Genomic DNA, 288358 nt, shown 5'->3' with positions numbered 1-288358 from the left:
AGCACTTTTTAAAAAATTATTTATTATACTGAAAACACCACAGGGCTCATACCAAGGATAGTCCCAATATCAGACACTATGCAAATGAAAACTCTAACCTTCACAAACAATATGTACATTTCAGAATTTCTATCTGGGCCGACACTTTTAATGCCGACGGACAGCAACAAGTTCGCGCGCCCTGTTTTCCTTTCATGCTATAGCTTCTCCCGCCGATTGCAGGCTTGCCAACAAAAATTTTTTTATGACATTCTATATTTATATTTTGAAGAAAAAACTGGAGAATATTAAAGAGGAAGGCAAATTTTTCATGAAATATATGTGTTTCCTTTCTTTCGTTTTGTACTTTTTAATTGCACGCCCATTGAATAAAGCACTTTTTAAAAAATTATTTATTATACTGAAACCACTACAGAGCTCATACCAAGATTTGTCCCAATATCAGACACTATGCAAATGAAAGCTCTAACCTTCACAAACAATATGTACATTTCAGAATTTCTATCTGGGCCGACACTTTTAATGCCGACGGACAGCAACAAGTTCGCGCGCCCTGTTTTCCTTTCATGCTATAGCTTCTCCCGCCGATTGCAGGCTTCCAAACAAAAATTTATTTATGACATTCTATATTTATATTTTGAGGAAAAAACTTGAGAATATTAAAGAGGAAGGCAAATTCTTCATGAAATATATGTAATTACTTTTTTTGCATTTTGTAATTTTTAATTGCACGCCCATTGAATAAAGCACCTTTTCAAATATTATTTATTATACTGAAACCACCACAGGGCTCATACCAAGGATAGTCCCAATATCAGACACTATGCAAATGAAAACTCTAACCTTCACAAACAATATGTTTATTTCAGAATTTCTATCTGGGCTGACACTTTTAATGCCGACGGACAGCAACAAGTTCGCGCGCCCTGTTTTCCTTTCATGCTATAGCTTCTCCCGCCGATTGCAGGCTTGCAAACAAAAATTTATTTATGACATTCTATATTTATATTTTGAAGAAAAAACTGGAGAATATTAAAGAGGAAGGCAAAAATCTTCATGAAATATATGTGTTTCCTTTCTTTCGTTTTGTACTTTTTAATTGCACGCCCATTGAATAAAGCACTTTTTCAAAAATTATTTATTATACTGAAACCACCACAGGCCTCATACCAAGGATAGTCCCAATATCAGACACTATGCAAATGAAAGCTCTTACCTTCACAAACAATATGTACATTTCAGAATTTCTATCTGGGCTCACACTTTTAATGCCGACGGACAGCAACAAGTTCGCGCGCCCTGTTTTCCTTTCATGCTATAGCTTCTCCCGCCGATTGCAGGCTTCCAAACAAAAATTTATTTATGACATTCTATATTTATATTTTGAAGAAAAAACTTGAGACTGTTAAAGAGGAAGGCAAATTCTTCATGAAATATTTGTGTTTTCTTTTTTTTATTTTGTACTTTTTAATTGCACGCCCTTTGAATAAAGCACTTTTTAAAAAATTATTTATTATACTGAAAACACCACAGGGCTCATACCAAGGATAGTCCCAATATCAGACACTATGCAAATGAAAACTCTAACCTTCACAAACAATATGTACATTTCAGAATTTCTATCTGGGCCGACACTTTTAATGCCGACGGACAGCAACAAGTTTGCGCGCCCTGTTTTCCTTTCATGCTATAGCTTCTCCCGCCGATATCAGGCTTGCAAACAAAAATTTTTTTATGACATTCTATATTTATATTTTGAAGAAAAAACTGGAGAATATTAAAGAGGAAGGCAAATTCTTCATGAAATATATGTGTTTCCCTTCTTTCGTTTTGTACTTTTTAATTGCACGCCCATTGAATAAAGCACTTTTTAAAAAATTATTTATTATACTGAAACCACTACAGAGCTCATACCAAGGATAGTCCCAATATCAGACACTATGCAAATGAAAGCTCTAACCTTCACAAACAATATGTACATTTCAGAATTTCTATCTGGGCCGACACTTTTAATGCCAACGGACAGCAACAAGTTCGCGCGCCCTGTTTTCCTTTCATGCTATAGCTTCTCCCGCCGATTGCAGGCTTCCAAACAAAAATTTATTTATGACATTCTATATTTATATTTTGAAGAAAAAACTTGAGAATATTAAAGAGGAAGGCAACTTCTTCATGAAATATATGTGTTTCCTTTCTTTCTTTCTGTACTTTTTAATTGCACGCCCATTGAATAAAGCACTTTTTAAAAAATTATTTATTATACTGAAACCCCCACAGGGCTCATACCAAGGATAGTCCCAATATCAGACACTATGCAAATGAAATCTCCAACCTTCCTTAACAATATGTACATTTCAGAATTTCTATCTGGGCCGACACTTTTAATGCCGACGGACAGCAACAAGTTCGCGCGCCCTGTTTTCCTTTCATGCTATAGCTTCTCCCGCCGATTGCAGGCTTCCAAACAAAAATTTATTTATGACATTTAATATTTATATTTTGAAGAAAAAACTTGAGACTGTTAAAGAGGAAGGCAAATTCTTCATGAAATATTTGTGTTTTCTTTTTTTCATTTTGTACTTTTTAATTGCACGCCCATTGAATAAAGAACTTTTTAAAAAATTATTTATTATACTGAAAACACCACAGGGCTCATACCAAGGATAGTCCCAATATCAGACACTATGCAAATGAAAACTCTAACCTTCACAAACAATATGTACATTTCAGAATTTCTATCTGGGCCGACACTTTTAATGCCGACGGACAGCAACAAGTTCGCGCGCCCTGTTTTCCTTTCATGCTATAGCTTCTCCCGCCGATTGCAGGCTTGCCAACAAAAATTTTTTTATGACATTCTATATTTATATTTTGAAGAAAAAACTGGAGAATATTAAAGAGGAAGGCAAATTTTTCATGAAATATATGTGTTTCCTTTCTTTCGTTTTGTACTTTTTAATTGCACGCCCATTGAATAAAGCACTTTTTAAAAAATTATTTATTATACTGAAACCACTACAGAGCTCATACCAAGGATAGTCCCAATATCAGACACTATGCAAATGAAAGCTCTAACCTTCACAAACAATATGTACATTTCAGAATTTCTATCTGGGCCGACACTTTTAATGCCGACGGACAGCAACAAGTTCGCGCGCCCTGTTTTCCTTTCATGCTATAGCTTCTCCCGCCGATTGCAGGCTTCCAAACAAAAATTTATTTATGACATTCTATATTTATATTTTGAGGAAAAAACTTGAGAATATTAAAGAGGAAGGCAAATTCTTCATGAAATATATGTAATTACTTTTTTTGCATTTTGTAATTTTTAATTGCACGCCCATTGAATAAAGCACCTTTTCAAATATTATTTATTATACTGAAACCACCACAGGGCTCATACCAAGGATAGTCCCAATATCAGACACTATGCAAATGAAAACTCTAACCTTCACAAACAATATGTTCATTTCAGAATTTCTATCTGGGCTGACACTTTTAATGCCGACGGACAGCAACAAGTTCGCGCGCCCTGTTTTCCTTTCATGCTATAGCTTCTCCCGCCGATTGCAGGCTTGCAAACAAAAATTTATTTATGACATTTTATATTTATATTTTGAAGAAAAAACTGGAGAATATTAAAGAGGAAGGCAAAAATCTTCATGAAATATATGTGTTTCCTTTCTTTCGTTTTGTAATTTTTAATTGCACGCCCATTGAATAAAGCACTTTTTCAAAAATTATTTATTTTACTGAAACCACTACAGAGCTCATACCAAGGATAGTCCCAATATCAGACACTATGCAAATGAAAGCTCTAGCCTTCACAAACAATATGTACATTTTAGAATTTCTATCTGGGCCGACACTTTTAATGCCGACGGACAGCAACAAGTTCGCGCGCCCTGCTTTCCTTTAATGCTATAGCTTCTCCCGCCGATTGCAGGCTTCCAAACAAAAATTTTTTTATGACATTCTATATTTATATTTTGAAGAAAAAACTGGAGAATATTAAAGAGGAAGGCAAATTCTTCATGAAATATATGTGTTTCCTTTCTTTCGTTTTGTACTTTTTAATTGCACGCCCATTGAATAAAGCACTTTTTAAAAAATTATTTATTATACTGAAACCACTACAGAGCTCATACCAAGGATAGTCCCAATATCAGACACTATGCAAATGAAAGCTCTAACCTTCACAAACAATATGTACATTTCAGAATTTCTATCTGGGCCGACACTTTTAATGCCGACGGACAACAACAAATTCGCGCGCCCTGTTTTCCTTTCATGCTATAGCTTCTCCCGCCGATTGCAGGCTTCCAAACAAAAATTTATTTATGACATTCTATATTTATATTTTGAAGAAAAAACTTGAGAATATTAAAGAGGAAGGCAAATTCTTCATGAAATATATGTAATTACTTTTTTTCCTTTTTGTACTTTTTAATTGCACGCCCATTGAATAAAGCACTTTTTCAAATATTATTTATTATATTGAAACCACCACAGGGCTCATACCAAGGATAGTCCCAATATCAGACACTATGCAAATGAAAACTCTAACCTTCACAAACAACATGTACATTTCAGAATTTCTATCTGGGCCGACACTTTTTATGCCGACGGACAGCAACAAGTTCGCGCACCCTGTTTTCCTTTCATGCTATAGCTTCTCCCGCCGATTGCAGGCTTGCAAACAAAATTTTTTTTATGACATTCTATATTTATATTTTGAAGAAAAAACTGGAGAATATTAAAGAGGAAGGCAAATTCTTCATGAAATATATGTAATTACTTTTTTTGCATTTTGAACTTTTTAATTGCACGCCCATTGAATAAAGCACTTTTTCAAATATTATTTATTATACTGAAACCACCACAGGGCTCATACCAAGTATAGTCCCAATATCAGACACTATGCAAATGAAAACTCTAACCTTCACAAACAATATGTACATTTCAGAATTTCTATCTGGGCCGACACTTTTAATGCCGACGGACAGCAACAAGTTCGCGCGCCCTGTTTTCCTTTCATGCTATAGCTTCTCCCGCCGATTGCAGGCTTGCAAACAAAATTTTTTTTATGACATTCTATATTTATATTTTGAAGAAAAAACTGGAGAATATTAAAGAGGAAGGCAAATTCTTCATGAAATATATGTGTTTCCTTTCTTTCGTTTTGTACTTTTTAATTGCACGCCCATTGAATAAAGCACTTTTTAAAAAATTATTTATTATACTGAAACCACCACAGGGCTCATACCAAGGATAGTCCCAATATCAGACACTATGCAAATGAAAGCTCTAACCTTCACAAACAATATGTACATTTCAGAATTTCTATCTGGGCTGACACTTTTAATGCCGATGGACAGCAACAAGTTCGCGCGCCCTGTTTTCCTTTCATGCTATAGCTTCTCCCGCCGATTGCAGGCTTCCAAACAAAAATTTATTTATGACATTCTATATTTATATTTTGAAGAAAAAACTTGAGAATATTAAAGAGGAAGGCAAATTCTTCATGAAAGATATGTAATTACTTTTTTTGCATTTTGTACTTTTTAATTGCACGCCCATTTAATAAAGCACTTTTTCAAATATTATTTATTATACTGAAACCACCACAGGGCTCATACCAAGGATAGTCCCAATATCAGACACTATGCAAATGAAAACTCTAATCTTCACAAACAATATGTACATTTCAGAATTTCTATCTGGGCCGACACTTTTAATGCCGACGGACAGCAACAAGTTCGCGCGCCCTGTTTTCCTTTCATGCTATAGCTTCTCCCGCCGATTGCAGGCTTGCAAACAAAATTTTTTTTATGACATTCTATATTTATATTTTGAAGAAAAAACTGGAGAATATTAAAGAGGAAGGCAAATTCTTCATGAAATATATGTGTTTCCTTTCTTTCATTTTGTACTTTTTAATTGCACGCCCATTGAATAAAGCACTTTTTCAAAAATTATTTATTATACTGAAACCACCACAGGGCTCATACCAAGGATAGTCCCAATATCAGACACTATGCAAATGAAAGCTCTTACCTTCACAAACAATATGTACATTTCAGAATTTCTATCTGGGCCGACACTTTTAATGCCGACGGACAGCAACAAGTTCGCGCGCCCTGTTTTCCTTTCATGCTATAGCTTCTCCCGCCGATTGCAGGCTTCCAAACAAAAATTTATTTATGACATTCTATATTTATATTTTGAAGAAAAAACTTGAGACTGTTAAAGAGGAAGGCAAATTCTTCATGAAATATTTGTGTTTTCTTTTTTTTTATTTTGTACTTTTTAATTGCACGCCCATTGAATAAAGCACTTTTTAAAAAATTATTTATTATACTGAAAACACCACAGGGCTCATACCAAGGATAGTCCCATTATCAGACACTATGCAAATGAAAACTCTAACCTTCACAAACAATATGTACATTTCAGAATTTCTATCTGGGCCGACACTTTTAATGCCGACGGACAGCAACAAGTTCGCACGCCCTGTTTTCCTTTCATGCTATAGCTTCTCCCGCCGATATCAGGCTTGCAAACAAAAATTTTTTTATGACATTCTATATTTATATTTTGAAGAAAAAACTGGAGAATATTAAAGAGGAAGGCAAATTCTTCATGAAATATATGTGTTTCCTTTCTTTCGTTTTGTACTTTTTAATTGCACGCCCATTGAATAAAGCACTTTTTAAAAAATTATTTATTATACTGAAACCACTACAGAGCTCATACCAAGGATAGTCCCAATATCAGACACTATGCAAATGAAAGCTCTAACCTTCACAAACAATATGTACATTTCAGAATTTCTATCTGGGCCGACACTTTTAATGCCAACGGACAGCAACAAGTTCGCGCGCCCTGTTTTCCTTTCATGCTATAGCTTCTCCCGCCGATTGCAGGCTTCCAAACAAAAATTTATTTATGACATTCTATATTTATATTTTGAAGAAAAAACTTGAGAATATTTAAGAGGAAGGCAAATTCTTCATGAAATATATGTGTTTCCTTTCTTTCTTTCTGTACTTTTTAATTGCACGCCCATTGAATAAAGCACTTTTTAAAAAATTATTTATTATACTGAAACCACCACAGGGCTCATACCAAGGATAGTCCCAATATCAGACACTATGCAAATGAAAGCTCTTACCTTCACAAACAATATGTACATTTCAGAATTTCTATCTGGGCCGACACTTTTAATGCCGACGGACAGCAACAAGTTCGCGCGCCCTGTTTTCCTTTCATGCTATAGCTTCTCCCGCCGATTGCAGGCTTCCAAACAAAAATTTATTTATGACATTTAATATTTATATTTTGAAGAAAAAACTTGAGACTGTTAAAGAGGAAGGCAAATTCTTCATGAAATATTTGTGTTTTCTTTTTTTCATTTTGTACTTTTTAATTGCACGCCCATTGAATAAAGCACTTTTTAAAAAATTATTTATTATACTGAAAACACCACAGGGCTCATACCAAGGATAGTCCCAATATCAGACACTATGCAAATGAAAACTCTAACCTTCACAAACAATATGTACATTTCAGAATTTCTATCTGGGCCGACACTTTTAATGCCGACGGACAGCAACAAGTTCGCGCGCCCTGTTTTCCTTTCATGCTATAGCTTCTCCCGCCGATTGCAGGCTTGCCAACAAAAATTTTTTTATGACATTCTATATTTATATTTTGAAGAAAAAACTGGAGAATATTAAAGAGGAAGGCAAATTTTTCATGAAATATATGTGTTTCCTTTCTTTCGTTTTGTACTTTTTAATTGCACGCCCATTGAATAAAGCACTTTTTAAAAAATTATTTATTATACTGAAACCACTACAGAGCTCATACCAAGATTTGTCCCAATATCAGACACTATGCAAATGAAAGCTCTAACCTTCACAAACAATATGTACATTTCAGAATTTCTATCTGGGCCGACACTTTTAATGCCGACGGACAGCAACAAGTTCGCGCGCCCTGTTTTCCTTTCATGCTATAGCTTCTCCCGCCGATTGCAGGCTTCCAAACAAAAATTTATTTATGACATTCTATATTTATATTTTGAGGAAAAAACTTGAGAATATTAAAGAGGAAGGCAAATTCTTCATGAAATATATGTAATTACTTTTTTTGCATTTTGTAATTTTTAATTGCACGCCCATTGAATAAAGCACCTTTTCAAATATTATTTATTATACTGAAACCACCACAGGGCTCATACCAAGGATAGTCCCAATATCAGACACTATGCAAATGAAAACTCTAACCTTCACAAACAATATGTTTATTTCAGAATTTCTATCTGGGCTGACACTTTTAATGCCGACGGACAGCAACAAGTTCGCGCGCCCTGTTTTCCTTTCATGCTATAGCTTCTCCCGCCGATTGCAGGCTTGCAAACAAAAATTTATTTATGACATTCTATATTTATATTTTGAAGAAAAAACTGGAGAATATTAAAGAGGAAGGCAAAAATCTTCATGAAATATATGTGTTTCCTTTCTTTCGTTTTGTACTTTTTAATTGCACGCCCATTGAATAAAGCACTTTTTCAAAAATTATTTATTTTACTGAAACCACTACAGAGCTCATACCAAGGATAGTCCCAATATCAGACACTATGCAAATGAAAGCTCTAGCCTTCACAAACAATATGTACATTTTAGAATTTCTATCTGGGCCGACACTTTTAATGCCGACGGACAGCAACAAGTTCGCGCGCCCTGCTTTCCTTTAATGCTATAGCTTCTCCCGCCGATTGCAGGCTTCCAAACAAAAATTTTTTTATGACATTCTATATTTATATTTTGAAGAAAAAACTGGAGAATATTAAAGAGGAAGGCAAATTCTTCATGAAATATATGTGTTTCCTTTCTTTCGTTTTGTACTTTTTAATTGCACGCCCATTGAATAAAGCACTTTTTAAAAAATTATTTATTATACTGAAACCACTACAGAGCTCATACCAAGGATAGTCCCAATATCAGACACTATGCAAATGAAAGCTCTAACCTTCACAAACAATATGTACATTTCAGAATTTCTATCTGGGCCGACACTTTTAATGCCGACGGACAACAACAAGTTCGCGCGCCCTGTTTTCCTTTCATGCTATAGCTTCTCCCGCCGATTGCAGGCTTCCAAACAAAAATTTATTTATGACATTCTATATTTATATTTTGAAGAAAAAACTTGAGAATATTAAAGAGGAAGGCAAATTCTTCATGAAATATATGTAATTACTTTTTTTCCTTTTTGTACTTTTTAATTGCACGCCCATTGAATAAAGCACTTTTTCAAATATTATTTATTATATTGAAACCACCACAGGGCTCATACCAAGGATAGTCCCAATATCAGACACTATGCAAATGAAAACTCTAACCTTCACAAACAACATGTACATTTCAGAATTTCTATCTGGGCCGACACTTTTTATGCCGACGGACAGCAACAAGTTCGCGCACCCTGTTTTCCTTTCATGCTATAGCTTCTCCCGCCGATTGCAGGCTTGCAAACAAAATTTTTTTTTATGACATTCTATATTTATATTTTGAAGAAAAAACTGGAGAATATTAAAGAGGAAGGCAAATTCTTCATGAAATATATGTAATTACTTTTTTTGCATTTTGAACTTTTTAATTGCACGCCCATTGAATAAAGCACTTTTTCAAATATTATTTATTATACTGAAACCACCACAGGGCTCATACCAAGGATAGTCCCAATATCAGACACTATGCAAATGAAAACTCTAACCTTCACAAACAATATGTACATTTCAGAATTTCTATCTGGGCCGACACTTTTAATGCCGACGGACAGCAACAAGTTCGCGCGCCCTGTTTTCCTTTCATGCTATAGCTTCTCCCGCCGATTGCAGGCTTGCAAACAAAATTTTTTTTATGACATTCTATATTTATATTTTGAAGAAAAAACTGGAGAATATTAAAGAGGAAGGCAAATTCTTCATGAAATATATGTTTCCTTTCTTTCGTTTTGTACTTTTTAATTGCACGTCCATTGAATAAAGCACTTTTTAAAAAATTATTTATTATACTGAAACCACCACAGGGCTCATACCAAGGATAGTCCCAATATCAGACACTATGCAAACTAAAGCTCTAACCTTCACAAACAATATGTAAATTTCAGAATTTCTATCTGGGCTGACACTTTTAATGCCGATGGACAGCAACAAGTTCGCGCGCCCTGTTTTCCTTTCATGCTATAGCTTCTCCCGCCGATTGCAGGCTTCCAAACAAAAATTTATTTATGACATTCTATATTTATATTTTGAAGAAAAAACTTGAGAATATTAAAGAGGAAGGCAAATTCTTCATGAAAGATATGTAATTACTTTTTTTGCATTTTGTACTTTTTAATTGCACGCCCATTTAATAAAGCACTTTTTCAAATATTATTTATTATACTGAAACCACCACAGGGCTCATACCAAGGATAGTCCCAATATCAGACACTATGCAAATGAAAACTCTAATCTTCACAAACAATATGTACATTTCAGAATTTCTATCTGGGCCGACACTTTTAATGCCGACGGACAGCAACAAGTTCGCGCGCCCTGTTTTCCTTTCATGCTATAGCTTCTCCCGCCGATTGCAGGCTTGCAAACAAAATTTTTTTTATGACATTCTATATTTATATTTTGAAGAAAAAACTGGAGAATATTAAAGAGGAAGGCAAATTCTTCATGAAATATATGTGTTTCCTTTCTTTCATTTTGTACTTTTTAATTGCACGCCCATTGAATAAAGCACTTTTTCAAAAATTATTTATTATACTGAAACCACCACAGGGCTCATACCAAGGATAGTCTTAAAATCAGACACTATGCAAATGAAAGCTCTTACCTTCACAAACAATATGTACATTTCAGAATTTCTATCTGGGCCGACACTTTTAATGCCGACGGACAGCAACAAGTTCGCGCGCCCTGTTTTCCTTTCATGCTATAGCTTCTCCCGCCGATTGCAGGCTTCCAAACAAAAATTTATTTATGACATTCTATATTTATATTTTGAAGAAAAAACTTGAGACTGTTAAAGAGGAAGGCAAATTCTTCATGAAATATTTGTGTTTTCTTTTTTTTATTTTGTACTTTTTAATTGCACGCCCATTGAATAAAGCACTTTTTAAAAAATTATTTATTATACTGAAAACACCACAGGGCTCATACCAAGGATAGTCCCAATATCAGACACTATGCAAATGAAAACTCTAACCTTCACAAACAATATGTACATTTCAGAATTTCTATCTGGGCCGACACTTTTAATGCCGACGGACAGCAACAAGTTCGCGCGCCCTGTTTTCCTTTCATGCTATAGCTTCTCCCGCCGATATCAGGCTTGCAAACAAAAATTTTTTTATGACATTCTATATTTATATTTTGAAGAAAAAACTGGAGAATATTAAAGAGGAAGGCAAATTCTTCATGAAATATATGTGTTTCCTTTCTTTCTTTCTGTACTTTTTAATTGCACGCCCATTGAATAAAGCACTTTTTAAAAAATTATTTATTATACTGAAACCACCACAGGGCTCATACCAAGGATAGTCCCAATATCAGACACTATGCAAATGAAAGCTCTTACCTTCACAAACAATATGTACATTTCAGAATTTCTATCTGGGCCGACACTTTTAATGCCGACGGACAGCAACAAGTTCGCGCGCCCTGTTTTCCTTTCATGCTATAGCTTCTCCCGCCGATTGCAGGCTTCCAAACAAAAATTTATTTATGACATTTAATATTTATATTTTGAAGAAAAAACTTGAGACTGTTAAAGAGGAAGGCAAATTCTTCATGAAATATTTGTGTTTTCTTTTTTTCATTTTGTACTTTTTAATTGCACGCCCATTGAATAAAGCACTTTTTAAAAAATTATTTATTATACTGAAAACACCACAGGGCTCATACCAAGGATAGTCCCAATATCAGACACTATGCAAATGAAAACTCTAACCTTCACAAACAATATGTACATTTCAGAATTTCTATCTGGGCCGACACTTTTAATGCCGACGGACAGCAACAAGTTCGCGCGCCCTGTTTTCCTTTCATGCTATAGCTTCTCCCGCCGATTGCAGGCTTGCAAACAAAAATTTTTTTATGACATTCTATATTTATATTTTGAAGAAAAAACTGGAGAATATTAAAGAGGAAGGCAAATGTTTCATGAAATATATGTGTTTCCTTTCTTTCGTTTTGTACTTTTTAATTGCACGCCCATTGAATAAAGCACTTTTTAAAAAATTATTTATTATACTGAAACCACAACAGAGCTCATACCAAGGATATTCCCAATATCAGACACTATGCAAATGAAAGCTCTAACCTTCACAAACAATATGTACATTTCAGAATTTCTATCTGGGCCGACACTTTTAATGCCGACGGACAGCAACAAGTTCGCGCGCCCTGTTTTCCTTTCATGCTATAGCTTCTCCCGCCGATTGCAGGCTTCCAAACAAAAATTTATTTATGACATTCTATATTTATATTTTGAGGAAAAAACTTGAGAATATTAAAGAGGAAGGCAAATTCTTCATGAAATATATGTAATTACTTTTTTTGCATTTTGTACTTTTTAATTGCACGCCCATTGAATAAAGCACCTTTTCAAATATTATTTATTATACTGAAACCACCACAGGGCTCATACCAAGGATAGTCCCAATATCAGACACTATGCAAATGAAAACTCTAACCTTCACAAACAATATGTTCATTTCAGAATTTCTATCTGGGCTGACACTTTTAATGCCGACGGACAGCAACAAGTTCGCGCGCCCTGTTTTCCTTTCATGCTATAGCTTCTCCCGCCGATTGCAGGCTTGCAAACAAAAATTTATTTATGACATTTTATATTTATATTTTGAAGAAAAAACTGGAGAATATTAAAGAGGAAGGCAAAAATCTTCATGAAATATATGTGTTTCCTTTCTTTCGTTTTGTACTTTTTAATTGCACGCCCATTGAATAAAGCACTTTTTCAAAAATTATTTATTTTACTGAAACCACTACAGAGCTCATACCAAGGATAGTCCCAATATCAGACACTATGCAAATGAAAGCTCTAGCCTTCACAAACAATATGTACATTTTAGAATTTCTATCTGGGCCGACACTTTTAATGCCGACGGACAGCAACAAGTTCGCGCGCCCTGCTTTCCTTTAATGCTATAGCTTCTCCCGCCGATTGCAGGCTTCCAAACAAAAATTTTTTTATGACATTCTATATTTATATTTTGAAGAAAAAACTTGAGAATATTAAAGAGGAAGGCAAATTCTTCATGAAATATATGTAATTACTTTTTTTCCTTTTTGTACTTTTTAATTGCACGCCCATTGAATAAAGCACTTTTTCAAATATTATTTATTATATTGAAACCACCACAGGGCTCATACCAAGGATAGTCCCAATATCAGACACTATGCAAATGAAAACTCTAACCTTCACAAACAATATGTACATTTCAGAATTTCTATCTGGGCCGACACTTTTTATGCCGACGGACAGCAACAAGTTCGCGCACCCTGTTTTCCTTTCATGCTATAGCTTCTCCCGCCGATTGCAGGCTTGCAAACAAAATTTTTTTTATGACATTCTATATTTATATTTTGAAGAAAAAACTGGAGAATATTAAAGAGGAAGGCAAATTCTTCATGAAATATATGTAATTACTTTTTTTGCATTTTGAACTTTTTAATTGCACGCCCATTGAATAAAGCACTTTTTCAAATATTATTTATTATACTGAAACCACCACAGGGCTCATACCAAGGATAGTCCCAATATCAGACACTATGCAAATGAAAACTCTAACCTTCACAAACAATATGTACATTTCAGAATTTCTATCTGGGCCGACACTTTTAATGCCGACGGACAGCAACAAGTTCGCGCGCCCTGTTTTCCTTTCATGCTATAGCTTCTCCCGCCGATTGCAGGCTTGCAAACAAAATTTTTTTTATGACATTCTATATTTATATTTTGAAGAAAAAACTGGAGAATATTAAAGAGGAAGGCAAATTCTTCATGAAATATATGTGTTTCCTTTCTTTCGTTTTGTACTTTTTAATTGCACGCCCATTGAATAAAGCACTTTTTAAAAAATTATTTATTATACTGAAACCACCACAGGGCTCATACCAAGGATAGTCCCAATATCAGACACTATGCAAATGAAAGCTCCAACCTTCCTTAACAATATGTACATTTCAGAATTTCTATCTGGGCCGACACTTTTAATGCCGACGGACAGCAACAAGTTCGCGCGCCCTGTTTTCCTTTCATGCTATAGCTTCTCCCGCCGATTGCAGGCTTCCAAACAAAAATTTATTTATGACATTCTATATTTATATTTTGAAGAAAAAACTTGAGACTGTTAAAGAGGAAGGCAAATTCTTCATGAAATATATTTTTTTCCTTTTTTTCATTTTGTACTTTTTAATTGCACGCCCATTGAATAAAGCACTTTTTAAAAAATTATTTATTATACTGAAAACACCACAGGGCTCATACCAAGTATAGTCCCAATATCAGACACTATGCAAATGAAAACTCTAACCTTCGCAAACAATATGTACATTTCAGAATTTCTATCTGGGCCGACACTTTTAATGCCGACGGACAGCAACAAGTTCGCGCGCCCTGTTTTCCTTTCATGCTATAGCTTCTCCCACAGATTGCAGGCTTGCAAACAAAAATTTTTTTATGATATTCTTTATTTATATTTTGAAGAAAAAACTGGAGAATATTAAAGAAGAAGGCAAATTCTTCATGAAATATATGTGTTTCCTTTCTTTCGTTTTGTACTTTTTAATTGCACGCCCATTGAATAAAGCACTTTTTAAAAAATTATTTATTATACTGAAACCACTACAGAGCTCATACCAAGGATAGTCCCAATATCAGACACTATGCAAATGAAAGCTCTAACCTTCACAAACAATATGTACATTTCAGAATTTCTATCTGGGCTGACACTTTTAATGCCGATGGACAGCAACAAGTTCGCGCGCCCTGTTTTCCTTTCATGCTATAGCTTCTCCCGCCGATTGCAGGCTTCCAAACAAAAATTTATTTATGACATTCTATATTTATATTTTGAAGAAAAAACTTGAGAATATTAAAGAGGAAGGCAAATTCTTCATGAAATATATGTAATTACTTTTTTTGCATTTTGTACTTTTTAATTGCACGCCCATTTAATAAAGCACTTTTTCAAATATTATTTATTATACTGAAACCACCACAGGGCTCATACCAAGGATAGTCCCAATATCAGACACTATGCAAATGAAAACTCTAATCTTCACAAACAATATGTACATTTCAGAATTTCTATCTGGGCCGACACTTTTAATGCCGACGGACAGCAACAAGTTCGCGCGCCCTGTTTTCCTTTCATGCTATAGCTTCTCCCGCCGATTGCAGGCTTGCAAACAAAATTTTTTTTATGACATTCTATATTTATATTTTGAAGAAAAAACTGGAGAATATTAAAGAGGAAGGCAAATTCTTCATGAAATATATGTGTTTCCTTTCTTTCATTTTGTACTTTTTAATTGCACGCCCATTGAATAAAGCACTTTTTCAAAAATTATTTATTATACTGAAACCACCACAGGGCTCATACCAAGGATAGTCCCAATATCAGACACTATGCAAATGAAAGCTCTTACCTTCACAAACAATATGTACATTTCAGAATTTCTATCTGGGCCGACACTTTTAATGCCGACGGACAGCAACAAGTTCGCGCGCCCTGTTTTCCTTTCATGCTATAGCTTCTCCCGCCGATTGCAGGCTTCCAAACAAAAATTTATTTATGACATTCTATATTTATATTTTTAAGAAAAAACTTGAGACTGTTAAAGAGGAAGGCAAATTCTTCATGAAATATTTGTGTTTTCTTTTTTTTATTTTGTACTTTTTAATTGCACGCCCATTGAATAAAGCACTTTTTAAAAAATTATTTATTATACTGAAAACACCACAGGGCTCATACCAAGGATAGTCCCAATATCAGACACTATGCAAATGAAAACTCTAACCTTCACAAACAATATGTACATTTCAGAATTTCTATCTGGGCCGACACTTTTAATGCCGACGGACAGCAACAAGTTCGCGCGCCCTGTTTTCCTTTCATGCTATAGCTTCTCCCGCCGATATCAGGCTTGCAAACAAAAATTTTTTTATGACATTCTATATTTATATTTTGAAGAAAAAACTGGAGAATATTAAAGAGGAAGGCAAATTCTTCATGAAATATATGTGTTTCCTTTCTTTCGTTTTGTACTTTTTAATTGCACGCCCATTGAATGAAGCACTTTTTAAAAAATTATTTATTATACTGAAACCACTACAGAGCTCATACCAAGGATAGTCCCAATATCAGACACTATGCAAATGAAAGCTCTAACCTTCACAAACAATATGTACATTTCAGAATTTCTATCTGGGCCGACACTTTTAATGCCAACGGACAGCAACAAGTTCGCGCGCCCTGTTTTCCTTTCATGCTATAGCTTCTCCCGCCGATTGCAGGCTTCCAAACAAAAATTTATTTATGACATTCTATATTTATATTTTGAAGAAAAAACTTGAGAATATTAAAGAGGAAGGCAAATTCTTCATGAAATATATGTAATTACTTTTTTTGCATTTTGAACTTTTTAATTGCACGCCCATTGAATAAAGCACTTTTTCAAATATTATTTATTATACTGAAACCACCACAGGGCTCATACCAAGTATAGTCCCAATATCAGACACTATGCAAATGAAAACTCTAACCTTCACAAACAATATGTACATTTCAGAATTTCTATCTGGGCCGACACTTTTAATGCCGACGGACAGCAACAAGTTCGCGCGCCCTGTTTTCCTTTCATGCTATAGCTTCTCCCGCCGATTGCAGGCTTGCAAACAAAATTTTTTTTATTACATTCTATATTTATATTTTGAAGAAAAAACTGGAGAATATTAAAGAGGAAGGCAAATTCTTCATGAAATATATGTGTTTCCTTTCTTTCGTTTTGTACTTTTTAATTGCACGCCCATTGAATAAAGCACTTTTTAAAAAATTATTTATTATACTGAAACCACCACAGGGCTCATACCAAGGATAGTCCCAATATCAGACACTATGCAAATGAAAGCTCTAACCTTCACAAACAATATGTACATTTCAGAATTTCTATCTGGGCTGACACTTTTAATGCCGATGGACAGCAACAAGTTCGCGCGCCCTGTTTTCCTTTCATGCTATAGCTTCTCCCGCCGATTGCAGGCTTCCAAACAAAAATTTATTTATGACATTCTATATTTATATTTTGAAGAAAAAACTTGAGAATATTAAAGAGGAAGGCAAATTCTTCATGAAAGATATGTAATTACTTTTTTTGCATTTTGTACTTTTTAATTGCACGCCCATTTAATAAAGCACTTTTTCAAATATTATTTATTATACTGAAACCACCACAGGGCTCATACCAAGGATAGTCCCAATATCAGACACTATGCAAATGAAAACTCTAATCTTCACAAACAATATGTACATTTCAGAATTTCTATCTGGGCCGACACTTTTAATGCCGACGGACAGCAACAAGTTCGCGCGCCCTGTTTTCCTTTCATGCTATAGCTTCTCCCGCCGATTGCAGGCTTGCAAACAAAATTTTTTTTATGACATTCTATATTTATATTTTGAAGAAAAAACTGGAGAATATTAAAGAGGAAGGCAAATTCTTCATGAAATATATGTGTTTCCTTTCTTTCATTTTGTACTTTTTAATTGCACGCCCATTGAATAAAGCACTTTTTCAAAAATTATTTATTATACTGAAACCACCACAGGGCTCATACCAAGGATAGTCCCAATATCAGACACTATGCAAATGAAAGCTCTTACCTTCACAAACAATATGTACATTTCAGAATTTCTATCTGGGCCGACACTTTTAATGCCGACGGACAGCAACAAGTTCGCGCGCCCTGTTTTCCTTTCATGCTATAGCTTCTCCCGCCGATTGCAGGCTTCCAAACAAAAATTTATTTATGACATTCTATATTTATATTTTGAAGAAAAAACTTGAGACTGTTAAAGAGGAAGGCAAATTCTTCATGAAATATTTGTGTTTTCTTTTTTTTTATTTTGTACTTTTTAATTGCACGCCCATTGAATAAAGCACTTTTTAAAAAATTATTTATTATACTGAAAACACCACAGGGCTCATACCAAGGATAGTCCCATTATCAGACACTATGCAAATGAAAACTCTAACCTTCACAAACAATATGTACATTTCAGAATTTCTATCTGGGCCGACACTTTTAATGCCGACGGACAGCAACAAGTTCGCACGCCCTGTTTTCCTTTCATGCTATAGCTTCTCCCGCCGATATCAGGCTTGCAAACAAAAATTTTTTTATGACATTCTATATTTATATTTTGAAGAAAAAACTGGAGAATATTAAAGAGGAAGGCAAATTCTTCATGAAATATATGTGTTTCCTTTCTTTCGTTTTGTACTTTTTAATTGCACGCCCATTGAATAAAGCACTTTTTAAAAAATTATTTATTATACTGAAACCACTACAGAGCTCATACCAAGGATAGTCCCAATATCAGACACTATGCAAATGAAAGCTCTAACCTTCACAAACAATATGTACATTTCAGAATTTCTATCTGGGCCGACACTTTTAATGCCAACGGACAGCAACAAGTTCGCGCGCCCTGTTTTCCTTTCATGCTATAGCTTCTCCCGCCGATTGCAGGCTTCCAAACAAAAATTTATTTATGACATTCTATATTTATATTTTGAAGAAAAAACTTGAGAATATTAAAGAGGAAGGCAAATTCTTCATGAAATATATGTAATTACTTTTTTTCCTTTTTGTACTTTTTAATTGCACGCCCATTGAATAAAGCACTTTTTCAAATATTATTTATTATATTGAAACCACCACAGGGCTCATACCAAGGATAGTCCCAATATCAGACACTATGCAAATGAAAACTCTAACCTTCACAAACAATATGTACATTTCAGAATTTCTATCTGGGCCGACACTTTTTATGCCGACGGACAGCAACAAGTTCGCGCACCCTGTTTTCCTTTCATGCTATAGCTTCTCCCGCCGATTGCAGGCTTGCAAACAAAATTTTTTTTATGACATTCTATATTTATATTTTGAAGAAAAAACTGGAGAATATTAAAGAGGAAGGCAAATTCTTCATGAAATATATGTAATTACTTTTTTTGCATTTTGAACTTTTTAATTGCACGCCCATTGAATAAAGCACTTTTTCAAATATTATTTATTATACTGAAACCACCACAGGGCTCATACCAAGGATAGTCCCAATATCAGACACTATGCAAATGAAAACTCTAACCTTCACAAACAATATGTACATTTCAGAATTTCTATCTGGGCCGACACTTTTAATGCCGACGGACAGCAACAAGTTCGCGCGCCCTGTTTTCCTTTCATGCTATAGCTTCTCCCGCCGATTGCAGGCTTGCAAACAAAATTTTTTTTATGACATTCTATATTTATATTTTGAAGAAAAAACTGGAGAATATTAAAGAGGAAGGCAAATTCTTCATGAAATATATGTGTTTCCTTTCTTTCGTTTTGTACTTTTTAATTGCACGCCCATTGAATAAAGCACTTTTTAAAAAATTATTTATTATACTGAAACCACCACAGGGCTCATACCAAGGATAGTCCCAATATCAGACACTATGCAAATGAAAGCTCCAACCTTCCTTAACAATATGTACATTTCAGAATTTCTATCTGGGCCGACACTTTTAATGCCGACGGACAGCAACAAGTTCGCGCGCCCTGTTTTCCTTTCATGCTATAGCTTCTCCCGCCGATTGCAGGCTTCCAAACAAAAATTTATTTATGACATTCTATATTTATATTTTGAAGAAAAAACTTGAGACTGTTAAAGAGGAAGGCAAATTCTTCATGAAATATATTTTTTTCCTTTTTTTCATTTTGTACTTTTTAATTGCACGCCCATTGAATAAAGCACTTTTTAAAAAATTATTTATTATACTGAAAACACCACAGGGCTCATACCAAGTATAGTCCCAATATCAGACACTATGCAAATGAAAACTCTAACCTTCGCAAACAATATGTACATTTCAGAATTTCTATCTGGGCCGACACTTTTAATGCCGACGGACAGCAACAAGTTCGCGCGCCCTGTTTTCCTTTCATGCTATAGCTTCTCCCACAGATTGCAGGCTTGCAAACAAAAATTTTTTTATGATATTCTTTATTTATATTTTGAAGAAAAAACTGGAGAATATTAAAGAAGAAGGCAAATTCTTCATGAAATATATGTGTTTCCTTTCTTTCGTTTTGTACTTTTTAATTGCACGCCCATTGAATAAAGCACTTTTTAAAAAATTATTTATTATACTGAAACCACTACAGAGCTCATACCAAGGATAGTCCCAATATCAGACACTATGCAAATGAAAGCTCTAACCTTCACAAACAATATGTACATTTCAGAATTTCTATCTGGGCTGACACTTTTAATGCCGATGGACAGCAACAAGTTCGCGCGCCCTGTTTTCCTTTCATGCTATAGCTTCTCCCGCCGATTGCAGGCTTCCAAACAAAAATTTATTTATGACATTCTATATTTATATTTTGAAGAAAAAACTTGAGAATATTAAAGAGGAAGGCAAATTCTTCATGAAATATATGTAATTACTTTTTTTGCATTTTGTACTTTTTAATTGCACGCCCATTTAATAAAGCACTTTTTCAAATATTATTTATTATACTGAAACCACCACAGGGCTCATACCAAGGATAGTCCCAATATCAGACACTATGCAAATGAAAACTCTAATCTTCACAAACAATATGTACATTTCAGAATTTCTATCTGGGCCGACACTTTTAATGCCGACGGACAGCAACAAGTTCGCGCGCCCTGTTTTCCTTTCATGCTATAGCTTCTCCCGCCGATTGCAGGCTTGCAAACAAAATTTTTTTTATGACATTCTATATTTATATTTTGAAGAAAAAACTGGAGAATATTAAAGAGGAAGGCAAATTCTTCATGAAATATATGTGTTTCCTTTCTTTCATTTTGTACTTTTTAATTGCACGCCCATTGAATAAAGCACTTTTTCAAAAATTATTTATTATACTGAAACCACCACAGGGCTCATACCAAGGATAGTCCCAATATCAGACACTATGCAAATGAAAGCTCTTACCTTCACAAACAATATGTACATTTCAGAATTTCTATCTGGGCCGACACTTTTAATGCCGACGGACAGCAACAAGTTCGCGCGCCCTGTTTTCCTTTCATGCTATAGCTTCTCCCGCCGATTGCAGGCTTCCAAACAAAAATTTATTTATGACATTCTATATTTATATTTTTAAGAAAAAACTTGAGACTGTTAAAGAGGAAGGCAAATTCTTCATGAAATATTTGTGTTTTCTTTTTTTTATTTTGTACTTTTTAATTGCACGCCCATTGAATAAAGCACTTTTTAAAAAATTATTTATTATACTGAAAACACCACAGGGCTCATACCAAGGATAGTCCCAATATCAGACACTATGCAAATGAAAACTCTAACCTTCACAAACAATATGTACATTTCAGAATTTCTATCTGGGCCGACACTTTTAATGCCGACGGACAGCAACAAGTTCGCGCGCCCTGTTTTCCTTTCATGCTATAGCTTCTCCCGCCGATATCAGGCTTGCAAACAAAAATTTTTTTATGACATTCTATATTTATATTTTGAAGAAAAAACTGGAGAATATTAAAGAGGAAGGCAAATTCTTCATGAAATATATGTGTTTCCTTTCTTTCGTTTTGTACTTTTTAATTGCACGCCCATTGAATGAAGCACTTTTTAAAAAATTATTTATTATACTGAAACCACTACAGAGCTCATACCAAGGATAGTCCCAATATCAGACACTATGCAAATGAAAGCTCTAACCTTCACAAACAATATGTACATTTCAGAATTTCTATCTGGGCCGACACTTTTAATGCCAACGGACAGCAACAAGTTCGCGCGCCCTGTTTTCCTTTCATGCTATAGCTTCTCCCGCCGATTGCAGGCTTCCAAACAAAAATTTATTTATGACATTCTATATTTATATTTTGAAGAAAAAACTTGAGAATATTAAAGAGGAAGGCAAATTCTTCATGAAATATATGTAATTACTTTTTTTGCATTTTGAACTTTTTAATTGCACGCCCATTGAATAAAGCACTTTTTCAAATATTATTTATTATACTGAAACCACCACAGGGCTCATACCAAGTATAGTCCCAATATCAGACACTATGCAAATGAAAACTCTAACCTTCACAAACAATATGTACATTTCAGAATTTCTATCTGGGCCGACACTTTTAATGCCGACGGACAGCAACAAGTTCGCGCGCCCTGTTTTCCTTTCATGCTATAGCTTCTCCCGCCGATTGCAGGCTTGCAAACAAAATTTTTTTTATTACATTCTATATTTATATTTTGAAGAAAAAACTGGAGAATATTAAAGAGGAAGGCAAATTCTTCATGAAATATATGTGTTTCCTTTCTTTCGTTTTGTACTTTTTAATTGCACGCCCATTGAATAAAGCACTTTTTAAAAAATTATTTATTATACTGAAACCACCACAGGGCTCATACCAAGGATAGTCCCAATATCAGACACTATGCAAATGAAAGCTCTAACCTTCACAAACAATATGTACATTTCAGAATTTCTATCTGGGCTGACACTTTTAATGCCGATGGACAGCAACAAGTTCGCGCGCCCTGTTTTCCTTTCATGCTATAGCTTCTCCCGCCGATTGCAGGCTTCCAAACAAAAATTTATTTATGACATTCTATATTTATATTTTGAAGAAAAAACTTGAGAATATTAAAGAGGAAGGCAAATTCTTCATGAAAGATATGTAATTACTTTTTTTGCATTTTGTACTTTTTAATTGCACGCCCATTTAATAAAGCACTTTTTCAAATATTATTTATTATACTGAAACCACCACAGGGCTCATACCAAGGATAGTCCCAATATCAGACACTATGCAAATGAAAACTCTAATCTTCACAAACAATATGTACATTTCAGAATTTCTATCTGGGCCGACACTTTTAATGCCGACGGACAGCAACAAGTTCGCGCGCCCTGTTTTCCTTTCATGCTATAGCTTCTCCCGCCGATTGCAGGCTTGCAAACAAAATTTTTTTTATGACATTCTATATTTATATTTTGAAGAAAAAACTGGAGAATATTAAAGAGGAAGGCAAATTCTTCATGAAATATATGTGTTTCCTTTCTTTCATTTTGTACTTTTTAATTGCACGCCCATTGAATAAAGCACTTTTTCAAAAATTATTTATTATACTGAAACCACCACAGGGCTCATACCAAGGATAGTCCCAATATCAGACACTATGCAAATGAAAGCTCTTACCTTCACAAACAATATGTACATTTCAGAATTTCTATCTGGGCCGACACTTTTAATGCCGACGGACAGCAACAAGTTCGCGCGCCCTGTTTTCCTTTCATGCTATAGCTTCTCCCGCCGATTGCAGGCTTCCAAACAAAAATTTATTTATGACATTCTATATTTATATTTTGAAGAAAAAACTTGAGACTGTTAAAGAGGAAGGCAAATTCTTCATGAAATATTTGTGTTTTCTTTTTTTTTATTTTGTACTTTTTAATTGCACGCCCATTGAATAAAGCACTTTTTAAAAAATTATTTATTATACTGAAAACACCACAGGGCTCATACCAAGGATAGTCCCATTATCAGACACTATGCAAATGAAAACTCTAACCTTCACAAACAATATGTACATTTCAGAATTTCTATCTGGGCCGACACTTTTAATGCCGACGGACAGCAACAAGTTCGCACGCCCTGTTTTCCTTTCATGCTATAGCTTCTCCCGCCGATATCAGGCTTGCAAACAAAAATTTTTTTATGACATTCTATATTTATATTTTGAAGAAAAAACTGGAGAATATTAAAGAGGAAGGCAAATTCTTCATGAAATATATGTGTTTCCTTTCTTTCGTTTTGTACTTTTTAATTGCACGCCCATTGAATAAAGCACTTTTTAAAAAATTATTTATTATACTGAAACCACTACAGAGCTCATACCAAGGATAGTCCCAATATCAGACACTATGCAAATGAAAGCTCTAACCTTCACAAACAATATGTACATTTCAGAATTTCTATCTGGGCCGACACTTTTAATGCCAACGGACAGCAACAAGTTCGCGCGCCCTGTTTTCCTTTCATGCTATAGCTTCTCCCGCCGATTGCAGGCTTCCAAACAAAAATTTATTTATGACATTCTATATTTATATTTTGAAGAAAAAACTTGAGAATATTTAAGAGGAAGGCAAATTCTTCATGAAATATATGTGTTTCCTTTCTTTCTTTCTGTACTTTTTAATTGCACGCCCATTGAATAAAGCACTTTTTAAAAAATTATTTATTATACTGAAACCACCACAGGGCTCATACCAAGGATAGTCCCAATATCAGACACTATGCAAATGAAAGCTCTTACCTTCACAAACAATATGTACATTTCAGAATTTCTATCTGGGCCGACACTTTTAATGCCGACGGACAGCAACAAGTTCGCGCGCCCTGTTTTCCTTTCATGCTATAGCTTCTCCCGCCGATTGCAGGCTTCCAAACAAAAATTTATTTATGACATTTAATATTTATATTTTGAAGAAAAAACTTGAGACTGTTAAAGAGGAAGGCAAATTCTTCATGAAATATTTGTGTTTTCTTTTTTTCATTTTGTACTTTTTAATTGCACGCCCATTGAATAAAGCACTTTTTAAAAAATTATTTATTATACTGAAAACACCACAGGGCTCATACCAAGGATAGTCCCAATATCAGACACTATGCAAATGAAAACTCTAACCTTCACAAACAATATGTACATTTCAGAATTTCTATCTGGGCCGACACTTTTAATGCCGACGGACAGCAACAAGTTCGCGCGCCCTGTTTTCCTTTCATGCTATAGCTTCTCCCGCCGATTGCAGGCTTGCCAACAAAAATTTTTTTATGACATTCTATATTTATATTTTGAAGAAAAAACTGGAGAATATTAAAGAGGAAGGCAAATTTTTCATGAAATATATGTGTTTCCTTTCTTTCGTTTTGTACTTTTTAATTGCACGCCCATTGAATAAAGCACTTTTTAAAAAATTATTTATTATACTGAAACCACTACAGAGCTCATACCAAGATTTGTCCCAATATCAGACACTATGCAAATGAAAGCTCTAACCTTCACAAACAATATGTACATTTCAGAATTTCTATCTGGGCCGACACTTTTAATGCCGACGGACAGCAACAAGTTCGCGCGCCCTGTTTTCCTTTCATGCTATAGCTTCTCCCGCCGATTGCAGGCTTCCAAACAAAAATTTATTTATGACATTCTATATTTATATTTTGAGGAAAAAACTTGAGAATATTAAAGAGGAAGGCAAATTCTTCATGAAATATATGTAATTACTTTTTTTGCATTTTGTAATTTTTAATTGCACGCCCATTGAATAAAGCACCTTTTCAAATATTATTTATTATACTGAAACCACCACAGGGCTCATACCAAGGATAGTCCCAATATCAGACACTATGCAAATGAAAACTCTAACCTTCACAAACAATATGTTTATTTCAGAATTTCTATCTGGGCTGACACTTTTAATGCCGACGGACAGCAACAAGTTCGCGCGCCCTGTTTTCCTTTCATGCTATAGCTTCTCCCGCCGATTGCAGGCTTGCAAACAAAAATTTATTTATGACATTCTATATTTATATTTTGAAGAAAAAACTGGAGAATATTAAAGAGGAAGGCAAAAATCTTCATGAAATATATGTGTTTCCTTTCTTTCGTTTTGTACTTTTTAATTGCACGCCCATTGAATAAAGCACTTTTTCAAAAATTATTTATTTTACTGAAACCACTACAGAGCTCATACCAAGGATAGTCCCAATATCAGACACTATGCAAATGAAAGCTCTAGCCTTCACAAACAATATGTACATTTTAGAATTTCTATCTGGGCCGACACTTTTAATGCCGACGGACAGCAACAAGTTCGCGCGCCCTGCTTTCCTTTAATGCTATAGCTTCTCCCGCCGATTGCAGGCTTCCAAACAAAAATTTTTTTATGACATTCTATATTTATATTTTGAAGAAAAAACTGGAGAATATTAAAGAGGAAGGCAAATTCTTCATGAAATATATGTAATTACTTTTTTTGCATTTTGAACTTTTTAATTGCACGCCCATTGAATAAAGCACTTTTTCAAATATTATTTATTATACTGAAACCACCACAGGGCTCATACCAAGGATAGTCCCAATATCAGACACTATGCAAATGAAAACTCTAACCTTCACAAACAATATGTACATTTCAGAATTTCTATCTGGGCCGACACTTTTAATGCCGACGGACAGCAACAAGTTCGCGCGCCCTGTTTTCCTTTCATGCTATAGCTTCTCCCGCCGATTGCAGGCTTGCAAACAAAATTTTTTTTATGACATTCTATATTTATATTTTGAAGAAAAAACTGGAGAATATTAAAGAGGAAGGCAAATTCTTCATGAAATATATGTTTCCTTTCTTTCGTTTTGTACTTTTTAATTGCACGTCCATTGAATAAAGCACTTTTTAAAAAATTATTTATTATACTGAAACCACCACAGGGCTCATACCAAGGATAGTCCCAATATCAGACACTATGCAAATGAAAGCTCTAACCTTCACAAACAATATGTAAATTTCAGAATTTCTATCTGGGCTGACACTTTTAATGCCGATGGACAGCAACAAGTTCGCGCGCCCTGTTTTCCTTTCATGCTATAGCTTCTCCCGCCGATTGCAGGCTTCCAAACAAAAATTTATTTATGACATTCTATATTTATATTTTGAAGAAAAAACTTGAGAATATTAAAGAGGAAGGCAAATTCTTCATGAAAGATATGTAATTACTTTTTTTGCATTTTGTACTTTTTAATTGCACGCCCATTTAATAAAGCACTTTTTCAAATATTATTTATTATACTGAAACCACCACAGGGCTCATACCAAGGATAGTCCCAATATCAGACACTATGCAAATGAAAACTCTAATCTTCACAAACAATATGTACATTTCAGAATTTCTATCTGGGCCGACACTTTTAATGCCGACGGACAGCAACAAGTTCGCGCGCCCTGTTTTCCTTTCATGCTATAGCTTCTCCCGCCGATTGCAGGCTTGCAAACAAAATTTTTTTTATGACATTCTATATTTATATTTTGAAGAAAAAACTGGAGAATATTAAAGAGGAAGGCAAATTCTTCATGAAATATATGTGTTTCCTTTCTTTCATTTTGTACTTTTTAATTGCACGCCCATTGAATAAAGCACTTTTTCAAAAATTATTTATTATACTGAAACCACCACAGGGCTCATACCAAGGATAGTCCCAAAATCAGACACTATGCAAATGAAAGCTCTTACCTTCACAAACAATATGTACATTTCAGAATTTCTATCTGGGCCGACACTTTTAATGCCGACGGACAGCAACAAGTTCGCGCGCCCTGTTTTCCTTTCATGCTATAGCTTCTCCCGCCGATTGCAGGCTTCCAAACAAAAATTTATTTATGACATTCTATATTTATATTTTGAAGAAAAAACTTGAGACTGTTAAAGAGGAAGGCAAATTCTTCATGAAATATTTGTGTTTTCTTTTTTTTATTTTGTACTTTTTAATTGCACGCCCATTGAATAAAGCACTTTTTAAAAAATTATTTATTATACTGAAAACACCACAGGGCTCATACCAAGGATAGTCCCAATATCAGACACTATGCAAATGAAAACTCTAACCTTCACAAACAATATGTACATTTCAGAATTTCTATCTGGGCCGACACTTTTAATGCCGACTGACAGCAACAAGTTCGCGCGCCCTGTTTTCCTTTCATGCTATAGCTTCTCCCGCCGATATCAGGCTTGCAAACAAAAATTTTTTTATGACATTCTATATTTATATTTTGAAGAAAAAACTGGAGAATATTAAAGAGGAAGGCAAATTCTTCATGAAATATATGTGTTTCCTTTCTTTCTTTCTGTACTTTTTAATTGCACGCCCATTGAATAAAGCACTTTTTAAAAAATTATTTATTATACTGAAACCACCACAGGGCTCATACCAAGGATAGTCCCAATATCAGACACTATGCAAATGAAAGCTCTTACCTTCACAAACAATATGTACATTTCAGAATTTCTATCTGGGCCGACACTTTTAATGCCGACGGACAGCAACAAGTTCGCGCGCCCTGTTTTCCTTTCATGCTATAGCTTCTCCCGCCGATTGCAGGCTTCCAAACAAAAATTTATTTATGACATTTAATATTTATATTTTGAAGAAAAAACTTGAGACTGTTAAAGAGGAAGGCAAATTCTTCATGAAATATTTGTGTTTTCTTTTTTTCATTTTGTACTTTTTAATTGCACGCCCATTGAATAAAGCACTTTTTAAAAAATTATTTATTATACTGAAAACACCACAGGGCTCATACCAAGGATAGTCCCAATATCAGACACTATGCAAATGAAAACTCTAACCTTCACAAACAATATGTACATTTCAGAATTTCTATCTGGGCCGACACTTTTAATGCCGACGGACAGCAACAAGTTCGCGCGCCCTGTTTTCCTTTCATGCTATAGCTTCTCCCGCCGATTGCAGGCTTGCAAACAAAAATTTTTTTATGACATTCTATATTTATATTTTGAAGAAAAAACTGGAGAATATTAAAGAGGAAGGCAAATTTTTCATGAAATATATGTGTTTCCTTTCTTTCGTTTTGTACTTTTTAATTGCACGCCCATTGAATAAAGCACCTTTTGAAAAATTATTTATTATACTGAAACCACAACAGAGCTCATACCAAGGATATTCCCAATATCAGACACTATGCAAATGAAAGCTCTAACCTTCACAAACAATATGTACATTTCAGAATTTCTATCTGGGCCGACACTTTTAATGCCGACGGACAGCAACAAGTTCGCGCGCCCTGTTTTCCTTTCATGCTATAGCTTCTCCCGCCGATTGCAGGCTTCCAAACAAAAATTTATTTATGACATTCTATATTTATATTTTGAGGAAAAAACTTGAGAATATTAAAGAGGAAGGCAAATTCTTCATGAAATATATGTAATTACTTTTTTTGCATTTTGTACTTTTTAATTGCACGCCCATTGAATAAAGCACCTTTTCAAATATTATTTATTATACTGAAACCACCACAGGGCTCAAACCAAGGATAGTCCCAATATCAGACACTATGCAAATGAAAACTCTAACCTTCACAAACAATATGTTCATTTCAGAATTTCTATCTGGGCTGACACTTTTAATGCCGACGGACAGCAACAAGTTCGCGCGCCCTGTTTTCCTTTCATGCTATAGCTTCTCCCGCCGATTGCAGGCTTGCAAACAAAAATTTATTTATGACATTTTATATTTATATTTTGAAGAAAAAACTGGAGAATATTAAAGAGGAAGGCAAAAATCTTCATGAAATATATGTGTTTCCTTTCTTTCGTTTTGTACTTTTTAATTGCACGCCCATTGAATAAAGCACTTTTTCAAAAATTATTTATTTTACTGAAACCACTACAGAGCTCATACCAAGGATAGTCCCAATATCAGACACTATGCAAATGAAAGCTCTAGCCTTCACAAACAATATGTACATTTTAGAATTTCTATCTGGGCCGACACTTTTAATGCCGACGGACAGCAACAAGTTCGCGCGCCCTGCTTTCCTTTAATGCTATAGCTTCTCCCGCCGATTGCAGGCTTCCAAACAAAAATTTTTTTATGACATTCTATATTTATATTTTGAAGAAAAAACTTGAGAATATTAAAGAGGAAGGCAAATTCTTCATGAAATATATGTAATTACTTTTTTTCCTTTTTGTACTTTTTAATTGCACGCCCATTGAATAAAGCACTTTTTCAAATATTATTTATTATATTGAAACCACCACAGGGCTCATACCAAGGATAGTCCCAATATCAGACACTATGCAAATGAAAACTCTAACCTTCACAAACAATATGTACATTTCAGAATTTCTATCTGGGCCGACACTTTTTATGCCGACGGACAGCAACAAGTTCGCGCACCCTGTTTTCCTTTCATGCTATAGCTTCTCCCGCCGATTGCAGGCTTGCAAACAAAATTTTTTTTATGACATTCTATATTTATATTTTGAAGAAAAAACTGGAGAATATTAAAGAGGAAGGCAAATTCTTCATGAAATATATGTAATTACTTTTTTTGCATTTTGAACTTTTTAATTGCACGCCCATTGAATAAAGCACTTTTTCAAATATTATTTATTATACTGAAACCACCACAGGGCTCATACCAAGGATAGTCCCAATATCAGACACTATGCAAATGAAAACTCTAACCTTCACAAACAATATGTACATTTCAGAATTTCTATCTGGGCCGACACTTTTAATGCCGACGGACAGCAACAAGTTCGCGCGCCCTGTTTTCCTTTCATGCTATAGCTTCTCCCGCCGATTGCAGGCTTGCAAACAAAATTTTTTTTATGACATTCTATATTTATATTTTGAAGAAAAAACTGGAGAATATTAAAGAGGAAGGCAAATTCTTCATGAAATATATGTGTTTCCTTTCTTTCGTTTTGTACTTTTTAATTGCACGCCCATTGAATAAAGCACTTTTTAAAAAATTATTTATTATACTGAAACCACCACAGGGCTCATACCAAGGATAGTCCCAATATCAGACACTATGCAAATGAAAGCTCCAACCTTCCTTAACAATATGTACATTTCAGAATTTCTATCTGGGCCGACACTTTTAATGCCGACGGACAGCAACAAGTTCGCGCGCCCTGTTTTCCTTTCATGCTATAGCTTCTCCCGCCGATTGCAGGCTTCCAAACAAAAATTTATTTATGACATTCTATATTTATATTTTGAAGAAAAAACTTGAGACTGTTAAAGAGGAAGGCAAATTCTTCATGAAATATATTTTTTTCCTTTTTTTCATTTTGTTCTTTTTAATTGCACGCCCATTGAATAAAGCACTTTTTAAAAAATTATTTATTATACTGAAAACACCACAGGGCTCATACCAAGTATAGTCCCAATATCAGACACTATGCAAATGAAAACTCTAACCTTCGCAAACAATATGTACATTTCAGAATTTCTATCTGGGCCGACACTTTTAATGCCGACGGACAGCAACAAGTTCGCGCGCCCTGTTTTCCTTTCATGCTATAGCTTCTCCCACAGATTGCAGGCTTGCAAACAAAAATTTTTTTATGATATTCTTTATTTATATTTTGAAGAAAAAACTGGAGAATATTAAAGAAGAAGGCAAATTCTTCATGAAATATATGTGTTTCCTTTCTTTCGTTTTGTACTTTTTAATTGCACGCCCATTGAATAAAGCACTTTTTAAAAAATTATTTATTATACTGAAACCACTACAGAGCTCATACCAAGGATAGTCCCAATATCAGACACTATGCAAATGAAAGCTCTAACCTTCACAAACAATATGTACATTTCAGAATTTCTATCTGGGCTGACACTTTTAATGCCGATGGACAGCAACAAGTTCGCGCGCCCTGTTTTCCTTTCATGCTATAGCTTCTCCCGCCGATTGCAGGCTTCCAAACAAAAATTTATTTATGACATTCTATATTTATATTTTGAAGAAAAAACTTGAGAATATTAAAGAGGAAGGCAAATTCTTCATGAAATATATGTAATTACTTTTTTTGCATTTTGTACTTTTTAATTGCACGCCCATTTAATAAAGCACTTTTTCAAATATTATTTATTATACTGAAACCACCACAGGGCTCATACCAAGGATAGTCCCAATATCAGACACTATGCAAATGAAAACTCTAATCTTCACAAACAATATGTACATTTCAGAATTTCTATCTGGGCCGACACTTTTAATGCCGACGGACAGCAACAAGTTCGCGCGCCCTGTTTTCCTTTCATGCTATAGCTTCTCCCGCCGATTGCAGGCTTGCAAACAAAATTTTTTTTATGACATTCTATATTTATATTTTGAAGAAAAAACTGGAGAATATTAAAGAGGAAGGCAAATTCTTCATGAAATATATGTGTTTCCTTTCTTTCATTTTGTACTTTTTAATTGCACGCCCATTGAATAAAGCACTTTTTCAAAAATTATTTATTATACTGAAACCACCACAGGGCTCATACCAAGGATAGTCCCAATATCAGACACTATGCAAATGAAAGCTCTTACCTTCACAAACAATATGTACATTTCAGAATTTCTATCTGGGCCGACACTTTTAATGCCGACGGACAGCAACAAGTTCGCGCGCCCTGTTTTCCTTTCATGCTATAGCTTCTCCCGCCGATTGCAGGCTTCCAAACAAAAATTTATTTATGACATTCTATATTTATATTTTTAAGAAAAAACTTGAGACTGTTAAAGAGGAAGGCAAATTCTTCATGAAATATTTGTGTTTTCTTTTTTTTATTTTGTACTTTTTAATTGCACGCCCATTGAATAAAGCACTTTTTAAAAAATTATTTATTATACTGAAAACACCACAGGGCTCATACCAAGGATAGTCCCAATATCAGACACTATGCAAATGAAAACTCTAACCTTCACAAACAATATGTACATTTCAGAATTTCTATCTGGGCCGACACTTTTAATGCCGACGGACAGCAACAAGTTCGCGCGCCCTGTTTTCCTTTCATGCTATAGCTTCTCCCGCCGATATCAGGCTTGCAAACAAAAATTTTTTTATGACATTCTATATTTATATTTTGACGAAAAAACTGGAGAATATTAAAGAGGAAGGCAAATTCTTCATGAAATATATGTGTTTCCTTTCTTTCGTTTTGTACTTTTTAATTGCACGCCCATTGAATGAAGCACTTTTTAAAAAATTATTTATTATACTGAAACCACTACAGAGCTCATACCAAGGATAGTCCCAATATCAGACACTATGCAAATGAAAGCTCTAACCTTCACAAACAATATGTACATTTCAGAATTTCTATCTGGGCCGACACTTTTAATGCCAACGGACAGCAACAAGTTCGCGCGCCCTGTTTTCCTTTCATGCTATAGCTTCTCCCGCCGATTGCAGGCTTCCAAACAAAAATTTATTTATGACATTCTATATTTATATTTTGAAGAAAAAACTTGAGAATATTAAAGAGGAAGGCAAATTCTTCATGAAATATATGTGTTTCCTTTCTTTCTTTCTGTACTTTTTAATTGCACGCCCATTGAATAAAGCACTTTTTAAAAAATTATTTATTATACTGAAACCACCACAGGGCTCATACCAAGGATAGTCCCAATATCAGACACTATGCAAATGAAAGCTCTTACCTTCACAAACAATATGTACATTTCAGAATTTCTATCTGGGCCGACACTTTTAATGCCGACGGACAGCAACAAGTTCGCGCGCCCTGTTTTCCTTTCATGCTATAGCTTCTCCCGCCGATTGCAGGCTTCCAAACAAAAATTTATTTATGACATTTAATATTTATATTTTGAAGAAAAAACTTGAGACTGTTAAAGAGGAAGGCAAATTCTTCATGAAATATTTGTGTTTTCTTTTTTTCATTTTGTACTTTTTAATTGCACGCCCATTGAATAAAGCACTTTTTAAAAAATTATTTATTATACTGAAAACACCACAGGGCTCATACCAAGGATAGTCCCAATATCAGACACTATGCAAATGAAAACTCTAACCTTCACAAACAATATGTACATTTCAGAATTTCTATCTGGGCCGACACTTTTAATGCCGACGGACAGCAACAAGTTCGCGCGCCCTGTTTTCCTTTCATGCTATAGCTTCTCCCGCCGATTGCAGGCTTGCAAACAAAAATTTTTTTATGACATTCTATATTTATATTTTGAAGAAAAAACTGGAGAATATTAAAGAGGAAGGCAAATTTTTCATGAAATATATGTGTTTCCTTTCTTTCGTTTTGTACTTTTTAATTGCACGCCCATTGAATAAAGCACTTTTTAAAAAATTATTTATTATACTGAAACCACTACAGAGCTCATACCAAGGATAGTCCCAATATCAGACACTATGCAAATGAAAGCTCTAACCTTCACAAACAATATGTACATTTCAGAATTTCTATCTGGGCCGACACTTTTAATGCCGACGGACAGCAACAAGTTCGCGCGCCCTGTTTTCCTTTCATGCTATAGCTTCTCCCGCCGATTGCAGGCTTCCAAACAAAAATTTATTTATGACATTCTATATTTATATTTTGAGGAAAAAACTTGAGAATATTAAAGAGGAAGGCAAATTCTTCATGAAATATATGTAATTACTTTTTTTGCATTTTGTACTTTTTAATTGCACGCCCATTGAATAAAGCACCTTTTCAAATATTATTTATTATACTGAAACCACCACAGGGCTCATACCAAGGATAGTCCCAATATCAGACACTATGCAAATGAAAACTCTAACCTTCACAAACAATATGTTCATTTCAGAATTTCTATCTGGGCTGACACTTTTAATGCCGACGGACAGCAACAAGTTCGCGCGCCCTGTTTTCCTTTCATGCTATAGCTTCTCCCGCCGATTGCAGGCTTGCAAACAAAAATTTATTTATGACATTTTATATTTATATTTTGAAGATTAAACTTGAGAATATTAAAGAGGAAGGCAAATTCTTCATGAAATATATGTGTTTCCTTTCTTTCATTTTGTACTTTTTAATTGCACGCCCATTGAATAAAGCACTTTTTAAAAAAATATTTATTATACTGAAACCACTACAGAGCTCATACCAAGGATAGTTTCAATATCAGACACTATGCAAATGAAAGCTCTAACCTTCCTTAACAATATGTACATTTTAGAATTTCTATCTGGGCCGACACTTTTAATGCCGACGGACAGCAACAAGTTCGCACGCCCTGTTTTCCTTTCATGCTATAGCTTCTCCCGCCGATTGCAGGCTACCAAACAAAAATTTATTTAAAGCATTCAGGTTTTTAAAGTACAAAATTTTACTGCTATTTACTTAAGGTTATCGTCAAAACTGTATAATTTTTTAAATATATATGTATATATTTTCCTTTTTAGTGTGTTATTTACGAAAATTTTTTGTTCAACGAAATTTTTAACTTTTCGGGAATGTAGCTTTATTTTGAATCCACCAAACGGCTAATACATGTCGAATGAAAGCTCAAACTTCCTTAACAACATGTACTCTCCTGAATTTGTCTGCCTCGTCACTTTTAATGCCGCATGCCATACTTATTTAAAGTTTTAGCCTTATTAGTATTCATCACAGCTGCTGAAACTGTGTGTGGCAATATCTCCGTATTCTCTTAGAGTCTGTCCAGAGACGGATGGTGGTAGGAGTTGATGAGCCACGAAGGCCACAGCATAGCCTCGCAAAACGTTCAAGCATATCATCATAGAGCGCACTGTCGTAGCTGGGACAATCAACCAGGAATAGCTGCCGCCACTGTGTCTGTCTATAGCGGTTGGGTCCGAGCCTGGAGCTGGTAGCTAGGCTTTTACCTTGCCGTGGTGGTTGATGTTTATTAGATGGGGGGGGGGGGGAAGGGGTTTTGGCATGCGCGTGACTACACCTCTTATTCTTCCCACCACTGTTGGGCCGATATGCTGTTAAAAAAGGGGAAGGGGGAGCGACATCATCCTGTGACGTAGCTGGGAAGTGTAATGCAGAAGGAGTGGGTATGCGCATCCGTTATTTTTGATCGTCACCTGCGCTCCAAAAAAGTTGTCAAACTCAACTCGCCATAACTCAAAAACCATTCAGTCAAACTACGATCAAATTTGTCAGTATAATTGTAAACCGTTCTGCCAACAATACTATCCATTAATATTCTTAATGTAAGTAATTTAATGGGGACAAAAAAATGTTTGGACCTAGGAGGCCTTAAAAAACCTAACTGTGACTTGATGTATCTGATTTTTCATACCGAGGAATTTTAAAGATAGAACCGAGAATATTTTCTGCATGCATATTGATGCTACATTTATAGCAAGAAAAATTGTAGAGGTTTCAGTGTCTTTTCCAGAATGATGTAATTTAAAACGAAATATTGTAAACACCATTTTACAATTAGGTCTTTTGCTGTAGCCTATTTCGATAGAATTTCTTAGAAAATGTGCATGTTATATGGCACGCTATCTGCGAAATGAATAAAAATGCAAATTTCATAGCTGGTTTCAATTTGTATAAGCTTGATACTACATGTCTTCCAGGCAATGTGAAAACACGTAAAAAAATTTAATCTTTACCTGCTGAATGTAAGTAAGCCACTTTATGCATTAACGTTTTCAAAGTGAATTTCACGCATTTCCAAGTTAAAAGTATTTTTAGTGTGCTTATCATTACACATTATATTTCGAAGATAATACATCTAATAAAAGTTTGTATTGTTATTATTTTTTGAAACATATTTATTAACAATTGTTAAATTGTTGACACTGGGCAATTCAATTATGTAATTAGCTCGTGTGCATATGTGAATAGATATAAATAACAATCAGTGTAAATTGTGTCAGTAGTAATTAATATGCTGTGAAATAAATTTCCTGAAACGTTGCCTGTAGAATATAAATACTCATTCTAAAGGTAAAATTGTCTTTTCGTCTATATCTGTACATTATGTGTAAAACGTTTTGGGGAGCATTGTTTACGTCCTAATTTAAATGGTAATATTGCTCAAAAGTAAATTATTAAAATTTTACACTTGTTCAGATGTCCATGAAATCTTGAAACATCGACAAATGTGCATTTGGAAGAAGAAAGGGTGGCCACAACATTTCATAAACCGTATTTCAATTTCGATGTTACAACTAAGCACATGGTAAAGAAAAATAAAAAAAAACCGAAGGTCTCGTGGCATCCTCAGGCTATCATCCTTAATTTCAAATAGTAAAGTAATGTTTCGCCCGCGCGATACACTTGGCTCGTGGCAGAGCACGCCGGCCAGGCCGAGCGCGTACGAGACATCCGTTGACGTCACGCATACCACAGGCGCCAGGCGGTATTAGTGGGCCCGCTTGTTCCACTCCCCCTCCCCCTCTGCTACCCGCGCACTGTCTACTTCTGGCCATTGTTATCCGTCCCCGAGCTGCCTTGGATTATGCCGCCGAGGTGTTGGGTTATGCAGCCAGCCGCAACCTCCAACAACTCCAGGTCGCACAAAACCACAAAAGCAAGCCCTACGTCTCATCACTGGCATGGATCGTTTCACACGCATTCGCATTCTTCACAGACTCACAAACATGCATCTCATCTCACAGTTGATCCTCACCAGGAATATCAAATTCTACAATACTGCCAGAGCGCACAGAACTGGGGAGCTACGACCCGGAGGAGGCCCGCGTCTCGCAGCACCCTGAGTGCTCCACGGGGGCTGGCAGGACTATAGCACTGTCTGCGCGAGGCTGCCGGCCGCGGGGACCTCGCGCGGGAGTCGAGCCACGCACCACAGACTCCGGGACCGATCCCGCACTCACGCCTGGAAGAGAGGGAACACCACCGACCCACAGCTCGCTCCACAGCCACTGCCACTCCACTCCGGGGTTCTCCGCGCTGCGGGTCAACAGTGTGCGGCCACAGGAGGTCGTTACCACAACGCCGAAATACCACAACGCCGAACGTGCAATAACGCCGAATACCATAACGCCGAATGCCAAATTGACCGCAACGCCGACAGCTAGAAAACTGCTGTGTACAACGCCGAAATACAGTAACGCCGAAAAGTGTTGATGTGGGGGGGGGGGGGGGGGGGCACAGGAGCAAAATGAAAAACAACTGAATGCATTTGTGTGCTAACCTTACCTAACCTAACCTTTGTGGCAGTCCTGCAATGACATTTTTCGGCGTTAATATATTTCGGCGTTGTGGTATACACAAAATTTAAGTTGTTTCCTCTTGTGGGTGTAACATTATCAAATTCTTAGAGTCAATTAATATTGTCAAATCATCATCCAAAAGTTCAAGTGTTCGTTGGCTTCAATGCTACTAGGGAGCAAGGGCGGACCCAGAATGATGTTAAGGGAGATCCCAATTAAAGTTTCCAGTATATAATTTCAGTATATTCAGTTTTGAATTATTCAGTACATTTCCTTTTGTGGTTTTTTAACGTCCCATTATCTATAGCACTGCAGTAAAATAATATTTCAGTAATATTAAAAAGCTATGAGTGTCTATGAGAAAGTACGAAAATCATTCAGGGGGGAAGGGATGCCAACATGGTAAACTGAATTTGCACATACGCTGTATATGCTATCATTTGGAAATTCCACATCTACGATGGTAACGAACGTGTCAGTTCTGCTGAAGCCACGGAGTTACGTGTTGTTTACTCCTAAATCCAGCTTGTGCTCGTTGTCAATTGAAGATATTGAGTTTCCATATTATTACACGCTGAAGAAGCATAACTTTTACATTCATATATTTACTATAGTGACTAAAAACAATGCAGGTACTAAAATTCTTCATTTGTCCCACGTAACGTTAGTGGCACGCTAAGGTTAGGTTTATTTCAGAGTAGTAGATAACCGGATGGTTTCATGTGGTCTGAATAAACTGAATGTTAAGTGGAGAAGCAGAAATTATATATATATATATATATATATATATATATATATATATATATATCACAGGTCATTTTAACGCATTCTTAACGTCTAGAAAAGTTATTAAACAAACATTACCGTACAGACATTCGTTCTTCGTGATTTACTTAATTTTTTTGTTGTAAGGTTTTTTTGGTGGGTGGGGGGTTGGGATGGGGTTGTTCTCCTAATCGCCTGTCCTAAATGACCTGAACAGCGTATACTTAGCTGAAATAAGTTAATAATATCACCAATATTGTGCACAACTGTAAAAGTTTCAATTACCGGTATCTTCATAGGGATATAATATTTCTAAAACGTAAATTTCTTGCACCTATGGTATGTTGTTGCTTCTTTACTTTCGAAACCTATTCCGATAAATTTTGGGAGGAAGTATCCCTAATATTAGCTTAAGACATACACGCAGTTATTTATGGACTAGCAAGTAAATTACATTTACAGAAAGCATTCATGAAGTCACAGACCACAATGGTAATGCAAATAGGCATGAACTGACTTTCGACATATTTTTATTTATTTAATCACGATTGTGAGTATTTTACGGTGTGTACGATTTATGATCATCGTAGGCATCAGAACTCCTTGCAACACATCGGAAATCGAACTTGTCGACAGCATCTAACATAGGTAAATTTAGCACGAGTTTTTCGTTTTTCCTTCTGGAGAAAACGCCCCCCCCCCCCTCCTTTCCAAATTATTTTCCCCTCCGCCTCTCCTCTATATCCTCCCATCCTGCTACGTCCTGCCAATCAGCTGCCTACTTTCACGCTAGCCTATCGCTAGCTTCTGGCACAAGCACTAAATTGAACCTGCTGAAGGACGGACTTTTCATTCAGTACCCTTCTGAAGTAGCAGCAACGAAGCACTGACAAATGGTGAGTTTAATTATTATATTATAGTTATGTAATATGTTGAAATGATTTCTTTAATGTCTGGTGTAGTACTGAAATGATTTAAAGGTAAATATAATTCACATAGCAAAATTTGTGCAAACGTTTTTCTGTAAAATTATATTCAGAAAATATCTTTAAGTATTTTTTCCTTCCCACAAATACAAAAGATTATGATTTTAGGCATTGATGGATGAAGCAATTCATAACCATTGGAAGGGATGACAATTAAAATTTCACTTAGGCCCATCCTACAATGGCACGGAAACGGAGACGGATCTCGTGGAACAGAGCTTCTACAACAGCACGCAGACGGAGACGTACCCGCACGGATTAGCTCGGCTGTGCTGAGGGTCTTGCGTTTACGTTGCTCCGCGTGCCCCATCGTGCTGCGGTGGTAGCCATGTTTCTTTATGTTCAAAAAAAGGTTAACAATTGTTTCAATCAGAAGAATATTTAGTTTTATAATTATATTATGTCTTTTAATTGTTATTATATTCGTTCTGGCTGTGATGGAGTTTCGGAGTATAATAATTTCAAAAATTAAATTAAAGTTTCGTAGCCTTACGATGCAATCCCATTCGTTGCCATTCCTAGCGTATCCATACATTGTGGAAGCAGCAGACGCGACAGCGAAATGTTCCGGGACGCCCCCGTCTTCGTTTATGTCATTCGTCTCCGTTTCCGTGACATTGTATAACGGGCCTGTATGAATATTGTGGGTTCATTTATTTTATAGATATGATCATCATTAACAAAATATTTATTGACAAAAGGCCCCGGTGAGTGACACGTCATGGCAAGTGTACGAACTTACAGGTAATTCGTAAAGGCCTTTTTTCTTCTTCTTTTGCTTAACCAAGTTTAAAAATTAGGACGTGATTACACGGGACCTTAAACTAATTAACGTAAATATGTTCAACTATTGCGTGTGGTTACTCTTCTACATGAGCCTCTGATTGGCCGTTGAGTTTTGAGTGTAGAGTCTGTAAACAGTCCTTTGCGAAAAACGCAACAAGGAGAACGTTTCTGACTCAAGTTCGGGTACTACTTGAACGAATCAAAAAAAAAAAAAGTATTGCTTTTAAATTGATGCTGATGGTAGTTATTTGACGGAAGTGCATAGGTAGCTTAAAAGTAAATAGGATCCCGAACACATTCATTCGATGACAGTGGACATCCGGTTTTGGAGTTTAACACACTTTGCACCAACTGCCGTGTAACCCTACTTTTCGCATTTGTAAACATGTTCATCTGAAGTAGTTGTGGGTCCCGTGTCACGCCTTAATGTGTTTGTGAGTGTTCTGTGTAGGTAGAGATAAAAGATATGGTTAAGTGTGGGAAAGGCCAGGACTATAGGTGGTGGAGATAGCTGTTCGTAAAACTGATAGAGAGCAGGAGGGGGAAAGGGTGAAGGTGGGTAAACAGTTCTTAGAAACCGACCAAACATACAGTGGCCAGTATTATGACCTGTTCCGAAGTCAGCAATATCCTGGTTCCTTTTTTACATAAGGATACCAATATTTATTGCGTGGCCAATTGAATGAATACATTTTTAATGCATGAGGATGTATAAACAGCGAATAAAGGCGTTAGCACATAGAACCACAGCAAGCAGCCAAGTCGAGTGTCCGGAAAACATCCATTTCTTAAAAAAATGTCATTACTGCAATGAAGTCACACATTACAAAAACACAAATGCGTACCAGTCAAGAGCAGGTGATAAAACGGTAGTGGAACTAGTTCAGGCGGCTTCTTCTTGTCTCCTCTAATGGAGGAAAACTGTGCACAATGTTATCACAGGATATTATACCGCAATGTTTGTACTGAACCACTCACCTGTAACATTCATATAAAACTCTCTATCAGTGTGTGTATGTGTTTGTGTGTGTGTCTATATGTAAGTATATCAATTAGCTTAAATACACACGCAAAAATTAATTTTATAAGTGTCTTATTTTTATATGTAACTACCACGGACATTTACAATAACGAAAAAAAAAAACAACTAATAATTTGTAAACGAAATGTCCACATAAATCATGGTTTATTGACAAGAATATTGCATCTGTAAGGCCAACACGGCTAAACTCGAGGCGTCCATGTAATTGTATTAATTACTTGTAATTAATATTAAGTGGTAATATATTTTTATGTGTAATAAAATTATTGGTATGCATTATGCTACGGTGTTCTTACGAACTACACGAGAGGATATATGGCGGAGTAGTTATACCACTTGCATCCCACCCGATGTGATATTGGTTCGATACACGGGTTTTCACACGTGGGAAACGTGCATTTAAATTTATTCCGGGTAGTATCTTTTACACCACTCATTTATTACGTCGCTGTAGTAAGATCCTTCTTTTGAGGTCACATTCTTGCAACTAATGGTTATGGAAAAAATAGCTTATTTAAAAATAAATCAAGGATCATATTTATTTTACAATATTTATAAAAGTAACGCACACATCGCACATATACGGCGATGACTTGTGTCAGTTAAAGGTACTCGAGCCATTTCACTGTTGGAGAATTCCGCATGTCTGCGATAGTGGTATTGTTCAGGTAGGAAGGATTCGTATTTATCTTCGTCTCTGTACTGCGTGGGAACTCTCTTTCTATTAGACTTGGGCATTCCTGTGTAAAATAATCTCCGTGTCCCGTATACGAAGGGGGGGGGGGGGGGGATGTCATGTTGCCAAAAGTAAACCTAGCAGGAAGGGACATTCTTGGAAGCGCCTGCCTTTCTGTTTGAAGATTTTTGCTTGGTTCACAATTTAAAAAATAAGCGAGTGCATAGAAACCTATGCGCACGACTCATGCACACGACCTGTGCGAAATCGGTTCACAAATGAAATCTTACTGTTATTTTCAGCCAATGAAATTACGCGATGTAGCCGACATCTGTTAACAGTGTTAGTAAGTAACTATATCAACTACCAAAAAATTATTATCTCGTTACATCTGACTGACGTAATGTGATCACTATTCTTTAAAAAATATATAAATAGGGTTTACATAAAAACTTTAGTTTACTATTTTAACCACGACACATTTTTAATTTTTAATTTTCGATAGTGACTTATATGAAATAGCATTATTAATTATTTTAAACCAGAAATTACACCTGAGAATTGTAATATTTCGATAATTACTTGCCACAGTACGATTGATAAATATAAATACTGTAGTTCTTTATAGAATGGAATCCTTCTCCACTCACATTGGCTGTTGCACCATGCGTCCGCGTCGGAAATAAAATATATTCATGTCTCTCCTATGCACACGACCTCGCTCCCATGCACGCGACCTTGATATGTGCTGTTGTGATTCAGTAGGTAAGAAAACATGGCAGCCAAGGCTTATGCGCACGACGTACTGTTGCTGTTACTGTTATTTTTTCAATGGTGAATACATCCTTCAACTGCCTGCTTGTCCTCTTCTACTGCTAGACATGCCAGACAGTGGCTTTCGGTGTGAAGCGCAAAAGCTCGTGGAAGAGTGATAAACATGTAGATACTTAAGCAATAAGAAAATGGTTTTACTATTTGGTATAATTAAATGTAATCATTTACGAAAAGCGCGACATTTAAAGCATGCAAATCATGAGGAAATCGCCAAGATTCGTTAATTTAATAAATGGCCTTCGGTTACACATATATTTAGGTAAATATTGAAATGGAATTTTTAAAGATAATTAATAATGTTATATCACAAAATACTTTACCGACACAATTAGTGTTTCAATCAAACAAGCTGTTTAAATGTTTCATCGGTGACATGGTTCTTGAAAAGGGTTTTTAATTATAATAAAGACATTACTGTCTTTTTAAAATGATATATGTTTTAGAGGTTTCTGTACATAATTCTACAGATTAAAGTTGTTGTATGCTAAAATTATTGGTTTGAAATAACTTCAAAAATTAGTTATCGACAAGTTATGTTTTTTGTAATTGCAGACCATTTATATTAACTTTTAAATACCTATAAATACCTTCAAATACCTTTAAAACACGCTGCCCATAAATGCATATAATTTAAAGTTAGTAAACATCCGGTCGAGTTGGCAATAAGAGCGGAAAAGCACAAATATAATGTATTAATGTCTTATAAAAATTATAAAATTTGAATGGCTTGCTTCAGTGATTGGTTTATATTTGCTCTATGTGAACAAGAGTAATAATAAAGCATTTTGAAGTTTGTAATATTTTCACATTTCTCCGTGATAGTGCATGGACACGAGTGAGTACAAGTGCGTAAGTTTCGCCTTGAGAAGAATGATACGAAACAAGAAAAAGAAGATAGTAAGTAGGGGTTTCAAATATGTTCAGCTAAACCTTAACACACAATTTTAAATTTATTTCTTATTAACCACCACAAAATACACAGAATGTGACACTTCACCAATATTTAGATGTCAAAAAATAACTACCGAAATCAATCCGTCCCGTCGTTGCTAGCCCACTGTGTTTGCCTGTGTTGTTGCATTATTTTTCCTGACCAAGTTCTTTCCGTGGAATTCTTGTGCTGTCTCGTTTTTTAAATCTTAAATATTTTTGTCTGTGCTGTCATCGTTGTGTTGTCCATAATGCATGTTAATTGTCCTCGCTGGTTTCTTTTGTTCGGCTAAAACTGATTCAGTCTTGTTTTCTGTGGAAATAAAATTCTGCCTTCATATTTTTAGATTTATTTTTATTTAGTTTCGTAATTATTTCCATGACAGCAGTGCAAACTGCAATGGCGTACGTCCAAACGACTTCACTAAATCAAAAAAGTTCAAGATTAAAATTATAAGATTCGTACAACATTCGTACGTATTCGATGTTGTTGGTACAATGTGAGGTATGAGATTTTTCATCCTCAAACTATCGTTTTTCCAACCACTTCTAATATAAGCTCATCTCATAAAATGCTGATTTAGAAAAAAGTTTCGAAAAAAAATTAAAAAGGTTCACAAAAAATTTTTAACGGTTTTGAAAGGGAGTTGGGAATTTTTTTATATCATTCACCTATATATATATATATATATATATATATATATATATATATATATATATATAATGGTATATTTTCTAAGCTTTCAGATACAATTCGTCTAAACAAAATAAGTGGTTCTCCTGATAAGACTCCTTTCAGATAAACATTTTAGATAAAAATTGTAATTAAATAAAATTGAACATATTAAATAGTGCTCGTACTGAGGGAGTTATGATTACTTTATATAAATTACCCCTAACTTTATTTTTATCTCTTTCAGAAACAGTATAATAAAGAATGTTTTAAACAAAAGTTTTGGATAAAAGTTATAAGATTAATGCGAAATTCTCACGGATCCAAAGTTGTGCCTACAATGGGAGCTTTGATTTTTTTTACTCAAACCCTTGTTTTTTTAACCTCCTGCAGTTATGGTTGGTCTTATAAAAATAGCTAAGCCAATTATTAATTTTATTACTTCTCCAAATATTAATACGTTCAAACGGGTGTGATATTTCGCGTACTGTGTAACAGCAATTGTTCTGTGTTTTTGACAAATCTTTCCCATTTCTACCCCTTTGGTCAGATATTGCCCATTAATGAACTCGACCGGATATTCTCCACTTTTAGAACATATATATATATATATATATATATATATATATATATATATATATATATATATATATATATATATATATACACACACACACACACACACACGTTTAGAAATGATTGGTGAAAAATTGTGGCAGTTACTGTGTCCACAAAAGAATATAAATATATATATGTTTATATCTATAACCTTTTCAATTGACGATGGATTTTAGGTTTATGCCTATGGGCCATGAAACTAAAATGATAAACTATAGGAAAATTTCCCGGAAAATTTCCCGCAATGCTACAATGGTAGTATTTATTTGAAATCTACATAAAAATTATAGCCTGCTTGTATAACAGTGAACAATACTGTATTGTTGTAATAAAATGTTGCGTAAATACGATTGAACGATGGACTGTAAGATTTTTAATTTATTTATTATTTCTTATAAAATACAAACTATTATCTCAATTGGTGACGCATTTACAGTGAGTGTAATTTCATTGCGTCCTATTTTACATATCCTTGATAAACGGATGAACAAAGCAACACTATCAGATTTCCGTGAAAATAACTTACGTCAAAAATGTTCTTGTTCGATTGTGATTCAGATGAACGTCACGCTTTTAAAACTATACGAGAGGCCAAGTTTTATTGCACTTCTGTGTTGCATGTTTACTTATCAAATGCACCTTAGTTTATAATCTGGCATTGTGAAAGCAGTGTTGATGATTATAATCACGAAATTTTGGTATAGCCCCAGTTTTGTGCAATGATACTGTGGTCTGGGACGCGGCAATTTCCCCACACCTGACAAATCGTTTAAACTTCCGTAGGGCAAAGAAGAAAGCCCTCGGACGTAGAAGCAGGTAGAGAGGATTATCACAGACGGGAAAGGTACTTGACAACGCCGAGCAAAGTCCGCCTGCTCTTTCCGAGAAGAGGGGAAGACGAGCCGGACAGTGCGGCACCACTAGAGTGGCTGGTCGCATTCAATATATTTTGCAATTCCAGGGGATACATTTCTTCCCTAGAAGCTCACAACGATGATGTAGTGAAAAGCACATTTTTATTATTTTAGATGAAAGTATATTCAGATAGGTATTTCGTAATGGTATAGTTATATTTTTTAACAACACATTTTTAGTTTTACGAAAAAACTTAATTTTTTACATCTTCTGGCTCAAGCAAACGAATAACATATTATTTTTAGGAATGTTAAGATACATCACTCAATAGTATGCATATCTACCAGTAAATTACCAAAAAATTAAAAAACAAATCACTTCTATCGGCTACAAGAAATGCCATATATTATAACTTCGAGTGCCAGCTGAAACTGTTAGTTACAAGGGCGCCCACATGGCAGTTTGTTGTAGGGGGGGGGGGGGGCAGACGAAATGATAGTTCGTAGGGAGGGGGGGGTGCGGGGGCAAGACATTCCAAAAATTGACAGAAAGTGCCAACAATTGCTCAAAATTTGTCGAGAACCCATACATTTTTTCCTCTTGCCTAAACGCAATTGGGGGAGGGGGGGGGACACGGCCCCACCCTGCCCATGAGTATGGGCGCCGTTGGTTAGCTATAGCAAAAATCGGTGTTACAAAGAAATTCGTATGTATGAGGCCAACATAAGGACAAAATAATATGCTTCAAATAATTTGGGGCCTAACACCCTTACAACTCACATCGTAAAACCTATCGGGACGCGGCCTCCTCCGCCTTCCCCCTGGGAATTTCCATGGGCCCCCTTGAAAATCCTACATATTTGCACCCCTGAATGTAATGATTAGTGTGTAATAATTTCAACCACAAATAAAGAAATATACCTACACTCATTACATATTTACGAAAGCATTGCAATTGTACTTTCACATGTTTGATAAAATTGTCATTTGTGCATAGTAGAAAAAGACATCAACAATGTAGGTGTACACCGACATAGCTGTAAACTCAGCTGCCACATACATTTTGGGTAAAATATTTAATTTTCATTTGCAGTCGTAGGCGAGTTGGTATTACAGCTTAGTTTCTGCTACTCAGTAAATACCATGACTTCCTGCTTTGTATCGATTCTTTGCCGTTGTTAAGGATGCTTAAGTGACAACCATTTCACGAATTTTATCAAGGATGTTTTGTGTGATTTGCGAGATACCTGCTCACACCTCACCAAACAATATAAATATCACATATTACGGAAAAATATATATTGGCAAGTAAACGTTACAATTTTCTTGAGTAATTGTATTATGTTATACAGATCTTACATTAGTGTATAATACAAAGTATGAAATAGCTTGTAAATACTTACCTAATATCGTCAAGTGTGCACGTTGAATTAATTTTTTGTGTTATCATTGTAAAATTATCTCTGTGTAATAAATGAAATAAATGCTTTCGAAACAGTGTTTGATATGTTATGTGCCGCATTATTTATTTGCTGTATTACATTCAGCTGTCACCATAGATAGTGCAAACCATCGTAATAAAGTGTATATACAAGCAGCATACAATTACGTCTTATGGACTCAAGTATCATACCTTAAAGAAATACCAAAACTATTTTTAACAAATTATTTTATTATTAAGAATGGAAATCCCCGCAATAATTCTCGGAGTTGTCGTTTTGGGTAATGTGGTTATAACATTAAAATTAACTTCACAAAACTACTTTTAGTACTCAGTCACTCTTCACATAATGTGGGTACTGGGAATTGACTTTGATACACAAGCTATAAGCATATTCCAGCACACGCGTAAACTCATAAGTTAAAACAGTACTTTGTCGGATTCTGAAGTCCACAGCCACAGCAATCAAGTAATTGCGTATTGTGTCAATGACATGTATATCTTCTTACAATCGGTATCTTATTAAATGTAACTGCTAGTAGAAGTATCTTATATGTTTTTAGGAAACGAGGACTTTCATGGGCTACCACTTTTTGGGGTCTTCAATGTTGGTGAGGCTGGGGAGGTACATCGAGACCAGCAAAGGCTTTCCCGTCTGGAGGGACGTAAACAGTAAGTATGCCTACTCGAATGTGTGCCATTTTTTTCAGGGTTCCTTCATTTAGAACATTCACCTCCCATCAAAGCAACCGAGGTTCGAATCCTGGTTGAAACCTAGATTTTCGCAAATGGGAAACGTGGTGAACTTTACTGTGGTCTATGGGCTTTTCAGGGTGCTTCCGTTTCCCCACTTATTCATTCCGTCGCTGCTCCCTATCCTATATCATCCTACCTCGTGCATTTCCCATGCTTGCCGGAACGACAGGTCTATCCCTTGGTTAGGGCAGCCGGCTCCAGTGAGTGTCAACTCCATTCCACCCATGTAGACCCTGCCCCAGGCGTAAAACTACATGTACAATTTTTTGCCCATTATTTACCAGCAAACACCAAGGAGGTGTCAGAATCTGAGTAACGTTTGCAATCAATATATTGCAACTGACATCAAAATTTACATATTCAAACATACCTCAGTCAATCAGAGCCGGTTCCAGGAATGATTTTCAGGAGGTGATATTGCACAGAGAGAGATACGTTTTCATAACTGGTCAGTCTATTCGAACTCATCCTTTTCATGATATACTCCTGTACTAGCAGGACATTTTCATGACATATTACTACATCGTTTTGGTTTAATCCATACCTGAGTGAAGATGAAACATTAATATTCCCCCATTTAAATTCATAATAACAACGTTGGAGAAGGCCTCCCGTACCTAGCGCTATCTCACATCCAGCCGCTCTTGAAGTTCTGGTTATTTAATGTAGACCATTCAGTGGTGTATATGCAAAGACGTAACAGATGTAATGATAGAGTTTGTATAATAATGAACAATGACATTTCATATAGTGAAATTAATTCATTTAATAATGTATTTTTTACACATTGGAAGGGGCTCATAATAATTTTATACAAGCAGTTCGAAGTCACTGAAACGTCTACTTGTAATATGTATTATTTAGCGCAAGCTCTACCTCATTTGGCTGTAAGTACATATCTTTTTTATGTCTGTTTCTTTTCTCACGAAATTTTAACGAGATTAAAAAATGTATACTACTTAAATTCCTTATTAGTCTTACATACCCAAAAATCAGGCATAGTTTAAAACAATAAATTGCTACGAAACGTTTGCGAATAATGTGGGATTCCATTATTTGATTCGAATGAATACTTTTTTCCGAATTTAAAAATCTACGCCCACAATTTCAAACTAAATTATATGTATCTTTTGTAACAGTTTAACTAACTTCTTTATTTACATTACTTTTAGTTGGATGAATGTGCAGTGACTATAATTACTTTGTATCTAACGTAATTCATACTTTCTAGGTAAAGGAAAACAGAAGTATCACCACTGCACGGGTGGTGCAACCATTAAATCGTGTATTAAAACAATACTAATCAACAGAACCTTCTTCATTAATCGAAGAGTACTCCTGATGGTGGGGCTGAACGATGTGCTCGTAAGTATATCTCTTGGAAATTTGATAGCATTTAACTCCTCCGGAATTAGGCCATGGCAAGATAAAATACTTACGTCGAGTGTGTACTTTGCACAAATATTGGAGTTAAAAATATGCATACAAAAAGGAACTAACAAAACAAAAATTATTATGAGGTATAACTTTGTTCCAATAAAACAAAACAAATCAATGAATGTGTGTGTTACGTTTCGTATACTATACGCCTAATACTTAGAATGTATCCTGAAATAAACTGCGATTATTAATAATGCTTTTTTTCTTTTCTTTTCTTCTCCATTTAAAGGTAACTTCTGTTATTCAGTATTTAATCGTTGCCAGGAGGTTTGCAACATTTCAATGTAAGTAAATACTTTTTTAGTTGGGTATAGGAACAGTATTGTCAAGTTACTATAGAGAAAAGCTTAGTTAAATACTGTGCCTGATAGTAAATTAATCAGCACTCGCATGAATACGACTCTCTGCTAATTAATTTGGGTAGCAGTCACTTGGCCAAAAATCATTTCACAGAAATTTTGTTCTACTGCAATTAGGCTTAGTGCCTTTAGCCTAGTGCCTTTCGGCCGAATGACTTTCAGCCTAGTAATGTTCGGCCTAGTTCCGCGTCCCCTTTTATTTTAGTCATGTTATGACCAGACCACAGCCACGCTCACACGAACGTGACATGCTGGTAGCATAAAGTTTTGAGTATTTTAATGTTTTTGTTTAGTAAATTCATACACATCCCATGTTTAACTTAGCATGTTCATACCTGTAGCGCATTTGATTGTGTTTCATACTTCGCAATGGTCGACAGCATTGCGATAGGTCGATAACTCAATGCTAATCGGCATGCGTCCTGCAAGCCAACAAAAATGAAAATAACCTATTACACAGGTGCAGTACCATTACACCAGTGTGACACTGAATTAGGGGAAAGTATTGCAGCACCGACCACGTTAAGTTTTTTACCAGTAATTTAGGTTATGTATTTAAATATCGCATTTTAAGACAGTATGTTACTTTCACCTGTACTTTAAAAATAAATGTACATATGATGTTTCTGGAATTATATTATAAATCTTTGTTATTTCCAAAAATAAAAAATAAAATCTTTATTTAGTAAATAGTGAAATATTGTCGTCCAGCCATTAATTTAGAACTATTAAGGTCATAACTAGTAATATTTGAATTATAACATCAATTTAGTCAAAATAATAACATAACTATTATATGACTTTAATAATAACATCCAGATCCTTACAGCTGCTGTGCTCATCAAGAAGGACTGGTTCTTTCTTAGTGGGATGTGTCCTCTCAACAAACAGTTACAACCATTTCAACAAAGCTTTAGCAGTGATCAAATCACTTAAATCAGCTGCAAAAAAAAAATTCCTGAAGGACATGTTATCAGAACGAAAATGTCCCCGCCATCAATTATGCACAATAAAATAGTAAAAGTTTTCTATTTTTCTATTTTGCTTACTTGCCTGTTCCCCTTCTATCAGAGCACCTTGGCATCATTATCATGAACAATAATTCTGATCCCTCTCTTATCACACTTGTATATTCTATTGACTGTAAAATTGTATTTAAAAAGTAGCTCGAATTATCCATTAAAGAAGCGATCTATTTGATGTTTGGTAAATCATAAAGCTCTCTGAAGACTTGTGGGCTCTGGAATTCTGATGATGAGTCGAAAAGTCATATTAAAAATGCTTTCCAGTAATTTGGTGTTTTTTATTGAAGTGCTAAGGCAACTTTAGATGCTCAGCCAAACCGAATGCTAATTTCATAAATGATCTCCTGATGGGCACGAATCTGTACATAAAAACAAGTTTTTTTTTTTTTTCATTTCACTATCAAAAGTCATTTGGAATATGCCCATCTGAGTGGTCAGATTCACAGTTGCACCAGATTTAATGGCTTTCTCAGTCTATCTTCTGATAACATCTCGGCTGCTTAACGTTGTGTCATTTTGTGCGCAACATCTTATATTTACATTATCATATTGTCTTCTTTGCATGTTTTTTTTTTTTTTTTTTTTTTTGCGATTGGTCTCTAGAGAAAATTACAAGTTTTATGTATCAATTTAGTTGATATATTCATTTTTCGGTACAGGACAAAATTTGTGAGGTCGGTACTTTACGTCAGCAACGTGGTAACATCAATGCGAGCTGCACATGTATTTCAAGTAATATCTTGAATGTAATACAATGTAATTTTATTGTATACTCAACAGATCAAGAGGATGCTAAATAATACAGGACATATTAACCCAGATAAGAGATACGCCTTCGTCAAAATAACTTTTCGCACACCAAATGTAATCGAACACCTTCATCAGCTCACGGTTCTTACATCTCTGAACAAATAACACAGTCGCCAAAGAATATGAACTCTGAAGGTAAAAGTTATTCACGAACAGCTCCAAAATGCTGCTATCTAACGTCATAAGTGAGAACTAGGAATTGTGGGTACTGTAAGGCAGTCGGTACTGTACGACTATATGACGGTCGGTATAGAACGATACATTTCTTTGGTAACCACACTTTCTCACCGTCTCCAAATGCTTTCCAAAATTTGTTACATGAGTATGTCCACGACAGATATATATAATACACTACAGTTAAACTAAATATACGGTAGATTATTTTAATTCTTATGCAATCTTCCATAATTCGCACAGTCATTAGTACGTACTTACAATTTTTTCTTCAGGCCTTTAAAATCATAATAGAAAGAATGAAACACTAATACACATAGTAAATGTGACTCCATGACTACGCATAAGTTGTGTGAGTAATTTTTTTTGCAATACCTGTGGGCCCTGGGAACGATGCAAGTAAAATAATGTGGTGTTACAGAAGGGCACGCGATCAGATTATGCCGCGAGGGACTTTAAGATCCTGCTCCGGACACTGAAGGAGAGTCAGTGCCTTGTGGTCGTCATTCTGCTACCCCCTGTGCCCCGCTTCCCCCCGGGCAGCAGGCAGGAGCTGTACCGAATGTGGCTCAACTGCCACATGCAGAGAACAGCAGGTAAATTTCCGCCATGTTAGCATGTTCTTCAGTTGGTAGAAAAGAATTTTAATTTGATTGTTAATTCAGTGCGCCTTTTGAATATCAACGTTGGGGTCATTAAGAACCTATTGGAACAATGAACTGAGAATTTATCTTTTCAGCACGCCAAACCTTGGGAAACATGATTTTTAAATAATAATCATTAATGTAAACAGTTTATTAACCTATAAATGTGAAATTAAATTATTTAGAATTACAAGGTTAGGGAATATTCGGCAGCAAAATCCTTTAAGCCATTCGTTATAGGTAAACGAGTTGAAGTTTGTAGGAAAAAAACCAATAAAAGAAAATATCTAATTTTTATAAGCACAGTATGTCCGTAAAGTCCCAGGACAATTTCAGGCGGTCTCAGGAAAGTAATGGAACAATATATAAATATGAATAAAAGGAAAACTCTACAAGATTTGATAACTGTTCAATGCAGTTCGATGTGACCTCCATTTGTTGCTTAACAAATACTGAAATATAATCTAGTTCTTCCCACACATGATTAAGTGTGATGTTGCTAGGTCTGGAGATCGAACTGGCCGTACCTCGACAGCGCCCATGCCTTTCCACCCCTGAGAGAATGATCTACCATGAAACCCACGCAGAGGTTTCTTCTTCTTTGTCGAAGTTTTCACACTTATATCTCGTTTCATTGCTTCCCTGTTTAGGATCAAGCGTGCACCATGATTTTACGGACACACTGTACTTTACTGATCAGCCTTTGTGTTAATGGTTACGCTGCAAAGGGGAGCGTATGGTCTTTTGTAAAGGAGGAGGGGGGGTGTGTGGTAAGGACCTAACGTGTGCCCCCGGTCAAGCATGTAAGGTACATTATCTAAATGAACTCTTGCAAGTTATTTCGATAACACAAAGTGAACTGGACAGTATGTTTGGTATGTTCGGCACACATTATACGAATATGAAAATATACTTCGACTTAGAACTTAGTCTCAATAATTACAATTTGAATGCCTACAATGACCAATTTTATCAGTATTTCGAATGTACAGTTAGGACAAGATGTAAAGCACCTGGAAAACATTAATCATGCTTGACAGTTCGTGGTGCTGATCACACAGATTCACACTTCAAGAACTAATTGCCTTACATTATTAAGTATTGGAAATGGGATAATGAAATTACGAAAGAGATGTCAGTGCAGGTATTTTCACGTGTGATTAAGTTAGATAGGCTCCTTCCTTCTGAACTTTTTGTTGTTTGATTTTAAGAGGATGTTTGTCGAAGTAAGTAGCTCTTCCATACAGAGCGGGAGGAACACATCATATATTTCAACTGTAATGCCTGAAAACCGTACAACATTATATATATTTGCTGTTTGTTGAAAAGTTAGGATTTATTGATTTTGCTATCGGGTGTTGCTGTATTGTAAACTAGGAAAATAATTAGGTTAGACGCAGTTCCCAAAATACAGTTATTTATTAATGTAATATTTTCTTTTCAGAAAGCATGAACTTCCGCTCTCTTTCCATAGATGGAATATTTCGCAGTTCGGATGGGTCTGTGAGGTCGGAGTTTTTCGAGAGGTAAGTTGCCTACAGAACACTTTATAATGTAATACACTTGTTTGACTTATATGTTCAAGGAATAATACAAGGCGTTTCATAACACCATTTTCAATCTTGACATAACGTTTCTATCTCCCCTCACTGGCTTTTAAAATTGATTAGCGAATCAGTTGTAAGATACTTGTTTATGTGTTTCTGAGAAAGCAGGGAATCAAATAAAATAGCAAACATTTTTTACATAACTTTAGATAAGCATATATTTATGTCAATGTGTCAACTTAATGTGTTATGTATATCGTATATATTTATATCATCTTCCCCCATTGTTCATTGTAACAACAACAATAACTGTCATTCGGAAAGTAATTTGTCTATTCCGGAAATATTGCCTCGTATTTGTCAAGTTATTTTAACATTTAACTCATCTCTGAGTATGGGTTGAATGTAATAAATTAAGGCCTGTACAGAATTTTTCATTTTGAATGTTCATAATGCAAATAAGTTACGGAACCATGGTCGCCTGCAGGAGTGGACGGTCCCTAACGACTGGGATGATAATGGATGAACTTTAGTTGGGTGTGGGTGCCGGGGGTATAGGCTACCGAAGGAGAGAGGGACTTGCGCCAAACACAGTTTTAAACTTAGGTTAGGAAAAGGAATGTAACTCTGGCTCTACGACTATGTCGACGATCTTAAAGGGTTTTGCCAGAGAACTGCAGAAAATAAATTTTTAAAACATTAAACGAGAATGTACATTACACCTTTGCTGAAGTTCATTCTTGCAGAAACATTCCCCTTCAACTTAGCTATCATCAATTACTACGTTTGGCACTAATACGCAGCGGCCGATTGCAAGGAAGGTTGGATATCATGGTAGCCGAACACAACACTTCCACTATTCCTGGGATTACTCACGAGATTTTCCTTGTTTTGAATTTGAATAGTTACATATTCAATAACTGATTTCTGAACGAATGTACGTATTTTTTCACTCAAGAAACTGTTATGAAGTTATTATCCAGTGAGAGTGTTAATGACCTTTTTTGTTTGAAATGAAACGACTCTAAGCATACTTTTAATTACTAAATTTATTGGGTGTTTTATTGATAGTTTTTATGGAAATAAGATATATAATGAAATTAATTTATATTTACAATTTTTTGTCATGTTTCATAATTGACAAATGGGATAACTTCTTGGCGTTCATTCACGAACATACCCAATAATCAGAAATATAACTCCCACGAAACTAACCAAATACCGCGATAAACTGCAGACCTAACGTCTTGCAGCTGTTTTAACTCGGTTGATGAGTGGCGTGAGAAACGGGTTGTGTAGTTCCTTTCCTGGTAACACGTTGGTGTATCTAACCTGGAAGCCCAACTCACAAGATGTTTGACCAACAAATCAAGCCTGCAGATTCGAAATGTTTTATTCTATATAGTAATAACTTTATAATGAACATAACACTATAATTTTGTCACGATGTCAATTGCAACAAAATTAATAGTCATTTCTCAGAAGAAATTTGTCTGCGACTACGACAGCTATTTCTAAGGATATGCGAACGTTTTCTTGCACAATGTTGTTTTTATATGTATATATACACGCACACATATATACATATATATATGTACACACACATACACACACACACACATATATATATATAAATATATATATATATATAAATATATATATATAAATATATATATATAAATATATATAGACATATATGTGTGTGTGTGTACATATATAATATAATATTGTTGAATAGTTTAATACCTTTTTAAAATAAAATTTTATGCTATTTGAATCCAAAGTGAGTAGTAGTCCACTGAATATTAATTACTTGGTCTTTCTAAATCCACCATTCAACAGCTATTCCTACTATGTATTCGTCTTTGTAGTGATTGCTATTTGCATGATTGTGGTAATATTTATCTGACAAGAACAAAGAATATCATGTTTAATGAATTATTGTATAATTTTTATTGCTAAGTTATATATTTTTACTTCAGTACTATTATGTGTTCATTTACAGGTACATGGGAGCCAAAAGAAAACCAGACAACCTGCACTGGAACCAAGAAGGCATGGGAGCAGTAGTGAGATTTTTGAAACAAATTTTATGAAATATATATACATATGGACACACATTAAATAAAATAATTTCCTACTTTATTATTGTTAACAATAATTGGAATTGAAACATTTTAGCATTGAAAAAATATATATTTTGTTAATTTTGCATTGTGTTTCTTTACAAGTGTTGGCTTGAAATTCCTAACACCATTAAACCTAAAACTCTATGATGCAAGTGAAATGTTATCTAAAAGATGCCCTATACATGGCTTTGTCCTTCTTACCTTTTATCACACAAGAAATGAAAAATTTAAAATTTCAATTTTTTTCTTATTTCAAAGTCTTATTTTAACGATATGCAGTTCCATGTTTTTAGAATTACACAAATGTTTCTGAAATAGTTTGGTGAACATTGCAAATCTATAACGAAGTTTTAAATTTTGTTATTAGCACGGCCTTGCCGCACCGTTGGAATTGTTCCGTTCCATCACAGGCTGTTGGAGAGAATCCATTTTGCAATGGATTTGGTGTCCTCCCGACCCAAAGTGTTGCAAACTGCGAAGACCAAAATATAATTTCCTTTTGCAATGTCTAGCAAATACTCATATTCTTCAAATTTTCTGTTGTTGAAAACATTGGATATGAAATTGGTAAAACAGAGAGATTAAACAAATATTTTCCCATGTGGCAAATACGAGGAAAGCGTTGACCCCTACACGAATTTTTACAGACAGATATCATTTAAGTGCACAATGGTACTGTGACCAAGTATTGACTTAGGTGGAAACCTGCTGGTCCAGTAAACGGTAATCTCGTGTGTCCATCTATCTAGCCCAAGTGTTGACAGCCATTGGAGATTTATTAATTTAAGTGTGGAGCGTTACAAATTTAATATTTGTACATTATTTATAAGGCTTAATGTTGGGGGATGGTGATTAAAAGTTGAACAACTTATTATTATTTGTATGATTATTGTCAGTCTGCGATGTTACATATTACATTTACATATAGTTGAAGTGCGAGGGGAGCATCAAAGACATAAAGACATACATTATCTGCATCCTATCTGAACCACGCTTTACGCTATGAGCACTGAAAGTCTACATCCCGCGATAGCTGAGGTAGTGATGTCGACCGACGGTCGCACGTCTGGCTCGTGGTTTCGATCCTCGGCTGTGGCATTTTGTTGGACGGCTCCTGGCTGCCGTCCTGGTGCTGGCCTCGCCGACGGCCGCTCGCCGCCGTCCTCCGACTTCCCCAGCAGCCTCCTTCTGGGAGTCCTGACTGCCGTGTTTATCGTCGAGTCCGCGGCGTTTTGACAATCATTGTTCCCACTGCTCGTTCGCTACAACGGCCGCTCTCGTCCTTCGTCGCCGAGGCCGTGTCCCACTATCATTTCTGACAGTGGTGTAACTGCTGAAGCCTCGTGTTTGTGTTGACTAGCGGCACTTCCTTGAGGCAGCGCGCCAATGCGCTCCGAGCGAGTCATAACACGATGCACATTTAAACTTACATGAGTATATGAAGTGAAATGAAATCATTACATGGCTCATTTATTGTACTTTCATTTCATTCATATATTTCAGGGTAGCAGTGACGTATTCGTTTACATTTTCTGAGATTCCTAAGTTATGTCTACGAAGCTTTTTTCAATGCATTATAAATATGTGTATTTAAGACTAACGTGATTTTTAAGTGAAATTCAGTATTCGCATTACAAGAAAGATGAAAACGAACAAAACAACTATTTTTAAGAGACTATAATTTTTGTTATGTGTTTTTAGATATCACTGCAGCTATAATCTGAGTGTTAAAATGTTAAGCACGGCAGGAATGGAAGGCGCTTGAACAGTCTGCTTGAGAAACCATTATGGACCGATTAACGTATTTCCTCCCCCCCCCCCCCCTTCCGAACGGCTTTTCCCGTGTTGCAAAATCCCGGCTGCGGTTTCGGGAATTACACATTACTTGTGGCGACGTGTGAGGTCATATTGGCGACGGTTCAGTTTAAAATCGATTAGGAAGGAAATTACGTTGGCACAACAAAAGTGGTAATATATCAGTAAATGTCCCCTGGCATCAGTGACAGGTTAGGAGTCTGGAAAAACACATTAGCTGTAATATGTGTATTTTCATGGCACATGAAACTCTTAATGCGAGCAGACAGGCCACATCACTTACGGCCCAGGAAAGGGGGGTGGGGATGACAAACATTGTGAAACCGCATGCAAGGAAGAGCATTCAGGTGGGCAAAATATTGTATCGTCCAAAAGGTAGCGTGGTAGAGCGGTACATGTTGGTGATTAACCGAATGCTACGCACCGTGTGGTTCCTAAACACACTTATGAAATTTCACGTAGGCAACACCACAGAGAACGTCGGTACAATCGTGGAAATTGCTGCATCAGGGCCTCGAAAAGTAGATGATAACATAGTATTAATATGTATTACATTTCCTGGGAGCTCGGGCGTACTGTCATAGCGAGGGGGGGGGGGGGGTTCCACAAGCAAATAGGTTTGACGTTGGACACCGGGGAACTGGTCCTAGCAAGGAAGGTTAACATACTCTCAAAGATGATGTATTTCTCTTAAGCAGGGGGAGGGGAAAAAGACCCCCGACTCCCCCATCAAGTACACTGTACTTATATCAGTAAGTTAAGTAGTAAAATGTGCGAAGTGTGTAAAATTAGAGACGATACATGTTAGAATGCCAAGTGTTTTCATCTACTCGCATCGTCGCCGCCGAGCTTGAGGCAGTCGCACAGCACTGAAAGCTACTCCTGTTAGATGATGCGTGATAACTCCCCATCCACAATGGCTAAAACCCTGCATGTGTATGGAGCGAATATATTTAAGCTTTGGCGTAAGATGAACTTACGAGTCTTCCCTTCCTGGACCCATTACAAACACACTTAGCTTGAACATGGATTTAAAAAAAGCAACTGAAATGTGTACCTGTCAAGCTATGATGTCACACAGCTACGCACATGAAGAATATACATGGCTTCAGAGGGTTGCGCTCTTATACCTCGGTGGTCTTCAGTTAAGCCAAGCCAAGCAGGGGTTTACAACTTCCTATCCCCTTCACATAAGCAAAGTCTTAGCAATAATGAAAGCAAGGATCAGTTGCGTTCTTACCCTGATCGAGATTGGTGTGGGCATAGTGCTGATATATCTATTGAATGCTTCATTCCATCACAGAATGTCGTTGCAGAATATTGGCTATAATGAGCAGGAGATTTGGTAAGCTTTCATACCTATGTACAATGATTGCATTGAAGTATGAAACACGAAAATTAATACAGTAGTTCATAATTCTGTTGTTGATAATTATTGAAAGTAATTAAAAATTTAGACATGAGAAGACTAAAACGCACGAAGAGTAATTATACAGCTTATAATTAGGGTAATATAGCTATTTATAATGTTAACATCTCAAAAAAGTTAATTCCTGTATTTTTACGAAAAATATCTCTTGAAATCAGTTGCCAATAACTTGACTGTAATTTTTCAAGATGGATGATGTAAATTTGTATACATCATGTGATTCTTGCCCACATGAAAATAGTATTTTTTGAGATACTGTTATCAAATATTTTTTCAAACAGGAAAACAGTATTCGAAAAGTAAGCAAATAGACTGTTATGTTGTATAATGCCTATGTGCGCCTTGTTTTCTAGAAAGCTTTTCAGAGAACGGTTTACACTTCGGAGGTACAGGGACCACACCGAAGCATACATACCCGGGTAAGAATTAAAGCGCTGGATTACTGCGGACACTGTTTTTTTAGTTAAACGGTAGTTTTATTGTAGTGTGAAACTGAAAAAATATCTGTCATTTTGCTTGAAAAATTCTATCCCACTCACAAAACGAAATAAGCAATGTAAAGTTGTGTGTGACCCATGGTGACGTGTAAAAAAAGATACAAATATGCGGTATTTATTGATAATAAATGTATTGTGGTATATCACACAATACCTGAAAAAATTCATATTGAGAAATAAGTATTCATACACACAAACATGTACGTGTCTGAGTTGAGGATTCATGTAAAGTTGCATTCAAATTATGTTATTCCACATGCTTTTTTTTTTTTTTTCCATTTTGAAGTATATACGAAGGTCGATCCATGAAGTTCCCATCAATTTTACAAATAGACAATATTGTATATTCTCACAAAAATTTACATAGTTGGAAAGAAGTAACTTTGCTTTAATTTTCTTCATTATTTTCATCTTTTTCAATGCATTTTTTGTAGACGGTGCTCCAATTTCCGTATCCTAATGTAGAACTCCGCCGCCAACCCGTTGAGGAAGACTTTCACCTCTTCTTTGACTTCTTCGCCGCCCCAGAAGCATTGGCCACTCAAGTTTTCCTTTAACTTGGGGAACAAGTGATAATCACTAGACGCGAGGTTCGTACTGTAAAGTGGGTGGGCCATTACAGTCCACACAAAGTGTGCCAAAAGTTCCTGGGTTTGACGGGAGACGAGAAGTCGGGCGTTGCCGTGAAGCAGTCTTACACCGGCTGTCAGTCGTCCTCGCCGGCGGTTCTCGATAGCTCGCCGGAGTTCTCTTAGTGTCTGAGTTGGTTGTTGTCCCAGGTTCCATGAAATCGATTAGCGTATCCCCTTACGATCCCGAAAAACAGTATCCATGACTTTGCCGGCAGAAATTTGTTCGAACTTCTTTGCGACTGATGACCCTGAGTGATGCCACTGTTTGGATTTTTGTTTTGTTTCGGGAGTGAAATACGAACATTAGTTTCTTTCTTATAATAGATTACAGTAGGACCTTATATTTAATATATAGGACAGCAAGACCATTACTTAGTACTCAGTTTTTAGCTGAGGTACGGATTAACGAACGTGTGCTGGGAAACAATATTAAAACAGCATGCATTTATGAAGATGATGCTCCGGGTCAATATATATATATTTTTTTTGCAAATTAGATAGTATTACGGTTACTTATAAAATGGTATAATTACACTACAAAACATTCATTGGTTACGGATCACTTAACCTTTTCAGTTCATTTGTTCAGTGAAATAGACATTTTATATATCCATCCTACATGTACTTTCTAAAACTTTGGGTTCATGTGTATCTACATACAGTGGACATTATACTTCATGCCTATTTTAATTGTACTTCAGATTCATTTCAAAATCTATATACTTTTCGATTATTCCTACACAGCAAGAAAATCTAATATTTAGTTTAATAATTATTACAATCAAACGGTTGAAATTAGTGGCATGCTAGGAAGTATGATGGAAAGGGTTTAGTCAACTTGTATTTCTTTTATATAATTAATGAAATGATCGTACACAAATTAAATTTTTTAATGTTCAACTAGATATTTAATATGACAATAAAAGTACACAATAAAATAAAGTAAAAAAACTGTCAACAAATAATAACGTAATACTTTGTAGCTTTATAATCACTTCGCGCCTTACCAATGCTGTATGTATTTTACCCTGCATTGTAGAAGTTGTAGGCCTGTGTTTAGTTCGGAGTAATATGTCGATTAAATCCTTGTTTGTGATATTAATGACGTTTTTAAAATTTCTGTTTTTTCTTTTGCTTGTTGCAGGATAAATCGAAAATCATTGATTTTTCTGTATTAGACAGTTATATGGCTAAATTGTAAACTATTCTATTTGTAATTAGAGATCTCCATCTCTGAAGGAGGTAATAAAAATTGTCAATATTCTTTTAAAATAATTCACTTCAAAAATACAAATTAATCAAGCATAAGAAAATATATTGTGTACCTGGATTCATCCCTTGAGAGGCAAAAATAGGTAAGTTTTGTTTTTCAGTTTAATAGGTGCATGTCTTCAAGTAATTAAGCATGATACATAACATTGTTTGAAATACAAAAACACAAAAGTATTTTATTTATGTATTTATTTATTAATATCCTGTTGAGACTTGTTTTTCCTCGAAACCATAAGGTGAACATGTCACTGACATATTTACAGTCTTAAATACACATACTGTTTTACATACACATACAGTTTTACATACAGACACATAGCTTTCAAGATAACTACGTAGTAATGAAATTATTCATATTAAATGAATTACTAGTATAAAATTTCTTTTATATAAACCACTTTTACAGGCTTGACATGAAATAATTTCTACATTTCATAATTAAGTATATACTGAAATATAAACTTTATATTTGTGTACTTATATAACTTGAAAATATTAAGAAATTAAAAAAAAAAAGCAGATTACGGGATATTGTTGTTAGGCAGTGTAACTGCACAGATTAGTCTTATCCGCCCCACAATTATTACCTTCTTTCGGCAATAAACGCCATAAATTCTTCTCAATTGTAAAATGTATGAAATGAAATTGTATTTTAACAGTATCTTTATATTTGTCTATATTTATTATTTCCATTATTTTGTAAGGCAAAGTGTTAAAAAGTACTCTGCCAATGCGCTGTATTTCTGTTGCTTGGGTATAAGTTTATTGCATCCTCGAGTGTTATGATAATGGGCACCTTAGTTTCTTTCAAATTTTTTTTTGTATCTGTTAGCAAATAAATAAACTTTTGTACATGCATTATTAATCCTAATGTTTTAAATTATTTTCTGGAACTGAATTTTTTGGTTTTCTGCTGTATTGATTTTGTAGTTTCCCCAGTGATTATACCTTGATACTAACCACGATCTTTACGTTTTGCGAATTGCAAACCCTAAGGTGTGAATAGGGATAATTTTGGTTTCAGGATTAATCATTTCCACATTATAATTGATTTAGGAATTGTAAGTAATTAAGTGAAACAATAATAAATGTACGAAAACTAACAAACAATTTTATCATTACTCGGAATCTAACCCAAAGTTTCATTAAAGGGGGAGGTGTCTTTTTAGAACAAATAACCCACAACTGCAATTCTATTGAAACTGGAAGATACTAAAAAAAACTTCGGGAGTTGCACACTCCTTATTTTTGCGTGTATTGAAAGTGAGTTTCAATGAGGTGGTACCGCGACAGCGACTATCCAAGTAAGACGTAAATGTAATAGTGGAAAAGATAAAAATGATATGTTACTTATTAGCAAGATCCCGCCCGTAACGGGTGCAATAGGATAAAGTTTGGTTTAAAGAAAGAAATAATGTTTCTAACGTTATATTACAAAAAAAATATGTCCTTATTAAATAAAGTTAACTGAAGGAAAAAACAAGAACAACGTAAATAATATACAATGTATAGCAGTACTTTTTATCATTGCAATGTTTAACTCCTACAGCAGGAAAACGGGGGCGCGTTCCTTTTTTCAGTGATAAATAATACATGCAAGGAAATAAGGATGAAGGCGAGAAATATACCAAGAAACACGTTGGCCAATTTAAGATTACATAAGTTTTAACCTTAATCGCTATTCTATATTCAACCGCAGAAGGGACGAAAATATGGTAAATTGTTTCATTCAAGAAGTCGTATTTCTGAAGGTAATTGAACGCAGTATAAGAAGTACGACTTATAACCATGCAAAATCTGCAGGAATTGTTTTTCACTATTTGTTTCAGTTCTTTTTGAAATATGAAATATTATAAGCGTGGTTTTAACATAATAAGGTAACATATTGAACCAAATCAAAAAGTTTAAATACCGGAAGTGATATGTGAATAAACCTTAATCTACCTAATCTTATAAAACATTTACTGAAATATCACTTCTGCAATTGTAACACTGGTTTCTATTACTGAAAAATTTAAAGAAATTAATCCATTATATTTATCATGAGTTCAAATCGTGTCTTACCAATATTCGCATAAATTTATTATAATTATTAAGGATTTCACATTTCCCGGGAAAAGAAAAGGGTTAAGTGGGATCAGTTTGGTTTATGTTCTGGTAACGGATGTTTCAATGTTTCATAGTTGCGAATTTTTACATTGGAATCTGTTTGGTGGAAAAAAGGAGACGGATATGAATGTTCGAGAATTTGTTGAAGTGAAATATAATAATTATTCTAAGAATTAAATACGATAATACGTAGGAAAAGAAAGTTAATGTATGTACTCTATATTTAAAATCAATAAACTATTGTAAAAAATATACTTAGATAAAGGGAAGAATATATTAAGTAAGATTATTTCGTTATTACAAGGTATGACCTGTTGCATTAAATTAGTTAAAATGAAATAGGAGGGTGTTTGAAAGGTTTTTATGCATGCATACGTCATTAAATTAAAAAGAAGTGAAGTGTGATTTCAAGGTAAGCTATATCGTACACACCAAATGGAAGTCTTAATATCAGGTACTTGCTCCACACTGAAAATTAAGAAAAAAGCCAGTGGATGATCTCAAAAAGTACCATTCGTAAACAGTTTTGCTATGAAATAAAACTTTTATGCACCTGACAATTAATTGGGTCCATTTTTCAGTAAAAAAGTTAGTCACCAAACAAATTCTTCTCTTTCAATGGTGATGCCAGTAATACCCTGAAATTAAGCGAGCAAGGCCGCTAGTTATTATCTAGTTAATCCATGTTATCATAAGCCCAAGTTTTGTTATGTGGAAGTGTTAATCTTTATTTGCTAATGTAATGTTACTTAATATGTAAATATGTCCGTGTAAGCGACCAACAGAGGCCTTACACAAAGCAAACAACAAATGGTGGTTTGCCAAAAAGTAAACACGATACGAATTTCCAGACAGTATTGCAGCTGTCAGACAGGATTATTTGCCGCAGCGGTGTCTTGCAAGTAGTTGAGCCGGTATCAGAATCCAGCAGGTGGAGGTGCATCTCCAACCCATAGTCACTAAAGGCCGTCTACAATTGTCTGAACCTGTGCGTGGTCCGTGCCTTCGCCCACATGACGCATGACGTCAGAGGGTCACGTGGACCATCAGCGAAGTGTCTTTCGGACCAATGTTAGGACATTTCAATTGCAGACGGGACTTAGAGACGTCCAGTTTCTGCTTTAACTACTGTTATACCCAAGGGTATAACGGGCATACAAATTTATTTGGCAGAAGACGAGAAAGAATTCATTACTCCATTCACACGATACCCAGGATGCTAACAGAAAACAAGCTTAGGCATATGCCGACCATGAGCAAGGATTTGTTGGGATGAACATTTAACCCAATACATTTTAAAAATTGTGTAACCTTGTAAACGATTATTGAGATTTTCTCTCCCGAACTTCAATTGCAAAAAAAAAAAAAAAAAAAAGATTACTTATGTATTTGAAATCAAGTTCTAAGCCATATTGAAATAAACAAAATTGATTTTACATTTGTAGGCTAGTTTAGAAAACAATAACAATATTATAAAATTCAGAGGACAAGGGAATTTGGATTTGGTTCAACGTATTTTATTTGTGATAAATATTTTATTTTACATTATCGGAAAATTTATCCAGTGTTAATTTGCTGCTATGAAAGTAATAATAAAAAAAGACTACCATTAATATACTTTATATGTTACATGATTACTAACTTAATAAACTACCTTGAATAATAGCAACTAAAAATAATTTGTTTCCAAGTTAAACCAATGGATACACGATTCTCATTGTAAGCAACTTGGTTTTTGGGTTGTAGCCGCGTCCTTGTCGAATTAATTAACTGCTCCGTAATGATGGCGACTGCAATGCCGACAGCAACGTCGGTAAATAATTCAAGGACGCTGCTACAACCCATATTAACTTGTACCATAATTAAAGAAAAATTATTTAAGATTTCCATTTGGGCTAGCATGTGTAGGATTACTGTAAAGTATTACCCTATTCATTAACAATATGGATATAGACGTAGGTTTTTAAATTATAAATTATTTATGTATTAATTACTAGTGAACAGTAATTATTATTTCAATTGAAAATATATTCCTAACTAGTATCAATTAATAAAACCAAAAGTATTGATACATATTTGCTTAAAGCCGAATGCAAATAATTAGTAAACTTATATATGAAATTGATTATGATACGCCAAGGACGGGGTTTAATTCACCTGACTTGTATTCCTAACATACTTCGTGTTGAAAATGGACCCCAAGCACATAAAAGTAAAACAATATAGTGAATGGTCTGGCGGTTGGCGTTTGTTTAAAGCTCCGTCACTAACGACAAAGTCCCAACCGATGACGGAGGCCTCTTTTCAAGTAAAAAAAAAAAGTTGGTGTGGAAAAGAGGAGCATATTAGAATAGCCAGACACATCGTCTAACATGCTGGAGAAACCTCACCAAACGGTTAAGAAAAAAAGAAGCCATATCAATTTAATTTAGAGTTAACAGTTTCATTTAGAATGGAAAAAATTAAGAAAAAGCAGTAAGAATTAAAAACAATGTATCTATTTGCCAAAAAAAAAATCCTGGCTAAAAGATTAGGTAAAATTTTAAAAATGGCTTAAAAAAAAAATTGTTTCTGCATACACCAACATCCGTGCATTTACCTTGTCCTCATAGGTACACTAGGTAACACCGTTAATGGTTATTTTATTCAGAGCCACGATGGACCAATATTTATTGAAGTATATTTCTTACACGCTTTATTATGTCGTAAGAGCCTCGCTGCACCAAACAGATATGCCACCAATTACATTATGTGTTTTTCTTATTAGGGCCCCGATGAGCCAGTAAGTATCACAGTATAATTCTTACACGCTTTACTATGTCGTAAAAGCCTCGCTGCACCAAACAGATATGCCACCATTTACATTATGTGTTTTTCTTATTAGGGCACCGATGAGCCTGTAAGTATCATGGAATAATTCTTACACGCATTACTATGTCGCAATAGCCTAGCTGCACCAAACAGATATGCCATCATTCACATTAAGTTTTCTATGATTTGATTAGGGCCCCGATGAGCCAGTAAGTATCATAGTATAATTCTTACACGCTTTACTATGTCGTAAGAGCCTCGCTGCACCAAACAGAAATGCCATCATTTACATTATGTGTTTTTTTATTTGATTAGGGCCCCGATGAGCCAATAAGTATCATAGTATAATTCTTACACGCTTTACTATGTCGCAAGAGCCTAGCTGCTCCAAACAGATATGCCACCATTTACATTATGTGTTTTTCTTATTAGGGCCCCGATGAGCCAGTAAGTATCATGGAATAATTCTTACACGCATTACTATGTCGCAAGAGCCTAGCTGCACCAAACAGATATGCCATCATTCACATTAAGTTTTCTATGATATGATTAGGGCCCCGATGAGCCAGTAAGTATCATAGTATAATTCTTACACGCTTTACTATGTCGCAAGAGCCTAGCTGCACCAAACAGATATGCCACCATTTACATTATGTGTTTTTCTTATTAGGGCCCCGATGAGCCAGTAAGTATCATGGAATAATTCTTACACGCATTACTATGTCGCAAGAGCCTAGCTGCACCAAACAGATATGCCATCATTCACATTAAGTTTTCTATGGTTTGATTAGGGCCCCGATGAGCCAATAAGTATCATAGTATAATTCTTACACGCTTTACTATGTCGTAAGAGCCTCGCTGCACCAAACAGATATGCCACCATTTACATTATGTGTTTTTCTTATTAGGGCCCCGATGAGCCAGTAAGTATCATGGAATAATTCTTACACGCATTACTATGTCGCAAGAGCCTAGCTGCACCAAACAGATATGCCATCATTCACATTAAGTTTTCTATGATTTGATTAGGGCCCCGATGAGCCAATATATATCATAGTATAATTCTTACACGCATTACTATGTCGCAAGAGCCTAGCTGCTCCAAACAGATATGCCACCATTTACATTATGTGTTTTTCTTATTAGGGCCCCGATGAGCCAGTAAGTATCATAGTATAATTCTTACACGCATTACTATGTCGCAAGAGCCTAGCTGCACCAAACAGATATGCCATCATTCACATTAAGTTTTCTATGATTTGATTAGGGCCCCGATGAGCCAATATATATCATAGTATAATTCTTACACGCATTACTATGTCGCAAGAGCCTAGCTGCTCCAAACAGATATGCCACCATTTACATTATGTGTTTTTCTTATTAGGGCCCCGATGAGCCAGTAAGTATCATAGTATAATTCTTACACGCTTTACTATGTCGTAAGAGCCTCGCTGCACCAAACAGAAATGCCATCATTTACATTATGTGTTTTTTTATTTGATTAGGGCCCCAATGAGCCAATAAGTATCATAGTATAATTCTTACATGCATTACTATGTAGTAAGAGCCTCACTGCACCAAACAGATATGCCATTATTAACATTATGTTCTTATATTTGATTAGGGCCCCGAAGGACCAAAAATATCCTTGTACGCATTGTAGTATCTTTAGGGGGTTGTATTCAAAATTGTTTTGTTTTCAGTGTTTCGTTTTGTTCAATATTATTGAAAATAAATTTATAAAATATTTATAATATAATGTTTATTGTAACCATTATTTATTTATTTATTTATTTCGTTAATATGCTACTTTAGTAAAGTAATATTCTCAAACACAGTTATTTAACCTGTAGAAATTTTAATCGATGAAAGGTAAGCATTTTTCTTTCAGTACGGGAAGATCAGTTTTACTGAACAAATATTTAATGCACAGTTCACACATGTACTGTGAGTTTGTGTCTCCGGCATTAATACTAACTCCAATGCATGTTTCAATATGGACCCAACGTTCACACACGTCACACTGGATCCAACTAGAGCCAGTCTCACCTTCTCCACAAAATAAACATATGTTAACAACTTTTTGTGATTGCTGAAGAATTAAAACCTGTAAATATTTCCTATAACTTGGGATATTAAGTGATTTACTGAATGCATTTCCGGTAATAATTTTTTCGGCGTAATAAATAACGAACACTCCACAGCTACTACTGTCTTCCTGAATTGGGTGCTCCACTTCTTCCCCTATACGCCACTTGGTTGTGTCAAACAAGCCGTTGCTATTATTTGCCCTAATATATGATAGAAATGAACTAAGGACTTTCCTACGGTCTATTTCTCCATGCAACGAATCGTAGACCTGCAATGATTTTGTTTTCGCATGGGCAGCTATTAAAATCCAATGATTTCCATTAACGTTGTATGGCATTAAGATAACATTAATTGAATTGAAATCAGTTTTCTGAAAGATTTTACTTTTTCGGCAGTTTGAGACATTTCCGAACATAATCCTTGTAATATCACAATCTAAAATGAGAACATCTGTACGACCTGAAAGTTTCAAAAATGCAAGAATTGATATTTCTATAACGCTGTTTGTTAACCATTTATTGTCAATGAGTGTTCTGTACGAACTGCTCCACAGTTTGTGAGCAATGGGTTTGCCGACAGTGTCGTTTGTCAAGTATGCCACTAAATAATCCCTTCCAATTTCTGCTTCGTAATATTCTGGCATTTCTATCAGACCGTTGTCTTGAATATGCGAAGCAACACGATATATATAAGATGACAATGGCCGCGTGTCACATGGGGAAGTTCTTGAATTGCCGGAAAAATGAACTGTTTCGTTCTGAAAACTTACTCTCTCTTTGTTAGATTGCACGGTTGTTATCCCAGTTTGAGCAAGTGGCGAAATCGTTTTAGGCTCATCTAATTTCGAGGCACCTTTTATATCTGAAACTATTTCGTAGTGACTGTTTCTAACTGTATTTTCATATACCTTACTTGTTAAGGAAGGAAGTACCACTTCTATGTTTGGTTCTGAAGTAGATTCCTGAACTGGTACTGTTACACATTTGAAACCGGATATGGTAGAAAACTTTGTAGTAGTAGATGGGAGGTTTGCGTGGTCTTCAAAATCATCTGTAAGTTTCGGGGTTATTTCTGATATATGTGTTTCAGAAACAGGTGTTTGTAAAATTATATTTTGTTGATTTGAAGTTATATTCTGAGTATCACTTACGGATATATTTGTGAATGCTCTTTCAAAATATGTAGTGGGATACTTACAACGCTTTGACCAATGTTCCTTGACATCGGGATCGTCGGCATCATCTAGCATTTCCGAAACATTGTTAATGGCGCATTTACGTTTTAATGACACTTTGGGTATGCTGTATTGGTGAGATTTACATTTCGTCATTATACGCTCTCGGACTTTAGTTATGAAACGCCCAGCTTTATTCCGCAACTTATGTTCAAGCACATCTGATTTAAGTTCTCCCATCCAGTTTTCAACCACCGCATTACTGAACCGTAATGTGTTTATGTTTTGTGATTTGGGTATCAAAGCAGACCATAAAGGAACGAACGGCATGTAACGTTTTGTTATATATTCAGCAAATTCAGGGCAGTAAAATTCGTTACTTATGTACTCACAGCCGTTACATTCTGATTCAAGAGATTTATCTATCTTGTGACATTCGTTACTAAACACTTTGTAATATGGACTATCAAAGTAAACCGTTCCTGTAAGTGTCTCAGAATCCACATCGTTTATATCACTCATCTGCTCATCTGTCTTGACATCTACTGAGTATGAGGGCAGAGAAAATATATTCTGAATAGCCGAAAGTACATGAGCGGTTACATACTGGGATTTAAGTACGATAATAAACAGACGGAATATCCGCAACATGTTATTAATATCAGACACCATGATAAGGGTAGCCATGGCTTTCATTACGAAATGCTTCAGCTTCTTTTTTTCCGACGTTCTGTGAAAAGCTCGAGAGACCATTTTCATGAAGTGACTGCAGCAGGAATAAATAAATGTGACCGATTTAACTTCAGCTTTATCTACTTCTCCCAGTAAATATTTATACGTGAAAGTAAGGTAACTAACTAGATCCATTTTGTTCCAAGCTGAAATAAACCCTTTAATCAAGGCCCAACTCCAGTCTACTACAACCCACCCCACAATAGGCCACCTACGTAGGTACTTCTTTACTTCAATTTTTACATACACTAGAAACGCTTCAATGTTGTTGAAATCATGTTGGCAAGTCAACATTTCAAAAATAGGAAGTATACTAGAGTTTATGTTTATTACACCGGCGTAGTAAAATATAGTTTCTCCGGACGGAGTACTTCGCACAACAGCCCCTGTTGAATCGAAATGTAACACTACCAGATTATTTTCGGAAATATGTTGCTTTAAAACATCTAACTGTGCGGTACTCATTAGGTAAACTGTAAACGGAACACGATACAACTGAATGTATCGTCCCCCCTCTGTTGACTGTGAACGATAAAGTAACAGAACGTCCAATTCGTCATCGTGGTGCAAATCATTCTCCGTTAACATTTCGTACCTAGCTTGTTTCAGAACACCCAGAGTTCTAATATCCTGCATATTCCGGCCTGCAAGTCCAGCGCTAGATGCGGAACGTATCTGCTCCATCATTACTTGTTTAGGGGTTGCATGCCGTAAAGTTTCTTTCACTTTTTTCCTCTTTATTCCACGGAGCTGTGTAAACGCAACATAATCTCCGCTGTGGTTTTCTGAAACACAGCCCATGCTATGTATATCTATATCTATATCCCCCTCACGTATGCTGACATCTAACCTGAAAGTTTTGCATGCGCGCTGCTCAGTGGAATACATGCACACTGCATATCCTAACCAGCTGGAGTTCCCATTTTTTTTAAAACTTTTGAAACGAAGAACGCAGTTTTTTTTTTAACTTATTTAACATTCCCATCCTAATCTCGTCCCTAAGGATTTCCTTATTTAGCACCCCTTTCTTTCCCTCGTCAATGATATTGTCACCTGACAATAACAACTTTCCTTCGTGTGTACTGTAATGTTTACTAATGGGGTTAGTAGTCTCTACGGCATCACACTGGCAACACCCCTCAATGGCAGTTTTAAAGATGATATTCCTGTCAATGATATTTACTTGAACTTTAAATGATTTTCGTAAAGCAGAGTGCTGTGAACGAGCGCAGTATCCGTACACATGAAAACAAGATGTTCCAAATGGTCGAATTACTGGCAAAACAACAACGCACGACAACTGTAAATTGACCTTCAACAATTTCCGTATTTTTCCTCGCAGTACCTTTTGTGACAAGGTTGTGGAATCCGATTCCAGAGGAAATGAATGAACTTGCGGTGAATTGAAAGTACTTTCTTTGTGGTGGCTGTTCTGTTGGCCTGACAGAGTATCAAAGTTAGTTGCAAAACGTTTTACACACACGTCCGAATTCTTTGGGTACGCAAGATCTGCTTGTTTTTCTTTCAATGAAACAAAATGAGGCGGCGTCGAAGTTGCATCATCTGACGGTGGGAAATCAGATCCCGTTTGTTTGAGAAGGAAATTCGCAGAATTCTGAGTCTCTTTACGCGCAAGAAGTTTGTTACATAAAAGGGATATATATCTGATGTTGTTACGAGTACATTTAAAACGCAAATCTGCTATAATAGGTCGCGTGAAATCGCGTACATTTGAAGAAATTACTCCATACTTTTCCATCAAGTGCAAAATTTCACTGTCTCGTATTACTAATCTACTTGTTTTTCCCGGCTTCTTAAGGTTCTGAGTTGAACTTTCATTAACAAGTTCCATGTCATTTGTAGTAACACCACTTGCATCAAGAGTTTCTGTGCATGCCAGGGGAGAGAAAGAATTTTGCAGTTTTAATTTGAATTCTCTATTTTCAGTGGACACAGACTTATTAACGCGACGCTTCTCTCGTCTTTGCAACACTCGAAAGTGATTTCTGGAAGAGCTGGCTGACGCATCCTCGCAAGACCGGCTTCTTTTGTGATACGAATGGTCAGACAGACTACGAACGGGTATCACATGGCGACGGTAATGCTGGGTAACTGCAGACTTTTTACTTTCGTTTGTAGTACTTTTGAGAATACTTGGCGGCATTTGTGTTACTTCAGCAAATGTTTTTGCAGCAAAAGGCTGAAACCGCGGCGTAGTAGGAAAGGGAGACAACTGTTGTGTGTTGAGAATTTTCGCAAGGTGTTGCCTCATTACATTACTTTTATGAATGTAAGTCACTGTTTCGGGTTGGACACCATACGCCAAAGACGTAGCAAATGCAACAGCATACACCCCACAGTCTATCGTATTATGTTGCCCCTGAACTTTATGAAAAACAATTGGTGCATTAGCAGGATACAAACGGTTCAAGCAGGAAGTCGCTGAATTCGTTAAATAGTTTTCATTTAAGCTGTCGAATACGTGAATTTGTTTCCCATCAAAATGTACTGCAATATAATGACCCGAATTTATACTCTCAGAATAAAATAAAATCTGAATATGGCCATCACGTGACGGCAGCACTGCTGCGGGCTCCAATGCAAAGATGCTGTCGACAGGAAACATCGGAAGCTTTACCGTTTTGTTAAAAACCGCCGCAAAATCATTGATATGGTCGGACAGTAATCTATCGCCCAATAAGATACCGTTGTATTTTTCAGCTGACAGGTCAAGTAGAGGCAAATCTACATAATTCTTTTTATTCCCGTTCATCCTTAATGCGCTCAACAGAAGATAATGTTAGATGATCGCAAACAAAAAAATTCCGTAATAATAACTTTGGTGTTATGTATTTAAAATGTGGCTTTTTAACGAAACGAAAAACTGCTCCCGAAAATGTACATAAGGAAACAAACCTATGTTGAAAAAAAAATATCGTTAGTAACTAATATAACATACATAAATCCAATACCTGCAAATCAGAAGCCAGCACGATATGCGCACGACGCACCGCCCTTACCACAATCGGCAGTCAAGCGGTAACTGAAACGGGAGGCCAGTGTCCAGCCTCCAGCCAACTGGCATGCAGAGCCGAGCCTTCACGAAGTTAGCCGAAGCTTGAACAACGGCTAACGAAGCGAGCCACAAAAATTTGAAATTGCGCGCCAAAGCACAACACCATTTCACCTTCAGCAATTTGCGATAAGTACTAAACTAAACAATGTTTCATGAAGACGCGACGCACAAATCATCTTTAAAAAAAATTGGGTTATATTTGCGATTAGAAACTTAGTAATAGGATACGCGAATCTGAATACGTTTTCCGATTGAAATAATTACCACAGGTCTTCGCATTGTCATAACATTTACTAAATCAACCTCAAATTATGCTACTCATAATAAAAGAAATTATTTTCCCCCCTGCTAATTAAGACGGAATGATCTGTATCTTATTAAATAAACGTTACCAAATTAACAACTTTGCAGTATTTACTTACATTTATATCGGAAATATAAGTACCTATCAATCACAAGACACAGAGCTACAATAAATAATTTTATAACTGGCTCGGAATAGATCTCTAATTAAGGTAAGGTTTGGAAAACAGATTTAAATTCCACACATTGAAAGTTATAAAAAGAGTCGAAACAAAAATTTATCACCACAAATATAGCAACGAACTTAAGAAGATGAACTGTAATGAAAATAGCATGAACAGTAGCACATTTCGCATACTAGCATTGAAAGTAAATAACATTGAAGATTAGTTGTACATGTGTATACGTATCATTTAATGTTATCCACAAGTACTCGTTACACATAGGATATTTGCCGTTCCTGCATTTAAACTTATACTCAATAAATACAAATAAATTAATACAAATTAATTAATACATATAAAAAATCCATCATGACTTTGTTTTAAAAATTTATCATTATAATTAATAATTGTTAGGCAACTCAACATATACTAAAGTTATTGTTTTGAGGACCGCAATCGGTGGGTGGATAAAGCATTTGCCTTCACATAAATATGGCGCGCGGCCTTGCTGCTGTTCATCGACATTTAAAGTGACGGGGCAAAATTATTTTCAAAATATTACATCATTCTAAGGAAGGTTACAGTTTTCATGTGGTAAGTATCTAAAATTCAGACGATCATTGGAATGATACCTGTAGTATTTTAAATGTGCAAATTATGTCAATAATAGTGGTTATTGATGACGCTGTATTTTAAATACTCGAAATAAAAAAAAAGCATGTAGAGAAAATTTATTGTATACTTAACCCTTATTTTTTAAAAACCGCAGATGTTTTCAATAATTTGAAATGCTGACGACATTTATCAAATCTTTGTAAGCGTTATAAGCTGTCAAGGATGAAAAGCGCGAGAACTTGTTGCTGTACGTCGGCATTAAAAGTGTCGGCCCAGATAGAAATTTTGAAATGTATATATTGTTAGGGAAGGTTAGAGCTTTCATTTGCATAGTGTCTGATATTGGGACTATCCTTGGTATGAGCCCTGTGGTGGTTTCAGTATAATAAATAATATTTGAAAAAGTGCTTTATTCAATGGGCGTGCAATTAAAAAGTACAAAATGAAAGAAAGGAAACACATATATTTCATGAAGAATTTGCCTTCCTCTTTAATATTCTCAAGTTTTTTCTTCAAAATATAAATAAAGAACATCATAAATAAATTTTTGTTTGGAAGCCTGCAATCGGCGGGAGAAGCTATAGCATGAAAGGAAAACAGGGCGCGCGAACTTGTTGCTGTCCGTCGGCATTAAAAGTGTCGGCCCAGATAGAAATTCTGAAATGTACATATTGTTTGTGAAGGTTAGAGCTTTCATTTGCATAGTATCTGATATCGGGACTATCCTTGGTATGAGCCCTGTGGTGGTTTCAGTATAACAAATAATTTTTAAAAAAGTGCTTTATTTAATGGGCGTGCAATTAAAAAGTACAAAATGAAAGAAAGGAAACACATATATTTCATGAAGAATTTGCCTTCCTCTTTAATATTCTCAAGTTTTTTCTTCAAAATATAAATAAAGAACATCATAAATAAATTTTTGTTTGGAAGCCTGCAATCGGCGGGAGAAGCTATAGCATGAAAGGAAAACAGGGCGCGCGAACTTGTTGCTGTCCGTCGGCATTAAAAGTGTCGGCCCAGATAGAAATTCTGAAATGTACATATTGTTTGTGAAGGTTAGAGCTTTCATTTGCATAGTATCTGATATTGGGACTATCCTTGGTATGAGCCCTGTGGTGGTTTCAGTATAACAAATAATTTTTAAAAAAGTGCTTTATTCAATGGGCGTGCAATTAAAAAGTACAAAATGAAAGAAAAGAAACACATATATTTCATGAAGAATTTGCCTTCCTCTTTAATATTCCCAAGTTTTTCCTTAAAAATATAAATATAGAATGTCATAAATAAATTTTTGTTTGCAAGCCTGCAATCGGCGGGAGACGCTATAGCATGAAAGGAAAACAGGGCGCGCGAACTTGTTGCTGTCCGTCGGCATTAAAAGTGTCGGCCCAGATAGAAATTCTGAAATGTACATATTGTTTGTGAAGGTTAGAGCTTTCATTTGCATAGTGTCTGATATTGGGACTATCCTTGGTATGAGCCGTGTGGTGTTTTCAGTATAATAAATAATTTTTTAAAAAGTGCTTTATTCAATGGGCGTGCAATTAAAAAGTACAATATGAAAAAAAGAAAACACATATATTTCATGAAGAATTTGCCTTCCTCTATAAGAGTCTCAAGTTTTTTCTTCAAAATATAAATATAGAATGTCATAAATAAATTAAAGTTTGGAAGCCTGCAATCGGCGGGAGAAGCTATAGCATGAAAGGAAAACAGGGCGCGCGAACTTGTAGCTGTACGTCGGCATTAAAAGTGTCGGCCCAGATAGAAATTCTGAAATGTACATATTGTTTGTGAAGGTTAGAGCTTTCATTTGCATAGTATCTGATATTGGGACTATCCTTGGTATGAGCCCTGTGGTGGTTTCAGTATAACAAATAATTTTTAAAAAAGTGCTTTATTTAATGGGCGTGCAATTAAAAAGTACAAAATGAAAGAAAGGAAACACAAATATTTCATGAAATATTTGCTTCCTCTTCAATATTCTCAAGTTTTTTCTTCAAAATATAAATATAGAATGTCATAAAAAAAATTTTGTTTGCAAGCCTGCAATCGGCGAGAGAAGCTATAGCATGAAAGGAAAACAGGGCGCGCGAACTTGTTGCTGTACGTCGGCATTAAAAGTGTCGGCCCAGATAGAAATTCTGAAATGTACATATTGTTTGTGAAGGTTAGAGCTTTCATTTGCATAGTGTCTGATATTGGGACTATCCTTGGTATGAGCCCTGTAGTGGTTTCAGTATAATAAATAATTTTTTAAAAAGTGCTTTATTCAATGGGCGTGCAATTAAAAAGTACAAAATGAAAGAAAGGGAACACATATATTTCATGAAGAATTTGCCTTCCTATTTAATATTCTCAAGTTTTTTCTTCAATATATAAATATAGAATGTCATAAAAAAAATTTTGTTTGCAAGCCTGCAATCGGCGGGAGAGACTATAGCATGAAAGGAAAACAGGGCGCGCGAACTTGTTGCTGTCCGTCGGCATTAAAAGTGTCGGCCCAGATAGAAATTCTGAAATGTACATATTGTTTGTGAAGGTTAGAGCTTTCATTTGCATTGTGTCTGATATTGGGACTATCCTTGGTATGAGCCCTGTGGTGTTTTCAGTATAATAAATAATTTTTTAATAAGTGCTTTATTCAATGGGCGTGCAATTAAAAAGTACAATATGAAAAAAAGAAAACACATATATTTCATGAAGAATTTGCCTTCCTCTATAAGAGTCTCAAGTTTTTTCTTCAAAATATAAATATAGAATGTCATAAATAAATTAAAGTTTGGAAGCCTGCAATCGGCGGGAGAAGCTATAGCATGAAAGGAAAACAGGGCGCGCGAACTTGTTGCTGTCCGTCGGCATTAAAAGTGTCGGCCCAGATAGAAATTCTGAAATGTACATATTGTTTGTGAAGGTTAGAGCTTTCATTTGCATAGTGTATGATATTGGGACTATCCTTGGTATGAGCCCTGTAGTGGTTTCAGTATAATAAATAATTTTTAAAAAGTGCTTTATTCAATGGGCGTGCAATTAAAAAGTACAAAATGAAAAAAAGTAATTACATATATTTCATGAAGAATTTGCCTTCCTCTTTAATATTCTCAAGTTTTTTTTTCAAAATATAAATAAAGAACATCATAAATAAATTTTTGTTTGGAAGCCTGCAATCGGCGGGAGAAGCTATAGCATGAAAAGAAAACAGGGCGCGCGAACTTGTTGCTGTCCGTCGGCATTAAAAGTGTCGGCCCAGATAGAAATTCTGAAATGGTCATATTGTTTGTGAAGGTTAGAGCTTTCATTTGCATAGTGTCTGATATTGGGACTATCCTTGGTATGAGCCCTGTAGTGGTTTCAGTATAATAAATATTTTTTGAAAAAGTGCTTTATTCAATGGGCGTGCAATTAAAAAGTACAAAATGAAAGAAAGGAAACACATATATTTCATGAAGAATTTGCCTTCCTCTTTAATATTCCCAAGTTTTTCCTTAAAAATATAAATATAGAATGTCATAAATAAATTTTTGTTTGCAAGCCTGCAATCGGCGGGAGAAGCTATAGCATGAAAGGAAAACAGGGCGCGCGAACTTGTTGCTGTCCGTCGGCATTAAAAGTGTCGGCCCAGATAGAAATTCTGAAATGTACATATTGTTCGTGAAGGTTAGAGCTTTCATTTGCATAGTGTCTGATATTGGGACTATCCTTGGTATGAGCCGTGTGGTGTTTTCAGTATAATAAATAATTTTTTAAAAAGTGCTTTATTCAATGGGCGTGCAATTAAAAAGTACAATATGAAAAAAAGAAAACACATATATTTCATGAAGAATTTGCCTTCCTCTATAAGAGTCTCAAGTTTTTTCTTCAAAATATAAATATAGAATGTCATAAATAAATTAAAGTTTGGAAGCCTGCAATCGGCGGGAGAAGCTATAGCATGAAAGGAAAACAGGGCGCGCGAACTTGTTGCTGTCCGTCGGCATTAAAAGTGTCGGCCCAGATAGAAATTCTGAAATGTACATATTGTTTGTGAAGGTTAGAGCTTTCATTTTCATAGTGTATGATATTGGGACTATCCTTGGTATGAGCCCTGTAGTGGATTCAGTATAATAAATAATTTTTAAAAAGTGCTTTATTCAATGGGCGTGCAATTAAAAAGTACAAAATGAAAAAAAGTAATTACATATATTTCATGAAGAATTTGCCTTCCTCTTTAATATTCTCAAGTTTTTTTTTCAAAATATAAATAAAGAACATCATAAATAAATTTTTGTTTGGAAGCCTGCAATCGGCGGGAGAAGCTATAGCATGAAAGGAAAACAGGGCGCGCGAACTTGTTGCTGTCCGTCGGCATTAAAAGTGTCGGCCCAGATAGAAATTATGAAATGGTCATATTGTTTGTGAAGGTTAGAGCTTTCATTTGCATAGTGTCTGATATTGGGACTATCCTTGGTATGAGCCCTGTAGTGGTTTCAGTATAATAAATATTTTTTGAAAAAGTGCTTTATTCAATGGGCGTGCAATTAAAAAGTACAAAATGAAAGAAAGGAAACACATATATTTCATGAAGAATTTGCCTTCCTCTTTAATATTCCCAAGTTTTCCTTAAAAATATAAATATAGAATGTCATAAATAAATTTTTGTTTGCAAGCCTGCAATCGGCGGGAGAAGCTATAGCATGAAAGGAAAACAGGGCGCGCGAACTTGTTGCTGTCCGTCGTCATTAAAAGTGTCGGCCCAGATAGAAATTCTGAAATGTACATATTGTTTGTGAAGGTTAGAGCTTTCATTTGCATAGTGTCTGATATTGGGACTATCCTTGGTATGAGCCCTGTGGTGGTTTCAGTATAACAAATAATTTTTAAAAAAGTGCTTTATTTAATGGGCGTGCAATTAAAAAGTACAAAATGAAAGAAAGGAAACACAAATATTTCATGAAATATTTGCCTTCTTCTTCAATATTCTCAAGTTTTTTCTTCAAAATATAAATATAGAATGTCATAAAAAAAATTTTGTTTGCAAGCCTGCAATCGGCGGGAGAAGCTATAGCATGAAAGGAAAACAGGGCGCGCGAACTTGTTGCTGTCCGTCGGCATTAAAAGTGTCGGCCCAGATAGAAATTCTGAAATGTACATATTGTTTGTGAAGGTTAGAGCTTTCATTTGCATAGTGTCTGATATTGGGACTATCCTTGGTATGAGCCCTGTAGTGGTTTCAGTATAATAAATAATTTTTTAAAAAGTGCTTTATTCAATGGGCGTGCAATTAAAAAGTACAAAATGAAAAAAAGAAAACACATATATTTCATGAAGAATTTGCCTTCCTCTTTAATAGTCTCAAGTTTTTTCTTCAAAATATAAATATAGAATGTCATAAATAAATTTTTGTTTGGAAGCCTGCAATCGGTGGGAGAAGCTATAGCATGAAAGGAAAACAGGGCGCGCGAACTTGTTGCTGTCCGTCGGCATTAAAAGTGTCGGCCCAGATAGAAATTCTGAAATGTACATATTGTTTGTGAAGGTTAGAGCTTTCATTTGCATAGTGTCTGATATTGGGACTATCCTTGGTATGAGCCCTGTGGTGTTTTCAGTATAATAAATAATTTTTTAAAAAGTGCTTTATTCAATGGGCGTGCAATTAAAAAGTACAAAATGAAAAAAAGCAATTACATATATTTCATGAAGAATTTGCCTTCCTCTTTAATATTCTCAAGTTTTTTTTTTCAAAATATAAATAAAGAACATCATAAATAAATTTTTGTTTGGAAGCCTGCAATCGGCGGGAGAAGCTATAGCATGAAAGGAAAACAGGGCGCGCGAACTTGTTGCTGTCCGTCGGCATTAAAAGTGTCGGCCCAGATAGAAATTCTGAAATGTGCATATTGTTAGGGAAGGTTAGAGCTTTCATTTGCATAGTGTCTGATATTGGGACTATCCTTGGTGGTTTCAGTATAATAAATATTTTTTGAAAAAGTGCTTTATTCAATGGGCGTGCAATTAAAAAGTACAAAATGAAAGAAAGGAAACACATATATTTCATGAAGAATTTGCCTTCCTCTTTAATATTCCCAAGTTTTTCCTTAAAAATATAAATATAGAATGTCATAAATAAATTTTTGTTTGTAAGCCTGCAATCGGCGGGAGAAGCTATAGCGTGTAAGGAAAACAGGGCGCGCGAACTTGTGTCTGTCCGTCAGCATTAAAAATTTCGGTCCAATCAGTAATTCTAAAATATACATGTTGTTAAAGATGATTATAACTTTTATTTGCCATGTAGCTTAGGTATGTCTAGGCGTATCCTAGCTCTATCGTTAGTAAGTGTGATATAATGCTTATAAATTAGTAATTTTAATATAGTTATAATTATTTATAATGGTTTATTTATTTTGTGTTACATATATGTTTACTTTATTTCCTCTGCTTCTTTTTATAATATTATTTTATTTTGTGTTATTTGGGGATAATGTTTTTGAAATAGTGAAATTGTAGCGAAAGTGTCATGGCAACCATGTGTCTGTGTAACTGTTGCTAACAAACATTGCATTATTGATCAAAAAATTGTTGACCAATGTTATTTTATATTTTTTTAAGAGTAAAACAAATGTACACAAATATTTCCTTGTTACTAATTATGAGATTTTCAGGTAGGTTATTGAGCTATTTCTGTTTGATTTGTTAGGAAATTAGTTTTGTCCGTTTACAAGTTAACATTGCTTGTGTTATTCTTGGCAAGTAATCATTTCTTATATAAATTTTTGTACACTATAGGCTTATCTTTTTAAATTTTAGGTAGCGTGTGGAGATTTCATCTTATGTTCATGAGCGCACAACGTATAAAATCATAAATGTTTTCTGTTGGTGTGTAGCAGTTAACCGCATTTAAGTAAAAATATTTTAAAATAATTTTTACCAGAGCTGAATTACATTCAGGTGAGTGCACTTAATATAATTTGGGGTATTGCAGGAAAAATTATAAATTCCTAAAGTGTTTTTTCCTGACATGTTTAAAATTATTATTCTCTATGAGGGTTGTTTGATACTGCAAGTAGTTTATCATGTTTAACATGTGGATAGGTTAGGATTATTTATTACAAATCTGTAATATTGAGATACTGCCCTTGGGTTAGCTGGATTAAAAATACAGTGAAATTTGTTAGGTTAGTAACATTATACGTACAGTGATTCTAAGTACAGTGGAATTTATATTTGGTTAGCTTCGGATAGCGCCAATTAAAAATTCTGTAAAATCAATTGAACGGTTGGATGTTACTAACTTAATCTAACCAACCAATATACATTTTACAGTGATTTTTTAATTTATCATCTCACGTTGCTGCTTTTTGTATGCAAAATAAACTTTGGACACTTTTTTTTAAACTTTAAATATGTACCTGTATTTACTCTGAAAAAAGTTTTTCTAAATTCAGACTGGGTTTTGAGAAATCACTGTTTATAGGTTACATTACATTACCTGTGCAGTAAAGGGCCTGTCACCATGTTGTTCTTTAATTGAGTTGCTGATCCTGTTTTTTTTTATACACAAATTGTATATTTTTTATTTGGATATTGCAATGCATAAACGTAAATTAACACATTAAAAAAGTTATGTGACTCCTTATTGTGCATTCCAAACCCAAAGCATCAGTCCTTGAGAGCAATATTTTTTAATAACCTGACATATAAAATAAATTTTCATTTTGTAACAAATGATTCCTTTTATATGTCAGGTTACGTGCTATTGCAGGTAACTAATCTGCGCTTTGCGCCTCCATACTGCTATAAAAAATCCCTGTCAAGGGTTGGCGTTTTGGTTTGGATACACATTAGAGACTCGTAACTTTTTTTAAACTATTATTTATGTTTCATTAGGTTATAATATTCAAATAAAAAATATATACATTCTTATATATATGGAAAACCACAGGATCTGCAATGCAATTAGAGGGAAAAATGGCGACAGCTACTTCACTGCATAAGCTATCTAGTGTGACCTGCAAAATGTGATTTCTTGAAAACCAGTAGGAATTAAGAAAAACTGTTTACAGTTTTAATAGAGGAAGGTTTTTAGCGTCTGAAAAGGTATTTTCAAAATTTTATAATTTAATTTATGGATAAGCAGCAACAAAAGAAAATTACCTTTTTTTAAATTTAGCTAACCAACCATTCACATGATTTTACAAATTTTGTATTGTTTATACTTACCTGCTTTAACATTAAACTACTGTTAAACAATTTATTTCAATTTTTTAAAAATATCTTTGGGAATTAGCGCAGTATAATTGAAGACGTTTACTGTATAATACAGTAATTGATGATTGATTTACTTTATTGATGCACAACGAAGTTGTATAATTGTTGGATTGGTTAAGCAAATTCAAGCATCAAGGGTACTGATCAATGGTTTTTAACATTATGTTTTCTTAATGAGTCCATTGGTAAAACGTTAAAACACTGGAATGGCTAAATTTCCATTGACTGCTTATGTTTTTTTCCGCATGCTCACTTGAAAACAATTACAGGGTTATACTGTAGTTCACAGTTGCAATACTTGGTTAGGTTAGTTACATAAGTGCTGTTAAATCATGAAAATGGTTAGGGAAAGGTAACTTCTTCATAACTACTGTAAAATGGTGTAAGCAATTATTCTTTAGGTAAGTTTTACCTAGACTTTAAAAAATAATTTATTTGGCGAAGTACATAGTACTAAGAATTACTATTTATCAAATTTGGTTTGTGTGGAAAAGTTGTTACTCTAGGAAATTTCTGAATCCATCTTTGTGGGAATATAAACTAATATTATTAGAAACAAAAAAAAAAAACAATGTGTGGTATATTTTAATTTTCTAACACCCTCTGAACTCTGCAGTTATGCGATTACCGATAATAATTGTAAATCATTGCAATATACATCCGACACATCTTGTAGTGATTTCACAACTGTACTATGAAGTAATGCCATCGACTGCTGCAAAATAACATGCTGACATCTATTCTCGTGTAGGCATTTTGTTGATACGACTAAAATATGACCATATAGGATATATATATAGAATCTTACAAATTTTGATAACCTACCTACTAATACTCTCCCCGAAGACTTTGGTTATGCATTACGTGAAATTAATTCAACTTGTAAACATTTTGCTTGAGTCAAAGCCTAGATTTGCTTAAGCTAATAACAAGCAATTACATCACTTGAGGCCCTGAGAAACATACTTCTGAAATTGTGTAGTTACTTGGATTGTTAAATACCTAGTTTTTCTGCAATAATGGGCACAAGAGCAATAGAATTATGTTTTTCATATAATTTTTTTCACATAAATGAGTTTTTGTCAAAAAGTATTTGGAAAAAAATATCTGTTAGTGTTTGAAAGGACAAAGAAAAATGTTAATTGTAGTACATAAATGAGAATTTACCAAAATATTGAAAGTGTCAAATTTCTAACTAAAATGGTTTTGAAATTAATTTATCATTCTCGTATGCATAACTTTTTTCTTTGATACATTTATTTATCAGTTTCATTTCTCTTTAGTACAATATCTATCATTTAACTTTGATTTATTTTTTGTTTCAGGCTTGTGGAGAACAGCTTTTTTTTATCTACTGTTTGGCTGGCCAATGTAAATAAACAATGATTTCATGAATGCAGCGAGAGAGTTTATTTGATGTATTTTAAAATCACTGATATTTATTGATGTATTTTAAAATCACTGATAATATTTATTGATGTATTTTAAAATTACTGATAATATTTGTTTTGTGGCTGGAAGATGGTAACCATGGTGACTTGTGAATTTTTATGAAGATTAATAAAAAGCAGTAAAAATTATTAATGGTTGTCAGAAGGAATTTTTTTTTTCAATAATCAATCAATCATCTGCACTCTACAGTAACAATTTTCCTTAACTCAAATAATATTTCAATACATATCTTATAAAGTATTCATATATGTACAATATAGACCAATTTTGAGCTAGTCTGATATCAGTATATTAGTTATTATGAACATATACTATCAGAACTACCATTTGCATATAGTGCACATACATACATAACACTAGCCAACAACCATTAAAAAAAACAAATCATAGACAAGTACAGATTATTCACTATTATATTCTAGAGCCAATTCCAATAAGTGTATTATCAATAAAAGAAAATATTTTTTTTTAAATAACAATATTTCGATATGAAGGAAAATCTGTATTCTGAAGTTCTTGTATATGTTTGGTATCAATCAATGTAAATTAATCAATCTTTGATAAAAAAAAAAATCCCGAAAATGATTAGTAAATTAAAAAAATTATTGCCTACCAGCTCTGGGTTTTGCATGAAGGTTCAACTTCTCTGACTTCTGAGATTACAGACAAGATTTTAATTAATAATACTATTGGCTTCATTACTAGATTATCTTTCAACCTATAATTTATTATTTAAATCAGTTCATTGAACTGAAATATTTGCAGCAATTTCTTTAAATGTTTATGAACTTGGATTATTTAAAATACAAATGTAGGTAGGCTTACTAGACCTTTAATGCCATAAGATTGTAATCACATAGGCCTAATTTTACATTTACAACTTAAGTCTTGGAGCTGATTTACATTAATATTTGTGCTAGACTTTGTAATTCTTAAAATTTTATTTTCTGCAATGTTCCAAAGAGCATTGCTCTATTTTGGAACAAAACAATTTAATCTGACAGTTTGTTACAACACTATTATTCATAAAACAATGCACATTAGCCTGTATAATATGAATTAGATCTAACATAAGAACTACAAACTGCACATTTGCACTTAAAATATTTATCAAACCGTTAGGGAAAGAGATTAAACATAACATTTAACTCTTAAATTGCCATACTTCATTTTAGTTATCACACTTATGCTTGTATGTGAACGGGATCAGAAATGAGCACTGCAAATGCACTTTTAACACTAATAATTAATTAAATCAAACACAAATGATATCAGTAACATCATACTTCATTTTTGGTGTTACAGTAAGCTTCCATAAATGTTTCTTTTTCTCAGAACATACATCAGAAAACTTTTCTTGAATTTAAACATTACAATAAATTTTTAAATACCTAATGATTTGTTACATAGCAAACCTTCAAAATATGATATACTTCCAATTTTTGGATAAACTGCATTGAAGTTTTGCATTGTTTGCCATGTAAAACTATGGTAATAAATAAACAAATAAATAATTAAACATATAAAGACACAACTGAATCAGCTGTAGTTGAACATACAGAACCAGCGAGGAGAATCTTATATATAAAATTCTCGTGTCACAGTTTTCGTTGCCATACTCCTCCGAAACGGCTTGACCGATTTTGATGAAATTTTTTGTGCTTATCCGGTATCTATGAGAATCGGCCAACATCTATTTTTCATCCCCCTAAATGTTAGGGGTAATCCACCCCTAACATTTTTTTTTAAATTTTTGGACAAAAGTTTTTATTTTATTTTTTTTATAATGTGGCATTAGAAAATACATACAACCCTAAATTTTCACCCTTCTATCATCAACCCTTAATTTTTAATATATTTTTATATTTTTCAACCCCGGTCGATAGCTGATCAATTAACACTTGATCAACCTTCCCCGCCTACAGCGAGCTCATTACCTGGATTAACTCATAGACCACATATTAATATGAAATGCCATCCCTAAGGGAGTGAAAAAGTGATAATTTCATTTTATAACAAAAAAAATCATAGGTCATAGACATACAAATAGTGAGTGAGTGTCATTTCTTTATGTCTGCCACACGATCATACACATAGTAAGGTCTGGCAAATTCACATTTTTCTCCTTGGTGAGACCAGCCCGCTTAGTGGAGCTCGCAGCAGCTAGCAAAATAAAGGAGCTGATAACAGTTTTGTTCTTAACTTCGTCAATAGATAGCGTTAATTGCCTTGAATTTTAAACGCACCATCGTTTGATGCGTTTGTCATGTCTTTAATTTTCGTTTGTTTGTGCCGTATATGTTCCTATACCATTCATCCAATTGCGATGCAATTTTGGTGAGTTGTTATGCGCATGCCCGTGAAGGTTTCTCAGACGGTATAACTATTTTGCAATAGTTGGAGCACAAATCGTTTCAAAAAAATGTGTTTATTTCATATTATATAACGGCACTTCGTCTGTTTTTGTTGTATAAGTGCACATGCATGACACAATTTATTTAAATATAAAAGAGAGTCAGAGATAGAGTGATATATATACAGAGTGAGAATGAGAGAGACAGAGAGATAAGTTGAGATAGAGCGAGGTATAGAGAATGAAATGGGTTAGATAAATAGATATATAGATGCATAGCGCTATATAGAGATTTATATTTAGAAGAGATAGAGATAGTGGGAGGTAATTATATATGTACATATGTAGATATAAAGAGATAAATAGAGATAGAGAGATACATATATAGATGTAAATAGAGATAAATATATATTTAGAGATATGAATGGATGATTTGTTTATGTGTAACTACTTTAAACATATTACAAAAAAAAACTAAATGAGGCATTGTAATGCATGCTGAGCATTAGCTTGATAATGGAATCATTTCAATATTAGTAATCTCTTATTTTTCAGCTTTTTTCTATAGTGCTTTATAAAGTCTAGATTGCATACAGACCACCAATTTTTCGATATATACAGGTAAATAACTATACACTGGCAGAACGTCTGTCGGGATCTGAAAGTGATATAAATTATTTTGCACAATTGACATTCAAATTAAGAAGACAATAAAAGTTACTAACTACATCTGATTTCTAAAAAGGTCCCCTTCACCCTGTGTTCAGCCCGGGCAGCGCTGGGTACTGCAGCTAGGAATTCCCTAGAAATAATTTATATGGCAAAACAATGTTTGCCGGGTCAGCTAGTAAAAATATAATATGTTAATATGTTCACTAAAGGTATGCAATGGATGGAGGATGCCCTACATTAATAATAATTAGTAACAGAGAACAAAGCAAATTTGTAGAGAAGAGACTTTTAACAGTAGTAGAATAATAAAATTCCGAAAAGGGCTGTTTCAAAAATTGCAAACATTCCTACTCATAAGAAGCCCTTAATCTCAAAGACTTCATTCAGCATACTGGTCATTACCTGCTGCTTAAGATCTGTAAAGGTAAGGTAATTAAATTAATGGTGGAAAAGGTAATAAGCATTAGGTTTGTGGTCTTATAAATGTGGTCATTAGAGGCAAACATTAGGTCTCTGTGTTTAAGTGCTCACTTTTCTGTCACCAAAGTGATCTGGGTTTGATTCTCAGCAGGGTCATTAATGGATCTTTTGATAGTGGGGAACATAGCAAACATTGCAGTTGTTAGTTGGTTTTCTCAGAGTTCTTACGTTACTTCACCCATCCATTCTGTCACATCATTAGCATTTTATAGCCATTCATTTTTTTGTAATGATCTAGAGGTCACCAAGCTGAAAGCTCAATTAATTTCCTTCATTGACAGATATAAGGGTTGAGGATTTGAAGCAAGCAAGATAAACATTTTAATGTTGCTTGCTTCGTCTTCTATAGAAAATTTAAATCTAATATTTTGAATTGCTCCTGTGCTGCACTACTTCTAACAGAACGAGTAACCTGCACTTTTTAAGGCATCAAAGAAATTGTTATAACCGATTTCACTGTCTACATATCCCGGAATAGTGTTATCTTTATCACTTTTGGTACAATTTTGCAATTTATCTCTTGCTAGATCAAAAAACGATATCATTGTTCACGTTCAAAAGCTGTAGCTATAGCCCGCGCTTTTCTACTACCGAAGTTACCCGATCGAGCGACGTACTTCGGAACTGTTCGTTAATGTCGATCTATGGGGGTGAAACTTAGGCTGTCCGCTACGAACATACCCGCGCATGCAGAGTAGAGTAGGGAGGGCAGTGCATCGAACGGCATGACGTAAGTCATGGCCGGCTATGTTGTACGAAGCGCCCGGCCGGGTGTGGCAATGCGCAGCTGAGACATAGGGCACATGCATTTCTAATTAAAATAATGAACTAAAACTTTTGATGTATCAAATTTTCCTAAACAATTAATTAATGTTAATGTAAATGTTTTGATATCACAAAACTGGCCATCAACATCTTCACATGCTCCGTAGCTTTCTGTGGGAAATCGCCCCCTCCCTGGCCGGGTTGCCAGGGAGATTCGTCAGTCGCCTTCCAGCACTCATCAGGGCCGGCAGCTCTGCGCGCGTGGAGCCTTCATCTCTCGCGCCAAAATCAGCATGTAGCTTCAATAAGTAATATTTTAAAATTCGTTTTCATCCGCTCCACGACCGGTCCTAAATCAACCATACGACGTGTCATACGTTTTTTTTTATTAAATATGTGTAATTCGTCCACGCGTCGTTTAGTGTAATATGTATTTCTATTGTTTGGGCAGCTCGCCGAGGTGCCAGTGCTTCACGCCTTAACCACTCCGACAGGAGAATTGAACTTTGCCCACGCGGGGCGGCATTGCACCTAAAGCGAACATTGACTCTCTAACACATCAGGTACTGGGACATGCCGCGGTCGCGAGAGAGTTTTCCATGTCAGGTACCACTGTGCTCGCACCCAGCTAACGTGGCCCCACGCCACATCGAGAACGAACTCTCGATATTATATTAATTTTCCCTGGGCGGTATAGCCGTCTCAGTATCATCCCGATCTCCAGGACATTTCAATGGTAAGCTCTATTTCCGGGTTTAACCGTTAGTATTAGTTTCCGCCATCAGCCATGTGTAGTGTATAATTTCAGTGTTTTGTCTAAGCCATTTAATAAGTAACTAGTAAGCTATCCTTGTATCTCACTGTCCGGAATACCACTCTCCTTAACAGCTAGATTCGCCACGTGTCTTCATCGTCGTCACTATCAATCTCAGGGTAGCCTGCGACCCTCGGTGGGGTAGTCCTCAGGAATTCCGCTAGACGTGAATCAGTAGGACTGCCAATCGAGGGCCGTGTGTGCGGAGATGAAAAGGTAGATGATGATACGGCCAGTTACGTGAAGATGTACTTTACCAGGTGAAGTACTGTATCTTGTGACGTGTCAATAAAACCAGTTACGTTTAAGTGTACTTTTAATGGTTACGGCGTCCTGGGGCCTATTCCACCAATAAACTTTGCAACTTTTCAATTCGCACTTTGCATATAACTGAAAAGTGCAAAGTAAATGTGTTCCACCAAAATTTTTAATCTCTTTGCATTCCTACAGCCGGTCTGCAAAGTCTTTGCTTTATTTTATTGATTGTTTACATTACTGTTGCCTAGTTTGTAGGTTATAGAGTGCATGATGAGTAAGAAAATAGAAGTTGTGCATAAAAAATTAGCAGTATTAGAATATATTATTTGCAAGTTTCTCGAGTACAGTGACCCTTCCCTAAAGTGTCCCTGCCCGGAGAGCCAGAAGATCCACACGATGAAGAAAGTTCATGACGTTGAAATCGGAGACTGGAGAGAGCATCAAACAGCAAGCTTCAGGATCGCAGCGGCGATCAACGAGATGGTTTCGAACTTATTCACATGCTACACAGGTCTTCGGAACAGCATTAGACGACAGCCAGCGGCTGATACGGAGTACGGAGTAAAAAGTCCAGATATGAAGTTGGTGTTCAGCCCAGATCAAGGGCTCGGAGCAGGGCGGTCCCGCGAGTCGCAACCACCCAGGCATGGAAGGGGACTCCAGCAGGGGCACCAAGTCGTAGTGCCTTAGCAGGCTGACGAAGGGGTCAGCTACGATGTCCAAGACCCGTCAAGCAAGGGCTAGGGGCAGCCATGGACTCACGGCGGTGCGGGAAGCACTCAGCCGGAATCAACACGGTCGCTCTCCAAGACCCAGAAGCGGCGAGACAGCATCGAGCCTCCACACGACGAGGAAGCCGCCAGGCAAGCTCATGGTAGCACGATGGGCAGTAGCACGATGGGCTCTCATAGGCAGGTACCACCAGTAGGGAGGAGGTGACGAACGGAAGATCCCACGGAGATGTCTCTCGGTGAGGTGAAGCTGAAGATCGCTGGCGGAAGTCGGGCACAGCAAGCACGGGTAACATGGAAAAAGGATGACGCGCACAACTAATAAAAAAGAAAGGGAGCCGCAACACCACGCACAAATCCAACAAATACAAACTGCAAATACAAATTTCAAACACAAGTTCCTAGGAACATAAACACTTGACGCCGTCCCCGTTGCCTAATCTGAATTTACGTAAATTTAAGCTGGTAGGTTAATTTTTAATCTCAAGGGGGGGGGGGTTCCTGGCCTCGTGGCGGTAGGCAGGGATGCGGCGACAAAGGACTCCCCGGGCTGTTATGGCCTCCCAGGACGCCTTATTAATGAAACACACGAGTTCTTTTGGTTATTTATTACGTCGCACACTCTACAGGTCACACCTTCACGTGACTGGCCGCTTCATCGTCGACCTAAGCTCCGCGCACCTGAACCTGCTAGGGTCTCTGCGAGAGTATACGGACGTGGCGTGAAGCGTGCGGACGATCGGTCCCGCAGATTAATTAAGAAAACATATGACACTGAGTGATTGCGATTAGTCCCGCACAGGAGAATGATTACTTATTAAAACACGTTACACTGAATTACTGCGATTAGTCCCGCACAGGAGAATATGCATGAGCGGATAGTCCGCGGGGTGGCGAAGGCCACGTTAAGCTGGGTACGGACACGTGAGAATCTGGAACGATATCGTACACGTGGCCGCGGCAAGTCCCAGTTGATGACTCGTCCGAATGTTTGTGGTCGCGTTTGGCGCGGTGCCGCCCTGCGTGGGCCAAGACCTATGTCCCGAGGTGGGACGTAATAGCGTGAGGCGCAGGTGCCACGACGGGTAACCTAATTGCTTACGTAAAATATAAAAACCCCTGATGGGATACACATGTTATTAAAAGACCGCGCGAGGTTGCTAACGGCCGATTTGGGCCGACCGGGGAGCTGATATAAAACGTTTGGACTATATTTACCTATTGCAGTTACATGGTGTTGGCGCGAAAATTGAAGGCTCCCCGTGCGTGGGCTGCCGGCCCGGGCGAGTGCTAGGTGGCGACTGACTAACCTCCCTGGCCGCCGGGGCCAGGGAGGGGGGAAATTCCGCGGGAAAACTGCGGAGCGCTGGAAGATGACTTCGGCCAGTTTTGTGAATTATACCCTTGTAACATATGATCATTTAATTAACATTAATTATTGAATGGTTTAGATTTCTTAGTTTTTGTTTATATTATAAAATGCCTGAGAAACAATACCCTTGCGCAGTGCCACACCCGGCCGGGCGCTTTGCACACGTAGGAGGCCGTGACTGACGTCACACCGTTCGGGGCACTGCACTACGTTGCGCGCGCGGGCGCGTTCGGGGCGCGGCACTTATCAGGTGTTGAGGACACATAACGGCCTGTGCTCTCAGAGGGAGCACTGACGGCGGCGTCACACTTAACAACAGGCCAAATCGCTAAGCTCATAAAAGGCACAACAACAAAGATATAATACTGCAACTGGATATAATACTGCAAACAACTTACAACAAACCCATAAAAAATTATTTAACAAAAGGTTTCACCAGGGTTGCGTGAGCCTTTCGAAATTTAAATTTGCACCTACAGCACCTTAAGAAAAGGGTATTGACACCCAAAAACTTGTCGATACAATAAGGTCCCTCATAAGGAGGAAGTAACTTCACATTCAAATGATCAGCCAACTTGGGCAATTTAAATGCTCTGCAAAGGACTAAATCCCCAATCTTATAACCATGAGGTGCTCTAGCCTTGTTATAATTGTCAGAAACGGCCTTACGGGCCTTATGAATGTTACAGGAAACAGTGTCGAGTACACGTTCCAATGCCTGGGCATCCAGGCTGGTGTCGAGGGACGGCAAGCCCCACTGGTTCAGTAAGGGAATGGTAAGCTCACAGCCTAGGAACGGGATTGAGGGTGGAAAACCAGTAGCTGAATGAAGAGCCGAATTAAGTCCGACATTAATATACTCCAGATCTGAATTCCAAAGAGTCTGATCAGACCGGTAGAAGGAAATCAGGATGCCTTTGAGAACCTTATTTTGCCGCTCTACCATGTTGCCCTGCGGAAAATAAGCTGAACTATAAATAAGTTTAACAGCCCATTATTCACAAAGAAAATTCTTATAGATAGTAGACTGAAAATACAGTGCATTGTCAGAAACAATCATACATGGAGGACCAAACAACTTGAAAACCTGTTCCTTAAGCGCCTTAATGTTTCTAAGAGGTAATAAAATAACAAATTTTGTGAAAATATCCAAAACAATAAGCAAACATTCATTACCCTTCTTAGAACGTGTCAGAGGACCAAAAATATATATATGTAAGACATGCCAGGGTGCTACAGGAGGATCAGCAGCATACAAACCCACCTTAGAATTATGCGGCGGCTTAGAAATCTGGCAGTCGAAACAAGATCGAACAAAGCTCCGAACATCAGCATGAAGCTCGGGCCAAAACAGGTGCGCTGAAATTCTGCGAAAAGTTTTATCTATTCCTAGATGACCACCTAGGAGAGATGCATGAAAATAGGTTAACACCATAGGCCTCAAGACAGCTGGAACAACAGCCTTTCGGGCTCTGCCAGAAGTTCCTGTAAAATACAACATACCACTCTCCTCAACATAGGGAACAGCCTTCTTATCATAAAGATCTCTCAGCACCTGCTGGCAGAGGGGGTCCTGATTCTGACATTCCTTGATATTAAAATAGGATTCAGGAAAAAAGTGAAAAGCAGTGATAAATTTAGTAGCAGCAGCGAGTGGGGTTCCAAGGGCTCGAATTCATCGGTGCAAAACATGCGAGAGAGAGAGAGAGAGAGTCAGCTATAACATTATCTTTACCTGGAATGTGATGGATGTTAAACTGAAATCGTGATAACCTCAAAATCCAGCGACCCAGCTTACCCAGTTGATGAGGATGATTAAACAGCCAACTAAGGGCTCAGTTGTAGGTAAATAAATCAAACTTAGAGCATCAAGATAACTTTCGAATTTTTCTAGGCCGAACAGGCAAGCCAAGGCCTCCTTCTCATAAACACCTAATCGCTGCTCAGACTCTGATAGCGAGCGACTAGCATAGGCAATGGGCCTAATCTGCCCTAATCTGTTGGAGATGAAGGGGAAAGGGGGTGAGGGAGGGGAAAGGAGGGGAAGGAATGCTAAGCAGTGTCCGCACTGCTTCAATTAAATTGGCTTTAATCCACGGACTTCTCCGGTGGTACGCATGGGTACGCTGTACTCCCTACACATACACTACACGGTGGCAGAACTGCTAGAAAAGCTATGATAATGTGCTATGCGGCGTCTGAGCCGTTGTACAATTACACTAACATTTGCTGATTACAAATAAACAAAACACGACACTAACATAATACTGTGAATTTGTCGTCGCAGTCTCGCGGGGACGTGATTACTAGTTCGCCGGAGACGGCCAGCGCCGAAAGTTAACTGTCTTAGGAGGGCTCAATGAGCGTGATCCTAAATTCTATTCTACACTTACGTGAGGTTGTAGCTGGCAGGCATATGCGCGGCGATCTTAACGAAAACAAGTTGGCTGGAGTCGGCCAGTGCCGTAAATTGCGTGGTCCGCGACGCGGTGCGGAATCACCAAGGAAACTGTCGAGATAAGCCCGGGTCTACGAAATACACGCCGAGTCTATGTGAGCAGCAATGAATTAAAAAGGTTTGGTTATTAAATCAAGTGCAGAGTGAACTATCGGTGAAACAAAATTGAAGGCTGCTCACGGACACATGTCTTGACCCGGCGCGGAGTGGTTGGAGACTGCCGAACATGGCCGCTTCGCAAAGGAGGGAAACTTTCACCTCCTTTGTGAGTCGGCGCCAAAAACTTATATCATATTAATTTGCTCTATTATAAGCTAAAAACACGTTCCAGGTGCTCAATTAAAGGGTAGCACCTGGTAATTGGATGCTTAAGGCTTAACAACTGTTTTATAGTATTTAATTATTTGAATTGTGGCATCAAGTTGGCGACTGTAAATTTATTAACATATTGTCTCACTGTGAACTGTTTTAGCTGGATTTCTCCTAATCTGACTCGATAATTTTCACGGGCACTTTAATTAAGGCCAGTGGCTGCGGTGACTGGTAATGAGGTTCGTTGTCTACTCCGTGCGTGCGGTGCTCGCATGGAGTAGCTACGACGCACTTGTTTAATGCCTGTGAATTAATAATTGTGTCTTAATGTCTTGTTCCTTAATTGTTTTATGGGGTCTAGCCCCCGCGGTTTCGTGCCCTGAAGTTTATTTGAGTCTTGTGGGGTCACGCCCGAGGCGCTCGCCTGACTATTCCCGCTGGGCTATGGGTGCGCTCCGAAAACGGGATCTGGTACTAGCGGTGTGGAGCACGGGCTTAGAGGCCATGGTCGGGATGATGTCATAATAATTAATGTCTTCTATGTACGAGGAGGACGAGAAGAAAATAAACATAAGAAGTAATTGAATAATATCTAATGTAGTGTATATTGTGTTGATTTGTTCCAAATCTAGAAATAACAGTTGTTACTCTGGGGTATCAAGTTAAACTGTTTGACAGGCCTGAAATAAAGAAACAACTAATTTGCATATAATTTATTCGTTACATTAATTGTTAAGGACTTAAAATTACAGGCGCAATATTTCCTATAATTACTTATATTAGGCACACTAACTGGTGAATCTTTATTGTATTTTTACTATAATATTAGTACATCAGATATAGAATTTGATTATAGCAACACAGGATTAAATGTGTACGGTCATGTGTTGGATAATACAGCAAACTATAATAATGTGATATCAACCTGATGATTCAGTACACTAGGTTAGAATTGTAGACTCTCTGGTAATCGGCGAGGTGGGAACTCAGTGGCTCAGAACCTCCAGGCCATAAGCACAGTCTGGCACTAGCTGAACAGGCATTTCTGATGCTACAACTGGAGCTATCGTAGGCATTGATTCCTCAGATTGTTTTGTCCCCGGGAGCTGTAAAATGTCAAGACCTAGAAAACTCTCACCAAAGTTGACCAAATCGGCTTCAGCAACTGAAGAATATTAGCACAATGGCCAATTCTGCAGGCGGATGGAATGAATCTCGCGCGATGCGGAAGCTTAGTCACTGCATAGCATTCTGCCGTATGTCTAGCAAGAAGAATATTGCTGACATCCCGAAAAAAACTTTCAGATGACAAACTACCACTCGCGGTCTTTTTGAAAGTCTTCCTGACATCCACGTTGGTTTCTAGGGAGCCAGAATCGTCCCACATGTGGATGACACATTCAATTATGTGTATTCGCTGCTGGCCAATATGCTTCACTTTCAATTTCGTTCTAACACAAAAGAGCAAGCATTGTCACCTGCCACCTTCTGCCGAGGAGATATTCGAGGTGGAATTGGTTGCCATAGGTACCAACTAGCAATTATGCCTGTGTGCTAGTGCACAAATGTTTAGACTCTTTAGTCAGGGAATGACATCGCCACATGACCAGCAGGCAGCAGGTGTTGGCTCAACAGAAATATCCCCGGCTGTTGTAGCCACCAGGGACACTGTGCTAAATGATGATCGGTTGTGTTACAAATCAGGCACTTGGCATTCTGGTAAGAATGTTTTTATTGAGCAGATGCACTCTTACATGAACTACTCAGTGCATGGCCTAGTCACTTCGGAGCTGGAGCTCGACGCAGCACTCTTTACTGGTCACACTGACATAATGTCGTGGAGTCACATATGATACTATGGCTACTGACTTTATGAGCTCTCTAGCCCTCATGCACAAACAGGTGTGCTAGGCACCTTATGTTAAATAGAAATGTAAGTGAATGTTCACACACACAATATGCATCAACCCTAATCCTAACCGACGAAACAATTACGAAGCTCATTACAAGTTACATGTAGCAGCCACCCCCAATGGTCATGCTAACAACAAATACAAAAGCCCTAATACACACACTATGAAAGCACTTACAAGCAATCTGGCACAGAGGAAAAGATAACATATTAAAATTAACTTGTCGACGTTAGTAACGTTCCATGGTTCTGAGTCGCTGTCCAGCTGCTCCGGCAGAGAGGGTACGAGCCACGTGGCAAGGGAACTACCCTAACTCGGGTGAAATAAAAGAGTTTATGACATTAAGTTGTGTTTACTGCACATGTAACACACTGCACATGGGCTGTCACGGCCCCCATCTGTGACAGTCCATCAGGGCTAGGCCCGGCTCCATGCACGTTGAGTGCAACACGACACTAGCAGTGACCTGGCTGGTGTTGACACGACAGTGACGTGACTGTCAGTGGTGTGAATGACGGTGATGTGACTGGCAGTGACGTGAATGATGATGACACGAAAGACTGTGACGTGACTGCCGACACGAACGACAGTGATGTGACCAATGAAGATGCGAATGACGGTGACATGACAATGGTGACGCAACTGACAGTGTCCGTTCTGCTTGCACTCACAACTCCGCGACCGCACTCTCTCATCTCACTCAGGCGACTAACTCGACCCACGCTCCGCGACGTCTCAGCGGCCTCCCCCCTTGCCGCACACACATGAATCCCCCCCTTCCCTTCGGGTGCGAGTGTGTGGAGCCCCCATGGTCACAGGCGGGGAGACGCGACTCAGTCGCCCGGGAAACACATCTACAGGTACACAACAAAACAAATAGATATTTACACACTCACATAATTACATAAACAAAACCCTTACGAAAAGACACATCACTGTTATGGTGGTGCCTCGCAGGGCGTTCCCCTCTCGGCCAAGGCCGTTTGTTACACTTTCGCGCATGGGCGACGGCGCACACGCAAGCCTGAAGCAGCAATGGGCAATAATGGCCTCAGCGAGCCGGAGGAGCAATTGGGACGACGTCAAACTACTTGGCATACGGAATAAAATTAACACCACGTGGGTGGAACTAATTGCGGAATCCGAAAGTCCTCGGGTTGTTTTAACTGACAAGAGTTCTTTGTTGCGTTTCCCCTAACTGACGTCCCTGCGCGGGCGAAGCTGTGAATGCCTCGGCCACGGAATACTAATCATTGGAGACTGAGTCGCAAGACACGCCCAAAGAAAATACAAAATTACAAATATTAAAAAACTTCCCTTACAATGGCACTCATGTGGGCAGTGAATTCGAGCCGGCTGTACAGACAATCTGCGGGGCTAGATGCAGAAGGATTTAGAACTTATGATATTGCTGTAATTAATTCAGTGAAACAAAGTTTGATGGACCCCACAGGGCGATACACGACTGCTCTGTTTCAAGGGTGATGAACTGCCAAGGCTGTGGACTGGGCACTCTTTCACAGCTTGGTTTCTGCGGAAATGTGGCATGTGCAAAAGAGTAATGCAGGCCATGCTCTTAGCCTAGTCATGCTAAGACAGATAGTGGTAATTATTTATTGCATGATTACTAGACTATTAATATTGTCTACTTGTCACTTAGTTTAATTACAAACAGTATTAATGGTGACAACATAATGGTAACTGCACTGGTCGACTGTCGCACAGGCGGCAATCGATATTTTGGGGTTTTTGGTGTCCACAGCGCTGCACCTACCTACCCTTCACTGCGCTGGGGTGCATTCGGGCTGCACACACTCTGGCGAGGCGACGATGTGCCATGGCAGCCTGTGCAGACCAGAGGAGCACCGACGGTTGGCGTTAGTGTGCTAGACAAACCTGAATGACTTTGTCGTGTCCTGCGTTTGCCCTCGGCCTCCTCTCTCTGCAACCAACATGGCCGCCTCGCAAAGAAAGCCGTATCCCAACAGGCTTCTCTACACCAGCCGTGGGATATAGGCTACGAGTGGTGCCGCCAACATACCATAGATGGCAGCAAGCATTTTTAGACGTTTATAACAGTGCATATGGATTTATTAATGACTGTATAATATAAAATGTGTGTCAGTGCTATGTATGTTATAAGTAAATAGTATCCTGGTGTGTGAATTACTGGGGAGGGCACAGGATGACCTGTATTCTGTATTGGGGGAAAATATGTCACTCGTATCAGTGACCAATGTCTGAAGGAGCTGTATTTAAGCTAGGTCAAAATGTGCCTAGCCAGAAGCGAGTTATGGGAACGTAATAGTTCCCGGTATCGCTGTCACACGCTCCCGGCCGAGCATATGAGGAAATGGCGGCCTAGCCAGAGATCCCTACCCGCAGAGAAATCTGGGAAAATAAAGCAGATATTTGGAAATTGGTTTATTGCTTTCTGCTCACCTTTCTCCTCCTCCTTCCTCTGGAGCGGCCCTTGGGTGCACGCTCTAGAACCCCCTCCTCCCACTGGAGCGGCCCTTGGGTGCTCGCTCTAGATCTCTTCCCCTGGAGCGGCCCTCGGGTGCTCGCTCTAGGAGCTCCTACTTCCCCTCACCTTGGAGCGGCCCTAGGGTGCTCGCTCTAAGGCTTCACCTAACACCCCTTCCTCGCACTGTACCTGATTCCACCCCTCCTCTACCCCTGGCCCAGCAAAAGGGCAGGTTAGGCCAATATCTGTGAGTCAAGGAGCAGCTGCCAGCCTACCAGTGGGCCTGTCGCCCCACCTCATGCCACTCCATCACCCGACGTTGTTGCCGGGACACGTCAACTTACAAATCTACTAGTTGATATATTCCTATATGTACCAAAGAAAAATATATTATGTGTTTTAAGTTAGGTTAACAGAAAAATCCAACATAAAAATAAATATATGAAATAACTGATACATAAGGAATTAAATAGAAGATCTAAATTAAATGAACTAACTGTGGTGTAGTGTTGCTTCTTATAAGACTGCCCCAATATATCTTTTTTACATAATTTTCTCAATAAAACAATCAGTACATACTTAACTTAAACAAGTATAAATAATAACAACACTGTAAGAATTTCTAATTATTACAATCAAGGCTTTGGCAACACTGGCCCACTCGCTGTTAAGCACGAAAAAATGAGCTCTGCCCCACACAGAATAGCAATACTCTCGTTCGCAAAGAGATACAAAGAAGTATATCTAAAGTTAAAATCAGTAACGAAACACTTTATAAAATTACAATAAACTTACTATAAAAAATTAGTCGAGACTAATCCTACCTACTGTTGAGCCACTGTAATTTAATATTATTTTTAACCTGCTCCAAAATATAGTGACCATCATATGACATAAAATGCATCAGTTAAACACATAAAAATGTAAACAAGCTTAATAACATTTTTTTTTTAGCAATATCATGGCCATATAATAACTGTAAATAAGCATATAATAACACTTGACAGTACTCTGTACTTGTGTACTCTGGCCCCTCGAACATTAATTTTTTCTTTGTTCCAGGACTTACTTTTAAAACTCCAGCTAAATGGGTCTTAATGCTCGTTGGTCTTAGCCAAGAAAAGTAGGTAGTTCAAGCATTCTGTATATTTACATTTCTTCTTATTATTTAATATTTGGTCGGTGGCCTGGCAGGTTCTAGACCACAAAGAAAGCTAGTATCTTGTTCCATAGTTAAGATGCCCTGTGTAAGGCATGACTTAAGACATGGGAAAACTGTAATTATTTTTCGCTTACTATCATACAGTGTCATAGTTATGCCGCCTTAGGATAAAAAATCTATTATTGACCTGCTGCATAATGCTTTAAGCCTAATTTTTGAAACTAAACATTGAAAATTTTTAAATTTTAATATGTTCAAATCAAGGTGGCATAATTAATTTTGTTCCTTCCCCTTTTTGATGTAGGCAATATTAAACCTGTTACATGTTTCGAATATTTTAAAGTACGATATTGTGGGTATTATATTGCGAGTGTAACAAATCAGAATATTATCTAACTACGTTGTTTAATGAATAGATTTAACACTTTAAAATTCGATTTTCAAATGTGAAAAAATACTCTATTTATAACCTTACAGTTGTCTTATTTTATACATTGCTTACCTCCAGCCATTTTGCATGTTTGTTTTCATGTCCTCTATTTTTCTCGTATAGCTTTCATGGCTTTCTATTAATACTACCTGGCCATGTACTGATGTCAAGAAAACCAATATAAACATAACCAACACGTTGTTCTGTTGAGCTGCGGGTTTGAATTCGTGACGTCTAGTGCAAAGTGTCCGTAGTATTGTGTTTTTTTTTTAATGAATTAAGTATTTTCCAAACCAAGAATCAAGCTTAGCTACTAAAATGGCGTCCAAACAAGGTATATGATAAAATAAATTTTTTACTCTTATAAGTTTGGTTTTTTTTTTGTACGGAAATTAAAATTTAGCATATTTATTTATTTATTTATTTATTTATTTATTTATTTTTACCTGTACAAGCGGGAAAAAAGGTTGAAAATTTGTTAAGAACAAGTGAGAAAACTAGGATCTTCTGTTAATATTTTTATTTCTCCGTATGGAACAAAATGTATTGACAATTGACCCTGACATAACAATACGCTACACTATTCGTGGGCGTCGACGACTTTCTAGCGTGATCCAATTACAACAAGGCAAGAATGTGAGCCGGAAAGCAGGTCGAGAGCGCTAATATAATCGCAGATTCGTGATGTCTAGTGTGGTGGGGAACTTATCAGTAATCAAGTGTAAATGCTGTCGCTGTTACATATGTTATGTTTTGGGAAAGGGGAGTTGTTCAAATAAAGATTATTATTTTTTTAGATAAATTATATATGGTCTGTTCAATTCAGAGGAAAATTTTAAATGATTTGTTTGTGAGGGATTGTGTTTAATTGTATTATATACTTTTATTTAAGTATTAATTTCACATTTAATAGGTTATACTATTTGTAACAAACCATGATTTAGATATCATTCCAAGAATTTCAGAGAAATTGCAATATGAAATAAATAAAAGGAATTCAATGTATGAATGAACATCATCATTATATAATTTTACTTTGACAATGTTCCTGCAGACAGGGAAACCTCAGAGTATTGAAAAGGTGTCTTGAAAACCTGTAAAATGGAAAGGAAACTGTCAATAGAAAATAAAATCACGAGGTTTTAAAACTGATGCATCGTAATAATATATTTATGTGCCGCTAATAATCCATAATCAATTTTGCTAACATTAAACATATAAAAGGTAGGTACACAAACAAATGTGTATTAATAGCTGCAGTACCCGGCGTTGCCCGGGCTGAACACTGGGTGAAGGGGACCTTTTTCGAATCAGATGTAGTCAGTAATTGCCTTCTTAATTTGAATGTCAAGTGTGCAAAATAATTTGTGTAACTTGCAGATCCCTGCAGATGTTGTTCTGCCAGTATATAGTTATTTACCTCTATATATCTTAAAATTGGTAATCTAGACTCTATAAAGCACTATAGAAAAAAGCTGAAAAATAAAAGATTAGGTACCTACTGATATTGAAAAGATTCCACTATCTAGCTAATGCTCGGCATGCGTTGCAATGCCACATTCAGTTTTGTTTTGTAATATGTTTGAAGTAATTACACATATTACATATACTTACAAGCATCTATCCATCTCTCTCTATATACATCTATGTATATATACATCTATGTATCTCTCTATCTCTATTTATCTCTCTATATCTCTCTATATCTACATATACCCATACATCTGTACCTCAGACTATCTCTTCTCTATACCAATATCTATAACTCTATACATCTATATATCTCTTTATCTAACTCCATTTCATTCTCTATACCTAGCTCTATCTCAACCTATCTCTCTGTCTCTATCTCACTCTATATCTATCACTCTATCTCTGTCTCTCTTTTTTTATATTTAAATAAATTATGTCATGAGTGCGCACGTATACAACGAAAACAGACGAAGTGCCGCTATATATTGAAATTAACACATTTGTTGAAACAACTCTCGGGCTACCTACCTATTGTTTATATCACACACGAACTGAAATGTCTCTGTTTGTATTTTATTAAGTTCAATTATGTGAATTATCGCTGTTTCTATTTAATTTATTCAATTCTGTAATGCGTGTGTTCTCATACGCTGTAAACACACGGACGTTATTTTTCCTAACCTAACTTAAGGGCGCCGTCTGGACGATGGAAGGAAGCCACTGTAGACATTTACCTCTATATCTCTCCTTTAGAAAGAACTTGAGATTTTCAATTTTTGTTTGGGCAGGAAAGGAGTAAAAAGAACATTCAACGTCGGTCTGGTGGATTTAAGTTGTCACATACCCACCTTAACACTTTTGCGACCCCGCCAATATCACGAAAATGGCTCTTTTCAACCTATTTTTTTGTGCAGTAAAAACCGTCAGAATTTAAGGAACTCACCAGTCAGACGCGCCCTGTACCTTCTTGCATTGATTCCTGCATTTAAACAGGCATGTCACCGCGGAAAATCTTCTGAGGCACTAATAAAGGTAAACGTATGCACGGGCGAAACTGCTAGCCACCTCGTGGCGCCCTCTGTAGCTGTACCGGCAGCCGGCTGCTATAACTCCCGCCGCGTTGGCGGGCCGCGAAGGGTGGGGAGGGGGGCGAGGACTTGCCTGCTCAGGGCGATAGTGGCCCTTCTCCTCCTCTTTCCCCTGTCGGAGGAATAACTGAACAAGAACGTGTAAAGGAATTACGGAGTGATATTCACAATGGACCATTTCATGTATTCGGGGACCATTCAAAGTGCAGTGAACGAGAATACTATTGTGATGGTTCTAGAAGCACAGCAGAGAATATAGTTCCAAGTATGAAAAGTATGGGCATGTGGGATGAAATAATGTCAGAAAATAATGTGGTAGTTCATCATGCAGAAAGTTTCTTGAAAAACATGACAACAAATAGAGCTGAGTCTTTTAATAATATAGTTGCAAAGTTTGTTAGTGGTAAAAGAGTCAACTTTTCTCTCCGTGGTGGATACCTTACCAGAAGTGAACTTTCCGTTATTTCGTGCAATGCAGATGGTAACGAACAAGCCGAAATTCACAAAAAATTCACAAATCACAGTCCTGGTGAATATTGAAAAAAAAAAAAAATTTAAAAGCAAAAAAAAAAAAATTCTACTGAAAAAAGAAGAAAAGAGGCGCTTGGAAAACCCCACAAAGAATACTAACAAGAAAATTAACTTTTCATAAGACTCACATTATGGCAATGTTTCTCAGATACCAGACATGAATCCTGAAGAATACGAAAAGAAAAAAGAAGAATTTTTGAGAGGACTGCAGTGTGACAGCAAAAAAATTCAGGATATCCAGTCATCAACCACTGGACAAAGGCACTGTATCTTGTGGAAATGTGAAAGAGCAAAGCGTCTGACGGCTTCAAATTTCGGAAAAATATGTCAAATGAGAGAAACAACACCGCGCTCTAAAACAGTTCAATCTATTTTAGGGCGCGGTTACACGGGACCCTGAACTACTTCAGGTGAACATGTTTAAGTAAACACGTTTACAAACGCGAATGTGTACGGTTACACTGTAGTTGCTGAAAAGTGTGTTTAGCTCTAATACCGATTGTCTACTGTCAACGAATGACTGTGTTGTTGATCTCTATTTTGTAATTGTATCCAGAAAACGCGTGATATTCTCACTTGTTTATACAGCATTATCAGCACAAATGGAATGTGTTTTATATTGCTCAATATTTGTTTTTACAAATCGGGAATTCAAACAACATGCACAGTAAAATTTTTAAACTTATTTATTATTATTTTTTGAGCGAGAGTACCTATCTCAGTTTTAAGAAAATTAGGATCAATTAATATATATATATACACACATATATATATATAATTATCTGTTGATTTTTTTTGTTGCATTCGGTAAAATATTACTCGAACTTGTGCCAGAAACACTTTCCAGCTTGAATTTCTGCAAAAGACTGTTTATATTCTAAACAGCCAATCAGAGGCTAATGTAGAAGATATGTCGATCTGAACTACTTTGCCAACCTGTTTAAGTTAAATGGGAAATGGCCTCGAACGAAACATGTTCAGACTGTGTGTAACCGCACTCAACAGCTGAACATGTTCACCTGAAGTAGTTCAGGGTCCCGTGTAACCGCGCCCTTATATTCAACCTTCTCTGGAAACAAAGCAACTAAATATGGAATTGAGAACGAACCTCATGCAGTCACTCAGCTGGAACAGGAGGTGGGCTTAGTCATAATTCCTTCAGGACTTTTCATTGACGAAAATATAAAATTTCTAGCAGCATCGCCTGATGGGCTCATTGGTAGTGATGGCATCATTGAAATAAAATGCAACTGCCAAGACTATGCTTCCTGAAACGGTATTTCTGGAGAAAAAAAAATTATTTTTTGTGAATTGAAGGATGGAAAAATGCATCTCAAGATCGGTCATATGTACATGTACCAAATTCAGGGACAACTCCATGTTACAGGTCGCTAATTATGCCTTTTTGTCGTTTGGACTCCAAAATTAATGCTTTTTCAGAAAATCACAAAAGATGACCATTTCTGTAAAAGTTTAATGGAAGAAAAACTTATACAGTTCTACATGAATTCATTACTGCCAGTAACACTAACGTGTCATGATGTAGTCCTTCAATGAAGATATTTAGAAAACACGGCGGTTTTATTTCAACTTAAATATTGGGTTTTACAATGTACTTTTTATAGGACTAGTATTTATACAGGTAATATGCCAAGTGTCATTCTGATTGGGAAATTATGTTTAACAAGAAAACCAGTTTAAATATGCTCGTGCATATGTGTGTGGTGAGTTTGAGAAAACTGAATGCAGAAGGTGATTTCAAACAGAACATGTAAAATTGGTATCTGCATAAATAAGAAAGTACTTAAAGGTGTGAACATTGTTGGAACAAATGTTTATTTTGGGATTGTATGTAAATACATTCAAAAATTTAATTAATCGTTACAGTTCTATATTTAAAAACAATTTTATTTTGTGGGTTATCTCTATGCATTATTTTCTTCTTTTATTTTGTTTGGTTTGTGGATTATTAGGTATATTTCGAAGAAAGACTACCTATTGTTATTGAAGCCGTTTCCAAAGTGCGACTGCAGAAAAATTTTAAGATAATTTTTTGTTTAATGTTCTATAGATACCGAAGCCATCGTGAAATCAAACGTTTGTGTGTATATACATATACAATTTATGGACACGATACTGCCTTAATTGTGCACAAATCATTTCCAAACTGGCAAATAAAATATAGTAATAAAATTTTGGTCGAATTCTTTAATGGGAATAATCCCACCAAAGTGGTAAAATGGGGAAGGTTTTGATTAACGTAACAATCGCTTTAAATCCCATAGTATGACAAATACTGCATCGTTTGAACGTATTATAACTCGTAGGAGTAATACCAAAAACCCTTGAATACATTTTTTTGATACGACCAACCATAAATGCAAGGGTCGGAAAAAACATGAGTTTGAGGACAGAAAAGTTCGTAACTTCCTTAGTAGACACATCATCAAATCTGTTAGTATTGTTTGTAAATGTTATAATTTTTAACACAATTTTTTGTCTGAAACAATTTTTGATAAGCCAAACGATTGCTCAAGGGGTTGTAAATAGCAAGGGTAGAAATATAAAAAAACTCAATTCCCATACTATGTAAAATATTAAATACGTTATTATTTATGGTAAAACCCTTAAAAATTAATTATATAACAATTAATGTTAAATGTATATTTTTATTTTTTATCTAAAACTTTGGTCCAAAACAATTATTGATTAGACCGCAAGAAGTTGAAAAAAAACTCATGTGGAGATAAAAATAACTAAACAAAACTTCCGTACCATGTACCTACACTATCAAAGTCATTCATATTTTTATTTTACTTTCTATATATTGCCAAGAACGTTTATATGAAGTAAAATATTATGTAACCAGCCATTACTCCAAGCCGTGGGAATAAAAACGGTTAAAAGACAAAAAAAAAATCATTAATTTTTTTAGTTGATATACTATCAAAAATGAAATAATTTATGCAAAACATTATCCAAAACCTTTGGCTGTAACAATTGTTGCTACGACGAACTATTTACAGTTATAATAGAGGTTGAAAAAAGTTTTATAGTTCCTATCAAATATGTTTAAATTTATTTTTTACTATCTTCATATTATCATAAACAATGATCCAGAGCAATTTTTTTGTGACCACTTTACGTTCTATGTTATTCAGTCCTGGATTAATTGAACTAAATCTTTTAAAATAGTTTTGGGCCATGGAATAAGACAATGTTCGTTCGATCAATTTTGAATATTGTAGAACGTACAGGATGGTTAAAAAGTTTCAGAAGTTTATATAAGTTTTTTGAACACTTCATGAAGTGATAGGTACTTCGAAATCTACCTAAACCTGTAGTCTGTGCCGAGAGGGATGGATTTCGTTTACTCAATTTGTCATACTGGAAAAACTGTGTAGTGCAGTGCTTATGAAGAAAGTTGAATGACAAAAATTTATTTTGCAGCCGCCTTGAAGAAAATGTTTTTTGCTGTAAGGTATATTTTTATTTTGTTACTTGAAGATTTAATATTATTGAATAAATATTTTTCTTTGATGATTTAGATTCGTTTCATTTGTTATCAAACTTTTTTAAAACTTATCTACTTTTTATTTCATACCAAACATTCTAAAACTTAAAAAAAAAATCCATTATTAAAACTCAAAATGTAACAGCCGTTAGTAAAAATGTGTGCCTTTTAAATTATTTGTATTTAAAATATCGCTACTACTGATTTTAGTCTGGAAATTTGCCTGTTTGCCTACGTATTTATGACACCCTTGAGACTGAATAAAACTGCCCGCGCCCTTGGTGTAGAAATGCTGTTAATTTAGTAACCGATCAAAATTTTAAAAAAATATATAGATAAAAATTAAGAAAAAAATTCAAAAGTTAAACATTTTTGGTATTAAATATATGTAAATTAAAATGGTTATTCACAGCGTGACTGTACTGCTGGCACCATAGAGGTTTTCAAGTAGTTTTGCGAATAACCGGGAAAACATCACATTGTAATCAACCATCAATGTAAAGTAGTGTCCAGACATGTATTTCTAAGTTATTCAGACAGAATTATTTTTTTACGTATGCAGTCACATTTGTCTGTATGACATATACACAATAACTTATTGTTAACACGTTAATATCAACCACTAAAATAAGTATTTTGCTATATCGCTACACTCTAAACATATATGCAATTGGCACGCCGGCTACGGTAAACTAAAGGACGCAGAAAGATTCAGACACATAGTCCAGGCATTTTATGAGAAAAAGGGGTCGATTTATGGACAAATTGTAAGAAAAGATTTTATTTTATCAAAATTTGCAGAAAAATTCGTAGAATATCATGTCCAAAATCAACCGAAATCCACTTTATTTTGGTAACGTTTTTTCCGGGATTTGTCCCGGAAAAATGGGGAATAAATTAATAACTGGAAAACGGTGCGTTCTACGAAGAAAAGTATAGACACTAAAATTAAAGAGAGCTAAATTTACCATATCAAAAATGTACAAAAATCCACTAATAAATACTATTTTGTTTTCTGGAATTCGTCCCGGAAAAACCTAAAATATTGAAATAAATTGAAAATGGCGCATTTTATAGCAAAATGTTTCATGACAAAGTTAAAGTACACAACGATTTTCATAATATATTACAAATACACAAAAATCAACACAAAATATGTTTTTGGTTTTCCAGAAAATTTCCTGGAAAAAAAAAAAAAAAACGAAAACGTTGTACCGTACGTCAAAGAAAGTCGTGACTAAAATTAAAGACTTTTTTTTGTATTAAATATAATTTCAATTCACCAAAATCTGCTCATATATATATATATACATATGTATATAGTTTTTTTTGTGACTTGTCCTGGAAAATCTTTAAAAATTCAATAAAACGAAAACGGAACATCGTATTGAAAAAGTTTCAGTGGGACAAACAGAAGCACACAAGATTTCCTATACTAAATCCTAAATTCACTGAAATCTGGAAATAGAATTTATTTTGTGATCGGCCACGGAAAAAGTATTGAATATTTAGGCTAAATAACAGAAAGAATTGTATCCCATGTCAAATTATGTCAGATCCGAACTATATTCATTTTCCATAATATATTTAAGTCACTTAAATTATATTCCTTTTTCAGTTAGTGATGTGTTAAAACGTTTTTGAAATCTACTTTAATTATTTTCCAGAAAAAAAAATCAGACTCATTTCAACTGCTTATTGTATGAAAGATAAATTAGACACGTCCATTCTCACAAAACATACCATACAATTAAATTTACACAAGATTTCCAGTGACCTGTTTCGAGAAGAAATAGAAAAATATACACACATTGGGATGCACTCTGCAACACACAATACTGAATATACATGCATGGATATGTAGGAACACCCTACCTTAAAAACCGTCACAGTAACTGCATTCCTCGGGAGGTAATTCACGCCAGTTTTTACAGGTTTATCCATGACAGTTTACACAAGCAGAAGAACATGAGATGCCGTGTTTCCTACAACTGCAGTTGGATGCACCGCAACCATCTTCCTTGCAAGTGCACCTGATTACCTTCAAAAGGCATTCCGGAGCTGTTGACTTGTCTGTCGAAATTGGCAAGAGAAGGTGGCCACATTTTCTCCATCCCCATTCTTCTGGATTCATCTTAATTCCCTTCCATTCTTGTATCTGATAGAAAACCCTTAAGAAATGGAAACGAGCTGAAGCACTAGTTGGAGGTAACTGTTCTGGTTGTACACATTTGGAACTAGTAGCTGCTTTCTCACTTAACACTTTAAAACGCAAAGTGTCAAGTGTGTCACTTCTCGACCCATTGTACAGGCGTACTAGCAGCTGTTCTCCCGATTTTACAATGTCTTCTTTTGATACACTGGGAATACTATCTGAAAATACTTTCGCAAGTTGCCTGAAGGCACTGTCATTCTGGATCAGATCCAATATTTTCCCCTTTCCTATACCATAGATGTGTGATGATGTGTCACATCCCATGAACGCATGGCAGAAAAGAATATTACTACAAATTTCATCACCGAGCTTCAGCTTTAGCTCCTTAATGTGATATGTTTTCTTCTGCCTTTGTTCACTTTTTAAACACAAACAGTTATGTGATTGTGGATCAAAGTAGTAGAGTAAAAGGACAAGTAAATCTGTGTCTGTTCCTATAACTGTTGTCAACTGTTCTTTTGCACATTTTAGAGCTTCTTGGACAATGTAAATATCTGCATCACCTGGTGCTTCGACAACAGGACATTCTGCTTCGCGTAAATGTATTGCTAATAACCTTAAAAATTGTCCTTTTTTCTCTCGTTCAAAAGAAACATATCTTTACGGAGTGATAGTTGCATTTCTCCTGTGAATTCAACTACGGGTGATGCATTACCTCTTGTTCTTCTCATATGTGCTGTGTCTTTAGTACTGTGAGTTTTCCCATATCCATCAAATACAGTAGTTGCTAATCCATAATTTTTCAAGATGAAACGTACAGCTGAGCGATCTCGTTGTAAATTGCAGTATGGGGCCAAGGTAACTGATAAAGTAAATATCCTCCGTCAATGACATATTTAATCGCAGTTGCGTTTTCATTCACTCAGTACAAGGGAATGGGAATTCAATCGTATAAATAGTAACTATACTAGGACAATAGTACATAAATTTTAAGCAAATTTTGATAAAGTTCAATTATATAATGCAACTTTTTTGCCCTTAATTTAATTCACGATTTATTTTGAAGTACGGTGCACGGTTTCCGGTTTTTTCTTTTTATAACTTTTTTCCGGGACATTTCCTGGAAAACAAAAAAAAAAACCAATGAAATGTTGATCTGTGTGAAATTCTAATATATTATGAAAAACATTGTTTACTTTATCTTTTTCCTAAACCATTATGCTGTAAAGTGCACAATTTTCGATTTATTTCATTTTTAATATTTTTTTCGGGACTAATCCCGGAAACGAAGCAGAAGTTATAAGCGGATTTTCTTGAACTTTGGATATGTTATGGAAAAGTTAATTTCCTTTAATTTTTGTCTCTACAGATTTTGTCGTCAGATGCACCGGTTTTGAGTTATTATTTTATTCCCCGCGTTTTTCCGGGACAAAACCCGGAAAAAAAGTTACCAAAAGAAAGTGGATTTCGGTGGATTTTGGATATGTTATTCTACGAATTTTTCTGCGAATTTTGATGTAAAAAAAACCTTTTCTTCCAATTTGTCCACGTTTTTTTCATATACATATTTCCTGGACTAACATGGCGAGGCGGCAGGGCGGCTCTTATCTGGCCAGCAGTGTCGGCGTGAGGAGGAGGGTGGGTACTAGTGGGGTGGGGCAGTGAGGAGGAGATAAGAGTAGTTTTGAATGTCGCCACTCAGCTCCGAGCAAGAACGACATGCTATGTACGCGATCACGCGTTTACTCTCTAGCCAGACGGCGCCAGGCTGTTCAAGAGGTTAAAAACGTTTCGTAAATACTGCAGTTGTAACATTATGTCTATGTTATAAGTTGTTAACACTTACCAAAGAACTTTTTAATTCCAATTACAATAAAATAAAATATTATTTTTTATTGATTAATTTATATTTTGATACTGTAACTAAATTCTAACAATTAAGAGAAACTACTTAACTATGAGTAGTGAAAAAATTAATATCATTGCCAAATATATTTGTGAATGTTATGAGAAAGTTTTATAATTTTATGCAATACCAGTTAAAAGAAATGAAATATTTAGTTTTACACTATTTTTAATCGGTAAAAACATCGTAGACAACATTTTATATCATGAATAAATTACATATTTCTATACTTATATTTTTACATAATGACATAGCCACAACTATTGACTTTGCAATGATGCATCAGCCGTATCTGTGTGGTCAACAGTATAATAATAATGTTTACATAACGTACGCCGTGTGTAACCGCAGCGCGAGGTTTGTGCCGTGTCGCCATTCCCTGCCCGTCGTCTTCTCCCGAGCGGCCGTACGCAGGCGCTCCCCGCGTGGCCCGCGGCAACTACTTGCAGCCGGCCTGCAGCGGACAGCTGGCTCCCTCCGTGAAACACGAAGCAAAGTTTCGCGCGCTTTGAGCCTGTTCAATGCAGTTATTTTGTAAGCGTTTGTGAGTTGTGAGAGAAGCGTGTTTTCTGGCAGAGCAGAGATTGTTTGTCTGTAAAGCATGCCGAAGAGCCGAATACCACCGAGCCGGAGATACAAAAGAAGTATTAAATCTAAGATCAAGCGAAGGTTTTGGAGGGAAAAAAAAGCACAACTTTACGAAACGGAGAAATATTCGACACAGGCAAGGTAAGTAAGCTGTGGATTTAAGTGTACATTTCAGCTACAATATTCCTCGCAATAATTTTGGTAGTGGCATTAAATAGAAACTTAGGTATACTTATGTACGCGCGTTAGAAGTTGTACATTCTTGGCATAGTAAAAACTTTAATTACGCATGAAAATGATTAATAGAAATAAAATAATACATACGATTGGTGAAGTGTAAAGCCGGAGTTACAATAGCCCGTCGCCTCCATCCGTCATCCGTCCGTCAGTCACGTGATCTTCGGCCAATCAGAGAGTCCGAAAAATTTCATCCGTCCGTCCGTCCGTCGAAAGTTTATCAAACTCATACTTTCGACGGACGGACGGATAGATTATGTCTGTGGTTTCAACTGTAATAGTCAATTGTCACTAGATTAAAGGCCTATGGTATTTGTATTGTCTCTTTCGGATGTTTTTATTATGAAATTTGCGTTTCTTAAAACTCATTTCCAATCAATTTAATTATGACTCTAAAGTTTTCCAGGGATATACTAATACAACATGTGCAAAAACACAATGTAAATATTAAATAACATCGATATAATATTCTGAGAGATATACACTGATGGTAGTACTTACTTGGGAAAATACTTTGACGGACGGATTAAATCGCGTTGTAAATCGTTTGCGAGCTGCGTGGTTTTGACGGATTTAAAAGTGACGGACGGATGGCGGACGGAGGCGACGGACTATTGTAACTCCGGCTTAAGTTCAATCAAATAAATATGTATTCAATATTAAGTATTTAGCAAGGCCGTCTTAAACTATGCTGGGGCCCTTGGGCACACCAGAATTTGAGGCCCTTTTGGAAAGTAAAGATAGCGAATTATACCAACTTTTTTTTTATTATGATCTTATATTTATTACGGGCAATCAAATTAACAATATAACATCTATTTTAGGCCTCGTTTAGACTGTGTAGCTTGACTTTGGAATTGGAGTGGTTTACATTTTTGATCGCAAGATGGCATTTTTAGTAAATTAGGATCCGTTCTGAAATATTATTAATTAGTGCAACCCGCAAACAAGCATTTTTACGGCGGCGCTGTTAGGTACTGTGCTCTACAAAAATGTTTTGAGAATAAATGTGAGAGCAATTGTTGGTCCTTCGGGGCCCCATAAGGATGGGTGGCCCTGGGCACGGGCCCCGTGTGCCCTTATGGTAAAGTCGGTATTGGTATTTAGTATTTATAATTCAGAAATCAATATTGATATAAACTCGTGTATAAATTAAATATTTTAATTTAGTAAAATAATCGAGATTAATTGTAATTAATAATGAAAAGATATAACTTATACAAATAAATCGGTAATACAGAATCACCACCTCACCTTTTATAAAAACAGTTGAAAAAGTTTATAAATACAATTTCTAACACTAATATTCACAATAAATAAATAGTTTTAATAACATGAACCAGTATTTGTATGTAGCCTTTTTTCATCCCATCAATATTTGTTGCTGGTGCGCACATATTGTAAAAATTCATTCCTACATTTTTCCGTAACGCGGCTAAAGAAGTATAACTCCAAAAAAAATGTTTTTTGTACATAGCTGCTACTTGTGTCCGGTTGAAACATTGAAAAACAACGACATTTATATCACGAAAGCTGGTTAATTGGGAATTACATTAAATTTCAAGCACATTACTTTCTCCCAACCATCAGTACTACAGTAGGTAGGTATATTGTAGCGACCCGAGAGGCGAAATTCTGCATTGGTAAATAAAAATAAATTAAATAAATAGTACTCATTATTTAACATTTAATTCCATAAGATAATCTAGATAAATTTTATTTATAAAAAAAATTAATACGCATAATATTTGTAATAATAATCTAATGTTTAAAGGGTGTGAATGGTTTTCGCTACCAGTACCTACTAAATTAAAATACTTAACCGAGTTGCTAGAAAGTTTAGACGAAATCTGGATTTAACTTACACGTGTAGGTATTTACAAACGATACAAAATATTTATACTGGTAAATGTTAAGAATTATAAATTGAGATAAAAGTTTACAAAAGTTATCACTGAAGCGAAATTTAAAAAAAATATGCTACAGTTAACCACTACTTAGAAAAATATAATCAGGAAATATGCTGAACTGTCACTTCTACGACTTTAGATTACAAATTCATAACTTTTAAATTAAAGTATTTTTATATTAATTGTAATTTTAATACAGAAGTGATGTTTTGGTAACAATGTCAGGTTACAACACAGACGTCTGAAAGTATTATTAAAACGTTAAATTTATATCTATTATTTGCAGAACAAATTCAAGTTTATAAGTGATTATCAGGTTATATCTCTTGCATGGACTTTGAAATTGCCATAGTAACCAATTTAAAAAGAGTAATGGATGTGTAAATTCTGCATACATAAAAAATTCATAGCACGACACGTGGTTGTTTACCTGCGAAAATATATTTTTTGCGCGTGCCAAGAGCTGTGTGATGGTTGGTTTCCTGTCGTTAGACCGAATGATATGTCCACCAGGTTCAAACAATGTTGCAGCGGAGGACATAGTTGCCAGCTGCTCCAGACTAACCGACCACACCACTACGTTCTTACTCATATACATAGTTCAGGGGAATGCAAACGCAAACGACCGATCAATTTTGTCGGCTATAGTTTCGGTGCGGTGAATTCAAAAGTAGAAAACATCACCTTATTAATATTTACATTTACTTATGATTACGTATTTTCAAAATAAAATTTTCAGTTTAAAATTCACAATATTCTTTTAACTGCGATAATCCTTTTTTTCGAGTTTTCAATTGGTATTTATTACTAAAATTATTGATATATTAATTGATAGCATGCCAAGAAAAAAGGATACAGAAAGAAACTCGTGAAAACTAGGCTGGACAAATAATGTGAATAATCATAAGAAACGTTTACGGTGAATGTGTATAAATTTGTGACCAGCCGCGATGTCTTAGGTTCAGGAGTACTTAGTATTACTTAGCTCCTGATTGTGGTCTAAATATGAATTCGAACAAGGATGTGTTTTCACAAAAACCTTTCATTCGGAGAATTTATTATCATTGTAGGACTTAGATCTCAATGAACCTAAATTTCCTGCAATGTAATTACTACACCTCGACAGAAACGGTGGTTATAAAAAGTAAAATATTTATATTACATTTACCTTTTGATGAGTGCTTAGTTATTATGTTTACAAAATTTTCAGATCAGGTGAAGAAATATCCAGCTCAGAAAAAAGATCACTTTCAATAGCTGATCACGAGAAACCCAAGGATTCCTGTGATGACTTCAATTATTTGGACAATAATTACGAGGAAAGTGAAAGTGACTTCCCCGAAATTGTGGTCGAACATGACAATAATCACATGCCTCTAGAAGAAAGACTGCTGGGAAATAGATGTGTATATATTTGCCACTTGATGAAAGAAATGGCAGTAATAGAGGAGCATAAAAAAACCTGTACTTTGGGAAAATTCATTTTGAAGTCTGAAATTCGCTGTGGACTCTTTTCTACATGGAAATTCCAATGCGAAACTTGTAATGAAATAAAAAAGATTACCTCACATGAACCAAAATATTTTGATGACATCAACGATAGTGTAGTATGGGGTGCTCTGTCAATAGGAATCGGACACAGCCAAGTAGAAGAATTGCTCTCTATAATGGATATTCCTTCACTTTCAGGAGAAAAATTTAGAAAACACGAATCTTCAATTGAACAGGTAAAACCAAAATCTTCGTACATTTTATAATATATTATTCTACTAGATAGTAAAGTTATAGTTATTAGCCGAGTTTCTTATTTACATCACTATATACGATTATTCAAAATACGTGTTACAATGCAAGAAGTTTGGTATGATACGGCCAATCTAATAACAGTTACTAGTAAACATGGAATCAGAAACGAGTAGTTACTTTTATACAGGACGTCAAAGTATGTTGGTTGGGCAATAAAAGTGATAAGTGATATGCGCTGACCTTGCAATCAATGTCATCTAATAGTTGGTCATAAAGTTAAAGGTTAAAGAAACTGTTAGAAATGGTATCCAGCTATACGGATGCACGGTCGATAACGACGGAGCATGTTGTTTTCAGCCGTCGTTAGACGGGGCGGGATATCACCATGGCGCCACATTCCCCTGACCTCATCAAGATAGACTTTTCTCTGGGGCTACATGAACTCACTAGTGTACGAGACTCCCGTGGATTCTGTGATGAACCTCATCACTCGCATTGATTCTGCAGATGCTGACGTTTAGGCTGCCCAAGACGTCATAACAATGGCTGAAGACAGCATGCTCTGTCTTTGTTAATCGTGCATCCGTGAAGGTGGCTGCTATTTTATACATTTATTTTTAATTTAGTGAGTAACTTCTGGATGGCATAAATTGCAAGGTCAACGCATATCACGTTGATTGTTGGTAGTATTCCAACATACCAACAAACTTTGACATCATGTAGCAAAGTAACGACTCGTTTACAAACCCATGTTTTCTAACAACTGTTGTTCCACTGCCTGTGTACTACCAGCTCTACTGCATTGTAACACAAATTTTTAAGCAGCTTACATACTTTACATTGGTTTATAAACACTGAACTAAATAACTGAAGGCTATGTAAGTCGTACAGTGAAAACTTATGTCATAACAGTTAAGTTAAAAGACTCCAAAAATTATACAAATCGTTATTTTCAGGCCTGGGAAACATATTTGACAGAAAAGATTCAAAAATCTGGCGAAGAAGAGAAGAAAATAGCAGAAGGCAATGAACATTTTTGTAATGGAATTCCATACATAACAGTTGTAGGTGATGGTGGTTGGGGAAAACGCACTTACGGACATGGATATAATTCATCTACAGGAGTAGTGAGTATGCAGTGACTACTGAAAGTAATATACATACAGTAATTCACATACTGTGAATATTTTTTTCTTTAGGATTGTTTATTACTTTTCATAATAGTGAATACCTATACTAATAATCAACTGGAGAAAAACCTGCGTCCAATGACATAATGCTAGAAAACTTCACAATATCATCTACTGTCTCCTTTTAATTTTTTTCTTTGGCTGCTGATTTTGTGAAAAGCTGTTAATTTTGTTTATCTCATATGACAGATAAATCATAAATCAACTCTGTTATTTTAAAATATCCGATGCTGGTTGAATTTCTTCAATGGTCACTTATACCTATATTGTAGAAAAAAATCACTCTTTACAGTCTAGCCTATCGCTAAGAAAATATCTCATCTTGCCTGCATGTGTAGATAGTTAATGCAGCAAACTAAACATTAAGCTCTGTTAATATTTTATACATAATTTTAAAGCTACATATACTTGCATATTTGTAATTCATGTTAATTGGTTGTGTACATGTATTCACTCAATCGCCTATAAGTTGTTACAAGTTACTTTTCTGATTTACAGGCTGTTATAATTGGACAAGAAACCCAAAAAATTATTTTTCTTGGAGTCAAAAACAAATACTGTAGCATTTGTTCCTTGGCAAAATCAAAACACAAAGATGTATCAAAACACGTGTGCTACAAAAACCATACAGGTTCTTCAACTAAAATGGAGAGAGATATTATCTGCGAAGGATTCAATCGCAGCATTGAAATGCATGGACTCATGTATAAGCATTATACTGGAGATGGGGATTCTGCAGTTATTGCAGCAATTCAACAAACATGTAGCTACGGACGACTAGTTACAAAAGTAGAGTGTGCTAACCATGCTACTAGGGCATTTTGTGAGAAAATGCATAAGTTAGCAACAAACACATCATACCCATTAGAAGGTAGAAAACTTCTTTTGGAGACTACTGTTGATAGTAAAATATCAAGACTAGAACGACTAGTCAAAGGAGTTAGAACGGCAATAAAAGAATCTGCTAAACTTGATGGCATTTGTGCAGTTGAAACACTTAGAGCAGATTTGCGAAATGCTCCAGAACACGTGTTTGGGTGCCATGAAAATTGTAGGTCAACATTCTGCAAAAGAAAATCAACTGGAGAAACAAATCTTCTTCCTGACCTGGAAAAAGCTGGACTCCTCCAACCTCTCCGAATTTTAATAGCTAATTTGGAAAAGAAAGCTGACAAACTCGTTAGTAACAGCACCACGAACTCCGCAGAACGGTGAGTACCATTTAATATTTTCATAGCTTATGTATGTTAAATAGTTTATAAGCTTATATTTACAATGTTAAATATTATCCTATATGTGGGCAATGTTTGTTACAGGTATATGTCTCTAAATGCTAAGTTTACTGGAGGTAAACGCATTGATTTTGGTAAACGAGGAAGCTACTACAGACGTTGTTATGGAGCAGCTATCGCACACACAAATGGCCCGGGCTGGCATTCTAGTCCCTGGAAGAAAATGCACGGCCGCAGTCCCGGTTCAGTGTGTAAACAACTATGCCACAAACGTGAAGAGAAGTCTTCGAAACGAAAACTTTACTATCAGGAGAAAGGTGCGCCCAAAAAAAAAAGGAAACGAGGAGGAGGCCCCGATGAACACTATGGAGATGAAGATTTAATACCAGAACCTGACATTCCAGAACAAGATTTGGCATACCGCTGCGACCAAGTTTTACGTAAGCTTAAAGAAGAAGCTGACACCAAAGAAAAAATAGATTCCATAGAGATCGCAACACGTGGTCAGCATGATAGTGAAAAATGGCACGAGTATCGCCTCAATCGTCTTACTGCATCAAATTTTGGAACAGTTATCAACAGACGCGATAACACATCCTGTCACAATTTCGTCCGAAATTTGTTATTTCCTAGGGAATTTAATTCTTTATCAGTAATGTATGGGAGGGTACACGAACCCGAAGCATTGTTAAAATACAGTGTTGCAAAAGGAGTGACTGTAAACCCATGTGGTCTCTTTATTTGTGGTGATCAACCTTTCCTCGCTGCAACTCCTGATGGTCTGGTGGATGAAGATGTGATAGTAGAAGTTAAGTGTCTACCCTCTGTAAAAGACAGAAAGTTAGTGGATGCAGTACAAGACAAAAAATCGTCAGTTTGTTTGGAATTAAAAAATCATCAGCTACGATTAAAAAGAAATCACAAATACTACTATCAAGTTCAAGGGCAGCTGAACATTTCAGGGAGAAGATATTGTGACTTCGTAGTATTAACCGAAAACGATTTCTTCGTTGAAAGAATAGAAAAAGATGAGAACCTATGGATGAATGTGATGATGCCAAAACTCCAGAAATTTTATATTAACTGTGTATTGCCAGAAATTGTAGATAGCAGAATCAAGAGAAAAATGAGTATTCGAGACCCACTCTATATTATTCAAGCACAGGAAGAAATGAAAAAGAAAGCGAAATCTAAGAAATAAGGCGCCAAAGTGTTTTCACATCAAATTTGTGCATATGTATAATATAATATTAAGTAAATGGCGTATTGTTTGAGTAAATTTTCCAATAACTTATTTCCTAAATCTTAACAACTGACAAAAATTGGCACCGCAAGACTTCGTTATTTTAAATCTTCATAACGGTGCAGTGTTAATTATTTTGTGTTCATATTTGTAAATACTCTTCACAAAAAGAGTTATGTTATGTTAGTTTTTGAGCTGCACTACTCTTAAAAATATTATTGTTACATTTTTTACAACACATCTTGAAATAATATGCAATAACATTATTTGGATTCGTTATAGTAGGCCTACAGCATTACGAACTCAGGAGAATATTTAAGAATGTGTTTGGTAACGAAAGTGTTGAACTATTTAAGCTTAAAACAATTTAAATATCGCAATGTTCTAGACATAGTTCGACGTCCAGTGACTTGCAAGTTAAAAAAAAAATAAATACCCAATTCTGTGATAGATTAAATAAACTTATTTAAGATGCTACCAACTATGTAAGAGAACTAAAGCGACTCGAAGCAGAGACCATTCCGGCGTCGATTATGAGAAGACGGATGGGTTTCTGCACTCGACGTAGTGTACTTGAATTGCTGCAGTTCTCATTGTCCTCGTCCTGCTACCGACTACACCGACGGAACACCATCAGCCACGACGCATACTATATACGCCTCTCTGTCTCAGCAAGCGTAAGTCATTCCAAATCAAAGTACCATTTGTGTGTGTGTGTGTGTGTGTGTGTGTGTGTGTGTGGGCTCTAGTGCTTTAAAATAATATTTTATAAATATAACGTTTATTCCGGTTTGGCCTAGGCGCATGGCGGAAGTATTGAAATACTTCCAGGGTATTTAAGTGTTGTAATTTATTGTGTGTAGCTACTATATATTTATACTTTGGTATATGTTTTCTAATTTAATCTTCACGATCAAAACTATTTTAGTATTTACTATATTTGTTTGAAATTGTATCAGATATCATAATTTTAATTTATATTGTGTAATATTTAATTAATTTGGTCATTTGGTATATATCAAAAACAGTTTTACAGTCCTTAATGCAATTTTATCTGTTCTCTGAGCATTCCTCGTTCTGTAAAGAACTTATGTCACAACTTAGGCACAGAGAGTACACGAGCTGCAGCCATCGGCAAGTGTTTGTTTGATATTTGCAGTCTGTTAGGATACCGAGTCCTAGGAGCTGCAACACATAAATCTTTAATATATATATATATATATATATAGCCTATATATATATATTCATACTCAAACGGTATTTTTTAAACAAACCTTGATATTCTAAGTAGGTATATAATCTTCACATTTTACACATTGTAACCTTTGTACACCTACTGTATAGCAAACGCCACTTTATTCAGTGAGCTCTCTGTTGAATCAGTTAGCTACATAGAAGGTTACAGATAAAGATTAACATAAAAAGTGACCACAAACCCTAGTATGCAAAAAAAATAACAACAATTTAACATTAGGGGCAACCAATAAAACATTTAATTGTAATTATCGAAAAAAAATGTATTCTGTTTAAACAAAATTTCATTTGAAGCAGTAAAATAACAATTATTAAAATTGGACAAATACTTTAGTTATAGAAATTAATGTCAATAAAATAAAATTTAGTTTGATGCAGTAAAATAACAATCATTAAAATTGGACAAATACTTTAGTTATAGAAATAAATTTCAATAAAATAGATTGTTCAATTAATTTTACACAGTTAATAGAAATTATGACCAAAGTGATAATGATATATATATATATATATATATATATATATATATATATATATATATATATTTATATATATATTTATATATCGGGTCAAACCAATCCAGTCCAAACTAGACTAAAATTGTAAAATTGCATTTAGGACGGCACACTAGAACAAAAGTTTTAGTTTTCTCAGGGATAATTGCACTCGGTCTAGCTCAACGGTGGAATCAAGTTCTCTTGGTTACAGACCTCTGAGTGTGCCGTCGACAGTTTAAACTCATTTAATAATTTAAATTTCAGGCCACAATGTTCAAAACAGTTAATGGAATAAAGGGAAAACAGTTTGTAGAAGCTTATAGGGCTTTAGGGGGCTCATGTAAGTCGCAGGAGGTACGGCGTCAGTATCCCCGAGCCACGCACAGGAACGATAATGGCCTACCTCTAGGCTGATGCTGTCTCTGGTGGTATGCCGCAGATATCTCGTCCCAGAAGCGTGCACTCGGAAGTCCTGTTGTACAACCACACTACGGCTATAATGGGTAGATTTTATAACCACTCAAACGTTCTATATTAAAACTTTTACATCGCCTGGAGCAGCAGTGGCCTGCTCCAAGCCTACACCCTTATCAGCAAGATGGCGAACTTTTTTAAAAACTTGTTCCTTCGGCCCTAAAACCCACGCTAACTTCGTTTGAAAGCCCGGGCAACAAAGCATTGTTTCCCGGAGCCAATCAACGTCCGCATAGCATGATTAGATCACGGAAAAGCAGTTCAAAACGAAACTTATCAAAGTCACAAAAACGGTTCAGAAATAAAATATAATGGTCCGAAAATTCATTAAAATCCACCAAAATAATAATTTAGTTAAGTTCATAGCCGAAAATGTCACTTTTAAATACCGTCAGAAAAATGTAAACAAACAGACTGGTTGCTATGGCAACGACGGCATCGTGGATAGCGGCGCGCGCATAGAGAAAATAACTCTATAATCACGTGTGATTATAACATACACAAGGAAAAATAATAATTTTATATTTATTTATGTTTAAAAAAGACAAAAACAATTCCAATAATTCTTAGGAAGCCTTGCAGTAACCTTCAACTCATATTTTTTTTCAACCTGTAAAGCTAAAATTGTGGGTTTTAGCAAACGAAAGTGCTACTCTTATGAAGTGCAATACATTATAGGAATCTTTTTTTTTTTCATATTAAGATAGTAATGAGGATTTTCTGTATTAAACTAAACTAACCTATTTATTATCCTTTGGACGGATGTTTTCCTACAAACGATTTTGTCGAGAATCTTCATCACTAGTCGGGAAGTAATTAGAACAAAATACGACAGTTATGTGATCCGATATCGACACGCTTTTTTTCGTGGACGACTATTTTATAATCTCTGTGTCATAAAACGAAAAACTACATAATATATTCCCGGCAGTCGCAACATGGTAACGACTACAATAACGGTAAACATTTCTAGCAACCCCAACAAATATGTTAACATTTTCTTACTGTTTATAAGAAATCTGATTTGTGCCAGGCTTTATTTATAGTATTTCAATAACAGACAAAACATGGCTACGTTTTTATAATTAAAAAGAATATAATAGGAAGAGATCAATTAGTCAATGTGAGTGGCACAGTTGTTCTTTTGGGTTCGGGCCCACCCATAATTTTGTAATAAAAAAAGTTTATACTATTTAAGTGCAAGTTTTTATACAATTGTGTTAAGTAAAAATTTACTATTATAGGTGAGCTGAGCAATTATTATTCAACTTGTTACATATGCATATAATAATATAATAAGACGCAAAAGAAATGTTATACATACATAAGTATAGATACATGAGTATTTTTGTTTGAAGGCCTGTATACAGTAAAGAGGCAAGCCTACTAGCTCCCCTACTAAATGGCCAATAAACGAAATAATCTTGCAAAAGAAAATAAAAAAATTACCCTGGAAAACGAAATGTTTTTATTGCAAATTATATGTAAAATGTCTAAGAAATATAATAATGTAAAAAACCTAGTACACAACTTTTCTTTAAAAATGGCCGAATTATAGGTGGAAATACTCAAGTCTGAAAAATTTGACAAATGTTTCTGTATTTAAAAAACCTATTTGTTATTATTCATTGAGATTTGATTATTATTATTATTTTTACTTTCGGTGAAAGCGTGTCTCTTATTTTTGCAGTGTTGAGTTTCTTAAAATTATAAGCAATTAATTCGCTTACCAGTTAGTTTCCATGTATTTCAAACTAGGAAATATGCAGCGCATGATACGTTGATAAATTTCAACGTATTTATTAACATCAATAATAATAATTAATCGACTTATCTTAGATACGAAAGCTAAACGTTATATATATATATATATTTATTTATTTATATATATATAATTGTATAGCACACAGTGCGCAGGAAGTATATGTGTGGATGAAGCATCAGAGAATTGAGGAAGAAAATTAAACACAGTCGAATAACTATCTGTGAAAATACGGTATTATAGGCGTGCCATGGAACACATGTAAACGCAAAATTTTGTTCCTTGCTGACGTCAAGCTTCGGAACGGGCAGCAAGTACCAGGCGACCGACTACGAGTGGGTTCTGCAACTCTCAGCTGCCTCTCTGTGTCACCGTTTCCCCCTCCCCCTGAGCAAACACCAAGCCATCGCGACCAGGGGGTGGCAACTCTAATAGGCCATTATGTACCCAGATACTATTTTTAATCTGCACAACAGATAGCGCTAGTAGATTGACCTAGTTCTTTTGTAAATTCATAGGTAGCGTTAGTGTTCATAATCAAATGTCAATTGAATGTTTATAAGAAACTAAATTTATGCAATAAATACTAATAATGCAATAAATATAGTGTAATATTAATTTATTTTGATTTCAAAAACAGTTGATTTGTAAAAATTGTTTTTTTTTGCAGTAATATTCGTTTACAGATTGATTTGAGCATTATAGTCGCTCTTTTTTTTTTCGGTTTGTAGTAGATTTTGGTCGAGTGAAAGATGGATTTTACAATGGAGTTTGATTTATCATTTTGAATTATTTTCCTATATGATTGTGAATTAAGAAGCCGATGAAGATGCCTGTGAATACACATCAATGTTTTGTGTCTTCGTGCAGGAACAGTATTACTGTTAATCCTGATGTGACAACATTCAGATTTCCATGAAGCCGAAGCAAGTGAGTACTGATGTTTATATTAAAAAAATTACAATAAGTGGTTTAACATGTTAAGGGTTAGGCATTTATGTTAAGGCTTATTATACAGGATTTATAGAGCGATATTATCGAGACCTGAATTTGCGCACATAATAATTTTGTAATTACGTAGTATAATCATTTATTTATTTTTAATAACCCACACACACACATATATATACACATACATATATATATATACATACACACACATATGTATACACATATATATACATATACCCATTTGGGGATAGTATGGGCTTAGTAAAATTACCATAAATCAGTAATTTAAATGTAATGATTTGTGATATGAACCCTAAAAATCGTTTTGTGTTACTGAATTTATATTATTTATACAATATGTGATTCAATGAAAATTAATATATCGTAATTAAGAGAAACCCACCAAATTTATTACACTCTACAGCACTTTAATAATAAAACATTACCTCTGAAATATATACGTTCATTGAGTGGTAATGCTAAACTAAATACACATAATTAAATACATGTATGTTTATACCTTATATTTATAGTATGCTACATGCTAGCTAATAATCTGGAAATACTGATTTAAGTATGTACTAGCTCACACTATAAAATTTTTTTGTTTTGTTTCCAGGTTATTGAAGTGGATTGCTGCAATTGGCTATGACCTTGATGCCAGTAATGCTGAAACATTTAAAACTAAATATGTATGTTCCGAACATTTTGATATTGGAGCTTTCACTACATGTGACTGCATCAAATTGAATCGTGGTGCTGCTACAACATATTTTAATTCTGTGGACAGTGAAGTATGGATCTATTGTTATAATTTATTATGTCTAGAATGCTGCCAAATATAGGTGAAATGTTTATGTTACATAACATAACTTGTAAGATCTACTTGTGCAGATATATATTTTCACCTGCCTCTAAGGTCCTTTGTTATTCACAGGTAGCATTTACATGTGATGAAGCAGTATTTAACATTATTGGTCAACATGCAGTCCATCATTACAACCTTTGTACAGGCGCATACAAACATATATGTGTGGGGTATTTCACACTTTTTATTTGATGTTAAAGATTGGTATGGTGACCGGGATACTTTTTTTTATTAAACCTCCTACACAGTTCTCTACTGTTTCCCTTATCTGTTGCCTTAACATTTTTTTCCGATCAGTCCAATTCCTTGAATCACATTGCAAAAAAAGTCACAATACATGGGATTGGGCCACTCTCTTCAAAGAATTGTAATTCGAGTTTAAACATAGCAAGGCTGACCATAAATTGTAGAGGAAAATTTAAAATGTTGATCTTCAACATATTTATAACCTATGATCATGTGATGTATATACAGCTAGTTAGAAAGTAAGTTGTAGTATAGTATGCAATTGAACCTTCAATAAGTTCTACATCCACACTTAAAAACTTATTTTACTTGATGTTTTATGTTCAATAACTATTCAGTATAAAGGTTTTTTTTTACATTATAAACTACAAAAGTATTCCGATTTGTAAATGTAATGAAATTCCACTGAGCCCTCTACCTTTTTTTTAACTACCATTTCTGCCGTGTGGCCTTTTTTTTCTTACTTTTGTGTTCATTATAAGTTACAACCACTCATTTGATTTATTGTGTTAAATTAAATGATATTTAAAATTGGATGTCACTTCATAAGAACATTCAGGATTACCTGTATTCACAGCGCACAATTATACAAAAGTTTTTTATGTATGTAAAAGTGTTTTACGTAAGCCAGTGGACACATACATGTATTGAGTAACATGAGAAAATTGAAATATCTAAAATAAAATTAAAAGGTTACAAGCTTTTATATACATGCAGCTCCCAAAAAAGTCTGCATACTAAAAAATAACACATGCTTTTAAATGAATTCTTACCATCTTATAAACTAGTAGTATTTTGTTATTTGATTTCAAATGAATTGTTTTTGGTTAATTTATTTGACTGTAGGGATTAAATATCATTTGTAGAATAAAGTGTGAAAAGTAGTATTGATCAATTTAACTGTAAGTACTAAATATGTGTTACATTTCTTGTAAGTTAAAATTGTTCAGGTATTATAAATTAGCTGAAAAAAGCAAACTCATGACTAGAATAAATTGTACTGTTAGGTATGTTTCGAAGAAAGACTACCTGTTGCAGTCGTTACCATGTGTATGTACCACATTTTTATTGTCATTATAACTGCCATAATTTTGTACAAATAAATCACTTAATACATAAAATATGGTTATGGAAATTCTCAGTTGAGTTTGTTAATGGATATAGGCCAACAAAAGGGGTATAAATGGGGAAGATTTTTTGAAAAACATTTAAATCACTTCAACTCCCATAACATGAAACATATCACATCTGTTTGAACATATTATAACTTAAAGGAGTATTACCAAAAATTTTGTCTACATACTTGAATATGACCAGCCATAACTGTTAAGGGGTGGGAAAAAACAAGGGTTTGAGGACAAAAAACTCCTAACTATCTTAGTAGGCACACCATAGAATCTGTTCAAATTTGTTGTCAATTTTAAAAAATTTTATAACCACCTGATAACCACCAAGGGTGCTGTGGGTAAAATAATGAGGGGTTAATGGACAAACAAATATTCTTAATTACTCTATTAAGTTAACTATAAAATCTATAACAATTATTGCAATTCTTCTAAAACTTGTATAAAACTTTGATCTGAAACAATTTTTTTAGGATTAACCAGTGCTGCAAGAAGTTGAAAATACCAGTGGGTGGAAATTTAAAAAAGTAATAATAAAACTTCTGTACAGTGTACACTATCGCATCCATTCTTATTTATTTAAAACTTTCTAAATATCTTTTGAAACTTTAATGTAACCAAACATTACTGCAATGAGTGAAAATAATATATTCAGAGACAAAAAATGATAACTTTAATTATTGCACTTGCTCTCTGTATGCTGACTGCATTGCTAAAATGCACATAGACCTCCAATTAAATTAATAAAATAAAGTATTCTGCAAAATGTTGATAGCGAAACAATTAAAATTGTGCCAATCTCACCTGTGTACATGAAAATCTATATTATGCTTCAAATAGGCTATTTTATAAACCAGAAAATGAAATTACCTATTTAGGACTTTCCATTACCCTTAGCATTCCTTTACTGCATCTTATTTTTTTGTTCAGTTATAATTAAATTTTGGTATCTTCTTGTTATACGTGGGTAATTGTTCCTTATCACGTACTCAAGTTTAAGCCTTGATCCTGTATGATTGATCCTGTGGTACATGATGCTTGCTGTCTTAATTTAGTACATCAAAGATCCTGGACATAACAAAAATATTACAATAAAAATAATTTTAGGAAGTAAAAAAAAAATTACTTTCAGATTTTTATTTGATGTGATAATACCATCAGAATTCATTGTTACATCACCCCATTATTGTATCCAGGATCTTTCTATGTACTAAATTAAAACAGCAAGCATCATGTACCACAGGATCAATATATTCAGGATCATGCCATTAGGATCAAGGGATAGGCTTGGATACGCTGTGCGGAACATTTACCCACATTGTGTTTAAATATAAATTGTTTCATCTTGTGGGTGAAGAGAAAGAAGGTATCCTCAGTCCAATTCTTTCATCTACTCCATAGTACATATGTTTCTAAGAGCTATACAGTTGGTTTTAGATTTATTTAGCAGTAGTTAGCTTCAAACCAGAAATTATATTAGGTCTTTACAGCATTATTTATACTATTTTCCTTCACAAAAATTTATGAACCATCAGAAAAGTGTGGTGTGCTACCTTGTGTAATGTGAGAAAGCTGGTATACTTGAAACACGAGTGGGCCAAGGAAACTCATTCTGAGAACTATATATGATTTTATTTGTACACTTTAAAGTTGTGTAAGTGAGATACAATTACTAGGTCTTTTACTTTACTTTTGATCTTGAAATAACAACTTTTGAAGAAAATATTTATGATTTATGAGGTCTAAAGGTTTAGACTTAACACAAAAATAATTCATGCTGAATTTTAACTCAAAATTTCAAGGCTTGACTAGTAAACTTTAATATTGTATTTACTGTTGACTTTTTGTAAGTCACAATGTCATTTTTTTAATGTAAATTTTGAATGCAACAATATACAATATTATTCTTAAAAGTGAATTAGATAATAGGGTCATTCAAATATAAACCGGAATATTTTTATACAGATTTATTGGTGATATACGAAAACTACAAGTGGAATGCCTTTTTTTTCTACATAGTTTCCTTAAGCATATATACTTCCTCCCCCCTCCCATTTTTGATCCCTTCATGAAAAGAAGACTGGTGCTCCAGCAGCCAACTGCACATGTACTGTTTGACTGCAGCATTGTCTTCAAATCATTACCCTCCTAATGCCTCTTTCAGTGGACCAAACATACAGCCTGAATATTGCCTTCATTGATGCTGGTTGCCGGATGCAATATGTGGCATCGATTTCCCACTTTCAAAACTTATGGCCCAATGGAACACTTGTGCATGCCTAGGTATCTCCTCCCCATTCTCCCGCCACCGATTCCCCAGCGTACTGCACCACTCAAGTCGCTACTTGAGTCGAAAGAACAAAATTCTGTGGACAGTGAAGGATGGATGTATTGAACTTTAAAAATAGCCCTTTTAGTGTTGTTTCAACCTTGACATATTATGGTTTACATAGTTGTGTGAGATGCACTATGTACACAAAACTTAGTTTTTTAGTTTATTTAAATTGTGAAATCATCAAATGTTATATTCATGTTCCTTTTTTTTTTCTTGGGTTATGTTTGTAACTTTGACTCTTTTTGTTTATTCATCCCGCTAGGTTAAATGGGTTTTTAATGATTTTCCATTTGAAAAAGAAAAATGTAGTGCCCAAACGTGACTTGAAAGAATTGAGTTACCACCTGATCGTGTCTGTGATAACTAAGGAGAATTTTAATTAGCAGATCTCATTTAGTCCAAAGTTTAAATTTAAAAAAAAAAATGAACAGTTTTTTTAACACAGGATCACTTTCAGCACATTGAAATTGTATCGAGCATCCTGCAAATAAGATTATGAAACAAATTCAAAAGGCTATTATTATTATTAATATTATTATTATACGACGGAAAATAGCCAGTTCGATAGCTCGAAACACGTTGCTAATCGATTTGTATTATACATATCGATTTATATCGTTAACGCACTTTCGATCACGGTATTTCATTTGTAGATTCATAGATGGCAGCGTAATCGGCGATTGTTTGTAGGTACAGAAAAACAGCGTTGAGTTTCCGGTCTTTATGATATATGGTCGTTGATCGCGACTACCTGCTGCCAGCCTGCAGGCAGTTAGCCAGCCCTCCGCTAGGAGAAGCACGGTCGATTTTCTTCCGCGCGTCCCCCTGTCATTGTTCGGGAGCCCAGCGACATGACCTTCCCCCTCGAACACTATCTCGCAACTGAGCGCGCAGCGGCGCGACCCTGAGTCTTATACAGTGCTCTTGGGGCGTTCAGTGGTCAGTTTTTATGCTATTGTGAGTGATGTATCAGTCTGAAGTCATTCGGAAGTAGGGACGTTTTTTGGACCTCTTGAACAGCCTTAAGAGGCCATGTCAGTAAATGTTTATTTCCAATATTCTGCTCTAGAAGTTCTCTCTTTTAACAGTGAGATTTAGTGGCTTATTCAACCGAAGTAACTGTAGCCGCAGCGCCTGATAAAGCTACGAAAAATGTATCTGGTTCCTCGACAATCTGAGAGGATGACAATCTGACCGGCGGCTCACTAGTAAATTGCGGATGCAGGGATTCAGAATCAAGAAACCTCACATTTACAACTGTAGTATGAGTCGTATCTAAAAATTTTAATACTTTAAACGTATCGGAATACAATTAATTTTCAAACATGTGGTAATTATTCTTTATCTGGATGTAATAATCCGTGAAAAATAATGTTAATTGACATTAAAAAGTATACGAAATTCATCATGTAACGTTTTAAAAGAATAATAACATAAATTTATATGCTTAGACATTGCATATGCATTACACACAATCTAAATACAATCTCACTTAAGTCAGACTACCTAGTTTTTTACAATGCGCCATTATACAGTTTAACATAGGTAGGAGAACCTCTTATCGACGTTGTTTCAAAGAATTTAAATTTACAAATATTGCTATTTATCATATTACGATATGTATCTTTATGAATACGAATTTACAAAAAAAAAAAAATATTGAATTGATTACATTACACTTTAACATTACACAAGACTAAAAACACTAACAAAACATAATTTTATATATTGCTGTAGCATATTAGAAGACGAAATAACTCACAAGACTATCATTAAGAGGGCTGCATTACAAATTTACTTTACAGAGGAGAAAATATCCTTTAAAGATAATTCATTACCTCATTGATTACATAATATTGCCGTTGATGTGATCGTAGATATAAAGTATTGAAAAAATATATTCCATTATGTTTATGTAAATATTTAGAAAACATTATTGCTTATAGATGCTCATTATTTAAATAATAAAGAATCTTTTACTTTTATCTACTGAACAAACAAAATACTTATAAGTTAATAAGAATAAGCTTAGTTGAGTAACATCTTCAATTTGTATTGAATTCAATGTACATATCGAAAATTATGTACAATGAATGCAACTGATTGAATTCAATAAATATTTGATCTTGTGAAACGGCCATAATGGTGATGTCGATAATTATAGATGCTCACATGCATTTTGAGAGTCCGTATAAAGCCTATTACAATTCTTTAAGTATACATTAAAATGCTTTTAAAATAGACATGTGTAATATAATTAAAACTTTTAAAGATCATCACAAAACAAATGAAAATCCTTCAACAGTAAGTTATGTTTTATAAGATTTTAACAAAACACACATACCATAAGAGAATATTAATCATGCCACATAATTCAACACAAAATACTTATTCCAATAGGCGCTACGTAAAAATAACTTCTATTTTAATGCTGATAACTTTGCATTGTTTTATATATATCATTATTTCTAACTTTTAATATTCCCTACACATTAACTGCAATTAATTATCTACAGAGTCTTAGCAAATGTTGGTCTGTTCCACATACAGTTCGTACGATATCTACGTGAAACACACACAGTTCATTATTAGTAATTTCAATTATATTTCCATGAACATAATGAAACTAGTATAGGGCCTAGGTTATTCTCTGTTAATTGAGTAATTCTGAAGTATTTTAACTGTGATTTAACATAAATACAAAATGCCATTCTTCCAGTAAATTTACAACGAAGAAAACATGATAATATAAGTAAGTATGTAGTACCATATTTTAAACCCCTATTAAATGAATAATAACTCAATCTCTTTTCTGGACTATTAAGTAATATTTTTTATTATTGTTATTTGTAACTAAAATGACAACTAATAAATTAGTAAAATATATTATTACGTGCGATATAGTGTGACATTTTTACTTGGACGGCAAACGAATATAATAAAATGTCTATGACAATGTTAACTTTACTTATTATTATGGAAAGAAACAAAATGGGCAGATAAGCATATTCTACGCTGACATTTAAAAATGCTCAATTCAAAATGAACATTTCTTCCTGATGACAAACAAAAAAGTTGTATGGTCGCGAATAATACATTCGTATGGCGTCACATCAGCGGAATATTCCCTTGGCATAAATGTGTGAAGTCTGTGGCACTTGTGGAGAAGTAAACCTTCGCTCGAACACAAAAACAAATGAACGAACAGCTTTTTTTTTTTTATGGGATGTGCAATTGGAGACCCCTGGGGTGGTTGAAGAGTGTCAGGTCGGTCGCCAGACCAGATAGTAAAAGCTCAGGGGCTGAGGATAGAAAAGGCCTATCTCCAAATTATTAAGTATAAATGTTGTCATGTGATAGTTAAAGACTTGATTACACCCAGGTTTTTAAACCCATCATGATCATGAAGACACTGATCGGAAGGTAATGTGCAATACATTTCAATGGCCTTTTCAGTTTTTGCTAAATAATTATAAATATAAGCAAAATTTCACTGTATCTAGACAAATCAAAATATTGATAATATTATTTTCATCACAGAAATAATATATGATATGATAACTAAATTTGAAAAAAGCGGTTATGTTTAATGTACTGTATACTTTCAGTAGACAAAATTTCCGGCCCCTACCTCTTATAGACTTTGAGAAAAACTGTCTTTTAAAATAACATTGATATAGATAGGAGCGCAAATTTGTGACACGGCCTCTTAAAGCTGAGTGTGCGGGAGAGGTCTGGGTAGGGAGGATACCAAGTGCGTCTCAGGCCGAAGCCTATACGCTCTAATAATGCAGGTTATGAACCATGCAGGAGAGGTAGCATGCATTATGTGCTAGGAGGGGATTGGCCAGTCATGGCAACATTTTAGCCATGACTAACTCCCCTCACTGACTATTCTTGACTAAAAACTAGATAAGTTGGGCCCAGGTAAAACATGCATAGACACAGGGAAAGCCCTGCGCACTGACATGCGGGATGCAAAATTTCATGCATTAATATCAAGCAGGATGGTTCCGGAAGAAGAGCTGGACAGAGTGGGACTACTAAGCAAAGGGCGGGAGCTTGGACATTGTTGTCATCCGCACGAACTGACGCTAAACTATATGAAATAGACAGATTTGTTGAGACGATTCGTGCTCCAACTATTGTTGTACCCTCTCAGAAACCTTCGCGGGCATGCGAATAACACCAAAATTTCATCGCAATCGGATGAATGGTATAGGAACGCATACGGCACAAACAAATGAAAATTCGAGACATGACAAACGCATCAAACGATGGCGTGTTTAAAATTCAAGGCAACTCTATATATTGACGAAGTTCAAAACTAAACTGTTATTAGCGCCTTAATTTTGCTAGCCGCTGCGAGCTCCACTAAGCGGACGGGTCTCACCAAGGAGAAGAATATGAATTTGCCAGACCTTACTATGTGTATGATCGTGTGTCAGACATAGAGAAATGACACTCACTCACTATTTGTATGTCTATGACCTATGATTTTTTCTGTTATAAAATGAAATTATCACTTTTTTCACTTCCTTAGGGATGGAATTTCATATTAATATGTGGTCTATGTGTTAATCCAGGTTATGAGCTAGCTTTAGGTCAAATTTCATTCAAATCCGTTTAGCTTTTTGCGTGATTGAGTAAAAAACATCCAAACATACAAACAAACTCACATTCGCATTTATAATATTAGTAAGAATTTTGAAGCACCTAAAAATATCAGTAAGCTTTTCGCATGATCACAATACTGTATGATTCAATGTTATATCTAAATTTCATCGGCAGTATTGTAGTTACGTAGTGCTGATGGAAATGCGCAGGAAAACCTTTTCTACTCAGATTGGTATTTTAGGCATGTTATTTGAAATGTATTTTGTTAACAGTATGTAGACTAGTGTACCTGTGTGTGTTTTCTAGATAGACTGATGAGACAGAGAGAAAAAAAAAGGGAACTTACGATCCCAATTCTATAACAATACTGATGATATCACCATGGTGGTGTCGGGAAAAGCGCTGAATTTGATTGGATTTGGGCACTGAACTGAAGTTAGCTCTACCCGCCGGCTCTATCCGGACGCCCGAGACAAGAGAGCTTGGGACAACACCAGTCTACACATGTATGAAGGTCGCTATGTAACTGCTCTATCGTTATCTTAGCTCATTTTGTTGTAAAAATTTTAAAACTCGGTTGGAAATTGCCGTATTTTCATGGAATGACTTAGGTGGCTGTTGTCCCAAGCTGTGTGTCCCGGACAGAGCTAACTTAAGCTCAGTAAGTAGACTATAAATTTCTTCCCCCCACCCCCGGCCTAAGTTTTGTTTTGCGATACCGATATTTCATTATCAAATAATATTTTGTCTGCAGATGCTACAACTTATGGCGGTATCGTGAAATAATATAACAGTGTGCCCTATTTATTACAAAACTTCATAATGCTGAAAAAGTGGTAAATAATGAGGAATAAAACATCGGTATCGCAAAATAGACTAGACCGGGTTGGACTGTATTCTACTTCACGATACTGAGAAAATATTATCTCGAAAAGTCTCACCTTCAAAATATTAAATTCAGGTATCGCAAAATAAACTAGGACTGTACCGTCAGTTGGGGTAACATTGGCCCTTTGAGGGTAACTTTGGCCCAAGACAAAAAAAATATTAAATTATGTTACAACTCTTCCAAATATTTATTAGATGTGATGATACATATGTAACATATGTATTCCATTTTAGCGTTAACAAGAAAATATCTCAATTGAAAAAAAATTAATTACTGGTATCACAAAATAGACTAGTCCGGGTGGAAATTGTAGTCTACTGCACGATACCGTGAACAATTGATTGTGAAAAGTCTCATTTTTGAAAAATAAAATCCTTATATCGAAAACCAAACTAGACCGGGTAGAATTATAGCCTTCTTTATGATACCCAAAAGTATTTTATACCAAAATAAAATACGCGAAAAATACTGCGTCTATAGTACTCTGGCCAAAAACCACATTTCCCCCCGCTTATATCATAAGAACTGTAACTTAACTCTATTGCACATTACTGTTCCGTCCAGAATGTATTAACGTATTTATAATGTAGCTGACCTAACCTAATCAACATTGCACTTAGTTTTTATTACCTGAACAAGTGTTAACCTAATGTATTAAATTTCACATTTTACCTAACCCTTAGATCAACATCTTAATTCTTCCATACACACCTTTGTACAGAGGTACCCAAATTAGCCTCTTATTGGAAGTAATTTTGCCTCTACTTTCTTCTCTTAAACCCATTCCAACATAGTCCATTAACACTTTACGCTATTCGTTGCCGACTTTTCCTATGTTTTCCGTAACCTTACACATTACACGTAGTGTGTAACTTCCATTACTGCCACTAACTCGCAAAGAAAGGAACAGGTATAATTTCCCCAGACGATTGGGGAACATGCAAAAATAAAGACAAGAAAAAAATGGTGAGTGAGTCTTTCAGTACTTGCTAGAAATGTGTAACATCTAACCTCGGTAATGAGGAAATTAATGTGTTCTCATGTTGCAAATACACTTATAACTAGAGGTGGGTCGAAAAGTATTAACCTGATATTTTGTAATTGATACACGCCTGTATCAGGTACTGCAAACGAGTACACTAAAAAATATCAAGTACTTTAGTATCAGTTTTTGAATTCGCCTGGAACAACACCAAGGCCAATGTGCGCGTGCGCAGAACCCGATCGCAGATGACGGTCACTTGGGCGGAGCTTGTGAAAGGGGAGGGAGGGGCACGACGAATAAGGGATAAAGGGAAAGAATGTAGGGGAGGAAGTGCAGGGGAAGGCGTTGAAGGAGAGGCGCAGAGCGAAATTGTTACGAGTCGTTTTGTTTATTGTCCCACGTCAAAGTATGCTCAGTTCGCAGTGCGTGCACCGTCTCGTTCAATAATAAAACTAATGAAATTTTAATATTAAAAAGTACATTGATACAAGATATAATATTTATATTTGTGCACCTAACAGCTATGAAAATACAAATAAATTCTCAGTTGACACTAATAACATATGTAATCAACATATGGACTTTCTTTTTTCGAAAACAATTAGTAACTAGTGTTTACATACATTAAATATTTACGATTTTATCAAAAATAAAAAATAAAAAAAACAGATACGTACATTAGTGAGCATACTATATCAATAGACATTTGAGTTAGGTACATCAGGCAGATAGCAGTGCCAATATCGATAAAAAAACAAACACTTTGCAAGTTCAGTCACTATTTAACAAATAGTATTGCATTATAACTCAGTTTTTGTTTACACAAATTACACTTAGCAAACTCATTATTTTCCGTGAAAAAATTCCACACAAATGAAGTCTTTTTCTTGCACTTATCCATTCCTTATTTCACTATAAAGATACTAAATACAAAGCATGACAGCCCGCAACAATGTACATGGTAATACACGGCCAGGACGAACTGCAGTGAATGTTGAACTTAGAGGTGGGTCGAAAAGTATCATCCTGATACTTTGTTACTGATATGTGCCTGTATCAGGAACGGCAAACGAGTACACTTGAAAAGTATCAAGTACTTTAGTATCAGTTCAGAATTCGCATGGAACAACACCACGGCCAATGTGCGCAGAACCCGATCGCAGATGACGGTCACTTGGGCGGAGCTTGTGAAAGGGGAGGGAGCAGGAACGACGAATAAGGGATAAAGAAGAGAAATAATGTAGGGGAGAAAGCGCAGGGGAAGGCGTTGAAGGAGAGGCGCAAAGCGAAATTGTTACGAGTCGTTTGGTTATTGTCCCACATCAAAGTACGCCCAGTGCGCAGTGCGTGCACAGTCTCGTTCAATAATAAAACTAATGAAATTTTAATATTAAAAAGTACATTAATACAAGATATAATATTTATATTTGTGCACCTAACAGCTATGAAAATGCAAATAAATTCTCAGTTGACACTAATAACAGATGTAATCAACATATGGACTTTTTTTTTCGAAAACAATTAGTAACTAGTGTTTTCATACATTAAAAGATTACGATTTTATAAAAAATAAAAAATAAAAAAAACAGATACGTACATTAGTGAGCATACTATATCAATGTTTACGTTTCAAATGTTTCTTCAGATTAGTCGATGATGATTTATAACTCAGTTTTTGTTTACACAAATTACAATTAGCAAACTCATTATTTTCCGTAAAAAAATTCCACACAAATGAAGTCTTTTTCTTGCACTTACAGTAGAACCTGTCATATCCGACCATGACGGCACCGGGCCAAGGACGGACCGGCCAAAAGGTCGGATATCCGTAGGAGCAAAAAAAAAAACGCCTTTCCCAACTATACAGTATGTACAGTAATACAGCTTTATTTGTAAAAAGGTTGCTGTATACATTTCAAACATTTACTTGTGTTAAATTATAAATGAGAAGATGAATAAAATGTAAGCATACCTTATTTAAAGAATTCAGTAATGTATTTTTGTTTTAGTCTTGCTAAATCTTGATTTTGCGGAAGTGTCCCTCCACTTTTTTTTGCCCACAATACATTACGTTACGTTAAAAAACATGGAACAGTACAGGATTATAGTAGAAGCACATTCTACACCAACAATCACGACTGAACTGACAGTTGGCGACACGAAGACGTAGATAAGTCACTTTTTCAAGTGTTAACAGGCTCGCCAACCATAGAGACCAGGTCGGATATCCGGAGGAGTCGGTTTTGGGAAGGTCGGATATGAGGGGTTCTACTGTATCCATTCCTTATTTCACTATAAAGATACTAACTACAAAGCATGACAGCCCGCAACAATGTACATGGTGGTAATTAATACACCGCCAGGACGAACTGCAGTGAATGTTGAACTGTTTGATACTGGCTGTATCAGGCGGGCATGAGAGTAACAGAGGTAGAGAATTACCGGGCGTCGCGTGATAAATAATGTATCAGAGACACCGATACCTTTTTACGCTGGTGATGACGGCACGGAGGATGTGTACCCTGTAACGAAATTCTGATACCTTGTCGCTTCCTGGGACCGCTACTGCTCTGATACAAAAGTATCAGAGACTTGTAACTAGGTACATTACTGTATCAGTATCAGGTTGGTACTGATACCGAAAATTGCTGTAACAACCCACCTCTACTTATAACTACTATGAAGCTAACTTCTTCCCAAACAAAGAAACAACCACACATCAACATTTGTCAACTCCATTGCTACCAAAACATGAAATTCTACTTGATTCCAACTTCATTGCCCTACTACTATGGCATCATTAATTTGCCTACTTTTTTTTATACATGTAAATAGCTTCCGCTCTTACTGGAATTGAGATCTAGAACTGACCCAAAAAATGTTTAGTGAGAAAAGTGAAATTTGCTGATTTAAGAGTGTGGGAACCCTGTGATTTAGGCCTAAAAGTATACAGAGAGGGAAACACTAGAGCGAGGATATTTTTCTTTAGTATAAGAGGTTATCCATGCAAGGGCTTGCAGGCAGCCAACGTTCACAAGCTGAAACCATGATAGATACTAGAGGTGTAAAAGTAACGAAAAAAAGTGTACCCGTATGTATTCGTTACTATAACAATTAGTACTCGTTACTTTCGTATCGTTACTCGTTACTTCTGATACCGCATAACATGCTATGTTATGTAACAGAAACGAATCGAGTCGTATTTCGTTCGCGTACAGTATGACGTCGCGTAAATAATAATAAATCGAATATAAACAATTAAAAATATTTGATAATTAACAGCTTTTGTTAACCAAGAAACAATTAAATCTCATTAGAGCGGCTTTATTATAATATCTCTTTTAAGATAAGAACAAAAAACGTGAAAATACGCGATAATAAAAACAAAAACATACATATTTATAATTTGTAAAAAATACTTTCTTACGTTGTTTCTGTTCCAATCCCAAACTTTGTCTACACACACAATACCTTTAATAAACAGTAAAAAACTTGGACGACGAATTTCCAAATTATACTTTTCTTAATAAACAAACATCGTTTTTTGTAACGAATAAGCGCGCGCATGCGTAAAACATACGAAAAATGCGAGTTACGAAATGCATTCGTGTGTAACGTTTCGTTACTCGTTACTAGATGCCGCACCTGTTACTCAGTAACGAATACATACGGTTTGCTACAGCTCTAATAGATACGATACTGGTAGCCTACCGTTCACAGCGTGATGGATGCAGCCTACAGAAGTCGAGCAATGATACATGGTGAAGTGCTCTGCTGGACTTTCTCGTGACTGTATTCCCTTGCAGCATGCACAGGGAAACAGTTGCCAGAGCAGTGTTTGGAAGCGGAACGTATTATGACCAATCATGAACATGCTTTGACGCAACAGTTTCACACGTGGCATGTATTCAAATAAATAACTATGTTCCTGGGGCTGTTAAAACGCCATTAAACGACACAATACTGCAATTACTGAAAATAGGTTTGCATCCGAAAAAGAAAAAAAAATAGTTCCTTGCGTTTTTTCTAATGATATTATATAAAAAAAAGCATAAGCATATTTCAAGGTACCTTACCATTTTAACATGCTTAGCTACGTTTTAAATTATTTTAAAGATATTCATGGACATACACCATTGCTGGTTTTAACTGTATGTTACAAAGAAACCACAAGAATGAACAAAGATGGATGCACAGCATTGGCATATGTTCATGAAAACATTTTAAATCAAATATCCCCGTTGCAAGAATCGTTCAAAGAACGTACATTTAAAATAGGTACTGTAAAATAATGTGATTCGTTTATTAGGTTAGGTTAGCTACATATAAAACACTGTAAAGCCATGTATATGGTTGGTAATGTTAGGGGTAGCTGTATTTAAAACACTGTAAAATAATTTAAACCTTTGGTTACGAATTACATACCTATATTGTATTTGTAGCAAAACTAACGTCACAACTCTTTAGCATGATTTTACAGTAAATATTATGAATTTGCTAATCTTACGTAAGGAACCATTAAAATTGTAGATTTCCAGAATAGTATTTGATATATTACATGCATTTTTAAAATTTGATTTCAGTTTTTATCATAAAAAATACCCCCAATACAGTTCTGAGTAAGTACCAGCATGCTTTGATGTCTTCAGGGTTGCTTCGAACTAAATGTAGGTTCGTGATGTAGGCCTATCGTACAGTAAAACACCAAATACAATCATGCTTTTAGACATGCTTAGGAACCTCCTACACCGAAGATGGCTAGTATTTCAACCAATTGCACCTCGGTGTTTGGTTGTGTAAAGTCTACACGTTCATACTTAGCTTTTAGAAGTGAAACTCATGAAGGGTTTAGACTTATGAAATTTAACCTGCTGGCTCTAAAATTCCAAATAAAACGGTAGCATAAAATAAGAATAAATCAAAGTACATTGAACTTATTGGATTACCTATACATTATTGGTATTAATGGAGCCATGATAGAAGTGTTTTGAAATTTAATTAGTTTTTTTCACTAAATAAAGGCAAAATAAAAGCATTAACGTACACTTGATGGTGTATGCGTTCAAACAATTAGGTAGTAAGTTGTGCATTTTTGTAACAAATTGTGTTGCAAATTTGTTTCATTTTAAGTTGGTATTTATGGGAGCTCCATATTAATTGTACTGTCAACTATTGTATACCTCAATTTTAAGTGAAAATAATATTGGCCTGGCCTAGTGACTGGTTTACATGCCAGTCATGTGAAATTGTAACTGTAAAAAAAGTAAAGACATATTGCATGGTTGGCCAGTTACCATTAGTAATGTCTAAAATATTGTTGTGTTATTAAGTAAACTTTTAATGGCTCGTCAATACCAAGAACATTATATTTTTGACTTACGCCTAAACTTACTGGGTGTACCAGATATTGAACATGTTTAGTCATTCAGAATTTGCAGCAATTTTTCAAAGTTGATTTCATAAATTTTTAGATTATTTACAAACCTTAGCCTGATTCACTCCCCTTTCACTTTGAAAGCATTTGAAGAAATACAGATTTTGAAGTCCATCCATCTTTGCTTAGTGTTCAACCTAGTTAAATATACTCGAGTCATAAGGGTGCTAGTCAAAGTGACCAATCACACCAACAAAACACCTAGGTATGAAACTTGTATCACTCATTAGCAATGGTAGACCCTGAAAGTGGTATGGAATATGTAGTCTGTGTGTGTTTGATGTCTGATTCAGCAAATCTGCATACAATTAGTAATTTTGGGAAAAGGTGGTGATGGTGGGGGGGAAGGGGGGGGGGGGGTCAATCAGCTTAGTGTTATGGTTTGTGAAAGGCTGCTCTAAGTGCATCCATGGAATCAGACCAGGAACTGTTTTACCGGAATCATCTGGTGAGGAATGTCAGCCTCACATGCATCTAAGTGCACTCAGTCAAGGGCCAGACCACATGCAGGAGCAGTTCCGTGGTGATCCAACACACTGCTTCACATTACTCTCTCGTCCGCCGCGCACGCAACACCGTCCCAGATGCCCTGAACCCCGAATGCTCCCATGCACACGAAGCCCGTCGCTGGTCGCCCACTTTCGCTTTCCAATCAAATACGCACTTACAAAATTGAACTTGGAGCCCTCGGTTCGATTCCCACAAGGCCATTCAATAAGTAATGGCGACAGGTCCTTCCCCTATGGTGGCTACTGGCAGACTACCCCCCCCCCCCCCCCTTCCTCAATCACTAATGCCGAGGAATATGTTTTACCTAAACAAATATAGCGTTAGGGTGGCCACCTTTAATCAGTCACATTGGATTATATTTCCGTCCGCTAGAAATCACTGCCGCTATCTTGGTTTAGTAATTACTTGCTAGAGTGCAGTACTGTCAAATACCAGATCATAGCGTGAGCCATCTTGGCCGCCATATTGTATACCCGCTTGCCCACTCCGGACCAAGACGATACAATTTGGACACCTGCTGGAGCGCAAAATAAAAAAAGGAAAAAATTCAAAAATATTTTTTTTCTATAAAGGCAAATTAGTGTTCCCTCAAATAAATGCCTCAACGTCATCAGCAGAGAATTAACTTTTTTTTTTTTACGAGAGAACCATGTTGCAGACAAATTAAAAAATAACCACAATAAGCTTAAAAATGGCATATTTTAAATACTGATCCTATTTTCGATTTTTAGACAGGCTCGTACAATTTCGGATGTCGCACACCCGCCAATACATTGCACAAATTATGCCTATACTTTAATTAGTGCTAACATAATTTTTACTGGGGTCATTCATCACAAACATTTTTTAAAGGGGAATAAAGATTGAAAATATAACCTCAACAGTGTTTCATAGATCCACTTAAGAGTACACCAAGATTAGTGCAATGACAGCAGCATCATCACCGAATGGACGCCCTTGCAATTGCTGTAATATGTCGTCCGCATTTGTCCATGGTGCACGAAGACACGAGAGGGGCACATGTGTAGAGAATACCTTCTCGTATAGGAGGTTCCACTGTTATTAAATGCCACTAGGTGGTCTAGACCTATGCACATGCATTGAAAAAGTTTTCATCGAAACATTGTTATGGCTAGAGACCTGCGAAATTCGCGGATTCATTCGGTGATAGGCTAGAATTCAAACACATATACCTCTTAGATAATTTTGCTATTGGCTTACTGTTCATCTGGACGAATCTCAACCAGTTATAAACCCTCAACCCTCAATCGAATCACAGACAAACCAGCTGAGACGACTTACAAGTCGGCAGCCAATGAACATGCGTTATTTGCCCGAGTGTACAGTGGTATGTGCAGTCTATCCTGAAGGCCATCGAAACCGCGTATTTTGCAGGTCTCTAGGTATGGCATTATTGTTACATTTACTATTTCCGTTTCACAGTTACGATTGCTTCCACAGCGAGGGGCTTTTAAGTTGCAGGGGGATCTGGCCTCCCTTTGTCATCTGGGATCTACGACCATGCAAGGAAACGTTTTATCCATCATCCGTCTACAGTGACATCAGCATGCGGATGAGTCGTTAAGCCTAAGTTCATTCACAATCGTCAGACAGTCGCACACATCCTTCTCACCTCTTCGTGGACGCTGGTCGGCTGTACCGGTGACATCTCCGGCGCAGTTCGGCCCCGCGCGGTGTTCCAGGAGCTCTTCATGCGTCCACGGGCACTCCCCTCAGGACTTGGCTGGTGGCACGCTGGCCTGGTTCAACCTTTCAGAGTGAATGGCACTGTCGGACTTTCATGTTCTTTAAGGAGAATTACGATTTTTAACACATTTGTTGTTTCTTATTTATAATGCCTTTGTATCAATACACCCCATGACTCGAAATTTACGTTGATCTAGTGACTGGTTGAGTGGTTGATATACATACCTTCGGTCCAGCGCAGCCGTCACGTCCATGAACAAGGTCACTACGGCGCGGGTGTTGGTACTTTTAAGTAGACTCGGAGCTTTTACTGGGAAAATTCGTCACTGGCCGTCAGCCGCTTGGATGTAGCTGACCAACCTCGTACCTTCCAGAACTTCTTTTGCTTTTCTTCAGTGGAAGCAGTGCGCTGTTATAAATCGTTCGTAAATGATCATTACGATAAATATTACTATGAATTCTTTGGCATTTATAAAAGATTAATTTATGTCGTATGTACAGTTTGTTTTCTTTATCATCTGTTCCTGTGGTCAGCAATGGCTACGTCCAACAATGACTTAAATCTTAAGTTTTCGTAGTTTTGGAAAAAAAAATACTGCTTAAAGAGATTTTTTGGTTTAGAGTTTCTAAAACAATAAAATAAATACTTTTTTGAAGTGTAGTTACAATATGGATTTTATTCAAATCATCTACGCAACCCAGAATTATTAGTAAACTAATTTTAATAACGACCTTCATTATTCTTCGCGAAGTTCAGCTGGAATAGAAGGCGTTGAGTTATGTTACCTGCAGTTTATGGGACCTTTTTTTCTGCTAGTTTTATCGTAGCTACGCTGTCATTTCCCGATTTGACGTTGGTGTAAATGAAATAATTTTAATCTGTGCAAAGGAATGTAGCTGACATAACATAATATATGGCCATGCAAGAAATTACAGTTATTTATTATCAGACATGTAATACTGGCATTCTTTTTTCGTTTCAAGATACAGTTTGTTACTTTATCCTTAATTTAAGCTACTTTTCACGCGAAATCTTACTCATGGCTTAGGAAGTTCACACAGAGATGTTGCATTATTTTTGCACAAAATAATTTCGGAATAAAGTTTACAAGGTTAATGGATAATAGAGGTCCGCAATATATAGGCCTACACAATACTTTGAAAATATTAATGATGATGTTGGAACTACTTTGAAAATGCAGTTTGTTACGATTTAGGCATTTTGTTTTCTTTTTAAGACATAATATTAATGGTTAATAAGTAATAACCTTGATATTTTGTCAGTGTGTTTCTAGTTATCGCAAATAAAAAGAACAGAAATTTCTGCTCAACTAAACTTTACCTAACGACTGAAATAAACTGCTTTATAAATTTTAATATACCACTGTCTATCCTGAGAATTAGTATAGGTACTAAACTTAAATTTTGATATTGCTAACATTTTCAGCAAGTACAGGTTGGGGCAGAAAGGACAGAATTAAAAGAAAAGTTTGTAAATCGTAAATTTTGCTACATAAATAATTTATTTACAGAATAAGTTTCACATAAGTTTGCTATTTTATGAAATTAGTGGTTGTGAACAATATCTCCCAGGTGACGGCCGTTTTTAGCGATACACCTCACAAGCCGCTCTTGGAAGGTGGTTTCCACTCTTTCCAAGTAGCTCTGTCAATTTGAGCGACTTGCACAAGAATTGCTTCCCTCAGTTTCAGTTTACGTGGTTTATGTTTGTATTCACGTGTCTTGAGGTGACCCCACAAGAAACAGTCGCACATGAACAGGTCAGGGGATCGAGGAGGTCAATGTCATCACACCAGGAAATGACGCGACTAGGGTAAAGAGGACGAATAATTGCCATTGACATTCTTGCTGTGTGGGCTGTCGTCCCATCCTGCTGAGACCACCCAAGTAGGATAGGATTCGTAGTTTTGGTAAGAAGAAGTCTGTAATTATCGAGGTCACAGTTATAGTGTTCTCGTTATCATCTTGGAAAAAGTATGGACCGATAACACCTGTACGGACAACAGCCCACAAACTGTAACTTAGGTATGTGCAGTGGTCTCTCATACATTTGTCTTGGATTTTCACTGACCCAATAACGAAAGTTTTGCTGATTCACCATGCCGTTAAGATGAAAATGAGCCTCATCGCTTATAAATAAAATAAGGTTGTCATTTGGCTCAATAATGGTTTCTATTTATCGTGCGGAATTCAGCCGCTGTGCATACATAGTCTCCTGTGGGTCGAGCATGGTTCTTTTCCTCGCCACCGTCATAGCGACGACGCACAGTGGGAGATTTGCCCGAAAACGTGGTCAAAAATACAAAAACCAATGTTATGTCATACAAACTTCATTATAGGGGTTTTAGAAGTCGCTGATTACGAATTTAATGTTAAAATCAATTAGTTCATGGCCGTTCATCTTATAGAGGCTAAAATATCAATATATATATATATATAATTTGTAGTCTATAATATGCATATTAAATGTTTGTAATTGTATTGAAAATTGCTCATTTGGAAGTTACTTAATAAAAGATAACAGCAAAAATTACTTTTACTTGCATATTTATATTTTCAATACTGTACACATTGCATTATTTGAGTATATTTGACATAATCACGGGAGAATCTATTTACAGTATTTAAATAGTTAAGAAGCAAGAAACGATAGGCCTAAGAAATACAGAACCTAGTAGGTGAATAGAAAAAGAAATATACAAAATTGAAAAATACACAAATACACATTAAAAAGCTACCACAAACTTAAAAACAAAGTTTGTAGGAAGTCCACACTTGTCAAATTATTTTGTTGTTAATGCAAAATTTTGTGCACACAAATAAGCACTTAAGCATCCCCTCAATAAATATTTTGCCCAGTGAATAACAACAACATTGTGGCAACATTTCGGTGTAAACAATATTTTCAATCAGAATCTGTACTGTCAGAATCATCGTGCGTTCCTGATGCTTCAAGGGAGTGGGGGCAGTCCAGTAGTTGTATGGCATCTGGCGAGAATTGCTACATTTATTTTCTGAGGGAGCTTTCGTACACTAGAAATCATCGGATCTGAAGATAAGAGTAACCAACTGAAATTATCTTCCATTGTATTTATTATGGAACATTTCCTATAAAATCCTTCACGATATCTCTTCATATCCTTATGCCTAGCCTCTTGAGCATCTTCCGATAATTGTCCGATTGGCAACAAAGCGGACAATATTATTTTGGTTCCGTGAATTAGTAGTTTATGTACAGCTGTCAGCATGGGATACCATGAATATTTTTATACGTATGTTGTTGCAGTTTTTAGACAATAATTCTCAAAACTATTAACATTAATGTCGTGACCACTTGAAATTGCTTGCAAGATTACGTAAAATATTTTTTATTAAAGTTACGTCTGCACCCGTAACTGATGCACTCACATCCGAGTTTCCAAAAAAAAAAAAAAAACGCTGAGCAGTATTTCCATCATTTGTGATTCCGTAGCCAGGTTTCGGACAATTAACAACAAGAACTAACTCCGACTTCAAATTAACTCTAATAAATTTTTTTCGGTCATTGAAATTATTTTTTCTGCTTCAGAACGTGCTTGCCACTTTCCAATAGTTAGTTTGTATGACATGTGCAATATACATTCAAATAAACGAATCCACATATGCAATGTTGAAATACCAAATGAAAGGTGCATTTCGTTTATCTCCCTCTTAACGACCTGTTCAATGTCATTAAAATTCTTGGACGTTGCTCCACATAAATAGCAACGCAACGGAGATGTCGTTGATGACACTGCGTTACACACTTTACCATCTATCATGGTAAATAACATTTTGTATGTAACCGATATCTCATTCCCATTTATTGTTACAGTCAGTGGAACAAGTGATTCAATTTGCTGCTCGATATAGTTTTTTTCTCTTACAATGCATTCAGTGTTATCTTTAAAAGATTTGTGCAATGGGAGTGCATGACTTAATGTAAGTTTTTGGACATACGCCATTGCTATGGCGTATGTCCAAAAACTTACATCAAGTAATGCATTCAGTGTTTTCATGGAGAAACTGCAGTCTGATTGGCCTACAAAACCTGGGAGATGTAGGCCTCGGATTCTTCCATATAACAATTTCGTCCCGAGATTTCGGTTCAGAAGAAACAAGTTGCAGTGTTACAAAAGACGTCAAGAACACATTTGCATCCAAATCAGAATCGTTGTTGAATCTTTGCTTGTACTCACTGTGTCCCGAGCTCCCATCACATCCCCATTTACAAATTAAACTTAATGCACGCACATCTTCGGGATGTAAACTTTGTATCACTTCTCCTTGGACTAGTAAAATACGTTAACTGGTGTGGTCTAACAGACTTTGTAATTTCACTTCTGCACTTTTCTCAGTAACTGTGATACTCGTACGCGGTGGAAAACACTTCGATTTCGCTTCCCTTACTGCTTCATAACTGGGATACAATTTGCAGTTGTGTTTTTGCGCTGTTGATCTAATTACACTGTAGTGATGCCTACTCAATTTAGCTTCAACCATTGTAGACAAAGCCTCATCTGCAGATATTGTCTTCTCGACTTGCATACTATAACGCTTCCGATATTTCGAAGCTCTTGTTGGGGTAGTTGTGGTTATGTATTTTAGTATGTTGGCAGCATCTAAATTACTAGACGAACGAAGGCTCATCTGAGTGGCATAAGACGGCATCGACATGTCTACATTTGTACGTAGTTGCTCTGTTCTCCTTCGTTTCGTTCGTTCACTACTTAAACAAAATTCCACGGAAGGGCGTCCACGTTTCTTTGCCGACTCTCCAGAACTGGGATTACTTACCGGAATACAAATGTTCTTGCTGAGCCATGCTTGATTTTTATTCAGAAAATAGTCAATGTTCCTTGAAGATTCTTTCCATTTAGTGTTTAGCTTAGAAAAAACGTGGACAAAGCAGGCCTTGCACTCGCAGGTATTGATATACTTTTAATGGTTATTTTACAGTTGGAAAATCTAAAACAATTGTCCTTAGTGAACAACTTTGAAGGACTTTATATTTGTTTCTTACCAGTAGTAAAAAATTCCGTATCAATAAAAAATCTCACTATACCAACACTACATATGGTTTTCATCAAAGATTTCTGAAAGGCTAGACCACCACTAATAAACTTCTCCAGACTTTAACAGACATCGATGACGATGTCGAGAATGAACTGACAATTAGTGAAGCTTATGAAGGAATAAGAAAAAAGGTATCTGGTATTGGACAGGCTATGCACATTGTCGACAATGATGGGTCGGCTTAGGCCCGCCATAGCCTCAGGGAGTCGCCACCAGTGCAGCAATTAAGGAAATAATATCGTACACAAAGGGTAGCACATATTAACAGCTAGTTATTGTAAATTCGTATTACTAAAACAATAAAATAAACGCCCTATTTCGAAAGAAAGGTGCATAATGTGGCATACCCAACTAAAAGCCTCGATGTAATATGATAAAACTAAATTTTCATTATGTTCACAAAGTCGCATTAGAAAATAAAACAAAAAACATTGCAGCTTTATATATAACAAAATAAGGCAGTGATATAGACGCCATACCTATAGGAATTGCATCCATTTTTCAGAACTAAAAAATATCAGTTTTTACGGCCGCGACATTCACTTTAGTACAGCACGGAATTATCTTCAAGATAATTAGGTCCGCCCAACGCACTCGACCCTCACTTGTCAACTGCCGTGAAACCTTAGGATGTGGGAATTTCTCATTGCCATATCCGGTTTCCCATACAGGGATGATCTAACATTACTACCACATCGCCAGTTTGGTTGGGATTTTAAGTTCGTGATTTGCATTTTGACCACGTTTTCGGGCAAATCTCCCACTGTGCGACGCGTCGCTGGTATGACGGCGGAGTTATGACGGCCGCGTGAAAATGCGAGCACGGATCCCATCGTCATATATCTCCCGTCATCGCTAAGGCGCCTTACCACGACGGCTTGGCAATCGATAATATGCAGAGGTTGGCAGTGAATTTACAGAAAGGATGTGTTTTATTTGGCAGTTGGTGTATCTGCTAGCAATTTACAGCCAATAGAAAACTACCTACACGAAAACAAGATTGTGGACATTCGTAAAACTTAGGCATGATGTGACTATCGAATTATATATTTTCCATAACTATATTCAATATTTATATCATTTTTCATTGTACGCCTGTTGGCGTTCCGTAAATATAAGTTTTACAGACTGTTTTGCTCAGTAAAACACCCGTCACGTCTCAGTCTCAAAATATACTAAAATCATTTTACATAGCAAAGTCGGTTATAATTATTAAATAGTATATAAGAATGTTATGGAGTGCATTAGAAAATGTGAAAGTTTGTAGTTTTTAATATGAAAATATTATTTAGCGATCTTGTGGAATGTGTTGCTCGTTATTATTAATTTTGTTTTCAATGGTCAGTTATTATTACTTAAAATCATATGATGAAAAAAGAATTTTCAAACACTTTTGTGATTCGACGTGAAACATTACAATACTAGACCTGATTTCATTATTATTTTGTAATTTTCGTCACCGTTAAAGTTAATTTGCCGATTTGAAGGTACCAAAACAACTCGGTGTGCTATACGTCCCACTGTTCAAAAAATACTACTGTTATATTTAATTACATTATCCTTAGACTTGTTCATAGCATATTTTCTAGTGCACTACAAGTTTTATTCACACTATTTTGTACCGTAGCATATGTATTGGGTGAATACGCTGATAATATTTATTTAGCATCTTGCAAGCTTGAAACAATATAACAGGAAGTCGGTGTTGTTAATTAAATGCCTGAATATAATTTATTACGTAAACTGTATTTGACAATATTGTGTCTGCATTTTATAACTACCAGAAGAGTATAGGAACTAAAAATACCCTTTAACGGAATTAATTACTTTCTTTTCACATAAGCCGCTCCTCTCACAAATTACAATTTTCGTATGAACTATAAACACGAAACCTCTCAACTCTACGTGAAACACTATTATTCCTACATTGTTACCATTTTATCATACTGAAAGTATTTGAGCGAATCTTAGGTGAATAAATTACGTTTCAATATGCGATACAGCAGGAGCAAACCTAGCCACCAACGAGGGTGGGGAGTAGGCCTAACCTAAAAGTCACTAAATGTTTGGAGGAAATGCTTTGTGTTTAAAATGCGATAAAACGAAGGTTTAAAATAACCATCAGACTACTATGTATTTATCAGCGGCATTCTTGTGTATTTTCAACCTTATCAATGCATGTATTTTATTTTTAAAAGTGATTTTTTTTATTACACGCATATTGAAGGCTTCCATGAGCTTCATGGGACAGTGTAAACAGGTGAAGTACATTCACGTGAACCTTCAACTGCGTGTAACACTATCCTAAAAATACTGAATAAATTATGCTGAATAAAAGGTTTTCAAAGAGGTAATCTAACAATTATAGCCAAGGATGGATGCAAAGGTTGAAGTAGCAAATAGTTACATTAACTTAGTTCGTTTAATCATGGGCAAAGGCCTCACGTGGTTATCATACAAATACATCATTCTTTCACATATAATTAATACTTGCTTAATACTGATAGTGCTAGTACACATGCCACGGCAAAATACGTGAACGCATATCTATATTTTCTTTAGGATTAAATGCTTGATTGAATACATAATATTAACTTGATAAATACTTGAAAGAAATTTTACAATTACGTATTAACGCTTACACACAAGGATAATGAACACTAACATGCCTCATTAGAGAATACAAAAACGTCAAATGAACATGCAGGCGACCGCGGCCTAACCTACACTAGGCGGTATAAGCTTACTGTAAAGCATGATAAGGCATGATATAAAAGGAAAATTCACAAATTAATACATTAAATACATTACGTAAAAAACAAGTCCTAACGAAGACTGTAGACCAGACGGGGAGAAACGTCAAACAAACTATGCATGGTATTAATACAAAAACGATCAAGGAAAACAATAAGTGCCAAATAGAATTTAGACGGAGACGGCCGAAATGGAATTTATAGTACGGCTATTACCAAGTACCGTTTACATTACTGTAAGGGTCACCACCTTACAACACTTACGTGGATTCTCCCCGCTGTCACACACTCTCTCTCTAAAGCAAGTATCTGACTACATGCTTAATTCACGACCAGCACCGACTGACTGCTGACGAACAAGAAGAGCCATCAAGGCATTACACCTAGTTTTAATTAAGCAAGAGGGCGCCACGCGCATGCGCGGACACCTCACGAGGGGAAGACAAACACAGCACTGGACGCAGAGAGGAGGGGGAAAGTAGGAAGGGAAGGAGCGCCGAAGTCCGCCGCGCGGTGCGAAATTCAAGTGACGCGCACCGACCACTTCAACTCCCCCACCCTTGACGAACGCAACCGCGAGCCTCGCCAACCAAGTCACAAGGACACGAGGAACTGCAGGTCCGGTCACAACTCTTGAAGTAACTCAAATGTCAAGTCAACACAATTCTATGTGTGTACAAATACAAACAAATGTTTCTAAATAACAATTTCTTGATATCTAACTGACGAATTCTTGAAGTGAGTTCAACACATTTCTCTGTGTATACGAATACAAACAATGTTTCTAAATAACAATGTCTTGAAGTGAGTTCAACACATGTCTATGTGTATACAAATACAACCAATGTTTCTAAATAACAATTTCTTGAAGTGAGTTCATGACTGGCATAATTTTTCGTGTAAGACACCTAGTAAGGATTCTCAGTGTATCCACAGAAATAAAGAGTCTTCAGCGTTTCCACTGCCACTGAAATAAAAACTCTTCAGCGCTGAAGAGAAAGTTTAGAGTACGGGACGTCCCTAATAATTTCAAATTCGGACAGCATCTTCTTCATCCCAGAGTAGCAGGAACAGCATGCCTTCCCCCAGCGCGACACCAGGGCGAGAACGGCGGGCGTCCCCACCGCCTGCCCACGCTCGGCGCCTGGCAGGCAGGGCCATCCGAAGCGGCCGCTGCAGGAGAGTCAGTCTCCGCACGCGTCACGGCCCCTCACGGGCAGGAGACGGCGGCGACTCCATGCCACCGCTCCTCATCGGTGACGTGACGGCGACCAACGTCCCAGCAAGCAAGTGACCTTGCAGACACGACGAACCCGGCGGGTGGCTGCGGTCACGCTATCTCGGGCAGGGCGAGGAGCGTCGGGTGCGCTGCGGCGCGAAGTCCTCTTCTGGGCGTGGCGGGAGCATCGGTGGGAGGAAAGAAAAAAAAAGAAAGAGAAGGAAACACGAACACCCAAACAACAACAAAAAAAACTAAGTCCAAATAAAAGAAAAAAAAAGGTTATTGATGAAATTTCTTTAATTGACCCACATGGGCCTTTTTATATTTTCTAGAACCAGAAGGGTTACGCAATAGGACCGTGTTGTCTCCCAAAAATCTATCAATCACAAATGGCCCAACAAAAGCAGAAATCAATTTTGAATTAACATTATCAGCCAATTTTGGCAATTTAAAATTCTTTAAGAGAACCAAGTCATTAACAGCAAAACCATGAGGTCTCCGCGTAGCGTTATAAGAGGCGGCTACAGCCTCGCGGGCCTTCTTAAGATTACAACTCACATCGTCAAGCATGGCCTCCAGGGAATCACTGTCAGAGGCGAGTTCCAGAGGCGGCAGTCCCCAGGAGTTAAGCAAAGGATGGGTCAACTCACGGCCCATGAAGGGGATGGAAGGGGGAAACCCTGTCGCCATATGGACAGCAGAATTAAACGCCACGTTGATGAATTCAAGGTCACTGTCCCACAACGACTGATCGTCCCTGTAATAAGCAGTTAGAGTGGCTTTAAGCACCTTGTTTACACGTTCAGACTGATTACCCTGGGGGCAATAGGGACTACTGTAAATGGGTTTAATAGCCCATTCAAAACACATATCCTTAAATAATGCAGACCGGAAGTAACGGGCATTATCACAGGTTATCATAGCAGGAGCACCAAAAAATTTCCACACTTGCTCTCTTAAGGCTTTAACAATACTAGTCGCCTTCATATTTTTTAAGGGGAGTAGTAACACAAATTTGGAAAAGATGTCCAGAACCACTAGAATGCAAATATTTCCCTTTTTGGAGCGTGTAAGGGGGCCAAAAATATCCATATGCAGAACGTGCCATGGAGCAACCGGGGGATCCGCACAATACAGGCCAACCTTGGCACATTGCGGGGGTTTAGAAACCTGGCAGTCAACACAGGACCTCACGTGATGACGCACGTCTGCACGTAGTTCGGGCCATGCCAGATGCGCGCTGATGCGGCGGAATGTTTTTTCGATACCCAAGTGAGCACCCAACAATGAGTCATGAAAGTACTTAAGAACCATCGGACGAAGGGAGGCAGGAACCACTGCCTTCCTCTGCTTGTCAGACTTCCCTGTGTAATAAATTACACCTTGTTCCTCTACGTAGGGCGTAACAGTGCCATGATGCAAATCCCTGCGTATGCGAACGCACAGCGGGTCATCCTTCTGACAATCACGGATACTAAGAAAAGACTCTGGGAAGACCTTGCACACCGCGGCACTAATCGGCTCAGAACAAGATACTGGCAAGGCACTGGTGTCAAACTCCTCAGGGGTAAACATCCGTGACAACGTGTCAGCGACCACATTGTCACTACCCTTAAGATGGTGTAGCTTAAAGTTAAAGCGGGACAGCCGTAACACCCAGCGCCCTAATTTCCCTAGCTGGTTAGGGTGGTTAAATAACCAGCTAAGTGCCTGATTGTCAGTGTACAGGTCAAATTCCTGACAGTCCAGGTACGAGGCGAACTTCTCAACGCCGAACAAGCATGCAAGCGACTCCTTCTCATACACGCCGAGACGCCTTTCTCCGTCTGTCAACGATCGGCTAGCATAAGCTATGGGGCGTAATCTATCATTTTCGAGGTGACCTAAGACGGCTCCTAGAGCAATACTAGACGCATCGACCTGAAGTGCGAACCTACGCTGAAAATCCGGAAGGATCAAAACGGGAGGAGAAGACACAAGGGCCTTAAGATTATCAAAGGCTTTCTGTTGCGCGTCACCCCATTCAAAGGCTGTGTTTTTCTTGCGCAGCTTATTCAACGGACCACAGACCGCAGCATAGTCCGATATAAAGCGTGCATAGTAACCTGTCATGCCTAGGAATCTCTAAATTCCCTTGACGTTTTTAGGGGGCGGAAAATTAACTATGGGTAAAACCTTGTCAGGGTCCATAATGAGCTTACCCTTAGAAATAATGTAACCAAGGAACTTAACATGGTCCTGTGCCAAACGAAGTTTGTCAGGATTAACAGTTAACCCAGCCGCTCGAAGACGGTCAAACACCTGAGTTAGATGTTGTTTGTGCTCTTCTAAGCTAGCGCTATAAACAATAATATCATCAATATAGTTAAAGACAAATTTATACTTCAAATCAGAAAGAATATGGTCCAGCACGCGACTCATGGCCTGACTACCAAATGAAACTCCCATGGGCACCCTATTGAACTGAAATTGTCCCCAAGGGGTAGAAAATGCGGTGTATTTACGGCAATCAGGATGCAAGAGGATTTGATGGAAACTGGCGTTCAAATCGATGACGGAAAAAATGGCTGCCTCTCCTAGGTGTTGTAGAGCGCTCTCTACCGTCGGTAATTCGTAAGAGTCCTGAATGACCTTATCATTTAAAGATTTGAAGTTGTGAACCAAGCGAAATTCTCCAGCCTCCTTTTTAGGAACTAGAAAAGTAGGCGAGCTAAAATCAGAAATAGATGGGGCAATGACCCCAGCTTCCATGAGGCGATCAACAATAATCTTCATTTTTTGTAGTTTAGGGGGTGATACTCTGTGGCCTTTGGCCTTAACAGGCGTGCGATCCTTTAAATAAAACTTGTAGGGCAATACATCACACCTACCTATACGACTGTTTATTACGTCAGGATAACTACTGAAAACGTCCGAAATCAGAGAGTCTCTGAAGGTCACGTCACTCATGTCAGGACAAGACATGACTTCAGGGGCGTAATTCTGCGGAATTAATTTAATTTTTAATGAAGGGTGAAAGCCAAAAACAAGATGCTGATTAGCCACGTCAATCAAACAACGAGTTTTCCCCAGAAAATCCAGACCAAGGATAAGTGAATGACACAAACCAGGAATAATGTAAAAATGCCAGTTCCAGGAAAATCCGGCAATTTTAATGTGAAGCTCAACTGTCCTGTTAGCGCGTACTACTTCTCCGTTAGCTACACAAATAATGACGTCAGGGCACGTAGTCACACGGCTCTGCAATGCAGGTAATTTATTACATAAGGAATCAAAAAAATCAGCACTCAACAAAGAACGAGTGGCTCCGGAATCCACTAATGCCGGAACAATATCACTAAACAAATTAACATGAACAAAATTGTAAAATTTATGAAAGGCGGCTTTTCTCTGACAACGATCGCGGCGACCGCTCATACGCCCTGATCGGGGCCCGTTTCCCGGACACTGATCCCTATAGTGCCCTGCGCGGTTGCACCTAAAGCATTTGCGTAAATCACGGCTCACAGCGGGCTGCGTGCACTCAGACACCGCGTGACCGAACTTTCCGCAGTTGGCACACCTAGACCGGCTGGCCTTAAGGCCGGGCGCATAGGTGGGAGGGGGGCGCCTGTCGGTAGCGCGGCCGGAGCCGACAAGGGCCTCGGTTACACTAGCCGCACAATCAACGAGCTGCGGCGCGCGCGTAGCACGAGCGGACTGAGAATAAACTTTCACAGCAGGCTGAAATTCTAAGTTTTTGGGCTTATAAAACCGCGATGTAGATGCAATGGGGAATTCCTCCTTATATTTTCTAACTGCCAGCAAGCGATTCTCCACTTCAGAGCTCCACTTGCGTAAAGCATTCAAAGTCGTGGGAGGACTAAGCATGGCGCTATGTTGAAGCATAAGCGGAGAGACATTCCCTAATATAGTTTGTACTAACTCCGTTTCTGTGAGGTTTAAATTAAGAACGGCCGCATAATTGGCCACGGAATTAATGAACTGAAGAGTGGGCTCGTTAGGCAATTGAAACCTAAATACTAAGTCTCGTTTACAGCTCTCAAGCACACGTGGAGGACAGGCAAATTGCAAAACTGAGATTTTGAACTGAGAAAAAGAAAGATTCTGAGTAATTGCATCAGTAAGTAATTGCAAAAATGCGGCTCCACAGAGACTCAGCAGGGCCTTTAACAATTCTGCCTCACTAACTAATTTCAGCCCTTCAAGACGTGATGCCGCACTTAAAAAATCCAAAACAGCTCGTGGCTCGCAGCTATCAAGCCGAGGAAGAAGCTTAAGGTTAGAAAAAAATATTTTTGTATTAAATTTTGAGTTCAAGGCGGGGCCAGAAGGGGGTGGGAACTGCCGAGACGGTACCTCATCAGCTGATTCCCTGGAGTTACGAACATGCTGGACGAGTAGGCTCCTCAAAACAGCAACAGTAGCGCCCTCCTCGAAGGAAACGCCCTCCTCGGAGAGGATTTGAACCAGCTCGTCACGGCGTAGACGATACACCCATCCCGTGACCGGTGACCCCATGGTGCATGCAAGACAAAAGAGAAAAACAAAAACGTTAATAGTCAGCATAACAGAGCAGAGTTGCGCAGTTGAAGGCTTCCATGAGCTTCATGGGACAGTGTAAACAGGTGAAGTACATTCACGTGAACCTTCAACTGCGTGTAACACTATCCTAAAAATACTGAATAAATTATGCTGAATAAAAGGTTTTCAAAGAGGTAATCTAACAATTATAGCCAAGGATGGATGCAAAGGTTGAAGTAGCAAATAGTTACATTAACTTAGTTCGTTTAATCATGGGCAAAGGCCTCACGTGGTTATCATACAAATACATCATTCTTTCACATATAATTAATACTTGCTTAATACTGATAGTGCTAGTACACATGCCACGGCAAAATACGTGAACGCATATCTATATTTTCTTTAGGATTAAATGCTTGATTGAATACATAATATTAACTTGATAAATACTTGAAAGAAATTTTACAATTACGTATTAACGCTTACACACAAGGATAATGAACACTAACATGCCTCATTAGAGAATACAAAAACGTCAAATGAACATGCAGGCGACCGCGGCCTAACCTACACTAGGCGGTATAAGCTTACTGTAAAGCATGATAAGGCATGATATAAAAGGAAAATTCACAAATTAATACATTAAATACATTACGTAAAAAACAAGTCCTAACGAAGACTGTAGACCAGACGGGGAGAAACGTCAAACAAACTATGCATGGTATTAATACAAAAACGATCAAGGAAAACAATAAGTGCCAAATAGAATTTAGACGGAGACGGCCGAAATGGAATTTATAGTACGGCTATTACCAAGTACCGTTTACATTACTGTAAGGGTCACCACCTTACAACACTTACGTGGATTCTCCCCGCTGTCACACACTCTCTCTCTAAAGCAAGTATCTGACTACATGCTTAATTCACGACCAGCACCGACTGACTGCTGACGAACAAGAAGAGCCATCAAGGCATTACACCTAGTTTTAATTAAGCAAGAGGGCGCCACGCGCATGCGCGGACACCTCACGAGGGGAAGACAAACACAGCACTGGACGCAGAGAGGAGGGGGAAAGTAGGAAGGGAAGGAGCGCCGAAGTCCGCCGCGCGGTGCGAAATTCAAGTGACGCGCACCGACCACTTCAACACGTATGGAAGCTGAAGGAGAAATGAGTTGTTTTTAGAAGTTTAATAAGCCACACGCGTATAGGTGTTTTACACTTAACTTTTATACAGAATAATTAACTAATGTGATGTTATCTTCTATCTAGTTGAAATATTACGTTATTTTGTCCTGACCTTTATTTTTTTATTAAGTGATATGGCAAAAGTAGGCAGATTGGCAGTTTTCTTAGTATATTTTGGTTAACTGAGTATTGTGCAGTTAAAAATAACGAGAAAAAAGAATCAATGTGTCTTATTCACACGAAACATAGAAACTAAGTATTTATTTATGCGGCGTGATTATTATCGGAAACAAGTTGTTTCGAAGTTTGTTCAGACAGAGAAAAACAACCCTTTTTTAGATAGGTACATCGTATAACTCACATACGTAATTTCTGAGTAAATATAATTAAGGCAAAACCTTAAATTTCACGAAAACATATTATTTAACTCATTGGAAAGAATTATTTCCCAGTATTAAATGAAAGTTACACACGTAGTCGGCTGTATGACTGACAAGCCATTGCGCCTTACGTATGACGGGCATGTCGTAGCTAAGGCGTCTTCCAGAAGGCGAAAAAAGATCCATGCTCGCTTTTAGTAGCGAAGCGTCATACCGATGACGCGTCATCCCTATGACGGGCGAAAAAGAGAACCATGCTCGCCTGGCTGGGTTCAATTGTTCCAAAGTGGTAATTTTGTATGGATGGAAAGTAGTATATAATAGTTCGTTTTGGGACAGGGTTCAGGGTGCGGTACTGGTGCCGACCGCCATCTTGGATGATGTCACCATTGCACTTTTCGTTTATGTCCACCATATTGAATTATGAAATCATAGTGGCCATCTTGGATGGCCCTAACCCCGGCCGCCATTTTTTCCCACCATCTTGGTTTCTAGAATATTCTGCCATTTTGAAGTCTAGAACTTTCCACCATCTTGGATTCTATAAGGTTGCTTTTTTGTTATGGCCACCATCCTAGATCCTAATGCCACATCCAACATCTTGAATCTGACATCACATCCATTTTTTTCGATTCTGATGTCATGTGCGACCTTTTGTTTTCGTCGGCTAGAGGTCGCAATTTTTTATGATTTCACAGCCACCATGTTGTTTTTTTAATGTTCTGTAGGAGGCCGCCATTTTGGGTAGGAAAACACTCCTTTAACTGTAAGGCCATCGAGACAGTTATCAGGCTGAGAATTAAATAAGGTATATAAAAAGGTAACACACATATTTGGACTTGTATTTTTTTTTTAATTTGAAGGAATAATAAATATCACCTTCTATAGAATGTTGTCGCCAACTTTTATTTTTCAATACTTGCTACCAGGTGTGGGTGCTAGTTAACACAGATCGCCTGCTCTAGAGGGCACTACCTCCATCTTATTTTCGGTAATCGATACAAGGAGCACTAGTGTTACGTAATACGCATGCTATCTGTTAGAGTGATGTCACCATATTAGTTTAATTTTAACTTGCTAGATGGCAGCAATTATTTATTGCCAGGACACCATCATCTTTTTGACCGTCTTGGTCGCCATCTTGAAAATCCATAGTTATTCAGCTAGAAATTATGGGAAAATTCCAAAATTCATCAAAAAAATCTCTTGTTAAAATAATGACTGATTGAATAATCTCGGTTCAATCCTTGACTGATGCAAACAATTAATTTTAGCTAAAAAAATATTATTTAATTTGAATTACCTACCAAAAAAGTGACAGATTCGATAAACTTAAAACACCAAACAATTACAAATAAAAAATTATGTGATTTCTACCCTACTGCAAGTACAAAAAAAACAGACAAATCACTAGCATTTATCGATTTCTATAGTCTTCTTAGAGTACAAAGCAAGTCCTATCGATGTCTTGTAATATATTTTTAGAGCATGACAGTAGATTACCACATTTTACACACAGCACAGCGTTCACAATTTCATCATGATGCCTTGCATGTTTTATGCATACAAATGTCTTGCCGCTGTTTGTTTCGAATGAATGTGCAACCAGTCTGTCACAATTCCTGATGTGTCTTTTTAATCTTCCATAATGTATAAACTGACTACAACTCCTGTTTCAATGATTTTTAATGCGTTCAGAGTTATTATAAAATCGTGTATTACATAATCAATTTTTTTTGAGTTTTTTGATGTCACAGTATGTACAGTCAGGTGATAGAACACTGTTAGCTACAGCATCCTTTATCGATGTCACTGATTCTGTTGACATCCATTGTTCTGCAGCTGAAGACACTGCAGGCATTAACATTTCCTGCTCTAATGGTAAAGTAGGCGCAAATGTTGACGTCGTTGCCAACAGGATCTGCCTCGTTGTCGATGCCAGACTAATATGTGAGGATAATCAAACAAGACGGTCCTCACTGCACCACAGCCAGAGGTGGACTGAGTCTTTTATCGCCTTGACCTCGCCTATATACTCGCAGCAGTGTGAGACGCGAGTCAAAACAACAGCCAGTTTAATTTTTATTAACAGGTTCTTTCTTGCACTTAATTGATCTAGTGCATATTTCATAATGTAGATTTAGACTATCTAGCCACGTAATTAGTTTACCACATTTGATACACTGAAACAGTATTCTTTGTGAATTATTCCGACATCCACCTCTTTCATGCCTGCGAGCATTTGAAGTCGTGGTGAATAACGTACCATAGTATTTGGACTGGCGCGATGAAAGTCCATCATCCATTGTAGTCTCCAAGGTTGCTGGTGAAACTTCAGCCGATGGAATAGCACCTGGTGATTTCTCCTCTGCAGATGTTATCACTGATGCCATCAGGATCTGCGCTGCCGCAAGCGTCGCTGTCATCGAGGTCTCCGATACATCGAACTATCCGCTGTCGTTGACGATGCCACCAGGTTCTGCACTGCTGATGGTACACAGGTCATCAAGACTGACATTCAAATACCAACTAAATCTCACGAAACATCCTGAAGAGAGTCGATCCTTACTGCATCATAATCAGAGGAGGACTGAGGACTCCATCATCTCTACATCACATAAATACTCGCAGCGACTGGTATAAGACGCGAGTCAAAACAACAACCATTTTATATTAATACACGAGTCAAAACAACAATCAGTTTAGTTTATTTTTTAAATGTAATAATTTATTGTCTATAATTCAAGATCAACAAATCACATTTTAACTTGACAAAATGTTTAGGTACGAAGTTACAAAACTGATCCAATTCTCCAACAGCTCAAAAGGCTCCAAGTGCTCCAAATGTCTTTGGCTCCAAAAGGCTTTGGCTCCAATAGTCTTTGGCTCCAAAAGTTTTTTTCTCCAACAGTCTTTGGCTCCAATGCTCCAACAGCCCCAACAGTTCCAAGTCCTGCAAAGCTCCAAATGCTTAAATTGCTGCAACAGCTCCAAGTGCTCCAACAGCTCCAACTACATTTGGCTCCAACTGAATTCAATTTCATTTTTATCGAACTTGCCCCGATTGCTGGAATGACTTTATTATAACTCTCCATTTTGCTAGTCATTGGTGTTGATATTTACTTCTTTAAATTAGAACTTTTATTTTGAGAACTCAGTCTTAGTTAGAAATCAGATTTCGTAAAATAAAACAATCACTTTTAAAATTCAAAATGTATTTTTTTTTTCAATTTTACTTACATGCAAATAAATTAAGTCATAATTGTATGTAGTCAGATTCCCTCAGTTCTTTGAATGTGGTGGCTACATCGTTGAGTTGCGAATAGCTTCCTGCCCTAAGCGAACCCATAACTACTTCATTATGAAAACATTTGCATCCGATTAAAATCCCCACCTCCCCCGCAACCAAGCCGAAGTAATTCCGTCCATTGTAAGCTGTGGTCAGGAGGAGGGTCGGGGGTTCGCTGGCAACACGCCTCCGTGATTGGCATTCACAGCACCGAATAGTTAAATTATCGGAGTTCCCGTCGCCTTAAGCCTTGGTGCATAACCGTGCGACGTGACGCCATATCGAATCCAAAATAAAACTTTCGCGCAATTATAAGTTTGTTTCAAAACCAATCCAAGACGCACTCTCTAACCTCGACGGAGTGTTGATCACTTTTCTCCGCCAGTACCGTCGGGAGGACTGGTCCACGGGGGTTCAGGTTGAATTTTGAAATTTTTTAATGAGTATGTTTACCCGGAAATTATGACAAAAATACGTCTTTTACTAATAGAATCCAAAGTTATGCAATAAGCGCAGATCACGTTTTCAATTACAACCACGAAAAAGTTCTGTTTTTTTACAATTGTGGGGTTTGGAAAATTGTACATAAAGTAATGGGTGTCGACAAAATTTACATGGCCCGGGCCCTGCTTTCTCTCGACGCGAGTCGTGTGAGAGACACGGACACTGGTTGCGCTGATGCGGGGGACGGGATAAGGGCGGGGGGAGAGAGGCGGTCCGTCTCCTGTTAGTGACGTGGCGGCGGCCTTGGGAGTCCTCGCTCACTGCGCCTTGGTTTGCGCGCGCCCGGCCCTCTCCCCCTCCTGCCCTACTCGGCACGGCTCGTGGGGTTATCTTCGCGATTGGCGGCCGGCAGGTGTCGCGACTGCGGCGGGCCGAGCAGGTAGTTCCTCGCTAGCTCCTCGTGTGCGCGCCGTGGGGGGACGCTGCTAGTGCGTGGGGCAGGCCTTGGCACTGTGTCGCGGCTCGCTTCCACGTCTGTAGTCATCGGGAGCTATTAACACGGCTGTGGTGAGTTCTGTGTGTTTCACTTGTTTCAAGTTTGATCTTTTTGTAGTAAGATTTATAATTAACGCGTCCTCGGTGAAGCTATCTACGTTAGTTACCTCTTTTGGGTAAACAGTTTTGTTGTATTTAACCTTTAAAATTTAAACATTTTTATGTATAAAATTTGTTTTTTTCCAACCTAAATCCAGCCACGTTTCTCAAAATTGTAATTTTTAAGGTAGGTACTTTGGTTTATGTGCAGTTGTATCGCCCACGATTTTTTTTTTTTTTGCCTTTTGAACACAATTTTTTTTTATAATCAGTTTCATATTCCCCTAACTTTGAAATTACTAGCGACTGTTGAATAATTTTGGAAGGTCTTAACATACTGTATATGTGTTCTAACAAACTTTCTATGTTATCGCGTTACAGTGATGCACGCGATTTTCTTCTAGGATGGACTGTGGGTTGACATTGAAAAATTTATTAATTTTTTTTGTTGATTCGGGGGTCACTAGAAAAGTGACCACTACACGATAAATAAATTAGGAACGTTGCCAACCTAAGAGTTAAAAAGTAAACAATCCATGGAGAAAAAAAAGGGGTGGTTTGTTATTTGGATTTAGGAACCAGAATCCAGAATGCTTGTTGTTGGGCACTGTCCATTAACAATGCTTTGCCAACTGCGCGATTACACATTACTTAGTACCGCCGTTATTTTTTATATGACCCACGAGCTAGGGCTATACAGCCACAACAATTCATTGGGCGTTCTATTTTTTGAATTTTTGAAGTGAAAACTTCTATATGAAGGATTTGATAGGGAGTAAATTCATTTAAGTCGTCATCGACATGGTCACGTGACGTGTTAACGATAGCATCAGTGCTGTGCATATGTGAATCGAATGTGTGTATACAGTGTTCAAATTGTGTTTTTGTTCAATTTTTATTTTAAATCTTAAGTATACGATTACTCTGCACTAAAAAGTGAGTATAAGATATATTAATATTCTCATATAGATATATAGTTTGAATAACGAAGAAAACGGAGTCTTTGTAGCAATATAACCGAACAATTAAGAACATTATTTTTTTAAATACCTACAATTACTATGCAATGCGTATTTTATAGTAATTTAGGAGTTATTTTACTAACGTGATAAAACAACTTTGTTGTGTGATAATATTTTTTCGTAAAAATTGCAAAAACGTTTCTGATTTTTATCAAAAAATATTTTCTTATGTTACACAATTATGTATATTTTACAAAGTTAGTATTTATTGTTTAAAATTATGTTTGTATTTTCATAATTCTACTATTAATATTAATAAAAGTTACTTCTATTATTATTATTACTTCTATTATTTGAAGTTTAGGAAAAAATGCTTGTTAATAGTTTCAAGTTTTCACTTCTGTCGGCAGTCCTCATGACGGCTTTAAATTTTTTTTTGCATTTCAAAAGACAACTTTCTATAGGTACTTGTAAAGTGGCAGCATATTCTAAGTTAATGGCTTGGAAATTAAATTTCTGAGATGTAAGCCCCTACACTGTTTTACAGATTATATTATACACAGACTGATGTTTTTAAAATTTAATTTTTAACATTGCGATATCCACAAGGCCAGTGCACGAGCATTGAATGTAATTTGTATGAGTGTTTTATGCTTGGCAGCATTGTTACCTTGCAGGAAATATTGCCACTGGCTGGCTGTTGTTGCGAATTGGATTACCAGGCGGAACACGAACACAATGACGGAACAACGTGCAAACTCAGCTGGAATCACAATAACGCAACTGCTCGGACCAAGGAGTATAGAAGTAGAGAGAGATTTCACTCCCAGGTTGAACCTCTTTCCTTATTTTTTTCTCGGATAACCGCCACTATGTAATGTAATAATACCAACAACCAGCGTGAAATAAACCATGCAGAAATGTATTTTAAATACGTATTTTATTAATGCATAATGTTAAATTATGGTGTTAAAATAGTTTTTGAACGGTTTTTTTATTTATTAAATGTATGTACAAAAATTGAATTCAATGTTATTGTTTAAGAAGGTAATTTTGTTTGTCCCAATACCGCAGGATCTAGGGCTCCATATTGTATAGAATCTAGGGTGCTATTTTTATTCCAGATTAATGGAAATATTATTAATTCCGCCCCCCCCCCCCACATTTTTTTAAAATTAGAATCGTTCGGAGAATAACTTAGGTTATCATCTATCCATCAAATTAATAACTTAATAACTTATTCTGAAGTCCAACAAATACACATAACCTAACAACCCCATGTTTACTTGTAGATTGTCAAATATTTATTTTCAACTAAAATTTTTCACATCGTTTCTAGGCTTAATATTTTCACAGTGTGGCACCCAAAATCTTCTTCCAAAAGTTTTATTCTTAACCTTTTCGATCTCAAATTGTTAAATAACTCAAAGTAATACCAAATTGCATTCGTTTTAAATTCGAACTATAACAGTTTTAAATTTTTAAACGAACAGTGACACCAACACCTACATTCAAAATATCAAAGAAATAATGTATTTAGCATGAATGATTTTAAACAAGTAAACTAAAGTAAATTTCGAAAATAAAATCAGATTCCTTCACCAAAGTCATATTATTCAACATAAAATCATAAAATTATTTAGTTTAAAATAGCTTTCTCACGTTGGCACAAGTTTTTTCCACAGTCTTCAATAAGCCATCGTAGGCCCTATCTGGCTCGGACCAGGTGCTTGCTCACGCAGTCCGGCGACAGGGTGTGATCACACTCGTGGTCCGAGTGCCAGAGCCGAGCATGGAACCACGGAACCGGAGACAGTCTCGGGCGACGGATTGCATTCATTATGGACACAATTTGTTTCCAGTAAAGGTAACGAGACAAGGGAGTTTATGAGATGTTGACATTAAGTTCAGCTAAGCGAGGTAGCATTGTGAGCTGGTACACGTGCTGTGTGTTTGAAAAGTCAGGGAATTTACTTCAAGTCTTATTAAAGTCACGGAAATAGCCCAGTGATAGTAAGGGAGAAATTTTAATGCTCCAGTTTGCATCATCCAGACTGTAAAGGCGTTTTTTAATGGCGTTTTAGTGCGTAGCCATAGTTGCTATAAAGGCTTATGCAATGTTCTGTTCGAACCGGGCCTGTCACGGGAATGGTGGAAGCTGTATTGCCTTTATTTATTTCATAAAATTGCAAAATAGGTAATTTATTTAAAAAAAAATTGGTCACGTAAAAGTCAACCTGATTACTGTAAATTGTCGAACGCAGTGTAAATTAATATGGATGAGATTTTGAGTGTGGGTTCGAATCCCTTTGGAAACAGTTTCAGCTGTGCTGTTTGTTTGCCCAGTGTTTGGCCACTCGGTGGGGTTGTAGTCTAGGCTTATGGCACGTCTGAAGTGCGAGTGAATGGTAGTCTGAGATGTCCGCAAGATATTATCTTTGAAAGATTTGTGCAATGGGAGTGCATGACTTTATGTAATCTTTTGGATATTCGCCATTGATAAGCACTTTTTCTGTAGTAATGGGAGTGCATGACTTGATGTAAGCTTTTGGACATACGCCATTGCTAAGCACTTTTTCTGTAGTAATGGCAGTGCATGACTTGGTATAAGCTTTTGGACATGCGGCATTGCTAAGCACTTTTCTGTAGTTTTTTTTGGGTTCAATATTTTTGTACTGTCATCATTTGTGGGGTTTTTTCGTTCTATTAGTCATTTTTCTTTGTTTTTCTTTGTTTGTTGACCATATTCCTGGTATGGAATGTTATGTGGTGTTTATATCCTGTTGAAAACAACAATTTTTTCTTAATTTGTGTTTTTGTCTTTTGGGTATATTTTTAGTTTTCTTCTACAGAAAAAGTGCTTACCAATGGCGTATGTCCAAAAGCTTACATCAAGTCATGTCCGCAAGAGCAGACACGCACGAACGTCTCCCCCAGAGGTCGCCACTGACTTGTCGCGTCGCTCCCCGAGAGCTGTTAGTTTCTAACAACAGCGCGCCTGACGCGCCTGACGCGCCTGACGCGCCTGACGCGCCTCTGTGACGTCGGCGCGACAAACTTTACAATTAGGAAGATTTCCTTTTTCCATCGAGTCGTGGGCGCGACGTTTCTGAAATGAGTTTCAGAATTTTGTTTTAGAATGGTGTTAAAACCGTCGATTGGTAACCTTTTATTACTGTATTCGTGTTTTTTTTTCAAAGGGTTTGTTTACTAAATTTTTAAACAAAATATTTTAAACGTTTTCACGACCAGTGATTTTACAGTATTGAATGTTAAATTTGAATTCATCATATTTCTATCGAACATGTCGATTAAAAAAAACTTGTAAAAATATATGGCCGTTGTATGTTTGGTGCGCTTGTTTGTATGTGTATTATTTTTGTTCCGCAGGGGTAAGAACTCTATGTTCACAATAATGCAATATTTTCTGTTGTGTCGTGCCATTGTACTCGGCATTAGGTACTCATGGCTTGGTTATTTTAATATGCTTTATCGCAGAAAGTTTTACAATTCCTTCGCCTGCTCGTAAGTTTATTTTAAATACATGAGTTATAATTTTTTTTTAAATCTCCCGAAAAAATTTTTGTGTATCCGCCACTGGCTTGTATTATCTTCAAATTAATCTACCATTACAGGAGATACTTTTCTCCTAAATGTAAGCCTTCTCGTGAGTTGCCAGTATTGAAATAAAAAAAAAAGTGTTCAGTGACTTAAGAAAGTCTGTGGTTTGAGTTCTGTGCAGCCGTTGGCTGGAATGTTCTAGAAGCTCAGATTAGATTGAGCAATTGTAAGTGGGATTGGGGGAGGGGGAGGGTGGATATCGGAAGGTATTCGACTTCTCCCTCCGTCATGAAATTCTGCACTAAAAACATTTCCCGGTAACTCATGTTTATAAATATATCTGCTTAGTACATCTATACAGGGACGGATCCGGGCTTTCCTTCGCCCGGGGCAGAAACTGTGATTAGCACCCCCCCCCCCCCCCCACCCCCCACCCCCCTTCACTTCTCGATCTAGTAGCAGAAGTACCAGGCACACGGTTGTATGGGCGTTTGATGTCCGAACTCGCAGTAACCTGTCACTCCGCTGTCCGGCATGAGTCTACGTCTACCCATCTCTCCCCCCTGCTCAATCCCTCACACACATTCCTGTATCATCTACGCAAGCAGTGAAGACATTAGTAAAACCAAAAATCTACTATATAAAAATAAGTCGGGTTTTCCTTCCTGACGCTATAACTCCAGAACGCACGAACCGATTTCCACGGTTTTGCAGTCGTTGGAAAGCTCTCGGGCTCCGTGAGGTTTATAGCAAAGACAGACCTGCCAACTTGTACGATTCTGCCGTAATTTGTACGGGTAATTGCAATTCTTACGTTTTTACGGGGAGCGGCATTAATTTTACGCATTACGTTTCCGCTGGTCTGAAATTCTACATTGACTCACGGGCTAGCGTTTTCAATCTCGTGCCATAAAATAGTGTACTTGCATCGGTAAATACCATATGTACAGTTTTTGTACCGTATTTTTGTTAGAACAGTGCCGTAAATGTCACGTACAATACCACAGTTTTGTAACGGTTTTTATGGCAAGAAGAAAGGAAGTACAGATTTTAACGTGCTGCAAGATTGTTTTAACCGCATTTTGTGGTACATGTACTGTAGTTTACAGTACAGAATACCATATATTGGCACTGACCCGGCGATATTTTTTGCCGCGCTTCCACAGTACTGCGCTGTGGTGAATACTTAAGAAATCGTTAGATTCAGACATCAGACGTCGTAATTGTATACTGGACAGTTGTATATGCGAAAATGTGACGTCATTTATTCACTTTAAGATAGTAACCTTTATCTATGGAATAAGGACACGGACCGCCCAGAGGCCACAGGTTCGGACTGGTGTAGAGGTGGGCCCGTCGTGTACGAGATTGCAGGTTATGTCCACGCGTGTAGTGTTGTGTGTGATAACAAATAGTGGATTGGTTTACATTAATTAAAAACTATAGTGGTTCAGTTAAAGCAAAATATTTACGATACAGTTATGTTTGGGAGTGTATTTTGAGTTTCACATACATTTCGTTGTGTAGTGAAGCAAGAAAGAAATAAAGTTGTTTGAGTCAAGGCGTCGATTATTTTTCTTTTTTGTTGCATAAATATAGTACTTATGTGCCAACAAAAGGTATAAAATGTGTGATAAAAAGAAACAATACGATCAAATGTTTAGATCGGCATACTATACACAGTTTTCATGTATCCTGAAGTCGGAGAAAGGTGAGAAGCATGCGTTTTGTTCCGTCTGTCGCTGTGATATTAATATTTCTCATAGGGGCAAAAATGATATCACTAACCATATCAAGTGTGCGAAACATGTAAGTAATTTTATATACCAACAGGAAAATAAAAAGATATAACCCTGACATACTCTTGAAAATGAGGTTATTCAGGCTGAGTGTTTGTTCACTGGTTTTTTAGTGGAACAAAACATACCCTTAAGTGTTGCAGATCATGTTGGCCCACTGCTTAGAAAAATGTTTCCTAAGTGTGATGTGGCTAAACAATATAGCTGTGGTAGAACTAAGACAACTGCCATTGTTAATGAAATGGCTTTAGATGCAGTTTATAATATTGTCGACTGTTTGCAAACTGGGCCATTTTGCCTTTCACAGATTCTTGTTCCAAACTTTATCCCCTCGTGGTGACATATTTTGTTAAGGTTTTACAAGTGTTTGCAGTGGCATAATTTTAACTTGAGTGTGGCAAAATTCAGGGGGGAAAAATAACACACATCATCCAAAAGATTGGTAGGTAAATTGGTTTTCAAGAATTTTTAAAAGAAAAAGTGAATTTTATGTTCAGCATAAGAAAATTAAGTTTTGAAAATTATTCTTCATCTTGTTTGTTTAAATTACGGAGAATAGCATTCATTTGCATGATATGTGATGTTTGTGTGTAATTATGTGTATAACACATGTTTCCCACTTATTTATGGTGAACAACTGGTGTGTATAACTGACATGAAATGCCGCGACCTATTTACGCACTTTTCGGAAAATTTTAAAATTTTACTGATAAGCAACTTTACAAGTTGGCAGGTCTGCAAAGAAAATTCAGGAAAAATTCAGGACAAACCAACATTTTAAGTAGATGGCGCCGGTGCGTGATACATTGTTTGACAGCTACTCATTGTTCTCTGCTCAGTTAATTTCATGTGACAAACCGGTATTGTGTTCACTGTGAAATTGTGAAAAAAAAAGAAAAAAAAAAGTTATTCGTTTCCTAACATTTCAATTGGAAACCATCAAATCAACTACTCATTGTTCTCTGCTCAGTTAATTTCATGTGACAAACCGGTATTGTGTTTACTGTGAAATTGTGAAAAAAAAGAAAAAAAAAAGTTATTCGTTTCCTAACATTTCAATTGGAAACCATCAAATCAACTACTCATTGTTCTCTGCTCAGTTAATTTCATGTGACAAACCGGTATTGTGTTTACTGTGAAATTGTGAAAAAAAAAGTAAAAAAAACATATAACGTATATTGTGCAAATTTTTATTCAATTTCAACAGCAGGCATTTGTCTTTAAGGTCGTAAGTTGAACTGTGTAAATTATGTGGATCGTGCATTTGAGGTTAAATTCACCACTCTGTCCATAGCCCAAAATGCCTAGAGGACGACGTGCCAACATCGGCCGCCGCACAAGACATGCAAGCCAGCAACAAGTGTATTCACAGAACTTAAGCGAAGAAAGACAAAATATAATAAGAGAAAATGCCCGATTGAGACAACGCGTGAGCACACGAAGATCATTGGCATCATACAATCGCTTGGCATTCCAATATGATCCCACTGCGAACTACAGTGATGATGAAAATTTAGATATTGGACCAATGACGACTATATGCCGATATTGCAATGCGTTAAAGTTCAAAAGAGAAACGGCTGGATTGTGCTGCGCAAGTGTAAAAGTCAAACTGGATCCATTACTTACACCACCACAGCCACTGAAACCATTGTTCGATGGAAGTGATCCCGATTCCAGCCATTTTCTTCAACACATCCTTGAATACAATAACTGCTTTCGATGCATTCAACCAAGAATTAAATCGAGAGCTGCAATACAATGTTGATACATTGCAGGAATTCGTTCGAAATAATGTGCCGTTGCTGAATGAACAGCAAAAACAAGTATACGAAACATTAATGCAAGCGGTGGACAATAATACTGGTGGTCTATTCTTCCTGGACGCGCCTGGAGGAACAGGGAAAACATTTGTCATTTCATTGATTTTGGCCACTATTCGATCAAGATGTGACATAGCTTTGGCGTTAGCATCATCTGGAATTGCGGCGACTCTTCTAGATGGCGGTCGTACTGCACATTCTGCGCTTAAGTTGCCACTCAATTTAAACACAATTGATACTCCAACATGCAATATTTCCCGATCCAGTGCAATGGGAAAATTGTTGATGCAATGCATGCTCATTGTTTGGGATGAGTGCACAATGGCACATAAGAAATCACTTGAAGCACTTAACTTCACACTGAAGGATCTTCGGCGAAATAACAACATCTTTGGCGGCTTGATGATATTGTTGGCAGGCGATTTCAGACAGACGTTGCCAGTAATTCCCCGTGGAACGCCTGCAGATGAATTGAATGCTTGCCTGAAGGCATCACCTTTATGGAATAAAGTAAAAACATTATCGCTAACCACTAATATGAGAGTTCAACTTCAAAATGATCAAAGTGCTGCACAATTTTCCAAACAATTGTTAGATGTTGGAAATGGAAAAGTCCCAGTTGATGCGACATCTGGATTAATTACTCTTACCAACGACTTTTGCCGATTTGTAGACTCTCAATTAGCTCTTATTGAAAATGTTTTCCCAAACATTAGTGAGAATTATCAGAATTATGCTTGGTTAAGTCAACGAGCAATTCTTGCCGCAAAGAATAATGATGTACACGCACTGAATTTCACCATTCAATCAAAAATTTCTGGCGATTTGGTGACATACAAATCCGTTGATTCCATAACAAATCCCGATTATGTAGTAAATTATCCAACGGAGTTTTTGAACTCTCTGGAGTTACCAGGATTTCCACCACATAACTTGCTACTCAAAGTTGGTACAGTTATTATGATATTGCGTAATTTGAATCCACCGCGACTTTGCAACGGTACTCGACTTTCGGTAAAAAGACATGCCGAATTTGATTGAGGCAACCATTATTAACGGAAAGTACGCAGGTGAAAATGTATGTATTCCTCGAATACCAATGATTCCGACTGATCTTCCGTTTGACTTCAAACGATTGCAATTTCCAGTTCGCCTTGCGTTCGCAATGACAATTAACAAGTCGCAAGGCCAATCGCATAGTGTTTGCGGAATAAATTTAGAAAATCATTGTTTTTCACATGGGCAGTTATACGTTGCGTGTTCACGAGTTGGGAAACCATCCGCTTTGTTTGTGTTAACGTCAGACCAAAAAACAAAAAATGTGGTTTACCAAAGAGCACTTCAATGAAACGGATAATTTGCGGACACTTATAACGCTTCGATTCAGTATTTACTTTGGATTCACTTTCATTTACTTAGAGAAGTTCAACTAAATAACACTTCATTTTTGTAATCGAAATGAATTCATTACTGTTGTGAAATGAAATAAAAATTTTCCTTTTCAAATATAAAACAACAAAAAAAATTTCTTCATCTTTTAATCACCAAACGAAATGGTACATAAAACGAAGCCATCTGGTGGCGAAACGGAGTTCGCCGGGTTTGCTAGTATTAATATATATTGTACGATTACTTTTTAAGACTAGTCTCTTATTTCAGACATTTTGCAGTCTACAAAAATTGTCGGTCCATCCTGCACCCCCTCAACCAACCCCTCCTTCCCCTACATGCGTCCCTGGATCTACTTACACCTGTATGGCAACGAAAATAACCTTTGTATATTCTAGACATATATATTTTAGACATATGGTTATACTGGTCAGAAATTTCTCTGATACCATTTTATGTCCATGAATCTAATCTCTCTTCTTTTAATAGATTGTGGAAATGCAGCACGAACGCTCTTTCAGTGCCAGAGCACAGAATGTGCTGATCTGAATGTAGCCGGATGAAAGAATGCAGGCTCTATGAAAGAATTTCTTGAAATTGAATATTGTTTCAGCTTATATGCTTGTTTCAGCTTTATGCTTATATATTTTTAGACATTTATACATTCACTGCTTCAAATTTCGTAAAAAAAAAAATTGGTTGTCCGTAAAGTCGGTTTACGGACGATAGTTTAACGTGACGTCATAACAAAACATTGATGAAATGATTGCATACTTTTATGAATAAAATTGAATCATTTTTATTGAATTATCACTATTTTGTATGGATAAAAAGAAGGAGTAAAATGAAATCTACAATTTAATTGATAAATTTACTTTTATTGCACTCATTAATTCAAATATGTTTATTACTTTAACGAAGAGATTATTTTAACTATAACTTTTATACATGTTTGCTATTTAACTTCTTCCAATCTGTGTTATTCTGTTAAGGATAGGACAATGATAGGAAAAGTAGGAAATGAATGGGAGTGTTTCAAGTTTAATGTGTCTCGAAAAAGTCAAATCGATGGTTCTAATCGAGTGGAAGAGAGATAGATGCGGCGCAAGCGTACAATGAGCGTAACGGGACAAATTGCGTAACGGGACAATGTGCGTAACGGGACACTATTTCGTGCGTGCAGCCGGCGTCCATCGATTTATTAGACGCCACGTCAAAAAGAGAAGTTAATTATGTTAGACATCAAGTAATATTTTTAATCAAACTAATTTATGTATAAATGTTATTTATTTATAATTTTTTTTAGGCACACTTCTTGCTGCTAGGTTATTCTCATGACACTCCAGAGCTGTACGGTGTTACGTGGTCTGCAGTGTATTCGCGGTGCTTGTCGTCCTGGCGGTGGAAGGGAGGGAGGGAGGGGCATGACTAGCGATTAGCGGCTGTTCTTTACTGCAGCGTCACGTTGCTCGAGGCGTCACGGTAGCGTCATGGCCGAGGACATCTTGGCGGTGAGATGGTGCTGTGGGTGGGATATCGTCACCAGATATCGAGTATACCTCTTGTGTTAAGTTTTTGACGTGACAACGTCTAATAAATCGATGAACGCCGGCTGCACGCACAAAAAAGTGTCCCGTTACGCTCATTGTACGCTTGCACCGCATCTATCTCTCTTCCACTCTTTACGGACAACCAATTTTTTTAAAGGTTCTTTACATGTATTGTTTCGAGTGGGGAAAACAGGCCCGGAAAGGTTAGCCCAAACAATTAACAAGAGTTTTATTTTTTAACTATTATTACTCTATTTCTCAATTTATAACTATCTAAATGTCCGTGCACACCCTCCCCTCTAGAGCTCGGCTCGACAGTAGATCTCTCACCTCGCACCTCGGTATCTACTCGCTGCCTCGCTCTACTCGTCCGCCGCGCGCGCAACACCGCGCCCCGATGAACCAGTCTCCGATGATCCGATGTTTGCACACGAAGACCGCCGTTTGTCGCCGGCTGTCACCCGCCTTGCTCTCGCCAGCGCGCAGCGGGGCACTGGCTGCGGTGTCGCCACCACTGCCTCTCAGACCCGCGCCATCAGCATGCCGAAGCTCCCAGAACAATGGCGTCCTAGATGCGCCACGTCACGTGCCGAACCCTCGAGGCCCGCGCTACTCGGACCCGCTCATTCCGTCCATGCCGTCCATGCTCCACTAGCGTCGTGCCGCATTCCACTGTCTTCACAATGACCAATCTCGTTAGACACGGCAGTGACGTCAGCGTGACAAAATTCTCGATAAGGGTGTTGTTTTTTTTTATCTCGTATCGTGACGCGGTGCAATGTTACTGAAACGAGCTCCCAAATATGTTTTTAGAATGTTTGGTAAACTGGTGCATTTGTAATAAAATTATTATCCATTGAAGTATTGAGATTTTGTTTACTTAATGGATTTGTAAAATCGTTATAATGTGTTCGCATACAATGATTTTTTTTCCGCAGCTAAATTTTGACTAAATATATTTATCTCTAAAACTGATGCTTACTATATATGTAGTGTATGTATGAGTCGACCAGTTGCAAACACCACTCTTTACACAAATATAAAAATAAGTTTTAATGTCACAATATTATTGTTTTAGTTCTACAACATTTCACACCCGAACTGCACTAAAGGTAATTTAGTCCCTTAATAAATTGATGTCAAACTCTTCAGTACAATTCCACAAACCACGTTGTCTTTAAGGGTTTAATTTCCATAACGAACTTTGTTTTCTGTGTTCAAGAAATCACGTATTCCCACTGTCGCGTAGTACTGTTACAAATTTCACTCTATCTATAAGATATTTCCTAAACCCACTTTGTTCAATATTGAAATTACACGTGCACAAAAAAAAACCTAACTTGTTAATTTTTATTTCATTTGTTAGGTTTAAATACTCATCTAAACCGAATGGTTCGGAAAAGTGCCCATTCTGCGGAAGTTATTAAGAGGAAAGATACGTGTTTTTTCCCCCTTCTTTTGTGAAAATTCACTTATGGAGGACGAAGTGGTGTTTGTAATTGATCGACTCATATAGACACCGCGTGTTCACAGTAGCGTCTGTCGTGCTGTTGGCTCCCAGCGTCGGGCCTGCGGGGTCGACCTCGCTGGTCAGGCACAGCGCGGATGGGTGGTTGCTCCTAGCCGCAGTACTGAGTCGTCAGCTCGTCTGACACGACAGTGACACCCCACCAGAGCTCAGCTCTCGCGGGAAGCTGACACGTGCCGAGCAAGCACATCCTCGTCCTCTGTGCAGTCCGTGTCGCTGGCCACAATAGCGGCAGCCAGTACCGTGCGACCTGGGCCATCGGGAAACCCAAATTGTGGACATGGTTCGATATGAAGAGACTACGTGGTTTCTGGAATTGTGACATCCATTTATTAAGGAACAAATTTAACTTTAGTGCAGTTCAACTATTTTGACATAAACACTACACACACACACACACATGGATAGAGTGGTGGTTGCAATTGGTCTAAAAAAATAGCTTTCATTCGAGAAAAAAAAAACACTACGTGAAACAATTTTAACGATTTCACATATTCATTAAGTAAAACCAGTTTACTCCCTATTATTTAACGTATAATTGTTCCAATCCCACAGTAAAAATAAAATCTAAAGAGTGTAAACTTTACGGTGGCCATAAGACAAACGTGATCTGTGCGTATCGCATTACTTGTAAGGTTCCCCGTGTTGTAATTTTCGTCCTATCAAGGTGAACCCAAGCATTAAAAGTATCTTTAAAGTCACCCCCTCCCCCATTTTTGCCTCCTCTGCCTCCCCTTTTCCCTGGACGGTCCTGTACGCGTCAGATATAAGTAGTCTACTAGATTTAACATGTTTCTTGGCATTATTTTCACAAACATTTATACGGCAGCCGCCCGTGTTTACAAATGTGTTCAAACTGACCGGTTTTAGAAAACTTTGTTTAATCCTAATGTAATATCTACTCCAAATTAATCATTGCGTGTGAACGTATTTAATGGTTTTATCGAAACTAATTAAGTAAATAAAACCTCAAAACTACACGGCCAGTATGTTTGCTACCAATCAACCATTTTAACCAATATTCCGAAACCAGATTCTCACGCACATTTCAGTAACGTATAGCAAGACTTCCCGGTCGGGAAGTCTGTTCTGCAGCTTGCCCCACGTGTGTTGAACGCAACTGGTTAGACACAACGCTGGCGTCCATCGCAAGGCGCCTGTCGTAGCATCAGTGATGCATCGCACTAGCATCGCTCATGTCAGGGGACGCACCACAACGCCGAAATACCACAAAGCCGAACGTACAATAACGCCGAAAACCATAACGCCGAATGCCAAATTGACTACAACGCCGACAGCTAGAAAACTGCTGTGTACCACAACGCCGAATTACCACAACGCCGAAATACATTAACGCCGAAAAATTTCATTGCAGGACTGCCACAAAGGTTAGGTTAGGTAAGGTTAGCACACAAATTCATTCAGTTGTTTTTCATTTTGCTCCTGTGCCGCCCCCCCCCCCCCCTTCCCATAGTAACATTTTTCGGCGTTACTGTAGTTCGTCGTTGTGGTACACTTTAGTTTTCTAGCTGTCGGCGTTGCGGTCAATTTGGCATTCGGCGTTATGGTATTCGGCGTTATTGTACGTTCGGCGTTGTGGTAACGACCCCTCATGTCATATATGTACGCACTTCTCGGCACACTCTCTGGATTCAGGGGTCACTTTGCTCTCCTCCCAGCACGGCTGCATCTCTGTCTGTTCAAAATATTCACCTTATAATCCGTGACTCACTGTTTACAAATTATCCAAAGATGTTATGACTTAAGCAAATGCACCAGTAAGCAAGCATCTGCACGTTTAACCGCTGTTTAACAGAACTAAGGGCTCGATATCTTGAACCACGGAGAATCTACCGTTTATTTGAGGTGCAATGTTCGTTGAGAATTCTATAAATTTGCTGTAATCTCTATTAAGAGAGCTGTACTCGATCTTCAATACTTCCATACCTAAGTACGCATTTTCAACAACGTTACTACAACAGGTAAGGCTACCTTATATTAACTCAAGATAACAGCTGACTAACGGTTTGAAAGCTACGACTAGTCGATAAGATAAGATCGCTTGTCGGCAGTCACGTGGCGATTGTTGATGACGTCATTCTGCCCACATAGCCACTGTCCACCTGGCAATGACAGTGCGGGTGTTTCACACGACTGTCGAGATTCAGCTGATTCCACTTGTTTCTGTGCTGATGTTAACTCACTTCAAATTTGTATGTGGGCAGTTTCTTGATCTTCTGTGTTAACTGGCGTAGTTTAAGTTTCGGTTTCCGACTGGTGAAATTTTTTCCCCTTATGAGAGATAATGAGCGAGAGAATGAGAACGATGGAAATAATAGAGAGAAAGAATTGAGAGAGATTGAGAGACTGATATAATGAAAGAGATAGAGAATGAAAGATAGAAAAGAAAGGGAAACAGTTTCACTTGACACAGTTACACACAGTAAGGCACGACTGGACACGCCTTCTTGCTGGGGAGTCCGGTTGGAAGCAGAGATCAGGGAGACATACAGATGGAGCATAAGGTCCAATTCTATCCGAGAGGGGGGTTAAGCCAAAAGGGGGGGGGGATTTAAGTGTACTACACGTACCAATTTGGCGACCGTATCTTCTTCCGCTAAAAATATAGCATTTACAAGACGTTTCTAAATGATCTATTTATAAAATTAAACGTATTTTACTTTGACTGTCGACCTCGATGGTCGCGCTGGCTACGGCGCGACGCTCCCGTGGCGATACAAGAGCCCTTGCTTCAAAGGTCTTTAGTTATTCTATCGCGTGACGCTAAGGCGCTATAAGACTGGGCATGAGCGCCCGCCATCTTTGATCTCGCGCGAGAAGCAGCGCCGACTCCTGGCCAGCGCAGGAATACCTAGCGACAAAAATAAACTTGTCATTGCGAAGAAACTAACAACCAAACACAATTTTCGCTATCTAATGATATTTCTTTCCTAATAAAACTAGGTAGGTAATGTAAGCGTATGAAATGTGCATTAAGGATCATATTTCCAATTGAAATTTACCTACTATACGTTGGTGGATGTGGCTGTTTCCTCATGAGTTTGCAAGGACGTACGCGGGGTTGAGGGGGGGGGGGCTTTATATCCCCCCTTAGAAACTAACATTCTCGCCAACAAATGGACAGAATTTGAAAGCTAACAGCGGTCACGAAATGAAATTCTGCGTAAATTCTTGCGCGTGTGTTTCAAAATTATATTGGTTCATACTTCAGGGTATGATAAAACACAACTAGACGAACACAAGTCACTATACAATGTATGCCCGGAACTGCGTCATGAGTTGATGAGAAACAAGACACAAGTGGAATGACAGGCCATGCACACTCGGCATTCCTCCTGACATTTGCGAACGAGTCCTCCTCCCAGAGATGTTGGTGTGGTCGCTGGAAGGTTCTCGCGTCGGGAACGCGTCTTTTTTGGAAAATGTTCTCGGCGCAATCATTGTGCTTCCGTGGCGCTGCCTTCCGCATGCCCGCATGTGATTGGTCCGCGTGGCATCCACCTCGTCTGCAGGAGAGAACCCTCTAGCGCTTCATCGGCAGAGTTCCGAGCAGACATTGCACCGTGACTTTGTTTGTGTACAACGAATATGGAAACTTCCTGTATATGTTTACTTTATAATAAACTGTCGGGGTGGTATGTGACACCGCGTGTAACAGGTTCAGCTGCCGTGGATCCGCTCTCGATGCCAAGACACAGTACACAAGCACACAGCTGTCGACCTTGACCACCTGCAGGGTGAATGGGAAGGAAAGCAGCTCCGAGAATGTGTTAAAAAAACTGGAGTGTTGGAACGAGGACCAGTTACAACTCGGCACATTATTTTTAAAACCCACCACTGTCTTTGAGTAGCACGGAGTCTTAACTTTGATTCTTAAGGTGGGGTCTCGCAAGCCATTTTTTTATCCTCTCGTCATTGCTATTAGTTACAGTTGTACATTTAACACTTTAACTCTCTTGCGTTTCTAGTTTTGTTACACTTATTTTAAAGGGATATTTACTTAGTGTGATATGTGATATAATTGCTGAAAATGTCGCGCAAGTGATGATATTTTAAAAATAAGGTGCGACACCCATTTTATAAAACCTAGAAAACACCTGTTAAAATACAAAGGAGGTACAGTGTTAACTGTACAGAAATAGCCCTTACTGACAGTATCATCGAGAAAACGAAAAAAAAAAAACTTGACTTTGCTTGTGAGACCCCACCTAAACAGCCGAGACGCTCTTGCATACTTTGCAGTATTAACCTATTTGTTATCGTAAGTGTACCCCAGGTTTTATGTTTGGTTATTAAATTGGCAATTAGAGATTATTTATGCAAATGGTAAAGTTCTTTATAGTTGACCGTGAATATGTTATTCATATGTAAAGAATTTTCACTTCGGAATTAATATTCAGTAATAATCGGACGTATTTTTAATTTCTTATTGCTGTTACACCCACATTTTTGTAAATTACAAAATGTTGTTAATTCACACCGAATGATTCAAAACAAGACTAATAACTAGGGGAGGAATTTTTCACGAATAAATCTGAACGCTTACTAGACTGCAACAAGGTATACGCGTACCAGCGGTTTCTTCCTTGTGATTAGCGGCCGTCTGCGAGAGAAGTAGTTGCCTTATTTGGCTGAGCCACTCAGGACGCATGTGGTTCCGCAATGAATTACTGTGATTGGTGTTTTAACAATCGACATGTACCTGAAAGAAACTAACCCAATCACGAAACACAGACGATGCTATAGTGTTTTAACTTTCAGCTAGTCTCGGAATCTTTTCGGGAAACATGCATGGCCGTACTGATAACGCTTCATGTGTTAATTGTGTGGAACGGGAAACCGGTCATTTTTCATGCATCCTCGGGTTCGAGTGACGTCGTGTTTGGTATCTCCATAGTTCTTGGAGATGAGGTCCTACCCTTTGGTGGATACCTGCAGATTCTGGGTTATTTTCCAGTTCCAGGCTGAAATATTTTACCTTCTGTCGGGATTGCATGGTAATGGATCACATTAATTTTGTTATATTCTTATCGGCTTCTTGTTCTTCAGGGCCTGTCCAACTACCCATGATCTAATGAAGATGCCATTGAAATGTTAATGGTACAAGCAAGTCTCCAAATAATAACGTGAATTGTGCAGGCCTCTACAGTTATGAGTTCGCCAGGTAATGTTGCAGCACGTGGATGTCACTGGGCGTAGGATCTGGAGGGGAAAAGATGGGGGAGAGGGACCTGCACTGTCACACATCTCCTCTGTGTTCCGTGGCCACTGTGACGAGTGTGTTGTGTGATTGTCCTGTAACACCAGGGCAGGACCTTCACGCGGCGACTGAAGTAGTTGGGCGCGAGTCTCTGCACAGCTGTGTGGGCTCTGAAATCAAGCAGGACGCCAGTGTTGAACTCCCTGTTCTTTGTGATTCACTACACTATGTGCTTCCGAACTTGGCGCGCGTCGCGGTCCTGTCTGCGTTCGTAACGATATATTCGTTGTAAAGCATAGTTGCACAGTCGTAGTATAGTTGTAAAATAGTATATTCCGGCGATCTCTTAGGCTTACTTATTCCCCCAATCCCAACCCCCCCCCCCCCCCCCGGCTCGTCATCAAAGGGAATTCTTCAGTAGGGAACCAACAGACTTACATTTAAATAACTAAACCTTTTAAATCTGCTCTGAAACAAAGGGACCATTAATATCTCTCATTGGCGAAATGTGTAATGAACACCCAACATTACATCCGAACCGTTCTCAGCCTTCGACGCCCGAACAGTGTTCTTCCAGATACGGGTCCTCGCTCGAACATGTGAATAGTTTACTGTACCGCATAACTTAACAAGCATTGTCAGTGTTGCTGTACACGTATACATAACTTTGACATTTAAAACGAAGACACTCGCGACTTTTTTTTAATTAGCGCAGATCAGAGTTTGATTCCCGGCTGTGTCAAACTTGGATTTCAAGTACGTGGGAAACGTGACGGACGTTGCTGTGAGCCGAATGGGTTTTCTGTGTACATTTCCTTTTCCCCCAGTCAAAACGTATTCCAAAGCTAAGGGTGACTACATTCTGGAAAGTCAGGGAAGTTGTAATTATTCAGTGTAAATCATGAAATTTACTGTAAATCCTGGAAAAGTGATACAAATTTCCTAGTTATAATTATATTAGGGGATCATTCCATGCTCCAGTTTGCCATCACTCCGACTGTGAAAGCATTTTTTTTCTTCAGAAATTGATTTAGTGCCTAGTCATGTACACACTATAAAATGGTGTATACAGAGTTATGTTTAAAATAGAGAAATTTGAGAAAGAACTAGCCTAGCTATGGGAATGATGAAGGCTGGATTATTCTTTATTTATTTCAGAAAGAAATTAACATACATGAATTATTTAAGAACATCTTTCAGGAAAATTTAAACAACTTGCGATGGAAAGACAGGAAAATGTGATTACATATTTGTGTGGACACATTGTTCGCAACTCCAGATCACTCTTTCATCGCCCATTCATCTCGTATAGCTTCTATGACGACGAGATGTTAAACCCTAACTCATTCTCATGTTCATTCTTTACATCATAGCGTGGGCGTTTTCTTCCCTTAGAAAGCTGGGATCTATTATTTCCGATAAACTGCAACAACTGACAAACATGAAAGAAGCTACGGACTACTTATGCAGTTTCTTTACTGTAATTTTTTAACCATTTCGTGGTGACATAAAAAAATTGTAAATTTCCTGGTCAGTCGGGCTTATTGTAGTGAATTTCACTGCTTTCCAGATATTTTGTTGCTCGTTACTCATAATTCGGAGGTGCCAAATGCACGCACAGCAGGGAGGCACCTTGCCGGCTCAAGATTTTTTTTTTTAGAAGACTTTGTTCACCCATATGTGCGCTGTTGGAAATTACAGTAATTTACTGACTTCAACGAAGAATTTACTTCAAATAAACGAAGAGTCCTTCGTAATTCCAGGTAACTGGATCGTCGTAGAAACTACGGCGTATTTCAATTTCCGAATTAAGGTTTTTCCGCACAAACAGGGTGAACTCAAATGTGGAAGACATATTTGTGTTTTTGGCGTGAGTATTAGCCAGTTTAAATACTAAGATTATTCTTGTGGATTGACGTTTAAAGTAAGAAAACTAAGTAACCACAAATGTACGAAGATGATACATTTATGAAGATCCCTGGATAACTCGTAGCCAGCATTTTTCGTACATTGAAGGTAAAAATATTTAACAGTGTGTGTTTTTTTAATATGTGCTTTTATTTTAGTTTCTTGAATATTAACTGTTAACTTTAAATGTATACTGCGATGGATTTTTATACGAATTAATAATTTATTAGTTATCACAGATAACTAGGGGCATGCACATTTCGCGAAAAGATTCCGAGACTAGCTGAAAGTGAAAACACTACAGCATTGTCTGCGTTTTGTGATTGGGTGAGTTTCTCCCAGGTACATGTACACTGTGAGAACACCAATCACAGTAATTCAGTGCGAAAGCAAACGTGTCCTGAGTGGCTCCGTGAAATAAGGCGCCGACTTCTCTCGCAGACGGCCGCCAATTACAAGGAAGAAACCGCTGGTACGGGTATACCTTTTTGCAGTCTATTGGGCGTTCAGATTTTTTCGCGAAAAACAGATAACGCATGCTGCCATAAGCAGGCACAGCCCTAGGACCACGTGACCCCAGGGAACCCGCGGACCCGTCAGGGAGCTGCAAGACCCGGCTTCCCGCTCAAGTTCATTCTCATATGGCGGCAACATTAGCAACCGGCGACACCAGCACTGTTTTATATCAGTTTTAATTTTCTTTTCTTTTTAAATCTTGCCACATTCAGTGAGTGTTCACAAGCCTCTGTATCACGTGAAATGTTGGTTATTTAAATTTCTTACCATTGTTGATAAACAGATGGATTTTACTGTTAACTCAACACTATAACTCTCTTGTGTTTTATGTTATGTCTCAAATTTTCTCAACAGATATTTACTAAATATTATACAATAGCGGTGAAAAGTCACGCAAGGGCCCACAATTATGGCCACATTTAGGACCTTTCAGCTCTAAATTACAGTTTAGAGAATATCTGGCGATAAAATTAGCGACCAGACAACAAATGTAGAAAGTTTATCGGAATAAATTTACGGGAAAATCATTGACTTAATATTAATGACAAGAAATTGGTCGAGTTTTAAGTGTAACTTTTGAAGGCCGTGGGGGATAAATCACAAACATTTATCACTCGCAGACCGCCTGACCTCATATGAGGTCGGCCTTATCTCCGCACGCTTGACATTGGTGTAGTCTCTTCCCATGAGCGGTGATAACGTGGTGTTGCCTGGGAGACACAGCAACATGTGGAACAATGTTGTCTCCTGCAGATGCGTGCTTGTCCGTGTGACAATGCGACAGTGTCCTGTTGGGACGTGTCCTCTGCTGACGCGCGGCATGTGCGACCTGTTAGCGTGGAAATAAGCTGTTTTCATTCACACGCCATGTTTATTTTTGTCATTAGTATTATTTAACGACTATTTGTGAAAATTCAACACTTTACAAATATGTACTAAGTGTGATGTAATGAGTGTAAAAGGTCGCGCAAGTGACTTTGTACAACAATTATATCTCACTTAGAAGCATAGGCGTACCCAGGATTTTTCTATTATTTTTTTTGGGGGGGGGGTGTCTGGGTTTTAAGAAAAACTGCATAAACACCAAAATATAATTGTTTATAATAAACTTTTTTAAATTACAAACTTTTTACAGAATAATTTTTGTATTTTTTTTTTTTGGCAAATTCAGTAACCACATTCTCCGGGTCGATGTGGATGTTGCAGTGGACCTTCATGAACCAACCACTGCAATTCAAATATGTTTACGTTAACTTACCAATTGGGCTGCTTGGTGACGTTCTCTCTCGTCGCTCGGTGTGAAACTTCAGAAAATGAGTTTCGAATGACATGAGTGTTCATAACATTCTTGCCTTTATTTCGGGGGTGGGGGGGGGAAACACCCCCCCCCCCCCCGGGTACGCCTATGCTTAGAAGATATGTGTGTGTGTGTGTTTGCCGCGTTTTTTAAATTTTTTTCAAGTCAATATTGTAACCCCAGATAAAACACACGTAAAATATAAACAAGTAGCTCGGAAACTCACTAGAAATATTCCGGGAAGTGTTTCTTTACGTAGATTGAGGTCGGGTTAATAACAGCCGCCTACAGCACAAACTAATTACCAAGGGTAGCGTATTATTTGCCCAGGAAATTCAATTTTAGAAATTAAAAACTTCTATTCCCTCTCTTATTAAATGCACATCCTATTTCATGGATAGTTGATGCCTTTTCATTGGTAATTATAACCCTAACACCGTTTCGGCGTGCAACTCGCGCTGAAGTTTCAGCGGAAATCACACGACATCTGCGACACGCAGGTAGGCCGTACTTCCGGGCAAAATCAAATGTCTTGTATTGATTTTAGTTCGGCCAACAAGCAAATACTTGGTGCCTCTATGGTCTCGCACGCCTTGTTGATTTTTCGTTGTCTCGCCATTATATACATATACTCCTTATAAACTGGGGTGGAAAATGCGGGGTGTTGTTTTCAAGGAGCACTTTCTGTATAGGACGTTACCACAACGCTGAAATACCATAATGCTGAATGTCAAAATTGACCACAACGCCGACATCTAGAAAACTGCTGTGTACCACAACGCTGACATCTAGAAAACTGCTGTGTACCACAACGCCGAAATAACAACTGAATGAACCTAACCTAGCGTAATATAACCTAACTTAACCTAGCCTAGCCTAACCTAGCCTAACCTAGCCTAACCTAACCTAACCTAACCTAACCTAACCTAACGTAACCTAACCTGGTCTAACCTAACCTAGTCTAACCTAACCTAACCTTTGTGGCTGTCCTGCAATGACATTTTTCGGCTTTAGTGTATTTCGGCGTTGTAATTCGGCGTTGTGGTAATTCGGCGTTGTGGTACACAGCAGTTTTCTAGCTGTCGGCGTTGTGGACAATTTGGCATTTCGGCGTTGTGGTGCGTCCCCCATCTGTATCCAGCAACATACCTAACTGTGCGATGCCCTAGCATCCCTGGAGTAGCCGCCGCTGAAGCCAGGACAGCTCTCCTAGGACCGACGTGTGATACAACACCGGGGTTACGCTCCGATGGGCAGCCACTCGGAGATCACGTTGCTGCTAGTCCGCCGCACACGTGGTGTCTTTCTCGAGCTACAACAGGGGACAGCGGTGGAACCAGCGGTGAAAGAATTGGGTTTGGTTGGCGGGGTGATCATAGTAATCTGCCGCTCCCATTGAACTGCATTACTGCATTACTCTGTGCCATTACACTGTTCAAAAAATTACTGTTAATTCACGTACTTTTCAACGAACAATGCAATTCAAATAAACTTTTTTTTATATAGTTCCATGCAACTTCATATTCGTAGATATTACGCATTATCCCGACTTCAGATGTCTTGAGTTCTATTGTAAATAGGTAAAAATGCACGTGGAATAATTATTTTCTTTTCTTCAGACTTATACTTCTTGAAAATTTGGTTAATAGACCAAGATGATTCTTGATTACGAGGACGCTAGTCTATGTTTTAATATAAGAGGCTAGGCGTATGTACGATTATTAGTGTGTTATTGTTTTCAAAGTTAAAGGTACTTGCAAAGACAGTTTAAATTGTGTAATTTTTTTAAACGTGTACATTTGAACCAGTTTTCTGATTAATTTTGTGGTGAAAATTGTCAGTAGTTACTGCCTGTTTGGGTCGTGGGCTTGCCGCTCCACTGTTTGTTGGTGGCTGGAGGGGGGGGGGGGGCTGTCCTGCCACCCTCGCGGGGTAACCGAACCAGACCAATTTCTTGTAACTGGTGGAGATGGAGATGTGTGTGCTCATCGCCACACACTAATATACCTGCCGAGTGGATGTGCAGCAGTGTTTGCAGGAGCTTTCAGTTGACTGTGAAATCAATGTTCATATCTAAACCATTACGTGCGGTATATCGTAGGCCATCGTTCCCAGGGTCGCAAGCTACTCTCGGCCACGTCCTTGGAAACGATGTTAAGCCCGACCTTTCGGTGCGCCTTGTTGCGGCAAGGGCGGTATTCCCAGACGCTCGGGCGAGGTGGCGAACAAGCACTGCCATGCTGGGACGCAACCGTCACCTAACTCGCGGGCCGTATTCCAGGACGGTCCAAACCGAGTCCCGGCAAAGAAACAAATCGGCAACAGTTTTAGTAAACGGTGCCGTGCGCGAGGCTAGAAACTGGTTTTTCAACGCATTCTAGCGGACGTTTAGCAACCATCGATTGTATTATTACGGCGAAAAACACTAGAGATAACATCAATGAAACCGCCTTTTTGACGTGACAACGTCTAATAAATCGATGAACGCCGGCTGCACGCACGAAAAAGTGTCCCGTTACGCATATTGTTCTGTTGCGCTGTGTCCCGTTACGCTCATTGTTCCGTTACGCTGTGTCCCGTTACGCTGTCGGCGAGTGCAGTAATAATAGGTTAAGTTACAATTGACTAAAAAATTATGGTGATTCATATAATTGATGATAGATATTTGATTACAGTTTATTTATATGAAAACTTGTTCATAATTATATTTAAACTTTAGATAAACGTCAGTTTTTAAAATTAATTACAAGTCATCTACACGTGAACTGTTTCGTCGACTGTTTATAAAGTGAAGTGAAAAGTTAATGTAGTTTTCATTACTTATTACAACAACAATTTCGCAATAAAGGTTGATTATTCTTGCATTTTAAAAATCTGATTACTAGTATAATTTCAAGTATTTATTATTTTATTATTAAAATAAAAATGATTCAATTGTATTAATAAAAGTATGCAATCATTTCATCAATGTTGTGTTATGACGTTGTCACGTTAAACTATCGTCCGTAAACCGACTTTACAGACAACCAATTTTTTTTTTTTTAAATTTTCTTAAGTACTTTTTAAGTTGCGATTATTTTGTGTTATGACCTTTAAAGTGTATAAAATGTATTACAGGATAGTTTCGCTATCATAAAGTTTCGTTTTGCACCCAACACCTTGGTACATCCCCCGACGATCACAAAAATGACTATATACGAGGTAATGGTGCCAGACGCGGATCCGCCATTCGAACAAAATAAACTAAAAAGTGAGTTCTGCGCAAGCACGGAATTTGAGCAACAGATCAGCAACGGAAAGGACACCGAAATACGTTCACTAAAATAAGGGACTGGCCGTGAATCTTATCGCGCACTATGAATACGGTTAGGGAACAGGTGTAGCATATTCAACACTTGAAACCCTTATTTTGTGTCTTGCAATACCAACCCAAGGGTTGAGTGCACGGAATTCCCATCTACAAACGGCAAGAATTTGAAAGCAACCCGCGGGAAATATGGTTCTAGTAATTCTTGGTGGCAGCCATCTTCAAACCGTTTTCCCCACTTGTAAGAGTTCTAGCCAGCAGTGCTGATAAAGTCTTAGGGCTCAGATCACAGCCAGCTGTCTGGTCAGCTGAGCGAGGTGCAGGGCTGAGGAGGTGACTATGCTGGGTTGGAGACCCTGGCCTCTGGTCAGCAGCAAAGCTCTAATACCGTATCGATCAACAACAGGGAGCGATTCCTCACAGTTCTGTTTATTTAAAAGCTCTGGAATGTTGAATCAAAGAGAACTGGAAGTTACTCCCACCCTTCCCTAATAGGGTGCATATGTGGGAGGGGAACGCGAGTACGCCGGCCGTAAGGTCAGAATGATCTGTCATCTGTAAGAGTTGTGTCCGTGAAAGTGAAGAATGATTGTAGACCAGCGCACTTCCAAGGTCTGGAAGTGCTTCGAAGTGCTGTGCTGGATAGTTATGACGTAATGAGTCACTAAGGAGGCTGTTGTCGGACTGTTCTCCCTGTCTATTCTCGCCGCATGAGAGTCGCGACGCCTTGCGCTGGGTGCAAAATGGAAAAATAAATGAATAACAATAACAGTAGTTTGTGCGCACAAGATTTAACCGCCATGTTTTCGAACATACTGATTCACAATAGCGCATAGGGCGGTCGTGTGCATGGGAGGGGAATGAATATATTTTATTTCTGTTGCAGACGCATGGCGCAGCAACCAATGGGAGTACAGTAGAAATCCATTTTGGTGGGACTAGAGAACTGTTAATATTTATCAATCATATTGTGCCAAGACATTGTCGAGATATTACAATGCTCAAGTGTAATTCCTACTTTGAAAATTAATTAATGCTGTTACTTGTAAGTCATTAGCAAAAATTGTAAATATGAAAAATTGTCGTGGCTAGAATGGTTAACTAAAAATTTTGTTTACCTAAAATTTATTTGTATGTTGAAAAACTATGCTCACAAATTGCTGGTCAGGTGTCCCGGGATAATCATTTGGCAGTTAATATGGTTACTTACTTACTATCACTGCCAACAGATGTTGGCTACATCTCGTAATTTCATTGGCTGAATTTAACAGTAAGATTTCAAATGTTAACCGATTTCCCACAAGTCATGTGCACCGTCGTGCGAATGGCCTGCTATGCGTTCGCTTGTGTGTGTGTGTTCTTTTTAATTTGGGAACTCAGCCTTACGCAGTAACAACATTTTGTATATTAAAAAAAAATCATGTAAGCTAATGTCAAAATTTTTTGTGATGTTACAAGTAAAAAAAATTGGTTGTCTGTAAAGTCGGTTTACGGGCGATAGTTTAACGTGACGTCATAACAAAACATTGATGAAATGATTGCATACTTTTATGAATAAAATTGAATCATTTTTATTGAATTATCACTATTTTCTATGGATAGAAAGAAGGGGTGAAATGAAATATACAATTTAATTGATAAATTTACTTTTATTTTCACTCATTAATTCAAATATGTTTATTATTTTAACGAAGAGATTATTTTAACTATAACTTTTATACATGTTTGCTATTTAACTTCTTTCAATCTGTGTTATTCTGTTAAGGATAGGACGATGATAGGAAAAGTATGAAACGAATGGGCGTGTTTCAAGTTTAATGTGCCTCGAAAAAGTCAAATCGATGGTTGTTCCAATCGAGTGGAAGAGAGAGAGATGCGGCGCTAGCGTACAATGAGCGTAACGGGACAATGTGCGTAACGGGACACTTTCGTGCGTGCAGCCGGCGTTCATCGATTTATTAGACGTCACGTCAAAAAGTGTTTTTAAAATAAATTTCTGTAGAACATTTGTGCAACCAGCTTTAGGCCTGCTCGTGGATGGACGCCCGTGGGTCCGGGCCCGCGAGCCTGCTGAGAGGAATCACAAGGCAAGCTGTTGTTATCCCAGTGATTAGGCTTATACTGCCCGAAACTGTTTGGAACTATACCGTACTAATGGCTGAGCATAATGCATCTTAAGTAGTAAACATATTTAACAAGGACAACAGGCGTTCGCGGTCGTTGTCTGGAGTTGCTTGGATTGTTGTTTGCAGCCACGTGGAAGGCGAACATCTCACCGCCGTGCAAGTCATGACTTCAGTGGAATCTAATAATGGAATAATGGGTTTATGATTACTTTAATATGATACATACATTTTTGAGTCAAGTTTATATATATATATATATATATATATCTGAAATTGTTAACGAGGCTCAGTTTGCCATTCCACCTGTGTGTATCTTAGAAGAGATTGCACATCCCTTCAGTTAATACGTTTCCCATGAATCCATGGCTAAACGCACAGGATATGTGCCTTATTTTTACGGTAAATTCCCAAACTCCCCATCCGATTGTGAGGTTAATAACTTAGTGGCATGTTCAGTAATGTCACCAAAACTTTCTTACAGTGAATGTGTACTACCTAGCGTGGTGTTATATTTGCAATCTAGACTGAAAGAAGCTCTACATTTAATCCTTGTATGTGTGAATGGATACGCTTCACACGAACCTGCGCCAAGGAAAAATATTTTTGCAGTGCAGACGTTGGCGACAAACTTTTGTTAATGGCCATGATTGATTTTGGCATGAGGAGTTTCTTACGCTCAAACATGGTAATCAACAGCTGTCACTGAACTCACCCGTACGTGAGAAACAACTCACTGAACTCACCCGTACGTGAGAAACAAGCCTCGTCAGAGATGATCAAGACAATCAGGTAACCACTCTTTATGGAGATAAAAGTTTACGTCAGCGGATGTAATTAACTAGCACGTTTAGTCTTCGTGGTCTTTATCTACAGTATCAACTTGAATAGATGTTTTAGAGCGTTTTGTGATTAGGTGAAAAACAGTCAAGAGTACGCCCTTGGAATAATCAGTTACCACCGTGGATAACTGTCTTGCTTACTGATATCGATAAATTAGGTTTAAAGTTAGTTCAAAGTTTGAAGAAAACAGTGTGTCTAATTTTAGCTGTTACTAAATAATGTATGAACATTTTGACAACGGGGCCACGGTGGTTGAGAGATAATCCGGCAGGAGGCGTGGTTCTTATTTCTCGCGAGTGGGAAACATGGCGGACGTCGGTATCCCGCTACTCAGCCACTCACTGCACCAGTGCTACGTCCTCTGTGGTTCCGCGTCGTCTCCAGCGACCCCGCCGCTGCCGAGAAGTTAAGGACATAGTTCACAGATATTTATTTTTTATTTTCCTATGTTAAAAAGTTGTGCATGGACACACTAAAATTGTAGTAGTTTGTTGTTCACTAAGCATAAATTTCAAAATATTTCATTTCATAGTTGATAATTCAGGACTTTAGTGTACCATTTTTTTATTAGCCATCCATTTTCCCCTAATAAATTGTATTTGATGTGATCTGTACCACCTGCACAGCAAAATAACTTTTTATGAAAGCGATAAATCAATTGCCGAATGTGTGTTGTAGTCCTTAGTATCGCTTGAATTATGTATTAATATTTTGGTAAAATATAACATTAATTTCTCGATGGAAATTTTAAATATTTTGCTACTTGATAGTTGAAACTTAATCTGTAAAAATAATTATTTTTTAGTAAATTACAACACCCAAAAATATCCACTTTATAAACTGTGGGGATATAGGAGATGGCCGTGAGGAAAAACAGAGGGTGGGGAATGTTAAGTTCATATATACTTTGGAAAAAAGTGGTGGGGGTCAGACCGCCAGCAGCCACCACAGGGGAAGAGTTGCCCTCGCCAGGTTCGAACTGAGGACTCCAAGCTGAATTTAATTATTCTTGATGAATTTTCGCCATATTATTGTTGATGCTTTCTTCTTTTCCATGGCAACGACTTTTGCAATAGCTTTTCGCCCTCTTTAGATAGGTAGCTATTATTTTACAATTTTACTTTATTCACCCTTGGTTTATTACCTCCCACTTGGTTTTCTTTGGAGATTAGATTTTTACTATTAAAACCAATTTACCCATTATTCTCTACTTTTATTATTTTTAATCGTTATGGTATATTACAGCTGCACTGAGATGTGAAAAAAATTGAAGTTTTATACCTGTTTTATGTATTTCAAATTAAAAACTTTTATATATTTAAGTTTTTAATATATATTTATATATATACATATATATATATAAATATATATAAATATATATATAATATATATATAAATATATATAAATATATATATATAACATTACGATGGCAGGAGTCAGATATATGTATAACAATAAAACCACATTTTAAAATAATTCAGGTATCTGTAATTAGGCGTAAAAGGGGGAATTTTAATTTTAACTATTCTGTGCATGTTTTCAAATTAAATGAAAGTGGAAATGCATAGATGGCAAAATCTTGCCACACATTTTAAAATAAGCTATCTCATAAAATTAAAAAGGTAAATCATCAAGGTAAATTATCTCCGAACACACTAAAACTAGAGTTATAAAATCAGCGTACCTAAATTGTATTTAAAATCAAACAAGATTACTTCTTACATCATCACAAATTTCTACCTTAAGTATATCTTATATTTTATGTTGTGATTATCTTTAATTAAAAGTATTGGAATTATTCATAAAACTGTCTGACAGTGGTGATATATCAGCAATATCCTGAAGTTGCCACGAGCAAAGCCACGGGTTATTAGCTAGTATAGATATAAATATAATGTTGTATGTTAAAATATGTGGTGATTGTTGAAGGACGCTTGAATTATATTGTTCGCTAGTTTCGAGTGTGTCTAGGAACCGACGCGACGTGGTTGGTTTCTTCAAGCATCAAGCTCTCACTTGTTATCTTAGTGCTGGGATAACGTGTAATTATGAAAGTGCGATACGACTTCAGCTAAGTGCCTCGAGTGTGACATTGTCGCCGGTTTGTCAGCAATCCAGGCGGCTTAGGCAGTTATGTAGTAGTTCGCCACCAAGCATTTTTTTAAAAAATGTATTAATTTTTTACTTTTAACCTTTTTTTAAATTCTTGCACCACATGTTAAAACAATAGTTTGCGTTTCACTTGAATCCGTGAGTTGATCAAATCAACGTAAATATAATGTTATTTAATATTCGTGGAAAGTAGTATATAATAGCCAGTACTGGCACAGGCTTTAGGTTCTGGAGCCTGTGGAGCCGACCGGCGGCCATCTTGGATGGCCTTGAGTTTGGCCTTTACCCCGGCCACCATCTTAGATCCGCCATTTTGAATTTCGCTATTTTGAATTATAGAACTTTCCACCATTTAAAAATATGATGACGCCATTGCAATTTTCGTTACGACTGCAGTCTTGAAAATCCGTAATTATTATAAGAAAAAAATAATCAAATTTTAATACAATTTTAATTAAAAAAGCATTTACGTCATAGAGCTCGGAGTCCTCGGTTAGAACCCAGTGGGGGCAGAAATAGGAACGGCGACCGATCCTTCTCCCATGGTGGCTGCTGGCTGACTGACTCCCGTCCATCAATACTACTGCATTAATGAACTACCCCCTCCCCATCCTCACCTCTTTTCCAAAAATTATTATTTTTTCTTGGAATTTTTGACAAGCAAACACAAACACCCCCCCCCCCCCCCCCCCCATTTTGAATTCAAACAATTTTTTTCGCCATTTTGTTCTACAGAACCCTTGGTTTTTTTGGCCATCGAACTCCCCACTCTTAGCATCGTTATGGCCATATTGAAATCCGTAAATATTATAAGATTTTAACGGGATATAAATTTTTTGGGTTATTTCATATTTAATCTACTTTAATTACATTGCTAACCTTTTATTCGCTTCCTATCACGAACTAAAACACACATAATAGGCTATAAACTGTAGCAACGGAGCGATGAACACAATCCGGAATGTGTGTCGATACGCCGTCACGCACTGTTTTTTAAAAACAATTCCCGCTGACTTTTACTAAATAATTTTTGTGTTGATCTTATAGTTGACTTAAAAATAACTGTAGTCAGTGATCGAAAGGAATAAAATCGGAGTGCATCAGCCCTCAAACCATAAAAACCGCTGGAACAAGTGCCTCAAGTGCCTGCTGTCCAAGGAACAGGTCTCACACGCCACGTTGTTGTTACTCTTGTATAAGGGATTCCTCTGAATTTCATCACAAGATCCTTACTAAGTGTTATAGTAGTAAATTATCACACGTGTTTATAATTATGTTCACTTGTCTGACATTGCATAGCTCGTAAATAACGTATACAAAAATTATTTAACAGAGTTTGTGACCAAAAAAGTGCAGAAGAGCTATCGTGATCAAATATCCTTTAAGTAAAGTCCTTAACGACAGCAAAGACAAAGCAAATAGAGACCGAGCGTTAAGATTTTCCATTTTTCGCGCCGGCCGGCAGTGTGGCCACGCCAGGTGCGTTGCTGTGTACAGCTCTTTGGGCCGTGCCCGGATTCTTCTCAAGTGGCAAACGTTTTGGACGTCCATGAAGAAGTGGGGTTTCTCGTGGTTCTCCCTATTCCAAAAGTTCTTTATTCCGTTTTTGTTCAGTTCTCTTCTAATATCATATCTCTCACCGTCTCTAATGACCCAGACGTAGACGAGACTGTTTTTTTGACGTGACAACGTCTAATAAATCGATGAACGCCGGCTGAACGCACGAAAAAGTGTCCCGTAACGCACATTGTCTCGTTACGCGGTGTCCCGTTACGCTCATTGTGCGCTTGCGCCGCACCTATCTCTCTTCAACTCGATTGGAACAACCATCAATTTGACTTTTTCGAGGCACATTAAACTTGAAACACTCCCATTCGTATCCTACTTTTCCTATCATCGTCCTATCCTTAACAGAATAACACAGATTAGAAGAAGTTAAATAGCAAACATGTATAAAAGTTATAGTTAAAATAATCTCTTCGTTAAAGTAATAAACATATTTGAATTAATGAGTGCAAATAAAAGTAAATTTATCAATTAAATTGTAGATTTCATTTCACTCCTCCTTTGTAGCCATACAAAATAGTGTTACGATTTACCGCGGGTTCGTAAAGGATAGCCCAATTAAAGATTTTTATCACACACAGTTTTATTTATTGCCACTACTTATGTCACTTATAAAAATCTTCTACAATGGCAAATAATTAATTATACTTAAAGAAAGGTCTATTCCCCAGTCACTCGTTCCACACACCTCGCTGGGCCGCACCTCTGGCGCAACTCTCGCCGCAGCACCCCTCGTGGGCCTCCGCCGCGGGACTCCGTCGCCACACTCCGCCGCGCCCTACGACTCTATCTCCCGGAAACTCCGCCGCGGGAGAACTCCCAACTGAACACTCCGAACTGACTCTCTCTGACGTCCTCGGACCTATATATAGGCCCCAGCGCAATTCCAGAACTCACGAGAGCGGCCGGGGCCTGTCGCGTCATTCAGAGCCGTCCCGTCGGCAGAAATCTCTCGAAAACACGTGTCGGCGGCTCGCGCAACTCCCAGCTGTCCGGTGTCAGTTACGTGTCAAAGGCAGGGCGCCGCGCGGGCAGTGGTGGGAAGGAGGGGAGAAAGCGACAATCCTTGTTATCTTCCAGGCGCGCGCGGCACATATATTGCGGCAGTCGCCAGCTAGCTCTGCACCTGCACGTGTCCCGGCCAATGTCACGTTCGTAAAAATAGTGATAAACCAATTAAAATTATTCAATTTTATTCATAAAAGTATGCAATCATTTCATCAATGTTTTGTTATGACGTTTTCACGTTAAACTATCGCCCGTAAACCGACTTTACAGAAATCAATTTTAAAAAAAAAAAGTAAGTAATGTCGGTTTACGGACGATAGTTTAACGTGACAACGTCATAACAAAACATTGATGAAATTATTGATCCAGAAGAAAAGGAAATATATTCGGCCTAAGACTGAGCCGTAATAGGTTTTTGCAACCAAACCATTTAGGCATTAAAAATATTATATTCTTTGAGGAAGAATTTTTTTTTAATTTTTCTATCTTTTGTATAATAAAATCTACCTCCTTATACTTTTATGAATGAAATTGAATCATTTTTATTGAATTATCACTATTTGTAGGGATACAAAGGAGTGATACGAAATGTACAATTTAATTAATAAATTTACTTTTATTTGCATTAATTAATTCAAATATATTTATTACTTTTGAAATGTTGCGTGCGCCGTATTTATTTTTACAAATACAAAAAAACAAAAATTCGCAACTGCTGGGATTCGAACCGATAACTTTTGGATTGGAAGTCAGCCATTCTAACCTCACGGCCACGAAGCCATACTGAATGTAAGTGTTTCAGACGATGTAAATTAATAATATTCCACGCACGATATTTGTTTGAATTTCTTTTAACTAGCATAAGTATTCTCTGTTGGACTCGAAATATTTACACGCTCGTGGGCTCATAACTATAATACGGTGTGTGATTTAGTTGATCAAATAATAACTCATGACAAATAATTACCAATGTCAAACTAAAGCGTGATCATACCAGCAATAAATATTTAGTTACGCAGCTAAAACAATACTCATACAAAACTGTTTGAATATACTGATTTACACTAGTAATTAAAATAATACGTACTTGTAAGAACGCCATTTCCTTGCGAATATACTTCCGTGGCGCGGTGCACAACAATAACCTCGAACCCCGGCCGAGTTCTCTGTACCGTCCGCAACATACCAGAGAGATGACACACATGCGTAAATAAAACAAAAGGCGTGATAGGCTTCGGCCTGAGACGCACTCAGGTCCCTCTCTAACCCGGACCCCTCCCAAACACACTTAGTTTTTAGTTAGGTTAGGAAAAAAAAACAAAAAAAAAACAGGACATCCGTAGTGGGACATCCGTAGTGGGACAATTTTTCGTGCGTGCAGCCAGCGTTCATTGATTTATTAGACGTTGTCACGTCAATAATTAATTATTATAAGTAGTGGATTTCGACTCCAAAAACGTTCTGAACAACGCCGACGCCTACCGCAGTTGATTCCGTGCGTCCAGGCGTTGTATCGGTTCCGATGAAGTTTTTGCACGAGTTGTATGCCCAAACAGTGCGTCCTACGCAATTGCAACAAGAGGGGTGTTTGATTTATTTAATTGTACATTTCAATAACATGGGATCAAATAGACGTAAGAACGGAAGGTACACATTTAGCATGCAATTAGATTGACGCCATCACCTATTTTGGCCAAGGGAAGGGCGCAGTTAAAACTTTTAACAGGATGAAAAACTCCTGTCTATAAAACAGTTTTCATGGAATTGTTAGTTTCGTTTCAAATAGTTTACTACCATTCACAGAACTAATTTGTAGGGCGAGAGAATGGAGCTGAGCTGTGATGTGAATTCTACCTCATTTCCTATAAAGATTTCGGGCACGTTTTTGAACCAAATACGTATCTCTTAAGTGTTGGTTCATTCTAGTATGAACACTTGGAATCAGAATTGCTTATTTTTATCACCTGCTGAACTAATGCAGTGTTTTATTAAACATGGCTATTAAACATTGTAATACATATATGACCTGGCTGTGAGTTGACAAAACGTAATACACGTCGAAGTTTGAATATATTCCATTTATTTCAAACTCAAAGGGTATGAAAGATAATACATGGTTGTTTTTTTTTTTTTGTACGCCAGAGCAGTTAGATTTTCGTCCGACCTTTATTGATATATTATGCTTTGTGCACATTGGTAGCGTCCAGATGCGGAATTTTAGTTTCGCCCACGAGCAGAACGTTAGAAATTTGGTTTTACGTCAAATGGAAGAATTCGAAGGAGAAAAGACATTCATTACAGGCCAGAGAGCTCTGGTACTGGAGTGTTGCGAGGACAATCCAACACACGACACCAGGATGGACTGATTGCGGTTCGAACCCGGGTACACGTGAATGCCCCGTCGCAATCATTCGCGCACACCGCACCGTGCATATCAAAACGCACCAGCTGATCGCGTGTGACGCACGCGGCTGTTGGCGACGTGCGTCACTGCCAGGCGGCTCGTGATTGGCGGGCGGCGGGAGGCGCGGTCTCGGAGCGCGAATCGGCGCGGAGCTCCCACGAGGTCGCCGGTCGAGGTCAGGCAACACGACAGCTGCGCGTCCATTGACTGAGGTTCACAGCCGTCGAGAGGGCGTGTCCCCCAGACTACGAGAGCAGAGCGGGTTGACGAGTACTGCCCCCCCCCCCCAGGTCCACCACACCTCATCATGTACCTCGGTACAGCAACCCATGATCGCCGACCCAAGTTCCTAGACCGGAATGGCTGCATCTCCTGCCCCAACCTCCTCTTCTGCATGGACCTTCCCCTTACCCACTAGCGACTTCGCTTGTTTCAATGCATGTTGCGCATTGTTCCCCGCATGACCCGACCCAGGGTTTCCCCAGTGTGTCTGCAGGTTTTACCTGGGCCACAGTAGCTGGTTTCGGCCAGGGTGACCGAAGAGGCGTCGGCCATGGCAGCGAGACTGATGCCAGAAACCCCCAGTAGCACAACATGCGCACATGCACGTGACCTTTCCCACTGGTCAAACCTCGGCATCATTCGGCCTGAGACACGCCTGGGTTATCACCTAACCTGGACCCTTCCCGCATAGTCTTGGATTAACTTACTCTAGAAAAAGTGGCACCGGGATTGGTGGTGGGGGGTTTGTTTCGAAATTTCTTTATGCACAAGTTTGCCCGATAGTAGTGGGACGTTACATGTATATTGCTGATGTACAAGTTACTTTCAGTTCACATTTACTTACAGTTATGGCCATATTAATTTTTCTAATTTTAATTTTGTGATTTTATAAATTAGATATTTAGAAATTGTGAGGTGGCATAAACAAATAATTTGCTTCATCCCCAGCCCTCGACGGCCCAGGGAGGCTCACAATCGCCGAATGTGGCACACGTGCATACGAACATGTGAACTTACACGTCATCTCTTGCGCTCGCTTGTGCGCAGATTGGTAAAAATAATTAAACAAATAAAATCATGATAGTTTTTAAAGTTAAACCGCAAAATTTTAATTTTTTTTTATTGCGACAAACTGTAATCTCAACCATTGCATATTTTAATAGATTCTATAATTGGTTCATAGATTATTAATGACAAACTCAAAAGATTACAAACATTGTAGTCATAAACTTGAAAGAAAAGTAGAAGCCAGCTATAAGTAACAATTAGGTTGACACTGCAGCATAACGGGCGCTGGACGCAGGATCGGAGACGCCCCACCCCCCTCCCCCCGCGAATCCAAACACAATTTTTCATTCACGTGCTACTTCATAATTGCATGGTTATTTCTTATCTACATTCTTTTTAGAATGTTATTTAACCTGAAAATACATGGCATAATTATGGTTACTGTTTCACAAGCTTTATTTATAAAATATTTAATATGTTTTTATAGTTTGTAAAAATTATAATAGTCAAACATTTAAAAATAAACAGGATCGTGAACCCAGGGGTCACCCAGCCCCACCCTTGTGGGGGCCCTGCACTGCAGTACAGTAGGGAATAATGACAGTTCCACAGGTCTCTCTCTAGTGCATTAAGGGTGTTGTCGACAGCAGTGTCATCCGGCTTGTAGACGGAACACGCGACACAGACCAGCTCACACGGGGCCTGCAGTTTGCCTGGAGTCGCTGGACCCGGGCTTCACAGCTGGGTGCTGTGGAATGTCTCCGGTGATTGGCCAGTGTGCCGTCTCGCTCCGCTTGTCCCAGCAGGGCGGGCATGGCATCCCCTCCACCCGTCACACGCATGACGTCACAGTCACACCGCCGGCCACGTGTCTTTGTCTCGTTTAACACTGGACATTATTCTGTCAAACGAGCTCGCTAATATATTCTCGTCAATCCTATACGCTCAGAAATTATGTAGACGCCATACATGATGGATCCAAAAAAAAAAGTTATGTTGTCTCTGAACAAACTTCGAAACTCGTCTCCGCTAATAGTTCCTTGGCATGAATATATACTATTGTGTGTTTCGTGTTAATAAGTCACATTGATTCTTATTTTCTCGTTATTTTTAACCGCACAATATCTACTCATTTCGCCATATGCCATATTACAAAAAAAAAAAATATATTATATAGGGAAGTTGTCTAAGTTTGTTATATTAAATATAATAAAGAAAGTCTGGACAGAATCACGTAAATTTTTAATAAGATAACGTCTCATTATTTAATTATTCTTGAACAAAAATTAAGTGTAAAACACATACAAGTGTGTCATTTATATTACTTAAACAGCGAATTTTTCCTTTGGCTTTCCTTACAAGATAAAATATTTTCGCTTGCAAAAATAAAATATGAGAACTGATAAGGTTGAAAATACACAAGAATGCTGCTGGTAAAATACCGTGCAGTCAGCTCGGTGTTTTACAACCTTGTTTTGTCATATTTTAATCAAAAAGCATTTACTCCCAAGATTGAGTGACTTTTAGGTTAGGCCTACTCCCCACTTTCATAGGCGACTATGTTTGCTCCTGCTGTATCGCATATTGGCACATATGAGGTAGATTTAACAAGAAATTCTACGTATTGTAGTTTTTACCATGGTGCAACATCCGGAAAATTTTTATATTGTTTTTATATAGTCAACTAAAACGTTTATGTATGAGTGTGTACATAATAACTGCCGTAATTTTGCACAAATCACTTCCAAACTTATACATAAAATATAAATATAGAAAATCTCAGTCGAGTTCGTTAATTTGTTGCATTTCGATTTCGTGACAAACTCCCCTTAATGAACTCAAATTTATATAAATCAATTAACTATGTAGTGTAACATATAATAGCAATAGTATTGAATTATCAAAGTAATATTAACACCAAGTAAAATATCATTAAATAATTAAAATATTAAAAAATGGAAAATGGCAAATAATAAGGCTGAGAAACGCTCTGCAAGGTCTTTTATGCAGCGCTCCAGGAGGGAATGCGCATGCGCACAAAGCTTAAGGGAGGGTAACGACCAGCAAAAATGTAAGGTGAGGAGGAATATGACGTCTCTAAGGGGAACGGAGGGGGAAGTGGGAGGGAGGGGTGACACCCACGCCGCGGCAAATATTAACTCGTGAAGAATAAGTCATTATAGATGTTTCACAGTAACCTGACCAATCTTCAGTTAAACAAGTGATTTCATCCCATGTTCACACCGACCTCAGTTAAATAAACAATGTAGCCCAGGCTGAAGTTTCGCGTTAGAGGGCACTGTTTATTTTAGTACTAGCGACCCGCCCCGGCTTCGCACGGGTAGCACTAATTATCTTTAGACTTCTAGCGGTCGAGTGACGACGTTTTAGCAGATATCTATAGGTACAGTCAGTGCCTTTCTACGCCCAAGGAACAAAAAAAAAACGTATTTAAGGCAAATGGGAAATTATATTTCTTTGTTAATTCATCTTAAGGCCAGCGGATGGACAATGTTTTTTTTTTTTTTTTAAATTTTTATTTGGAGTAAAAACGTATAAATGTTTTGGTGTGCCAACTCGGTAGCAAGCCACATACAATTGGTCGTGTGAAAAACATGAATTTTCCCAATTTAATCCAGCAGTAGTCAACGATTGGCATTGCGCTTTGTTGATGGTAATTTCAAAGGCAAGACGCAAAGGTAACTGGAGCCACTTGAATTCGAATTGCAAATCGTTGGAAATCATTGGTATGCGTGGAGTCAATACCTACGTCTTCGCCTTCGAATTTGCCCCTGATGATTGTTACCTCGATTAAATTTGGTGAAAAACTTTTGATGGTCAATCAGGTTCCGTTGCACAACTTAGGAGTGTTTAGGTTGCAAATAAGCATCACCAGTGATTCAACCTTCAATGTTAAAATACGTGCAGTGACATTCTCGGTGATTCCAATGAATTCAAAAATTCAGTCGGATAATTAACGGCTTGTTATTCGTCCATTACTGAGTCGATCGATTTGTTTTTGACTGATTCGCCGGGCAGTTTCAAATGAATTAGCTCATTGAGCTTGTCGACATCATTTTTTGTGCCAAAATTGCACGTTCGCACAACCAATCCGGATTTTTGTAGTTGGTTGTTAGACTCGGGAATACCTTGTCGACAACGGCTTGAATATTCATTTGCATTCGAATGAAGTTCGGCGGGAACGAAATCTCATTCGTGGCGCGATTAATTTTAAATTTTTCCATTTCCGATGTCCAAAAGTTGTTTTGAGAATGTTCGGGCAGACGGGTCTTGCAGCAAATGCACCGCATGTTCGCCGATAGCGTGATTTTCTTGACTTGGTTCCAAAGATATGATGGTTTCAAGCATGCGTTCAGCTCACCTGCAGGCATTAAACGCGGAATAACAGGCAAAGTTTGGCGGGAATCACCAGCAAGAAGAACAAGAGCGCCTCCCATTGGTTGGTTGTTTCCTCGAAAATCACGCAGAGTCCGATCCAGCGCTTCGAGCGATCTCTTATGGGTAACTGTGCATTCGTCCCAAATGATAATTTTGCACGTTTTAAGGATCGTGGCCATGCCGGAGTTTTCGCTGATGTTGCAAGTTGGTGTTTCTGTCTGGCTCAAATTCAATGGAAGCTTGGGTGCGCAGTGCGTCCGCCGTCCAATAGCGTTGATGCAATTCCCGATGATGTCACTGCGAGTGCAATCCAATTCTGCATTCGAACCGACGCCAATATCAAGTTGACGAGGAATGTTTTGCTTGTTCCTCCTGGGCCATCGAGGAAAAAAATGTTCGCCATTTCCGTTTGTTATACGTTGCATGAATTTGTCGTACACATTTTTTTCTGATCAGCAACCAACCGTCTTATTTGAGTTTCCACATGTTGTTGCTGGCAGGGAGAGGGAGGGGAGGGGAGGTTGGTGAGCAACAGCGTACTTGCTCAAGTCGTCACCCAGCTCCGAGCAACGACGACATGCTATATACGCCGTAGCGCGTTTACACCCAGCCTAACGGCGCCCTCGAGCGTAGGAGAACACAGGAGACAGAGGATGGTCTGATTGAACAGTTGGACAGAGTAGAAAAGAGTGTACTATGCGGGGGGGGGGGGGGGGTTTATTGGAGCGCCCCTGGTGGTGAGTTGGCACATACAAACAAGCGGGAGAGGGGAAGAGGGTAAAAACTAAAACACACATGTGCGATGCGCCACAGAGGATCTGCAAGGCGCCGAACACCCGGCAAAGCTGGACACATGTGCGTAAGTTTCTCGGATTGAAAACAATGTTTATGAATATGTATAATAAAAATCGGTGAATATTTTTGGAGATACAACTTGCCCCCTGGAGCCCCCGAACTGCTACATGGATGTGCCACTGAGCGATGGTGACATATTTATGTTTGTGATATGTTTTACTATGCAAGCTGTAAACAGAGGTGGATCGAAAGGCAGCGGGCAGGTTTTTTTTTTATGAGGGGAGCCTCATGATCGCGACTTACACTGGATAATATTACTTTTAGTGGAAAAAAAAATAGTTTGCAAACATTATCCCTTTCATTTACGACCTTCTGGATATGTCACTAACCCCAACACTATTTCATGTTCATTTCAACATGTGATGGATGGTAAATTTTATGGGTGATTGAAGAAACTTCACCATGCTCTCTAATATAAAACAATTTTATACTTATGTGACAGCTTAAGTTCTCCGAAGAGTTACATAGACAAATATGGTGACGTTAGCTAAAGGAAATGGGTGATAGCCATATGGGAAGACAGAGGTAGGGAGACGTGGGGGCCTATATTTCTCACAGCAGCTGTTTATTTTTCTAGCGGTCGGAAGAGGGAAATTGCAATGGACATTCGTTTGCCTTGTGTTGTCGTGCGGTGATCGCCTGCAGATACACTGTTCTCTTTGTTGAAGGTTACTCACGTGTTTATTGCAAACAACATTATCTAATACTGTCCTCGAATATACGCGATTTGAATAGCATGTATTTTAACTGCAGCAAAGTTTTTTTAACAGCATTAGTAATATTATTGTTAGGAGGATACTAGAGGCAAGGTAAAGAGGCAGGCCAGTCGGCCCGGCCAGCGGGGGTCAGGGGAGGCCCCACCCCCGGACAGCTAGCACCCAGCCCTCCTCGGCGCCTCTCTGCCTCTGGAGTGTTCCCAGAGCCCAGTCTGTGTGGATTGGCGTAACTAGGACGCCAGTATTCTTGGAGCTTCGACTGTTAAGTCGGGAATTCTGATGACGTGATACTTCAGGTATATAAGCTGGAGTCCAGCCTGCGGCGAATAGTGCGGGAGTGACATGGTGGCGGCAATACCGTTACTGATGCGGACACACGTAATAGTTCGGTATGTGGCACATGTTAACACGAGATGAATACACGACACGGAACAATCAACCCTACAAAAGACACTAAAGTTACAAAGACACTGGTTTAGATCACGTGCGCGATGGCTACGTGATCAGCACTGCACGCGCGTTGAAGATTCAGTTCGCTAAGTGGAACACTGACACACCGGCGGTGCGGTACAATTCGAGACTAATGTCTGCTCTTACACACGGGCGAAGGCTCTCGCGGGCATGTTCCTCACGTGTGTAACCGCGGCCTGCAGCAAAGTCCCGTGGGAATTAATGATTACTTAAGATAGTTCAATGAAGCATGTGCACTTATCGTCCGTAGACGGCGCGGCGCGGGTTACGAAAGGAAAATGTTCACAAGCGCGACCTACTCTCGAGGATGGGCCCCACTACTAAAGAACTAAGCGACAACTCGCGAATGTGCAACCAAGCTAAACGGTGGATAAGGCAGACGCTGCACGGTGGCCGGGGCCGATGCACTGCCGCGACTAGGCACTAGGGCAGATGAACAAAGCGGCGAGGCCCCTGAGCCGGTCGGACGACTGGCGCGCCCCTGGTTGCCGCCGCGCGAAGCACGCAGAGCGCGGGAGCGACTCGGCCTGGGTGTCGAGGCCTCATCGCACAGGGGATAATGGCAGGTTTCTTAAAAACTACAAAGCATGATTAACAATTACTGATTAGCAATAATAAATTAAAGTGTGATAACTATTTCCGGCGGAGGGACACGTGCTGTTCCTGCGGAGGAACACGGCGCGCCACATGCCAGCAGTGAGGGCGGCTGTCGATGCAGCGGCCTCGGGGTCGTGTTCGTAGCACCCACACCGCGCTCTAAGTGACTAGGGGGAGCATCGACATGTCAACTTTTTATTTGATATTGAAACTAAAGTCGTTATTTTTTAACTGCGCTGCTATGCTATAAACATTGATAACTAAATACTTATACTATAAAATTTTCATGAAGCTGCAGTCTGGTGTGCTAACTTGTTGAATGAAGCACGAGAGAGTGAACGAGACAACCGTCAAAGAAGTGCTGTGTTCGGATCACGAGCAGGGAGTATCACCACTCATGACTTGCCGTCGGTTTGCAGAAAAGTCGCCCGATGACTGCCTGTCGCTGATCAGGATGTCGCTGAAGGCCACGCAGATGTCGACGACCGGGACGCAGTTTGAAGGCTCTGTTCCTCACATCTTCATCACATTGGGAGCATCTGTAAGTTGAAGATTTTTAAAAAAGGGGTTTAAAATAATCGAATGTGATACAACGTATAGTGAAACAAACACATTTAGTAAGTATTTGGTTCCATGCTGATGTTAAGCAGATTCAATTATATTTGCGTTTTGTCAGCTAGCGTTTGGCCCTCCACATTGTAACATAAAGTTAAATGGTCTTTTGTGACCAGAAAGTAAAACTATGTGCAATTTGAGTTTTGAGTTTCCTGCTAGGCCCAAGAAGTTACTTAAAGTTACTTGAATATTTGTTGAGGAACTTTTCAATTTAATGAGCTTAGACGGATTATTGCAAGCAACTATGATAAGTTACGAAATAAATATGCTACTCCAAAGCCGGCATTTCAATGTAGTAACAAATTGCCATTGGTTTGAATTAGGCTTGCATTGCGAGCCAGGTAAATGAAGCCTAATTTTCAGGCTTGATTGGAAATAAAAATTTTAAGAAATGCTTTAATCAAGTGTTTTTTTTTTCTTTTCCATTTGGGAAGTAACTTTAATTTCTCGATTTCCAAGAATAGTAGAGCTAAAATTGAGATGCAAAGCAAAATGCAAATTTATATTTTTGGTAAAATAAATTGACTAAAAAATATTAAATAGAAGGTAGTTCGTTCCCTTGTTATCTTTTAAGTGTCATCGTCGTCTGGGCTATTTGACTCTAGTTGCAAGATCAGGAAGGGAATTAGCAAAGTGTCATTACTGTTGTTTGTGAGCGTTTTGCCACATTTCACCAATGAGTGCAGAACCAATGTTTTTGTCTTGAATATATATATTTTTTAATACTTCCAGGGAGATTTGGCAAAAAAGAAAATCTACCCAACTTTGTGGTGGCTGTACCGTGACAAACTGCTGCCCAAGAACACTCTGTTCTATGGATATGCTCGCAGCAAGATGACCGTCGAGGAGCTGAGGGACAAGTGTCATCAGTACTTGAAGGTATCGAGGAGTTCTGAAGCAGAACTAGGAAGAGCTTGGCTGTTGTTGTTTTTTTTGACGTGACAACGTCTAATAAATCGAAGAACGCCGGCTGCACGCACGAAAAAGTGTCCCGTAACATGCATTGTCCCGTTACGCTGTGTCCCGTTACGCTGTGTCCAGTTACGCTGTGTCCCGTTACGCTCATTGTACGCTTGCGCCGCACCTATCTCTCTTCCACTCGATTGGAACAACCACCGATTTGACTTTTTCGAGGCACATTAAACTTGAAACACTCCCATTCGTTTCCTTCTTTTCCTATCATCGTCCTATATTTAACAGAATAACACAGATTGGAAGGAGTTAAATAGCAAACATGTATAAAAGTTATAGTTAAAATAATCTCTTCGTTAAAGTAATAAACATATTTGAATTAATGAGTGCAAATAAAAGTAAATTTATCAATTAAATTGTAGATTTCATTTCACTCCTTCTTTGTATCCATACAAAATAGTGATAATTCAATAAAAATGATTCAATTTTATTCATAAAAGTATACAATAATTTCATCAATGTTTTGAAATGACGTTATCACGTTAAACTATCGTCCGTAAACCGATTTTACAGACAACCAATTTTTTGAAAATTTTTATGGTTTTTATTCCGTGGATTCACATGGGATATAAATACATGTCCAGTCATCATACATTGTAAAATGCATATGCAAATTAATTGTAATTTATATAAATCTAAAAACATACAAACATGTTTTCCTCTTTACAGTACATAAAACATGTCCAAAAAGTAGATGAATGGGGCTCCTGGCGATAGTTCCTTGTTATGGAGCATGTGGAGCCGACCGCCATCTTGGATTGTGACATATTAAATGACCTTTATAGGTCTTCAAAATTTACCTCAATTTTACCAAATGTTTAACAAATTCATTAATATTCACCAAAATTTACATTTCTTAGGAGAAAACGTCCTGCAAAAATAAAATCAAAATATAAAAATCCATATTTTCCCTATTTCGAGACTAAAATCCCCGTTTTCAGAAATAATTTCCGGTTTTTATTCCACAATAATTAAAAAACTCGAAATTTGAAATGCTTCAAAATATTTTTGCCTTAGAAAAAAAAAAAGAAAATTCCTAAAAGCAGGTTCTTGTTAAGACCCATTAAAGCAAGCCGCCCTAAGCCGCCGAGGTAATTATCTTGACCTTGATCGCAAACTTTAAATTCTTTGATTTTTGACCAAAAAATTTGAAAAAATTCCAAATAGTATTTTTTTTTTAATGTTTACTTCAAAAGTTCCACTTTTCATTGTGCTCCCCATCTTGGATTCTAGAATGCTATACTTTTCATTACGGTCGCAGTCTTGGATTGTATGACTTCATCTTTGAACTTTTCGTTATGACCGCAATCTTAGATTCTAGAACTTTAAAATTTTTGTTACGACCGCCATCTTTAAAATCCGTAATTATTATCCAATTTTGATGGGAAAATTTTTAATATTAATAAAAAAATTAATAATATCTTATTTTAAGATTTCTGCAATTATGAAAATTGGCCGCCATCTTGAAAATCCGTAATTATTGTGCATTTTTTAACTGGAAAAATTGTTAAATGAAAAAAAAAATTATTTGATTAAATTTGAATAAAAAGCATACTTTCGTCATGGAGTTATCGGTTCGAATCCGACGAGATCATTCGATTAAAAATGGTGATGGATCCTTCCTTCAAGGAAGCAACCGGCAGGCTGACCACCCACCACTAATGCATAGACAAATATTATGTCAGCCAGTATGACATCATGGCAGCCATCTTGGGTCCACCATCTTGTTGTCTTGTGAAGATGGCCATCTCATATTCGTCTGCAGGAGGGCGCTGTGGCCAAATGTCGACCGCCATCTTGTCAGCCATATTGGCCGCGATCTTAAAATTTTGTAAATTTTAAACTAGAAATTCGGGAAAAATTCAATTATCATAAAAAAATTCGATTATTAAAATAATTATTGATACGATCCATATCCATCCTTGGTTCGATCCTGGCAATAAAACATGATTAAAATTTCAAAAAAAAAAAAAAGACAGATTCGAGAAGGAACAAAATTGCAAAAAAAAAAATACAAAAATTCTAAAAGTAAAAAAAAAAAAAAAGGAAATTACAATCGTTTCTCGATATCTACAGTTTTCTTAGAAAGCGAAGAGAGTCCTTTGCATGTATTTATATGTGTTTTCAGGGACAGTTCTACATGCCAGTCGATTGACATAATCGGTGACCAGCTACGCCTTGATGTATGTAAGCTATGAATGTCAGTCGGTTGGCCAGGCACGTCTATGAAGTATCCAGAAACGCATGTCCAGTAGGTGGCGAGACCACCTCTAGTTGGTAGCCAGGCGCATCCAGTAGGTGTTCAGACACATCCAGTCAGTACCTAAGAGGGATATTTTTCGACGATACTCGGTGAACATTATAAACAGTTCATGTACAAAATCATGTGCATAGGACAAGCTTCTCTGAACCAAGAGATAATTTTCGTCTATACTGGACCAACATTTTAAACAGGTCATGTTTAATGTCACTATCCAACCCTGTACTCCACTTTTAACACCCCTCATAACCCCTCCCCCCCGGGCACAAACCATTACACCACCGCACAATCCCTACGCCTATTCACAACGCCTTACACCTATGCATAACCCCTTACACTTATGCACAACCCCTTGCATCCCCACAGAAACCCAATCATTACACCCATACTCAACACTTTAAACACAAGCCCTTACACCCCGTAAAACTCCTTACACCCATGCACAACTCCTTACACCCATGCACAATCCCTTTTCCCCTCCGCACAATCCCTTACACCCCTACAAATCATTATACCCCTGCACAAACCATTACACCCCCCTCGCTCAAATCCTACACTCCTTTTCACAACCCCATACATCCTCGCACAACTCCATACAGCCCCGCACAACTCCATACACCCCCGCACAACCCCTCTCATCGCCGTACAACCCCTTACACTCATACACAATCCCTTACACTCATGCACAATCCTTTATACCATCGCATAAATTTTTACATCTCCACAAAAACTATTACACACCACTACGAATCCATACGCCCCTGCACAAACTATTTCATCCCACTCTCTTAAATCCTACACTTCCTTGCACAAACACTTACACCAATGGACAACCCCTTACACCCGCGCACAAACCCTTACACACCTGTACAAACCATTACACTCCCTTGCACAACCCCTTACACCCCCGCAAAACCTGCAACACGTACCGACCCCGCAACACACTTTACAAGCCTTACCTAAACCCCTATGCTATGCAGGTGGAACTTTGCTAGCGAACTTCGCTGGCATTAGTAGGCGGCGGCGTTTGAAAATGAAAGACATGAATATGCTTCGGTGAACTTGTGCTTGATGTTCGATGGCCCGCACCGGACGTACAAGATTGATAAAGTGCGTCGGGGCGCACTGCGATGACTCGCGCTAAGCTCCGCCGAGCAACCACCCTCACGCACACGGCGTAGCGGTGTCCGCGTGTGTGCAAGAACAGTCTCTGGTGCATGGCTTGTGGAGGGGATGGGCTTGCGGACAGACAGGCAAGCGTTCAGCTAAGATACTCGCTAATCGGCCGTGGCGGGAGTCGGACTAGCAGTCCTTTGGCTCTGTGTTTTTAAAAAGACTTGCTATCCTGGACCGGTATGCGAATGCTTTTCGCTAACTGCGACGCAGCAATTTGTGAGTTTATTCTGGTCCGATATTGTTGGTGTGACTCTGATGGTGTCTTGTGTTTGCATAGGCATTAAGTTAGTTCCGGAATTATATCACTGTAGACTTTGGAAAGAAGAATCGTTGGTTTGAATACTTTTCGTGCATACTCCCAGAACAAATCGTCAGCAAGTAATTTGGCTCTTCTTTCGCGCGATGAAACAGATAATGTGTTAGTAACACGGCCTGTTAAATGAGTAATTTTATAGGGGCCCCATAAAGAATAAACTAAGAAATTGAGTTTCGATTTGATAAATTATAATAAATTATATTTATTTTAAATTTCGTAATTATATAATAACTATAAATAGGTATGGGCTTATAATGATTTCTTTTAATTGCTTGTTAGTTAAGTTGCTATGGTTCCATTTTGGTACCTACATACAAAATTATTTAAAATCCTGGCGCCAGGTAATTTGCTTTTTTTTGTAGCATCGTAAAAATGTATACCGGAATAATGTATAGTTTTTTATAATATTTTATAAGCATATAGTCTTGTTAGGGAATGCTATTAGTCAAGTATCATATTCACAGCTTGATGGTTTTGAGTATGCGAATTTAAATTTTTAATATCGTACTTATAAAACAAACAGTAGATGAAATTTGTTAAACCATGGTTTTCTTTGTACAGTCGGACAAATCTGAATGCATAGCTTTTCTTTGATACTTTCAGCTCTGCTTTTTGACCCAACCCCTGTCGGAGATATTTTCTTTAAAAAGGTTTTACATAAAATTGGTACAATAATGGAGGATATTTGTGATGCTTAGCATGGAGTGTATGGATTGTGTGTTCGTCCTCTCAGAAGGAGAGCACACACTCCGAAAAACCCGTACACCCCCACACAACCCCTTACACCCCCGCAAAAACCATTACACCTTCCTTGCACAATTCCTACACACTCTTGCACAAACTCGTATTCCCCCCTCCCTTCACAATAATCCCTACATCCTCCTGCCCCCTTGCAGCACTCCCTCACTCCTTTTGTACTCTGTTATACACCATTGCATCCTTTTACACCTTACTCACCCAAAAAACCTTGTGCACCCATTTACATTCCTTTGTGCCCTCTGACACCCACTTACATATTGTTACAATACAACCTCTTGCACCCTTGCACATCCCCACAGTTCCCACCATCAACACTAAGTAAAAATATGCAAATGTGCTGTAATGCAATTATGACTTCAAACACCCCTTTCCTTAATATTAACACTTTGTATTTTCTACACTTTTCATCATGCTTCGATGATGTATTTGCCTCATCTCACTCGGGCTGTAATTGGTGGAGAGCGGGCGAGAGTGGTCCAGAGTGCCAGACCCCTCCCCTCTCCATGAAGTCCACTTCCCTATTCTTGATTGTTGCACTTAACATTACCTATCATTTTCATTATCTTCACTTTTCGTCACCTATAATTTTCATTCATCTATGCCCGTGATCATCTGTTTCTGTAACCAATTCCTGGTACACATCACCAAAACTATACTTATGTGTGTAATTTGAGAATTCTGTGTATTTAATTCTGGAAAGGAGATAATTTATTGAAGGAAAAAAATTGAGTACATTGTGATTTTGAAGAAAAAAAATTGTTTATTTTTGTGTCTGTTGGTAATTTTTGTATTCATATCTTTTATAATTTGAGAAATATTGCACTCATTTTGACATAAGTTTTTTTAAAGCCCGCTATGATCTTGGGTTTTTAAGCATATGGTTGGTACAGTATCCTGTAATCTGGTTAGAATGAATATTGAGCCTTGAAGATTACACTCTGGTTTCTTTTTTATCATCATTTGCTGGGTCTTCTGTTTTTGCAGCTGTTCAATCATGTTATCAACTATAATTTTAATTAGGTATTGTGTGAGTGTTTACTAGTTGAAAGGAAAGAACAGATGGAAGTATAAAATATTATTGTGGGCATTAAGGGCTTTAAAATACTTTGTTTTAAAATATGAACTATTACAGGTTTGATAATAGTTGTGTAATCAGACTAGCTTATTTACATATTGACATATGTAAAAACTATCATCTGCAAAAGTAGATTCCACACATGAATTTTGAATATCTACTGGTGTACAGTTACTTAAGATACAGCCTACAGTCCACAAGAATTGAGTTTTTTTTTCATGTAATGCAAATTATGTTGACAAATCCCTTTCATTGATCACTATTTCTGTTTGCTTGAACAAGTTTATTTCGTGGGCCAGGCATGAAAATTGTAGTCTTGTGACAGAATACATATCCAGAGATATTAGTAGAGTCCAAATTGAGCATGTACTGATGAAAGTGAGGTCAAACAAACCAGACTTTCTAAGCAGTGACGGGACAATTTCTGTTCGCAATATGGTTGTCATAATATCCACTCGTTACTTTCTTTAGGACAAAAACTAGAAACTGGTGTTTTAAATATGGTGTAACAACTCCCAACTTGTTTTCACCCCCGTACCCTAAATACTATCATACTTATTTTCTCTTCCACCCCCCCCCCCCCCCCCCAACCACAACAAGATGTTCTAAACTTGTTGATGGGTAGAGTCTGACGAGAGAAAAACAGAGACACATAACAAGGCATGCAGTGGAAAGACACCAACTCACAACTCGCATCTCGGAGGAAATGGGTTACAAAGATCTCAAGAAAAATCCATTATGTAAGTGCTAAAGGATGTTAAAACATTTTTTTTATATCCAGAAATTACACTTTTCAGCTTTTTTTTGTATGTTTTTTTGTGTGTGTTGAAAGAAAAAGTTTGTGTTGGTATGTTTAGTTATATTGTGCTGGAAAATGATCTGTAGGTGAAGCCGGAAGAAAAGGAGGCGTACGAGGAGTTCTGGAAGTGCAACCAGTACGTGTCTGGGAACTACGACTCGCGCCGGGACTTTGAGCTGCTGAACCAGGCGCTGGAGGGAGCGGTGCGCGGGCAGGTGGCCAACCGCCTGTTCTACCTGGCGCTGCCGCCGTCCGTGTTTGACCAGGCCACCGTGCACATCAGGAACGGCTGCATGGCCTCCAAGTGAGTCGGCGCGTTCCCTGGCCGGCGTCGCTCGGGGTGGTCCATGTCACCACGTGGCCTTATCGGTGTGACTCTTGTGTTCAGGGGATGGACTCGCATCATCATCGAGAAGCCGTTCGGCCGCGACGCTGCCAGCTCCGAAGCCCTGTCCAAGCATCTATCCTCCTTGTTCAAAGAAGAACAGGTGTATCGAATTGACCACTATCTGGGAAAAGAGATGGTTCAGAATTTAATGACTTTAAGGTTAGTCCCTTTTGTGTACTCATTATTGCTGGTGGGGTAGGTCATTGCTCGGATGGTGGTAATGCAAGTGTATTGCCGTAGGTGTGTTTTTTTTTTTTACTTTTATTCATTACCCAGTGATACCAGATGGTGAACGAGTTAAAATTCCCAGAGCTCGCAGAATTTCAATGCAAGTTGATGAATTTGTTTGGTTTTTGGTTGATGTGTTAGAGTTAAGTGCATCAATATGCTAAGACTCACAGTTGAAGCATATTGAGTTTCCAAAAGTAGGACTTACAAAGTAATTCTATGCTAAATGTTAAAATACAGCTGCAGACAAACTGATACACAAAGCAAATAATAATAATATTAGCTTTGTCAAAAAATTTAGTTTTGTTTGGTTTATTGAACTCATTAGATCTTTTTAGTCTGTATGAGTTTGTAAAATGAGTCATGTCATGTTACAAAAAAAATTAAATTAAAATAATGATACTATAGCAAATCTAACATTTATTATCTTCTAATTCATCAGTGTGCTACAGGCTATGTTGAATCAAATCTACACATAAAAAACAAAAATAGAATATGCTCTGAATACATTGATCTATTATTAATTTCACTGGTTGCTCACTGCAGTACAGTGTGTTAGTTAAGGGTGTAATGTTAGTAAAGGCTTTAATGAAGTCATGACTACGGTTGGTTTGCTACATTCAGTGCCATGATTACGGCTGAACTTGGTCAAAGTTGGTGAGGTTGTGATGGTGACAAATTGAAGCTAATGGTTTTTCAGGTATCTTGCTTTCTTTGCTGTTCGTAACCATTACTATAAAACCTATTATATATCTATTCTCGCATAGAAGGTAGCCTGTCAAAACTATCGCTGCATCAGCTTAGTGCTCTGGTTATTTCATAAACATGCATTACCCAGAAGAATGTAGAGAATAATGGTCATATTATACAAAAATTACAAAGAAAATCAATTATATTTTTCATTGTATTACAGTAGTAATGATTTATATTTTTTATGCAAAAACATGTAAAGGTTTTTTTTTTCTTTTGGTGTTTGGTTGCATTATTTTGCTTGGAAATTATACTGGAGGTACATATTGATTGAATGAAACAAATAAACGGTAAATGTTATCATTCAAAGTTCTTATACTGTATTTATATTTCTTGTGCCTACAGAGTTTTGGTGCAAATGAAGTACAAAATTGTAGATATGTTAATACATTACATTTATATTTTGTTTTAATGCTTATTGTAGGCCATTTTTACAACATAATAAATATGTCCTTAATTTAACTTGCCCAGTAAACTAAAAAGCAATTAAATGTTTGTGTGTCATGCACACCTTTTCAGTACGTGCACAAGAAAACGCAAAACAAATTATTTAGTGTACAGGCATTTAATTATTTGGTAGCGTATCCCTTACCTTTAATGACTCCCTGGCGTCTCTTTCCCTTGGAATTAATAGATACACAGGTCGCTGGCAAGCAGCAGGACTGGTTATGTCCCTTTCTCTTGAGTCCACCTACTTCTTGGTATTAAATATCTCATTTTCTTTGCAAATATTCCTGTTAACAATAGCCCATAAATGTTTTATATGATTTATGTCTGCCTATTGTGAAGAGGTTTTTAGTTGATTTGGAACATTACAGATTAACCACTTCCTATTGATGGTGACTGTATGTTTATTGTCGTTCTGCTGAAAGTACATAATTTACTTCTGGTACTTCCAACTTGCAAGCACTTATTTCACTTTTGCTTTTAAGGTGGCTGCTTGGCTATGCCGCCAAAAGGTGTGCAGAGCTCAGAGTATTTACACGCCATTTACAAACCGTTCAAGATTTAACGAAAGTGTCTGATTATGAATAGCATTTAATGCTGTTGCACTGGCTTATACAGGTTTTTTTTTTCATGGTTTGTCCTTTAACAGGTATTTTTTTGTACAGTGAAAAAGGCTAAAATTGGTGTTTTCACATACTTTTTAGGTCTAAAAAAATTCTTACTCTTAGTATTGTAAAAGGTATAGGGAAGTGTAGGTACCTTTGTCTTTAATATTCCAGCATCATTTATAGGGTCGCAGCTTAAGTCCCATAGAGACGCGTTACTGACAAGAAGACTGCACGCCAGTTCTGTGCTTGGCGCGTAGAGCCGAAGAGACGTGTGCTGTGAGAGCCAATGTGGTCCTTAGCGCCCCCATGCCTTGGGAGCCATGGGCCCAGCCAGGCGGCCCCTTAACTCGAGGTTTATAGGCCAGCAGTGGCCGACCTCACTCTTTCTTTTTGAAACTTATCAGAGGGCCAGACATTGTGAATAAACATTGAATTCCTAAAAATTATATTTTGTTGTGTTATTCTGTAGGGTAACCAATAAATACAATATGTGGTATGTGATGAAAGGAAAAAAAAACATTCTTTTAAAAGTAGTATTTATTAAAATATTAATAAAAAAAATTATTTCTAAGAATAATTTCCATGAAAGAATACAACAGTTTTGCAGGCCGGATCTGGTTCATGGGCTGCCAGCCAGCTATTACTGTTGTAGACGATATCACCCACAATGTCATGTAATCTGTAAATTGAATTTTCCCAGCTCCTTTGGTGTATATATAAGTCTTTCAAATGAATTTTAGTTCCTGAAAAATTTCTCTTAATCTATAAAGTTTTTAAATTCTTGAAAGGGAAAAAAAAAATATTTGGTTTCACTTATTTCACTATGCACCATTCTATCAGGTTAGTTTACACTTCTAGTTTATGTTTCCTGTCCCTTTAGTTTAATTCATCTAGTGAACATAATATCCAATTAATAAATATGGCAGCAAAGTCAAACCTTTAGTTGGAATGCCATATTAATTAATGGAATATTGAAATTGTTAGTTGTTTCATGCATATGTGAAAAACTTGTTGTAGTAATTGGTTATTTTATTAAAATTCAAACTATGATACATACATAGTAAGTGAACATTATGTTAATCTTAAACATACATTACTTGGGTTTCATCAGGTAACCAGACATCAGTCAATGTTATTGTGATCACATATACAAAAATTATTTCTCTAGAAATTTTGAATTGTTAGTTTTGCTCAGTTTCACATTTCCTACATGATAAGCTTATTCAGAAACATTTTTTTTTTGTTTATGTAGATCCTGCATGTGTTACTTGTATACAACTTGATTTTTGTTACAATTTGTGGTCTGAGGCTGTGTATGTGCTAGTGACATCATTTTTTTTTTGGATTTCATATAGTGCTATTCCTGTTATTTTATAATTTTATTTCTGTATTTGTTATTAATTATGTATCAGTATATACTGTGTAACATTGTAGCCTGATTTTTTTTTAAATAATGCATTTTATTTTTAATGCTATGGGTTTCGAAGAAAATATACTTATTTATTGGTTGCACGAAGTGTGTTATACTGTAAACTTGCTATTAACTAATAGATATTGCTCAACCTAGCACTATATTATGGCAGAGATATTTTTATAGATTAAAGGTTTTTGTGGCTTTGTCGTAATGATGTAAGTGCTGGGATTGCCAACATTGAGGTAGTTTCCAAACTTGAGTGCTGACTGAGTGCTCAAAATCATGAGTCATAAAAGAAGTTGGACTCGAACGCTGTTGGCATGTGTGACCACTGAGGACCCATTGCTTTAGCAACATATGCAAAAATGTCAGCCTACTGACATTAGTACATTATTCACACACACATTTTCTTGCTGATTTATGATTGTTGTTGTTCAAAACGGATCACCAAGTTTATTACAAATATTTGTTGCAAAAATTAAGCATGTCAACATGACACTAGTTTGCTTTAATAAGTAGGTACTATGAAGCAATTCAATGTCGTATTTGCCTAAAAAACTACTATCCTTATAATTATGTAACATAAAAAACAATTGTGCAGTAACCCCTGTTTTAAAAAATATTACCTAATATTAGGGTTGTTATATTTTTTCTATTACATGTTTACTTCTCCATGGTGTACCGTTTTGACTGTGCATTCTTTCTTCTCTGTATTACTCTCTATTCCTGCGAGATCAGTTGTGCGATGCAAGCTGACACTAGGGTTAACAGGGATGCCAACATGTTTTACCTTTTTTTCACTACCACATTTGGTTGTTAAAGGGTATTGTTAAAAGTACCTATTTTTCTATGATCTCCAGACACCTTTTCTTGCCAGATTTCTTCCATGTTCTGCGTGAAATTATCATTTAATTTAAACATCTTTCTATTCAAACGTGAAACATTCCCCTTACTGAGGTATAAATAAATGTGAGTTTACATCGTCATCAAACAACTGTTAGCATATAAGGTAAAAAACAAAAGGAAATGTATCCAGGTTGCATTGTCTTCTGTTCCCATCCTTAGTGGACACCACAACCCGAATACCCAAGTGGGAGCTTGAAAATTCCTGAAAAGTAAATAATCAGTAATTCAGAATAACTTCCAACACTCTCAAACTCAAGTGCCGGGGTTCTTAAATGGACAAAAGCTAAAACCAAGAGTCAAAATTATGAGAGTACACCTACCCCTCGAAGGAACACTGTCTGATTTGCGCTGAATTGAAGTAACGATGCCAATAAATCATGGAATGATTTGAAGTAGCGCTGTCATAGATTTGAAAGATCACTTTATTTAATTTAATTGAATTATTTTTTTCATGCACTCACACTTGTGCAGTATAAAATACAATGCAACATATCAATAATGTGATAAATCAACAAACTGTATCGTACTCTTCCCTTAGAAAATATTCGCTTCCTTCGTTGCGTATTTACTTCAGCTGATTTAATATAGTTCAGCGGCTTATATTACACAGAAATATCTCTTGACTTCCAAGTGTTCAGGTAATGTTTATATTACGCCATTCCGTATGCCAGCAACAGTTCTGGTGAGAAAAGCCAGAAAGAAGGTTTCAGGGCTAGTTTTCTTCGCACTTACCCTGGACACGCTAGTGACAAATCTTGGCAGACACACATTTGATAAACAATAAAGTCGGAAACTACTTTAAGAGGTTAAATAATCTTTCTAATAATAGGAAATGTTAAGTTTATGCTTTTTTAAATATTATTATAACTTAAATAGATCTATATTAATAACATCATTATTTTGCAACTCAGAAATGTTAGCATCTTTTTAGGAATGTTATGCCCAAGCTAGGGGGTTATATAAACTGTGCAGTCCATGAAATTTTTTTTACACTGTAATTTAATTTTAGGTTGTTTAGTCTCAAAAGTTTATTCAAACATTTATTTTAATGTACTTCAAGTGTATTTAGACATATTAAGTACTGTAAATTGATTTTAACGGGCATAGTGTCTTGATTAAAATGGTAGTCAGCAAGCACACTTTCCTGAATGAAAAACAAATTATTTTGATTAATATACATTCTTATGGGGAAAAAAGACATGATTGGTTACCATTGTTTTGATTAGTGCTTTTGTTTTCCGGGAATGAATTAAGGCATTACTTCGAAGGGCAGGTGTGGTTGGAGTAAGCGATAATGCTTAGTTTCAAGTCCATATCAACACATCTGAAAATATTTAGATGGGGCATATGCAAATAAATATTGTATGTCTAGAATTGGCACTGCCCAATAATGTCTAGTAGGGCTAATAGGTGAGTGGGATTATACAAAAAGACACTTAAAATCAACTGACAGCAAAAAAAAGACACCTTTTTTTATGGTTAATGATATTTTATCTTTGCATACATTTTTCCCTTGCATATTAGCAAACTGCAGGAAATTAATTTTTAAAATAATTATTGTGCATAAATAAACAACTGCAAGGTAATTGAAATGCAAGTGACAACCAAACAAAATTGTTGTTATATTTTTTATCCACATTTCAATGCATCTGACATGCCTATCACAGAAAATCACTCTTACGTAATCAGTTTAGGACACATTATTTTTTTTCTTTAAGGAAAGTGGACATGTGTTCTAGTTTGTTATAAAACATTTCCGCGCTGTTAACGAGGCTACAAAACGAGGAAATGCCCATGTAAAGAAGATGTCTTGGTACCCTAAGTCTACACAAAGGATAGTTTCTATAGAGTCTGTTACTCTGCTACATTCCAAAACTCCTAGACAGTGTCACTCTGACTAGTGTCGGCTCCACATTGTCTTCACTGTACCATCTTTCCATGTAGCGTGGACACCATTTTCTCTTCTCCTTTCTTATATAAGGTTCACATATTAGACTCCTTGTCACCTTTTCACCTGCACTATACTGTGTTTCTTGACACTTGCAACTACACTGATTTCTCTTATCTTGCACGGGTTAAAATTTACATTTTTATTTCATGCCTGACTCTTGGCAGCAACTCAGGTAGGTCTTCACTCTGAGTGGAGGGTTCATGTTTGTAACTCTTTTCACCAGTTCAACAGTGTACTCTGGTGTTGTGCTACATCTTCAACCAGCACTGTGAGTAAAACATGTAATCTTTAATAACAAATGGCTTCTGTGCTGAATTCTGGATTCTGAAGCTCAATATTTTATGATTATAGCACGTTCTCACCAAGCGCTGTTAAGGAGGGGATAGCCTATCCGAGCATAAATTTAATTTTATTTTAATTTTATAGGGTACATTTATGTTAACATAATAACTTTGTTAAAAATTTTTTCTTAAAAAGTTGTTTGAAACTATTATATAACGTATTTGAGACCATACATTTGTAACTATTCTAAGCCTATCTTTGACTTATGTATTTAGAAGGGGGCCTAAAAGTAAAGTTTTGCAACTGAGCCTTTCTTTATATAATAGCACCTCCTGAGAAGTCTTCCTGGAGGCCCCCCCCCCCCCCACCCTCCGCCCCCCACCCCATCAGTTTACACAATAGATCTGTGGCCTGATGACAGGAGTCATTAAAATGTGAGAAAAATTTTGCTATGACACCATAAATGTACTATATTTTCGATAGTTACCTTTAGGGCTGGGCCGATCACTAAATTTGTCAATCATTCCGATACCAATCATTTGCGCCGATCATTGCCGATCAGACAAATTAAGAATTATATAGCTTGTTTGATGTTAATAATAAAAATCTAAAAAATCAACACTTAATATTCTATGGCTGTGGTTTCGTAAGTGCAATAGACGTTAGTTAAAATTAGTATTATTTCATAAAAATCGAAGTTTTTATTGTGAATTATTAAAAATTCCGTAAAATAATGGTTTGGCATGTTTTAAAAATACCCATGTGCAAATTAATACTATAAATTCGTATTTTTGTTGATACGTGATTGTAGGCCTACCTTATTTAGTTTTTTGTAAGTAAATTTGAAATGTACAACTTTGCATTTTTAAGCTTAATTCAGTATTATTAATTTTGATTTAGTATGTAATGATCGGCATTTGGTGATTTGTAAATAATTTTCAGATCGGTACCGATGCTGATGTGTTAAAATCTGCCGATTATTGTGATCGGTGATCGGCATCGGCCCAGCCATAGTTACCTTGTTAAGTTCTTTCAGGAGACAGTGATAGATCTGAAAGAGCTTGGGTATTAATTTGTGTTACTCAAAAAACTGTGTGAAAGGCGAAAGATTGGAGAGAGGGGGGGGGGGGGGGGGGGGACATAAAAAATCGGATTAGAATGAGGTTTTTTGGACTAGAGGGTTATTTAGGACTAGGAGGGGGTTATTTTGAACCAAAAGAAGAGGATTATTTTGTAATAGAAAAAGGTTATTTTCGACTTTTATTTTATTAGAGACTAGTGATGATACAAAAGAAATTGTTTAATTATTTCAGAATATTGTTGGGATGGTAGGATGAGTCATACTAATAGTCTCAAAAAAATTTTGTACGTTATTGCACCTTTCAGTGATGAAATAACAGCTATCCCTAAAGATTGTAATATAAGTTTTGGTGAAATTAATTGAACTAGTGTTCAGTCTGATCCTACTTTTTGCCTCATTTAACTTTCAGGTAGTCAAGTCATAAATTAATGATGATGTTGAGTGAGATGACATGAGTAATAGAAAATAATTTTTTTGTGTTTGTATGGTTGCAAAAAGAAAAGTTTATAATGACAAACTTCTGACATTGTATTGGGTTGTGAACCACTTGAATACCAACCAGGTGCTTATAAAAATGAGTCATGTTGAGGTTGACTCAAACCACCAACCCTTTCCTCCCCATGTTAATGTGAAGCCTCAGTAATCAAGGTGTAGGAAGTACATAACACTGTTCTGAAATGTGAGTCTTGTTAATGTTTCAAAACTTTTGCCCACCATGCATTAAAGTTTTAAAGTAGACATGGTCTGAAGCTATATGTTTTAATATTATACCATGTTAACTGACTGGTTATTTACCTTTTATTTCAGGTGTTAAAAAGTAAACAGTCAGGTAAGTTCACAGGTTGGTTTTTTGTTGCACATGCTTGAGACATGACTATTCAGTATTCATTGTTGCTTAAAGCAGCTACGAAGTTTATGTCCAGTACAACAGCATTGAGGTTCAGTGTGTTGTGTGTTTTTCTTTGCGATGCCAGTACGAACTTGGTGACTATGATTTCTCTATGCTTCGTGCTTGTTATTGTTGTGCTTGCAGAGTTGTTTTTAGACAGCATGATTCCTTATGTCAGTGGTGTAAAGAGTGTCTTCATTTGTAACATAATTATTCTGCTTGTGAGATTCCTTGGCATTAAAAGATGCATAATATATGCTTGAAGTTGTTGACACTATTTTCAACAACCGGTCCACTACGTAGTTGTGGCTGTTGGTAGAAAAAGTTATTCTGAGCTAATTATTAGACAGTCTTATGGAGACGTGTCATCCAAGTCAATTGCCTTCTCCATCCCTTAACAAGCAGGTGTTCTTGCTGACTTCTGCTGAGACAAACAACTGTAGCTAAACAAACCAGATCTACATGTGCATGCTGGTTTCCGTGACAAACAACTACATGTAGCTGTATTTTCATGCTATCATGCTACCTTATACAGTTTTTCCTGCTCATAACTAGACTTTCAGCAATGAGCTTCCTAACTGCCCAGTAAAGCATTGTAGTTCTTAATGCAGTAACACATTCTTAGACACTCCTTCTCCATATGTTAAACATCTTTATAAGTGTGTATATATAGTTGAATTTTGTTTAAAAACTTGTATGGCAAAACCATATTGCATGTGCCAGTGTGTACATTATAGTAATTGCTTTTAGTGCATGTATGTCTTAATTTTATAGTTTGTTACTATTTTCATAGTAGGAACTTAGAAATAATTGGTCACAAAATAAAAGTTTCTGGAGGCAAAGACCTTGATAGATTACTACAATTTCAGATATACTTTTACTTTTATGTGATTGACACCACGAACTTATATATTAGGAAAACATAATATATATTGGCTTACAGGGCAACAGAATAGTGCACTTCCGTACACTGACACACTGTAGAAGCAGCTGTCAGCCGTCACTCCCTGCAGTCTGACCAGCCAGACAGCAGCTGGGCACAGAGAGCAGCACCGCAGTGCAAGCAACAGGCTAACATTCCTCAGGCCTATCACATTTCCAGTAATGGCTCTAGACATGCAACTATCAGTTTTATGTCAGAGGTGTCCTGGTATAAGAACAGGCTTAGTAGTCTTCACACCTTCTTTCTGGCTGTTATAATTTATTTGTATCCTTACTCACAAGAAGGTAACTACATAAAATAAATACTTTTTTTCCTTCAATGAAAAATATATATAAAAAGCTTATAATTACACAAAGTTCTGCATACAAAACACAATATTATGGAGATTTTTGTTCTAATAATTGTTAGTGAGTGATATATTTAAATACAAAGAGTTCAATCGAAATGCACAGGAAATTTATTTTTCTCATTACAATCACTGATATGACAGTCTGCTACAGCTAATTATATTTTAAAATACAAGTTTGGAAGCTTTGATGTTTTTTCTCCAAATTTATTTTAGTGGGCTACATTTTTCTGTTAACATTTTCATGTATTGATTGATCTCTTGCAGACTCTGAAAATTTGTCGTGGTGTTGCAGGTTTGGAAACCGTATATTTGGTCCCACTTGGAACCGAGACACTATAGCATCGGTTTTGATCTCTTTCAAAGAACCTTTCGGGACACAAGGTCGAGGCGGCTACTTCGACGAGTTTGGGATCATCAGAGACGTGATGCAGAACCACTTGCTGCAGATCTTGAGCCTGGTTGCGATGGAGAAACCAGCTTCAATTCACCCTGATGACATTCGCGATGAGAAGGTGAAGTTGTACTGTAATTATTTACTGTGGGACTGAATTGTATGTATATAGTTACAGTCCCTTTGGCTTTATCAACTGGGAGGAGTGGAGGGGGGAATTACTGTGTCTTGCAGCACTATTATAAATAGCATTTAACTAAATAATTTAATTTTTCATTGGTGCATATTGGTGATGTGTCTTGTGTCTTGAACGGATGTACACATTACAATTGCCAATATCGCATGTACGTTTACGTCAACAGGAGTGAGAGATAGGTACACTTTGTCAAGTCCGTTTCATTAGACATTAACTAGGTGCTAGCTCATATTTGTCACAAAATGTTCCTTATATATACATTTTACCCTCCACTTTTAAGCTCTTCTACAGCCATTTATATTCAAAATATTTTCAGTGCTCTGAATCCCTCACTCATTCACACACTCCATTTACTCACTCACACACACACACACACACCACACTACACCACACACACTACACCACATACATACCACACCATACCACACCACCACCCACCCCTTAAAAAGGCAATTTTAACACAATTTTCATGTCATGAAAGTAAAAAAAAATTTTATACTGTACAGCAGTGCTAAAAAAAAATAGAACTACACATTTTTACAAAATAAATTTAACTTAGTTGAAAGATCAGGGGCAGTCTGAAACATATTATTTTGGCTATAGCTCCTGTGTTTTTATCTGAAAAGGGATTTGGAGGGGGGGGGGGGGGGCTGTTTGTATGTTTATCCCCCCTCCCTTCCCCTCGCTCCCATAGAACAGCCACTGATCCGGTTCTGTTCCTGTAAGATTATTTATACATTATTGTTATTTAACCTGGGCTTAACGTCTCATCAAGAGTGAGATCATTGGAGACGGTAATACACAGCAACACAGGCCAGCTCATCAGGGGAGGAATAAGCCATGGCCTGTAGTAAGGTAACATCCCAGGCATTTCCTGGAGTGGTTTCTGAAAACCATGGCAAACCAAAATCAGGATGTCCAGTTCAGGATTTGAAACTGGGTCTCCTGGAGCGTGAGTTCACTGCGCCACCTCGCTCCATTCCCAGAGGATTAAAGCCTGGATATTTTGCATGTGGGCAACTTAGCAGACATTGCTGTTGGCCTCAAAGTACTTCTGTTCATCCCACAAGCGCACATATTTTATGCTCCATCTCATCTCATCTCTCATGACCCCATGTCTGCGAAAATGTTTACTGAAATTTACATTGCAACAGCACAAATCATCAGAAAAGTTTAAATGGAACAAGTTGAAAGCGAATAGTTTGAAGATCATTTATTATATATGTACGTTACTGTGTGTGCTTTCGATCACGGCAGTTTAGTTTTCCCTTGTAAACAACTTTTTGGTGACTATGCGAAAATTAAGTTTATTTTGCTATCTGTTCCCTTTAAAACTTTAATGAATAAAGCATTAAAATTAAGTTTCTATACTGAGGTTTTAACATAAATAATCAATGGATTACTGTGTCATTTTTAAATTAGTTTTAAATTAATGTACCAAATTCCTATTAATATGGCAGCGTTGTGCATGTAGCATGTTCAACAATGTTTTAGAACCTCAAATATTTAGGAATGACAGTTGGTGGCACTGAATTTCAAAAAAATTGTATTGTAAGCGTTTTTATTCTTATTCCTAACCGAAAAAACTTGTTTTGAAAATAGCTGCTTTCGTTTCAAAGAATTATTTCCGATGAAAATCTGAAATTCTAAATGTTAACCGCAATTAAACACAAAGTTCAAATGTGAATCGTTTAGTTAAATCTCACCATAAAAAGAGGACATTTTCAGATGCTTCAACATACACACCTCTTAATCAAGAACCAAAATTTTAATGTTCAACTTTAAACAATTGTGAATTCACTGCAAAATTGGATGGATCAAACTGTTTTCATCACGTGAAATAATTAAGTCATAGTTAATGTATAAAAATGTAAGCATCTCTGACATTTTATTTAGTGTGGTGAATATTTAGTTATTTTTTCCATCATAGTGGGAATAATTTTTTTTTTAAACATTTCAATCTTTTTACGTTTTCCCAGTTTTCACATGTTTTCCCGTTGGTCCGTCGGCACGTGCGGCAGCGAGGTCCAGGTTGCGACGGTGGAAGGTGAACGGCGTGATGCAGGTGAAGGTCCTGCGCTCGATCCCGCCGCTGGCCCTGGGTGACACGGTGCTGGGGCAGTACGTGGGGGACCCCGCCGGGGAGGGGGAGGCCCGGCTGGGGTACCTGGACGACGAGACGGTGCCCCGCGGCTCCAGCACGCCCACCTTCGCGCTGTCCGTGCTCAGCATCAAGAACGAGCGCTGGGACGGGGTGCCCTTCATCCTGCGCTGCGGCAAGGGTGAGCCGACCACGCTCCGGTGCTCATCTCCTGAAATTGAGAGAAACACGAAAATAATGCACAACTACATTCTTAAAGCACAGTTTTGTGTTTACCACTCTGATGATACACCTCATTTCCTCTTTGTTGTATTTTAGACAACACTGTGGCAGCAAACTAAAAACATTTTGCCTCACCCCAGAATTTAAATAATTGTTCTCTCTTCACGTAAAAATTATTTTAGAAATTTTATTCACTAGTTGTCAATTATCTGTCTCCATCAGCTCTGATATAATAATTGGGTGAGTTTTAAAGGTTACTTATGTATATTACATATAGTAGGCCTATATATTTGTAAAAAGAATCATATTTATTCACATATTCAGTTATCACTATAACACACAATATAAGTCCAATCAATTTCATTCTTGGTAATGATTTAATAAGTCTTAGTCACACATAAAATAATAACTTGCCAATAAAAAGTACGATATTCCAATATGTATGATCTCACCATAAAATATCTTTTATTGCTTGATGTACAGTAGAAAACATACTTAATAAAAAACTTTCTTGTTTTCCATAACTGTAGTACGAGGGGGAAAACAAACAAAAAACTGGACTGAGAGCGCGATGCCATTCGTAGACGTATAGAGGATTATTCCGCTAGATGGGGTTAGTAGATACCTTCAATACACAGCTGTCCAGATGGTGTCAGTTTGTAGGTTAACGTTTGATCGTAGTATTGTTTTTCTCTTACTGATCTCGTGTTCCGCCTGCGAAGTCGTTATGGCGGATTCAAAAGAACAAAGAGTATGTTTGAAATTTTGTTTCCTGCTTGAAAAGTCTACAACAGAAGCTTACCAAATGCTTCAACAGGCTTTCAAGGAGGATGCTATTAGCCGCACTCAAATTTTCGAGAGGTTTGGGTGCTTTAAACGTGGTGAGACAAGTGTTGAAGATCATGCTCGTTATGGACGCCCTCTGACATCTCGAAAACGTTGCAAAAATCAGCTAAAAAATTAAAAAATTGAGGATTGTCGTTTCACGATCGACGAAATTTCAGACGAGACAGGAGTGAGTTGGAACTTCTGCCAGTGGATTTTGACTGAGGATTTGCAAATGAGACGTATTGCCACTAAATTTGTTCCTCGCCTTCTCAAACAGGATCACAAAAATATTTGAGCCAGGACTTGAAAGAAGAGATTGAAAGTGATCCAGATTTTGACCAAAGTCATTACAGGTGATGAGAGTTGGTGTTACGGGTATGACCCAGAAACCAAGCAAGCGTCAAGCCCGTGGAAGACTTCCAACTCCCCCAGACCAAAAAAAAAACAAGACAAGTGAGGTTGAATGTTAAGACGATGGTCATTGTCTTTTTTGATGTTCGTGGAATTGTGCACCGGGGATTTGTTCCCCCTGGCTAGACTGTTAACCAGCACTTTTATTTGGAAGTTTTAAGATGTTTGCGAAAGGATGTGCGGAGTAAACGCCCGGAAATTTGGCGATCACGTGACTGGTTCCTTCATAATGACAACGCCCCCTCACACACGGCCTTACGAATGAACTGCTATTTGACCTCTCAGGGGTGGTATGTCATCCCCACCCTCCGTATTCATCAGACCTAGCCACGTGCGATTTTTTCCGATTTACATGAATGAACTAAAATCTAAAAGGGAAGCATTTTAATGATGTGGAGGCGGTAAAAACAGCTTTGCAAAGGGCACTTTAGGATATCAAAGTTGAAGAGTTCCAGAGGTGAATCAAAGGGTGGGAAAAAAAACTTGACAAGTGCCTGAAAAAGTTCGTTAAAAAGGTAATAAATAAAATTTTTATGACAAAAAGTCATTTTTTTTTGTGTCCCCCCCCCCCCCTCCCCCGTGTACTACATTGGTTGAAGTGTGCATTTGAATTGGTTTCGCTGGTCAGCTGTAAGAGGGGGAAGGGAACATAATCTTCTTAATAGTGTGTATCAAACATAATTGCTATCTGGCTTTTATGACCAACTATCGCTAAAACTGAACAGTGTTGTATCAGGTGATCCTATTTTGTTACTGATGGTTTTGCCCAATATTTGCAAGTGTTTATATGTCGCGGAACTATAACCTACAAAGGGCCTCGATACAATGTATGTTTCAACTATTTCTGAAAGTCTTGTGCTTTGGTGCATCAAAGCCTTGAAAACTTCTTTGTCTACAGGTCCTGATGGAATACTAAATTTAGTTTTGAAAGTTTGCTCTTACCTACTAGTACCTCTATCGAAACATTTATTTAATAAGGGTCTAAAATGTCAAGTTTTCCAAATAATTGGAAAATAGTTAGGGTATTTCTGGTTCACAAGATGCCTGCTGTTTTGATCTAACTAAAGCATTTGTTACTGTTATAGTCAATTTATTGTACTTGTAAAATAATTTAATTTTGATTTCAGTGATAATTACGTCAATTGGTTTTCTAGTTATCTTGAAAATATAGGTTTAATTTTGTATCCACTAATATCATAATTCCTCTTTATTTAAAGGTTGTAATGGTGTCCCTCAGGGAGGTACATTGTCGCCTCCACTCTTCAATATTTACCAATATTTATCAATGACATCACTCAGGTTCTTAATCACTCTACTGGTGTATTGTGTGCTGACAATCTCAAAATTTATAAAAATTACCACTCCAAATGATTGTTTACTAATCAAAATTGACATTAATGAAAATAATATTTGGTGCAAACTTCATCTTGTTACTACCAACAAAGATAAAACCAAAAGAATATGTTTTACCATTAAATGTAAACCTATTAAATATTATCATATAATAGATAACACTCTAATTTCCAAAACTTTCACTATAAAAGATCTTGTCATCATTATTTCTATATGTGTTTTCCTGTAATTTATGCACACTTCAAAATATTAGAAATTATCATTTTGGAATGAAAGACAAGCAGTACACTATAGATTTGTAACACAGCAAACAAACGTTGAGAAAAAAATTATTTTAAAGATGCGCACGCATCATTGTAACACAAAATTAACAGTTTGTAGCTGCCCGCTAAACCGCTCATTAAGTCTCGAAAAAAAGCTACCAACAAAATAGAAAAAGAACCTCTATTAGTCGCGCATGTTGGCACGCTCGTCACCTCTGATCACTGTTTTCATATTTATAATATTTATCCACATGTTTCTAGTTTCTACATTCACAACACGTGTTTTAGTTTCATACAAGTGCGAATTTTTAATGTGCTAATAAATTATATTCAGTAGTGATTTAAATTGAATATTTTGATTAATATTATTTACTGCGTATTCGTAAATATTAGTAAAAAAAATTGTTCTTATATACTTTTTTAAGTGCTCAAATATAATTGAGGTTAACTATCCGTATGTATTATTTAGTGATATAAATTAAAATATTATTATGTATTTAATATAATTAATACTAAATATTTTATAATTATTAATTTTAAATATTTATTATTAAATCGAATAAATAATAAATATTTATAAAAATAAATGAACAAATTTTATGAAAACTTTTTGATAAAAATGAAAAGTTAGTATTAAATTAAGAAAATAATAAATATTTAAAAAATGAATGAACTTAAATTAAATTTTTGAATATATTATTAAATTTATTTATTTTCTTTTAAAATATTAAATAATCAATAATAAATATTTAAAATTAAGAAATTTATATTATTTAGTACAAATCCTTCTAATATTATAAACGCGAAAGTTTGTAAGTATGGATGGATGGATGGATGGATGTTTGTTACTCTTTCACGTTAAAACTACTGAATGGATTTGAATGAAATTTGGCCTACAGCTAGCTTATAACCTGAATTAACACATAGACCACATATTAATATGAAATTCCATCCCTAAGGGAGTGAAAAAGTGATAATTTCAATTTATAACAGAAAAAATCATAGGTCATAGACATACAAATAGTGAGTGAGTGTCATTTCTCTATGTCTGACACACGATCATACACATAGTAAGGTCTGGCAAATTAATATTTTTCTCCTTGGTGAGACCAGCCCGTTTAGTGGAGCTCGCAGCGGCTAGCAAAATAAAGGCGCTAATAACAGTTTTGTACTTAACTTCGTCAATAGATAGAGTTGCCTTGAATTTTAAACGCACCATCGTTTGATGCGTTTGTCATGTCTTTAATTTTCGTTTGTTTGTGCCGTATGCGTTCCTATACCATTCATCCGATTGCGATGAAATTTTGGTGATTTGTTATGCGCATGCCCATGAAGGTTACTGAGACGGTATAACTATCTTTCAATAGTTGGAGCACGAATCGTGTCAAAAAATGTGTTTATTTCATTTTATATAGCGGCACTTCGTCTGTTTTTGTTGTATAAGTGCGCACGCATGACACAATTTATTTAAATATATAAAATAGAGACAGATAAAGAGTGCTATATATATATATAGTGAGATAGAGATGGAGAGATAAGTTGAGATAGAGCGAGGTATAGAGAATGAAATGGGTTAGCTAAAGAGATATACCTATAGATGTATATAGCTATATAGAGACTTATTTATAGAAGATATAGAGATAGTGGGAAGTATATATGTAGATATAAAGAGATAAATAGAGATAGAGAGATACATAGATGTACATAGATGTATATAGATGTAGATAGAGATAAATATATATATATAGAGAGATGGATAGATGATTTGTATATGTGGAACTAATTCAAACATATTACAAAACAAAACTGAATGAGGCATTGCAATGCAGGCCGAGCATTAGCTAGATAATGGAATCTTTTCAATATTATTAATCTCTTATTTTTGAGCTTTTTTTCTATATTGCTTTATAAAGTCTAAATTACATACAGACCAGGTAAATAACTATAAACTGGCAGAACAACGTCTGTCGGGATCTGAAACTGATATAAATTAATTTTCACACTTGACATTCAAATTAAGATGACAATTACTAACTACACCCTGTGTTCAGCCCGGGCAACGCCGGGTATTGCAGCTAGTTATGTCATATATATATTTATTATTCTCTAAATTTTATTTATTTAATTTTTCAAATTTAAACTTAAGTTTATTGACTGTGTTGACTATCTTTTTCCAGCCCTTTTATTATTTTATTTTAATAAATTATTTGCATGCAATTAAAAACTATTTTTTAACGATGCCAAAGAAGGAAGTGTAACTTGTCACGCTTGTCTGAAACTGACCGTGCTGAGTGCGCAGCGCTGAACGAGCGGAAGGCGGAGGTGCGGATACAGTACCGAGACGTGCCCGGGGACATCTTCAACGGGGACCTGAAGCGCAACGAGCTGGTGATCCGCGTGCAGCCCGGCGAGGCCGTGTACATCAAGCTGATGACCAAGACCCCGGGCATGACCTTCACCATGGAGGAGACGGAGCTGGATCTCACCTACGGCAGCAGGTACAAGGTGCGTGCTCATCCGGACCCCATCGTGATTCACTCATTTTCCTATTAGTAGTATTAAGCTGTAGCGAAAGTTGTGTTTATGAAATAAAGACAGCAATGTTTAGGGCTTCACCCATCCATAGCTTTTATTACATGCATTTGAAGTCAAATTATGTTAAATCTCTACTTTTTGTGATCGGTGATCCAGGCAGGGTCCGGTCCTATCTAGATAGCGAGACACTACTGTATTCTTATGCTTGCTAGGAGGTATGTACTTAAAAAAACAAGTGTGTTGCATATAACACTATATTCAGAACTGTTTACTATAGTGACTACGTTTTCTAGTGAAAAAGCAATTATTAAAAAAAAAAATTTAAAACTCCGAGGATAGAAAACTAGAAAAACCAAATATTACGAGGTTGGTTTTTTTTTTTATGTATATAGTGGTTTAACATCTCGCTAGTGAGATCATTAGAGACTGCAAAAAAAAACACATATCAGGGATATTAAGAAAGTTAAACATGCAGATCGGATATGAACCTGGGTCTTCTGTAAAACCAGTTTGGAGTCTTTATACGGAGCCACCTCGCTCTATTCGTAAGGAAAGGGTCAGTTAGATCTAATAACCTGTCACACGTCATTAAGCTTTATTTTGTGAAAATTATTCGAAGTTTTAAAAATATAATCATTGTAGAAATTTAAATTAGTAACCTTGAAAACTGATGTTAGCACCAGAAAATAACGCTAATGGTAATTTATATCGTCCATTAATTTTTTTGGCAAAACTAGGGCTGGGCCGATACTAGGGCTGGGCCGATACTTGATGCCGATACAAACCAAAGAAATGTTTGTGTTATGAAAGGATATTTTACTTATAAAGAAATCTTTAATTTCATATTATAATGACAGTACCATCAAACGGTCAAAACACTTACTAACATGCATCTTACAATAATAATAAAACACACACAAATACTTTTTTTTCAGCCCACATGTTTAAGTATTGCCCCACCTCGTGATATTTTTACATGGCAGAAAGTGCATGTAGCCTTGGTATCTTCATTTGATTGAAGAGTGAAGTATTTCCAAACTTCACTTCTCTTCCCAGCCATATCATCACACTCAGAAAAATCTTTAAAATATCAATTTAGGTTAAGATTTTAACAATTCAAGCTAACGTAAATACTAAATTGTAAACAAACACAACATAACATCAGCCAAGCCATAGATATATAAATAACATGGAGATGGGGCAAGCTATTTAGACGTTCTTCAGCAACTGTTTATATGATCGCGAGTGCTGTAAACGTGATCACGAGTGCAATTTACTTTATCGCGAGCACTGGTAAACGTAACGTGAGGCTGTCTTTGCTCCACAGTTGGCAATGAATATTTTTTTATTTATTTATTCAGTTTTTGTTCAGTGGATCCCATATGGAGTTAAGGGCTCCGGGATATAGAACAAGTCAAGTCAATTTTATACAGACTGCATAAGTACAATTATTAAGCATTATAGAGTACATTGGTACATAAGAAATGGTATAAACTCAAGTTTAGGACATTTATACATTTATAGTATGCATGTCTCTATGGTTCTCGGGCTCCATTGTATTTTTAAAACAATCAACACGACCGGTTTTCTTTAAAACAGTAGCGCTGTGGGAAGGAAACTTAGGGTATTAGTGCATAAATTACCAAATTAGGCAATTATTTTAAAAATTAGTTTTGACTTGCAAAAAACCAGTTGCGTGAAATACTATTCCTTAGTGATTTTTTTCTAACAAAAACAATATAACACTGTTTAAGAACTTAGACTGAGGTATCGGTGCGAAGTATCGGCAAATATTTTACAGATGCTGCTGATGCCGATACTCTGAATATCGGCCGATACTTAGGAATCGGAATCGGCATCGGCCCAGCCCTAGGCAAAACATCACTAAACAATTACAGTAGTGTCTAAATTAACCGAGTTAATGTGGACCTGCTACCTCTGATAAGCAAATTCCCGGGTAGCTTGAATATAATGAGAAAATTATCTTGGTTTTCAGTAAGCACAAAGGTATTTATAATTTTTCAGGGTGATTTTTATCCAGATTTTCATAAGTTTCACCCCATGATTTGCCCAACTAGTAAGTAGATGAGATCTTTCAGGTAATTTTCTTTAGGCTTTTGACATCGGTTAGATCACGTTCTAGGTCCTCAAGCAAATGTTTCAAACGTCTTTGCCTGTAATGGCTAGAGACACGGAAATTTCGCGAATCGCGATATCACGAAATAACACCGCAATTTACCTTAATTCGCGACAAAACACCGAAATCGCACAGCATCGAGAAATAAAACTGATAATAATGAATTAGACCACCCATGCAAGACATCGCGAAAAACAAGTAAACACGACGTTGACGGCACATCGCCATTTTTCTAAGTTTCAACATGGCCGCTTTGTAATGAAAGTAAATAATGATTTACAGTATTCCCGTCACGTAATCATTACAATTTGAAACGAAAGCAGTAATTGCAATCATAAACTAATTAAAAAGAGAAAAATGTACCTGAGCATCAACACAAAGTTAATAAAAAATACCGGCGATGTTTTCAACACAATATAGCTGCCATGATTTTCAACCCGCTGTATTTACACATTAATCTTGTAGAGAAATATAAAATTTTAATTCTTCCTTTCATGTTGAACAGTTAACAACCTCATGCTTTCAACTACGTTTGACTGGCTTGGCAACCTACTCGTTAGAGCTGTAGGTGTAGCAAACTGTATGTATAGTAGGGCCGCGACGTCTTGGCGGGTCGACTCCCTAGAGCTCAGCGACCTTGTAATCGACACGTCCCGCCTTGTCTGCTCCGCAGATAACAACGGCCTGGAAGTCTCCATGCCGTTCCGAAAACATTGGTCGAGAACAATCTCACGTACGGTGCAACACAGCGCAGATCTTAATGATACAAAGATGTGATAATGCTTTACGGTAATTTATTATTTAAAGGTAGTGCACCATTTGCTCGACTGGGCAGCTTAGTTAAATATAGTTAAACATAGCTATACAATTCTTTAAAGTTAAGAACTAAATTTGTAATTGTGGGTTGCTGTAGGAAACACAATTAATTAAGACTTGCATGTAACTCCCTCGCTGATGCTTACTTTTCCATTTGGTTTGGCTGAAATGTGAAGACGATCGACATGACACTTTCACGCACTTCAAGAACCTTACCACTTTTATGCACACGGGTTGGTATTTTTTCCATAACAGCACTCTGAAAGAACCATTTTAGTAGTTTCGAGGGGTCCGAAAACCATATTTATAACAAACCATCCTCGCGTATTTTATAGTCTCCTGTTGTTGTGCTTGCTTTATAAACAAGAGAGGCTCCGGGAAGGAAGCCCTGCCTAGAACCAACGCTTAAAACTATCAGTCTGTGCGCTGCATTTCCTGTTGCCATTACCTACACCTTCAGCGTCACCTTTCTTTTGCCAACATTTCTGAAAGGTTAAATTAGTGTCAACCCAGGATTCATCCATGTCAAATATATTCTTTCCAGCCTCCCTGCACTGTTTCATCTGAGTCAGCTACCGTTATCGCCAAGCAACAACGTCAGATCTTTCGAGAAGAAGCATTCGCTTATTTTGGCTTCTTCTCCACACAAAACCCATTTCTTTGAGTATTTTACGCAGCGATGTCTTTCCCTAACTCCATCCGATTTTTTCTTTCAAAACTGGCAGTAGTTTCCTTGTCGTTTTTTTACTGCATAAAATTCGTGGCTAGTGTCTCTGATCACTCTTCTATCAAAGTCATCAACTGACAACAAACGTTTCCCAGTTTTTTTTTGGCTTGAAATGAATAATTAAACATGAGAGGCTGTTTAACGGTCAAATAAAGGAGTGATATATATATATATGTAAATATAAACATATAAATTGTAAATAAATAATGTATTAATATAATATACATTAATATATATCATAAAATCATATATATTATAAAATATATAATGCAATATATAATGTATATAATGTAATATAATATCATGTAATATACCTAATGCAATATAATGTGTAGCAATATCGGCTACACTTGTAGATAAAAAATATTCTAACAAGCGGTGCAGAAAGTTTGGAAAATTGCCAAATGCAAAACAAACAAACCGCGGGTGAAATTACGGGGAATGCATTGAAAAACTTATAATGTTGTTGTTTGTTTTTTATTTGTCGTCTCTCTGTTGTGTTTTCGGATGCGCGAAACTGATCTTTGGCTTATACCTGTGTATCGCGCAGCTCTTTCGGTTGCATTTGTTAGAGGTACTAGCAGACATTTGTTGGCAGCTTCTTCATCACAACACTGGATTACACTACTTATAATTTCCCTCTCCCCACTATGTATTACTTTATTGTATCTTGAACGTCCTGCGTCGGGCTCCATTATTCACTTCAGACTGAGAGCGTGGCGCCTGATGTTTTTGCTATGAACCGCATAGCGGCTGATGTGCGCGCGCAGCTGCTTCCCCTCTCATTTACTCTTCCCCGCTTCCCCGCAAAACGACACGCCAAGACGTCGCGGCCCTACAGTATTCGGTACTGACTGAGTAACGGGTGCGCCATCTAGTATCGAGTAACGAAACGTTACACACGGCTGGATTTCGTTACTCGCATTTTTCGTATGTTTTACGCATGCGCGCGCATATTCGATGAATTTACGTTACAAAGAACGATGTTTGTTTATTAAGTATAATATGGAAATTTGTCGTCCAAGTTTTTTACTGTTTATAAGAAAGTATTTTTTACAAATTAGAAATATGTATGTTTTTGTTATTTATTATCGCGTATTTTCACGTTTTTTGTTGTTTTTATCTTAAAAGAGATAATATAATAAAACCGCTCTAATGAGATTTAATTGTTTCTTGGTTAACAAAAACTGTTAATTATCAAATATTGTTAATTGTTTATATTCTATTTATTATTATTTACGTGACGTCATACTGTACGCGTACGCAATACGACTCGATTCGTTGCTGCAAAATAACATTGCATGTTATGCGGTATCAGAAGTAACGAGTAACGTAGCGACACGATAGTAACGAGTACTAATTGTTATAGTAACGAATACATACGGGTACACTTTTTTTCGTTACTTTTACACCTCTACTACTCGTAAACATGAACACATGGCACTACGCCGATTGATAAGCAAAATCAGTGACCTTTAACTGCCGTAACTACACTTCTCAGCAAATCCAATACGACCGCAGAGCAAGTGAATACGGCGTCAACGGGACAAAGAACAGCAGCAAGAAATATTAAAAGAATACTAAGTTGAGACATGCCGTGCCGAGGCAGCGCGCTAGGCGACACCGGGCCGTGCCGAGGCAGCGCGCTAGGCGACACCGGGCCGTGCCGAGGCAGCGCGCTAGGCGGCACCGGGCCGTGCCGAGCTGTTTCAAGCCTACAATTTTTATTTGCCAATAGTGTTGACTTTAGAGTGCAGTATACGAGTATACGCCGTGCCACTATTATTTAGCCAAGCAAAACTTGTAGGTCATAAAACCATTCTCAAAAGTTAAAGTAAACATGAAAAACCAAAACAGCGAAATAAAACCGAAATTTGATTTTTTCAAAACGAAATTTAAGGAAAAATAAAACCATTTTTACGGGACTCTAGTAATGGCATTTCAGGTTGGCTCAGTTAAAATGGAAACTCGGATAGTCAAATTTGGCTAATCGAAACACTAATGTAAATGAAAATTTACTTAAAGCTTGATCTCACATGCCACGTTCATTATTTCATTTTATGTCATTTATATTAATGGGATTACTTGTAAATTTATTCAAATGGCTCTCGTAGATTTGTTTTTGAGTCACAAATTCTCTCACCAGATATACCTAACTAAATGTTACTTTTAACAAGCTGTAACTTTTTACACAATTTGGAACATTCGAGACTTCACCGGCTAGCTGTGGCCTGAATTGCACATACATAAAGCACTTGCAGAAAATATGAGGTCTTGTAGTTATTTAATCAGATGGCTCACTAAGATCAAAGTTATGAAAGTTATGAAGTTGGCGTGATGTTACAAATAAAAGATTTTATAACCTAAATTGTAAATTTATTATTTCTTTACCAAAATATTTTTACACTGACCACGAATATACAAAATCAACACCATTACTGGCAACTCATCACTCAACACAAAAAGATACATTTAAGGTTATGCACCTGACTAAATTCTTGCCCATATTCATTCTTTGCCGATAAAAATATCCTGCAGAAGTAATATAATTTTAAGTTTGTTGATAGCTATCAGAACAACACCACCACCATGATCTTTTTATGTCAATAAATCATTTCTATTATTTCTAAAGACTAAATATTGATTGGTGAAGTAGTGAGAATTAACACTAAGATCAATAAACCAAGTTATCTATAAAACAAATAATATAATAAGAATTAATGAGATTTTAGAGTAATTCAATATGTTTAGTCCTGAGATCTTTTACGTTATGGTATAGTAACTCACACTCCTCCAGGCAACTGACATGGGATCGAAGCAAGGTCTGCCTATGTTGACAGCATAAACAAGAGATGAATCATTGCTGATAATTATATCTGGGTGAAGCTTCCCGTAGAAGGGACTAATTAAGCACCCGCTCGACCGAGAAACAATGTTATTAATTACGTTAAAATTAAAATCTTTGAGGACTGAAATATGGAAGGAAACAAAATCAAATTTGGTCTTGAGTTTAGCTACTTTCACGTGCAACAAATTGAGTTCTTTGGAAATATACTTGACACTCTCATGATCTTGAACATAAGCATCAAATCTTGCAAGGAACAGAGCTTTTTTTTTCTGAACAGGTTTAATAGCAGTTAACATTAGGAATATTATGTATGCCCATTTGCATAGGTTTTTTTTGCTTTCCTGATCGTTTTTGGCTTCAGAGATAGTATTGGTTCTAGACTTCTGTGCATATTGCACTACAGTGAACCCGTCATTGTCTACAACATGGTGGGTGGAGTTGAAGTTGGTCGTGACATTGTGCTTTTTGAACCGAGTCGAATGTAGGTCACGAGACAAAGTACCGTTACCAGAGCCACTGGGTGTTTCCAAACCAACAGCCTTATTCACGCTCGAGAGTTTCTGTAATACATGACTGTAGGAATTATCACTGATATTTTCTTATAACAAACTTTGCTTTAAGAGGAGAAGTACCTGTTTGATCTCCACAGTTTCAGCACATGAATCAATTACACAATTAGTAACATCTTTAAAACAAGTTTTCACTCTTGAGGTCATCAACCTTGGTACACAACAATCAACAGTTTTAATTAACTAGTTTATTTTAAGCACTTCCAACTTGAGAACTTCCATTGTGGACCGCTCGTAACTTCCCGCAAATCCTGTAGTTCCAGCTGCAATTTTCTTCGGAGGTGATTGAAACATATTTGGTTGTCTCTAACTAGATCCAAAACTGTAGCATTATTTTGGGATGTTTGGAACTCTCAGGAATCAGGTTGATGCAAAATTGAGGAATATTGATTATACACCAAACAATTGAAGAACAAGTTAGATCACATACACCATGGAACACGTGTGAATACGTCCGTCAGGAGAGAACACATGGCCGCGACAACAATGACAATAAAATAAAGTGACAAATATAGCAAGTGAGACTGGCCCTTGAGGCCAAATATAAGTGAAGCCCTTTTAAAATTTTAATTTATGCCTTTAAGCAATTTTTTTGAACTAAACAGAAAAAAAAATTCTAGCGTTCATTTGTTTTGACTGGCTTCATGGATTAGCATACAGCACTAGCAGACATCAGTTGCGTGACAGAACAGATATTCTGGTCTAGACACCACAACGATGATAGCACAGACGAACACAGAAGCTTCCTAAGATAGTAGTTTCGGGAATGTGGAATCTGTTCTTGTCTTACGGTGTTCGTCTGTGGTGCCCAGAATATCTGTTTTGTCATTCGCTGGTTTCACCTGTGTGTGTCTATGTTGTTCATTTTATCCATTTAGTTTTTAGTACCATAGTTGGGTTAGTTGTTTGTCATTGTGTTGTCCAAATTCATTTATGTTTTCTTGTTGTGTCTTGTCATCATTAGCCCTCTGTGTCCTTCTGTGCTGATATATATATATAAAACTAATTCCTTCTATGAAATTTTCTGTGCTATGTTTTTATTTTTTTGACATTACCCTGATTTTGCCTTGCTTTCCGTGTGTTTTTATATTTATCTTTCTTGTATTTTATTGATATTTATAATATACAGTGTAATCAGCACTGGTGATGTCCAAAACTGCATCTTAAACCAATTTTCCCCATTGCAAGAACAGTCGCATTAATAAGTGGCTTGTGAAATCACCTGCCTCCCACCAAGATATCCCGCTGGGAAACCTGATGAATATTGCTGAGCCATTGGTTTTAAGGGGAAGGTCTTGTTTCCCCACCAGTATGCTCCATCACTCTCCATCCTACTGCTTTATCCCATCATATGTCTAATGACCTCTATGTCAAAAAGACATTAAACCATAATTCATTATCCATGAAATATGTGCTTGATGCTAGTAATATTTATAATTTCTGTATGTAGGTTAGTGTTTATAAATTCTTCTGATGGATAAAGTTTAAGATTTTATATGTGTAGAGTCCTGTTTTTCTACTTTAAAATACTTGTGCTTGTAAATTTACTGTTCTATATGTTTACGAGACTACAAACACTACTTTCCTATGTAATAAGTTTTCCAGCTAAAATATTTGAGCAAATTGTCCTTCTAAAAATAGGAGCAAACACTTAACTGTATTTTTATGTGTATTAAACTGACATTGTTTTTGTTCGTAGGATGCCAAATTGCCTGATGCCTACGAACGTCTACTTTTGGACGTATTTTGTGGTTCTCAAATGAACTTTGTCCGCTCGGATGAACTTTCTGAAGCTTGGAGGATCTTCACTCCTCTGTTGCACAAAATAGAAACAGAGAAAATACAACCAATACCATATGTGTGAGTATATTGTGTTTGCACGTAAAATTTGTAAAGTAAAAGTGAACATGAAAGCAAGATGGACAACATCCTGAAAATTTATATACGGTATCCATTGAAACTACCCAGATAGCAAAATAAGCTTGATTCAAGCTTGAATCAAGCTTGCCATGTCAAGCCTGCAAGCTTGAATCAAGCTTGTCACGACAAGTGTGTTAGCTTGAATCAAGCTTGATTCAAGCTAAGCTAGTTTACACTTGACAAGCTTACAGCAAGCTTGCCATATCAAGCTTGCAACAAGCTTGCCGCGACAAGCCTACAAGCTTGCCGCAAGCTTGTCATGGCAAGCTTGATTCAAGCTTGCAGCAAGCTAGCCGCATTAAGCTTGCATAATGCTTGCCGCGACAAGCTTGCAGCAGGCTTGCCGCGACAAGCTTGAGGCAGGCTTGCCGCGACAAGCTTGCGGCAGGCTTGCCGTGACTAGCTTGCATAATGCTTGCTGCGACAAGCTTGTGGCAGGCTTGCCATGACAAGCTTGCATAATGCTTGCTGCGACTAGCTTGCGCCAGGCCTGTCGCGACAAACTTAGGCTTGTCGTGACAAACTTGTGCCAGTCTTGCCATGATATCCTTAAGGCAAAGGTAGGCAAGGGTAAAAGAATACAACCTAAAATCTCGCTTATATTTTGTTCAGTCAACAATATCCAAAAGGAATATCACCCAGAGTCAGCTGCAATGAATTCAACTACAATTTGTGTGGTAATACTAGCTTAAACAGTTGCTAGGTAAGTTGATGAAATAAAAAAGATTTAGGCTTGAGACCCAAAAGGTGTATGCAAAAGATAATAATTTACAAAACTTTGTTGTATTTTTGTGTTTCAGAAAACAACACACACTGTAATTTTTTTTTATTAAAACCATAGTAAACTATATATGGATATCAGATAATTGCACATATTAAGATTTTGAAGAAAATTTAATGAAAAAATTATTGAGTTTTAATGTAGCATATCAATAATGCAAACAATTCAGATTCAGTGCCATTTTATCACTTTAAAACATACTCCATATTCCCTAGTTACAAAGTTTTCTTGCATAACACAATAAAATTGATGTCATTGGTATAATACTTCAAACGAAAGATGACCACTCAGTTGCTGGTTCAGAATACACATTGTTAAAAGTAGTGTATGCTAGACATACACTTTTTCATTGTTATGATCTTTACTACTAATAATTTAATTACAGACATGTGAATATAGAAACCACATCATTCATTAAATCTCTACCTTTTAAGTTACATAAAGTTCTGGACCTTACAAGATGTATTGAAATGTGTGCAACACAAATATAGCAAAACAGCTTGTAAGAATTCAATAACCTAACTTAATAGTATTATGTAATTTGGTAATGTATTAAACTTAAGCCTAAATCTTATACAACTTTTCACAAGGAATTTCTCAAAGTAGTTGTAAGTATGAGTAAATGTCAGAAGTAAATGTGACAATGTCAACAAAAAGTATCCTGCTCTTTCCTTAATACCTATTCGCTTCCTTCATTGTCTATTTAAAAAAAAATTGAGTGTTTAGCCAACTTTTACATTCTGAGATTATGCGTGTCAACAGCAGCTATGCTGATAAAGCCAGACAGTTATATTTTTATTTAGAATTTAAATTGAGGGTTTGTCTTGAGGTCGGGATAAAATATTTCCCCAAACATCACTTTAACAGTGTTTTTCAATTATCCATCGACCCCTTGCCAGTCATTACACCGGATAACCAGGAGTCTACTGTATTACAAAATTAAAAAAACGTAAGAACAGAGATGACAAACAAAAGGAGAAATAAATCAAAGCATATTACAGTTACTAAAAATTTATTAATATTATAATTTATACAATAAGCAATCTACTATAGTATATATAATTTTAGTCGCCTGGATCATTTTCAGCTGGTCCTTGTTGCTGGTTTCTGTTTCCTCTAGAACAAAAAAATATATACATATATATATAAAACACTGAAATTGATGCATCACATTAACCAACACATTTGCAAATACCTGTTGCAAAAAATTTTTTAAACAATGACACATGCTACTACTTATTATTGGCATTTCAATAAATATCTGTTGTTTTCAGATTAAGTCATAAGGTTTTAACATTTTACTGCACAAATTACATACTAAAAATCAACAACATGGCTAGCATAAAAATAGGGCAGACAATACATATGCTAATATATATCTAAACCAAAATATGTGCGTATTGGCACAAATGTAAGGCGATCCCCTAATATCAGGCAACCTGCAGTTTCAGGAGGCCAAACAAATGTAAAAATGCATTAGTCATTACTTTTGTGTGACAAATCCTATTTGTGTTGACTGATGTATAACAATTTATTATGTCTATTTATCTCATTACTTTTTTGAAAAAAAGTTTGAATGGCCTACCCCAAAAGTCAAAAGAAAACAATTACAAAATATTTACTGTGTTTTATCATATAATCGTTGCGCATGTGTAATTGTCGCACTGTTATTTTAGGGCTAGGGCGTTAAAATTTGGAAAAATTTATTTCACATAAACGTTGCATGATGTTTTTGGCCCAGCTGTTCGGTTCCCGGTGCTTTGTGTAGGTAGAAAATAGTAAACATGACAGGATAAAACAACGAGAATCGGTTTTCAAGTTGTTGTCAGGCAGTTTAGTAGTTATAATCAGAAAGTACAGTAATTAAAATTATAGTGAATCTCATTTAAAATTTAAATTGCACAATGCCTACGATTTCCCGTCCAAAATGGTTGAATGAATTGGTCCCACCATTTTCTTAGTACGACAAACTATTTTTTTAAAAGCTGTTAACTTAAGTTTCTAGTCCCGTAAGAAACGATGTACATATTTTAAACCCAAAACTTATTATAAGTTTAAATATCACTGCTTACTAATATATTGTGTCAATTTTTTAAAAGATGTTTTCAAAAGTTATAACTTTTTACACGTCCCATCTTCGTCGCCGACCACTATCGATAGCTCGCCGATTGTTGCAGTGTGCGCGATCTCGTTCCGAGTAAACTACATTACATAGCACGCATTGTCACTATTTCTTAGTGTGTACTAAGACTTACGACAATAATTATGCATTAAATTCTGCCTCTAGTTTGAAATACCTAAGTTTTTTGTTTTTATATTTTAAGTTGATCATAATATGTTTTAGTTTCACGACTTATTAATTTGAATGGATTTGTGTGCTTTGGTGTACTCTTTTCAATTAAACGTACTTTCCATAATAAAGTTGTGGTCATTTTCAGAGCTACTTCCTTCCTCTGAAGTACCACTTGTCTCGTCTAGCGTGCGAAAATAAGGCGACTTCCAATTTTCACATCTCTCATTTAAGTACAAATGGTCGCCCTATATACAGACCATTAGTCTACGGTACTTTTATGATACTGTTTTAGCCAGTTCTATATTGACATGTAGATATATACTGGAACCACAAATTAGATTTGGCATATTTAGCTACCAATTATATCCAATATTCTTTAAGATTTCTCCAACACATATGAACTGCCAAACACAGTCTCAATATCCACAAGAGCCAACCTAAAATAATGAGATCATGCTAAAATTATGTGTACAATTCTGAGTACACAATAAATGGGTGATGCAAAGACATATTTTTATTTAGTAACATAATAGCCAAAGTGATTAATACACATGTAGTTAAACCAATCTCTCACTTAGCACATCTTTAAATTGTGCACACTCATTTAGCTTGTTATGAATTTTACTACAGTGAAACCCCTTATTTACGTTACCGTATTTACAATTCCCATTTTTTGCACAATATTCTTCAGGTCCCGTTTGACTCCCATTTAGTCCAATACAATACTTTCACGTGAATTACATCTCAAAAATTGCATCCATCTTGCTAGTTAAATCATGTAACACGTAACACACAAGCAACTTGGTGCAATCGCCATACATGATGAAACTGTAAAAGAATTGTCCGAGAATAAACATGTGAAACGTGAAATTAAAAACGGCATTTACAAGTTGCCAACACTGGCCTAGTAAAGGCAGGCTTCGAGAAAACTAGATGCTAGAGCTACAATTTATAGAAATTCTTTATGTTTATTAGTACTTATACATACAGAATTATGTACTGTACATTATTTATTTCTGGTGTTAATCTTAGTCAACGTCTAACTTTTTCAGCAATAAATAATTATTGTAAATAAGGAAAAATTTTTGACTTTTATCTGTACGTTTTTTACAAGATGGTAGCATGTAAAAAACAAGGAAAACATTTTAGATTGATGAAAAACTCAACTAAGTGCATGAACGATGACACAGAAACTTGAGTTTCACTCACTGAAAGGTTAGGCGTGCCGATTTCCACTCTGAACAAAATTGTAAAAAATCACGAAATGATTGAAGAAACTGCATCCCAGTTGTGGTGTTTCTAATACATATAAAATACATTTGTGAATCAAAATATAAGGAAATTAAAGTACTTTAGAAGGAATGGTTGGTGGGTGCAAGTGCCCTGGAATGTCCCATAAACTGTGTTTTGATTAGACAAAAGGCACAATTTTAGCTACATGGCTCCAAATTGATGAGTTTCATATATTCATTGGTTGGATTGACAATTTCAAATGACTAAATGACCGTTGGAATTTTTGGTAAATATGTAGTGTACGGATTAGCGTCAAAATTTTTTTTAAAAATATGAAATAACTTTCGTTATATACTCTTTTACGTCCTCTTTTCATTAAAGCCTGCGGAGATAAGAAATTCCAAATACTTTAGGAGATATCAAATTTTTTAATTTTCATATTTGGGCAATATTTGTTTAAAAAAAAATTAAAATTCCGAAAATACTTTTATTCTGTGCTCTTTAACTTCCTCTTTTCATTAAACCCGGCGGAGATAAGAAATTCCAAAGGAGATAGGAGATATCGAATTTTTTAATTTTAATCCTGTGCACTCATGTGGCGTTCAACATTGTTGCTTGTTTACAAGTATGATTTTTTTTTTTTTCACGATGTAGGTGAAGGACTACATCATATAAACAGAAAATTACGTGAGTTTCTACCGTTCAACCTTTGTCCCGGTTTGTTAGGTCAGGTCAGCTACATTATAAATACTTTAAAACTAAACAACCATTAAAATTACTTTTATTATTTTTAATGTCCGTTCAGTTTCAAAGTATTTATAATGTAACTGACCTGTCCTAACAAAAAGGGACAAAGGTCCCTTTTTGTTAGGACAGGTCAGTTACATTATAAATACTTAAAACTATACAAGTAAAATTAATTGATATTATTTTTAATTTCCGTTTGTTTTGAAGTATTTATAATGTAACAAACCTTACCTAATGGAAAATTTCTTTTATTTAGGCATTCACGCAGACACAGCAAAATATAAAATGGCGACGGTCGAATGATTACATAGGTCTTGTATTGCAAAATAAGAACGGCGATATCTCCAAAAGTAATTGGAATTTCTTATCTCCGCAGGATGTAATGAAAAGAGGACATAAAAGAGCATATAATGAAAGTTATTTCAGATTTTTAAAATTTTTTCTGACGCTAATCCGTACACTACATATTTACCGAATTTTTTTTAAATACTGAAATAAGGTTCTTGTAAAACTTGCTGTATGTTTTTTTAAATGTAACTTTTGCTTTAGTAAACTATCCTTATGTATTGACATTTTTATCAATATTCTTAATCTGCAAACATCTGATATGAATTGCCAACTACAGTATGAAAGTACGTATGTATTTTATAGATGCTTACCTACACTTCACAGAATGTAAATAAGAGATTAAAGATTAAATGTCAATTATTATTTTTAGATATGCTTCAGACACTCATAATAAGGAATAGTTATGTTTATATGATAGTGAAATATGTTTAGGTTGTATAATATGACAGTCATATGACCAAAAAATGATTTTCCATACATTTCCCTTATTTTACACTTTTTTACTTTGTGCCCACGAACAGTGCAAATAAGGGGTTTCATTGTATCCTAGTCTAGTATTAACACATACGTAAATTTATCATCACAATGCAGAAAAAGAAACTACATAGTTATGTAAATATTCCATTCAAACTGTGCTCCAAATAAAATTCAACAAGTGTTAAATTAAGCAGTACTGAATCAAAAACCAAATACATATATTTTATTTTAATTATTGTTGAAGAAATACACAGATGAGAAATATCATGTAATGAACATCTGTAGTTCTTAATTTTTTATAAGACAAAAATCTGGAAATCCAAATTCCACTACCAGAATTGAAAATTGTAAAATAAAATTCAAAATTATTTTTTTTGTATACAAAAGGCAACTAGCCAAAAATACAATCATGGACAACTTTCAATGTTACAATAAAAAAGTAGTTAAAATAAAGTTGTTAGAATAACAAAAGTTTTACCTCCTCATTACTCTTGTTTTGCTCTGTTGCAGCCACAGGCAGATTGTTTCCTTGACCTCAATATGGGTAACTTTATGAAGTTTCAGGACATCAGCTGCAAAAACCAATAACATATCAGCCATATTCACAATAAAGATGAATTCAGACACTTTATCCCCAAAATTTTAAATTACATCTAGTAAGAGCAGATCCAAGTATACTGCACTTTTAATTAAGCTGTGCACAACAATTTTGGTCAATTATAAGTTGTAAAGCTAATTACTTCAATGCCTCTTTTCTAACGTCCAACAGATGCATTAATAAATTTTTTTATTCAAAAAGACCAAGAAATTCTAAAGTTATGTCTCTTAGCCCTCATTTAATAATTATAATGGTATCTTTGCCTCGTAAGGAAACTTAGGGAGACAGGATTGGAATTATATAGAATTTGCAAGCCATGGCCAGACAAAATAACACGCAAATACTGGGCAAGTTTTGCTCTCTTCATTGATCGATGTATTATTTTTTTGCTACTGAATCCAACATAAATTTTTCTATGATGTTTAAGTTGCTACTGAAATTGTGCATGTATTTAGCCCCCAACGAGTGATAGAGAGAGTTCTTTTTATAGAATTTCATGTTGTAAAATTCATAGGCCTAACACCTTGGATTTTGACTATTATAAACAACCGTAATTTTGCTGCATTAAGGCTGCTGCACACTACAAAATGTTTTTTACAAGCTTTAGTATTGGATAGTTTACAATTTTCAAGTTTCCAAGCTGACGTCTTTCTATGCTAGAAGTTTTCGCTGCACATGATACTGGCTACTTTGATAGTTGTGGTCTGAGTGAGCATTTTCAAAACAATAAGTTATCAAAACGATTCTTTTCAAAGCTGCAATATGAACATTTTTATTGTGGTAATTACTACTTTTAATCACATACAAACAAAGAACTTCCATGTAAAAATTTATTATTGTTGTTAATTGGTCTTTCGCTCACTTCTTTCCTTCCATATTTATGTTTCCCAATCTTGCGCGCCAAATTCTAATGTTGTTTTGATTCATTCTGATTGGCCACTGCTTAAATAGGTAAATATGTAGAGTCGCGGTAGATGCGGAAAAAAATGCTAAAAATCCGAAAATACTTTTATTCTATGCTCTTTCACTTCCTCTTTTCAAATCAACCGGCGGAGGTAAGAAATTCTTGTTTACAAGTATCTATTATGTTTCTTATTGGACAATTTTGTCACGTGACAGTTCCGTGATTGGCCAGTATTCAAATGAACCAATACGTGATTATTTATTCATTTATTGTTCAATACGATGTTTAATTAAACGGTCAACTTCTGCCATTTGATCATTGGTTTCTAATTTTAAAGTCTTATTTTTTTTATTTGGATATTGTTGCGCAAGTAATAAGTAACAAAAATATTTTACGCGAGTTTTTAATGTTCATCATTTGTCCGGGTTTTGTTAGGTCAGGTCAGTTACATTATAAATAATTTAAAACTAAAGAACCATTGAAATTAATTCACATTATTTTTAATGTCCGCTTAGTTTGAAAGTATTTATAATGTAACTGACCTGACCTAATCGACCATTTTAGTTCCTACTGTTTATCCTTTGAGCGGGTTTGTTTGGTCAGGTCAGTTACATTATAAATATTTTAAAACTAAACAGCCATTAAATTTCATTCACATTATTTTTTATGTCCGCTTAGTTTGAAAATATTAATAATGTAACTGAACTGACCTAATCGACCATTTTATTTATAACACATTCACTAACACACGGCAAAATAAAAAAATGGCGTCGTTCTAATGGTTGTACAGGTGTTGTATTCGATATCTCCTAAAGTATTTGGAATTTCTTACCTCCGCCGGTTGATTTGAAAAGAGGAAGTGAAAGAGCATAGAATAAAAGTATTTTCGGATTTTTAACATTTTTTTTCCGCATGAATACACAGGTATTGTGATGAAAATTAAAAAATTCGATATCTCCGAAAGTATTTGGAATTTCTTATCTCCGCCGGTTGATTTGAAAAGAGGAAGTGAAAGAGCATAGAATAAAAGTATTTTCGGATTCTTAGCATTTTTTTCCGCATCTACCGCGACTGTACATATTTACCCTTAAATATTGTAGTGAAACTCGTATGAAAAATAGGACACTGAGATTAGGCTAAACCAGTAGCCAATCTCTCAGGGCTGCTCGTAGCCAGCAAGTTTTTAAGTGACAAAACTTATAGCAAGCCAGGATAACATCTCTTGTACAATATTATAAGAAAAATTGTGTCGTGTGCAGCGGGCTTTAGTTGGAGTTGCATCAATCACTGTGTAGTTTATAAACCTAGCCTAACTGATGTTAGGTTAGATACAGTAATAGAAATACTGTTAAATTATTAGAGAACTTAAGTTAAGTATTACCTATTTTAAATGAATACACCTAACATAACCTTCAACACTACTTTTGAGAATTTTTTTCCATAGCTTTCCTAACCTCGCCAACTTTTAAACAATTTAATGCTATAAATGTAACAACTATTACAAGGGTAAACAACTACGTATAAACATACTTAATATAAATGGCAATGAACTTTCACAAAATTATCATTAAACACGTCAGAAGTAAGAAAATGCAAGTAACTTTTTTTTTACATAGTATCATTTAAGTAGGCCTTCATGCTTAAATAAATTTTAAAAAATCTGCAATAACCCACTCTCATTAACCACATACATATCTACCTATATAAAAAATTTTATTAATAAAATCACTTCATTTGATTCCCTAACAAAAAGTTTTAATGATTTCAGTATTTAATGAAGTTATCTAACCATTCTCTTAATTTAATGTTAGTACTAATGTACAAAAACTTATGTTAAAACAGTAAACTAATTGTTAACGAATTGAAGCAGGCCTATTGTAATAGGTACCCTTTCATGGGGGTTAAGTTTGTAACACCTTTGGCTAGGCCGATGTGTTAGTGCCTTGATAAGTAACGGTTTATCGGTATGACTATCATAAGGAAGGATAAATCTAAATCATATTAATTTAACTATCATGTGTCGAATTAAGATGCCCATAGCCGGGCCATTCAACACAAAAAAGCCGTAACCTGCATTATTTTTAAACATAACTTCTATAACCGTACCCAAAATTATTTTTAACAAAACGTCTATTGCCTTAACCTGCATTATTTTTAAACACAACTAATTAGTTTCACGAAATAAATTAATTCATAAAGGTTTCTAAAAGAGAAAAAAATTGAAGGCCTAAAACGTATGGTTTGCTCATTTATAGTGTAAACGAGTTAAAAGATTATTTCATTATTAAATTTGTTTTTTTTTTTCCCTTCAAATAAAATGATAGTATTCAAACAAAACGACCATCCAATCTAAAAAACAATATTTATAAAACAGACCTATTTTCGAATAAACACATGTTAAAAAAACAAGAATTGAATTCAATTAACGAATGGTAGATCATAATAAGCACTTGAATCAAGCTTGAATCAAGCTTGATGCTTCAAGCTTGCATAGCAAGCCAAATTCAAGCTAACTGACAGGCTTGCTGCAAGCTTTCATGCTATGTGGGTAATAATTTTCCAGCTTATTCTCTGCAAGCTTTGCATTACTCAAAATTAAAGTTTATACAGTTCGTCGTTATGGTTACGTAAAAAGGTTTATGATGGGACCACCAATACAGCCACTCTTCCTTATGGTTCATTGATAACTTCCAGGAGTTATAAACCTCTTTGAGACATCCAGGACAGTTTACTTTCAGCCCATTATCCGAGACTTTCCGCCTTCCTGCGACACTGGTTTATTGTCGAGTCTTCATCCACCTGTTTTCACCCAAGTCTTTTTCCTTCTTTGAAAGAAACTGTAAGACTTCACTTCCACGCTGCTGCAGTCAGGAAGATGTGAGCGAGTCTTTCTGTGCTCTCCAGTGATGTGTAAACATCTATCCTCGGGGAATGAGCAGATTCATGTAAATACATTCCTGCAAATAAACTTATAATATGAAACTCTGACACCAAATTAACGTAGAATTCTTTACAACAATGCCAAGCATGATACATATATGAAAAGTATTAATTTTATTGGGAAACCGTAAAATTTTTATCCTTTTTTTAAACCTAACTTTAATTGTTTTTAACAAGATGGTACTATTATTTCTTAGGTTATACCTATATCTTTACGTGCATTGAGGGGGAAATTTTAGTATGCACCAGAAATGCAATGAAATAAGCATGCATAACACAACAGAAATCTGTCTGGTTGAAAGTCTAATAATGTGCATGCATGCAGAAACTGCGATTACCACAAGCCAAAGTCGTCAATATGGTGAACCCACGAGGGATGTACCAAGTGTATTGGTGTGCCAAAGTACCGTCAAATGGGGATACTTGAGACAGCAGGGAAACTTGAGCCATTTAAGATTAGTTTTTTTTCATGTTGGTAGCTCTGCTGAAAATATACATAATCATATGTTTTTATAATGGCTGAGTACTTCACATTTTAAAGAGGTACTTTGAAATTGATAATATTGTTTAATTGTGTTTAACATATTTCCTGCATAGTTTTTAGTATTTTCTTGTAAAATACCATAAAAAGTAAGTAAAATAACTTGCTATGTACAACAAACACTAATATGCTTACTGTTTGATGGCTACTTTTCCAAAACATATTGGTGTATGCATGATATCATATTGCTTATACATCCTGCTTAGTTTGTATGTACTTTGTTTTAGCTAACAATGTTTGTAATTGTGACACTTATGGGGTTACTTGAGCCACAAGCATGAAAATCGCAAATTATATAAAATCTGATGTTATGTTCACATTTTGTTTAGTTTTTGAAGCATTATCATACAAATAATTACTAAAATACATACTAGGTATATTTTGACCAGTAATTAGGTGCAGATTATAGACTATAAAATTCAACTTAATTACTTTAATACATTTTCATGTTCCAGAATGGTCAGAAAGCATGCAAGGAAACCAGGAAGTACATATGCTGCTTACTCAAATAAAGCGATGGAAGATGCGATGAAAGCAGTAAGCGAAGGTAAATTATCAATCAGAAGCGCTGCAGAAAAATATTCAGTGAACAGGTGTACACTTAATCGAAAACTGAAAGGAGTTCATGTTTAGCCATATGGGAGACCACCAGCATTATCACAAGATGAAGAGGCAGTTCTACTGAAGAGTATCATAACAGCTGCAGAATGGGGCTTTCCCCTTTCATGTTTAGATGTTAGATTTATTGTGAAACAGTATTTGGACAAAAAAGGTGTTACAGTATCTCGTTTTAAGAACAATCTTCTTGGAGAAGATTGGTGTCGTTCCTACTTGGGAAGACATAAAGATGCCCTCACCATAAGGCTGAGTGAGAACATCAAGCGCAGTAGGGCACAGGTCAATGAGGAAACACTGAGGGAATATTTCACTAACCTCAAAAATTCAATTCAGGACATACCTGTTGAACTGTTAATAAACTATGACGAAACAAATTTGGTTGATGATCCTGGAAAATCCAAAGTCATAGTGCGGAGAGGTTGTAAACGTGCTGAACGCATCATGGATTCCAGTAAGGCGACCAGTTCCTTGATGTTCGCAGGGACAGCAAGTGGAATTCTTCTTCCACCATACCTTGTCTACAAGGCGGAACACTTATATAACACATGGCAGGAAGGAGGACCAGAAGGGGCAAGGTATAATACCTCAAAAAGTGGATGGTTTGATTCAGCATTATTCGAGGACTGGTTTGAGACAGTTGCACTGGCCTACTTCAAGAAGGTAGCAACTAAAGACCAGCCGAAAGCATTGATTGGGGACAATCTATCAAGCCATTTTACTCTCAGTGTCATCCAAAAATGTGAGAAGTACAATATTAGATTCATCCTGCTCCCTCCCAACAGCACTCATCTTTGTCAACCTTTGGATGTGGCTTTCTTTCGCCCGCTAAAGTGTCATTGGCGTCAAGTCCTTATGGACTGGAAAATGAAACACAAGGGAACTATACCAAAAGATGTCCTTCCACGTCTCCTGAAAAGTACATTAAAGAGTTTGTCTCCATCAATTGAAAAGAACTTGAAGTCTGGATTTCGAGCGACCGGAATTTATCCTTACAATCCTGAGGAAGTATTGAAAAAACTGCCTGCTACAACTATTGGGAATATGTCTATTTCTGATGGACTCTCGAAATCATTGGAAAGCTATTTGAGAGAGTCTAGAAATGCCACTTCCACCCCAAAGCAAAAACGAAGAAGACTGAGTGTTGTCCCTGGGAAGAGTGTAAGCGGAACATCGTTCCAGTCAGAAGATGATCCTGACACTCCTGACTTGGTATCTTCAGAAGGTGAAGGCAATACTCCAGTTTCAGTAACCAGAGCGACAGAAGAACATACGCTCCAAGTTAGTTACACAGGAGATGTTCAAGTTGGTGATTTTGTTGTGGTAAGAATCAAGTTTGCTGGCCCTTCAAACAAAATGGTGGACAAATACTATGTCGGTCAAATTTACTTAGAGCTTCAAGGTCAGTATCAGTGTAAACTGTTGAGGAAAAGTGCAAAATGTGACAAAACATCTATCTTCCCTGCTGTCGATGATCAGTGGACTTTCAAAATGGAAGACATTATTGTGGTATTGCCATCCCCTACCATTGTTAGAGGAAGGCATAAATTCAAGTGTAATTTTTCTGTTGTTTTACAGTGATGGTTGAACTTGTTAGTAGGTATTGTAGTAACTACCTACTCACCTAAGATTACAGTATTAATTGAATGCCAATAATCTCAATATTTATGATGTGGATCTATAACCAAATTTGCATAATAGTTTTGTGTTAATTCAATGCCTTAAATTTTATCTAATAAACCTTTGATGTAAACAAAATTATATATACAAATTTTAATAGTAGTAGTAATTGTTAATAACGATCATATTTTGTGTGGTTAAAGTTAGACAATGTAAGTCAAACATGTACCAAACTGTATTTCTGAATGGGTGGCTCAAGTTACCCTAAACCCTGTTAAACTTGAGCCATACATAAAAATCAATATAAATAAATTTTAAATATCTTCGGGCAATATATCATTATGGGGGTCTATTCTATATAGCTTTACTCAAAATATAATCTGTACAGTGTATTTTATAAATTAAAATGTACTCATTTATGCAAAGCTGAACATTCTGAAGTGGCTCAAGTATCCCCATTTGACGGTACACTTTATGGTAGTGAAGCTATTCTGGAATACATTTTGTAAACTTGAACAGTTATAACAAAATATATTAACTTTAAAAATACGTATAATTATAAGCCAGGGAGGTTGTATTGGGACGAACATGGCGTCAAAGATATTTAATATTTTGTTGATTCTCTAAAGAATTATGAATGCTGCACTATTTTTTAAGTATTTTTCAGACTAACAGTTGCAGTCCAATAGATCCCAGATTTAGACTTGATTTTCAACATGGAATTTTATTAAAATACTGCCCATCTTGTTTAAATTAAATAGTTAAATAAAATGGGGATTGGCCGAGTGAGAACCTTGAGAATTATGTATTAAAATAAATGAGTTTATACATGCCGGGGCTAACATAGCTTTAAATAGGACTCTCTGACTCTGTGTAACTTAAATATGTACACTTACAAATTGATGAATAGATGCATGACAGCATCATCGTGATTGTGGTTTCAGGTATGGCTCGCGGGGCCCACAAGAAGCGGACGAGAAGTGTGCACAGTGCAACTTCAAGTACTACGGTTCCTACAAGTGGAAGAACCCGGCCGAAATGTAATTCCAACACCAGCTTGAGCCACCCCTGCCAATTTTTTTTTTAGCTCTGCATTTGTAGCAATAATTTAAATTTTTATGACAGCAATAACACTATGTTTTGGAGGATTTTATTAATAACTGTATTATAAATGTTACATATTGTACAGTATTGTTTAATTATTGAGTTTTGCTAAGTTAATTTTAATGTTGGATGGATTTTATTTTAGACTATTCATTTGAGATTAGTAGATTGATTACATGTTGAAATTAGAACAATTTTCCTTAATGTTTTGATCAAAGTGTTATTTAAATGCAATATGAATGTATTTTTTTTAAAGATATTTTGTTTTTGAACTATCAACATAGGTATATACTTGGAAAAAACACTTCATAAGATTCTTTCAGATAGATGTAAATACATTAGTTTTCCTACAGTTAAAATTGTGAGAGCAGTGAAAGATACATGTAAAAATGTTTTTATTTTTGATTTTATTCGGGGTTATGTCTGAAGCTACGATCAACTTTCTTACTATGTTATCTTAAACTGCGTAACTGCCTGCTTGCTAATTCCATATTGTAGGGACCAAAAATATGTGATCCTGTATAAGTGAAAGTATTATTTTTGAGATGTCTTTTACAACTTATTTTCACTGTAGTTAGATGCCAATAGCTTAAAACAAAAACAATCTATGTTGTTTTGTTCCAGTTTGTATTACTATGTTCGGTAGTCATACACCAATGATTAATATAATTTTTATACCGTCTTTTATCGCATAATGTTCGCATGCGCGTAATCGTCGCAGCCATATTTTAGGGCGTCAAAATTTCGATAAAAAAAAACCTCTCGCGTAAACGTCGCATAATGTTTTTGGTCCCGCTATTAGATTCCGAGCGCTTTGTGTGGGTATTTTTTCCGTATAAAACAATGTATTTTAAAATAGAAATCTAATATATATTCGGACATTAACACTTAATTACTTATTTAATTAACGGAAATACAAAGTTGTCTGACGTGTAAATTTTCTTTTAAAGACTTTTTAAACGTTATAACCTTTATCCGTTCGTCAGCATCGCCGCGGTGTATACCGTAAAAAACTGTAGCCATCGCTCGTTGCAATCATTAATGTTTGGTTATGTTGCTTTCTGTATAGAGCGCGCGCACGTAGCCGAATATCGATATCTCGCCGAATGCATACAACGCGCGCTCTCTATCAGGTGCTGAGTTAACTACATTTGATAGCTCACATTCTTTTGTGTTGTGTACTACGTTAGTTACGCGCTCGTTCGGCTTGTATTTGGATTGCAGATGTTTTTCTATTTAAAGTTGAATAAAGGTTTTTGTTGGATGACTTATTAATTCAAATTGTTTGAGGTGCTCTTTTATACTTCCCTTTTTAAATAAACGTACTTTCCATGAATGGGTTTTGTTTTTATGAATAACTTTATCTAACAAAAAAAAATTTTTTCCGCACAATCATCGCACCCCTACTTTTCTAACTTGATTTTAGAATAAAATGTGCGACCATTATGCGATAAAAGACTGTATATTGGCAATGGTTTTACTATTTTTCATTTCAAGTTCATTAACTTTTCTAGCATTTTCTTCCTTAAAAAATCTCATGGATGTAAAAATGCAATTTTTGAATTCTTTCCTGTTTTCATGACTTTGGTTGACAAAATTTTTACACTCTTGCTAATATTGTCTGTATATTAAGATTTAAAATTAATCTTCTCTTTTATTCATTTTCTTTTATGATGGCAGAAACAATATATATTAGGTTTATATTCATGTTCCTCAGCTTAAGACAGGCAACAGTAAACTAAATGTGTGTGACCACAGAATTTTCATTTGCCAATTAATGTTTCAGTAGTTCCTAATATAATCACTCATCAGTAAATCTTTATATATAATTATATGTGTGCACGTGTGCACCATAGTGTTTGGTTTGTGTTTAAGCACAGTCATGTTACAATCTTACATTATCTATATATACTATATAAAATTTGATGTTGGTATGTATGCATATAAGTATGTTTATGACGATAAACTCCAACACCGTTTGATAGATTGCCATGAAATGGCACATCGAAGTGTTAGTGTTTTTTCATGAAGAAGGTTTTATGCAATCCATTTTTTTTTGGTAACTCACCACTTGATGATACTGCAGTGTGTCAACTTCTAAACCGTTCAACCAATCCCCATGAAAATTGGTATATTGTGATTTTTACTGCCCTTAATAACAACAAATAGTGATTGTGACTGTGATTAGTATTTGGTGAGCGAGTTTAAAATGGAACGCTTTATAGATTATAGTTTACATACAAACCATCCATTTTAGATATATAAAGATAGATAAATAAATAAACCATGGCAGGACAATCTCTGCTGGGTTCTGCTAGTAATTTATAATAGTGTGTAGCTGCATCAGGTGTAAGATTTTAAATCGTAGTAATTCAAAGAATACTCAAGCCCAATTGCATAATTCAGTACAATTTGAAAATCGAGCTTTTTGGGTGAAGGTGAATAATATGCAATCAGAATGTGTATTTATTTTGTAGTTGTGGTTTATTGGTTTTACGATTTTTCGTACTTTTGAAATTAAGTTGTTCTGTTTGTATGTCATGGATTACAGCAAATTTTATACTTTTTAGATTTTATAAACTGACAATAAGAATAAATACTGACTATGATATGTGTTAAAAGAGAAATGTACAAATTGACAGGCACAGTCATTGTAACTGGAGGTGTTGTGTATCAGATATGTTTGCATCGCAGATATCATGAGAGTACTCGTTGTGATGATTCCTGATTGCTCAACTGTGAGCGCAGTGTCCCCGGGAAACGCCCCGGTGGTGGGAGCAGCGTGGCAGAGCGAGTCTGCAAAGGTGAGCCATTGCCTTCTGCAGCCTGGGTCTGTCAAGGAAATTTCCCACAGTTGGGAGAATCCCTTGGACTGGCTGGTGTTCCACCACAGGGGCATGCACAGGGGATGGGAGTGGTTAAGAGGGGGTGGAAATGATCCCCTCCAAGATATAGCAATCACCACCAACAAATGGAAAAGAAAGAATTTTAAAGGCAACAGCAGGCAAACTGGTTCTATTCACCCCCCCCCCCCCTTTCCCTACCAGGGCCTGCTCCACCAGCTAGTTGCTGGGGCCACTAGACCAGACAGACAAACAAATGATGTCGGAAGAATTTGTTGTGTATAAAATTGTTAATTATCCATGTACTGTATTTTTGTAAGTCAAGAACATAAGTATGTAGCTGCGCTTGTACAAAATCAGCCAGAGTTGGAAGATGAAACAACTTAAAAAATAATAATAATAAAATAAATTTCACTTCTCACTGTGCAGTCTGCCTGGAATTTGTGTTTCATTTCACTCGAACTTGAAACTTTTTACCTGCTTCAGAAACAATTTACCAAGTTTAATTCCATTGAGAACCTAGCTGCCTACCCGAGTCAGTCTTTAGTGGGCGCCACCATGTGAGTGGGCACCTGGACCCGGTTGAGACTCCCGGTCAGGGCGTTACGTGGCCCGTGTGGCGAGATACTAGTCCTCTAATTAATCGCGCTAGTTTATTAAGCTCTTGCCCACTCTAGGTGTTGGGCACGGCACACCACTTGACATACGGATACCACAGGGTGGGCGACACGTGGCTACATGTCTCTGATCACTAAGCACACGTCTGGTCTCGGCTGGTGATGAAGAAGAACTGGGGCAAGCAGTGCTCTGCGCGCGGGCAGCAGGCAGCTTTCCGCCGGAACAAAAACTGTTATTCTATTCTGTGACCCTGCGCCAAGGGTTAGTTTTAAAGAAGAGACAAAACACTCTTATAATTTATTCACACTCAGAATTTGAAACACCCGCTACTTTATAAATTAATACTTAAATAATAATTGTTGTTATTTGTTTCGGGTGACATCGCAATGCCGCTAAGCGCCCTCTTGCGGTAGTCCGTGGTGCACAATTTGAACACACCCACATACGTCGGCGGTACAAATGCCGGGAAGGAGGGGAGCTGGACAGTGGAGTCGGACCAGGCTTACGAGGCGAAGCCTCGGCTGACGTCAATTGCCCCCTCCGAAGTAGCCTGGTAAGATGATGCTTCTGCTGTCAAAAATGTGGGCGTGGCTACTCCCGACACGCCCCCGGAGTCTACCGTTTGTATGGTACAGCAGCTGGGTGGTCTGGCGGCTGGACGGGTCCAGAGATGGTACCGCGGTGCCGGTGTTGGTGCCTCTGAAGCCAAGTCCGCTGGTTTCTCCTACTCCGACTCGTCTCCTGCGGGCTCTTCTACTCTCATTCTAAATGTGAAGTATGCCAACGAATAGTGTAGGGGCCACAGTGGCCCCTCCGGTGACCCGGGCCACTCCTCTACTTCTCCCGGCTCCCACGTGAGAGGTTGAGGTTCAGTATTATTCCCCACTGGGTCGTCTGTGTTCCCATCTAACCCTCCCGCCCGCCCGCCAAATCTTCAAACAGTCATCTCAGCTGCACTTCCATTATGGATACACTAGTTTCCTGTCCTACTGCTGCCTCCAGGAAGCCTAGGAATCCTGCCCCGTCGGTGCCTATCGGGGTTGATGTAGCCGGTCCGCCTGCCCCTTCACACGCTGGCTGTGTGGGCATTACTGTTCCGTCGTCTGGTGGTTCTGCTGCTCGGCCAGTGCTACCAACTTCGAGATATCGAAGTCAGATTTTTTTATGATTCCCACTCTGAGAACTTCAGAACCTTTCGGTCCGGACGCCCTAGTCCACCCCCCTTCCCGGATTGAGTTTTTCCTTTTAATTATGAGACGCGACCCCTCCGCGGACACTTCGCGTCGCGATTCCAGGCGGACTGTTTTAGGTTATCGGCAGATCGGGGAGACGCACAACAAGACTTCTGTCCGGCCGTAACCGACGATGTAGTCAATTAGACAAGGGATGCTATCCCTATAAATTCTTTAAGTAGTTTAGTCCGTCTGTACAGTACACAGAATAGTAGTTATTTTTTTAAAAAATTATTTTTTTTTGAAATTATGGACACACCCGCGACTCCTGCGTTTCCGTGATCTTCGGATCCGGACGTGCTATGCTTCTGACCCTAGAAGCCAACTTCCCTGTCTGGTGAGTTACTATCAGCTTTATTCCCCGACCTCCCCTTATATTTTTGCGGGCATTTTCTGCCCAGTTTGCTAACTGTCTGTGTACCAGTTCTGATCATGTTTGATTCGGACTATTCACAGACAGGGTCCAAGAGCCGGATGCTGAACTAGCCGCATTTTCCAACTCCCTCTCCAACAAACAGGTGCCCTGACACCATGTTGTCTGCGGAACTCCGGCCAGTGAACATCAGACCTCCGCTCCTACAGTATTTATGAACCTTTTGGAACAACATTTAAATTACTATGTTCGAAGAAATAAGAATTATATAAAACTTTTGTTCTGGACTTTCACCATTTCAATTGGGATTGTTAATGCCTCTTTGAATTTTTTATTTTTTTATTTATGTTAAATGAAACTAATAATTTAGGGCCGGCCCGTATTTTTAACATATGTGAGAGCTCTTTTGATTATGTAATTGAAATTATATTTTAACGCATTTTAATAACTCATATATATATATATATATATATATATATATATATATATTTGTCTCTCATTCTACTGTTAAAAGTTTCAACATTTAAATAAATATGGAGTAGGCCTAATTATATTCAGACCGAATCACACCTTTCTGTTCATTCCTCATGTCTTTATGAAACTAAAAGGTCCACTGTTGCAGCAGTGTGTAATATCGTTGGTAATATTAAAGTATTTAATCTGATTTACCTACACTGCCTCAACGTAACAAATATGTTAGCATATAGCGTTATTAACTTTCTATCTGTTTTAGTTTGATTTATGAGCAGTGCTGTAACACTAACAAATATGGTAGCATATAGCGTGATTAACTTTCTATCTGTTTTGGTTTGATTTATGAGCAGTGCTGTAACACACTCCTGATTCTTGTGCGATCCGGACGTCGTCTCTGTGGTACTTTGCAGCTCGGCCGGAGGGCAGTTTTATGGCGACTGACGTGGGACCTGCTCGGATCACAGACACAGGGCCCAGCCACTTGGGTTCAAGCCCCGCACAAAAGTTGCGATGGCCAGAGGAGAGTGGGTGAAGCCGGGCATAAACCAACTGTCCTGGGTTCAGATCCGGGGGTGGGTGCGTCATCTGGGGTGTGCGTTGCACCTGGTATATCGCCTGGTTGTGCCGCGCCATGTCGTGTGTCTCGGGCAGACGCCTCAGTCTGTCTGAAAGGCTTTCCAATCCACGCTCCACCTGCCGTTTCAGCTGTATGTGGTACTCCCCGGGAAGAGTGAGGTTTCACCCCTGGACCATAGTGGCTGGCATCTCGCCTGTCGCGGTGTTCACCCGACGCCGAATACAATAAAGTATGTCCGGAATATGGGTATCCCATTGAGTGTGGTCGTCCGAGAGCCTTAGTCGCAGCTGCGCCTTGATATCCTGGTTCCTTCGCTCTATCTGATTCGTGCGGGGATGGTATACAGGTGTAGTGTGGAGTATGACTCGCCACTTCCTTCCCAGCTTGGTCCATTGGCGTCCGGAAAACTGGTTAGTGTTGTCAGACAAAATCACACGGGGGTACCCCCATCTCGGGAAAAACTCTGCCTCCAAACTACGCGCGATGTTACCGGCGCGGGCGTTCGAGAGGGGGAATGCTTCTACCCAATGTGTGTAGCAGTCTGTCACCATGAGAAGGAACCTCTTCCCTCTCGGCGACCTGGGGTACGGTCCCATAAAATCCAGGGCGATGGTGTGGAAAGGCTCCGTCAGCTGTCTGGTCACCTGTTGAGCGGTTCCGTCCGTACGGCGCATCTTGTGTCGCTGGCAATGTCGGCATATACGTACGCTATCCCGTTAAACTTATTGACCCCCGGCCAATAGAATAGCTCGCGGACGTCGTGCCGCGTCTGATCCGCACCCGGGTGTCCGGCAAGCCAGTTGACGTGTAACATGTCAAACACATTCCGACGTGTGGCGGTGGGCGCAAAGGTCCGTCACGGACCGTCAGTCCCCCTAGGCCCTGCTTGAAGTAGCCCGTCCAACACACGGTATCCCTCGCATTCATCCTCCCCGCAGTGGCGTACTAGCTCTTGTGTGTCGGCGTCTATGAGTTGGGCCGCTCGCACAAATGCTTCCAGGTCGTCCAACTCGGCACCTGGCGGTAGAGCGGGGGTGGTGTCCAGGATGATCGCACAGATGGTCGCGTGTGGTGGTAGTCAGGTGAGCGGATGGGTGGGCGTTCAATGGATGGCTGTAAGAGCTCTTCCAGTGGCGGATCCAGGATTTTGGTTTGGGAGGGGCTTGACCCAGCTGAGGCTAGGCTTTATCAAGGCAAACACTAAAACAATAGTGGACCCAGATGCTTTTGGAGGGGGCTTTAGCCCCTTAGCCCCCCCCCCCCCCCCCTCTGGATCCGCTACTGAGCTCTTCCCACTCGCCGTCATCGCGAGCAGTGACTGTGTCATCGGGGTTTCGCGACAGCACGTCCGCCAGCTCTTTCTGCTTCCCCGGCACGTGTTCGACTACAAAATCCAGGACCTATAGTAGCATGGCCCAGCGGGTAAGCTTCGATCGCCGCCCCTGCATGGTTGCTTACCATTTCAGACACTGGATGTCTGTTCTTAAAATGAACCGCTGCCCTTCCAAGTATGGGCGGTAGCGTCTGAGGGCCCAAACCACGCCTAGACATTCTCGTTCATTCACAGTTCTGTAGTGCCAAAATGTCACTTCTCACGGTTGCATGTGAGTCCGTGTCCGGCAAGGCGCTCCAGGACTAAGTGGTGTGCGTGTTCCTCCCATGTCTGTGACCATATAATTATATCTTCCAAGTAGGCAGCTGCAAATTTACCCGAATAATTATCTAAGACTCGCGTCATCATACTCTGAAATGGTCGCAGGTGCGTCTTGAAGTCCAAATGGCATCGCAAAAAACTGAAACCTACGGCCGTCCGGTGTCGTGAACGCTGTCTTAGGCCGGTCTTCTGGTCGTATCGGCACTTGCCAATACCAGGATTTGAGATCGAGGGACGTGAAAATTTTTGCATTACTTAGTCCGACTAGGGTGTCGGTGATGTTTAACAACAGGGGCGGGGCATTGACAGTTACGTTGTTGATAGGTTTAAAGTTCACGCAAAAATGTAATTTTCCATCCTTCTTTTCTGCTAGTACTACCTGGAAGTTGTAGGGAGCCTCACTTGGCTCGATTATGCCGTCCCGTAACATGTCCTGTACCAGGTATAGAATGGTTTGTTTACCGGCGTGGCCATAGCTACCGGGCGGGATAAACATTGGCTCGTGTGGATGGATAGGGATTACATGTTCCGCTACGGATGTACGTTTTAGCGGGTCCGCGTATGCAAACACACTACACTGTTGGTCAAGGGCATGCTGGATGGCAGCAAGGATCTCGGGGGGGGAACCTCGTGCTGGAATTCGTCGAGACTGACCTGTTTTACATTTAGTGGTGCGGGCTGCCCCAGTCCATAGATAGCCCGCCGCCCCTGGGTGCTGACGTGTACACACCCAGCTCGGACGTCGATTGCTGTGTGCTGCTCATAGAGCCATGGCAGCCCCAGGATGATGTCATCCCGGAGGTGATCCACCACCAAAGCAAGTTGTGGTTGACCGCTGATACCACACGTCCACATCAAACGTCGCGACGCCCTAGGTCTGACAGGCGTCTCCCGTGGTGGCCAGCTGAAGTTGGCCCGGCCGGGGCTCGAACCTGGCGCGGTCGACCACTCGTGCCACTACACAGTTGTGGCTGGCGGCGGTGTCAACGAGCGCGTGGACATCGCGCCCGTTGACAACCACTGGCCCTTGATGTCTAGGGTGAAAGTGTGAAATGGTTCGCGTGACTGGCGGGGCTGCTGTCCTGTCAGCCTGATGCATCTTTCTCTGCTGACACAGTTGGCAGCCCCTTACATAATTCCACATGTCACAGGTGACCCCGGGCCATTGAAATGTCTGTCAGGGCATTTCCTGTGACTGCTCAGTGCCTGGGTGCCCCGCACGGTCATGGCCATGGAAAGCATGGAGTGTTGTACTCCGTGCGGAGTAGGGCATGTACGTCCACCATGTATCCATGTCTCCTGTTACCAGTGTATGAAGTTCCCTGTTAAAGCACTTCCAGAACACATGTTGCATCTCACATGCGACTAACTCCGCGCGCACTGCCTCGTCGGCTTGCTGTGCCTGCTGTATGATCTCGACGAGATTGGCTAGTGTGTAGGGTAGGCCGGGGTTTGGGGATACTATGTACAAACACAAATGCCCCAGTCCTCGCCACATGTATACGAACAAGATGAGACTCGTGCTATGACTGTATGCTGCCGCTATGCTCGCGTCGCGACGCCGACGTCCACATACTGACTCGTTGGCTCACTGCTCAGCGACCATCTCGAGGCACAACTGCCTTCTGTCACGGAACTGCTTCTCGTGCCCGCCCAGCGACGACTGACTCCCTCGCACTCTGGCGCGGCGTGTGGCTCCTCATCCTTCCCCCTCCCCATACCCGCGCCGACCCTGGCGTGTCGCAGACAGGTGTGTCGTAGTCGCCCAATGAATAATGGTGACGACAGTCGTCGTGCCCTAGACGTAGAGGCCGTACCTGTCCACCAAAGTGGGCCTAAGGGAGGTCTTTTCCCCCATAGTGCAACTTAAGTGCAGTATACCTAGTGTCTACGATCAGGGACGCACCCGCGTGCGCCCTGGAACGTCCACAAACGACCACGTGTTTTGTTAATAATTTCTACTGTTTTATAATTATCTTGTAATTGTGTTTCCTGTTGTAAATACTCACCAGCAGCTACATTTTTGTTTAGTACTTTATAATATTTTCATATTTCTTAATAACTTGTGTTCACGTTTTGTATAGTACGGTAATTATAATGATGTCATAAATCTTTAATAATTTGTGTTTAAATAATTTTGTATATATTTTCAATTGCAGTGCTTGTAACATGTAGATCCGCAACCTGGTCCGCCACGAGTCCCATCTCTCCCACGCCGGCCAATTTCCCCTTCCCCTCCTCCGCAGCCCGTGCATTGCCGTCGCCCGGGGACTCGGGTTCGAGACCCGGTGTGGTTCCTAGCGGGAAAGGCTGTTATCAATGGAATGTTTCCGGGTGGGCGCCAGACTAGTTCTGTTCCTAGTCGAGAGGTGGGTCGTGGGGGTGGTTGCCCCTGTGTGGCCCACTAGGACCGTCAGCGGTGTTGCGTGGGATATGAAGGATTCCCTACTTGGTGGTGGTTGGGGGTTTGTATGACTGATTAATTAGGCGCTGAATTAATGCGGCAAATGACGTGCGCCGTTTATTCGTGCGACTGTGGGTTTGGCGTAATACAGTGGATTACACACCACGTCGTACAGAAGCTGACGTCACGCAATACACAAGTTACACATTACACAGAGTCACTCTAAAATGTTACGTGAATAAGATGTTGCACAAATTTACTAAAAATGTTACGTGAATAAGGCGTTGAGTGTGATTGGAGGCGGCCAATCCCGTATGTCTTTGCTTCAAGGCAGTGTTCGCGCCCACTGTGGTGAAGCGCGGACCGCAGCTAACTTAGTCCAAGTCCTACGTTGGTGAGGTCAGCGCCGGGGCGCGTGACTTTAACAAAAGTTCGGAGTATCGGGAGGCGGCCCGTGCTGTATGCTGGCAAACTGCCCCGCGGACCAAGTGTGGTGCAGGGAGTTTTGAATTTACGCGGCCGGATTAAGTCCTAGACCGAAAGGTTGGACCGGGTACGCACGGAGAGCTTAATAAAAAAAAGTTTCGGTGGCGTTACTATATTTACCAGGAGTTACTTCAGTGTAGACAAAGGATGCTGCCTCTCCGTGGGATGTGCGTCCACCCCGGTCCACGAGTCGCGCTCTACTGCTGTGGTGTCATGGCGTCCGGCCGAGGCTCGGTGTCCTCTCGGGCCGGGTTTGACCTCATTACGTTATTTTCAAAATTAACAAGTTAACAAGAGATTTTAAGAGCGCTAAATTCTTACATTAATTATTCAAACTAAATTTAAATTACACATCCCTTCTACAATTTAGATTTAGCATGTTTACGGATTATGTTTTTGAACTGTAAGTCACACCAGAGACTGTTCGTCTTTTGCCGGACCGCTCTGGTGGGGAGTAAAAACCCAACATAGGGAGGTAACAATTATGTCACCTGAAACACTTAATTAATACAGGTAGAAGGCCGCCAGGGGGACACTCGCACACGTACTGACACATTTTCACACGTGAGTGCCCGGGCACTCCTACGTCGCATTTTCATTGAGAGAACGTTTAACCTATACGCAATGTTGTTTTTATTCTGCCTGTATTTATCAGAGGGATTGACTGTAGTGTCGGTCTGGTTATTATGGGGCCGGATTCTACCTTGTCTGCCGGTGGCTCGCCTGTCTCGGGTGGGCCATGGCTAGGGGCGCGTTCCGTTAGCGGGGTTGAATACTGGCGGTTGCAGGTCAGGCTTTAGAGTGGCCTTCGGTCGGACGACGTCAGCATAATGGCGCGCGGGCGGGTGGGGAGGCAGTCGCTTGCCAGTCTCCGAGCCGAGCAAACGTGCTCTCGCTAGCTCCGTTCGAGGCGCGCTGAATTCTCGCAACCAGCACGTTTCGTCACGAGTCCAGATCGCGGCGAGGGAGAACGTTCGTCCTGCAACGTGTCGGCCAGGCTGCGACAAGGCTTCGGCGGAATAAACTAGCTCGTGAAAACGGACAGCAACTTCTTCTCCTTTCTGCCTTAATCATAACCACTAACCACATCAAGATCCCCTCCCAGTCCTACGTTTCCCGGCCCCAGCCACGTTGGCCAGAACTCCACCATCTCTCCGACAGGAGCTACGCGGGCAAATCAGGGCTAGTTTCAGGGTCATTCGCAACAGGGACTTAGGGACCACAGGGCGAGGGACGCCAATGGTAATAGTAAAAAACACAAACACTTCAATGATAAAAATATATATGTACAATAAAATGAGATTAATAAAGAATATTTACGATACTCGTCCCGCTGTAAATACAGCGTCCATACTTTCTAGAATCTCCCCCGCCACCTTTTCCTAGCCGCACCGCACTACACTGTTCGGTGCACTCGCGACACAGGGCAGGAGAAGGCGTTGCCGTGGCATAACGGGCTGTGAGAGCTGGGTGGACACTTGTGTCGATGTCATGTTTTTTCATGTAATTGGAGAATGTTGTCATGTGAATGTGAGCCAATTGGTGATTATGTATTCATTAATTAAAAACGGTTGCTATGTATATGCATGTTTTGGACAAATTATATTTAAAAAGGTCAATTGACTACATTATAAATAGGTACTTTAAAACACAGCGGATGGTTAGTTAGGTTAGTATAGCTACATTAAAAATACTGTCAAATCATTTTAATGGTTGTTTAGGAATTTTTAATTTAATATGGAGCTATCCTGACCTAACAAACCATTCACACAATCTCCCGGTAAATATGCAGAGTAGCGGTATTTGCGAAAAAAAATACTAAAAATCCGAAAATACTTTTATTATATGCTCTTTCACTTCCTATTTTCAATAAACCCGGCGGATATAAGAAATTCCAAATACTTTAGGAGATATCGCCATTCTTATATTGCAATACAAGACCTGTGCAATCATTCGACCGTTGCTTATTTTATATTTGCCGTGTGTTCGTGAATGCCTAATTAATTAAAATGGTCAATTATTTCAGGTCAGTTACATTATAAATACTTTCAAATTAAGCGGACATTAAAAATAATGTGAATTAATTTTAATGGTTGTTTAGTTTTAAAGTATTTATAATGTAACTAACCTGACCAAACAAACCAGGACAAAGGATGAACAGTAGGAACTAAAATGGTCGATTAGTTCAGGTCAGTTATATTATAAATACTTTCAAATTAAGCGGACATTAAAAATAATGTGAATTAATTTTAATGGTTTGCCGTCGTCCCGGTACGGAGGCTGCGTTAGCGGGTGAGCCTAGTAGGGAAGTCGGCTGGTATACTGTTCGGTCCGGATGGGCACCAGGCTAGCTTGCAGCTAGACCATGGTGGGTGTGGGTCGTCAGCCCCTGTGCAGATCACTAGGCTCGCCGGCGGTGCGGAGTTCGCGTCCGGAAAACACTCACTTATATCACTCCTCATGTCTCACGTCATGCGGTCTCACGTCTCACAGGGTCGCCCGTCCGTCCTGGGTCGCGCATGGGCGAAGACTGGCTAGCGATGGTGACTGCACGGAGGAGGGGTGTGAGGGTGCGTTCCGCCAGCGGGTGCTGGCGGGGTGGGGACCGGGCTTTACTGCCCACGGAGGTATGATGTCAAATGCCCTCCCCCCCCCCCCCCCCTAAAGAATCACGGTATTACCCCGTGCTCGGGCCCCCACAGTGTGTTTGCACCCTCACTGCTGGCAGCAGGTCCAGGTGAGAGGCGCCTGTGAGAGCCGCCGCTGTTAGGGTCTGCGCTCTGCTTCCCCCTGTGTCCCTCGTGGTGTACCTGGGGGTGGCGTCTCCAGACGAGGGCCCCTGGGATGTTTCCCATGTGGTATGCCTCCAGGTACCTGGGTGGCCGTCTAACTCGGCCACCCAGGTACCTGGGTGGCCGTCTTACTCGGCGGGGGTGGTCAGGTCGACCGTCTCCTGCCCAACTTCCCAGAGGCTGTAGGCTGTCATTGGTCTTTACGGTGGTTACCCCATATTCGGGTTGCCCCCGTGTTTGTTGCAGATGGCATGGACCCCTTTCCTGCTCTGGGCTTCCTACCGAGGGGCCCATCTGTGGGTCCATTGATGCAACTGTTTCTCTCTCCGGGCCGATTTGGACTGACGATTACCGGTAGGGCACCCTCTCCCGCTCAGGGATACCTGGTGGCATGTCTGCATTGTTGATTTCAGCAGCCTGATAGCGCTGGGGACTCCCTGTTTTACCACCGTTCGCGAGCCTCAGGCCTCGCCATGGGCAGCTCGGGTTTTGGCCTCTTGGTCCGGGTGTTGTGGGCCAGTCTCCTGCATAGTCCTCCACGAAGAGGGGGTGCGGTGACTGTCGGTGTGGTCCGATGGGTGGTTCTTCCTCCGGGTCGCTCACATACATTGTGAAGGTGGCTCCTTCTAGGGGTGCAAGGTGGCCCCAGGCACCGCGAGTTGGTGACTCCAGTGTTTCTGGGTCTAGCTCCTCCGGCTCAGTCACGACCGGTAGGGTAGGTGGCGTGCCATCAGCTTATGGCTCAGATTCCTCTGCTGAGACATCTGTGATGCTAAATTGCCCCAGGTTTTCTTGTTGAGACTGTGGTCGGCACGGGGTTTGTACTTCGGGTAGTTCGCTATTCCTCCCAGCGGAGGGTGTTTGCGGTTCATCCGGTTCCCACTGTGACCTCGTGTCGACAGATGGGCAGTTGGGAGTCGGTGTCCCCGTGAGCCTGTCTCCTGGGAGTGGGGCGAGTCGTAGGTCATCCCGGTGTATTTTCTTCACTCGGCGCCTGCCTAGGCATACCTGGTATGTCGTCTGGCCGAGCCGTTACTGAACGGTGTAGGGCCCGCCCCATCGCGGGGCTAACCCCGCACAGTAATTACGAGGGGCAGCTGACAACGGGTGGACCCGGTCATAGACATGATCCGCGGCCCGCGCCCTAGGAGGGTGTTGATTTGTTATAGGTGTAATCTCCTGCGCGTATGCCCATTGCCTCTGGCGTGCGCCCTCGTGTGCGAGGTTGCAACGCTGGGCCCATTCCTCCAAATTTTCCGCTGTGTGCGGAACCCCATGAGTGGTCCACTCCCCAGGCAGTGGCAGGTTGCGCCCCTGAACCATTTCGGCGTGTGTCATACTGGTGGTGGCGTTCGGCCGGCGCCGGACACAAAAGAGTGCGTCTGTGAGGTGTTGGTCCCACTGAGCATGGTCCTGGCCCAAACGGATGCGAAGTTGCACTTTCAGCTCCTGGTTCCTGTGTTCCGGGAGGTTGGCCAGCGGGTGGTAGGCAGGTGTAGTGTGGTGCCGGATTTGTTGCTCTCCACACCAGGCCTTCCAACACCGGCCCAGGAACTGACTGGCATTGTCCGTGAGAACCAACTTTGGGTAGCCCCAGCGTGGCAGGAACTCTGTGCTCAAGATCTTGGTGATCGTGGCCACCCGCACATTCTGACATGGGTAGGCCTCCGTCCAGCATGTAAAGAGGTCAGTTACTACGAGGATGAAGCGTTGTCCTCTAGGAGTTCGTGGGTAGGGGCCCATCACGTCGAGTGCTAGTGTTTGGAATGCCGTGGTGGGCTCGAGGGTCTGCATTTGTTCCTCCCCGTCTCGTCTTTGAGCCTTCCGCGACTGTCATATCTCACACTCACGCACGTAATCTCGTATATCGCGGGTGACTCCGGGCCAGTGGTAGAACTGACCCACTGCCCGTCATGTTTGGTCAGTACCTGGGTGGCTGGCTAAGTCATGGTCATGGTGGAAATTTAGCACAGCCTCCCATGCCTCGGGTGATACATATGTTTTCCACTCGACCTGTTCCCCAGGTGCTCGGTTCATCAATGTCCCATCCAGGGTACTCCAGGTCTCCTGATCTCCTTCGTCACCTGCTGGCGCCGACGGGCAGCTTCTGGTGAGACTTCTTGTGCCTCTAGTACCCGTCGGTGGACGTCGTTCGAGGTACACGGAGGATCGCCCTCTTCCAGTGTGTCGGCTGTGATCCGAGTGCAAGTCGCGTCTGGGTGAGGTAGCCTGTCTCGGCTGTTGGGGGGCAACATGTCTTCCCACTCTTCTGGGCCGACCAGCTCATTGTGCTCGTCCGGCTCACAGGACAGCAGGTCGGGCAGCTGGTTGTCTGCTCCGGGGATGTGTTCGATGTTGAAGTCGAAGTATTGTAAGAACAACACCCACCGGATCAGTTTGACCTTCATTCCCTGAATTGTATGCAACCATGTTAGGCACTGGTTGTTTGTGCGAAGTGTGAAGGACTTCTCTTCCAAGTGTGGGTGGTACTTCTTCATCGCCCACACAACAGCCAGGCACTCCTGCTCGTTACTATGATAACGACGTTCTGCCGAGCCGAACTTCGCGCTGGCATAATCTATGCGACCCCCATGCTGGTCCAGGTGGAACAGCACAGCCCCTACCCCCAGGGTGCTGGCATCGGTCTGCAAGTACAAATGACACTCTGGGTCGACCCATGCCAGAGTATGGCATTGTGTGAACACCATTTTAACCTGGTTGAATGCTTTCTGAGCAATTGCATCCCACCGATAGCAGTTTTGTGGGGACAGGAGGTCAGTCCGGGGGCAATGACGGGAGAGAAGTTCGGCACATAACTCCTCAGCCAGTTGACGAAGCCAATGAACCGCTGCAATTGCTTGCGGGTCCAGGGAACCTCGGCCTCTGCGATTTTCCGCAGGTATCTGGGCTGTGGGCGGTTGCCCGCTGCGTCCACGACGTGTCCCAGGAACTCGACTTTGAAGCGCCGATGTGGCAATTGAGCGGGGCTACCATTAAGTGGTGAGTGGCCAGCCACTCCAGGACGAGTGCTAGGTGTTGGACATGGTCTTCCCATGTCTCAGAAAACGCAATGACGTCGTCCAGGTAGGCCATGGTAAACTGCCCCAAATAGCCCTCCAGCACTCGTGTCTTCATTTCCTGGAATGTTGCCAGCACGCACTTAAGGCCGAAAGGCATGGCTCTAAACTGGAAGCGCCGCCCATCTGGGACGGTGAAGGCTGTCTTTTCCCTGTCCCGTGCCGTATGGGCACCTGCTAGTAGCCGGCCTTCAGGTCAAGGGTGCTGAATATTGAGACATTGAACTCTTGCACTCTATATTATTATTACCATTATTATATATCGATTGTTTGACCCTTATGTTATGCCCTGTGGCAACACTATTCACTATGCAATTGTTTTGTTTTTTCGTTTTCGTTTCTTTCTTCCTCACTGGTAGAATAACTATCAATGGTGTAAGGTGACGAAATGTTGATTACTGAACAAATAAAGTGATACAAAGCGATAACCCAGTCCATTTCTTAAAATTTCAACAGGTTATGGGCCCAGCACGCTTCCACTGCGCCACTCTGTGCGCTTTGCCATAAACACAGCCTTCGCAAACTTCAGAATCTATCTTGACAGTTATGCCTAGTTCTCGTTCGATGAATGCCTTTACATGCTTCTTATTTTGATGTGCTAAGCGTTCATGATAGAGCTGCAGAAGATCTTCGTCGCTGGATACAGAGTTTACATGATTAGCACTGGATAGGTGCAGTTGATACAGTCCACCATTCCGCATTCGGGAGCCGGTCAAGATGTTCTTGTTATTGACTTGGAAACAGCATTTCTCGGCTGTAGAAACGAACTTGCTTGCTGGGAGAGAGAATAACTATCAATGGTGTAAGGTGACAAAATGTTGATTACTGAACAAATAAAGTGATACAAAGCGATAACCCAGTCCATTCCTTAAAATTTCAACAGGTTATGGGCCCAGGATCGCAGGACTGTTTTTATCGACTTTATCTTTTCGTTGCACGTGTGTTAACCCGTTTCAAGTTCTTGATCCATTAGTCGGTCGAAGTTTTTCGAAATGGATCTGAAGGTAAACATTGGCAATCTCGAAGGAAAGAACAACTGGGCTACATGGAAGTACAAGGTACTTATCCTACTCAGAAGTATTCCCGGGGGTGAGGACGTTGTCATCGGCAAGTTGACCAAGCCTGTCCCACCCGATCCAACGGCTTCTGCTCAACAGGTAACAGCTCATGATACCAAATTAGACTTCTACCAAAATGCGGACACGAAAGCTTTATTGATTCTGACAAGTAACATGACAGAAGAAACTTTAACACAAGTAATGAGGTACAACACTTCAAAGGAAGTCTGGCAAGAGTTACATAGATTATATGAAGGTGTTACTGAAGATAAAGCTTTCTGTCTATGTATGCAATTTTTCACGTACAAGTCAGATTCCAATGACGACATGGCTAGTCACCTGTCAAAGATTAAAAATATTTGGAATAACCTCAACATACAGTTGTCTGAAAGCATGGAAATTAAAACTCTGCCAGATATGTTACTCGTTTGTAAGGTTCTGGAGACTCTGCCCCCTGAGTATTTTTCTTTCAAATCCAGCTGGCTTCTAATGCCTAAAAGTGAAAGGACGGTTGAGAATTTAACCAGTCAGCTCTGTACCCACGAAAGAGAATTAGCAATCAAAGGCTCTCAGGCCAAATGTTTAGACTCACAAGAGGCACTTGTTGCATTCAAACATAATTTCAAGTCCAAAGTAACCTGATACTACTGCCATAAAGAAGGTCACGTTATTAAGAATTGCGTACAATGGAAAAGGGATGGTAGGCCACCTAAAAATAAATCTCAAGACCTTTCTGACAGCAACATGGTGTTATATGCTACCAACAATGATGTATTTTCCGCCAACTGTGATAATGAAAATTGGTTTGTAGATAATGGCGCCACAAACCATGTTTGCAACAACAAGTCTCTTTTTATGTCTGTTAAAGAATTCAGTTCTCCCCATAAGGTGACAACAGCAAATGGCATTAGTGTGCCAGCCATCGGTACAGGCGATATTGTTGTGCACACCTACATTGACGGTACACAGAGAGAATTAACATTTTCTAATGTTTGGTACGTGCCAGAAATGAGCAAAAACCTATTTTCTGTCTTGTCTGCTCAGGACAAAAACCCTGGCAGCAAGTTCGTTTCTACAGCCGAGAAATGCTGTTTCCAAGTCAATAACAAGAACATCTTGACCGGCTCCCGAATGCGGAATGGTGGACTGTATCAACTGCACCTATCCAGTGCTAATCATGTAAACTCTGTATCCAGCGACGAAGATCTTCTGCAGCTCTATCATGAACGCTTAGCACATCAAAATAAGAAGCATGTAAAGGCATTCATCGAACGAGAACTAGGCATAACTGTCAAGATAGATTCTGAAGTATGCGAAGGCTGTGTTTATGGCAAAGCACACAGACTCAAGTTTGGCAGAAGGAAAAGAGCCACAGCACCCGGTGAAATCATCCACGCCGATGTATGCGGCCCATTCGAACCATCATGTTCAGGTTCCCGTTATTATGTATTATTCAAAGACGATTTCACGAGATTTCGATTCATATATTTCATAAAGGAAAAATCTGAGGTCTATGAAAAATTCCTCCTAGTGCTGAAAGAATGTGAACGTGCTGGTCACAAGGCACAGTCATTTCTGAGTGATAACGGCGGAGAATTTGACAACTCCAAAATGAAGAGATTATTAGATGACCAAGGTATCCAACAGATTCTCACGATGCCCTACTGCAGCGAGATGAACGGATACATAGAAAGAGACAACCGAGTGGTCGTGGAAGCTGCTCGAGCTATGTTACACGCTCATGACAACCTACCTCAAGCATTGTGGGCTGAATTGACCAATACAGCTGTCTACATTCTAAATAGAACTGGTCCAACCACAATAGAAGACAAGACTCCATTTGAACTTTGGTTTGGGAAGAAAGAAAGCCTCAAGCACCTTAAGATAATAGGAAGCGAATGCTACGCTCACATACCAAAGCAAAGAAGGGGTAAACTGGACAAAAAAGCCATCAAAGGTATCCTAGTTGGATACGACTTCTGCGGATACAGAATATGGAACAACGGAAGACGGATTATAAGATCCAGAGACGTAGTCTTCAACGAAAAACCATTGACAACGAAAATGGCAATTTCCCTTCCCAAAAAGTGTGAGGAATCTCAGTCACAAGAGGGTCAAGAAAAGGAATACGAATCAGAGGACGAAAAACAGTTCAATACTCCCGAAAAATGTCAAGAAGAATCAAGTGATCTGGAAGATTTCTTAGAATTCAGCGACCCAGAGAATGTCAAAAACCAGAAAATGGCACTGAGAGACAGGGACAAAATAAGACCCCCCCAGCGATACGAAGAATACGTTTCACTCATTAAGACAGAAAATCCCGACACCCCAGGTACTTACCAGGAAGCAATAAATTCGAAAAACTCCGAGAGCTGGCGACAAGCTATGAACACAGAAATGAAGGCATTGACAGAAAACGAAACGTGGACGCTTCAGAGCTTACCCAAAGACAAGAAGGCACTGGCTTGCAAGTGGACATACAAGATCAAGGAAAACCCAGATGGAAACATTGAAAGATACAAGGCCAGATTAGTCGTCAAAGGGTTCTCACAAGAGAAAGGGGTAGATTACAATGAAACATTTAGTCCTGTTGCGAAGATGAGTACTATAAGAACCATCCTAAGCATCGCAGCAAGCAAGAAGATGTCACTCGCCCAATTTGATGTGTCCACTGCCTTTCTCTATGATGAGCTCTATGATAGCGAAGAAATTTACATACAGCAACCCGAAGGATACAATGACGGCACAAATCAAGTCTGCAGACTCAAAAAGAGCTTGTACGGACTGAAACAAGCAGCACGATGTTGGCACAAGAGATTCGTTGATTTTCTGAAAACCCTAGATTTCACTACTTGTAGCGCTGACCCCTGTCTATTTACAAGAAAAATAGGTGAAGATCAACTCATCCTAGCACTGTACGTTGACGATGGGCTAATTGCATCAACCAGCAAAAGGGAGTTGGACAATTTTTTGGAAGCGCTGAAATCTGAGTTCAAAGTCAGCCATAAGAAGCTGTCCTACTTCCTCGGACTGGAAGTAACCCATCAAGACGATGGTACAATTAAAGTAGACCAAAGGAACTACACTAGGAAGATTTTGAAGAGATTCGGCATGGAAAACTGTAGGAGCGTGTCGACACCCATTGTAAGTAATCCACAAGGGAATTCTGAATCAGGGAGAGAAATCGAAAACTACCCATATCGTCAAGCGGTAGGCACACTGATGTACTTAATGGTAGCAACAAGACCGGACATCGCGTTCGCTGTAGGCGTTGCCTCGCGTGCACTGGAAAAACCAACTGCTGAAGACATAGTTCGTGTCAAAAGAATATTCCGATACCTGAAAGGAACTGAGGAACTTGGAATCGTATACCAATCAGGAAAGGACCCAAGTTTCCTCAAATGCTACAGTGATGCGGATCTTGGTGGAGACCCCAGCACCGGACGGTCCACATCAGGGATAATATCCAAGTATGCTGGAGGAGCAATTTTATGGTGCAGTCAGAGACAGACCAGCGTTGCAATATCCACTACTGAGGCAGAGCTCGTGGCCGCCAGTGAGGCCGCAAGGGAATTGGTCTGGCTGGGAGGACTTCTAACAGAGCTCGGCAGCCTTCGTGAGACTCCGAGCCTCTACGTCGATAATGAATCCGCTATCAAACTAGCCAAGAACCCGGAAATGCACCGACGAACAAAACACATACGGATCCGGCACTTTTTCGTCAGAGAAGTCGTACAGGAAGGACTAATTGACATTCAACCTATATCAACGGACAACCAATTAGCGGACATGTTAACAAAACCACTTCACAGACCGAAGCTATCAAACCACATGGATGGAATTGGACTAAAGTGATGACGACTAAAGTGCACTCTTCAATGAGGGAGAGTATTGAGACATTGAACTCTTGCACTCTATATTATTATTACCATTATTATATATCGATTGTTTGACCCTTATGTTATGCCCTGTGGCAACACTATTCACTATGCAATTGTTTTGTTATTTTGTTTTTTCGTTTTCGTTTCTTTCTTCCTCACTGGTAGAATAACTATCAATGGTGTAAGGTGACGAAATGTTGATTACTGAACAAATAAAGTGATACAAAGCGATAACCCAGTCCATTCCTTAAAATTTCAACACTGAACACCTTGGCCCGTCCTAGCCCAGGTAAGGCGGCCTCGACACTGATCTGAGGGGGGAAGCACTGACGGTGATGGCGTTCAAGGGCCGGAAGTCGACGCAAAACCGTAATGAGCCATCCTTCTTGGGGGCCAACACCACACAGGAATTGTAGTGACTACTGGATGGCTCGATGACGCCATCTTGCAGCATCTCTGACACCTGCTCCCGGATGGCATGCTGCTCCCTGAAGCCATACCCCCTAGGTGGCTGGTTGATAGGTCGATCATGGGTGGTGGGGATCTGGTGTTCCGCTACTGTGGTGCATCGGAGTGGGCTGTCAGTGGCGAACATATCCTGCCTCTCGCAGAGTACCTGTTCGATGGCAGCTTGATACTGTAGGGGGACATCGTGGTGTAACTGTCTCAGAGTCAGCGGCTCACTAGGTGGTTCAGGTGTGAAGCCTATGCCATACACTGATAACCGTTTCGGTATTCCCACATGGACACGGGCCGACTTTAGCTCCACTACAGCATCATGTGCTGCTAGCCATGGTTGTCCCAGGACAAGGGCCTCGTGTAAATGTTTCACAACAACGGCAGTCACTGTGGTCGTAAGGTCCCGAAGGCTTACCTCAATCTCCGCCTGGCCCACCGTCACTCCTGGTCGTGTGGTGGTCGCTAGGCGCAGCTCCGCACGGTGAGGCCGGAGCGCCCCTGGTGGTACGAGGCTCGGGGTGATGAACACATGGCTGGCGCCTGTGTGCACCAACACTGCGGCCGGCCGGCCATTCACCTCCACCGGTATGCGCAGCAGGTGGTCTTGCAGTTGGAACAGCTGGCTCAGGGTTGGCCTGGGACCAGTTGTGTCCCCGGCAGCCAGTGGTGCCAGTGGGGCCTCCAGTGGTGGGGCAGTTGTTCCCGGCAAATTGTTGTGGCAGGTGGTGCCTATGATGTTAATGGTGCTGGGTCTGTGGTAGGTGGTGCCGGCAGGGCAGGTGGTGCGGATGGTGGTCTTGTGGGGGGGGCGGGCTACTCAGTTCCACGTCCCCAGTCGCCCGTTTCCCGATGAGGGTGTCGTCTGGTGCTGGTGTTTTGATGAAGAGAGGGGGCACTCACGATGCCAGTGGTATGTTACACTGGTACAGCCTCGTTGGCACTGTGGTGGCCGGTCATATTCACATGGCTGCGAGTGTTCACGTTAGCCCTGTGGGTTGTGTGCCATTGGTGTTGCTGTTGCGCCCTCGATGGCCCGCTGTCATCTGGGCGGGGTTTGCCACTCGGTTGCCCTGACTGGTTGGTTTGTCGGCCGGCTGCACTGTGTTGTGAAGTGGCTGCTGTTTGCCCGCTCTGGGGCTGGTGCACCTAGCCGCCAGACCTTCTGCAAGTTCTTCTCCGTGGCCACTGTCTGCTGCACATAGTCTTCTACTGATAGGTGTTGGCTGCTGTGGAGAAAAGGCTGGAGCTCGTCACATAGCAGTGTGGTGATGGTCGGGAGCGCAGATGTCAGATCTGTGTTTGGGGCGATCCGCCGGAACAACTGTACTTTGTGGGCGATGAACAGCTCCACTTGCTCCCCGTCTCGCTGCTGTTCCCCGTAGAATTGGGACATGCAGAGTACCACCGCTTGGCTGGTGTTAAACCGCCATGTGAGCCGGTCCACGAACTCGTGCCACGGCATGTCGAACTGGCCCCAAAGGCTCCACCACTGTTGTGCGGTGCCTCGTAGCTGTTCGCTTGTCCATTATGCCTACTCGTCAACTGGTACCCTCGCTCGCGCCAAGCGTACATTGCCCTGTCGCAAGAAGGCCCTTGTGTCTTCGTGAGATAGTCCGCTGAACTCCGGTAGCGGGGTCCTTCCGGCACTTATCTCCACATGTGGTTCTGCTACCCATGGTGGGCTCAGGTCGACCAGTGGAGAGTACTGTTGCACGGGAGTCTGTTCGTAGCTGCACTGAGCCCAATTTTTACATAGGGTTGGTTTCGTATCGACGGGTGGTGTCCAGGCAGAGGGGTTACCAGTGTTTGGGTTTCCGTGGGTTGGTTGCCTAGGAAGTGGTGGCTTCACCTCTGTCTCCCCTCTCCAGATGGGGTTCCCTGGTATGTCCCATGCATTGGCCACGGTCTCACATTTGGTTGGGACTTTTCCCATGTCCGGTGCACACAGGCACGTGTTGTGCCATGGTAATGTTCCCGACAGTAGATCCATGTTTTTTTGGCAAGGAGCATTTCGCACAGAAGATTGTCATTGTGTGGGGTAACATTGTGTTGGTGTTACTATCAGATCTGAGGTGAGATGGTCAGTCTAAAATGTTTAATAAATGTTTAATAAAAAGTTAAAATTACTTTTAACATTGGAATCTTTACGAATCAGAACTAATGGAGTGGTGTCTGGTGTTTGTTTTGATCGTAGTTGTTAGTTACATAGTCGTGCGCGCGCACCCTGTACTGAGGGGAGGCGTGGTGGCCCCTTGCCCGGACGACCGCACAAAGAGAAGAGTGATAGCTCTGGCGGGGAGGGAGTGGGAGGTTGGTTCGTGCTGTAGTTGTCTGCGCGCGCAGCGTCGAGGAAGCAGTGTGGGCCGCTGCCCGGACAATCGCACAAAAGGGAGGGCGATAGCTTCCCGGATGATCGCACAAATAGGAGGGCGATAGCTGCCTGGACGACCGCACAAAAGGGAGGGCGATAGCTGCCCGGACGATCGCACAAACAGGAGGGCGATAGCTGCCCGGATAACCGCACAAAGAGAAGGGCGATAGCTCCGACAGGTGTTGGGTGGTGACGTTACCCAGCTGCGTCGCTCGCTCCGCTGGAATGTTGCGAGGGTGGGGAGGGGTGCTCTTTGTTCGCTACGCTGGTCGCGCCGGCCTGTCTAACCATAATCACGTTGTGCGCATGAAATGGCCGTTTCCCGCATACTGCTCAGTTTGGATGTTGAAAAGTTGCTGTAGAACTCTGAAATTTTCTTGATTTTTGCCTCATGCAGGGGCACCAAATGCCGTCGTCCTGGTAACAGAGGCTGCGTTAGCGGTTGAGCCCTGTAGGGAAGTCGGCTGGTATACATTTCGGTCCGGATGGGCGCCAGGCTAGCTTTCAGCTAGGCCACGGTGAGTGTAGGTCGTCAGACCCTTTGCAGCTCATTAGGCTCGCCGGCGGTGCGGAGTTCGCGTCCGGAAAACACTCACATATATCACTCCTCACGTCCCACGTCTCCCGGGATCTCACAGAGTCACACGTCCTTCCTGGGTCGCGCGCAAGCGATGACTGGCTAGCGATGGTGACTGCACGGAGGAGGGGTGTGAGGGTGCATTCCGCCAGCGGGGGCTGGTGCTGGCGGGGTGGGGACCGGGCTATACTGCCCACAGAGGTACGATGTCAGGTTGTTTAGTTTTAATTATTTATAATGTAACTGACCTGACCAAACAGGGACAAAGTATGAACAGTAGGAACTCATGTAATTTTTTTTACTTATTACTTGCGCAACAATATCAAAATAAGAAATAAAACATTAAAATTTGAAACGTTAAAAACTCACCTAAGTTAGAGGCGGGTAGAATTCCTTTGCCAATAGTAGAAAATGATGCAGTCGTTCACCTACGTCGCGGAAAAAAAAAATCATTCTCGTAAACAAGAAGCAATTGTCAATGCCGCATTAATGTACAGGTGTTGTGATGTAAATTTAAAAATTTGATATCTCTTAAAGTATTTGGAATTTCTTCTCTCCGCCGGGTTTAATGAAAAAAGGAAGTTAAAGAGCATAGAATAAAAGTATTTTCGGAATTAAATTTTTTTTAACAAATATCGCCCAAGTATGAAAATTAAAATTTTTTATATCGCCTAAATTATTTGGAATTTCTTATCTTCTCCTGATTTAATGAAAAGAGGAAGTTAAAGAGCATATAATACAAGTATTTTCGGATTTTTAGCATTTTTTTTCCCGCAAATACCGCTACTCGACATATTTATCAATCTCCCAATTTTTTTAATTTAGTTATACTGACCTAATTAACTGTCGAAAATCATTATTTTAATGACTTTAATGGTTTTAGAAGTATAATAACATGTTGTGTTTGTTTGTTTGTTGTTTAAAACAGCTGTTCATGTAAACAATATCTCAGCTACATAGGCGCCTTATTGCTTAGTGAATGCCAGCTTCAAGAAGTATCAGTTGACGTCCCTCGGCCTATGGTCCCTAAGTCCCTGTTGTGAATTGTCCTGAGACTCTCTCTGGTTTGCCCGCGTAGCTCTAGTCGGAGAGTGAGTGGAGTTGAGGCCAACGTGGCAGGGACCGGGAAATATGGGACCAGGAGGGAAATTTACGTAGGTTGAAGGAATGGTAGATGGTAGCAAGGAGAAGATGATGCTGTTCGTTTTCACGAGCTCCTTTATTCCGTGAAGAATCCTGTGGCAGCCTGGCCAGCACGTCGCGAAACGAGCGTCCTTCCCCGCCGTAACCCGGACGCCCGGAAATAAACTCTTGGCAACAAAATGCAACCCGGTGTGACAGTGAATGCAGTCCCATAGCGAATCGTACCGGTTATGAAATTTCAGCAGTGCTACATAGCACGTACACGACCTGTCACGTACGCGGAGATAGTTTTGTGACGAAACGTACTGACTCAGAAAGTTCGGCAGTTCGAAGTAGCACCTACGCGGCCTGATGCGTATGCGGAGATAGTTCTGTAACGATATGTACTGTCTAAGAAAGTTCGGCAGTGCAACAATTCCTGACACAGTGCAACTCGACTGCAGAGGCAGTCCCGTAATGCGTATACTGAAGGCGAACTCGAAGCCGTGCTACACGCATCCCGAGCGGACCGGAGCGAGCGCACGTCTGCTCGTCTCCGAGTCTGGCTAACCACTGCCCCCGAGGCTCGCGGGCCGCAGAGGAGAGGAGGGGAAATAGAAATTTGAAAGTATTGAAAGTTATTTTAAAAAGAAAGCCACACTAGTTGAGCGCCATTTTGACGCCGTCCCTGCTACCTCCTATGATTTTTACGTGATTTTTGTTTGGGTTCGAGATCTCAGGGATGCTTCGACCTTGTGGCTAGAGGTAGGGGTTAACGCAGTAGGGCCCCCCGAGATTTTATGGCTACTCGGGACTCCTGAAGAAGAACACAAAGTTACTGGTGGATACTTGACGAATTTATTACAGCACAGCCCTATACATAGTGCTGCTCGTTCTGGCCGTAACGGTTGTCCCGAATCAAATAGTCACACGCGCAGCCCACTTCCTCAGTGGCGGCTCACGATTTTACTGCGCGTGAAGGACGTACTCTTGCACATGATGCGGCGATTACAAAATAAACTCTAACATGACAAATTTTACCTTGAAAAACAAAACACTTCACTATTACACGATACTTATTATACTGGGCTATTGGCACGTAGGCCCGTATCTCCGGCGACTCTACGTGATTCCTAGACGTGTCCCAGGGACTGATACGTTAGTACATTGGGTGGCACAATACAGTGCGGCGGTTACAATTAAACTCTAACATGACAAAATTATACTTCGACGTATCAAACACTTCACTATTACACAATACTTATTATACTGGGCTAATGGCACGTAGGCCCGTATCTTCGGCGACTCTACATGATTCTTAGATGTGTCCCAGAGACTGATTCGTTAGTACGTTTGGTGGCACGTGTCGCCTTCTGGCTGCCCCGTGCTGGCTAAAACTAAATAGCCGGTAAGCTAAGTTGTTGCGTGAAGCGCCGACGTAACATCTTGTAGACTCCCCACAGTACTTACGTAATATGCTGAACACTCATCTTGGAGCACTGATTTACTTAAGTGAAATACCTCATGGTAAATTGAGGCCGACCATGGAACTGTACGTAAAAGATTAAGAAAAGATTATGTCTATTGAAACTACATGTCGGTGAAAGCAAGAATAGATGATTCCACATTGCGCGAAGGCTACCAGCCTATCTGGGCTCCTGAAGGACACTGCCGGTGTCGCCGCGCGCGACCCCCCTTCCCCCCGCCAACCCTCCAACGGAAAAGTGTGAATTTCGCGGGAAACTGAACCGGCCAGGTTCAGGACAAGACGCACAGTGAAACATGATTTTGAAAGGACTGAAATATTAATTGATGAAAATAATGTCTAATAAAAACCTGTGGAAAAATATACATAATTTCATTTGTTGTAGTTCGGCGGAGGGATATGCCACACCCGGCCGGATCCTTCCGCCGACATAGCACTCGTTGCCTGGCAATCGCCTCGTTGCACGAACTACACTTTGTGCGCGCACGAGCGCGTTCGGTGCACACGCCTTTGCGAGATGTTGATGAGGCATAGCGGTCTATGCGACATAGAGGAGCGTCACAATATATATATTCCAATTTTGTGGAATGTAACTCCACAACCATAGAAAATAGAGGGAGGGATAGAAAGGCCACTCTCTGAATAACAGCTAGAACGCTATTTGCAGCGCTGTTGTGGCCGTGCACAGTACTAACCGTATAAACATTGGTGGAAGAATGACCTAAGTAGCTATTAAAGCTAAAATCACCTACGTCACAAGCTAGCATTTTCGTACACATGGCGGCATTGTATTTTACTTAATACGTAATTTTATAGTCAATTTAACAATGTACCTCAATGAAAATATGGCCACTAAATAATTGAATAAATAAACACCAGATATTTTCAGGTTTCCACTGACGTCGACCCAAGTGTCTCCTCGGTTCCTTGAGGCCGTTATGCCTCGTCAACGTCCTCCCTGGCAATACAAGTGCACAATCTGTGTAGTGCGACGGTCAGGGATGCACCCGTGTGCGCCCTAGCATGCCAGTGGGCTTCTTTTATAGTGTAAATAAGTATGGTTTTTTTATGTATTTTTAAACGATCACGGGCCTCAATAATTGTGTATATTTTGTAATCATAACTAATTAACTGATGTGTAAATTCGCTTTTTGATTAACGTCTCGCTAAGTTGTGTAAATAATTCTGTAATTTCTCTCAAGTGTTTCGCAGTGCTAGTAATGTAATCGCAGTCTGGCGCGTCGTGGGGTGGGGCCTCTCCCACGCTGGCCGATTTCTCCTTCCCTCCTCCGCGGCCCGGGGGCCTCGGCCCACTGGCGGGCGGCGTAGGGCAGTGGTGTTCAGGGCGCAATCAGAGACAGACGTTCACTCCGCTCCGCGCTGCTCGCGAGGCACGTCTTCTGAGCTCGTGGTCCGACGACAGGGTAATTTCACGGGTTGTCGCGGCAGCTGTGCTGCATCCGTCGGGTCGCTCGCCCTGTTGAGTTTTACGAGTTTCACGAGTTATGTCACCAGTCGAACGTCTTAGAACGCGTAAGCGCAGTTACGAACCGCCGAACCTTCGCCGTCAGTACGAGACTTTTTATGTAACGGACCGTGCACGTGTTACGCATCTTTGCAGAGCATCCTTAATCGGGGACATTGTTACGTGGGAAAATTTCCAGTTTGTGTCAGGACGTGTTAACGAACGGGACGGTCTCCCGGGTGTCCGGGTCGTGGCGGGAAGGGCGCTCGTTCCGCGACGGGTCCGCCAGGCTGCAGCAGACTCTCAAAACGACAATAAAAGGGGCTCGTGTAACTGATAACACCGAGTTATCCTTGGAACTGCCCACCATTCTTCCTTCTCACCACACTTTCCCTCCAGGTACCGTATTTCCCGGTCCTGGCCATGTTGGCCTGGATCCACACCTCACCGACGAGAGCAGTACAGGCACAACAGGACAATTACATAATCGGGGAATCAGGGACCTAAAGCCGAGGGACGTCATTTGGCGCCCAACTAGTGTGGCCATAAACACACACGAACGCACGGAAGCACACGTAAGCGCACACGGATGTACATGAGCGCACGCAGACAAGGAGGCAGGTGCGGCAGCGCGGCGTGAGAGCGAAGCGAACCCGAGATGTCGCGCCGGCACGCCAGCGAGAGATAACGCGGCGTGAGAGCGATGCGAACTCGAGACGTCGGCGCGAGATTATGCGACGTGGGAGCGACGGGAACCCAAGACGTCGGCGAGAGTTATCAAGGCGCGGGAACGTCGCGAACCTGAGACGTTCGATTAAAGATAACGTGACGTGGGAGCGGTGTGAACCGGAGACGGCGGGCGATGCGACAAGGATCGTTGGTGCGACAGATAAAGCGACGTTGGAGCGCCACGAACCTGAGATCGCGATGCAGCAAGGATCTTCGGTGCAAGATAACGCTGCGAGAAGACAGAGACTCTATTACCGATCAGCGAGACACTCCCGATAAGCATGCACGATTTCCAGGAAGCATACGAGACATGGGCAGAAGCAGACTTTCCAGAGCCCGGCGAGTGCTGCGAGCACTTCGCAGATTATGAGTGCGGATTTTGCTTGGAATACCGGGCGTATGGTAGGACAATGTGCGGTGCGGATTCATGCCCCGGCGGGACATCTGATGGGCGGATCTTCGAGACGTGCGGGAATCTATGGCACAGGCAGTGTTCACAACTGGTCGCTCGAGAAGAGGAATTGAGGTCCGGCTTTACGTGTGACCAGTGCCGAGCGAAACTGTGTGTGGGTGTTGCTGCAAGTGTCTCGACCATGAGGATCGAGTGGTCACACTGGGCGGGCGCCAACATGCTGCAGGAGTTGGCGATACTCCCGATGCCACTGCAACCGACGCCGCCTCCGACACCGCCTCCAACACAGCCCCCGCCCTATGGGGTGGTAACGCTGAACAGAAGTACATCGCTGCAGACGGAAGAAGCCGCACCTGTCCGCCCCTGTTTTACGACTGGCACGCGACGTCCGGGTGGATACGGCAGGCCGACTCAGACACGCCGCCCCTGACTCCGTTGCCCCCATCTGCTGTAGGGGCTCACGAGGTGCCTACGCGGTGCGAACCGGCCGTGCTGCCACAACTGCTAAGCACGCACGTCAACGAGGGCGTGCCACAATCGTTCTGCATGCACAATGAGGACGAGCCACAACCGCTCGCCACGCACGTCAAGGGCGTGCAACAAATGCAAGATACCAAGGGCGTGCCACGACTGCCGCCACGCGTGCCACCTTGGAAGCGACGCCGGATGCTGCTGCGCTCACCGCTGAAGGGACCACGCCCCTTCCACCTGTCACGCGGACCACCTTGGAAGCGACGCCGGTTGCTGCCGCGCTCGCGGCTAAAGGTGTCACGCCCCTTCCGTCTGTCACGAGGGCCACCTTGGACGCGACACCGCCGCCTGCTGCCGTGCGCGCCGCTGAAGGTACCACGCCCCTTCCGCCTGTCACGCGGATTACCTTGGAAGCGACGCCGGTTGCTGCCACGCTCGTCTCTGAAGGTGCCACGCCCCTTCCGCCTGTCAAGCGGCTCACCTTGGACACGACGCCGGTTGCTGCCGCGATCGCCGCTGAATGTGCCACGCCCCATACACCTGTCACGCGGGCCACCTTGGACGCAACGCCGTCATCTGCTCCTGCGCGCGCCGCTGAAGGTGCCACACCATTTCCGCCTGTCACGCGGGCTACCTTGGACGCGATGCCGGTGGCTGCCGCGCTCGTTGCTGAAGGTGCCACGCCCCTTCCACCTGTCACGCAGGCCACCTTAGAAGCGACGCCGGTTGCTGCTGCGTTCACCGCTGAAGGTGCCACGCCCCTTCCGCCTGTCACGCGGGCCACCTTTAACGCGACGCCGCCGCCTGCTGCCGCGCGCGCTGCTGAAGGTGCCACGCCCTTTCCGTCTGTCACGCGGGCCACCTTGGACCTGATGCCGCCTTCTGCCGTGCGTGCCGCTGAAGGTGCCATGCCCCTTCCACCTGTCACGCGGGTCACCTGGGACGCGACGCTGCCGCCTGCTGCCGCGCGCACCGCTGAAGGTGCCACGCCCCTTCCGCCTGTCACGCGGGCCACCTTGGAAGCGACGCCGCCGCCTGCTGCTGTGCGCGCTGCTGAAGGTGCCACGCCCCTTCCGCCTGTCACGCGGGCCACCTTGGACGCGACGCCGCCGCCTGCTGCCGCGCACGCCGCTGAAGGTGCCACGCCCCTTCCGCCTGTCACGCGGGCTACCTTGGATCCGACACAGCCGCCTGCTGCCGTGCGTGCCGCTGAAGGTGCCATGCCCCTTTCACCTGTCACGCGGGTCACCCGGGACGCGACGCCATGCCTGCTGCCGCGCGCGCCGCTGAAGGTGCCACGCCCTTTCCGCCTGTCACGCGGGTTACCTTGGATCCGACACAGCCGCCTGCTGCCGCGCGCGCCGCTGAAGGTGCCATGCCCCTTCCGTCTGTCACGCGGGCCACCTTGGACGCGATGCCGGTTGCTGCTGCGCGCGCCGCTGAAGGTGCCACGCCCCTTCCGCCTGTCACACGGGCGACCCGGGACGCGATGCCGCCGCCTGCTGCCGCGCGCGCCGCTGTAGGTGTTACGCCTCTTCCGCCTGTCACGCGGGCCACCTTGGACGCTACGCCGCCGCCTGATGCTGAAGGTGCCGCGACGCTGTCGCCGCCGCCCACCTCGGCCGGCCCCATGGCGACAGGTACGGGCTGCACCGACACCACGAGGGCGCCAGACTCAGCAGGTCAGTGCTCCAGTGCCATGGCCCGGTGTATCACGTCCATGTGAGAAAATGAGAGGCGTTGACGGACATAACGGCCTCGTCGGAGGGGGGGCATTTGACGTCGACCCAAGTGTCTCCTCGGCTCCTTCAGGCCGTTATGCCTTGTCAATGTCCTCCCTTGCAATACAAGTGCACCATCTGTGTTGTGCGACGGTCAGGCACGCACCCGTGTGCGCCCTAGCATGCCAGTGGGCTTCTTTTATTTTGTAAATAAGTATGGTTTTTATGTATTTTTAAACGATCACGGGCCTCAATAATTGTGTATATTTTGTAATCATAACTAATTAACTGATGTGTAAATTCACTTTTTGATTAACGTCTCGCTAAGTTGTGTAAATAATTCTGTAATTTCTCTCAAGTGTTTCGCAGTGCTAGTAATGTAATCGCAGTCTGGCACATCATGGGGTGAGGCCCTCCCACGCCAGCCGACTTCTCCTCTCCTCTTCCGCGGCCCGCTTGCCTCGGCCCGCTGGCGGGCGTGGAAGGGCAGTGGTGTTCAGGGCGCGATCAGAGACAGACGTGCACGCCGCTCCGCGCTGTTCGCGAGGCGTGTCTTCTGAGCTCGTGGTCCAACGACAGGGTAACTTCACGGGTTGTCGCGGCAGCTGTGCTGCATCCGTAGAGTCGCTCGCCCTGTTGAGTTTTACGAGTTTCACGAGTTATGTCACCAGTCGAACGTCTTAGAATGCGTAAGCGCAGTTACGAACCGCCGAACCTTCGCCGTCAGTACGAGACTTTTTACGTAACGGACCACGCACGTGTTGCACATCTTTGCGGAGCAACCTTAATCGGGGACATTGTTACGTGGGAAAATGTCCAGTTTGTGTCAGGACGTGTTAACGAACGGGACGGTCTCCCAGGTGTCCGGGTCGTGGCGGGAAGGGCGCTCGTTCCACGACGGGTCCACCAGGCTGCGGCAGGCTCTCAAAACGACAATAAAAGGGGCTCGTGTAACTGTTAACACCGAGTTATCCTTGGAACTGCCCACCATTCTTCCTTTTCACCTCACTCTCCCTCCAGGTACCGTATTTCCCGGTCCCGGCCACGTTGGCCTGGACCCACACCTCACCGACGAGAGCAGTACGGGCACAACAGGACAATTACGTAATCGGGGAATCAGGGACCTAAACTCGAGGGACGTCACCACCTATGAAGCAATAAGCAAGTAGCACGCAAATAACCTAAAGTTCTAAACAAAAATACGAAG

At 38.3% G+C, this 288358-nt stretch overlaps 3 protein-coding genes and 3 long non-coding RNA genes across 11 annotated transcripts; 5 read left to right on the top strand and 1 right to left on the bottom strand.

Annotated features, from left to right (window-relative positions):
* Positions 1–52802: 52802 nt before the first annotated feature.
* LOC134537219 (uncharacterized) lies at positions 52803–56579 on the top strand. The gene is made up of 3 exons (XR_010075978.1): positions 52803–52875; positions 54368–54449; positions 56476–56579. It is a non-coding gene; the product is annotated as an uncharacterized LOC134537219 (long non-coding RNA).
* Positions 56580–81819: 25240 nt separating this feature from the next.
* LOC134537905 (uncharacterized) lies at positions 81820–85147 on the top strand. The gene is made up of 2 exons (XR_010076065.1): positions 81820–81961; positions 82107–85147. It is a non-coding gene; the product is annotated as an uncharacterized LOC134537905 (long non-coding RNA).
* LOC134537904 (uncharacterized) lies at positions 85144–153189 on the bottom strand. Its single transcript, XR_010076064.1, has 2 exons — positions 143595–153189; positions 85144–91348 (listed from the first exon to the last, which is right to left on the bottom strand). It is a non-coding gene; the product is annotated as an uncharacterized LOC134537904 (long non-coding RNA).
* LOC134537902 (glucose-6-phosphate 1-dehydrogenase) lies at positions 101339–258152 on the top strand. 2 transcript variants are annotated; one of them, XM_063378842.1, is made up of 10 exons: positions 101339–101536; positions 205563–205684; positions 206491–206637; positions 213202–213419; positions 213504–213662; positions 223644–223863; positions 226004–226220; positions 231416–231621; positions 240448–240608; positions 254710–258152. In XM_063378842.1, exons 1-10 carry the CDS (start codon positions 101521–101523, stop codon positions 254807–254809), a joined length of 1566 nt encoding a protein of 521 aa, XP_063234912.1. In that variant the 5' UTR covers positions 101339–101520; the 3' UTR covers positions 254810–258152. The 2 variants fall into 2 exon arrangements, with proteins under 2 accessions (XP_063234912.1, XP_063234910.1); XM_063378840.1 differs by lacking the exon at positions 101339–101536 and having other exon boundaries at positions 205541–205684.
* On the top strand, positions 111635–127205 carry LOC134537900 (uncharacterized). Of its 5 annotated transcripts, XM_063378834.1 has the most exons (6): positions 111635–112598; positions 115815–116331; positions 117307–117477; positions 118039–118751; positions 118857–124932; positions 125573–127205. In XM_063378834.1, the coding sequence occupies exons 1-5, from the start codon at positions 112471–112473 to the stop codon at positions 119971–119973; spliced, it is 2646 nt and encodes an 881-aa protein (XP_063234904.1). In that variant the 5' UTR covers positions 111635–112470; the 3' UTR covers positions 119974–124932; positions 125573–127205. The 5 variants fall into 5 exon arrangements, with proteins under 5 accessions (XP_063234904.1, XP_063234906.1, XP_063234907.1 ...); XM_063378836.1 differs by having other exon boundaries at positions 118857–127205; XM_063378837.1 differs by having other exon boundaries at positions 118039–124932.
* LOC134537903 (uncharacterized) lies at positions 250620–254101 on the top strand. The gene is made up of 2 exons (XM_063378843.1): positions 250620–251619; positions 251986–254101. Exon 2 carries the CDS (start codon positions 252590–252592, stop codon positions 253724–253726), a length of 1137 nt encoding a protein of 378 aa, XP_063234913.1. The 5' UTR covers positions 250620–251619; positions 251986–252589; the 3' UTR covers positions 253727–254101.
* Positions 258153–288358: the final 30206 nt, after the last annotated feature.

The sequence above is a fragment of the Bacillus rossius genome, chromosome 12, assembly GCF_032445375.1.
Source record: "Bacillus rossius redtenbacheri isolate Brsri chromosome 12, Brsri_v3, whole genome shotgun sequence".
Lineage (NCBI taxonomy): Eukaryota > Metazoa > Arthropoda > Insecta > Phasmatodea > Bacillidae > Bacillus > Bacillus rossius.
The sequence above is the reverse complement of the archived record's forward strand: the minus strand, read 5'-3'. Positions and strand labels throughout refer to the sequence as shown.

Coding starts and splice junctions, on each gene's coding strand:
- LOC134537900 (XM_063378834.1), top strand. CDS start 112,471: ATGCCGAAGAGCCGAATACCACCGAGCCGGAGATACAAAAGAAGTATT. Junction 116,332..117,306: donor ACGAATCTTCAATTGAACAG/GTAAAACCAAAA, acceptor CGTTATTTTCAG/GCCTGGGAAACATATTTGAC. Junction 117,478..118,038: donor ATAATTCATCTACAGGAGTA/GTGAGTATGCAG, acceptor TCTGATTTACAG/GCTGTTATAATTGGACAAGA.
- LOC134537902 (XM_063378840.1), top strand. CDS start 205,541: ATGACTTGCCGTCGGTTTGCAGAAAAGTCGCCCGATGACTGCCTGTCG. Junction 226,221..231,415: donor CATCCTGCGCTGCGGCAAGG/GTGAGCCGACCA, acceptor CTGAGTGCGCAG/CGCTGAACGAGCGGAAGGCG. Junction 240,609..254,709: donor ATACAACCAATACCATATGT/GTGAGTATATTG, acceptor TTGTGGTTTCAG/GTATGGCTCGCGGGGCCCAC.
- LOC134537903 (XM_063378843.1), top strand. CDS start 252,590: ATGGATTCCAGTAAGGCGACCAGTTCCTTGATGTTCGCAGGGACAGCA.